The 222,993-nt window shown below is 34.3% G+C and overlaps 3 protein-coding genes across 4 annotated transcripts; 1 reads left to right on the top strand and 2 right to left on the bottom strand.

Moving 5' to 3' along the window:
• Nucleotides 1-231: 231 nt before the first annotated feature.
• LOC126912450 (uncharacterized) lies at nucleotides 232-1,038 on the top strand. Its single transcript, XM_050704568.1, has one exon. It carries the CDS (start codon nucleotides 232-234, stop codon nucleotides 1,036-1,038), a length of 807 nt encoding a protein of 268 aa, XP_050560525.1.
• A 4,211-nt stretch (nucleotides 1,039-5,249) lies between these two features.
• LOC118263180 (probable cationic amino acid transporter) lies at nucleotides 5,250-160,759 on the bottom strand. Of its 2 annotated transcripts, XM_035575020.2 has the most exons (19): nucleotides 160,537-160,759; nucleotides 130,922-130,964; nucleotides 130,386-130,524; nucleotides 119,728-119,881; nucleotides 118,788-118,915; nucleotides 116,976-117,078; nucleotides 93,525-93,733; nucleotides 88,571-88,742; nucleotides 60,770-60,953; nucleotides 50,399-50,523; nucleotides 26,935-27,089; nucleotides 13,110-13,165; nucleotides 12,713-12,810; nucleotides 11,572-11,709; nucleotides 11,017-11,188; nucleotides 10,314-10,441; nucleotides 9,760-9,961; nucleotides 9,079-9,222; nucleotides 5,250-8,794 (listed from the first exon to the last, which is right to left on the bottom strand). In XM_035575020.2, the coding sequence occupies exons 2-19, from the start codon at nucleotides 130,927-130,929 to the stop codon at nucleotides 8,695-8,697; spliced, it is 2,415 nt and encodes an 804-aa protein (XP_035430913.1). In that variant the 5' UTR covers nucleotides 130,930-130,964; nucleotides 160,537-160,759; the 3' UTR covers nucleotides 5,250-8,694. The 2 variants fall into 2 exon arrangements, with proteins under 2 accessions (XP_035430913.1, XP_035430919.1); XM_035575026.2 differs by lacking the exon at nucleotides 9,079-9,222.
• Nucleotides 76,165-78,770, bottom strand: LOC118280184 (piggyBac transposable element-derived protein 3-like). Its single transcript, XM_035600070.2, has 2 exons — nucleotides 78,528-78,770; nucleotides 76,165-78,327 (listed from the first exon to the last, which is right to left on the bottom strand). Exons 1-2 carry the CDS (start codon nucleotides 78,533-78,535, stop codon nucleotides 76,470-76,472), a joined length of 1,866 nt encoding a protein of 621 aa, XP_035455963.2. The 5' UTR covers nucleotides 78,536-78,770; the 3' UTR covers nucleotides 76,165-76,469.
• Nucleotides 160,760-222,993: the final 62,234 nt, after the last annotated feature.

The following is a 222,993-nucleotide window of genomic DNA, read 5'->3' as shown; positions in this document are numbered from 1 at the left end:
TTCGTTGATCTCACTACTAATACTGTATATTTTATTATTTATTCAATATAGACAATTTAAAGTTAGTGTCTAGTATTTTATTTATCTCTTAATACTAATAAACACTACATTGGTGACCCCGAAGACTAAACACGTGCTTGTGCTTGTGCTACCTACTTTGTGCGCGGTGAACTTAGACTCAAACGCAGTAAACTTAGTGACTATATCCAAGTGCAATACGTATCGTAAAAGATGTGCGAATCAGAGAACATGACAAAATCCGATTTAACGGGTTCGAAAGACATTTTCCGTGTAGGCGTGCGCGTTCCGCCATTTTGGCCTGAAAAACCCGCGATTTGGTTCGCGCAAATCGAAGGCCAATTCGCAATATCGAACATTACGGCGGACACAACAAAGTTTTTCTACGTCGTCAGCCACCTCGATCCAAGATATGCATCCGAGGTGGAGGATATAATAGTGAGCCCACCAGCGGACGATAAATACGGCCGACTCAAGACGGAGTTGATTAAGCGGCTCTCGGAATCCAGGGAGAAGAAAGTACACCAACTCCTCACCCATGAGGAATTAGGCGATCGGAAGCCATCGCAGTTCCTCAGGCACCTACAACACCTCGCCGGTCCTAAGGTACCCGACGAGTTTTTGCGGACAATTTGGTCCAGCCGGCTACCGAGCAACATCCAATCAATCATAGCATCCCAATCATCATCGCCTCTGGAAGTTCTCGCTGATCTCGCGGATAAGATCCACGACGTCGTGCCGAAGGGTCAGGTTGCGGCCGCATCGTCCCAAGTAAGTGATGTCCTCACCTTAACTAAACAGATGACAGAACTGGTGAAACAAGTAGAGATTCTAACACGAAAGGTCAATGACCTTACCCGTCCAAAACGATCGCGATCGCGTTCATCTTCCCGCCATCGATCTCAATCGAGATCCGACGTGCACCCTACGTGTTGGTACCACTACAAATTCGGTAAAAAGGCTACTAAGTGCAACCAGCCGTGTAACTTCGAATCGGAAAACCCCAAAGGCAGTCAGTAATGGCGGCTGACGACTGCTCTACATGTAAAGGCCGCCTATTTATTTCGGATAAACGTACCGGCGTACAATTTTTAATAGATACGGGTTCCGACGTATGTGCCTACCCAAGGACGTATTTAAAAAATCAGCTGTCGTACGGTAAACTCAGTACCTACGAGCTTGTCGCGGCAAATGGTACTCCCATACGTACCTATGGTACCTACCAACTGTCACTGAACCTGGGACTACGTCGGGAATTTGTCTGGAACTTTATTATTGCTGATGTGTCGAGGCCTATAATCGGAGTCGATTTTTTAAGTTATTATAACTTATTAGTTGACTGCCGACGGCAAAAATTAATAGACTCGATTACGAATTTAACTGTTGGCGCGCCTGCAACCCACGAGATAACACATGAAGTGCTATCATTAAAAACCATCACAGGGCATTCAACCTTACTGGACCTACTACGTCAATATCCAGAAATCACACGTCCAGCTGGGTCTTACCACCAACCCATACATAATACAAAGCACTACATCCGTACTACTCCTGGCCCACCGGTAACATCACGACCGCGTCGTTTAGCACCTGACCGTTTGAAGATCGCAAAACAAGAATTCGAGGAAATGTTACGTAACGGAACGGCTCGCCGCTCGGAGAGTCCATGGTCTTCTCCACTACATCTTGTTCCGAAAAAGATGATGGTTGGAGGCCGTGTGGAGATTACAGGCGGTTAAACGCGCGAACGGTGCCAGATCGCTACCCAGTAAGACACATTCACGATTTTGCTTACCAACTATCCGGTTCCACTATATTTTCAAAGATTGATCTCGTTAAAGCCTTTAATCAAATCCCAGTTAATGAAGACGACATTAAGAAGACAGCGATAACTACACCGTTCGGTCTTTTTGAGTTTACAGCGATGACCTTCGGCCTAAGGAACGCAGCTCAGACCTTCCAGCGATTTCTAGATGAAGTTCTACAAGGTTTAGATTTTACGTTTGGATATCTCGACGATATTCTCGTATTTTCAAAAGGGGAGAAAGAACACATTGAACACTTGACGAAAATATTCGAACAATTAAAGAAATATGGAGTAGTCATTAATACTAACAAATGTGTCCTAGGTGTTAGTGAAGTTACTTTCTTGGGTTATCACGTATCCGCAGCTGGCATTCGACCCCTCCCAGAAAAAGTTCAGGCTATTCATGACTACCCCCTCCCTAAAACAGCTAAGGAGTTAAGAAGGTTCCTGGGAATGATAAATTTCTATCGTAAATTTCTACCTGCTGCTGCACAAATTCAAGCCCCCCTCAACCAAGCTTTAAGTGGTCCTAACATTAAAGGGTCAACGCCCATTACAGTAACAGCTGATATACAAAAAGCATTCGACGCCTGCAAGAGGAACCTGCTGGAAGCTACGCTCATCGCACATCCAGACCAGGAGGCCGAGTTAGCACTGTTTACTGACGCATCAGATGTTGCCATCGGAGCCGTCTTACAACAACGAAGACAGGACAGCTGGCAGCCACTTGGATTCTTCTCTCGCAAGTTATCTCCTGCTCAAACCAAGTATAGCACTTACGATCGTGAGTTGCTCGCGATACACGAAGGAATAAAGTACTTCAGGTATATGCTCGAAGCGAGAACGTTCAAAGTTTTCACCGACCATAAACCCATCACATTCGCCTTCACAACAAGCCGAGATAACTGCTCACCCCGTCAACATCGCTACTTCGACTTCATATCACAGTTCACCACAGATATCAACCATATAACTGGAAGTGACAACGTAGTTGCCGACGCATTTTCACGTCTAGAAAGCGTCGACACTACCATCAACTACAAACAGCTACAAAGAGAACAGGAACATGATCAAGAATTACAGAGCTTACTAAAGAACAACACAGCATTAAAGTTAGAGAGAGTCAAAACGATGGATGCCTACATATACTGCGACCAGTCTACTTCTCGCCCTAGGCCATTCATCACACCAACTTTTCGTAGGCAAATCTTCAACAACCTGCATAATCTCAGTCATCCTGGTCCCAACGCTACAGCAAAATTGATCTCAGAAAGATTTGTGTGGCCTAAGATTCGTCGTGACTGCAGAACATGGGCTCAACAATGCACAGATTGCCAACGTAACAAAGTCACCCGTCATACCCATTCTCCTCTTTCCTCATTTCCTGTTCCCTCCAGCCGCTTCTCCCACGTCCACCTTGACATAATAGGCCCTATGCCACTATCTTCTGGTTTCAGGTACTGCCTTACAGCCGTCGACCGATTCACCCGATGGCCTGAGGCGTACCCTCTCGCTGATGTCACAGCGGAGACCTGCGCCAGCACCTTCATTGCTGGCTGGGTCGCTCGTTTTGGGTGCCCAGAAACCATCACCACGGATCGAGGAAAGCAATTCGACTCTCAGCTGTTCCAGAGCATCTCGTCCATCATAGGCGCCTACCATCGCCCCACCACATCTTACCACCCGCAGTGCAACGGGTTAGTCGAGAGGATGCACAGACAGCTGAAGGCCGCCATCATGTGCCACAACAACGCACAATGGTCAGAGACGCTTCCTCTGGTTCTCCTTGGCATGAGGAGTGCCTGGAAAGAAGACCTGCAAACCTCTGCAGCCGAACTGGTATATGGCGAGCCACTCCGGTTACCTGGTGAGTTCTTAAAACCAATAACTCACCACAGCATTGATGAAGCAGACTTCGCAGCACGGCTGAGACAGCATATTTCTAAGCTATCACCTGCATCAACTTCATGTCATGGCGAGAAGGTATTTTATGTTCCCAAAGATCTCAATACAGCTACTCATGTCTTCCTGCGGAAGGGACCTTTGAAGAAGTCATTGGAATCACCGTACTCTGGTCCACACCTAGTCATTGAAAGAGGACCAAAAACCTTCAAAATAGACGTCCAAGGGAAACATATAACAGTAACCATTGACAGGCTTAAACCAGCTTACATGAACAATGATGATGGCTTGTCACACAAAACATCGCCGTCACCACAACCACCAGCTGCTTCAACGCCGTCACCACCACCGTCATCTGCTACATCGTCAGTTCCACCTCAACCACAGTCGCAGCCAGAGACCACCACAAGGAGCGGAAGAACTGTGAGATTTCCACGACACCTGTCTCACTATCGACCGTGAACCGGTCTCAGCGGGGGAGTGATGTAGGGTATAGCTAAGGTACATTATAATAACAAACATTTATACGCATAAATAAACAAACATAAACATATCATTTACACTCATACATACATAAATACATACATAAATAAATATAAACATTTACATACATACAAATACACAAATACATATACATACAAACCTACATACTACATACATTACATTCACATTCTTACCATACATACTACTTTATAACTTTATTTCATCTATACACGGCCTTATGCCTGCGCACGTATGTACACGCCCTTAGCTATACCTACACACCGTCCGGCCGCTAGCGGAGCCCTGGCGCCCGCGTTGACAACATGCTCGGGACACTTCGGGAGTTCGCGGAGCCGTTCGGCACGCGGCGCGGCCGCCGCCTCCACCCCGCGCTTCACTCGCGCCCCTCGCTCGCCCACGTCAGTGACGTCAGTCCGCCTCGGCTAGCGATCGCGCGCGCATCGAAAACTTACTCTCGCGTTAACTTTATATAATTTCGTTGATCTCACTACTAATACTGTATATTTTATTATTTATTCAATATAGACAATTTAAAGTTAGTGTCTAGTATTTTATTTATCTCTTAATACTAATAAACACTACAGGCCTACCAAGATGAAATCCGCTCCCTTGTACTACGATTTATGGTACCTAAAGCTTAAATATTATCGATTTGTATCGGATAACTACGGAGCGCGAATATTGGACTGAGAGGTTTTTGGTGGTATAAAGTAATTTAGTCTAGACACATAGGCAGGTTTGTGTCCGTTATTGATCACGGTACGAAGTCGCGCGCGCAGCACTTATGACTGAATTGCCTGCCTAGACTCGAAAGTCTATTCTCGTTGGTAATACGCCACTGCTATTATGTAATGAGCATAGCAGTTGCATATTTATGCATTCGTGAGTATTTCTTACATTACATCTCTAGCCAATATTCTCGCTCGATTCTGCCACCGTATAATAAATACGCACGGTTAGCAGAACCAACATTAAAACGTAGCGGTGCGTGGAATGATTACATGGGGACATCGATTCCGGACTTTAAAATACACCGATCTCCACTCAAGGCTAAGGGAAACTAACCTTAACGAACTAAAATCTTGCTACTAAACCGTTTTTTACCAGCTCCACTGTCCCCGTGCCTTCAATGTAAACCTTTCAATGTATTTTAAAGCTTAGAGCAAACTGTGTGTATTGCATATTGGACATTGTTATGATATTTGTCGTCGATTTTAGGAGTAATTACTTTGTGAAGGGCTATTACGTTTTAGTACACTATTACTTGGTTTGTTTTTCAAAGTAGTTCAACGTTATGGACTCCCGATTCACAAAGATGGACTGGTTGAAGTCAATTCAACACGTTGTAATAAAGCTAACTGGTGGTATTGTAAGCTCAAACCTAGATCACTTGAGTATCAGACCCATGAGCTGCGTGACTGGTCTCTTAGTAATGGGCCTTCCAAGCCGGAATGTCCAACAGCGTTTCCACACAGTCTGTCCTACGCTTACAATTTTAGTACTTATCTAAAGATATATATCCTTAATAACATCGTTTAATTAAGACTTAGAGCTACATCCTTCATATCAACAATTTATAATTAAAAATTGCAAGAACTATCTATGAAAATAACATAATATAAAAGTAATTTTGAGCGTTGTAATTTTGTTAGCGAATCCAAAATATTTATTGACACAGTAATCATGTTTTGGAATAACCCGAAATCAATTTAGATGTGGCCGTTGGCTTTGGATTGGCCGGAACTCTTCTGTTGATGGTAAGGATAGCCTAACAAATTTAAAATATTTTACTGTTCTGATGGTATGTATGCAGAATTAGCTTCATGTAACAGGCTTGTAACAAAGTGTAGTTTACTTCTTTCCTTACGTAGGCCTAAATCAACTTGAAGTTCCAGCCATCACAGAGCCACGGACTTTGAAAGTTAATTATAATGTGTCAAATAGAAGGAGCACATTAATACTAACAGATACTGTAACACCGTGCGTGTTTACACAGAACATACCTTAATACTATTATATTAGAAGAGAGTATCATTCAGTATCATCTCTATTTTAGTAACGGGACGTAGGTGTTGTAGTCCCGGCTAGAATGGGCGTGAGACAGATTTATAAACGCTTCGCAGATAGCGCTTCGAAGCATTATCGTCTTAAATATTCAGATGTTATGAGTTATTTGTGCGTGGCGCGGTGACACGCAGACACTGTTGTTGAAGTATGCTGTCTCATGCTCATTCTAAGTAAGCTTAGACTCATGGGGCGTGCCCAGGACTGGCTGGAGTCTCGGGCTTACGTCGAACATAATGTAAATAGACCAGGTGCCGGTTGAGATCATTCATATTGTCAAGTCCAATAATCAGTTCTTCCCATTCTTCTGTGAGAAGAATATGAACATAACCCTAATTCATTGTCATAACTCATCAATTAGCTGTTAGCAGACCCTTTAACAATAATTACAAACCAATTTATTCCAAGGCGCCGTATACGTCGCCTTGAACAAGCCAACAATTACTAGTTATTTATTCAACATCAACAAATTTATCATTAAGGCCTTACCAATTGTTATCATAATTTTGCCATCCAAAAAGGAATTTTGCCCTCTGACAAAACGCCTAGTATAAAAATCATAGTTTAATTTTGCGCAATCAATATAAAAAGTTACAGCGTTTGTTTAGTTGTTTTGTTTAAATTATATTTAACCAGTATTTGGTTCGTTTTAAATGCAGAATTATTTTAAAAATATGTAAGAAGCGAGTAATTCATAAAGTACTGAAATACTTGAGACCTACTTATAAATAATTTATCTACAGTAGGCAACATTTACACTTTCCAAAAGTGGTAGTGTGAGACCACGAACAGCTACGCAGGTATCTTGTCTGGCCGTTGGAGAGTGCAAACATTTGAAAATGTAAGTATATTACAATGCAATATTTTCTAAAAATAGGTTATAGCCTAAATGATATAACAAAATAAAACGATACATACATATATATTACTGAAGAGTTCTAATAATATACGTAGATATTAAGTTTATAGTTGAAACATTACTTAAAATATCACATTTTTAATAATATTTTTATAGAAAAAACTAAAAAATATATAACAAAAAATATATATTTAAAACAGGCAATTTTGAAACGTTCGATCGGAATGAATGACCGTGGAATCCACCATGTCTGGCGTGAGTCGCAAACACTTCTCGCTCGATGGTACGAGGACCAGGGATGACTATAAATTCCATTTTATTGTTGAGGAAACTGATGTTTTATTGTTTCTTGAACGAATTCCACATTAATGTCCTAGTTAATCCTTCAGCTTTTAGTATATTGAATTAAGAGGACTTTAAATTGTTGGTTATTGTTGCTTTAAAGTCAACAGCTGTTTCTTTATCCTGTGCCTGATATACCTATATAAAAAATAAACAGTAATTAAATATATACGATACAAATATTCAACATTTGAGCTGCATTAAAATATTAACAGGAGAAAATTGATACAAAAATAATGAAGTTAGGTACCGTTAGTTATTTAAATAAAAAAACAATATAGTTTACAAAATAGGTACCACTATCTGTAGGTAGGTACAACTACTAAAAATGTTAACAGCTGAAAAATGTTGGGTAACAATAAATAAATATAGTAGAAATTCATTCGTGATATGTTTAGATATTATTATTATATATTAAAACATTTATTAGCAAATATATATTATGTATATATAGACCCTCGTACTCGTATAGTGGTATTTTAGTGTTATGTAGTCATATATTATAGAAAACATTGTTACAGATATGATTTTTATAAGTATCTTGTGTTATCGCCAGATATTTGCAAAGAGCGAGGGTCTTAGTTAAAATCATTAAAACAGTATATAAACTACATATAATACTGATACATGTATATTATAAGAGTTTACTAGAAATATATAAGCTAGGTATAACACTACTATAAATATGGCTACAGTATATGCTCAAGAAGTTTATATATATGTACATAAAATGGGAAGTAAATTAAACGATTTTAAATCTTAGCTTGCATTGTGATAAGGCTGATTTTGAGTTACATACAGATGTTTGTGTAGGATGCCTTAGTAAAGTATTGAAGTATCACAATGTAAAGGAGTGTTGTTCAGTTCTAAAGATGATCACGCAATTTGATTAGGGGCCTTAGTACAAGTTTCCTTTACGCGCTTTCAGCGGTCTGATAGGCCGGCTTCATTGAACCAACCAACCAGCGCTCTCGTCTCGATCTCATTAAACGTATAGCAAACTCGTACTAAGGCCCCTTCACATTCCTTAAGATTTTTCAAACCCTAAATAAAAGCAAGTATACAGACACTTCCATTATATATGTAAATTTCGAATAAAACATATAATATACGTAATAGGGAGATAAAATATGGGAAAAGCCTAATCGTGAGCTCAGTCTGGTATCGTACGAATAGCGACAGTCGTTGATGGTGGTGTTTAGTCCTCCCAGTTTCCATAGATGGCGACGTCAGCGCCCGGGTAAGCCCATGGTGGTCGGCCAAGGGCCGTGGTGGTCGTGTTTGTGTCCACATCGTAACTGTAATTGGATTGAATCGGTTATAGTTCTACTATCAAAGTAAATCTTTAGTATAAATGATTTGTCTATTGTAGAATTTCGAATAAGTATTGCAGAAATTGTGTCCTTATAATATTTGTCAAAATACTAATTTTAAAATTATGTATGATTTTTCTAATAGATTTTTCTTAACTACATGCAAAGGTTCTAAAGCGTATGACAAATAATCGTGATTAGAAGTGACAATTACTTTAAAAGACCCAATTTTATTAACAATGGTGATAGCTGTTCTGTGCAAGACTTACCGTGTCTCCGCTTGACGGTAGGTTGGTTGGGTTGGATTATACATAGGTTGCATTCGATTCCCGGATGATGGAGTTGAAAAGCCGCTAGAAGATGCCACAGGTGGCAGATTTGACTCATGCCAGGTTAGTAAAGAGTTATTATACCTGGAAAATGGTGACATTTGGTAGAACCGGTGCGGAAGAGAAATGTTCTATTCTACCTAAATGGTGAATTGAATCTACCGACTTGATAACTTTTTAAAGAATATTGCGATACTGTGCTAAGTTACCTACATAGGTAGCGTGAATGTTTCTCGCATTCCAATTACCTACTTTTAGTTTAATGCTAGTACCTCGACTATTTTGTGAATTAGTGTGCATTGTTTAAGCGTGACCTTATCTTTTAAATAAACTCGATTGTTATGAGGGCTACCATAAGTAAGTCAAGCAGGATCGCTGGTGTATCGAGCGGCTACTTGTCCAATGATTTGTTGTCATTTAATTTTTGGGAGCTACAGTGGTCGCCGCTCATACTAAATTCGTGACCATTGATAATCAGAAAAATGCTTACCCTCATTAACTCAGGCACAATATAATTTCCAAATCAATTAAACAAAACACACTATTAAAGAAAATTCTATTGTAATGATTTACTAGCATAACCTATCTACAATAGGTTTAAAGTAAAATATCCAAACTTACTCCATGTTTCCATAGAGTCCTTCATTGCCATCTCCTTCGAAGATATTTCGGTCGCCGGTGGGTCGTGATTGGTGGGGGGAGGGGGGAGGGATCGTGGTGCGGTCCAGAGGGTTAGGGACCGGTGGGACTTCGACAGTTTCATCTGAATCCTTTTTCTCCATCGATGAGTTGATGATGCCGTATTTGAAATAGACCACCAGTCCTGAAACACCATTTTATTGTTAGAAGTAGAAACTTTGAGCTACGATTGTCCAATTTTAATTGAATCCAATTGAAGTCGTGGAGGGTTGGACAATGTTAGTATTATCTGTAGATGTAAGGTAATGTAGCTATAGGAAAAACAAATTTGCTAAAATTACAACCTTTATCATCGGAATGAAAAGATATGAAAAACAATGAACACTTTAGCGCAACTCAAAACTAGATACGAATGTTGGACACTAACATAGCTCAATACTTGATGTGTATGATCGATTAGAATTCAAGTAAGTAGAAGATGTATGTGAATAATGTTTTGAGTTAAATCTTCTACAATATTGAAACAAATAACTTACCAATAACCATCCAGAACGTGAATCGTACGAGTGTCAAGTAAGAGAGGTTCAGAATCAAGTATATGTTCACGATGATCGCAATCGTTGGCACGAAGGGCAGTCCGGGAGTGGTGTAGATCAGGGCAACGCTGGAACATTTTTGAAGAAGAATTTGAGAAAAGTAATGTTTAAAGTCAAAGTCAAAGCATTTATTTCAATTAATCCTAAATAAGGCACTTTTGAAACGTCAAATTGAATTGTCCGTCAGTCTGTCTGTCAGTGAAGCTAGGCGCGCTTAGTCGACTTTATTAAATTTTTTAGAAATATATTACGTATAGTATTTTATACCATTATTAAACATTGTACATTTGACGACCCATATCAGATTTCTATTACTGGTCCAACCAAAGGTTGTCTGTAAGGAATCACCTTTTGCGATAAAACCGCCCATTGAACACTATTTTTTGTTGACTTACATGTGGTGTACTTATATAATTATGTGGTAAGTATACAACAAAGTATTTATAAATAAGAAAATTAAAAATACCTTTCTTCCATTTAACAAAAACAAAAGTCTAATATTCACATTATTTACTTCATATGATTCTGTTCTACATAATAGCATTTTTCAAAAAAAAAATTATCCTCTGAAGTACCTACAAAGTAGTCTTGCCATCAAGGTATAATACTATCTTATCTCCCATTAGGTCGTAAGATTTCTTACCGGTTCTGTGGTCGACGGGAGATCATCAGCAGAATAGCAAAGATTCCCAGGAGGAGCAGCAACATGGTTACGTTGGTGAATGTAGAGGTTCCAGGGTTTCCGAAAGCAGCAAACATGTCGAAGACTATTATCAGCAGGTACAGGACTCCAACTGCCTTGATGACGAATAATCCTGTTGAAGAAAATAACAATGGTATTGATAACATTATTGGGTGTAATGTGAATGCAACGTATTTATAATTTATCTATCGTGAGATATACTAAATTAACTAAAAATCACGGTTTACTCACGTCAATTAATGGAGAAAAGCTCTACTAGTTTCGAGTCACAGAGGGACTCTTCATCACGAGCAGCGTGCGCGGCGACGTCGCGCAGCCTACTGATAGTCTGTAGTACAGCTTTTCTTCAACAAATTTACGCGAATAAACCGTGATTTTTAGTGAATGTAACGTGTTTATTTATATGCACCTATGTTACAGGAAAACATAATCATGGTGGAACAAAAATCACTTTACGATTATGCAAAGACATAATAAAAATAACAAGTAACTTACCACTCAGATCGGTAGCGGGTCCACAGTCTACCCAGGGGAAGAGTCCAGGGCACAGGTAGCTCATCGAGTGCAACTGACGGCCTAATGCGGTAAAGAACCGGCTGCAGAAGCTGGAGTTTCCAGAAGATCCGGCGCCAACTGCATACAGATCACGATCGTTTAACGTTTTTGGACGGTCTTAAAGACCTACACTAATTAATTGGACGGTTATACAATGTATTATATTCTTTTTTTTTCAGACTCCATACCATTTTTGTTACAACAGTTTTTTAACATTATTCGTTTGTAATAATGTCAAGTATCTAGTTGTGGTATTTTGTTAATACATTTTTAGACAAAGATAATATATCTAATAGAGAAAAATTAGCAATTTGTTTACTTAGTTCCTATAAACACTTTCAGTGACTTTCCTAAAGGTATTAAATAAAAATAATCAATTTATAATTCTCGGGGAATTCATACAAAATGTATATGTGCGACCTAATACCGATATATTGACGTATTCAAACACGATTTATTCTGTGGGCAAATATCTGCGATCATTTTCTTTTCCGTATCACAAGGGAAATTAAATGTGGGTGAGACGGACGGATGAAAATTCTGGAGGTACCTACTTAGGATATACTTGAACCGAGTTATTATGCGAACGTGGCCTGCGTACAGGTAAGTATTGTAAGATATCGCTGACGGTGGTTTTATCGAAACCTACTTCCAAGTAGAGAGGGAGACCAATATATGTAAGAAAGAGAAATCTAAGGTGTTTATAAAGATGAACGTAAGATTTTAGTTTGAATTTTGTCATAATCCTAACCTAAACTATGTGACATATTTTGTTTATCCATAGTGTTACAAAGCAATTAATCTAAATGTAACCGTTTTGCTATAGAATTAGTAACTATTTTTGCGTGTTTCCAAGAAACCACAAAGTTTGAAGGTCTGAAGGAAGAATGTTACCGACGACATTTTACTCGCAGGTACGGGAAACCTTAACATCACATAGTAAAGTAATACTATAAATAAGAAACAGTAACAGTAAAGGATCCAGTAAATCGCAAAGCAAATATACTTCTTAAGTAGCAAGAGATAAGGTATAATTTTGCAGCAATAGCGCATTTAGAGGATTGATTGATATACTACATACCGTAGTAGTTGTTTTCGGGGTTGGAGCTGACCAAGAAGGCGTCATCACGGTATTCTTCACTCTCATCGCCAGGCAAGGTGTCATCGGAGTCAGGTGAACTGCAAACAATAGTCATTTAGAAACTGCTGACGGAATAGTCAAATTGTCAGCAGAAAGTAAAAGCATCATAATCAAAACATTTTTGAAACTATTTCAAATGTGAAAATGGTTAAAATTATAGTTTCTTTTTGATAAATGATCATAATAATTTTTTCAACGACTAATGATTGCTTCAGCAAATCATTAAAGAAAAATAGCCTTTGTACCGCGTAGCTGACACATAGGTATATTTGTAGAAGGGTGCGGCCGGCCTTTCGCTTGAGGCACATTCGCAAGGCATTCGCAGTTAGCATGTTACCTTCTGGTGACTCGACGGACCATGACGCGCTGGCTTGGCATGATGTGAGCCGTGGCCTGCAAATGAGAGATATTAATAAACATTTACTTAACTTCGAAGAACCAATTTTGAAAAATAAGTTTAAACAAAAGTGTAGATGTGGTTTGATCGCTATATCTAAGAAATTTAGTCTCCTCGTTTGCTCTCTATTACATAAAAAATAATTGAGGTATTCAGTGAGTAATTTATGGATTATAGTTTAAGTCATTCGGCGGATTGAGTATACAAGTTTCAATCACTGATACGTCATCTATTTTTAAAGTAGAAAATTAGACCTGGAAACGTAGTAGTTTAAAACATTACATTCTGTGCCATTAAGTAATATATATTGTGTATTTCAATAACTCAAGAACTGTGGTCAAAATTACTTCAATTCTCTTATTAACCGTAGCCGTGAAAAGAAACAGACGCACTTTCCTCTATACACTCTTTATTTGTATGATTACAAAAGGAATATGAAGTGGACAAACTGTTGGATCATAAATAAGCGTCGCCCGTTAGCCTGTAAATGTGCTGAATGAACTATATACATCTCTGTCCAAAGGTCACTCATACATTAACGCAGTGGAGCCATTGTGCTGTGAATAGGATAGGCCAAGGGCATTCACTCTTGCCCTGATAATAAACTATTCAAGATACGGTTGAACTTGTATCGTTCATATTCTTTCCATTTATTTTTTACTTAATACATTTGTAAATTGCATTGTTTTATGGTAAGCTCACCCTGTGTTACATGTGGCTGACGAAAAGTGGGTGTTATATATTGTAAGCTTACCTTTGCCTACCTCTATAATGATTAAAAAGCATAATGTTACGTCACTCGTAGTTTCCTAAGAAACAGAAAACGCTGACTAACTTTTACCCAGTTTTGTTTTAGTTTGTAACTATTATGTAACCCGAAACAGACTTGCGTAATAATCACCCTTAAAATAATTAATTCGAAAAGCGTTATAATCTCGGCCTGTGCTCACAAAGGACTGCGTGACTGTCAGCTAAACAGTATCTTATTTATAATTCTGTGTTAGGCAGTTAATGTATTAATTTATTTATAGTAATAATATCATATCACGCCTATGTTGTTATCAACAGTGTATAGGGGCCCACTGCAGAACTACATATGTGCCTCCTCTACAAAAGAGGCGATTATTATAATCACCATGCTGGACAAGCGAGTTGGAGATCGCAGTCCAAAAGGATCTGGTTTATCAGAGAACGTTGCTGCCTCTCTCAGTTAAATACTCGTAAAAAATCCTTGGCAATACCCGCAAAAAGAGCAGGGTTAGCATGCAGTATTTTACTTGTCTATCACCAGTAGTTTTTTTCTTGGCACGCAAGAAGCGTAGGGGTGGTGTCAAAAAAGTATTCTACTTTTCTATCACCACACGTCCATGTATTTATTTTAATACGGAATGTAATAGGGAATCCAACAGAATATAATATACCCTATGCCATTAATCCGCCCCACTTGCAATATCGAAAACTTTTGAAAAAGGTAATCCCCAGAATACATGCCCCGGCTCGAATCCCCTCGCGAGACCCAATTACATCAATAGGGTTATCCATTCAATCAATTTTAATTAATCACGTTCTATAAATATTTAGGAAATCAGTACTAATAGTTACGAGATGGATGAAAAATAAGTATCAGATATGATTTCGTATAAGGTTTGGAAATGGTCGTGGTAGTTTTCAAATGAACTGACCATCACAGTTCACACATGGAGTATAGGCTTCCTTTACATAAAGAGGTTTGTCAAATCTCCACACTTGATATAAAAGTTGGGCTTATTAATTTATTAAAAGATTCACATATTCAAGTATTTATTGCATCCATAATGTACACAGGTGTTAGAAAATACAGTATTCAGTCACAATTATGGACCCTGTCGGGCACAGCAAAATATAAAATTCGTAGGAGAGAGAAAGGGCTTTTAGTATTAATAATTTAATAACATATTAAAATTAATTAAATAAGTATTTGGTAATTTCAATTTCAATATTCTAGTGTATATATGTGTTTAGTAGTATATTAAAATATATATTAAGTCTTCTTTATTATATTTTTCTCCCTTATCCTTACATAGTAATTTTGATGATTATTCATAAGTTTTGTATTACAAATATAGGTTTCAATATAGGTTTAGGTATTAATGTTTTAGCACTAATAAAACCTTTTTTATATTTACTGTATAGGTAGGATACGAAAAGTTAACATCTATTTTTTGTCGCTGTAGAGCTTTTAGCTTCGCAAATGGAATGATGTACATTTAAAAGTCAATGGTGTGATAGTTTTTTCAAATAATTGTGTTAGAGAGGAATCCATCTTTATTAATATAGTTTACGTTATGTGAAAAAGCTTTTTTTTTTTGAGAGGGAAAATCATCCAATGACTTCTCCTACCTAGGGCCTAGCGAGATGGGATGTCAGACTCTTACTGACTAAACCACCCCGTCCTGTTGTTCATTTACTTTTTGAATCGGAGCCCCGGTAAACCCGCTAAGTACTCCGCAGCTCAGGATCAGATGTGAAATAGCTAGAATGAACAACTAAGTAACGTCTGTTCATCAGTTTGCATTGAAACCTTTTTAATACATAGTTACCTTGTAACCACAAGGTAATTAACCTATTGTTTTACTTCTTCACTTTTTAATCTTGGAGTAGGGTGAGCTTGCTACTTTGTACAGGCATAAATAATTTCGGACTTTAACCTAAGTAGCCTTCCGTTTTCTCACTAAAACGTTCCTTGGAACCTGTCTATGAGTAATTTTAGATATTGATGATGATTGTGTGTTGTTTATCCATATATACTTGTCTACTATACGTACACAACAATAAATTGATATAAACTGCAATTTGCTGTCATCTTACCATTATCTTTTTAGTCAAAAGATGATGGTATCTTCCTTACCTATACCTACATAATCCACGAATCTTCTATTTCTGAAAGTGCTCTTTAAACCCGCCAAGAGTATCAACAAAGCTTGATAATCCAGCGTTGTAGAAATCTTGATTGAGTGCGGATCAAACGGATTAAGAAGACACATTAAGGTTGAAAATGCTCTATATATGTACATGAAGTTACAAATACGTCTAAAATATGTTGTACCGGCAAAAAATAATTAATAGATATTCAACAAGAGAAGAAGTACATGTCGAAAGGACTACTTGCAGTATTTTTACGGTAAAATATTTAGAACCGCAAAGAGGTGAAAATAGTATAAATAGCAAATAGTAGTAACATTTCGTAGGTTAGGCATAAAGTCGTAATCTACGCGATAAAACCACGGGTATCGGCTAGTAATTAATATTTCTGCGTCCAGCGTTTCGGACCAGATCCAGTAGTTTAGGTGCAAAGACCTATAAGAAATAAAAATATAATAATATAAAAATAAAACATAACGTCTGTTTTATATTTCTTCAATAGCCAAATCCACCCACCTATTAAGAAAATAAGCAATTAGTTTAAATGTCAATCTCAACGAGTTTAACTGAATACCAAAAATCTTTTGAAAAGTTTCTTATCGCACGTTCCGATAACAGACGTGGGTAAATACAACTACTCTTTACAAAAACCTACTTACATACAAACATGGCCTAAACCAACACATTATTCACGGAAAAATACAAAAGGTCGAAATTTTATCGTGGAAAACTCTTTTTTTTCTGAAGTATTTGCTGCCCACACGTAAACTTTAGTGATCGCAAATCAATCATTTGCTTTGATACCGAAATGCAGGCTCACAACAAAGGGACACATTCAATAAATTTCTCTCTATCTACTGAGTAAATACTGCAAAGTCCACATCAGGGCAGGATATTGCTGTATTGTCTGTTTGCCGCCCACTTTTTGATATTAATGTGACTTCTGGGCTCTTTAAACAACGGCACACGTTGCAAAAGCTTTTTCGAAAAAGAAGAAAAACAACACCTTTTATGCTACGAATTAAGGTCTTTTCGTTTCAGAGTTTCGATTCACTGTATGCAGATCTAACTTGATAAATACCTTCCGAAAACGATAGGTTTCATTTAAATGAAAATTAGGAAAACACGTGTTTAATGTTATATTTTGATTACACTTTCGAAAAACCATGTCAAAGCACCTATCTTTACAAAAAAATACACGTAAGTTACGAAACCATATTACGCTTTAACACCCAAAAATCAAGTTACAATTTCGTTTTGAACGTGTTTCGTTCAAATGTAAACAAGGGATTAAATATGATAAAAAATATATTTCTCGTTCATTACATTTTCCGAAGTGAATCATTAAATAACTCTCGGCTTCTCAAATCCGATTAGTATGTAACAAAAGGGAGGAAAATTTGACTTTTTTAGAAGTAAAAATTTGGAGGACACGAGATGTTTTTTTATACATTGAGTGGCGTAATAAGTAATGTTTCCGTAAGTATGTTATCAAAATTAGTCCCAAAATCTTTCACCTTAAAATAGTTAATTTATTAGCCTAGGCATTCCATTGGAATCTATTTTTAGGCATAATTTTAATAGATATCCCAAACTGAATCAAGATTTCAAGTCGGTTTATGTAGGTACCTAGTTATATCAATCTAGTTGAATTTAATACTAGTTATTAACTTCCACTACCATTAACAAGGAGCACTACTAAAATAATTTAATATCAAATATTTCAAGTAAACTTTAGTTAGACGAAGGAAATTAAATAAGGTGACGCTTGCTTTGAGGCGTAGAACATCCTAACCAATGTTTCTGAGAGCGGAGCAAGGTTAGTTCTAGCTTTAACATTGTTAGAGCTTAAATATGATTAATCAAGTGGTCTATATATAATCAGGAAGCTGTAGAAGATAATTAATGTGTTATAGGTGGCTCGGAGGTAATTAATTTAAGACAAGAGAAGGCACACGAGTCCTGTTTAATAATATTGCATAATTTCTACCGTATCCTAGTAGTTGGTCTTTGTGCCTTTTGTAGTAAAATTATGAATTTACGGGTCTGGTTTGTCTATTGTGTTATGGTTGGTTTCCTTGTTATTTGGATAGATAATGAAATGTAACTCAAATTAACTGTACATTCATCATAGTAGGTTGAGTAGGTTTGATATCCAACGGAATATTTCTTAAGTGATCCACAAATTGTTGATCTGGGTCTGGGTGGGTTATAATGTGCATGATAATATATTATGTTTTTGGAGGTAGGCACCTCCGGTCAAAGTCAAGACCAAATCAAATAGACCAGGAAGGCACTTTTGAACGTCAAAGCAAACGGGCTCCGATACAAAAGAAAATCCTAGTAAATTTCCTAAATTTTAATATAATATTTTATTTTATACTACGCCTATTATTTCCACACAGCTGGTAAAAAGACAGAACATAATAAGTCAACGAAAGACAGACACAGTTTAACAAGCAAAACACCATCTCAGAATTTCAACTCACTATTCCTCATGTATGTATTTTTCTTCGCTGTTTGACTCAAAAATAGAAGAATCTCGTTACTTCAGTGCACACTGCAGCGTGCAGTGTTTCCTCCATTAGCTACTTTCTAGTTTCATTAAGACAGAGAGCTCGGAACCCTGACTGCCAGTACGTCTAAGGCTTTACGTCATTTACCTTAACTGAACAAGCAGACGTGGCTTTTTTTTTGTTTTGTTCTTAGTTTAATTTGATTTAGCAGTCACAATGGTAGAAAACCATAATTAATTTACTACCGTTATGACTGCTACGCCCGAATACTCAAACTCTACTCAATTTTAAGTTGTACTTAAATGTCGTGCTGTCTCTGTAATTTTATAAAGAATTGATAGTGATAGCGTAGCGTTTGAGTATTCGGGCATTACTGTAATCAGTAACTGATATACTTATAAAATGATAAAAGAAGAAATATTATAACAAAACATACATTACACATAAAGAAAATGTTGTTGATAGCTCTTGTTTTCAACCAGTTCGTCGTCAAAGAAAAAGATGCTTTAAATAGAAATTTGTCATAAGTATTTTATATAAAAAAGAAAACAATCAATAAATTCGTTCTTGTTAAAAGATTGTTCTTTGTTTTTTAACAATGGCAACAAACAATTCTTCGGTAAGCATGTAAAAGTTTATTTTTCTGAACAAGACTAAACATTTTAAGTCGTATTTAGGTACGTATTGTTTATTTATTTTTGGCAAAGATTTTGATTATTGATAGAGAAAAGTTTTGAGAAACGATTGGCGAGCCAGACAAGAGATCTATACATATAATAAAATCGTAGAAAAGTGCTGTCTGTACATTGAAAATAAAAATAAAAAATATAGCAGGGGTTATTGTTATGTCGATGTCGAACCCAAAAATGTAATTAACTTTTTTTTGTCTGTTTGTCTGTTTGTCTGTTTGTCTGTTTGTCTGTTTGTCTGTTCGTCTGTGCGCGCTAATCTCAGAAACGGCTGATCCGAGTTGGATGCGGTTTTCACGAATATATTGTGGGATGCTTAAATTTACATTTAGTGTTTGTTTCATGTCAATCGGTTCATAAATAAAAAAGTTATGTCAAATTAAAGAATCACGTCGAACATTCTATGCTTATACCATTAATCTCCGCAACTATTTGACGGATTTGGTTGAAATTTGGTACAGATATAGTTTAGAACCTTAGAAAGGACATAGATATATTTTTATTTCAAAAATCAAAAAATAAAAATAAGAAATAAATTATTTATAAATAATTCTATGTCGATCGTTACACGACTTCGGTTCATGTTATTGTTTTAATTTATCGAAAAAAGTAAATAAATAGTAAAAAGGTATGAAAAAAATAATATCAATATAATAAAACATTTAGTACAAAGAAAATGCTCTAACGGAGTATAGATAATTCTATGTCGATCGTTACACGACTTCGGTTCATGTTATTGTTTTAATTCATCGAAAAAAAGTAAATAAATAGTAAAAAGGTATGAAAAAAATAATATCAATATAATTAAACTTTTAGTACAAAGAAAATGCCCGAACGGAGTATAAATAAATAATCCAAGTTGTCTTTATCCTCGATAGATGGCGTTGGGATCGAAATAGATCGCGCTATGGTTTTGTTACATTCATTTGGTTGGGTATCGGCCGAGCGCTTCGGTACTATCGTAGAAAAAGTGTATTATCAGTCGTATGATTATTTGTCTGTAGTGGTCCTGCTGTTTCGTATATTCTAAATTGGTTTCGTTGTATTTGTCAATTAATAAGTTTATTTGTTGGGTTTTCCTGGTTTTTTGGTTAAACTATTTAACGTAGGTTTAGTTTGATATCGATTATTAGTAGTTACTGTAGTTAGTTTTTTTAATTTTAAGTCTAATATTTTTTTGAATTAGATTAGATTTAAGTCGTTTCTTTTAAATTATTTAGTTTAAGCTTGGTTATTATAGCATAGAGGATAGGTTGTAATATAGTTTCTTTTTTAATTGTTATAAATTCGTAATTCGTAGTTTTCTTTAGTTTTAAGTTAGTTTAAGTCCGTTTTTAAACTATTTTTTCAATGCCCTAAGTGAGTATACATCTATTAAATTCAAACGCAGAGCTCATTATGTTGATTTTTGAAGAGTTCCCTGGAATATCTTCCACATCTCATTTTTGAAGAGATCCCGCGAGATCGGGAACTATGTGGTTAAAACCAAAAATTTGCCGGAAGTCACTATTCCACGCGAACGAAGTCGCGGGCAAAAGCTAGTACATAATATAATAAACAGAGTGACTTTGAATTCGACGTATTCGTCTCGGGAGGTGATAATACAACTAATTTCCTACAAAATTAGCCCTGAAGTCACTGGTCCGAAAGTGGCTAGTTTCTGATATTAAACAGTTTTGGTTTTGGTATAAACCACTATGTATATTAATTAAACATTAATATTGTAATATTTTCCTTTATATGGCATTCCCCAGAGTATTAGAAAAACAGAACAGCAGTTATTATTTATTTACTGAATCGCGTATCATGTCGCATATTATACATAAAAAATATACATAATACTCTTCATATCTGCTATTATTCATAGATATTTGAAAAAGGAGGTCTTTGTAGATATTCCGCGTTTGTAGGGTTATAGTTTCCGTAACATAAACTTGTTATTCTTCTTCTATTTTTTTTTGTGCACCCTCTAAATCTTAACACTCTGAGTGACTCACGACATGAATGTGAGTCACACTGGGTGTTGAGATTTCTGAAAGCAGTATTATATCTATTTATGGTGAGCTACATAGCTTATTGAGCTCATACGTTGAGATACATACATATGTATCTACATATATTGTTTATATAGCAAGATTTTATTTTGTTAAGAATTACACAATAATCATGTTCGGGATGTATCTTTATTGTTCTTCTTCACTATTTTAGTTAAAGTCAAAGTCAAACATGATTAGGCAAAAGTTCACTTTTTATCAAAATATCAGGTACTATGATTAGATGATTAGTACCTAATAAATAATAGAAAAAAGCCAAGAGAAAGATCACGACTGATTAAATTTGAACATAGATAGGCATAAAACAAAAAGTACCTAACCTATAACCTAACAAATTTATTTACTTATACGTTTTACACTTTATTGCACACATACATAAAACACGTTTACATTGTAAGCAGTTAGTCATTTGGAAAAAGAATACAAGTCGCCGTCCCCGCTTTAATTGAACAACTATTTAGTAAACAGGACAGGGAGCGCAGACTCGACTTCCGCGGTGGAACGGTGGAGCAATCCCCTAAAGTGGCTCGGAACAGAAGACAAATGATGCACCGTTATTGACTCACTCATTTGTAAACGTTTTGCTAATGAACCAAAGTATTAATAAACATTTTTCCTAATTTTTTTTAATATATCACATTCAACGGAGCGGAAAGTTGTAGGTGGTAATAAAGCCACCAGATGGGAATTTGAATTTGAAAACACAAATGCCGTATTGATGATGGAAATACTAGAATGCTAGAAATGTGGAGCGATTGATTGCTTTGGGATTTCAGTTTTGATATTCAGAAATGAAATAGTGAAAACTGATTAATGAACGAATTTATTGAACCGATTTCGGTATCAGGCACATAAATATAAGTTTATTTGTCTTTTTTAAAACAACATTGCTTCTATACTAAAATTTTCGCCTGTCGTAGGTGCGTTTACAAACATACAAGTTCACATACACATGGCACTTACACCCGAAACGACAATTTGTGGATCACATAAAGAGTTGCTCGGCGTTGCGTGGCAGTCGGTTGTCCAGCCACCGCGGCAAGATTATAAGATAAGACCCAAGCACTTTTGATGACGGGGGTACGTTCAAAAGCCGTCTAGCTTTTAAGGAAAAAGATTAAAAAGGTAGGATTTTACCTCAACCAAAACTAAGCTGGCGACCACCAGTCAAAAGTAACGAGATGTCATTGAAACTTGATTCTGTGCCTTAAAAAAATATAAATGCTAGTTCAAAGAACAAGCACTCGATACATTTCTATTGTAGAATATCTTCCTAACACATTAAACCAATCAGCAAGCGATAAAAGCAGGGTGCGCACGTTTGTACTGAACAACTGTAGTACTTTTACAAGTCACGTTTAACTTTTGAAATGGCGATGCATTTTTCTTTTAAAATCTCGTAAGTGCTCTTTTCGAGTGATCCCAGAAGAGTTTTCAAGAAGTTTCCGATTCATTCATAGCATCTGTTCCTTTGCAGTTAGGGAGGAAAGTTTGTTCTTTGAGCACACATACTACCAGTTCCTTTTAGTTAAAGGTACAAAATAACGCTTTACCGCCGCTGGAAAGGAGGTAAAGTTGTTTTTGTTGATGTAAAAGTAGTATACTTATTTCTCCGGAGCTGTGGACTACCTAGTGGGCTTACCGGGGCTCCGGCTGACACTCCATCTCGCCTAGCCTAAGGCGGGATTTTAGGGTTCCCAATTACAATTAGATATGATTTAACTTTAAAGAACATGAACCTAACTTATAAATGGTAATTTGTAACCTCCAGATATAAAAACACAAAGATTGCTTTGTGAAAACAGAGAGATTAATCCTAAACCTTAAGATTATTACTAATTTCATTTAAAACATACGTAACATAAATCTTTTAACTTAATGCAATATAATATTCGCATAACAAGATGGCCACCGGCGCGTGTACGTACAACACACACATACAAAGTACCTACATACCTACCTACACACGGTACCTATATCATTAAGTGCCTTTATTAAAACTCCGTACAAAGTAGTTGGGTAAAGGTCGAAGGTATTGTGGACCCTCACTTAGTTCAAAGGTTCCCAGCGTGGGAGTGACAAAACTTATGTCCTCACATTAAGCCCTCCCCGTGGCTGATACTCGTTTTAATATTTTTAGGCTTTACCAATTTCGTACGGGTACTGATTATAATAATAATGTAGATGTGTTTTTTTATGTGTAGGTAACTTAGTTTTTTTTATAATAGATATGTGGATTTAGGCGAACTTTACTTTTCAATTATTTTATTTCTATTATGTATTACAAAGTAATAAATGTTATGTTTGTGCACAAAGGCTTTTTGGTTTGTAGATATGCCATTTCGAATCGTTTAAAGTTAAAAGTCCGTAGGACCGCATCGTACGCATCGCACGCATCGTACGTATTCCGTATGACGTCATCAGCACGCATCGCATGTAAGCATTGCTGATGATACGGTGCGTACGACGCGGATCATTGGACGCAGTTGTATGACTTTCTATACAAGACAAACTAAAATCCGTTGCGTGCGGTGCGTGCGATACGTACGATGCGGATGGGACCTAAACACACTGTGTAAACACATTCCTGGGCTAAACAATAAATGCTGCAATGAACCTAACTTTTAATTCATTCGATCTATATAATTTCCTGTATATGATTGTAATCATATACCTACATATTGATTAATATCCGTCCAATCTATGAATTTATTAACCACTAAACAGCTTTGTTTTTATTTCACGATATTCAGTCGATATCATATCCCCACCCTAAAATCATTCGATACTAATAGTGAGTGACAGTGTGTCCTAGTTCTAATGAACTGATAGACACTGGCATGTAACAGTGAGCCTTATACGTTCGGTAAATGAATTTTAAAATTCAAACATGATACTGGCACGTATTGTATTCCATTTTCAAATAGCATATGTTATCTATGTTACATTGGCAAAATATATAAAAATTCTATAGTTGGTATTCTGAATATTGTTTAGTAAAAATTTTAATTCTACCGAAAAACTGTACAAAATATTTATATGTATTCCCTTTTTTTAATATTCACTGCAAGACTGTTACAATACATTCTGGCAATGTTTCAGATTCGAAAAATAAATATTAAAAAACATACTCGATTTTTAAACCGATTTCTGATCCGATTCTGAATGTAGAATACATAAAAATATAACTATTATTCATTTATACTAAGGGTGGTGGTACACTTGCCATAGCTACAAATCGGTAAAAAAGTATTTTTTTAATCGTTATATATGTATATCTGATCCTCAGATCAAACATTAATCTATACAAGACAAATACTATTATCTCACAGTTAAAAAATAAAAGGAAAGTAGATAAATTTATAAAAAATAACTTTAAAAATAAAAGTCAAGCAACTTTCTGTCGAACTAGTTTCAAAATAATTAACCTTTTCATAAAGTGGAGTTTATTTAATAACATCTAAATACTTGGTGTCGGCCAATAAATGAAAAACCACTTCTTTCATTAAATATCGAAAGATTTAATCTGTTCCTTCGGTTATTTTCCAAGAAATTGAGAAAATACTCGAACGAGGAGGTGGTATGGAGCTCACGTGAGCAACGTGGTGATTTCTTATTTTTCTCTAAGTTTCTATAATAAGTGTTGTAAGTGAATTGTTCGAATTCTTCCCACTTTCTACAATTTCGGACTTGAAAGAAAAAATGTTTTTCTCTTAAGTTATCTACAATTTTATTGAAACTTAAATTGTAATAATGGAAGTTGGAAATGCGTGTGTCTAGCGCTAAATAAGATTTTTTCTGTATTATATTTTTTTTTGGAAAATTCAATTCAATGAACGTAAAACCAATTTTCCAAATCTAGAAATTATCAAATGATAATAGTTAAATATAATTTCTTTTATGTTTCATTTGTCCCTTTTACGTAATATAAATTTTAAAGTTCTTCCCCTTTTTCTTAATCAGTCAGTCGATACGCTGTCGGGGCTAAACTACTGTTAAATGATAACTGACAGGTACAATTGCTAGAATTGAATTTCTAAATGTAACTGGTTGGTTCAAATTGCAGTTGCAAACAGTCAGTCAACACACAATTTTACTATTATATAAAACTGAAGAGTTTGTTTGTTTCTTGATCGCTCTAATTTCCAGAACTACTGGTCGGAATTGAATAATTATTTTTGTGCTGGATAGTCTATAACTCACGCATTAGGTTATATAATTTACCTGTAATGTTAGTTGTAGGAGTCGAAATAAATAAATAAATCTAACTAAATAAATCTATTTATCAAGGAAGGTTATATGCTATGAGCAATAGCACGCTACGAACAATAGAAGCCGAGAAGAGTGGGTGAAACCGCGCGGAAATAGCTAGTAATTTTATAAGTCGAGAAGATAATTATATTAGCACGACGGCCGCACTCAGCAGCGCTGGCAACGGACAGGCTACTTTTATTTTCCCTCTAATATACAACCTTCAGCGATAAATGTTAACAGTCTGTTTATTTTCACAATTTTTCATGTTTTTTTCACTTTCCTGCTCTAGATTCTCGTTCTTTATGACATAATTTGCATAAACAGTGCCGCTCTTTGATATTATACATACTAAGTACTGGAACTTAGATGGTGAAGCCGGCGAAACTTGTGAGCTACGTTGTTTTGAAAAGAAGTCGTTCATACTACAGTTTTAAATATTTTAAAAGTTAAATAAACATGCTTCTCTTAATGCTTCGCAAAAAAATCTCATCTAAAGTTGGAAAAGTTACAAAAAATCAGCTCGAAGTCTCAGGTTGATTTTAATCAAGAAAATGTTAAAGATTGTAAGTACGGAGTTCTGCGAGGTTCAAGCACAACAAGAACAAATGTCGAACTATTTTTCTCGTTACAATTTATCTTCCTCCGGCGACTAATTACTGGCCAATATCTAAAGGAATTCGAGCGAAGTTCGTGGCAACTCGGAAAAACTTCTCGTATTAACGTTGCGAATGAGAAAATTTTTCAACATTTCGCGTTATTTTTTTGAGTTTACGATTAAAAACGAACTTTTCGATTCGGAAAAGAATTTCTGAGTGCTACCCTGCGCTTCTTCGTGAAAATTGTTGCTAACTTCCATTATCGACGCTTTTAGTGTTCGAATGAAATTCTTTTCTGTCTATTTCTATTGCTGTTCTCGTTTGCAGTACGATCTAGTTTTATAACACGACCCGGTTTTAAGTCAATTTCGGATATTGCTACAAATCTTAGAGATATATTTGAAGCTACAACGTAGATTTCAATAATCATTATTGCATGTCTTACATAAATAGAATACACGACTTGCCTACTGTTATGAACCACCATCGGGCCCATATTTGTATTCCAGAACTAGTTGGACTCCCTTTAACAGTGCACATTACTACTACTTAACACACACACGCCTTTTATCCCGAAGGGGTAGGCAGAGGTGCACATTACGACACGTAATGCCGCTGTACAATGTACACCCACTTTTCACCATTTTTGTTATAAGTCCCATGTAATAGGGGGTGAGCCTATTGCCATATACTGGACCTACCATCACCACCACCACCTACTTAACTACTAATATTTATTAAGATTTATAACTCACGGTGAAGGTCGTTTCGCGGGTACCGCTAGCAGTTCCTTCAGGGTCGACAGGAGTCCGGATGTGTGAGGGCAGCAGTTCGATCAGGTTCGTCGTTCGGGGTTGGTAACGGAGCACCAGTACGCAGGTAGACACCAGGGTGTAAGCCAGCAGAGTACCTGTGGAAGAAAGCATACAAATATAGTTTATAACGTCAAAAGTAATAAAGCTTATATTAGTGTGGCGTAGTTTGGGTCTGAGTTTATAATATAATGGGACAATTTTGTTGGTTGAAAGTTTGGTAGTTGGATTACAAGTATATACATCATCATCATCAGCATATAAGTGGCTACTGCTGACCAAAACCTCTTCTCACATGGAGAAGGTTTAAGCATTAATCACCACGCTTGCTCAATGCGGGTTGGCGATTTCAAACTTATAATTAGAAATTATAAGCCCAGGTTTCCTCACGATGTTTTCCTTCATCGTTTGTCAATGGTGTCTAAATAATCTTAGAAAGTACATATAATTCGGAAAAAGTCACATTAGTAGTGGTAGGTTTTGAACCCGCATTTTCATGCATGAGAAGCGGGCGTCTTAAACCTCCGGGCCACCATGAAATCATATTACAAGTGCGTCTACTAAATAAGATATCTTCTGTACCGAACAGGAGTTCTCATATTTCAACAATTAATTTCGAATCGCCAGTGTGATTACCAATCAATTACCTATACTAAAGCAAACCTAATTGGACATTACTAAACATATCATCAACACACACTACAAATGACTTAAAACAGACACAAAAATCTACCTACTTATTACTTAACTCTGTACTTAATATAACCAGTTTGTTTAATCACGTTAGTAGTTTGTCAAGGCAATGATTTATTAATTAACAATATTCCTCACTGAAAGGGCCATCGAACGTGTGGTGATGGCTGCGATGCCAATCTGAAATTGATGTCATAATGAGTTTCCATGTCAGCAAGGGTGCAACGGTGTCAACATTTTAGTAATTAAACTTCTAGTTACTGGTGTTTGGATTAACACAGTTTAGGTTCTTGATAATGCAGTTAGCTAGGGGACAGTGTTGTAATTAGTTAGAAAGCTTAGGAGCCTATGTATCTAATTATTGTTGTCATTATTTTTCCTAAAATCGTATGCTAGAATTGGAACTTGAAACGGGATATTTATCCATGTTTTTCTATTTCTATGAGTTTCCTTTTCTTTCCAGTTTATCCGTGATCATGGCGCTTGCAACAGTGACGAAATATCGGAAACTCATAGAAATAGAAAAACATGGTAAATATCCCGTTTCAAGTTCCAATTCTAGTGTTAGTGACCATGTCAGTTTAAAAACTTAAAATTGTATGTTTACGAGTGATAGTAAATCTTGTGTATTTCATTAACTGTTATATCTACGACTAGACGCACTTCTTTTATAATCTTCGGTTGAAAATTTGAAATTGATGTCATAATGAGTTTCCATGTTACGTGTACCAGTGTAGTGGTGTCAACATTTCAGCGATTAAACTTCTAGTTGCTGTTATGTTTGGATTAGCAGGGTTTAGGGGGCTTACTACTGAGCAGAGCGTTGTAGCCAGAAAGCTGGACACACCTGTTATCCCTGAACGCCTCTATAGAATGTGATAGGGGTGGGACTTCTAACCCGTTAAAGCTGAGTACTACATCTAATTTTATTGACAAAAAAATAATATGGGGTGTTGAACCCCCAATTGAAAATATTAAAAATAGCGATTTTTTCGGTAAAAATAATTCAGAAATGTTTTTTTTCTCATCAAAACATTATCCTACATATGAAAAAAGTAATGAATTAGTTAGCCAAGGTTATTGGCTACCATTTGTCGTTTTTTTTTTGTTTCTACGACGCATACAACCTTTGATATCACATAAAGTACAAAAAATATTAAAATAGCCATAATTTTTATGGGGAGGGGGTTCAACCCCCCATATTTCGTCGATAAAATTAGATGCAGTACTCAGCCTTAACGGGTTAGAAGTCTCGCCCCTATCACATTGTAGAATGTACACCCACTTTTCACAATTTGTGTGAGTTAGAGTAGAATAAAGTCGAGAAATATTTTACCCGACCCGGCAATCGAACTAGTCTGACAAGGCTTTAAATGTATCTGGAACTTCTTGCTTGTTTAAAATAATATGGGGACGCGTACTATATTGAAGTCCAGTGGATAATATTACGAGTATTATGATGATAGAGATGAATAAATAAGACTTCCACTAGAAATACTACATAAATAAGATTTTCCATCTAATTTCGTTGAAAACATAAACGTTCATAATCCTTCCTAAACCTTCTAACATAAACGTTTTCGGAAAAGAAACTACAAAAACATTAACTTAATTTTGAAAGCGAACAAGATACAATTGTACTAAACTTTAGTTTTAATTTCATGAAACAAGTACGTTTAAAAGATATGCCACAAAAGTAGACGTGGAAATGTAATTTATGTCTATATAAAAATGAGTACGTTTTTTTCTGTTCGTAATTCACAGTGATAATTAACAAACGTAGCTTACACTGCAACGTTCTCCATAAAAACGATCCTCTTTGAAGTAAATCCAACTGAGATAATTCTTTGTAAGATAAAACTACGCGAATGTTTTAGTTTATTTTTGCGTGTGGCTTACACAATTATGATAATTCGTTGAAATTGAGACTTACTTTGTAGTCTGTTGTTTATTTTTTTTAACTGTGTTTATTTACTTTTCTACGTTGTGTTTTATAAACTGTGAATTATTTTATAAAATTAAAACTTATAAACTGTGAATTAATTTATACAATAACGTAAGGTCTTGATTTTATTGTAATTTTCATGAGACTAGTCTAAGTAGTCGAGTTCCTCGTCAAACATTTACGTGAGTAAGCCGATCATAATAATTAACGTAAGTCCTTTTTATAAGAATATAGCTTGTGTGTGTGTGTGTGTGTGTGTGTAAGTAGAATGATATGTTTGATCAAGTCAAAATACATGCAATAAATCACATCGAACGTGTAAGAAAGATAGAAAATTATATACCTACTTTTGATTTTCTAGCATTGGTAAGGCTAAGTACTCACAAAATATAATAGCAATTTTTATAATTAATTTAGTTGTTGATTTTTGAAACGTAGCGTAAACTTGTTTCATTCTATGACAGTTATTAGTTACAAGTGTCCGAACCAGCTTCTCATTTTAACACTACCGTTATGCCCGAGGGCGGTTCTCCGGAATTCCAGTTACTAAACTATTTTCATTCATCAACTGGGAAGGTTTTAGGAGGCTCAATTAATTCGAAATTTTAAAAAAATGAGACAAATATCTATCTGAAAACGGACCTCTGATTCAGAATAAAATAAGTAGTAGCAGTAAAATTGGAACTTAAAACGGGATATATATATATATATATATATATATATATTTTTATTGTTAAATGGGCTGACGTTTGGCCGCTATCTCACCTGATGGTAAGATTTATTTATTTATTTACCATGTTTTTCAATATTTTTTTAGATCACGGATAAACTTTATCCGTGATCATGGCGCTTATAACAGTGCCGAAATATCGGAAACTTATAAAAATTTAAAAACGTGGTATAAATATCCCGTTTTAAGTTCCAATTCTAGTGTTAGTGACCATGTCAGTTTAAAAACTTATATAGTACTTAGCAGTAAGTTAAAAAAATCTCTCGAACAAAATCCTTGATATTCCATTGTCAACTGTAGATATAATTCACGGCAAAGGACGTATTAAACAACTATAGGAGTATAAAACACTCCGTCTGGGTAGAATTTACTTTTCTAGCAATCTTTTATGACGCAAAACGGCACGACCTTCGCACCGTTAAAGTATTTCAGGCTTTTGCTCTTCGTACCTACATTTTTACTTGAATATTATGTAAGTAGTTATACAACGTGTTACAAAATACCCATATACATCAAGAAATCCTGATGTATACAGGTTGAATAGAATCTCTACACAAAGTTTCAGCTTAAAATACGTTAAAAAAATTACTACCAAATACTTGGTATCGCATGGTTCTTGATTTCAAATCATACAAACGTGTCACAACAGTACAGGGGTCACTCGCTAGTATTACGAAACATTTCTTCTGTCAATCTGATCGCCTAGTACCCATCTACCTAATTTTGATTCGCGCGGCGGCGAGATTGGAAAAAATCAAATTTGGATTTAAATATTGATTTCAAATCAAATCACTTTAATGCATCTATAGTGTACAGTGTCTACAATTTTAATAAAATAATACATGTCCCTACTATAGGCCATAATCTTGTTTTTGAAATAATATTTTTAATTATTAATATTTTTAGGTAACATTAATTATTAAGACAGTAGAAAATCATTTCTTCTTTTTACTTGATATTTCGTGTAGTTCACACTCACATTTAAGTCGGTTTAATGATAGACATGAGTTCTACAGCTCATTGCTTAGTTTTCATGATAAGAAAATAAATAACTGCCCGTTAAGCTTTCTTTTTCGAAATTATTTTTAAAAGAAGTCTCATTTTTATTAGCTCCGTACTTTTACACCTTAAGCTACAACCAAAATATATACACATTATATCATATGTAGTGTCTATTTATCCTGCCGCAGGGCTGCAGGAAGAAATCAATACACAAATTTAATCATGTAGGTATATTATTTTACTAATAACTCTGAAATCAAAACCTCTCCAATATTTAATTACTCTACACGATAATCAATTTAACCTTATTCATACCACACCTAAATAATGTATTTTGATAATTTGCAGTCAATATTTTGGTACGCTCATCATAATTTTGTTTAACATGTTTATGTAATTAGCGAGAGCAATATTATAATTACAATTTACGCGTGTAATGTGAGCACTAGACTGTGTCAAAATGCTAAAAGCAAAATAATAGTGTTGGCAAATAAGTTAGTGCTTGACTAAGCGTATGATTACCTATTTGTATTTATGGAAGTGGTGTGGTATGGCATGGTATGGTATCATTTCAAGAGTTAGCGCCTCTAGGCACTAACTAGACAATGTATTTCTCCTAGTTGGTATCGCTTTTTATTCCCAGAGATGATGCACATCGTATTTTATAAGATTTACTTTCTTTAAACATGTGGAGGTGGTAAAGAAGAATATTTTCGTCACTTTTCTTACTCTTGCTGCGGGTATCATAAGCGGGCATTACTTTCAAATCAAACATTTTCGATTAAATTGCAATTTCGATTAAAGTTCAAGAGAAACTCTTTCACGTAGATGAGGCCAATATTTCAGCTTTGGAATGTATTATACTCAATATTTACTCTAACAACTACTTACACAATAACTATTATTGGACACTTACTTATTAATAAAAAAAATAATCCTAAGTTCGCATATTTGACTTCTCGTATTTCAGTTTTTTTATAATCAGTTTCTAGAACAAAATAAATAAGAACGAATAAATAAGAAAGTATAATAACTAAATTAAGGTCTATTATTTATATTTTACTAGCGGTCTGGTATTGCTGTTTGACTTACTTGCTTGAAGATTTTTTATCGGTCCTGAAGCTGAATAACCTGGATTTTCCAAAAGCTGTTTTGGAGAATCCAGTACGAAGAGGAGATTTTTGCTCTACAAAAGGAAGAAGAATGCATCACATATTTCTGATGAAAGCATGGTTCAAAGTGAAGTTGACTTCCCAAAAAGGTTTATGTGAGAGGATGCTCCAAAGCCGATTGAATTCCAGTCTTTGTCACAAAGACCTCTTTTACGTCACGGAACCAGTAATCAATCGAAGGTTTTCGATGCATTTTTTTCCGCAATTTTGTCCCCTACATACTTTGCAAGTCAAATCACAGTAAATTGAATTGTTGAGCTTCTATTTAAGTGCAGAAATTACCTTGCATTTCACCGGTACACATTTAAGTAAATTAAAATAGAGTATTGAAAAGAAAAACAAATATGGCACTCATGAAACAATTACGGTTGCAATATTAATTATTATTAGAATATTTTGATTTGAATATCTGACGCTACACTACTTTTTGTCATTTTAAACATCAACAAAAGAACACAAACGTAATTCAAACACTATCTTTACTAAAACAAAAGAAAACACACTCTACTGAGTGTCACACATATCCGTATCGATTTCGAATTTGGGTCGCGATAGGACAGGACAGGACAGGACACTAAAACCATTTAAACATCGACTAAAATATTAAAACTCCCATTATAATCAGTGCACCATACCACCAAAGGCACAGCCACTAAGCATAAAATTTTTACATCAAAATCTTCATGAAAATTCCACAAAAGCGACAGTACGAAGTACCGAGTCCTCCCTTCGTAGTCCTATAGGTATAAATGTGTACTTTCTAAACTGACATTGTTCTTGGTTGCGACCTCCCCCTTATGTAGGTCAAGGGAACGATGTGCGCCGTCGGCTTGCGTGTAATCTGAATGAACAGACGAAAAACATTCTATGTCTTAAAGAATCAACGATATTAGGAGCGTCTCCGCCATAATAATATATTTTTGTTTAGACACTCGTAATTATAAAGTTTTTTAAATTATTATTTATACTTTTTCGTATGGCGGTTGAGTTTTTAATTTTGTTACATGACATTTTTTTTTGTTTCCTTATGTTTTGGTAATAAAGATAAATAATCGGTTTAAAAGAGAAAAGCTGTAGGAAATAGACAAGAGATAAAAAAAATCTTTAGTACGTACGAACCTACACGAGGTTCAGATTAGGAACATAAATCCTTCCGTGTAATATATAGGTACTCATAGTAACTATGATTACTAGTGGTAAGTTCGACGAGATTTCTGAGAAGGATAAGGGGAAAGAAGAAAAGGGTAAAGAAAGTTAGAACTCGAACTAATTACTAACTCCGATAAGACACGAATGTTAAATATCTCCATTTACGTAGTAATTGCTGTCTATAACATCCAACTAAAGGCTAAAGCTAATGGTATACTTGGTTTCATAAGTACCTCTGTTATTTATAAGCTAAAGACATAATTTTGCTAATGCAATAGAGTTATAGGTACACACGATAAAAATTTAATAATGTTAGCGCATAATTCTTTTAGAATTTCGCAACGATAGAGCCAGTCTTAAAATTGTCTGTTATTGATGTTAGTGGAATGGAAAATTATATATTAAAAGAGACTTAAAGGTACTTAAGAAAATCTATTTTTGTTTTTTTAGGGCACGAAGGTTTTACACAATTCTACGATAAGGAACTCAGTAACACTATAAATTCTTTCGTGTGGATTGTCATAATAGTCACATTTACACACAGTAGTAACTCTGGTAAAAAATAATAGTAAAAAGTTTATATACAAACGAAGAACTGTTCTCGCTTCTTTGCTACGCGATCCTCTTCCTGAGAGGTGTTGAAAAATTCAATTTTCCCTGTTGTTCACCGTCGTCGTTGTACTTCGTAAAAAGAGGGGTCCTCCTCCCAAGCCCTCGTTTGTCTTTACTCTTTTATACCGTAATGTACCCGACCAGAATCACAATGTATCCAGTTTCCGACCGTTACCCGATCAACTTTTAAATACTGTTTGTTTTAAATTACGCGTTCAAGGAGTACTATTTAATTCATGTCGCTTATTTCCTTTGCTGTTTCTTTTAGTCAATGTTGTTAGATATTGTCCATGTTTTACTATCGACATCCAAAAACATCGCTTTAAACATAATGTTCCCACAAACGTGTGTAAATACTTTTAATGAAACATTTGTAACACATTTTCTGCCCCTCACTGATTTACCGCCTCTCACACCTACGGCTACGATACAAAAAGCCTCATACATTTTTTCGTTTGAATAAATTTCACTTTTTATTCATGAAAGATTCAGTGGCGTAACATGAAAGTGGTAGGTCGCTTTACAGGAGATCTACATGTTCCTAAGTGCATGGAGTGTGCTTCGGGATTTCTCACATGAATAAACCGTGAGACGAAGATTAGTTGCGGCCCATGTTGTGAACATTCAGACGTATTATATAGTAGCCAATTGGAACGGTGCCCATATCCAGACGGAGATTATAAACTATTTGAGCGTCCTCGTCATTTCTGACTAACCTGCTTTAGGGACCATATCAACGTCATATAAATATGCTTATTTACCCGTTTAAGTATGATTTACTGTCATATGGCCAATTTGTAACTTTTGAGTGGTCGTTATTTTCACAACGTTACGAAACTAAACGTAAATTGGTTCGAAGTCATAGTTAAAATTATAAGCTTCACATAATACATCCAATAACATTAAATACATCTCCCTGTTCACATAATCTGATCAAATCATTGATATGTGCGCGTAATATGTAATCAAAGCGGATATAATATTCCCTAAAATCTTAATATCCAAAGTCTGTGAATAATTTCATTGAGGTCGGTCAACCGTAACCGTCGCCTCGACTAAGCTGTAGGGAAGGCAGTGTTGCCGACTACACCGCGGGAAGTGTTGCCACAACTTGTTGCCGTTTATTCAATATTTAATTGTGTCAGCCCAGTGCCGGTGCTACACTTGCACCGACGTTTTGGGGGAAGTTTAACTTTTGGAATTGTCTGTTCCGTTTGTGTTATGTTTTACGAATAATTTGTCAATTTAGAACTGAAAATACATCTATAGAGAGTTGAATATTCCATCGCATTCAATTTGTCTTTGAAAAACAGCCTCATGTTTTTGTCTATTATCAATTTACGCGTATCATTAAACATATACTCTTGGTTGGCTCAACATTGCCTCTATAAATCTTCTTTTAAAGAAATATGAGCGTCATTTCAGTCCGGTAAACTCATAAATCAAGAAATATATGTTCCATCGATGCTGCGCGTGGCGGCTCCAAGTAAGGATTTGTGCTCGGTTGATAGCAAATAAGCTCGCTCTATTACTCCGGACTCGAATATCGAATATATGACTTGCGAAATATCAGCCACGTTTTAAAATTTTGGTTTACATATTTTTTTATTATAAAATGTAGTGTTGTTATGTAATATTAAGGATTTATTGTTTAAAATTTACTCGATAGTTACTTTATATTGGATTGTTTCCACGTTTTGTAATAATCATGTTTAATACTACAGAAAAATGGATTTTTGATATTATTAAAACATTACACGACCATAACGTGCAATAATACCGATTTTCACGAATATAAAGGTCTGGCAACCGTTGAAATATGACTATAACAAACGTCAATCTTACATTTTGTTTCCCTCTATTTCGTTCAGTACGTGACTGTTACTACGTGTGTGTCGCGGCGCGGTGTCGCCTGTTGCCTGACTGAGCACGAACACGCAAACTGATATAAACCTAAGTGACGTCACGACAGCCTGATGGCTACTATGACGTGAACGGATTGGAAACAATCGTTTCACCTACTTGTCAGGTAGACACTTTGTCAGATAGGTTACCTGACGATACCTGACGGAACCAGACAACGCTGACAGGTACCGATGTACGATCGAAACTCGAGTGACATTAACGTAACTCCATTGACAGGTAACTAATTTGTTACTGTAGTGAAAGTTCATTGACTGCCTTGTAATGGCCGATTAATCGAAAGTGCGACATGAGATGTAAGTGTTTGGCTTCATGTATGTGTCGGTAAGTTTTATTGAAAAATTGTGTTGTTATAAGTTTAGGAGGACAGAAGATTTACTAGTGAAAATCTTAATAAACGTCTGTGTACATAACACTTCAATCTACATATATATGTAATGGAACGTTCGTAACGTTCTTTCATAGAACAGCAGCTAAGACATTTCCTTATATAAGTATTCTTGTTTTACATTTATATAAGCTATCACTTGTTATGTAAGGCTACTTTATTTTTTGGTAGCTAAAGTTACAAGTCTAATTTCTGAGTATTTCCGATTCTTTTGTTGACTGCCTAATTCTAATTGGGTTATCAGATTTCGATTATTTCATTACCATGAACACGCAGGCCTTGGGAGTAACCATGAAATACGTTTTTGTCTATCACAATTTATCATTTAATTCTGTAGATTGTTCGAATATTTTTCAACGAAAATGGACAAGTACGTTAAGCTTTTGTGTGTGACTTGAAATCTTGTAATTACTAATTAGACACAAGACACAACCTAACCTAACCGTTGTACTTAGAGTCATTTAATGATTACTTAACCCAGTCCTTAGGTCCTTATTCGAACAAAATCTTTACTAAGGAAAAGTTATAGTTTTCGTTAAATAACTCTGAATACGGTAGTAAGATAGGTAGAGAAGTAATCTGTATGGACCAAGAATAGTAACTATCCACTTCCCAATCCTTTCACTGGAAGGTTGTTATAGTTCGAGTCATGAATAGGGCAGCACGATAGGCTAGGTGCTAGGCGTTAACAACCAGGTGGTATAGAAACTGCGACAAGAATTGAACGTATATTGGATCAGGATTACGCTTACGTTTTGCACCCCACCATGTGCCTTGCAATTGACGTCTTTCCTTTGTTAAAGTTGACAATAGAAGCACCTGTAATGGTGAGTGGATGGCAAGTTATACAAAAAAATCAATGAATGGAATTCATAATGGTATAGCAAAAAGAAAGTAGATTAGAATACGTACATCTAAGACTTTAGTAGGTACTTGTTTTTGAAGGATGTCATAACTAAAATAATGTTTTTAGATCCATACTTTTTGAACTGGCATTATTATTTCACCTTTCTATTACATCTCATATAGTTAATGAAATAATTTTGGTAACAGCGTGGGCTTTTTTGTAGTTAGCTAGCATTTTAAACAGTAAGTTTGTCTTTCAACCCGCCCTACAAAATTTAGGACCTAACATAAACAAAAAATGACCTTATTTTTATCTAACGTTACACAGCAAATAGGTTTAATTAAAATTGAGTAAAAAGTTTCATATGAAAGTCCGCAGGTAACAATAAACCACGTTCAAAACAACGGGAGAGCCCGTTTGACTTTTATTCATGTTAATAAATTGCCCGTCAAACAGGCTGACGTTCCAGGTCACTGTTTCACCGATACCCCACTTTTTTAACAAACAAAATTGTTACCGTACAACCCATTTTTCGCGTATCTTTCAAACAAAGTGAATTTTTACTTAATGCCCAAAGTTTCGTGAACATTTTCAAAGGAAACCGGTTTCCTATAGAATCGCCGTCGGAATGAGAATGGGGTAATTCTAAAATTACATTATGTTCAAAAGTGACTCATAATGGAATTAATAAGCACTGGACTTTGACTTTTAATTAATTTTATCAAATATAAAATTTTATTAAGGACCATTGTTATAACTATATTTTAAATTTTATGTTTATAAACCTCTCGCCTTGCTTTGCCTTCTAGAAAACGAATAGCTTAGTTATAATAGTAATATAACATACTAAAACTGTTTTATTTCGCCTTACCAATGTCAGAAAAACTAGAGAAATACATAAGTAATTTAAATATAGGCGATGGTATATAATGTATGATTGGTTTTTTCTACAGCGCTGCTAAGAAGTGCTTTTATGGTAGTGTGTTTGTGTGTAGAGATAGTGGATTGGAGAGGTCACTCTCCACTCTCTAAAAAGTTACGTATGTCAATAGGTAACCTTTTCACTTGGCAAAGCTTCAATTGTTATAAGGTTGAAAATCATGGCAGGTGAGAGTATTGGAGTCGGAAACATCGAGTATCAGAGGTCTGATGGTCTGAACAAACACTGCGATTAAAGAATAACAATATCGTTCGTCCGTCTTTTGGTAAATTAAAATATTATTACAGTTATATAATATGCTATGACGATGATTGATATTAGACTTTAGCGGTGTATTCACGAGGGGAGGCTGGCAGACATTAATCGTCAGGTTATTCTATAACTTCTCTTTAGATGGTACTCAGGTGGTTGTGTACAGTTCCATCGTAGGACAGTAAATCATTTGGAATGCTGATCTCAAGGTTTAATTTGTTTTTTGAGAAAAATATTTTAATATTTTGTAATGAGGGATAGGAATCTTTTCATAAATAAATAATTATATGAGTCTTGTGTTACTTATAAAATAATATACTAAATAAAATACTAAAATCTTTGAGTAACGTAAGATATATTATAATTAAAAATAATAAAGCCATTTATTTTATACAGTTCATTTTACTTTTTCTTGTTAATATTGTTTGTGTTAACTAAAATCTTAAAATAAAATTGTTTGAAGCATACATTTATACAATAATGCCTAATTTATTAATGGTTATACTAAGCGATTTTATAACCCAACCATAACCTGATCTATGAAATGCAAATATCTCAAATACATTTTGATTTGTGGTCAGAACAGCCATAGAGCGCGTATTACCTCTAGTGGCTTTTGCGAGAAATACGTCCGATATTCAACCACAGAGTGGTCAATGGTTTGATATTGCTATTTATCTTGTTATGTGGTAGCCAGAGTTTAACGTGCTTACCTGCAATTCAACCATGAGACTGTGAATTTCAAACTTAGGAAGACTTAATATAAACATTTTCATTTTTTTTTTTAAATAAGGCATGTAGTATTGGCTTCGATATATCTAGTAAGTGGTTAGCGTTTATCTAGTTAGAAAAAAAAAAATCATTACAATTCGTACTGTCTTAGTTTATTCAGACACCCCAACCATATAGGTGAAGGATATATCTTGAAGAAACTATACTCTATAGCAAAGCATAGTTGAACCATATCTCATAGCTTCGGAGTCAGTTAGAAAAGTAGTAGAGGTTAGAATACCTAGTAGCGAGACAGTTTTGTTAAAACGTTGCCCCACACTAAAATTTCTCCAGTGTCGTGGGTGTGTTTACAAACATACAATTTCACATCCAGACTCGAAGCCACAATTTTTTTTAAATTTCGTTAATCACACGAAAAGTTGCTCCGTCCGCAAATCGAATCCGCTAGTCGTTGACTACCCATTGCTCTAACTATGCAGTTTGCAAGCTGCCATGTTTATTTTATATACCAGATATGAGTTAACTTGAGTTTACTAGTCCCTGTGCTCTGCATGCATCACTAGTAAGTGGAATGATTCCCCTGACGTTGGAGGGGTCATAAAACGTGCTATTAACTAGATTCCCTGGAAATGAAGTCTAAGTTTATACTAGACTTTCCTCTTAAGAAAATATTAGTAGACACCAAGTCTCTTATTTCCCAAAGGGGTAAGCATATGTATTCATGTGTGGAACCCACTTCTTGGTAATTCTGTTTTAAGTCCTATGCAATAGATGGTGAGTTAATTGCCATACAAGGTGTAAATTCAGTCGCTGCATCGTGTTGTTTACTGAATAACTACATACATATCGTCACGCCTTTAATCCTCGGAGGGGTAGGCAGAGGTGCACATTATGGCACATAATGCCTATGTACACCCACATTTCACAATTTATGTTGTAAGTCCCATGTAATAGGTGGTGAGCCTATCGCCATATACTGGGCACATTTCCAGACTCCGTGCTACCACTGAGAAATTTTCGAAAAACCGAAAAAAGCCCAGTAATACTTCGCCCGACCTGGGAATCGAACCCGAGACCCCTTGCCCGGCAGTCGCACTTGCAACCACTCGGCCAACGAGGCAGTCTAATAACTAGTATGATTTCCAAAAATGTATATTTCCATATATTAATATAGAGAGTTATTTAACCCAGAAATTTAAAAGACACCCTTACTTGAAAGTTGAAAGGTAGTTCATAGTATGAGTTTTCTTTAGAGTTAGACTAATGCCGTATCAATATATTGTTACATTTTCTATTTCAAATAACTTCTAGCTTGTATTGAGCGCTTTATGATTAAGTGTATCGCAGGTGTCCGAGACTCGATTCCATTTAAATAAAGCGTTTCTCTCGATTCTTGGACGACTCACAATACTCTACTGTCTATGTTTCGTATGTACGAGTAGCATTTTCTATTTTGTAATGCATACACACTAACCTACCTACATATATAAAATGTTGTTTATACATTTCTATGAATCCAGAAGCTATCTTTGTTCTTAAGGTTTTTTGGTGTTTGATGAAATTGCGTCAATATAGGTATCAATACCATACGGCCTCCTTTACATGAGACGCCCGGATTGTCATAACTTCACACTTGGCAAATGTGTTGGTGATCACAATTTAATAGGTCCAGGTTTATCATAGAGTGCTCTTACATAGTACATGTAACTTCTTATATCTGTGTGTACTAGCTGCCTATATACCTATGTTACTTAAATAATTACAAAATTATAAAAATCCCTTTAGTACTCGCTGCTTAAAAAGACATAAGCTTAATGAAGTTTTAATTTCGAAATTGATACGTTGTTCATATTTCGAATGTAAAATTAATGTTGATGCAAAATTAAGTAATTTGTGGCTTTCGTACGAGTTTATTATGAATGTATGAATTTGGAAAGCACAAATGGCGGAGTTTGGTTGGGAATATAATTATCTGGTCTTATTGGTTAATTAAAAACATGTGAGGGAAAAGTTATAAAATGTCTCGTAGCAATGAATTTATATTGTATCGTCACGCCTTCTGCCTACCCCTTAGGGAATACTAAGGAGAAACTAAAACCGAAAAACGCTTAACAAGTTTGTTCCAGAAATCGAACCGCTAGTCTCACTTGCAACCACTCAACCAATGAGGCAATGGATTCACAAAGTGACCATATAATATTTTTTTTTTTATAATTCAGTAAAGTAAAGAAGTACACAGAGTGGCCAAAGCTTCTTTTCCACATAATGTGACTACCATCCATGAAACACAGAAATCCTACAGCCGACTACGTGCGATGCAATATTTATAGTTAAACTAAAGCTTAAAATAAATACCTATTATAAGTATAGCATAATAAATAGCGACTTTATTTTGTAGTTGCTTGTAGAATAAACTTTGAAGTACTTAATATTTCAAACACTACTGAGTATAAATCTCGGCAGAAGGGCTTACAGTAATCGGTAAAAATGTTGTAAGTTTGTGACTTAAAGAATATTTTGAAGGATAATCGGCTTAACCTGCGGTTCGCGGTTCCAAACACATTTCCAGTTGTAACAACGATTTTATCTTAATCTTGCTTCGGTGACAATATTTTGTTTCAACTAAGTGAAATAAAAGAATTTAAGTAAGAGGACCAATCTTTTGGTAAGTTGTGTTTAATGTGAGAAAAGTAAGTTTTTAATATTCATCGAGTATTACGTTTCGAGTATTTTGGTCACGTTAAAGCCCTAAAATAAATATGGTAAGGTACATAACCTGAACTTATTATTTGAAATGTATGTAATTTATAAGTTCAACTTTATTAAGTTTGAAATCTCCAGTCCACTTTGAGTAACTGTAGTAGTTCCTTCTCCGTGTGATAAGAGTACTTTGTCTAGCATTTGGATAGTAACAGACTAGTCATCATAATTCTTTACCTATCTATCCACTGTAAAATTTGCTATAAAACATTTTAAGTCTATGAATGAAAGAAGCGAATGAGCAGTGTGTCATATTTATGAAGGTTCAAATGGCTAGGGAACCAAAATATCGGTTCGGGAGAGCTCTGACGAATTGTTTTCTCACTCATTTTATTATAAGTGTACCGGCAAAGAATCCTCCGTACGTTTTCTTTTGAACTCAAGCACTCTTTGAATTTATGAATGAGACCACTGATTGTCCAAAGTCACTCATTGACCAAAGAAAACGATATTTTAAACAATAAAATAGTATTATTAATAATAGTGGTTCTATATTAAGTTAAGTGTTGTTTTCTTATTAATTTTATTAGGACTTAACCTCTTGTTAAATAAGACACAATAGAAAATACATTGTGTCTCGTGTGAATCCACGTTTCAGTACACGATGGTTAAGTCTAAAGTACATACTTTTAAGAATTAAGAATTTTTAGACATTTTAAAAATGGATTTGTTTTATTTAGTCCCAAATCTTCAAGTATTGTCATTATCAGTTTCGGAATACGTCGTCATTTTTCTGTGTGAAGGTACACGATCCATCCAATTAAACCTGAAGTAATTGGCAGGACGGGCACAGGAAATGATCAATCCCTGAACAGTTTTATACTTCTTCTTTTATTCGTGAGGCTATTGGAATCCGCAGCGTATAATTATGTATTGTTAATTGGCTACTGGTGAATGTGACATTGTGTTTATACTTCAGGGAATAAAAAGAAGGTTATGTTATTGAGGTACCATATACCACTACATAGTGGTATATGTATTCGTATTTGCGAGCAATAATGTTTAATATCTTATAAGTATATAAGGTTCTAAATTAAAAATATTAATCTAGAAACCGCAATCCTTTAAGATATTCAAACAAAATAAAGATTGAAAACTTCATACCCGTTCAGTTTTTGCATTGTTTGCAAAAGCTTTACAATAGAAACTACTACTAAGAATTCTTTTTACAATAACAAAGGGAACTATAAGAAAAAAGTGGGATAAAGCATCATTTAACGTGGCGTCTTCTTTCTCGTTTGCTGGTGAAGATTATCTGATGCTGTTGTATGTAGGTCACTGCGTTTCTTGCCGTTTCCGACACCGGTCCGACTTTTCGGGCCGTAACCCACCGGAGGCCGATTCGTTCCGAGTTAGACGACAGCACAGTCGTTGTTTAAGATTTTAATTAACTCATTTCTTTTTGTTTTCTTTGAAGTATCCAAAAAAGTTTTTGTATAATTTCTGAGTTAAGAATTTGTAATCAGTTGTGACTATGTTTTTTCACTGTATTAGCTGTAGTTATACGTCTGATAGTAAAAGGTCAATGACCGTTGTCGTCCGTTCACCCAAAAGGTGGATAGATTAAGATCGTAGGGAGCCGTTGGATGCAGGGCGCTTCTCATCAGCCTAACTGTAAGTCATTTGGGGAGGCTTATGTGGGGAGCAGTGGATGTCTTGCTGCTAATATGATAATGATGAAACGCTCAATGAGGCCCAAGAACATTTGCAACACGAATACATTGCAGTCTACAAAATAATTTATTTACGTCCTTAATCTAACATCGATCTAGTCTGAGAAAAATACCAGCATTTACCACGCAAACAAGAAAAGATGCTAACATAAAACGTTATTAAACCTTTTATTTCAACCTATCTTGTGCAAAGTTAAAATTAAAATGTTGCAGCGTAATAGCAGGGTAAACTATAAGATACGAAGCTGTATAAACTAGTTGAATCCAGGTATTAACTTGAGACGCCAACGTGTAACCCATCACGATATACCGCGTTCCGTCCGAGCGACCACTAATCCCAACAACCCACGTGGAAGCCGATTACGATAACAAATTAAGTTAAAGTAAACGAATGAATTGGGAAACTCGTTCAAATTTTACCTACACGTGGGGAAATATATGTATAGTAGACTCATGGATTGTTTCGTAAATATTATATGGTTTGTTGGAATAATAATCAGTAAGTACCCTTAGTATGAGTTTTCTTTACGATTTAAATAGTAATCGAGACGAGAACGCGTTCTGCGCTTAGATTGGTTGGTTTATTCAAGCAAGCCAATCAGAGCGCCGAACGCGTTTTCGTTTCGATTACTTTAAACATAAAGAAAACTCGTACTAAGTGTACAGTATAATTTTTTTAGTAAATATGTAACTATACTAACCTTTGGATTATAATGGGCCTTATCTACATAAGAGAGTTTACGGTAATCTCCACGCTTCGCAGATAGGGTAGGCAATCGCAGTTTAAACTGTGCAGCTACATCAGAGAGCGCGGCTTTCGCGGTCTATGTTAAATATTATCTTTAGTCCTATTTTGGGGTCTTAAAACTGACGCGAAAAGACAAGAGGTAATGTACCGTACTCTGTCAGCACCAAGAATTTTGAATAATATAATCATAGTTTGATTTTATTTATTTGTAATAGTCTACTATATTCACAAGTCACAATCAAAATTCGATGCAATGCAATATTCTCATTGCAAATACAAAATTTAAATCACACGTGGGCATGGTAAACGAGTATACTGAATTATTCATACACAGGTTTCAATTGAATGCAACATGCAATATTTGATGTTGTGGAAACAACCTCTTGCTAGCAAATAGTCGCACGTACTGTACCGCAACTGCTGTTGATTTTGACAGCATTCTTATTTACTCTGTAACCAGTTTATATTTTAACAAGCTTAAGTTTCATTTATTTGTAGTTTAAATTTAATTTATAGACTATTGAATTATTGAATAAGCGGGATTATTGAAATTATTTTAATATTTATTTACGCCACTTAAATAAATTAATTAATTTCGATTCAATAAATTATATTATTTGTGTAGGTCAGGCTTTCTTCAAGTGAGGCTTTGGTCACTACTTTTGATGTGTGTAGGGAAAGAAAGAGATAATGAAAGTGCAGTTAAAAGGTGCTCCCACACAGCAGTTATATAACGTTATACAACAATGTGTAACAATATAACATTTGCAATAGCGTGTAACATACTCTACAATTACTGTTATAATTTGTTTAAACACAACACAATAATTTGTGAAAACATCACACAAATTTCAATAAAAACCAAATGGAGAATCAATAATTGAGTTTTTCATTCAGTTTCAGGGGAAAGGTACGTTTACTTCCGTGGTAGGTGAACTGTGAGTGTTGGCCTCTCAGGCCATCGAGTCCTTCGAGGCTACTGTTTGCGAAACTTATCAATGGACGGTTTACCGAACGTATTAAGTTACCGAGAGCACCAATGTAGCCACGTACTCTATTTACAAGAAAGTTTAAACGACGTTTTTATTAAACCACTCTCTTTTATATTGCTACTGTAAAGTAAATACTGAAATATCTTACTCTCGGATACGTTGTTTGGATAGTGAAAATTGTTTGTAAATGTGTTGTGGAGTTGCTTTTTTATAACAATGTTTTGTTAGAGTGAGAAAGAAAATCAAACTCGTATTTCTGTTTTAATTTAGAATGCGATGAATAAAGCATTAGTTCCATTTTATTATCTGCTAACTAAGGCTTTGTCCTTAATAATGAAATTATAACTTCTGACCTTAACAAGCTACGGCGTAGCGCTACGTAACTAGCTACGAGCTACGAGCTGGCCTACGCAGGCAACGTAATTGTTCGGTCTGCTGCGTTTATATTGGCACTATTCCACGAAGCTTCGTGTCCCAGCAGCTGTATTCACCGGACTTTGTCAGTAACTAACTATTGCCATACATAGTGCATCGTATGGAAAAATTGCCTGGACAATAACTTTTTGAATTCGTTAATTGAAATTTTTTTCATCAGTTTATCGGCTTATATAAAATAAGATATAACACATCACAAGTTGTAACATCATTTTTTTTAAATACACGGCAAATATGCTATCATATTTTTAATAAACTGTATTTCAATATTGAAGACAGAAAACATTTTTATCTACCTTACATAGTAATGAGACAACGATATTTATAGTCTACATTCAAACAAACTTCGAATCTCATTCTTGCAGCTGCTATCAAGAGTAGATAGACATTATTCAAGGAGACATTTAAGCGACGTTTCTTTTGTACCAAGCCTTATTGTAACAAGCCGTGGACCGGGGGTACATAATATGTAACCTAGTTACCTACCGGTCCCAAGAATTATATGTACTACGACTCAATACTCCGTGACTCGCTGAATAAGAATATCTCGACGACTTTACAAGAATATGTCGTCTTGTAATGCATGTAGGAATGAAAGGATTGCATCCAATCCTTTTGCCATTTCAAAGCACGTTGAGTATGAATGTGCAGAATATGATTGTGTTCGTAATAGTAGGATGCACATAGATATTTCATATTTTAATGAATGGATTTCACTATTCATATTATTGTCGCTGAATAATGAGTATAGTCACACGGAAAATAAAAATAAAATAAGAATTATTAACACGCGAAGGTTTGCATTTAAGATTCTTGATATTTTGCACAGTTATTCTAGTCACAATTTCAAACACTGAAATCACTTCAAATTGACATGTGCAACCATGAACCTGCATGTATGCAATGTGTGTCCAGAAGGTATGAGAAGGCACTAATATAATTTTCCCTTCCATTTGAGACATACAGCCGAAAGCATTACGCACTTGCATCGCATTTGTAAACTGTGCAGTATTTCAGTTCAAAGTACGCAGATAATAATTAGATTTCGTGGCTAAGAACGTAGCACGTTGAAGATACATGGTCTGAATATGAAACGTAGTGTGCGTCAAAATATAGACAAAATTACTAATACTACTTTTATTTTTCTTTGACTAAAATAATAGTATGAATAATTAAAATGTTGGCGTCAAATTCAATGTATAATACAGCTTTAGTTTTATAGGTTGTAGTTCTATTTTTGTTATTTTGTTTGGATATGAAAAGATATAGATAATCTAAAAAGCACATGCCGTAATGCTAATTGAGAATAATTCCTTAACTAATGTTAAAGGAGTTGCATTTATAAAGAGCGGGTAACACCGAATCAGCGAACGATATACTATCATTAGTAACCCGTGACTGTCCACTTCTGAACTATAAGTCTCCTCTACACTAGTGTATTTGCCATAAACTACACAGTCGCCATATTTAAATATTTTTTTACCAATATTCTTTAACCATGAAAAGGTTGTTATTTGGAACTCAAAACAAACTTCAAAACTAAACACACGTTTAAGAAGCTCATAAGATGGAAATCTACCCCTATAACCACGATGCATCTATTTCTCATTTACATCTCACTAGCTCACAAGCGCGCGGTTCATTTCATTTTATCTCAGAAATTCTCAGTGCAACTGACAATTTAACTAGACGTTGTTAGTAATTCAATAGATTAATCAACCAAGTGAGTTCTGGGTATGGAATAATCAGCTTAGAATACACTTGGTGCTGAAGCTGTGATTAATAATTATAGTAGGGATATTGATTAATTTTGCAAGATAATCGTATATGGGTTTAATGGTCGGGTATTAGTGGAAACCACATCCCTGAGAGGCAAGAGCCATTTCAACGGAATACGGTATTGATCTAGGTATGGCTTTGAGTGCTTACACAGGATCTGTAATTGATCTAATATTCAAAGGCGATAGGATGATGTATGAAACTTCATACCTTTATAGCTTCATGGATATCCTTGAAGTTTAGGCATTTAGGTACGTGTGTGCATGTACAGAGTAATACTGTCTTATAATCTTATTTAATGTAAGCCTCATATTAATTGAGAGTGTTCTTATAGCCAAAATCTCTCCATAAAATACTTTATCTGCCTAACAAACACAAACTACATATTGCCAACGGGGCATTCGTTAACCAAATGAAATAAAGTAAACTTAGTATTAATATCTGTTTTCTGTGTTAAAGCAATTATTTGTAATTGTTAACAATTAAATTAATAGTTTTAAATTGACCGGTTTAAAATAGTCGAGCCATTATCCAACTGGTATTTTATAAGCCTATTTTTTAAATTGGTGTCAGCGAAACTTGAAATTCAATTTGTGGTTTAACGAAAAATAAATATTTGATTGTTAACAAAACAATCAACTGATAGTCTTTTTGTATTTTATTTGCAAAAAAGGAATTACAATACACAGAACAACTGTAAAAAACGTGACACATTTTTGAATTGAAACTATTGACGGATTTTGGGTTGAGCAAAGTATTGTAGTTTTGGTTTATTCGATTTCTGGTTCTGGTACGGTACTTTATAATATAATTGTTGGGTTTGGTTTATTAAGTCTCCCCATCCCTTATGAAAATATAAACACTTAATTTTAAATATTTAAATTGCTTTTTAACATTATACTAATCGATCTGTTGTGTCAGTCATTTTAAATTAAAATACAATTTTATTTCTTTATAACCAATAAATTCGGGCAAAAATTTTAATTTTATGGCTCTTGTAAAATCGTATGATACGAGCCGATGCTAGTTGTAATAAAATGTCATTTTTATGATCCGGTGATAAATAATGCCGGTGCAGATCGAAAATACGTAAAATTTTCGACATCGACAAAAAACTAATTTAAACGTTTATGAAAAAATGTCACACAGGTACTGCGATTCAGATTGTTTATTCAACCTATCACAATTTTCAATTAAGAAAACATCATTCTTTCGTATCCAATATTAATATCTACATTTATCCCTTCCATAATTAATGCGCAGTAATCAAATACACACAATCAATTTCTTTTATAAAAAAAAAAAACAACTTTATTCATGTGCAACACAACCATAAATAAAGAAAAGAACACTAATTAAGTTATGCCCTGGGCCGAGCTACGTATGCGTAGCAGATTGCTACGAGATTGCTACGCCGCTACGATGCTTCTGGATAATTAAGGAATTCTATTACCATTTTCTGTTGCATTCTTTAATTGTACTGGTAATTATTGATATCTAGATTTTATTTATATGCCTCATCAGTGAGATATAGTTGTGGTTTATGTATGTTTAATGCAATATTAGAAAAAATAAGATTTTGCTTTGGTTTGAAATAATCATGTTACAAAAGTTTACTATATAACACTAGTCAATTTCCGAAAGTACGAAATCATTATAACATTACTGTAGTACCAATTTAGAATATTCTCTGAAGTAACTTGAAACGGTGGCAAGTGTCCACTACAGTGTAACTAAGCTGTAAATTAAGTAACGGGTGGAATTGTATACAATTCCAAGCTAAGAGCTATTTGGTCTCACTTAGCGGAGTTAAGTATCTTACTTGTTGGGAACTAAGTTGAGGTAATTGCTGCAGTAAAATACGCGTATTTCTAACTTAAGGTTTTAGAGCGTTAGAACGTTGTTTCTTGTGAGAATTTTCAATGGCACATTTTGTACTTGCATTGTAGATGCTTTTTCGTCTCTGTTCATTTGATGAACTGGTCTAATAATGCATAAAGTATAGCTTTATGCATTTGTTATTGCTGGCAAAGTGTGTTTTGTAGCACTTTCCATAATTATTTTTATTTTACGTTTGTTATAAATATCCGAAGTAATTTTATCTCAAAATATATTGGCATACTTTAGTATTATCATGAAACGGAATCCATTTTAGATCTCAAGAAACTTAAAAGGCTAAAGAATGACGAGAAAAACGATACCTTTTTAATAAAACTTCGTCTAATGGCCCCAAGTTGCGGAAGACACTACGCAGATAAGTGAAGAGTTTTTGCGGTAACTCAAACATTTTCAGACTTTGTTTAAGATCGTAACTGAAAAAGCTTTCATAATACTTTGCCTAACCTGGAAAATTTACTGGAGACTATATACATATCTACTACTTGCAATCATTTGAGTCACCATCCCTGTTATTTTTGCTGGTATCATAAGACTCAGTCAAGAGACGACAAAACATATTTAATAGATACCGAACGTCTTATGATAAAACTTTAAATTTCGATCGATAACTTGTTTGTAAAGCGATAGCAAATCCTTCCAGCAGAAAAAGCCCATATGATAGTCCAGTCGTGAACTTCCAAGGTCTGTTCATTACGATCACGATGAAGAAGATTACCTGTAAAATGTCAGTACTTACCGATGCTCATCATTTCCACCAGTACTTCAAGTTGCACGATCAGGGACACGAATGCCGCACCAATACCACCGCATATAGTCGCGAAAGAGGGGCTTCCAGTTTTGAAGGAGACCTCAGCCAGTCGTCTGAACAAAGAGAAAATTTTGCCATTAGAGAAAACTAAGGTACCAAGGAATATCTTATTTTAATAAGATTATGCTATAAACAAAATGTAATGTCCCGTGTAATATTGTTAGGTTAGTTATATTTGTATGCACATAAAAGTATATTCAGATAGGCTTTCGTGTAAAAAGGTTGTGATTTCATTCAACATCAAGGAATACTTTTAGAATATTTAGTATGTATGTTATTTTGATTCATTGATATATTTCAAAATTATTAAAAAAAAAAGTGCTCTTAGATGCTATAATCAATGATTATTTTAGAGCTCTATAAATTCTACGTATCATTAAAAAAGTCAACGATTTATTCGTTATCTAGAAAACTTAAATGTTATAAACTTGTTAGTGGGTCGCTCGGCGCATCTTGCACCATCATCAACTGTGTAGAAATATGTCCCTGACCGAATTTAGAACATAACCATTAAGCTCAAGGTGGTGTAGAGATAATATTACGTATTAAGTAGGTTAGATTATTTATTATTTACGAGTATATATAGAAAATATATGTGCCTAGCATTGTTGTATATACTATTATAATAATTGTATTTTTTGCAAGTAGGTACAACTCTCTTGCACATACATACTCATTTTAAAATAAAAATTGCGTTAAAAATATCTGTAAGAACGTTACACAAAATATTTAAGCTAAGTGTAACGAAAATTTTAAAAATGTTACTCACAGCATCAAAGTATTCCAAAGTTATTTACTATCTGTAAAAACCGTTTTATCCACGTTCACGTTCCTCGTTCGCAAACGGGAACTTCAACTATGCGAACACTTTTCAAAGCGGTCGTCCGTTACATCAGCTCGCGTTTAGATTTTCATAGAAAATTTTCAATTCTTAAAAGGGATTCCTGAAAAGATGTTTGTCACGCCAGCGTGTTGAAGTATTAAATATGAATAAGTTCATAGTGTAGGCCATGTTTAAATAAACGTTTTAATCCGGCTTTTGTACGCTCGGTTATATGAAGAAATTACTCGGAACGAATAATTGATTTGCAAAGACGTTGGGTTCTAGGTTAGCATACTTATGAAGCGCGAAGCATTTGTGGTATTCGACGTAGTTGAAGTTAATGAGAAATTGTGGTATACTTAATGTGAGCATTAATGAGTTTAAATAAATGTAAATAAAGGAACACTTTTATTTACATTTATTTTAATGAAAAGTATAAACTTTAGAACTTTAAAAGCTAAAATGAAAATTTATAATATAATAAATCAAATCGGCTAATAAAACTCCGACAAAAAATAAAAAATGTACGTATTATTCTCAAACTATCACACGCTTATATTTCGTCAAGTTCAGTTTGTGACAAATCCATATTGATTAACAGTTTCAAAATATCCTTTACACGTTGCTCTTTTTAAAATGCAAAGTATTTAGTTATAAAATGCTTTGCCTCCGAGAAGGTAACGCCGTGTGCGTCTACAATAGTGCACAATATAGTGCCAGTTACTTGAGAAGAAGCGTAAAGGTTTAATAGATTGAAACATATTTTGCTGCAGGAAAAGCAGCAGCCGTGCGATTTATTCCAGCCGTAAACAGTTGCATTTCGTGTCATGCAATTTATCACTCTATTAAATACATGCTCATCGCTGTCGGACATAATTTCGTATACTCAAATATAAACCGTAATATTCGATTATTGGATTTCGAATTTCCACCCACCCATGAATTTCGCTAATTAATGGCAGCCTAATTACTACCTAGAAACTAGAAACCAATATTGCACAGGAATGGATCGCTTCAAATTATTACATACTAGATTCCACCATCGGCTTCGCCCGCGTTCCCATAGAATATTTATTTATTATTACTACAAAATACTACTATCATTACAGGAACACCTAATTCAATATAAAGTCCTATCACCCAAGTCAGCTCATATCAGTACTGTCTATATACCAAATTTTATCGTAATCCATTAAGTAGTTTCAGCGTAATTGATGGACAAACATCCAAATGTCTAAACGATACTTTGAATGATCAAACTTTTAAATAAAACGATATTACCAAAAGTATTTTTATTTTTTCTGATACTTAAGGCTTCGAATGACTAGACTTTGGTCCTATAATAACAGTATTAACATTGACCCTTTCAGGTAATCTGATCTGATCCAGTAAGCTCCAAACAAAATACCATCTATAAAGGGAAATTTTAAGTAGTACTTTAGTATGACTCGTATCGTATCGTGCGTAATTTTATTTTTGCTTCTAAAGCTTTTTCTTGGCAACTGTCTTGGTAGTAGAGAATACTTAAGTTCTAATATTATATTTTATTTATCTATTTATATTTTATTTAGATTAATAATAATTGACGAACAATTCAATTTGAGGTTTCAAAAATGAGATTTATATTTCAGAATGAAATGCTTTGTTATTTTTTTAATAAATCTAAAGAGTAAGTCACCTAACATTTTTCCAAAGTCTTAAAATATTAATTACAATTCATATATGACGAAGGAGAAATCTACGTGGTGTTTTGAAAAAGTGTGACGTCATCATTGCTGACGTCACAGTTGTTGTTCTCACAATGGTCACCCATTTTGGGACTTAGAAAAACTCCACGAGCACTGTATACTTAGTTTATTCAACTCCCAGGGAGGTCCGTACTGTACGGCGATCGGAGTGCAACTGCCTCGATTGCCTACAGTGCGGGCGTATTTATAGGACTCGGCGCACGAGCACGTGCTTACAAGTTTTAGGTTAAGTATTGAAATTACAATGATAACGTTAATTTTACATCGTATTAAACTTAAAATAATCAACTGATGATTAATAAACTGATTTTTAGGACAATCAAGTGAATTAACCAAACTTATTCTACTTTCTCTGAATAGTTGATGTGGTTGCGCCGACACGGCCATACTGACAGGCGGTGCGCGCTCTGCACCAGCCTCGTTGATTTTTTTGTTGATTCTCGTAGGTTCTCGGTGATTCTTGTAGGTTCTCGGTGATTCTCGTAGGTTCTCGGTGATTCTTGTAGGTTCTCGGTGATTCTCGTAGGTTCTCGGTGATTCTCGTTGGTTTTGTTATGTTGTGATGTGATTACCTGTAGGCAAAGAAAGTATTTTCTCTGAGAAGGATTTCTGTTCATTATAAATTAGTTGTTAGTCTCGTAGAGTTCTCGGAGGGTCTCGTAGAGTTCTCGGAGGGTCTCGTAGATTTCTCGGAGGGTCTCGTAGATTTCTCGGAGGGTCTCGTAGATTTCTCGGAGGGTCTCGTAGATTTCTCGGAGGGTCTCGTAGATTTCTCGGAGGGTCTCGTAGATTTCTCGGAGGGTCTCGTAGAGTTCTCGGAGTTTAATTTAGAATTTTTGTAATTTGAAAAGAGTAATTAACCATGCAATACTTATCTGTTTATTCTGGTGGCTTGTTTTCACTCTCCAGGTCGTGGTTTTGATGTACTTGCGGCTGTTGATTCGTTCCAGTTGATCAGGTGGAAGAGCTGATGATGAAGCGGCTGGGGTAAGGGCTTCTTGCAATCCCACTTCTGATGACGAAGGAGAAATCTCCGTGGTGTTTTGAAAAAGTGTGACGTCATCATTGCTGACGTCACAGTTGTTGTTCTCACAATGGTCACCCATTTTGGGACTTAGAAAAACTCCACGAGCACTGTATACTTAGTTTATTCAACTCCCAGGGAGGTCCGTACTGTACGGCGATCGGAGTGCAACTGCCTCGATTGCCTACAGTGCGGGCGTATTTATAGGACTCGGCGCACGAGCACGTGCTTACAAGTTTTAGGTTAAGTATTGAAATTACAATGATAACGTTAATTTTACATCGTATTAAACTTAAAATAATCAACTGATGATTAATAAACTGATTTTTAGGACAATCAAGTGAATTAACCAAACTTATTCTACTTTCTCTGAATAGTTGATGTGGTTGCGCCGACATATACAATTTTAAATTCTAGTAAAAAGAAATTAAATTGCTTTTTTCACGACACGATCACCAAGATATGAAAAAACAGTTCTCACTTTGTTTAATTACATAAAATAAATTCTATAGTTTAAAGGCATGTTAGCATGTTTCTTTATTTTTATTTATTTCAATGAAAAGTATAAACCTTACAACTTCACAGGCCAAAATGAAAAATAATAATACTTAAATGTAACTCTGATAAAAGTTTGAACAATGAAATGTAAATTCTGTAGTTTAGGCCGTCACAGATCTAGCTATAATATTATTACTATTGTAGTTAAAACATAAAAAAAATAAACCCAACATTCGGAATATTGTTGGCAGCGTGACTATTCGACATTACACTTTGATATCACCAAATCCTAAATGCTGGGGCAAATTACGTAATACATAGGTACATAGAACCTTGTTTACTGTTTGTGTGTAACTCTGTGACAAGTAGTAATTAGTGCTGTATCCCCAGGCTATTTTGTATAATCATACACTGTTGGTAATTAAGATTACATAATATTTACATATGTAATATATTGACATATTAGCTAGACAAGGGGAGGTCTATGTTTAGTGTGGAGATGATGATAAAACAAATAAATATGTTTTTTTAGCTACGAGTAGTAATATGGCTTTCAGTCTCCGAAATAACTAGTTTACTAATCTCATTAGTTAGTGTGAGTACATTACTAAAATACCTGAATAGATAACAAAAATAGATAATATAAATCGAAATTACCGGATTACTTTAAAAATCGGAATTACTGGGATTATCGGAATTTCGGATAACTTTAAAAATCTTCATTAGCATTTCATGTGAACTCCAACTAACATTTAAACTAAAACTATTTTATGAATTAGAAAATAAAGTTCAATATTACACGTTTTAAGCTGAAATTCATAAATTTTAATTACATTAACAACAAGTTGTGGTTTATGGATATTGCGAGGATTTTATCGGCACAAAATTGCTTAGTCGGGCATTCCGTGGAGTTAAACCTCTCTAGCCGATCGCGGGGAATGAAGTTGAGTGCTATATTAATAACTTTTTAATGTTGAGACTTTCGACCAATATTTCTGATTAGTTAAACGGTGAGTATTTATATCGGTGTAATTATCAAACGTTGATTGTCTTCCAAAACATGTAATATGGCGTAACAAGCAGTATGGTGACGCTAGAGTCCAAGACACATGTCACCACCGCTACTATTCGCGCGGGTATCATAAGAGACGGCTCAATGACTACATGTTTAACAGACACTGAGTGGTGTTATGGTCACTTATGCTACACCCTTTTCTTAAAGAAGACACCCTCACTACAAGATTGGGCTCTCACGGGCTTTATGTAAACTATGTATGTACACCAGTACAAAGTTTATTGAACCGAACAAGCCCATACCGACTAGCAATTAACAAAGAAATAAACTTTCAAGTTACTACTACTTACTTTAGTACTGTGAAAGCCTTTTCCCCGAGTTCCTTAAGGTTTTGTCGAATGGCTTCCGGAATAGTTCATAAGAATCCACTTAAAATAAAACTTGAATATTACAATCGAGGAATTTACATGAAAATTATACTTTAATTATTTTGATAGAAGGCGATCCCGTAATTAGTATTGACGTAACAGATATAATAAAATACGGTATTCTTTTGTAATATTCTATCACATTCCTTGAAAAATATTAGGTATTTGAAATATCGAGATCGGAATTTACCTTTGGTTTTGTTTAAGCAAATCATCCGAACTATTTGAAGCGATCTAGTGCAAAAATAAAGTTACGAAATATCAGCTTTCTAAGATGTTTTCGCGATAAATTCCTTAACACCGTTCCGTAGTGTCTAACACTGGATTGGTAACTTTTTATCTTGTTTTTCATTCTCGGCTTTAAGCGCTGGAGAAAATGCAGCAGCCTGTCTGTCATGCTAGTAATTTATTTAAACTGTAAGACATTTTCCCTAGTTCCAACAGAATCTGAGAGGTTTATCGCATTTATCGCATTTTTGTGACGCACTTCAAGTATCACGAAATTAAGTTGAGATTTTCTTCTGGATAAAGCGCTTTATATTTCTTTGAGAGTTATACAAGAAGCTGATTTTTATCAGAATGTGTTCAAAGGGTGCGAAATTGCTTTAGATGAAGTGCTTGTTAGCTAAACTAGCGCTTTCTTTGACTTTTCTTAGCATCAAGTTGGAAAAGTGAATTGAAATATTTTTATTTTCCACAATATAAAATTTGAAGAAGTTATTAAAGTCATAGAATAATTCTGTTTATTTTAGAATACAGTTATCAAAATTAACAAACACTCTATGTACATTTTTTAGTAGAGTCAAATATTACAGATTTTTTTTAAGATGTCCCTTTTTACCAGCTGTGAAATATTTTCGTATATTCCAATGAACTTCGAATCGCATTCAAGTATAAATCATGTTTTCTGAATCGTGGGTTCAGTAACTGTTGAACAGCATATAATTATGGAGATCAACGCATAACTTTGTTACTGCACTTTACGTAAGAAAAAGGAGATATCAAAGGAAATTTTACGCCGATAATATCTTCGGTTGAATAATGAATTTAAAAATATGATTGAATTCCAGAGACGGAAGGTAAGCAAAAAATATAGATCGATCTGATTTAAAAGACAAGGGACGATTGTGTACAAAATAGGGAAAGGTAAAGTAAGAGAGATTGTATTTTTGAAATCGTTTTTACAAAAAAGCCGAATAATCTTCTAAACATAGAAAGAAAGAATGAAGAACAGACATTTATTTCACACGTTAAATAAACTGACATAAACAGTTTATACAAATATTTGTTTATATGTATGATTTTACACAATTAATATGCCAAGTCTGTGGCGAAATGGAGGTCAGCATGTACATGACAGGTATTCTACTGGCCCCTTACAAGCAACCAATTCAAATATGTAATTGTGCATAGGATACTGTGGTGGATAGGACTTACAACATAAATATTGGTTTATATATCAGTAGCCTATTCAGAACTAGAGGTGACGTATTATGCGTTTACTACTTACTAATATCCTAGCACTTATAAGAGTTATATTATTCAATTTTAAAAGGTAAGTGTTCTTTGTTACCGTAACTCATTTTGATAAAATATTATTTCATAAATTGTCAGAAACATTTGACTATTAGTTTATAATGAAAGCACTAGATGACTAGTCATCTATACCATTGTTTTAGAACAATGGTACCTAATAAATGAAACCACATTTTAGTCAAAATGATATGACATTTGATTTAAATATAATTCCATTGACGCTGCATCAAAATTCTATTCATTGAAATATAAATGCTAGTTGCACATACAGGGTACTAACCGAAGCAAGACCTTTGTGGCTTCGATATTAATGCATATTGCAAAATTGCAATAATATTCATCAATTTGAATAGAGTGCTGAACAGTTCTGTGCACTATTAATTAACGAAGAGAGTTTAATATTGTGCACATTTGCATTTGGTACCACATAATGTTCTAAACTGAAATACGTATTTAGTAATGACTGAGGACTTATGAGAAAATGTAAAGGGGTGCTTTGAAACCAGGCCTTTCTGACTGAGCAAATAGATGAAAATTGTGTTTCAAAATCATTCAATATTCTCGTAGTTCCAAGTTGGCGGTTCATTAGTTTCTGCATTTACCTTGATGCTGCTAAAATAATGTACTGAGTATATTCAGAATTCGATTTCACATGCAAAATATCCTTTGAAGCTTGGGTAAAATTATATAGGAACACGGGAAACACGAATGAGATTGAAATACTGAATTCATATGTGTATGTAATTAATTTCTAAAGCAAAAAGCTAATGCTATATTAAAATAAACTGTATAAGAAATGTTATTATTAGTCGCAAAGTACAGAAAATATTAATTACTAACATAACACGTACTGTAGAGGAAAACTTCTGACGACATATTTGTAATCATGCCGCGCCACATGTCCGTAACATTTCTTGATAACCTACAACATTACAGCTCTTCTGTGGTCAAGGAACATGGAGCTGTTTACACAGAATTTAATACTTGAATAATTTAATTATTTATTTTGTTTGCAAATTTCATGTTTTAATTTTCGGTTTTAGTTAAAATATTTAGCTGTATTATGCTTTTGTGGTCGAGTACTACTTGTAGTTTAATTTAAATCATACGAGTGATCTCCATACTGTGTAACCATAGCTATTTATTAGAGTAAAGTACGTAACGAGTTTATCAGCAAGCGACTAATTAATCTTATGTTTCCTGATGGAGTTTGCAGTAAAAGTTCTACTTAGTATTGAATAGGGTTTGAACCACGTCAAAGAGTATCGGTAACTACAGCTAACATCGTGGTTAGGTTAATGCTGCATCCGTTAGTTAGGAAACTTCTCGAACATAGTTTGTTGGGGGATGTCTCGCAATTCCACGTATTCCTTTAAGATACTTTGTGTGGCTTAGGTGCTACTAATTAGCTTGAAACTTTTAGCTAACATCAAAGTTTGAGTTTGGGAACTGAGTTTCTCTTAAAGTTTGTACTAAGACTTGAAATTGATTTAGATGCATGTGTCTAGGAAATCTAGCTTGGTTTCATTTGATAGGAGTTCAATTTTGAATTAGTGGTGTGTTGCAAATGGTTTTAGTAATAACCCATTAAATTGTCATATTACTATGTTCGCAGTTTATTTAACATTTTGAACCCTAAGGTTGACTGGTAGAGAATGCCATACGGCATTAAGTTCGCCTTATGTACCATTATTTAATTGTATTGTGTACATTAAAGATTAAATAAATAAATATTTTTTTGGTGAAAATTATCATTTTAAAACTTACTAACGCCTAGGTCTAATATTTTTTTCTGCACTTAAGCTTAATAATATTTACAATATACTAACATATTCATAAGATATGACATCCATACTACGCAAGACGTCTTTTATATTTTTTTCTATTTTGCTTGTTTGCAGGGTAGAACCAATTTAGTGAAGATATGAAAATATTAAATCAAATGTCAGTTTGTATATAGGCTCGCGTGATACGACTCAATAAACCTTTGCAAAGGGACTACGGTAGACGAACCGAAGCCGTGAAATAATGTCAAATGGACACGTAGAAAGGTTAATGTTTTTTAATCAAGCAGTCTAACCACGATTTTTGGCGTTTACGTTTATGGTTTGCGTTTTATATCGACAAAATGTTTTGCGGAATTTCCTTCGTTCCCAGTATTTTTGCTAGATTTTTGGTACAAATATAAAAAAAATACGACTGTTTTCTATGCTAATGACTTATTAAAGTTTATACTATATTTTAGTAACATTTCTTCTTTTCTAATTTATTGAAAAAATATGGACATTGATTCTAATCTGGTCAACATTTAAGTAGTACATAATACTAACCAGGGGCCTTAGTCTGCTATTACAATTGTGTTAGAATGGTCGACTATTTTTTGGTGCGGGAGGGACGGAGGTTGTAACGGGTGTCCCAATAAGAACGCAAGATTTAAATTTGGCGGCATTCGAAGTATCATTGTTTGACATTTGAACACGTGTTATTTTTTGTTAGTATAAGGTACGAGGTTAGTAAAAATGGAGCGCTACACGATTAAAAATGAGCCAGGTCAAGCGCAAACAGTCAATCATGGTGTTCGGTATCGTAAAATGATAACCAGTCTTTTCGTACCTCGAATTGAAGAAATGGATTTGGAGGGTATGTGGTTTCAACAAGATAGCGCCACATGTCATACAGCCAGAGAAACAATTGAATTGCTGCATCAGTCATGTCCCGGTCGTGTTATTTCACGTTTTGGAGACCAGAATTGGCCGCCTAGATCATGTGATTTATCACCATTAGACTTTTTCTTTGGGGTTTCTTAAAGTCGATGGTTTATGCGAATAAACCGATGACGACTCAAGCCTTAAAAGGAAATTGGACACTGTATTAATGAAATACCGCAGCATTTATGCAAAACGGTCATTAAAAATTTCATTGAAAGATCGCGTATGTTTCAGCATACCAGCGGCGGCCATCTGCCCGATGTATTGTTCCATAGATAACCTCATCCTCTCTACTTTACGATATTATAAAGCTTTCACGATTTTTTTAAAAATATCTGCGTTTTATTTAAAATTTAAATCTTGCGTTCTTGTTGGGACACCCTTTATAAGTCCTTCACTCTTGCACTGCAGATCGACCAATCTGACACAATTGCAATAGCAGACTAAGGTTCCAGAAATATAGGTCAGGAGCTAAACGATCCGTAAATCTGTGAACATAAAATTAAAAAAAAAACTTACCGGAAGATCAAGCCATCGCTAGCCATGGCATAGACGATTCGGGGCATCGGGAACATGGATCCGAACATGGACACGGTGAGACCAGCCAATGCACCAATAGCCACGATGTACTTGCACGTTGGCGCATTCACTTGGGCAAACATTTGTACCAATGCCGAGTCAGTATCCACTTGGTCGTACGGAACTGTTGACAAAAGAAAATTAACATTAAACATTTGTAGTATAAAGTTCAGATTTCTTTACCTTGCTTTAAACCTGAGCGTTACTATTACGCTTTTTTTTTTCATCAAAGAGACGAAAATATTTTTACTGTAAGCCGAAGTATTTTGAACTCATTATAACAGCAGCAAAAATATTTCGTTTTAAAAATATTTTTGTTACAACAGGAGAGGTGTTAAAAAGGCTTTTAAACCATTAAAAACCCATTACGATATTTTTAACATGTTTTTGTAAATAGACGTGCATTACTCATGGAATATTCGGTGCTGACTTTAATCCCATAAGTCCACTAGTGAGGATTTTGGTTGCGTTGTAACTACTATTTTTGTGTAAAGTGATTTTAAAGAATTACGCTTTTAAAAAATAAAATATTTTATATTTTTGGATACAAATAGGTAAATTTTTAAAGACATGTTTGTTATTCTACTTATTTATTTTCAATATTCAATTAATTTAAATTATATAAAAAATCTAATAAAAAGGGGGACTTCCGGACAATACGCGCTGTGTCCAGAAGTACTGCTTTCTACATCAGACCCTTGACCCAACCATCTAACGTTAGCCTACTCAGGTGTTGGTTGATTATTATCATTATTAGCTGGATGACATCCTCTATTGACCATCAAAGCTATGTCATCTACTGGTGAATAGAATTTGGCAAAATTTGTAATTCAAAAAACAAATCCAAACACTCATTAGTTTACAAAACAAAGTAATCAAACTTTTTATTACCAAAACTCACTTATTTATTCAAGGGGATAGCGAAAACCAAAATTTACGCAAACTTCGACCTTAAAATCTTAACTAAACGTAGGTAAGTAAGTTTTCCTGAAACTTTCCACAAGGTTTCATTTTATTTGCAGTCAAAACTTTTGACTTAGTTAACGTTTACGTTTCAATTCAGTTGCAATTCAAGTATTTCATACGATATGTGACCGTATCTTTAATGTAATAAATTACATATTCGAATGGCTTCTTTGAAATGGTAGAAGTTTGAAAGTGAATAATTTTAGTTTATTGAATTTCGTGAGAGATATTAAACTAATAATTTACATTTACTCATTTAACTTTTATTGGGTGCTCGACTAGTTTCAAGCGATAACTGGGGCTTATAATTCTGAATAAAATAACGTGGCAACTAATATTCTTACTCTATGCTTATGCTTACCATTTATTTTTAATCATTTTTGTTTTGATCTGAACTTCAATGCACGCTGTTATTTTTATTTGAAGTCAAGAATAAAACTGTCTTATCAAATTTATATGGTACTTTGAAATTCAGTAAACCAGTCTGAACATTTTATAGTTAAATTTAAAGCCTACCTTCTCGGAAAAAAATTTTTAAACACTTTTTATGAAAAATACTAAATTATCTTGGATTGGCATCCGTAGTCTGGTACCGTAACTAAATCGACTTCATAAGGTTGTATCAAATAAAACTAAGAATCTAGTCAAAAATCTGACAACCACGTATTACTACAAAACCTGATACTAAGGGAAACTTCACGTTGCGTCATGTGACGAATGTATGAGTCCTTCACAAACAATAGGCGGGCTTGCGTTGCCGTTTCGTTGACAGTTTTCATTGTTTCTAAGCAAGATGCAAGCTCATATCATTTGTAGCCACTAATTGTTTGTTAAGGGTAGTCAAAATCAAATGACGGAACGTGGGCATTGTTCGAACATCAATGGTAAAATAAATGCACAACGATTCATAAATTAAGTATCAAAATATTAATTAGTTCATACACAGTTTTTGACGTTGACTATTAAAATTTGATAAAATAACAACTGGACTGTTTATTATTACATGGTTAGGTAGAAACTAGTTAACGCGTTTAAACAGTTCAAACATTTTCATAGGAATGCGACCGCAAATTGTAGGGGTTGGATGAAAATGTAGTGGTTACCGCTCGCGGTAATCGAAAATATATTACATCGAGTTTCAAGTACCGTCCGTTTATATTTCATTTTTGAACATGACTGTTATTATGCTTCGTTTTATTTTAAATTAAGTTTAAAGTTAAAATTAATACTCATTAATACGTCCTGTCTTTTAGTCTTTCAAGAGATAGGTCATAGGCAGATTCAAAATGTAGGTTTATGATGAGTCCTATGTAATAGTGGGTAAATCTATTGCTATACACCGGGTGCTTAACCACTTGTCTGTCGGTATATAAGACACAATAGAAAACACATTGTGTCTCGCCTAGATCTGCGTTCCGACAGACAACGGGTTAAGTCACGGCTTAATGCTATAACTGAAAAAAATTTGAATCGAAAAACCGAAACCGAAACGAATCCTAATTTATTTATTCTGAACCTTAGAATACAGTTCAAAATCTCCTGCTTAGGACACTTAATTAAAATACCAATTTAAACGTCAAAAGCATTCATCAGCCTTATAACTCTGAATCTTAATATTTATTACATCAAAGACCTCAAAATAGTTCCATTATTTCGATAAAGTGATATAAGATATTGTTTCACTCTTTGTCCAATAAATCTATAGTATCTTTGTTGGTAACTCGAGTGGCGTCAAATGTTGACAATACCTCTCTGATGCTCGATAAAGTTCAGCTTAAATAAAGACTATTTTCCTTTGCCACTTAGTTTATTTGCACAAAGTTTTACTTCAAGAATAAGTGAAAAGAAATACGCTTTGTATTGTGAAAATCTTTTAAAGGTATAAGTAATTTTAAACTTAAACAGATTAGGTACGGCATTTTATGTTATAAGGCTACCTAAGCAATATAAGGCTATAAAAACTGCGAAAATGTGTGACTGGATTAATAATGATGTTTTATTTTAATCGACGTTGTTAGTATTATATGTAGCTTTGAGTTGCTTTGCTTGTTTGAGCTGCATCGTACGGAAGATTTTTCATTTCATTAATGAGTAAAAGAAAAGTAAATAAAATGGAAGCGTAATGTACATAATGATGTAATATGTGGTCATAACCAGATTTAGGTATATTTATGAAGTCGCCAAGTTTTTAATTAAGTGCAGAGTAAAATTCATCATTTTGTTTTAACGTCGTATTTTACGAAATTTGATTAAAGGGACGAATGTCGTTCTCATCTATTTTTATCACATTTCATTTATTAACGTATTTACAAAAAATATTACTACATTAAAACATTTGAATATGAGTAAAAATCTGTTCATAATTCACTTGTTGGTAAATATTATTGAGAAAATTACTAAGTAATTCTAAAACGAAGCGTTAAAATTGAAATATCAATCTCAACATAGATTAAGATTGAGTAAAATATATACCTACTGTCTTAATAATAAAATTGTTTCTGATTTGAAAATCATATCTTTATTTCTTTCTAAAAGTTTTCAGATAACATTTTCTATCACAGTATAAGTAGCATTTTAAATAATGTAACACATCAGTTCTGACAGAAATCTTTCTCCCAAGGTACACAGAGCTAATAATAAAACTGAAAAAGGTCACTAAAGTTACTGCTTACAGTGCTGAAAGAAAATAGGCGTAATGTTCTCTTATTTATAGACTTAAGTACATTGTAATGTATCTCTGACTTTTGACGGATCTAAATTGAGTACTTTTATAATATTGTTTAGTATTTGGAGAAGATATGTGTGTTTTATTTCTATTTATTTTTATATTTATTCGGAGCCCGAGACCTTAAATATATTGAAGTCAAGAAAGTAATTTATCAAGAAAAGAACTATGAACCTCGTCTATGTAAGAGGGTTGGCCATCATCTCTACGCTTGATAAGTGGGTATGTATGAGCACGGATTTAGTTTAAATAGATAAACCGGAATCCAATCAACAATCTCCAAATTGTAGTTTGTTTTTTTTTTGCTTTTTAATTCTGTTTATTTGTTCCCCACGGACGAATAGACCGTGTGTGTAATATATCTCTTGGCCCTTGTCATATATTATAATAAGTCTAATCAATATTTTATAGTACCTATGTTACACTACAGTTAACCACAACTATGTCATTACTACAAAAATACTTACACAATAACATAACTCCAAATTGTAGTTTAAAAATGTCAGGTTTGTAATCATAGCTGCCTGGCCTCTGTCATAGTTTTGTTTAGTCCCTCAGTGATAGGTTAGTCGATTATCATAAAGTAAACTTTTATGTAAGCCGGTTTTAGGGAGTCATTAAATATTAATTAAAATTCATTTTAGGCTAGATCGATTTCGCTTAATGAAAATTGATGTTACGGATCTGATTTAGAGTGGGCGGGAAATAGTTTGAGCATCATCGTTTTTAATAGGTAGTTTAAATTATGAGTTTTAGTAAATACCAATTTTACTAAAACGAAACTATTTGTAGTTGATAACAATGTAAAAATCTACTTTCAGAAACAAGTTTAGAAATTAATAGCCAAGTGACTAGTCTTTTGTCTCTCAGCATTGCTGCTTGCTCTTGATAAATCATGAAGTTTATCAATTGCAATCTCCATTCCAAAAGCTAAGTGTGCAGATTATGGCAAATCCTTGTTATGTCACACCCTGTTGATATGAAACAAGTATATACGAGTGTGAATTAGAACCGACAAAGCATTGGTTCACTCAACGGATACGGTCTTTAAGGCAACAAAAAATATCCACAAACGATTTTCCGCTTTGTATTAACGGTATTTGAAGCGAAATTTCGATACAAAGTAAAAAGGGAAGCAACGTCTACCAGCTTTATGGCGTTATTCGCACAGACAAAGACAACGTATCTTTTTAATCTATTGAAATGGAATTCCAACGGTTCAAAGTGAATTCTGTCCTTGCAGAGTTCTTCGTGTATTTCTTTTATAATATTAAAGTAGGTTCATAAGTAAAGTGCATTTTTCCAATTAAATTTCCAAGACGAATGTGGAAAAGCTTCACATTTTGTGGCAATAGACGGTACAGTTTCTATTTTTCATTACATATCGTCTGCTAGATATTTCTGGTCTACAATGCAATATTTCTAAATCATTTTGTGGAAACGGACGTGTTCCTATAAATATATTGTGCAATCAATTTTTCAACGACAAACCTTCCAGGGACGGTCTGGCTAGTTTGGGCCCAGACGGAACTTCATGAATTTCTAAACACAGTCTAGTTAAGAGGACATTGTACCTATATTTCAAGCCAGTCACTGTTACAGTACAAGCACTTTCGTTGGAATAAATCAGGTATCTTACGTAACCAAGCCCAAGTACTTGGTCCCAGAGTCTACAAATTAACAAACCGACAAGGACATACCATTAAAAAAGTGTGTACTTACTACTTCAGGTAAACACGTGACGTTACATCAAGCCTTTCCTCCAAGGTCCTCGAGAAGTCCTTTGCTACCGGCCTTTTCATTGCAAAATTTACTTTTCCATTGTTCCAAAACAATGAATTTCAAAAACTTTCCGAAAGACCTTTTAAGTGCACAGTTTTTCAAATTGAATTTCGTTTTTACATCTATTGTTCTAAAGTGAGGCAAGTGCTGAAACATTTTCAAGGGGATTTTTTTTTTAATACCCCGAATACCTACTTCGTAATAATTTTGTTCGTGAACCTCATTTTTTTTTAATCTGGATTGTGGTCTTCTTTTATAATAAAATTGATCTTTAATAACCTTTTGTAATGGGATTGTGAAATGTTGGTTCTTTTCTGATTATTTTAATAAATAAGGAATGATGCCTTGCATTATTTGGGTTTCTTAATAAAAGTAGAATAGAAGAATCTAAGCAGTGTTAGTTTAAGACTTGGAGATGGTACAATGTTACACATTTTACTTTTAGTAGAAGTATACAGTCGTTCAAAGAATAAACATGGGAACGTTTATTACTAGTTACGAGTAAGTACTGGCAAAAGTACTGACTGAAACAATGTTTGTTTAGATACAAACTGTTTTTAGTATTCAGCAATATTTTCACCAGCAAAAATTGTTGCCTAAATTTCTTACCTCAGAAAATCAAATCGCGAAAGCCAAATATAATCTACAGTCACACATATAAATGAAATAACACACAACGGAATTATATAATCCAAAGATACCTAAAAAAACTCCTAACTCCTATATACTGGTTACATAAACCATTATCCAAAAAAATACTGGATATGTATTCACCGAAAAATTCACAAACTTTTAAACCCCGGGTGCTTTGATTCGGGGATCAGAACCGTTCATTACTACTGTGTACCTACTTTACACATTTTGCATTACGTAAATACGATAACTGAGGTATTCAGGCGTGTCGTGTCGGACAATAATATCAGAATAACAACTGACAACAGACGAGGCTTTTGGGATTAAAACGGATTGTTGTACAAATGTACTGTTTCGGTGAATTCTAGGACATTAGTCATCGCACGCGCTGCGGTAAATATGTTGGAGGGCTTGGTATGAATTTGTTTTACGTTTAATATGATCGTTTATGACGTTCAATGCTCTCATTGGCCTGTTCCAATGAACCAACCAATAGTTTTTTGTAATTCTTCATGAATTCGAAGCAAAAGTGTGTACTAAAAATACACTCATTTTAAGGTTGTAATATTTTTAATATCAATCAATTAATGGAGAATTTCCAACTCCAAACTTATACTAAGCACAAACAAATCTAATATAAACCAACAACTTTTCCCTACCCTATAACAATATTGGTTATAAAACTGTTCTAAGATTTCTTCCGATCTTCGATACACGATTACGCACTTACTAGCATAACAGACTAATTAGAACCGATAATTGTTATCGCTATTAGCTCCGCCTAGCGATGTAGCGATAATATGATCTACCCTTACAATAGCGAGATATTACAAATTGTATTGAGTCACACATTATCTTGAGTGCTTTGAGCTATGGATGCAATTTGCATATCCATCATGTAACATGTTGCGCTTTAACATAGCCGTTTATAAGATGAATGGGTGTGACTTGGATTGACTTTGTGAGTTATGAATACGACATGTTGTTTTAAACTCGAAACGGGATATTTACCATGTTTTTCAATTTCCATAAGTTCATCCGTGATCATGGCGCTTGCAAAAGTGCCGAAATATCGGAAACTCATAGAAATAGAAAAACATGGTAAATATCCCGTTTCGAGTTCTAATACTAGTGTTAGTGACCATGTCAGTTTAAAAACGTATAATGTTGTTCTGAGTTCTTTGGGTCACAAAAATTGTAATTATTCAACATTTCTGCTGAAAAATCAAGAGATTTTAATAAAATAAGTATGTTTTTCCACCAGAGATGTGCTATGCTACATTGCTGTGAATGCGTTTGGTTTTTACAAATCATATTCATCGGTACACATAGCTTAGCACTGGTGGAAACGGACTCAGCTAAGTTATGTTTTTTATATGGAAAGATACGTGGTATGAATGGCTTCCCTACTATTGACACATTGCATATTCAAGCTGCGCATCTTTCTCGCACATCTACGTAGCTTAGCATCACTGGAAACGGTCACATATTTTCATAGTGCAGCTATTACACCTTCGTAGCATAGCTCGATAGTCTCGCTGATAGGACCCTAATGATTCGCTATCGATGCTGCGTAAATTGTTTTACTAAGGATTGTGTACGTTTTTTTTTCAAAAATACTACACTTCTACCTTCTCTTTCCAATAACTAGGTAACGTAGCTGTGTGTGATAACCTATAAATGCATTTGGAATACAATCCATTGTTTTATTTAAAAAAAGGAATGTTTTATTCGATAAAGGATGGAAGTTTTTGGAGTTCAATGGATTCACCATTTTAATATGATGGGTGCACTCATAACTCATATTACTCGTTGTGAAGCCTACTCCGGACTTTATTCATACGAATTTAATGAAATCCTGATATTTCATCATCGAAACCTTTTCAATGAAATTCATAGAACTGATAAATACAAATACCTGCTGCACAGCGATCCTCATTCGAATTTCGAAATTAAATAAAATTCCGAAAAAGATTTCGTACGTTAATAATTAGGCGCTCACACACGTATGTGAGGTATGTTTTAATTGAAACTCTTTTCAATCACTGCGTATTTCGTTCCGATTTTGAATCGGTAAATAGTCGTACTTTTGCAAAGCGAGTAAACAAAATATTTTATTACTATTTTTTATCTAATTAAGCTTATGGATCTCGGATTAATGAAACCGTTTTGTATCTATGTCGTTCCGTTTTGTCAGTTTAGTTAAATAAACTCCCTCTGAGAGGTAATTTTCAAAGAGTGTTTGTTCATTGCGATGCTCGGTAGCCACAGAAAAAAAGGGTAGCCGTTTAATATAGAGAGTGGTAACCAACAAACATGTACAGTTTACTTTGTATAGTGTATATTAGCGTGTATTTATTTTGACGATGGATTTCGGTTGCACAGAATAAATAACTGCTATCGTTTGTCGATTTAACGAATTTGTTTGTTTTATTCGTGCGGTGTATCAGAGATAGTGCAATCTGTATTTCCAGAAATATTTGTTTGTTCAAGTTGATTGTTTGTATTTCAGTAATACCATCATATTGCACGCAGTTTTTTGCCTGTATTTGCTGTTACGTGCCGATATATTGATATACTCATGTGGTTACTGTACCATAGTTTATTACAAAAATACATATTTGGTTTTGAATATCTGTGGAATGGAAGAAAATATGTTCATTTAGCTAATGTAAGTGTTCTTTTTCATTACAAGCTACGCTTTGGTTCGACAACCTAACGTAATAGTCTGTCTGTGACAGATTATTATTTATTTCTTTATTTGTTGACATTTAAAAAGTATCTACTTATGGTTTATGTCAATATAAATTCAGAATCGTAAAGTCGAAAACGTATCATTAAACCTAATATAAAACTAAAGAAAATCGAATGGCCGTTTTTAAACCATCCCTAAACCTCTCTTAACTAAGAGTTGCTTAGCATGACGCAGCATCTAAACTAACCCCCTGCTTGTACTGTTAGGTGTCACTTATGAGGTTAGCGAAAACCAAAATCTCCTTAAATTTCACCTATCTTAACTTCATTGTTTTTCTGCATTGCATTCTTCAGGGCTTCATTAAAATAAGAAGATGTTGTTAAATAAGGGGATAAGACTTACATATGAGTACATACATACTTATGTAAGTGAATCTCTAGTACCTAAGTTCCCATCTTAATTCTATTTTCCAAATACGTACAAACAAAGATTTTTGCACCACATAAATACTACAATTATCTTCAATAACTCAGTGTCCGTATGTAGCATGTTGCAGCGCATTACTTCACTATTTTCATCGCACCAGCGCTGTAGTTAATTTAAGTAACCTAGTTTGTATCTCGGGGTATGCCCATCAATTATAAATAATCTAATACACCACTCAGCCAACTTTCATACCGATGCACTCGCCCATTAAAAGTATTATAAACTTCATCTATTTTTTTATTAATTACACACCTTAGAGTATCAGTTTCCTATCAATTTTTAATCAGTTTTGTTGAGGAAATTTTCAATGTGTCGGGCACCAAAGTAGACTTGTTAATTTGTTTTTATTAATATGTGCTCTATTGTTGGGCATACATGATTGATTTTTAATTAATTTCTAGTTTATTGAATATTTTCGAGAGCGGAACTTTGTAATGTAAAATAGTTTGCGTTTAGTTTAGCTAGTCGAGAAATTGGTTTTTAATTTATTTATGATGTATTTGCTATACGGTGTGTACCTATCAGTTATTTTCTATATTAGTGTTGTTGCTAAAACAGTTTTATACCATAACCGTGGCGAATAATATTACAGTTTGTCTTTGTCCAAAGTTATTCCTCTTAAGGTTTAGACGCAATCATTAATCATCAGGGTTAATCACTCAAGTGATTGAGTTGGGGTTTTGTTTTCATGATTCCGATTACGGGATAATTCGATTCTCGGGTCGGGCATTGAATAATTGGGACATTTTAGGTTATTCGTATTTTCTAAGTCTGAAATCCGGTTACCCCTTAGATTGATGTTATAACATACACAAATGGTGAAAAGTAGGTTTTAAATGGTACAAATCCATCTCTGCCTACACTTTCGTCGAGTAACAGTCATACGATTGATTTATGTATGTACAATCGACGAAGTTGGCGGTCGACCATCATTAGGCAATATTTGCATGCACTCGACGTGAGTGGTGGTTAGCATTTGCCACAGGATTTTGATTAAAAAGTGTACTGAACTTTGCTGATGTGTCCTAAAAGTATGAGATGTAAGTAAATATAACATTCGACAAACAACTCATAATAAAACAGTACAAGATTATCAGATTTTGAATTCTAAAAACAAACAACAGCTTCCTAAATTCTGAGCAACAAATATAGAAAATTCTACCAAATTAAATCTCAAAATGCAAACGTAAATATTACAGTTTGGGGCACAATTTTACTTCACATTCAACAAAATCAACAGCTCTCAAGCGGGTGAACGAGAAAACTTAGTTATTTCAAATAAATTCTATTTTTTATTGTAATTACTATCGCTTCAGAGAGAGTTTCGACACGGACGGACAAAAAATCAACACTGTGAAATTTGGCGCACAACGTATAATTTGAATTTAATTTAATTTTAATTAAAACCCTCGTATTTACATCCGCGAAAAAGATTCCCAAACATTTTGTGAGAGCGATAATTGAAATATTCAATCCTGAATTAAACGTTTGCCCTTTGAAAACAGTTGAATTATTATGAGTATTAAAATATATTTGCAATTAAAATAAAACTATTTTAAAGTGTATATGTTTATAAGAGATTAAAAATGTATTATTCAATCCTTGAAATGTGTTTTATTTCTCTCTGTATCTTCTATCCTAGGTGCAACATATGGTCACCATTGTTAAGACATTGGTTGTCAACAAAAATCTGTTGAAGGCAAATGCTCATAGCGTTAATGTGTTTAACCCCAAGGAGGTACATATTATGTACCTATACAATGCCTATACATTGACTTTTCATAATTTTTGTTGTCCGGGTACAATTATTAGAGACTAAAGAGATCTGCAATTCATGTATCTTCTTTGACTTGATTCTAGAATATAAATTCCATTTCATACTTTCAGTTCATTCCACAAAAAAAATATAACCTGCACTTTCCTAGCTACACAAAAAAACCAAATAAAAATTTCCCAACACACAACAACAGGTCAGTCCCATTTCAACAAAATAATGAACCAATTTGACGGACAAATTGTAGTCTATTAACAGTTAATTGTTAACTACGTATATACGGACGGGTAGTCAGTAGTACAATGTAGCAGGCCACACCTGCAACCTGCAACCCTGACCTAAAGGTAGTTGGCACGCGAATTGCATTCAGGTCAAGCTAAAATCTTGTGACATCATCACTTGAGCAGTAGTAGCGCAAACATGCGTAGGTATAACAAAAAAAAATAATCTTTATTATGGTTACTATAAAACGAGATTTGAAAATCACATATGTATTACTAAAATATGAGACATTCGTAGTTCGCAGTTACAGCAATCAAATGAAAATGTAACAAACGAAACAGCACAAAAAATGTTTAACGAAGATACCCTCGAAACTCTATTATTTTCGGATTCCATTATACTCGTAACTGGGGAGATGAATCAAAATATTGCCGAAAATCTCGCTGCATTTTCCAATAAAACAGATATTGAAACTGGTGTTGCAATGTCTTAATTAATAACCGGCGCCCGTCCGAAACGTTACGGCCCCGGACGATGCGGCTCACCGTTTCACCGGCTACCTTAATTAGTGTACACCTTCTGTTTATTCCGACAACAGTCCGATTTTATCCGATTTTACGATACCGATATCGTCAGACAGAACATTTCTCTTTCGAAACTATCAAAATACGAATAACGAAACTTCACTTCGTGTGTTCATAACTAAAACCGAGTTTGTTTATTAGTGTTTTCCAATATTGGTGTTTCAGTGGAATTTGAATTTGATAAATTGAAACGTTGGGTGCCGGGTTATGTGTGGAAGTGCTCGCTCAAGGAAATATTGATATTATTACCTATTTGTTACTAAAATAGATATTAGATTGGGTAGGTGTATTAAGTACCTTTGAATAGAAGTCATTTTAAATACTTATCACATTATTAATGTTAGTTTCATAAAAATACCTACTATGGCCTGTAACGAAACACGGTCGGCTAATTAAAAAACATATTTCATTTGATAAGCTAATTTGTACCTCATAAAAATAAGGTCTAGTTTCATTTGGAATGTTACTGAATAATTGTCAAGAAAGTTAGGTATAGTAATTTGTGAAAGTTGTAATAAACTGACAAAAATCTTTAGCGTTATAGGAGTAATTGCCTAAGTTTTGATTGGTACTTCGTTAAGTAACGGCTAGGTTACGTCGATGGACTGAATTTATCACTACGGCTATTTACATTTACTTGAGTTAATTATTACGCCTGTCATCTTTGAAAGGGTTTAGCAGAAATTTGGTTACATAATTTTAGTTAGGTAACAAACACTGAGTACCATTTTGGAGTTAGTCCCATAATTGAGGAAAATTTTGACTTAGAAAGGCAAGAAAAAATCACAGAGACGACAATACCCCGAACAGTAGCCCCAGGCATGCTTCACAGAACGTAATTCGTTAAAATTTTCATACAAAACAATGTTTCCAAACATAATTATTTAAAAGAATTACTTTTTCTTCTAATTACGAGAAGTAGGACAACGGTATCATCTGTTGTAATGAAGCTTAGAAGACGGTGGACGAAGGAGACACGGCTGCACTTAAAGCTATAAAAGTCCAGTTTACCTCGGACTCGTTTTATATGATCTTTCTGCACATTTCACGGTCAGTTTATACTGGTAACGTATAGTTCTATGTGTAGCCGTCTGTCGTTGGTTACGTACAAATGAAGTTACGTCCAGAAAATGTTAGGTCTAAGTAAAACAAACGCTAGCGTTTGTGTGTTTGTTTTGTTCCTGTAATGTGTACTTGAGGTAATATTGATACTGTGAGTGGGCTATTCTGAGAAGTATAATATTGATTTATTTGTTAAAGTTTAGTTCTTAAGTTTGCTCACGATTTTCTTTTTAATTTATAATAGTTAATGTATAGAGTGGTGACTACGAGTACAAGCAAATTGTTATTCTTATCTGCTTTGTAGAATATGATTGTAAATTTTCATATGTTATGAACTATTCACACTTAAAAACATTATTTTATTGTAACTTTCGTGAGACATACTAAATTAATTATTATGTTATCAGCTTACTCACGTACTGTTTTGACGAGGAACTCGACTAGTTTCAAGCCATGCTAGAGGCTCAGGCGATTGTCGCGCTGCTACTGACAGTACAGTAGCAGCGCGACAATCGCCGCGTCGTGTGTCGCGGACTGCTGCTCATGAATATGAACCTCTAGCAACAGTACGTGAGTAAGCTGATAACATAATAATTAACTTAAAAACATTTCATATTTTATAACTTTCTAAGTGACATTTTTTTCACCACAAATATTTTTAAAGCTTTGCTGCACCCTAGGATTTCCTCCTGTGTCGTAGGTGCGTTGACATCCAAACCCCGAACAATGTGGATCACACAAAGAGTTGTAACTTGTCATTGCCATTGTGATCACAACAAACATTGAAACAATATGTGTATGTATACTGACAGTTATATTAAATAAAACAAACATTTTCCTGATAAAATCTTTGTCAGATATAACCACACAAATCTGCCAAAACTATGTACACAATACATAGATTTAGGAAGACAAACAAATTCGTGTATTGTTTATTCAACATTCGACACAAAACCGATTACAATGTTCGCTATGAATGTTAAAACCTAAACGAAACCGTAGAGTATTTTGTCAAAAACATTTTTGCATTTTAATTTTACGAATACAGAGAGCTAGGACAAAAGCAGTTTAGTTTTGTAAGCTCTTATTACTTTTCTGTTATTTTTTATAACAGTTTTATAATTGAAGCTTTGTTATGTGTTTTAGATTTCATTCGGGCTTTGTAAACGTGAAACCGTGTGTTTTAACTGATAAAATTTAATGTTTCGCAGCTGAAAATATGGAACTTTTACACTGTCACTTTTAGACAGAAAGCACAGTCACGCCTTTTATCCCAGACGGGGTAGGCAGAGGTGCTCATTACGACATGTACTTAATGCCGCTATACAATGTACATCCACTTTTCACCATTTGTGTTAGAAGTCCCATGTAATAGGGGGTGAGCCTATTGCCATATACTGGACACAATTCCATACTCCGTGCTACTACTGAGAAATTTTCGGAAAACCGAAAAAAGCCCAATAATAATGGAACTTTTATGTAAATAGGAATAGAAAAAGAAATCAACGCAGGTTACTTCTCTAACCAAATCTTTTATATAAAAATAAGTCGGGTTTTCCTTCCTGACGCTATAACTCCAGAACGCACGAACCGATTTCCATGGTTTTGCATTTGTTGGAAAGGTCTCGGGTGCCGTGAGGTTTATAGCAAAAAAAAATTAGGAAAAAAGACATGGTGGCGAAACGGAGTTCGCCAGGTTTGCTAGTCTTTTATAAAACAACGTGAAACATTTTATCAGTCATTCCAAATATGATTGTTAAGTTTTTGTAATAAAGTTCCTTTTCCATAAACACACATGTTCCTCGAGAGAAGAACTAACATTATCATAATAACGCTAAGTAAAGCTTTATTTATTTTGCCTCATAATATCCAAGCAATGTGTTCTTAGTATTAACAATTCATATACCTAAAGTATTTTCTTGATCTTAAAAGTTACAAGACTCAAGTAGAAGCTATACTTAATCAACTTTAACCACATTTATGAATAACATTGAAGTTAATTTCTTAGAAAATTTGATAGCTTCTTGACTTTGATTTTACTTTTTATTTTTTCTTCGTATAAATATGGATAGAATTTAATTTCTTCTAATGATATCTTGTTTCTTTTTGTCTAGTAAGTTTAAATTAAGGAATTGTGTTTTTGTTTTTAGTATATTTTTATTATTAAGACGTCTTATGGCCAAATCAATAACTTGGACTGCCCGTAGTGGCTGGGCTGCCGTGTAACTTGTAGTGGGTAGTATTCCCGCACGTAACTACTATTTGTGTGATCCACAACTTGTTGTTTCGGGTCTGGGTGTCTCATAGCTCGATAGATGGCGTTGCCGCAATTAAAAGCGAGCTATGGTTTCGTTACCGGTAAGACTATAAGGTAAAATTGATTTGTAAGATCAAATATATACCAGCTTAGCCCATATATGCTCAGAACTTTTTTTAACACCGATTTTTATAATATTTATGTATGTTATGTATGAATGATCACATATAAGGCTAGTACTAGTAGATTTTCGTTTTCAGTTCGAGAAGTTCATTTTTTTCAGCGGGTCATAAACGACCCTATGGGCACATATACTCGTTCAATAGTATGAAATCAGTACCAACCAAATAAAAATGCGTTATAATAATGTTAATCAGTCTTTATTAGGAACAAATAAAAAAACACACAGTTATAAAAACACATGACTAACTAATAAAAAGAAATGGTGGGGACATTAGGAATGAAATTCTGCAAAACACTTATCATGCAAATTGACGTTACATTTGCGACACATTTTGATTGTTTTATTTTTACATAACGCACATCGTTTTCTGACCTGGCCAGTCAGAATAATATGATCAGCTGAATGTTTTCTAACAGAAACCGGTACATTTGTTCTCACTTGCGGACGTGGCCCAGGTTGAGATCTTATATTCCCATATTTCAGGAGTAATGTTCTTGCAATAGACCGACGAAATTCTAAAGTATCTACGTTTGCCCCGTATGATCTAGCGAGTAAAGCAGCATTATTGACAGCGACGTCTATCAACCACATCAAAATGGGCATATACCATTTTTTTCCTCTGATGGCAATCCGGTAAACGCCCACATTAGCATCAAGTCTGTCTACTCCACCCATAAATCGGTTGTATTGCTGAACAACATTTGGCTGATCAATATCAATTTTCTGTTTAGCAGCAACTGAATATCGACGTGCTTTTTGAACAGGGTGCACTCCAAATTCATTAGACAACAATGTCACCACGCTGTTGTCATTCCATCGTACAGCACAGATGTTGTCATTTGTGTCCAACCTATAATCATAAAATCCTCTAGGCTGCTTTTTGCAAGACTTAGCATCTATTAGTGGACACTTGTCTATCCTATTTTGGCGAGCAGTTCCAGTTATTTTCACATTGTTTTCTTGCAAAGAGCTAAGTAAACTAGGAGCGGTAAAAAAGTTGTCACAATACACAGAAAATAGTGTTTCAGGGTATTCGGTCTTCACCGTATTCATCAATTTGGTAACAACATGTTCGCCTAGGCCTGTTTCTCGCGCTTCAGATCTTCCTTCGTATAAATCAGCTTGTAAGCAGTATCCTAAGCGAGTCGCAGCTACCCATGCTTTGAAGCCGAAACGGATTGGTTTGCCGTGAATGTGCTGCTTACAGCCATGACGCCCGTAGTATGGTATCATTGATTCATCGATACTCAAGTTTTTTTCGATGGGAGCATACATTAGAAACTTTTTGTTCATGATGTTGAACAATGGCCGAATTTTGGCCATTTTATCACCTGCACGTAGGTTACCATTGTCTGCAACGTGAAAATACCTAAATATTTCTTCAAATCGATTTCGCCGCATCGATTTCACAACTAAAACATTGTGGGTATCTTCGTTGGTTTCCCAATACATACGTCGTCTCGGTAAAGGCGCGTAACCGCTAAGGAGCAATATACCTATGAAACAGCTCAACTCATCCCCTGATAAACAAAAATTATAATTGTGCTTTTCAACAGCGTACATTACGGTGTGTCTGACTATATACCTTATAACATCTTCACTAAAAAATAGTTCAAAGAATTCTATTGGTTCACTTTCTTTGGTAAGTGTGAGAACAGCTCGTGGCAGTGGAGGTGACCACTCACATTGTTGGTAACGAAGGTCTCGCTTTACCCATTTGCGGGGCCTGACGATGCGCTGCCGTTGCTGACTACGTTCTGAAGAAGTTCCATCAGCCCGGGTTTCAACATGACGAGAACGTCGTGACCTGTTTGAGCTGGGTCCTGCTGCCGGTGTAAGGGTTTCTAGGTATTGAGAACTAGTACTAGGACTGACTAATACCTCATCGATAGTTCTGTTTTCTTCATCATGTTCTTCACGTTGTCGTAACACCATCTCCGCCGGAGCAAGTAATTGATGACGGTTCAATCGATTTATGCTATCACAATCTTCTTCACCTGAATCGCCATCCGACATGGTACCATCACAAGGCGGATTGATATAAATATCAAGGCCCTGAAGATCTTCATCGTCATCGAAATCCTCCAGGGCATCGGCTATTTCATGTGTCGAGAGTACGTGACGAGACCTGAAATCAAAACAATACAATATAAAACACGATATGTGCCCACGGGGTCGTTACCGACCCAAGAAAAAATATCAACTGATTGTAGATAGTCAAATAAATCGTTTACGTAAAAACAATAACTATATCTATAAAATACTCATTAGATTTCCAATAAAAACAATTATTATGGTAAAACAATATAAATTACACAAAATACTTACATTTTCATCCGATCAGTCGCAAAATTTTTCCAGAAATGAACATGTATAAACTTGCACGCCTAATTGTCATTAGAAAAAGTTGTCAACTTTCAATAAAACTGTACCATGCATCATAATTGTACGTTAAAGAATTCATAGATGGCGTTATAATTAAAATTCAATGAACAGTTCGCGGTTACTATGCATTTTAAAGTTGCGTCATAATTTTGGTCGTTATCGACCCTATGGGCATATATGGGTTAGAACAGTACACAGAGGCGGTTTTATTTAATTTCACCCCATCTTGTGTATTAGTAGGTCAGCAGATCACCTAGTAGCTTAGCTAGGAAACATTGGTCCTACGACCCGGATCGTTTGGACAGTTTTTTTGAGTTCAAAACGGCCACCGCGTTGGCCGCTTTTCCGCGTACTTGTAGTGGATCGCTACAGAAAGGTACGCGAGTCCTCCGCACTAGCGGCGACAGCTTCACACAGCATTGGCGGTGAGCTGAGCCAGCTTTGGCGGATTAGTTCAACGAGTGGCCACCAGAGGGCGCCACACAGATCATCACCACTAGAAGACAGCAAGGTGACGCAGCAGCAGCCGGCACGTGACGTCACAGGGGACGTACGCATAGTTCCACTGGCAACCACAGAGGACGCCACTTGCAGGACCATAGAGTGTTAGTGAAGTGCAACTGTGAGTACTCTTTTCATTGTTATATTTCAAAAAAGTTTCAAGCAACTTTGATCTCTATTCCAAAGAAATTTCGGACTTAGAATATTTATCGGATTGTGATCTATGAAGAAAAGACTTAAGTAGTTTATTTTAACTTAATTTTGTCTTAGAGTAATTTGTGCATTTTAGACTTAGAATAGTTTTATAAAAAACGAGGGAACGGGGAGTCTATGCCGGATTCCCGTCCCAGTAAATTATTAAGTTCAAACACTTGTAAAATTTTTAGTAAATTTTTACACTTAGAAAAATTCATTAAAGTATTGTTTTGTTAAGTTTAATTAAATTTTATTAGAGGTGTTTACTTACACAAGTTAATTGTTTATCTTTTGATAGTTGTTATTTTGGTCAATAAAATGGAAGGGTTAGTTAATCTTTTAAAGGAACTTCAAAATGTTATTCATCGTGGCTTGACTAATTTGAAAAAGTCGCCTAAAGAAAGATTGTCTGTTGATTATATTCAAACTAGAAGAGAGTTATTAGAACGGGACTGGAATTTGTTTGTTACTAATTACACTAAATTGCATGAACAATATGAAACGCAAGGGATTAAAATGTTATCGGAATTATATGATAATACAGAAGACACATACATCACATACACATGTCTGATTAAGTCTATGCTTGCTAAATATGATGTTCCTAAGGCTACAATTCCTGAACCTGGTACTTCTAGTAACTCAAATAAATCAAGTACAAACTCTTTTGTAAAATTACCAAAAATATCAATTCCAAATTTTAGTGGCAAATACTCTGAGTGGACAACTTTTAGAGACCTATTTGTATCTCTCGTGCATAACAATAGTAGTTTAGACAATGTTCAGAAAATGCACTACTTAAAGAGTCATCTTAGCGGTGAGGCTGAACAGCTTGTGAGACAAACACCGGTTTCCGAAGCAAATTATAGTCAGTGTTGGGCACAATTAGAGAAAAGATACAGCAATAAAAAGTATTTAGTTAACTGCATTTTGAAACGTCTTTTCGGGTTAAAACGTATGCATGTTGAGTCAGCGATTTCTTTAAAAGAGTTGTTAGACACAACAAATGATTGTCTTAACGGTTTGAAAAATCTAAAGGTAGATGTGACAACTTGGGATGTTATTATCATCCACATAGTTACTTTTAAGCTCGATTCAGAAACGCGGAAACAATGGGAATTAAGTCTTAGTAATCACGATTCCAATGAGTTGCCTACTTATGATGAATTTGCTACGTTTTTAGAGAACCGATTCCGCGCTCTTGAATTTATAGAACCAAAAAGAAATCTTCAAAATCAGAATAATCATTCGCATGTTGCTAAATCAATGGTAGTGAGTTCAAGTAGCATACGTTGTGAGTATTGTAACGAGTCTCATAAACTGTGCTTTTGTAAAAGATTTGCAAAGGAACCCTTGGAGGAAAGACGTAATTTTGTAGCGCAACACAATATTTGTTTTAATTGTTTAGGAGGCAATCACACGGTAATAAACTGTAAGAAGCCAACAACTTGTAAACTTTGCCATAAGCGTCATCATTCCTTGCTGCACCCAAATCTGGACGGTACTAACAAAAGAGATACTGCATCAAAACCTACTGTCGTTGAAGCTAGTCCTTCGACTAGTTCTGCTCCAGTAGTCTCTTGCATATCTACCAACACGGTTCCTGTTCCTGGACAAGTTTTACTAGCTACTGCTCTAGTAAAAGCGGAGTCCATGACGGGTAACTATCAGGTAGTAAGAGCTCTGTTGGACCAAGGTTCACAGGCTTGTTTTGTGACCGAGGACACAGTGCAGTTCTTAAGGCTTAAGAAAATTCCCATACATGGAATGGTGTCAGGATTAGGTCAGAAGTCAACTATAGCGAAATGTATGGTGAATATAACTATTCAATCCAGGGTAGATTCAGGTTTTAAATTAAATTTCAACGCTTACGTCATTAGTAAAATTACTTCATATTTACCGGATCAAGCCTTAAATAAAAATACTTTTAACTGGCTCGATATCACCAACTTACAGTTGGCCGACCCACAGTTCAATCAACCTAGTAAAATTGATATTTTACTAGGTGCAGATGTTTATGGTTGCATAATAAAAACAGGCATAATCAAAAGTCCAACTGCTACTTTAATTGCTCAGAACACCACATTAGGATGGATTCTATCTGGTGTAGTACATAGGTCAAACATTAACAATAGTTCAAGTTACACACAACCATGCGTTAGTGTAGCTCACGCTCAGTTCAATTTAGATCAAATTCTTAAACAGTTTTGGGAAATTCAAGATCAGACTAGTACAAAAAAGGTTCTTTCGCCAGAAGAACAACAATGTGAAGACTTTTACAAGGCCACAACTAAAAGAAGAGCAGACGGTAGATATGAAGTCCGGTTACCATTCCGAGTTAAGGATCCGCAGTGCACAGCAGGTGATTCTCGCGCTATAGCTGAAAACAGATTAAAATCATTAGAGAAAAGGTTGGCAAAGAACACTGAGCTAAAGGAAAAGTACACTGATGTAATTGAAGAATACTTACGTTTAGGGCACCTGCGACCTGTGAAACAAGATGACGATAAAAAAGAAATAGCTGTGTATTTACCACATCACGCCGTCGTAAGAGAAGACAAAACCACTACTAAGGTTCGAGTTGTGTTCAATGCATCCCAAAAGAACAATAGAGGAGTGTCTTTAAATGATACTTTGATGGTTGGACCAACACTACAAGCGGAGTTGAGACACACAATTATGAGATGGAGAACTCACTCTATTGGACTGGTAGGAGATATAATTAAGATGTATCGTCAAATTAGAGTGGCTGATGAGGATGCTATGTTTCAAAGGATACTCTGGCGGAGCAGTCCTAACGAGTCGATCAAAGACTATGAACTCGTAACAGTTACTTTTGGAACAGCGTCGGCACCTTACCTGGCAGTCAGAACTCTCCATCAAATTGCTTACGACGAAGGCGACGAATATCCTCTCGTGTCTGAAAAGGTACTAAGTTGCTACTATATGGATGATTTAATGACTGGATGCGATGACGTCACTACCGGCATCCAAATCTACAAGCAAATGAAAGAACTTTTAGCCAAAGGAGGATTCGAACTTCAAAAGTGGAGCACTAACAATAAAGAGTTATTAGATCAAATTAATACAATAGAATATAAAGTAGAGAGCAACGAAGAAAATGAGAGTAAAGCTAAAGATAGAGATCAAAAGGAATTAGAAATGAAATTAGATAATACTATGAAGATCTTGGGACTTACCTGGGATCGTAATGATGACTCCTTCCGGTACACCGTCCATCTTCCGCCGCTTCAGAATACACCTGCAACAAAAAGAACTGTAATCTCTGATATAGCTAGATTATTCGACCCATTAGGTTGGTTAGCGCCCACAATAGTTGTAGCTAAAATCTTTATACAAAAATTATGGCTCGCGGGTCTCGGTTGGGATGAACCACTTACTAAAAATTTAACGGAAGAATGGCGTGCTTATCGGGAAGAGCTAGCATTACTTACAGAAGTTCATATACCTCGTTGGCTGGGGAAAACCATAGAAACCGACGTAGAGCTCCATGGATTTTGTGACGCGTCGAAGGTAGCATATTCCACTGTAGTATACATGCGACTAACTAAAGACGTAGGGGAGGTCAAGGTGTCATTGTTGGCTGCAAAGACTCGCGTGGCACCAATAAAACAAGTAAGCATTCCTCGCCTAGAGCTGTGTGGGGCAGTTCTCCTGTCACAACTATTGATGGAAACTGCTGAGGTGTTGAATATACCCAAGGATAAGGTTAAAGCGTGGACAGACTCTACTGTGGTGTTAGCCTGGATCAACAGCCACCCCAGTAAATGGAAAACCTTTGTCGCCAATAGGACATCCGAAATCTTAACCACAATGACGGCTTCGCAGTGGTTCCACGTGTCGACTAAAGATAATCCAGCGGATGTTGCCTCGCGAGGGTTGTCACCAGGGTTGTTTACGCAAAATACAATGTGGTTTTCAGGACCACAGTTTCTGAAAGAAAAGGAAATTATTTATATCAGACCAAAAGATTTAGAGATCAATTTAGAACAGTCGATTAAGACTCATGTAGGAGTTATTATATCAGATGATTTTGACTTACTTGAGAGATTTTCTTCTTTGTCAAAGTTATTAAGAGTTGTTGCATATTGTCGTCGATTCCTAAACAGAGATACCAGAAGCAAACATTACCTGCAAAAGAAAGAGATACATGAAGCATTAGAATGTTGTATAAAGATAGTACAAAGGAAAGAGTTTTCAACAGAGTACAAACAATTATATGATAAATCAGACTTACCTTTGAAAAATAGCACACTCAAATCCTTATGTCCTTACCTTGATGACAAAGGCATTATGAAAGTTCAAGGACGAATAGATAAGGCTCCATTGGATGAATTAATAAAGCACCCCATAATCTTGCCCAAGAAGTCACATTTTACCCTACTCTTAATTGCGGACGCTCATAGTAAAACTCTACATGGAGGTCCACAATTAATGATTAATTATTTGCGAACAGCTTATTGGATCATTGGTGTAAGAGAACTGGTGAAGCTATACGTTCGCAAGTGCATCATTTGTGCGAAACAAAGAGCAACTATTCGCAATCAAATGATGGGTTCGCTTCCATCTATTCGCTGCTCTCCGGCAAGGCCGTTCCTGCACAGTGGTGTTGACTACGCCGGTCCAATAAATATTAGAACCACTAAAGGTAGGGGACACAAATCGTACAAGGGCTACATATGTTTGTTTGTGTGTATGTCTACACGCGCTCTTCATCTCGAAGTAGTCAGTGACATGACCACACAGGCATTCTTGGCTGCCTTTGGACGATTTGTGTCTCGACGAGGCCACTGTTCAAAGTTGTGGAGCGACAATGGTACCACGTTTGTTGGTGCTTCTAAGGAACTTCAGCAAATTTCAACTTTGCAATCATCCATGGCAGAAAATTTAGAAGCAAATGGCACTGAATGGCACTTCATTCCCCCTCATGCACCCAATTTTGGCGGTCTATGGGAAGCGGGGTGAAGTCCACAAAATACCATATTAAGCGCGTAATAGGCGAGTCTACTCTCACATATGAAGAGCTCAGTACATTCCTTACTCAGGTCGAGGCTTGCTTGAATTCACGGCCTATTAGTGTTATTCATTTAGACGATCCAGGAGAATCTATGCCTTTAACTCCGGGACATTTTTTAATCGGAGAACCGTTTGTTTCCGTACCGGATTACAATTACGAGAATGTTTCAGTAGGTTCTCTAACAAGGTGGCAATTCGTGCAGCGAATGCTGCAATCCTTTTGGAAGCGATGGTCCAGTGAATATCTTACGAATCTAATGAACAGATATAAATGGTCTTTTATTGTTCCTGAACCAAACGTTGGAGACGTTGTTCTAATTAAGGAGGACGATCTACCTCCAAGTCGTTGGATGTTAGGACGTGTAGTCGAAAAGCATCCAGGGGATGATAAAGTCACTCGTGTTGTCACATTAAAAACCAAAACAAGCATTATTAAGAGGCCAACTAACAAACTGTGTATTTTGCCAGTAGCAGATAAATAGTATTTTAATAACTACATGCTTTGTATCATCTCAACTTGTTATGCGTGATGAACATTTTTGTTTAGTTGTAAGGTTTATCTTATATAGTTTTTGTTGAAGATGTTACTTACTTTGTTTACAAGTTTTGTTTAAGTTTACTATTAAGTTTTCAAAGTTTATTTAATGTTAAGAAAAACAGTTGTAATTTTACCCGTTAATGAATTGTCTTTTTGTTAAACCTGTGCAAAACCTATTTTTATATTAGTTACTTTTATTATTAGTTTAAGGACAAATGTTAAGAAGGACATTCCGCCACTAAATGTCCTTGGTGGGCGGTATGTTCAAGATCATACTTATTGTTTAGGTCAAAAAAATATTATTGTTGAAAAAGTTGTCTCATAGCTCGATAGATGGCGTTGCCGCAATTAAAAGCGAGCTATGGTTTCGTTACCGGTAAGACTATAAGGTAAAATTGATTTGTAAGATCAAATATATACCAGCTTAGAACAGTACACAGAGGCGGTTTTATTTGATCTTACAAATCAATTTAGCTCGCTTTTAATTGCGGCAACGCCATCTATCGAGCTATGAGACAACTTTTTCAACAATAATATTTTTTGACCTAAACAATAAGTATGATCTTGAACACATTCCAAATATGATTGTTAAGTTTTTGTAATAAAAGTTCCTTTTCCATATAACACACATGTTCCTCGAGAGAAGAACTAACATTATCATAATAACGCTAAGTAAAGCTTTATTTATTTTGCCTCATAATATCCAAGCAATGTGTTCTTAGTATTAACAATTCATATACCTAAAGTATTTTCTTGATCTTAAAAGTTACAAGACTCAAGTAGAAGCTATACTTAATCAACTTTAACCACATTTATGAATAACATTGAAGTTAATTTCTTAGAAAATTTGATAGCTTCTTGACTTTGATTTTACTTTTTATTTTTTCTTCGTATAAATATGGATAGAATTTAATTTCTTCTAATGATATCTTGTTTCTTTTTGTCTAGTAAGTTTAAATTAAGGAATTGTGTTTTTGTTTTTAGTATATTTTTATTATTAAGACGTCTTATGGCCAAATCAATAACTTGGACTGCCCGTAGTGGCTGGGCTGCCGTGTAACTTGTAGTGGGTAGTATTCCCGCACGTAACTACTATTTGTGTGATCCACAACTTGTTGTTTCGGGTCTGGGTGTCTTGTGTATGTCAATTTGTATGTTTGTAAACGCAGTCACGATACAGGAGAAAACACTAGTGTGGGGCAATATTATGTTTAAAAAAAATATCCAAAATGTCAGGATAAAACAAAATATTTGACAGTCATTCAAAAACCGACCTTAATTCAAAGAGTTTTGATTAGGATCAGTTATAAATATCGGCCAAGAACAAGTAAAACTTTATCAATGACTGAATTTAAATACTGATCATAAATATACCATGTCTATTGTACTTAGCAAACCGGCCAACATACATGTGGAGGTACATTAAACGTCCGGGAAGGACAGAATAACAATATTTACTTACTAATTCCATCAAATTAAAAACTAGTTGCAAGGCAGAGCTGTTATTAACCAAGCCTTCAGCTGCTCCCTGGTGGCAAGGTTTCTAATTGGTAAAGAGTTTGTCATTAACCTAGCTACCATCGTCCATGGCAGTTGATTGTCCATATTCTATATTCCACAGCGTACCTATTAGAAATCCGCATGAAGTTTTTTTAAAAAAAACGTTACTCCACTCTAGGTATTTCTCCTGTGTCGTGGGTGCGTTTACAAACATACAATTTCACATGCACATGAAACCCAGACCCGAAATAACAATTTGTGGATTACACAAAGAGTTGCTCCGTGCGGGAATCAAACCCGCTACCCATTGCGCGGCAGCCAGTTCCCTAGTCACCGCGCCAACCGTGCAGTCAATATTACATAAAGTAAACCATAAAAAGTAATAAATGCGAAAAAGTTTTCACATCTAAATTCCAATAAAGATTTTAATGGATTTTCATTACAGAGATAGTTATGTATTTGAAGAAATTCTGACAATAATATTTATGTATTTTGGCCAAAATTTCTGAGAACTCTAGAGACAGTTATTTGGTCAAAATCAAGGTCAACGATAATAATTAAATTTAAGAATAGAAAAATATTGTTGTTTATGATGTTACGTTGAGTAAGTTAGATTTTAAGCAAGCACACATGTTTACGCGGTGACACATGGCGTGGTATGCTTATTATGACTATGTGCCTCCCGCAACTCTTGAAACTAGTCGAGTAACCCCATCACAATACTTGAGCAAAACATTTAACCCAATGATTGACTTTGTCTCACGACAGTTACAAATAGTAATACAATAAGATACAATTAGTTAGTTTGCCTGGCTCGTTGGTCAAGTGGTCGCAAGTGCGACTGCCGAACAAAGGGTCTCGGGCTCGATTCTTTTCGGTTTTTTTAACATTTCCCAGTAGTAGCACGAAGTCAAGAATTATTATTGTGTCCAGTATAATAATATCCCACCCAAAACATAAATGTGAAAGGATGCCAAGTTCGATAATATTGGAATGCTTCGCCTATAAAAGAAGTGAGATCTAAATAAGTACCAAGTTCCATACACAGACCTCAGTTAAAAATGATATAACAAGTTGGCAAGTTTTCACACACTTTGTTATAAACCTACTAAACGCAATGAGTCAAGTATATAATTTTCTATTAAAACTTGCCAAGTTATATCATTTTTAACTGAGGTCTGTGTATGGAACTTGGTACTTATTTAGATCTCACTTCTTTTATAGGCGAAGCATTCCAATATTATCGAACTTGGCATCCTTTCACATTTATGTTTTGGGTGGGATTTCATTTATTTTTGTAAGGTTTATTTTCTTTTTTTCTTATTTTACTTTACTTTGACTAAATACAAACCTTCGTAACGAATTTTAGGTCGGTACGACCATTGGAAGATATAGATAATTTTTTTGTTTTAGTTCCTTAGGGGTATGAATTTACACCTTCATTATTTTTAAAACCGACTCACACTTGGCCATTTTCAGATTTTTTCCTTTACCTTGACCTAAAGACCTACCTCCATGCCAAATTTCAAGTCAATACGACTATTGGAAGTGGTCTAGGTTTTTGATGAGTGAGTGAGTGAGTGAGTGAGTCAGTCAGTGAGTGTATAGTAAAAATAGCGATTTTCTGACGTCAATATCTCAAGATCTACAATAGGTACATTAATGAAATTTTGTATTTTAGATAAGTAAGTAGATCTCGATAGATACTAGAAATTTCATATGCGTAGATAAAATAGATTTTGAGTTATAGGTGGGTCGAACTTGGCCCGAAATGGTTCGTGTAATATAACCCACGGCCGGTGTGTCGGTTTTTTTGCTCGAACTTGGCGGACACACTGCCGTGTGTCTAGATGTTAATAGGGTCATCCCCTATTACATGGAATTTATAACACAAATGGTGAAAAGTGGGTGTACATTGTATAGCGGCATCACGCGCCATAATATGCACCTCTGCCTACCGCTTCGGGGATAAAAGACATTGTTGTTGTTTATAATCTATACTATAATAATATTATAAAGCTGAAGAGTTTGTTTGTTTGTTTGAACGCGCTAATCTCCGGAACTATTGGTTCGATTTGAATAATTATTTTTCTGTTGGGTAGCATGTATCGAGGAAGGCTATAGGCTAAAACATCACGCTATGGCCAAAAGAAGCCAAGCAGAGCGGCTGAAACTGCGCGGAAGTAGCTAGTTAGTTAATATGTACCGTACTTACCAATAAGAGTTAGGATCATGGAAGTAGAGACGTATGCCAGTAGGATGATGCCGAGGCTGTAGACGATGGCCAGAGGGATGGATCGCTTGGGGTTGTTCGCCTCTTCGCCGGTGGTCGCAATTATGTCGAAGCCAATAAAGGCATAGAAACACGTTGCAGCTCCAGTGAATACCTGTGTAGGAGGGAAACATATGTTTTATTGTTTTACCGTATCCATATTATGCACTATTTGTGTTAATTAAAAACGCCAGATCCCAAAAGCCTTACCTAATTCTTACTCTATTCTAATCCTTATTCTTATTCTTACTTACCAACAGGATTTCATACATAGTGTTTTTAAATTCTTGGGTAATTAATACGAGCAATTAAATGTAAATAACGTGTAATTGTATGGAAGTAATGAAAACTAATTTATTTCGTTGGTTAGCGGTAAGAGCCTAAGATAGAATTTGTAAAATAATAACCTTTGAACTACACAACTGTGAGGCAATAAGGGTCGTTGGTAGTATTTCTGTTATTTAAAAGTCGCCAGACTGCACTACAATTTGCTAAAATGTTAACTTTACGATGTTGTAATAAAGTTTCTTATGGCTGATTGAAATAGATTGATATATTAAAAACACAGGATGTACCTAATAGTGTACAATAATATATTACGTAATCATAACAGATAATTATCTGACAAAGCACTTTTTGCTTTACAATTTCATACAGAATAAAACCTGAATCGCGGCAAAAATAAACCTTAGTCAAGTAAAAAGCGTCCCAAGTAAAAAGAGGTTAAATTGGATTAATTAACTGTTCAGCTGGCGGCAATTACTGAAAAATAACTTAGTTTGTAAAAATTTCGAAGTTTTAATTTGAAATAGACAAACAATTTCTATTTTGAAAAGGTAACAAGGATATAAAAAATCTGTTTTTGCAGTTTGACAATCTAATGGTGTACTATGGAGCTCCTGATTTTCTACTGAAGAAGGTTATTTAAATATATATATGTATATGAATGCTTGGCTAGCGGGTGGAGAACTGGAGATAGTTGTTTGAAATTGTCATGTCAGTCATGTAAATCATCCATTTATAATTTTAACCTTTAAGTACTGACGTGGGGCCTGTGAGGCCGTAGCGGATTGATAAGTTGTTAGTTTTACCCCTTCCCAGCGCAGGAGAGACCTGTGTTCATCAGTAGCTGCGAGTTTAGTTGCACCGACGTCGTCAAATGTGGTAAAAGTACCGGCGAATACTGTTTTAGTAAGTTATGTCGATTTAAAATAACGACGCGGCCTCTCAGGCCCAACGTCGGTACTAACGTTAGTTTTTTGTTTGAGCTATGATCAAAATAAAGTGCTTTATTTCAGAAATCAAACTGCTAATAAGAATAATGGATGTCCCTGGGACATCGAGGGGTAAACATAGTTTACATACAGATATACAACACTATTCCAAAAGACCTTGTTTTCATATAAATTCAAATAAATAGAATACTCGGTTCAGATAGGCCAGATTTAGTTCAATATGAGGCGAACGAAGAAAAATTAAGAAAAGTACATATTTTTCTATTTTGATTTCTGAGGTGCATCTTGTCCACCTAAACGAAATAAAAAATTCACATATCAATGTTACTCATGCAAGAAATATGTTTCTTTACAGTGCGACAAACAAGTGTGTCCTGATTGTAACTTTGATATTGGACATTTTTTTTTATTTCTGGAATACCAAATACATTTGTTTTTTTTTATGTATCTAATAACCCATAAATTTAAGAAAAATATAATTTACGGTTCCTAAGAAGTCATATATGTTATTTTAGATTTTTTTTTTGTATGCGAGTAATTTTTTAGTTAAAAATGGGACCAAAGATTGAAAGTGTTATAATTTCAAAGTTTTTTAAATATGATTATTAAAAATGTCATTTCTTTTATTTGGAAATCCCAAATTAACAGTTTGACCTATAATTTGATGTATTTTTATACATATTTTTTTACAAAACTCAGTGTTGTTTATGCGGCCTCTCAGGCCCTACGTCGGTACTAGTGTGACAAAAAAACCACGTCGGTAGCTAAAGGTTAAAATTCTATAATATCTTAGTCTGTGTGGCCAATCAAACTAAGAGAAGTGATAATCATAACCAGCTAACTATAAACAATAATGACAAAAAATAGTAAGCAACCCTTATTTAAAGGCGAAAATCATCTTCCGACCGACTCCTACTGACTAAAAACCACCCTGTTCCTACTTCTGTTTTTCGAGCAGGAGCCGCGGTAAACCTACTGGTTAGTCCGCAGCACCAGAGCAAAGAACTGATTTCCTTATTTTCTAAGTGTCAAAGCTTAAAGTTAAATCACCAACAATATTTTCCAAGAATAAAATGCAACAATATTTTCTTGTAATCCTTCTGGCAGTCCGAGATTCGATAACAAACTCCACTTGACAAACGTCAGGATTGATAAATTCATATAAAATTACATTAATTAAAATACATATTCGAGCTTTGAGTATCACACGATGTAGGAACAAAATTGTTTTTCGTTTTTTAAACAGATCGTAATCCTAAATTCCGTGCAGTTACTACGAATATTTCGAAAACTGAATAAATCCTGGCAATACATTGCAACTCGTTTAATTGCCAATTGAAACACGAGACCTCTTGACCATGCGACTAATGAGGCGACGACTATTTAAATACAAATATAATCATAAAACATTTTTAAAGCGTATTTATTGAAACAATATCTGTCACATTTGATCTTTTAAGTGAATGTCAACCATTTACAAACTACAGTAAACAGTGGACGCGTTGGAACATTTATTTCCAAAACAATGAATGCGGTTTTAATATAAAATATGAATTCACAAAGTGAACAGTTCATCAACAAAAGCAGAACTACTCGTAACTAGTTAATTCCACATACGGTACAAAATGCCACTCAGAGTCAAAGACGACTATTATGGATGAAGTACTACTTCATTTTAACAAAATAGTATTCTGAACTGTCTAATTTAACTCTTCAACCTTCAACCACAATGAAATATGAATTTAATGTAGCGTAATTATAAGCCCCATTGTAGATTGCAACTCTTGTTCAACAACTCACTTTGTGTAAGATAATTGCAAGTATGCATTTGAGCTAATGTGGTGTACTTCAACTGTATTGTATAACAAAGGGGACTTGTGGTTTCCTTTATATGTTACTAATGTTAGCTTGTACTAATTTGTATCTGAAGGTATGTTGCGTCATAACCTAGATAGTTGCGTTAGGAAATTAGTTTCTCCACTGCCAAGATACGCATATTCATGACGGATACCTGGTTAATACTCCAGCAGAGAATGTTAGTGTTCTACTGGGACCAAACATAACTTATACTCCATAACGTAGGTACGAATATACGACCTAAGTCAAGACCTGGAGTCCGGTTCTAGACATTAAACGTCTAAAATAAATATCCCTAGATAAATTTTAAAGCAAAAGGGTGACATATTAATTTACCACGACTAACATAAAAAATACGGTTGAACCTTTTAAACTGCGATCCACAATTTGCTTGTCAAGAGTGGAGATTATGGCAAACCCTTTCTATGCAGATGAGGTCCATAACTCAGTAGTGGATTGTCCTATTGATGTGATATAAGAGTTGGCCTAGTTCTCACAGTAACTTTGCTGTTACTTATTATCTCTCTTGGTTGAGAAGTCAAACAGGAAAGTAGGACTCGTCTGGCGACAGCCCGGATCAGACGACCGCTGTCCCCAACCTAGATATGTATACCTATATACCTATATATCTACCGATAAAATCCCTCACTTACATTCAAGCTCCCGTTGTTTTCGCAGACTGTGACCGAGATCGCGAATGAATGAATGTTTGATCCAGTTCACGATGAGATATTGAGGCGACCAATCTCCTAATGTTATCAATTGGTAATGCCTTTCTAATATAAAATTCTTAGTCTTATTTTTTTTTTTGTAACAATTTATTTCACTTCTTAATGATAGATCGTTTTATTAATTTTATCAATAAGAGTGTTAATTTCAAATGCGGCTTACGTTATTATTTGTATTACCTATTCCAGACCCCTACAATATACAAGTTGTAACCTACAATTCTAATAAATGAGACACATAGATGTGCTACAAGTTCTCGTCAACACTTTCAAAGGATTAAACGTATGATATTACATCTTTTAACCACGTCCCAGATATATTGTACCTGGCGCTGCCTGTTGCAATAAAGTAAAGCAGAACTTTTATGAAACTCAAAAGAAACGAGCTTGGCTCGAACCTGCATTACGTGTACCAGTAACTAACTTTAATAATATCTTTGCAGCGTCAGCTTGTAATGTTGTAAGCGTTTTAGCGTCGGCATAATATATGCTCGTTTATTAGTTTCTAGGATCCCCTGTGTCATGTCGCTGGAGTAATTGCTGGTTATAAGCATCTGGAGTAACACATAAATATACACGTTAAGTTCAGTCTTGGCTATACATTACCAGTATATCATGGTCTGGCTTTGCATGAGCTGTCTGCACATTCAATGGTCAGTTTATACTAGTTTTGTATAGGTTGATGTGTATGTGTACATGTTTTGTCCTACATTTTGTTCATATTAAGCAGATGCCTACTGCCTCCCTATCTGAATAAATATTCATCGCACTTCGTCTGTTGGCGTCACATTCTTGATAACGCTTGGAACGGGTCTCTGATACTGTCAGTCTTTGTAATTACATTTTTGTTCCTTTTGTTTTGTTTTAAGTGTTATACAAGTTTTGTGACTTTAGGTTCAAATTGGCTGTATTTCTGTGCTTTGTCATCCCCAGTTCACTTACTAAAGTAACCACCATTTCCTGTGTTCATGACAGACTTAGAATAATTGAACCCAGAGCTAAAAAGCCAGTAAACCCGGCTCAGGAATCGAACCCAAGACTTGACAGAACAACAAACAACATCAAAAAAATACTTACTCCGCTCCATCCGTAGGGTAAGAATCCATTGTGTTCAGTCCAGTTCGACACATCCACGTAGAACAAGCCAGCTGTCATGATGAAGACCCAAATGCTGAGATTGATGGCGTTCAGCAGGTTGTTGAAGAAAAGGGACTTCCGAACTCCAGCGATCAAGATCAACATCATCATAAGCGTTATTCCGAAAGCCAAGACGTCAGGGGGTTTGCCTGTTGAAGAAAAAAACATAATTAATACTATAAATGTAAGCAATAATATTACAAATGTTACAGTTACTTACATCAAAGGTATCTTCACTTCGATTTTAACGAAATAATTTGAAAGAAATTTACGAAATGTGAATTAAAATATAAAGTATATTTTTTTTGTTGCTACGAAAATCAGTTGACAAACACTCGTATTTTTTTATACAGTCGATTAGTACGATAGTACTTATACATTACCATAAATCTAGTCCAGAAAAGTTGAAGGACATCGATTAACTACATAAAACACCGCAAACAAACATGGACAGTTGAGTCCATTTCAAAATCTACTTACAGAATAAACTATAACAATATGACACAAAAATGGGCCGAAAAAGTAAAAGAAGGGACAAAAATAATAGATCTTAAATATAAAAGATACGGTTCCAAAATAAATAATGAACGACAGAGCCTACAAGAAAGGCAGACCTTACAAATAGCTTGGGAAAAGTGCTAGAATAAAAAGGCATATTCTGTCTATAGTACGTCGAGTTCATCCCGTTAGGCAACAAAGCGTAAATAAGTTATGAAGGTAAGTAGCTATCTTTTGTTACAACGGACTGCGAAACTGAAACATATATCGGAGTTGATATTTTGAATAACTTTTGTGGATAAACCGACTCTTTAGGAAAAGAAGTCTGTCGAATAGTTGCTAATAAGTACTAGGGAATCTAAAACTGAAATTTATACCTTTTTACATTTGTTTTTTTGTTTATTAACACTAGATCCCATAAGACCACATACAACCAATCTTGAAACGCCAGAAAATCTTTGTTTGTTTCACTCAGTTCGCCAGTGAAACTAGGTTAAGTGTATGCACTGAATTTGAAATCGAATATTATTTTGGTAATCGGTTTAGAAAATTAGATTTCACAAATTAATAAAACCAGTGCTACAGCTGTAAGATAGGTCTCTAGAAACAACAAGAACTGCTTAAATGATGAGTGATACTTCTATGTATCTCTTACTATCCTTTCTAAAACAAAGGGCGCGATGTTTAATACAAACTCCGTTGTTTCCAATGCTTTCACCGTGGCCAATACTCGGCTTTGTATCGATTGTGTCCGCGATTTTGCGCGTACATACATGTAACATTCTGTCCTCTCGTAATTGTGAGGCGACACAGGATTTCTCGTTTGTAGAGATTAGCGCCCTGTGTCCGCATGGCCTACCCGATCACATCAACCTCATGATAAGCATCTTCGGAATTGAATTTATAGATGTTATTTTTGGTTACATCGGTTATTCTATGTTGGGGTGATAGATTTTGTTCGCGCGTATTGAGTTTCTTTTTTGTGGTTGTACCTATGCTCAGATAGTCCTGTATAGTTTTGGAATCTTTAGGTACTTACGATTTGAATTTATTGTTTTTTTTTTAACAACATGGGACACAATTACGAAACTGTTGAATGAATGTGTGAAATATTTTCTGAAGTAGACAAAAGGACCGATTTCAGATGAAAAGTTTATATAAATAGAATGTAAAGTATATTTATTTGAATAATTAATAAATATGATGTTAAAACTGTAAATTAATAAAATAGCAGTAAATATCAGCCACGCTTCTGACTAAGGAAATTATTGATGAATGAAAATGGTTTCGAATTTTAATTATCATAATTTAATGTATTCCGATTTAAAACTACTTTAAACACCTTCGAGCAACAATTTTAAAATATGGATATGTAAATAAATAAATTAAAAGTTAAAATTGCAAATTCCCAATATTACAATAATCATTTTTTTCTTAAAAAAACGTTGCCCTACATTAGGATTTTCTCCTGTGTCGTGGGTGCGTTTACAAACATACAAGTTCACATACACATGACACCCAGACCCGAAACATCAATTTGTGGATCACACAAAGAGTTGCTCCGTGCGGGAATCGAACCCGCTACCCATTGCCCAGCCACCGCACCAACCGTGCAGTCTAATTTTTACTTTCTAGTACCTACAATTGCAATGTAATTATGATTATGATAAGGAATTTCTTTGGTATTGTGAAACCCCATTGAAAGTCAGTGCGTACCTACGTTCACCGCGATGTTTTTCAAGCAGTGCTGCTTATGACTACAAGCCCCTAGCGTGACTTGAAACTAGACAAGTAAACATGTCAAACAGTTTTGTGAGTGAGCTGTATAATTAAATTTAATCAATAATACTCATCAAAAATAAACTTCATTCTATTCTTTTCTTCACTTACTTGATTGTTAGTGTAGATTTAAGTTTACCAATCGAAGCTAGGCTTGATGACATGTCTAACTACCGTACTCAGGAACATTTAATGTTTACTATACCTTGATATAACGATTTTATTCCAGGAACAATTGCTAAGGACTGGGTTAAGTAGCCATTAAATGGCACAACCACCTGACAAACGTTAAGAACAAAGCATTTCCATTTAAATTAAATTCGAAATGACAACAGTATAGTTTGAACACTGCACTCAAACTGTTGAGCCTAATGGGTTCTAACTGTTAACCTAACTTGGACCTTAAATGCATTAGCTCATTATCGAATCTCGCTTGATGCGTTACTGCTCTAGTACGTTGAAGCGGGCTGTTACGAGATTTGATTAGCTAGTGTAGCTAGATTTTGCTAACTGTCGCTCGATTGGCTTAGGTGACATGACAGGAGTGGAAGCTACGGGCAAAGGCAGCATACAAGCTAGTGGTTACAGCATAAATTAGCATGTCGATAGACTTTTCATTGATTTTCTCATGTTTCCTTTTGAGAAACTCATTTAGTTTAATGGTAAGTGGTTATGAAGGTAGGATTGCCTTGGTTTAGTGATAAATAAAGTTTTAAAAAGATAGTAGTAGGTATTTAGTGATAATTTAAATAATTAGATTGTTTTTTTTAATGTCCCGGCCTACTATTTAGACTAATTCAAATCGGAACAAGTCGCAATCGCATCTTGCTTCAATAATCATGTTGCTTTCGTTTAAGCAAGAAGAAAAATAATAAAAAAATAGTGTATAAAATAATGGTAAAATAACCAATAGCAATAAATTAATAACAATTACAATTTCTCCCACATAAAATAAAACCATATTTCCACGTAAGAACAAAAAGTGTTTAATTGTTCTCATACATGAATATTCATGAAGAGAAATGTTCTTTCGTCCGTGATTGGATTCACAATCACTCGGCGGCCATTAATTCCAGGGCCTGTAACCTGCGCTCACATATTTCTTTATGAATAACGAGAAACAATCACAGATTGGACAAGAGAGGCTAGCTATTGATACTTTCATTCATTATCGTGGTACTATTAAGTATGTTAGCTATATTGAAATGATTATAGAAACTATAAATTAATTAGAGTGTAATTTGACAGGATTTTGATAAGATATGCGTTGCTGTTGATCATAATAACTTGGTTGCAATTAGACTGTGACCGTTGTCAAAAATTTTGATCCAAGAAAATTATACTACATATAGTTTTGCGCGAAAAAAACGTGCTACTCACGATAGATTTTAATTTAAGGTGCGTTATTAGAAATTGAGGTAAATTGTATGAATGATCTATGTGTGATTATAAACTTGCCTATATGATGGGACTCATAAAATAACTTTCCCAATTCTTTTCTTATGATTTGGACATTAGGATTTTCTTTTGTGTCGTGGGCGCGTTTACAATAACATACAGACCCGAAGAAACCGAACGCCGCCAACAATTCTACGGCAATAGTTGCCCAGCTAACACGTCAATCGTGCAGTCTATACAAAATTACTCATGAAATACTTTAGCCAAGTGCGTTCTCTGGCCTCTTCAGAGAGTGAAGTTGTGTACTAGCCACAACTAAACAAGGTGACGACTATACAAGAAGGCCACCAGTTTGGATATTACATGAGTTTAAAACTTAAGTTTCAGTGAACGTGGTGCTCTACTGGCAATATATTACACCGACCTTCAAACTTTCTCGGTTCGCACTTTCCATCAAGTCGTAACCACTCACAACTTAGGTTAAAGTATCTTAAAATATTCATAAGAACAACAATCGTTCAGCTATGAAAATAGTAGTTCTTGTTATGGACGGTTTGCTTTGTCTTACGCCCGAATACTCAAACGCTACTCAATTTTAAGTTGTACTTAAATATCGTGCTATCTCTATCATTTGATAAAGAATTGATAGTGACAGAACTACATTTGAGAGCGTCTTAAAATTGAGTAGCGGTTGTGTATTCGGGCATTAGATTCTTAAGTTGATAATAACATTCAAGAATTTTGTAAAGAAATGCGGATAAACGAGCATTCTTCAATACTACCCATTTTCCCGTAACATATAACATATTAAAACAATATCAGAACTACTATATGAAACAGTTAAGAAACTTTTGATAAATACTTATATACCAGTAGAACGTTGGCTGTGCAGGCTTATTAAACCAAAGACGAGACGAAAGTTTGTATGTATGTTTGTTACTGAATCACGTCAAAACGACTGAAGGGATCGGGATGAAATTTTGAACAGACTTAGATTATGGTTTGCAATAACACATTCACCGCGGAAATGCGGACGAAGACACGGGAAAAAGGTAGTAATAAAAAAAGGAATTAAAAAATATTTTTAACTCTTCTACCTCCATTATGTCAGTCACCACTGAAAATGGTCGGTGCGGTCGTTAGTACGCAGCATATATTGGTCACACGTGTGTAACTAAACCACAACACACAATGTTAGTACAATGAGATTTGATGGCGGAACACAGGCTGAATAAAGTGCCACATATATATTAATTTGGGGACGCCAAACAATAACTACTTCTAAATGTTTAAAATCATGTCAGTTGAAGCTATCAGGAGTATTTTAGTTGTAGTGATTCTACTAAACTATCTGTCGTGTCAAAATATATCAGTAACTAGTTAAATTCCATTTCTCATTGGTCGAGACAAACTATTGATATAAGCAAAAACATGTTAAGAATATGCTCTTTATCACTTTAATAAAATCGAATGGCAAAACTTTCTTGATATTTAAGTATTTTTAGGAAAATTGGATCAGTATTTTTGATAATTAACATGTCCATATAATTATGCAGCTTCAGTGAATTTTGTTTAAAATGAAGAAGCCACTCTGAAATGCAAGTCAATTACTACTACCAAAAGAACAAAAACGAAATACAAAACAAAGACTTGAATTTCATCCACCAAATAAATTTTGCTCGTGGAAAATTAATGACAACGCAGATACGTTGGTTTAACTAGCAAGCGCCCCCAGGCATTGGTCCATTCGGTTATTGCTCGATATTAATATCTGCAACCGCTTTTGATATTCGAGGTAAAACCGTTTGATGTACCTATATGATTTCCTTGAGCACACATCACAACCACAGCCTATAAAGTCACCAATGTTGACCAAAGGCCGCTTCTCACATGCAGAAGGTTTGAGCATTAAACACCACATAGCTCAATGCGGGTTGGCGACTTCAAACGTACAATTAGAAATTATAAGCATGGTTTCCTCACAATGTTTTCCTTCACCGTTTGCCTGTGGTGTCTAAATAATCTTTGGCGTAGGTGGGTTTCCAACCCGTGCTCTCGAGCATGAGAAGCGTTCCACCACGACTGCCACGATTTCCTTGAGCACTAGCTAAATATTGAATCCAAATCTAAATAAGTGATGTGGTTTCACATCCAAATACGGTAACATTTGCTTTCATTATATTAGTTTGTTTTGTATAACTAAGTTCGGTCCGGTTTCCAAATTGGAATGGATGTCTGTATTTTACTTCGTGTAATGCATAGTGGTTGTTTATTGTTCTTAGGTAAATGTTTAACTTGTCACTTTATACACCTAAGCTTATTTCATTCATTTGTTTCGAACTAGCCGGTTTGGAAGTGTGGAGGGTTTTTGTTCAGTAGTCATTTAGCTGATGAGATGACGATGAAGCTGAGTCATGTCTTATTCCTGTATTGAGCTCTGATTTACACGCCAATTTTCCATCAAGAAATATGAAAAAGCTCATGTGACTGACACGCTAATCATATCAGCACTTCACACGACGAAGAAGAGTTCAAAAGTACTCAGTACTTGAGTGGCAGTCTGACGATATCAATTTATTCTTTAAGATGCCCTAACTGGTTAGCACAAAAAGGAATCACCAAACCGCGTGGAAAACGCTGCTACTTAAATCAATTTGTCGCGCTACTTTAAAACTTTATGCAAAGAGCGTCTTGACAGAATTAAATCACAAGATCTCCTTGTCTTTTATAATAAACTGCAGAAGTAGTTTATTGCCCTCAATGTTCTGTATTAAGCTCCATTCAGAAATGAATGCAAACGGTTCGTGTTGAGTAAATTGGAGAGAGGAACAACGTTTCGGAGCTAAACAGGTGGGTGGCAAGCTCCAGTTGTAAATTGTTGTTTATTTCGTCATTAATAATCATATTGTTAGGTTAAAATGTATGTAAATTTTCGATTAATCATCGCTGACAGACCAAAATAGACTACCAAATAACAGAAACAGTCGTATAGCAACCATAAAACAAGATTAGAATGATAACAATAAAATCATAAAACCTTTAACTTAAACGCAAAGTGAGAAAACCAAGACATTAAAAGGACCTACATAGCCCATAATAGAGATGCGAGACGACGTCCTACATTCAAAGAATGCACATCAAATAAACAGCTTAGTCTATATAAAGGGTGTTCGTAGTTCGCATATGTGATGTGTCTTGACCGTGGACCCCACTCGCATTAAGTGCACTTAGCCGGGTGATGGAGTGACGTCACATTAAAAGAGATTATAAGGAGGGCTTTCTATTATACAAAGAGTGTCGTGTTTCAAAGACCTTGATCTTTGTTATTGTCACACAGCTAATGTGTTTGTATTGAAAGAAGAAAGAGTTTTATTACTACCGAGTGACATGAATGGAAACTTGATAATGGATCTAGATAGGACTTTAAAGGGATTTAAAAGGTATTTTCTTTGTTTTTCTTGAGAGCCTGGTGTGGGTGTGTGGGATACTATTGTGTTAGCCCTAATGGGGGATGAAAGGGGTTAAGTAATATGTCTTCATTACAGGCCAAGGTTATGAGATCAATGTCAGTTGTTCGTCCTCAATATACCGACAGAGACTTCAGTATTTTCCCTATTAGGTATGATAATAAAAACAATAATGCAAAAATATTCATTTACTTTTTATTTACAAAAATGTTCGTTCCGTAAAAGGTTTTTTGCATACCTATGGGGGCGTTTGGTATAAATTAAAAACTGTTATTGTCATTAGAAAGGTATTTCGGAGGGAAAGGCAGAGCAATGATTACTTTTAATCTCTTGAGAGGGGTCCGTTATTGGAACGCTAGAATTATTCAGAACGGATGGCTACCTGCCGATATTAAAAGGCATATTGTTGGATAATCATGGGTCTTAAATTTTTTTAGTACTGTTTTGACTGAAGGAGTCGGTATGTGGGTGGATAGTGGATGGTAAGTAGATTTTGTGAAATGGATACCTGCCTGAATTAACTATGTACTGAACATCACTAGAGAATTGATCGACATACAGACATTTTTAATTTTATTATACATATTTGATTTGACGTTCAAAAATGCCTTCCTGGTCTATTTGAAATTATAAATTTTAACTTTGAATGTTGTTTATTGGTATGAAAAAACTATGAAGATCATTGTTAATTTGAATTTATCCTAAAAGCTTCATGTTTAGACTAAGACTACTTTGTATAATCTGTTTTCACTCTACCCAGTTTTCGCAAAACATGACACGACAACTCCCTATTTCCATTTAAATATTGACACATATCACTACAACAAAGAAACCAAATTGGGGTCAGCAAGATTGTTGCAAGTCTGAAGTCAATATTAGTTTCAGGAAGGTAGTATAACAAATAGATCGAAATTCGATTCCGGCGATGCATGTAGCTGAATATTACATCCCAGATGACACTAGCAACGTCACCTGATCGGATGGATGTTGCATTTAAATTGTGTTTCGTCACTGAGGACAGAAATCGATTGGTTTTGGGAATCGAAATATCGAATTTGTGGATTACAGGGCATATAATCGACTGGTGGTTAGTGGTTTGCGGTTAGCTCTTAGGAGATGTGCGGATTTGGGTTTAGTTTGTTTATTCAAGACAAATGGTGCGCCCTGTGCGTGAAATTTAGAGATTGAAATTTTTTATTAAAATTACGTAGGTAAATACTTTAGTTTAACCATCTGAGAAAAGCTGACGTTTTCTACTCAAACAGATAATTTCGAATGAAATTAATTTCTATTAAAATATATTTATGTCACCCTCAGTTTTCTTATTAATAAAATTGAAAAGATATTTTCGGAATTTAATGACATTTTGGAATAACTTGAAATTATTAAGATGAATACCTAAAAAAGTATTTTTGCTTCTATAAATAGTTTAATTCACACAATTGACTGAAAAAGGTCACATAGTTCGATTTGTTTTATATTTTGTAGTGTCAGCATAAACTTACTTACGAGAAGGAAAATTTTGCAACAATTTTCTCAAACTCCTTACAAAATACTTTAGGAATACTTCAAGTCAAGTCGCCGGTTTTCCGAACCATTTGTTCGAGTGTACTACCGACGAACTCGAGAGCAATTTCATCTCAATATTTTCTTCATTGAGAATATTTTCTATTTTACAGAGAAATATGTAATCTTCTTAGTGATACGTCTCGACGATCGCGCGGCGCCTGGCCGTCAGTGTAAGCCGATTTACACAAACATTTTACACGCAAAGATCGGCTTCTCTCTCAAGTCGTGTATTGTTAAACACCGCTTTTGTTGGGAATTGAACATTGTTATGATAGTGTATTGTTGACTGTAGTTACATGTTGTGTATCTTACTTACAATTTGTGACTTGTTTATAAAAATAAATGGACAAATAATATTTTTGTATTACGTTTACTTTGATGATATCGTAGTATTTATAGAAATCTAAGGATTTGTAGGTAAGTTTTATTATTGTGTGCGTAAATAGGGATTTTAAGACTTTTATTTTTTTTGAACAACCCGTGTCTCTTTTGTTTTCTATGTTGGACAGATGTAGTACAACTATCCACGAGTAAGACATATCGAGTTTAGTTTGTATTTTTATATTTGTATAGAATCTGGAATAACAACAAGCCAATTTAAACGATAGCTTACTCCTTCAGGGTATAAAATGACTGACAACAAACTACCCACAGTTTAAGTAGCCACTTTTATAGTTGTTTGTGAATGAGTACATAAAATGTCTTATACTATTTTTATAAGGAAACTATTTTATGTTTGAACTCCTAGGAGGGTCAGACTAATCTTCTGTCGAACGCTGCGGTTCACAAATCGTCGCTCAATATATCTTCGTCGACACGACAGGTTTGTGCATTCTTATCTTGAGCAGGGACACAGTAATTTAGAGCACAATTTGGTGCCATGACCCTATTTTTGTTTTGAGTTGCTGTTATTATAGCAAAGATACGTCGTATTAGAGTACCAATATGTTTTAGGGATACTCATAGTTTAATGAGGTTAGTCTATTTAGGTCTCCTTTTCTAATCTCTTTCTAGGATTGGATGGATCTATACGTCATTAGAAAGAAAAATACAAAATAAACAGCTTAACAACGCGTGTTTAATAATTATGAGTATTAATTTTTATACGGCAAATGAGAATGAATGTTGGTCGCAGATGGTTTTTACAACGTCAGCTCAGCTGGAGTTAGGGTGGCTTCATAAGGGTACTTTTCCACCTGAGAAGTGTTATGTAGCTATGCTGCGAGGATATCATAGCTACGCTGTGAAACTACGTGACCGTGTCCACTGATGCTAAGCTAAGATCTGCTATGAAGATACGTGGCCGCAAAGCAGCTGTATTAATAGTATGGAAGCCATCCATAGTACGCATCTTTCCATATAAAAACAAATCTTCATTGAGTTCGTTTCAACCAGGGCTAAGTAATGTGTACCAATCAATATGATTGGTGGATACCAAACGCATCCACAGCAACGTAGCATAGCACATCTCTTGTGGAAACGCACCCTTAAGGGGGGAAAGGGTTGAAAATGTTAAGCAACACCCTACGCTACCGAAAAGGTCAATCCTATTTAATATACCCCAATATATATCAGCGTTGATCAAAGTTATATCGGATAATATTGATGAACCGTACGATAAAATACATAATTTCGGTTTTGAACTTTTAATAGTTGATTTAAGATTTTAAAGATAAAAAAGAAATAAGTGAGAATCGATATAAATTCTGTTTAGCCCTGTTTCAGCAACTTCATATAAGTGCCCGATAAAATTATGTAACAGATTATGTATACACATTACGTTCTTAATTCAAAGTTATCGGCTATCCAGAGATTCTGAAATAAGTCCTTAAACTACCTAATAGCTAACCTAAAATATTTTGACCGTATTTTTTTTATCAATACAGGCAATTTTAGTACAAATACGTTTCAAATCGAAACAGTCACGAGGTGGTTTCCCGTTAAAATATTTCGACACATTCGTGTGAGAGCATGCATTCCTGGTTCCGTGCGCTCAAAAAGTTAGCAACTCAACCAGAATGCGTGTAGCAACTGTTTTTTTATATCTCTTTTCGCTGTTAGGCGCTCTCTCTGGCAAAAAACGTGTTCGTGTGCAGACTACCACTTAAAGCCAAAATTATACTTTTATTGTTCGGGTCTCTATTTTTGAAACTAGGTCTAAGGCTTCGTTTGTCAACTGGTGAAGTTTAGCAGCGGTGCAAGAGATTTTATGTTTGAATTAGATGTTAAGCAAGGCATAGTAAATGGAGCATTTTTGAGTATTTGATAGTCTTATCACATCAATGATCCATTGATGATGACGGCAATGAAGCTCATAACTGATAAAATTGCGTTACGTTGTAAATGTACTTCTACATCCTTTTAGATGGAAATATGTGTTTAAATACTTTTACGTCGAGGCAAAATACCAAATTGTTAATATCGCTGACAACATAAGATAGACCCTCAAATCAAACGTTTCTTCAGAGCTCCAAGCCTCAGACCCTTCTAAGTCAATGAACGTATTAAATATAATTTACTTTATCATATTGTGTATTAGGTACAGTTTCAGTTGTATTATTTTATTTGGTGACCAGTCATGTCTAAATACTACCGAGTCAAATCCCATTATTGTGCCTTTTAAACATTTGATTACTAAATGAACCTTTTTTTGATACAATAAACTTTTGTTAGAACTCGTTTTGTCTGATATTTTCTTAATCTCTGCCTTGTTAATAATGATACAAATCATTGTCTATTTTCTATGCATCATTCCTTCTTGTAGCTGTATCGAGTTTTCACCGATTTTTTTGTAATTTTTTTGTTTCACCGATGTATGTAAATAACTCTATATCGCTCAATATGTCTCTTAGATCAATTAGCCTCTCAACAGACGATATATTTTTACCAAGTTGTACCCACCAACCTGTCAATGGCTGTGTCAATAGTTTATAAATATAATTTTTCAAATCAAATTAAATACGGACAAACATGGACTGATTTCAATGAATGCACACAAATTTGTTTTAAACACAAAACCACATTTGTCAACCATATCACCAGACAATAGGCACAAATTTTATTCAATAATTTCAAATACTGTGAAATAAACACTATTTCAAATATACTTATAAATCAAAATCAATTGTTGTCCTCGGCCGTTAAAAGCATTATTCGGTTTGACAAAAGCCGGGTCCAGTTAAAATCGGACAAACTACAAATTAATGAATTTAATCAACGTAGGCTTGTGGACTGCCAATCAAATAACTATGATTGATTTTGCGGATTGTGAAGCTGTGATGATATATGAGCTCAAAGAGAAATATTAGTAGTCCAAAATTATGCGATTTTTTTTTTTCATTTAAGCTTTGCCTCCAATAGGCTTTTCTATTAGTGTATATGTATTGTATATGTGTTGTAATTGATTTATTAAATTAAATTAAATTAAATTAAATTTATTTTATATTCCTGTATGGTTGTATGAGTGCGTTTACAAACATACAATTTCAGATACATATGACACCCAGACCTGTTATAATATTAGTGTATATGTATATGTGTTGTAGATAAATTCAAATATCAGTTAAACACAAAGAATAAATAGGTTAATGTCTCATAGTATGAATTGAAGAATTCACAATTCCATGCGAAAGGATTTAGCAGAATTTAGCGTGCAATTACAACCGTGCATGCGAGTGGGAATATTCCAGTAATTTTAATGTTTTGGTCACGGAAAACGGCCTAGTTGTGATAAGCGATTTAGAATATTAACTAAGAAGTATTTTCATCATAAAACTTTGATTATTGACTGGCTACACTAATATTTGAGTATTAATCGGAACAAAGATACGTATATATACTCTTGAATTACGTATAAGAAAATATAAATGACTTTCAGTATTTTTGGGCACAAGATGTGAGAGGAATAAATGAGTTTCCTTTTATACGTGTATTATGAAATTTTCCATAGTGGTTTGTTGATATACCTACTAATAGATAATAAAATCATCTTACTACACTACTGCAAGCTCAGTTGAAAATGATACAAACCAACGAATATTTTCGCAGCCTTATTAAAAATGGATTCTTCGAAAATCAGACATTTGCATGATGCTTCATAAAATTATTTCAGAGAATTCATTGTGCGACGTCGTCGGAGAATTGTCTTGTCGAATAAAAATAGGAATAAAGACGTCCTAGACGTCTCAGAAATGTTTTGAACTTGTACATTAAAAAAAGCATGCTTAAAACGTGTACATTTCTACAATATTTTATCTCATAAAAAAGGCGTAAGCTGAGGAATCCTGTTTATTCCAACCGCGCTCCAGAGTCTCAAGATCTTCCATATACAACGTATTTTCCGTCCATTAGAATGCAAATATTTAAGCCTTCACAAGAAGGATTCCCCTAGGTTTTCGCATAATTAATCCGAGTTTAACTACAGTAAGTTTCCAGTATCGCTGAAAACGCTTAAGTTTTGTTTTAAAATTAAAAAACGTCGCAAAAGTAATTATAAAGTATCTTGCTCTACAAGTTGTCGTCGTTTTTCATATTTTTTTCTTTAAACTCTCTCTTAAATATATTTGGTCCTTTTCGTGTCGTTAGCTATATATGTACTGGGTATTATATATATACGAAATTGTAGACAATGTTTTGTGTAAGTACTTAATAATAATACAATATTCTTTTCTCCTTTACCAAACAGGTCGAATAATAATAAATCACTTTTTTATGGACCGCAAAATCCTCTAAAACCCTTAACAATTTCATCGCAAAATAATTTCTAAGAAATCGTCTCTTGTAGAGAACAGTGTTCTCAATAAAGAACACTTGTTACAAGGGCTGTTCGTTGCTCTTTACATGTAAGCACATGACACATTATATTGTTATAATCCAAATCTGGTGTAAAATTCTAACAATGAAGTGATTTATATTCACGCTAATATGAGCTGTATTGTTGATTAAACTAGGCGTGATATTGGATGTACAAAGAAATAAGCGTCAGGATACAAGGACTCAGGCGAGGGCGGTGATTGCAGTATAATTGATCAAAGACTGCAATAATGGAATCTTACACCATTGATGTAGTTGGACTAGAAGATGAGAGGCAAGGTACGGGTATATAAGTTAATATAATCAGGAATCAATTTTCTTAAATGTCTAATTAACGTTGATCTGAAAATGAACTGAAGCACAAATAGATTACTGTTAAAGTTTTCAACAGTTTAAACATACTTTATACTAACATAACATATAATATAATTCAGTAAGTTGGAAAAGTAAATTCTTCAACTAAAGATTTTCATCTGACATATGAAGTAAGATAATCTCAAAAGGGACTTACTGAGTAAGGGACTCGCATCGGATTTGAAGATTAACTTTTCTAAGTATTGACAGACCTCACAGATATAAAAGTCTAGACATTTCATAAAGAATTTAATATTATAATATTATTCTTTTGGAATTTTTTGACTACGAAGAGTGTGAAGGTTGCTAAAACAGGACACGTGTTTGAAAATCAAATATTTCATGTATTAGCAATAGAATTCTGTGAGGAATAATCTGATAAATAAAAAGGGCAAAACCTAAATGAGGCTTTAAAATAATTATGTTGTATAACAAAACTTATCGGTTGGATAGTAAAATGTTTAACTCATTAAGAGCAGAAATATAATCAACACTTATTTTACTCCAGGTTATGTTATCATGAACACACATCAGATTACATCAACAGCCTATTTGTGGCCACTGCTGACCAACGCCTCTTCTCGCATGGAGAAGGTTTGAGCATTAATCACCACGCTTGCTTAATGAGGGTTGGCGATTTCAAACTTATAATTAGAAATTATAAGCCCAGGCTTCCTCACGACGTTTTTCGTTTGCCAGTGGGGTCTAAAAATCTAAGATATTTTCTTAGATTTTCATATAGCTCGGAAAAAGTCTCATTGGTACTTGCCGTTGGTAGGTTTCAAACCCGCCTTTCACGACAAGGCGTCATAAGCCTCCGGGCCACAGCAACATTGTATCATGTACATTTTACCAAATATGTTATTTTCTCCCTTCTTTTAAATTCGGTTAAAGAAGCCACCAAAGCAGGAGATTAAAACCAAAGGAGTTCAAGGTCACTACAACTATACATTATTAACAACTGGCCTCCTTGATTGAGGTCAAGCTCCTTAGCATCCTAGGTTCATTAAGGTTTTACACGTTGTTCCCATTCATTGAAGTTTATATACAATTAATGAAACTTTAGGTCCGCGGTCCTGACAGTCTAGTTAGGTGATAAATTGTGTTGAAATAACGAGTGTTTCTACGACCAAGTATTTGGAAAACGGTATCGTTACGCCTTTTATCCCCGAAGGAGTAGGCAGAGGTCCAAATTAAGGCACTCAATGCCTGTGTATGATGTACAATTTTACACCCACTTTTTTAATGTTGATAAGTCTACGTTTGGCCACCGACCCGCTTACTGCCAGGACGGGTGAAGCGAAGATGTGGCCGAAGATGGAGCACACTTTTCACCATTTGTGTTATAAGTCTCATGTAATAGGGGGTGATCCTATTGTCATATACTGGGCACAGTTCCAGAATCTGTGCTACTGCTGAGACATTTTCGAAAAACCGAAAATGTTCAGTAATACTTTGAGAACAGATTACTATAAAATTGTTAAAGTTCTTTATGTGATACTCAAATTGTTGTACCGGGTTTTGGTGCGTATCACGTGTGGGTGAAATGATGTTTGCAAACGCACGCATAATACAAGAGAAAATCTATTGAGCGATTTGAAGAAAAATCAAGGTGTTTAAGGTTTCCAGAAAGTATAAAAATGTTTTATACAAGCTCTTCCTGTTTTTAATTGGGTACTAAATAAGCAATTATAACAGTTATATATTTTTTTTAGAAATACTTATTAATTAAAAATATGTATATTTATAATGGCAGATATGAATATTTTATACTAAAAATGTTGTCTAAAAGCCGCGAAAAACTTGTGTTTGTTCACTTCCTTTCATTTGTTACCGTCCATTACATATTCATGTATGCATTTCCATTAAAGTTCCCGACTTAATCCCACATGTCTCTCGGTTACTCAGCAACGTTAAATATTCCTGCATTTCTGGTTTACCAAAATGTTTTTGGTCTTAAAATATGATGACTTAAGTTATGCAGACTTTTGAGTATCTTATAGGGTAAATGATTGCAAGTTTTAATGCCTATCAGATCGTAAACTTTTTAATTTTTAGCTGATAATTTTCAGCTTAGTCAGGCAGCTTGGAAACAGGCTCGTCCTATGTTATGTGGGACTCTTTATCTTCGTTTTTTCATGTATGTAAAATATTTTGGGCCGTCTTAAATAGCTCATATCATTAACTTATATATGTTTGCAAAATAATAAAGTACAATGGCGAACGATGAATTTGAAAGTATAAATCTTCACGGGACCCTTCCTATGAAGGTTCCTAGTTCCCTAACTAGGAAGCAATTTTAACTGCATGTTTTTCAAACGCGTCCTAACGCACAAACCTAGCTCTGTGTTGAAGGCCTGTAACACAAATACGTGTTGCGTGGGACCTAGACCTACCAATATTAAAAAATGTGTTGTTATCACCTAACCAATTTTCACCAACTAGATAAAATTTGATTTGTCTGGACTTTAAAAGTGACTATGACTACTGAGTTTCTTTCGGCATTTCTTCTTAGAATAGTAAATGCGGATCCGATGGGAAATACCAGCCTCATCTAGCTATTTTAGAGATTGATCCTGTAACTTATTTGCAAAAATAAATATCATATACCGTTTTCCGTTTTATCATAATATCCAATATTTTTTTAACTGTTGTTATCGTAACGTTTATAAGGATTAAAGGTTGTTTATTGTCATAAGCATTCCCGACCACACCTCTCTATAGCACATTTTCCGTAATCGAATAACCTTTAAAAATAGCAACCGAAGCGATAGATATAAATGGCACTTAGCTGCGATCAACCCTTTGTAAATTGCTCTACAACGATTTGCATATGAATGAGGCTAGATTATTACGCCTCGCATGGACTGTTAGACTGACATAGTGAGTAATCCATGCATCTGCCTGTGTGTGCTTTGGTGGAGCCTTTTAATCTATGGTATTATATTAACATTGTTTGTTTTATGACAGTGAATTTGTCGGGCGTGAGCCGACGACAAATGCTTAGTCAAACGTTAAATCACAGTGCCTGAACCTTGAACGCTGAGTATGTTTTGAGACAAATGAGAATACAATATAGGCGTATATATAATTTCTATTAGCTGCTTATATGTTATATTTCTTAACTGTATATATGTTATTTGTTTCATCAAATAATATAGTATGTAATAACAAAATTTGGAATGGAAGTCAAGTTTTCGGTGGTTATTGTAACCACCGAAAACTTCTAAACAGTATAATATACAAACTTATGGTCTACATATCAATTTGTATAATATTTTTGCCCCATCACTAATTGGGAAAGCAAGAAAATATTATACTGTAAAAGAAAATATTTGTTATAAGTTTCACGGAACTGGAAATTAAACTGAAACGTACCATTAAAGAGACAGCTCTAAGAACTACTTACGTTCCATCATAAACCAGCATTCAAGTACAAATTATATTCTGCAAATTTCATACCATTCTATGTAAACGTCATCATCTTTAAGAGTACTTGTATCATAGCACATTTTCTTAGTAATTTAATTGCATTTTGTAACGTAAGCATGTTTATTCTTAACCAGCTACTTCTATGCGGTTTCACCCGCTCTGCTCAACTCCTATTGGTCTTAGCGTGTTATAAAGATAAGCCTTTATCACTAAATGCACTATCCAACACATAAAGAATTATTTGAATCAGACTAGTAATTCCGGAGGGTAATGCGTTCAAACGCACGCAACGGAAATTATTTTTGTGATCTGTTTGCGCTTGATGCTGCCTGGAGGAACACTGACTACTAAGATACAGGGACATACAATTAGTTTAGGAGTTAGGGTATCTAATAATATATGTTTTCCTTTATTCCCAATAGTAAATTTATAATATATTGTATTGTCTATAATATATTGGAGATTATTTACGGTATTTATTTAAACAAACAAACCCTTCAGCTTTATATTTTAAGTAAAGATAACGTTACCATAACGTTACCTAGATTTACAGTTGCATAATTTACATAGAAATATATTGAGCTCAGACATATAATATCCTAGAAACTAATGTCAAGCGGAGTGTACGAGAGAACAAAGAGTTTGTTACATGCGCTTCGTTGAATTACAATGCAAATCATATTATTATGATTTGGTATTATAAAGCTACGTTAGTATTCTTTGTTTCTTTTTAAAATATGTTTAAAATATATTTCTGCTATTTACATTGAAGTAATATGTGCTTATTATTTTTGTGTTCAAGATTTTATTTATTTCCTGCATTCTCTAAGCAAAAATGAATCTTCCGTGAAATTAATATGGTCTTATTTGGTTGTTATTGACAAATGGCAGCCGATGTAATATTGTTAAATACGGTACTGACATTGTGACAAATCTTATTAAGACTTGATGCGAACGGCTAAATAAATGAGAATAGGTAAGTGCGAGAAGGAAGATAAAGTATCTAAGATTTTTCTATATAAATGCAACCGCAAACATAATTGAATACGTAGTCTTCAAGAGACAAATACTTGAACACCATACCAGCTAAAATGTAGGACTATTTTCTAGTAACATAGTTTCGCGCTACTTAAATATGTAAACGTTTAGTCTAAAGAAATAAACAAGATCTCCTGACTTCACTATTTGTACTATTTAATTTGTAAGGCGAAGAGAACAAGAGAAGTCGTCACGAAGAAACTATGAGATGGAATTCGCATTTATACGTTTTCATTGCTCCGTTCCCCTTTAATATTGTTGAGTATTATTATAAAGATTATGTGGTAGGTATTCTGAGAGTAATGTTCAAAGAAAATTGCGTTTTAATTCCATTTGCGTAGATGTGAAATTGTATTGCGCGTAAACACAGATATGGTTATGTTGCCAGCCGAGTTATGTGGTATGCAATAAGAAAATAACGTTTGAATCGTTACATAGACTTGGTATATAGGCTTGACTCTGTAAGATTTTTTACGAAACAATATCAACCAATGATTAATGTTTTTGTTCTGAATCGAAGTATCTACGAGTATTCGTAAGAAAAAGTAAATTTATTGATTCAAGCCACAATTGAAAACCCAACAATAATTTGTCCATTATCAAATAATAAGATCGTCTCTAATCAACGGAACTAGATAATAACAATATGTAGTAACCATACCAAGAACAGCAATTACAAATCACACAAAACTAAATTAAAATTCCATTGTAATCCAGTTTGAACTAAAAATTGTGCTCCATTTAATCCTTTCTATTATCTAAATGGTAAGAGAAAGCTAACCCCATTACGGAGCTGGTGGTACGAATGAAAACTAGTTCACCTAATTGCATGTCATAGGTACCGGCTAGCTTCCACCCGGGCAGGAATGTCCATGCCGTTTACAAGTTGAATTAAACCTGCATTACCGTTTCACAGTTCTAAAACGTCCAATATTTTTTTGTTTAATGATGATTTAACTCTTTAACCGCCCAGTTAAGTATCAATTACCGTGCCTCTAGCGAGCGGCTATAAATCGAAAAAAAAAAAAATTAAATTAAACAAGGTGAAACAATCGTGGGAATAGAACGAAAGAATCATGTATTTTCTCTGTCGCAGAAATACGATATGAGAGGCAGGGACATGGAAATATGTGTCGCATATGTGACATAGGCGGTTAGAGGGTAAAGCGGGTATTCTTTGATTTTCTATTATAATGTACAGACAATGATAGATGCTAGAGCTGTAAGTTTCATTAGACATGGTCTATGTTCAGCAGTTCACATCTTATAGTTGATATTCATGTCATCAACGTTTGGTCTACAGTCTAAACCATCATTTATAACGATAGAACATACGAAATTCAAAACGTTTTTCAAAGGCACGACCGTCAACAATAGACGACGAAACCATTAAAATGACTACCGACCCATAGCGGAATATATAGCGCAGAGTTCTAAGTACTGTGTGAATCAAATTGCAGTGCTGTCTCGTCTATCCCTCGAGACGGTCTATTGTCGCTCCAAGAAACGGCAGGTGCACTTCTAAGTCATATTACACGACGGACAAAAGAAAAATTTAAGCTTAAACTTGACGATATAGGGTTTAAGAAAATCGGTGTGGAGTTGGATAAACTAAGGGATAAAAATTCTCCTAACATTTTTCTCAACAGGTGAAGCTGTTCTCCTGTGTGTTTTTTAGGTGATTTAGATAACAGTTTTTCTATCCCGTGAATCAATTGATATTAAATTGAACATCATTTAAAATTGTAACAGTTTACCCACGTAAATATATTGAGAAAATCTCTACTAGTTTTGAGACACAGAGGGACTCATCATGAACAGCGTGCGCAAATGCGGTGACGTAGCGCTGCCTATTAACTCGAAATTAGTAGAGCTTTTCGCAGTATATTTACGTGAGTACACCGTTATTTTTAGTTTAAATAATATTGTATGGTAAAATGTTCAACAAAACATTACATAAATAGTGGATAAACAAACAATTCTAAGTATCATCAAGCCCATCCCTACAAAGTTTAGCATTAATTGCCACACACGAAAACTCACTCAGCCCTCACACTGTCATTACTAAAATTGTTCACTATTAAAGTTCATAAGAAATTACATAGAATCTTCTGTTAGTTCACGTATAATGGGTACATTAATATAAAAAAAATAAGTATAAAGTCAGCCATTAAAAAACCAGCCAGCCTGATTCGTGCACTAATTGGGAAAAATCACATTTGTGTGAAAGTCCCTTAAATGGTCCTTCATTACCTTTCAAATGTTACAGGCTCTTTATAATGAATGTTCAAATGCCCAGAACAGATCAAGAAAATAATTTAGTGTCCACAGTCATGTCATGAATTTTATATAATCTTAAGTAAGTTATCAGATACGCTGTCACCTAACTACCCCATCTTTGGGTTCAGAGTTACCACCTCCATTACCAGATATATAGTTTAAGCTATTTAATATGATATAATTATATTAATTTTTCTCCTGCTTTATTTCCTATGAAAATTGTAAATATTATTTTTTTTGTTATTTTTTTAATTACCAGTCAAAATATTGTGAGAAGATTATATATTTTCCAATTATAACTTCCGTACACAATATTGTTTTCTCTTGTAACTTAATTTGTTTCAGTACCAATCAATGATAATTTGTTTACTTAAAATCTCTTCATTAAATTAAGTACATGATTATCACAATATTACTATCTGAATAAATTTTGTAACAAAATTAATAACTCGCTTTATTTTCACGAGAGAAATGATCATTCTCATTTCATTTCGGATACTGAAATTGGCTTTTATTTCATATACATTTATTGCTTTTAACTGCTCAAAATGACTAACCGTTTATTAGTGGCTGGTTAAAATGAGAATTCATGAAATGCGTCATTTGAAGTACCTACTTGATACGCTTATTTCGACCCTCCATGTACGCAACTACGCTGTTTTCAAAAGCTATTATAAATAAACGACTCTTCAACCGAATACCATACAATACAATGCATTTAAACATGACAAGCCTGCTAATCAGTGGTTAATTAATCTTGTATGTACCGCTTTCTCTAATTATTATTAGTGGATTGTGGCGAAATAGATTATGCAAAATTAGTTACAGTCATTCCCCATGATTAGTTATTCCCCACGTATAAATTTACGATATGCGTCCGTATTACAGAGATTGAGAGTTTAATATCGCAAAACAATATGTATTTGGATATAGCAAACAATTATCTTGTACACTTAAAAGTATTTTAAAAGGATTTTGCTATCATAGAAAAATATCCCGTTCATAAGTGATCATGGCGCTTGCAACAGTGCCGAAATATCGGAAACTCATAGAAATAGATAAACATGGTAAATATCCCGTTTCAAGTTCTAATACTAGTGTAAGTGACCATGTCAGTTTAAAAACTTATATAGATTAAATTAAATTAGAAAAAACACAAATCTTTCCCAATAAACAGTCAAACTCGATAAATATACACAACCTTTAAAATAAGTTGGCTAAAAAGACAGTCATACTTTAAAAGAGACAGCAAGAATTTAAACTTCGTGTAGACACGTCTTCATTCCCCGACGCGTCGCTTTGTGTAGAACCACGGAACAAGGAACTTGGTAGTTTTTGTACAAACAATGTCACCGCGTAGTGTGTGTTGTGCGGCCACACATCAACCTATACAAACCACTTTATCATGATCTCGCTTTGTATGATGTTTTCGTACTTTCAACGGTCAGTTTATATTGGATGCTTAGCCCGAAGTGTAGCCGAGTTTGCAGTATAAGTTGTACGACGCCATGTTTCTTGCATCCAAGTCATTGTCTGAGCGTTTGAAAATTTTCCTAGGCAGTTTAGAACTTCATTCTGATAGGAATGAGCTAACAAGCAAAGTGTTTGTTCCATTTCAAGAAACTTAGATCCTTTAGATTAGTCTTACTCCTGGATGGGTATCAGTTAAACAGGTTTACGTTGAGGTAAGATTAAGTTTATAACTTGTGAAATAATTTTTCTTTCGGCTTACCATGCGTAACTGTTTGATAAGAAACTTGACTAGTTTCAAGCCATGCTAGAGACTCATATTCATGAGCAGCATACCGAGAGATACCACGCGACTATTGACATATGACGACGATATGGTGACATTATTAATTATTATATTAAAAGTCATTATTAAATTTTAATAATTATTTAATAACATAAGAAAGGAAGTAAAATTGTTGGTCACTTAGTACTATACTACTCTTACGGAGAGATGTTTGTGACAAAAACCAATAAATAAATTGATCAGTTTAGACAAATAAAGTCAACCTATTGATTTCGTAATTCACCACACAAACTTTGGACACTAAAACTAGGGAGCTACGAATTGTTTTCCCGAGCAATTTAAAAAGTTGCCGCTGCAGAAAAAGTAAAAAAGACTGTAACACCATGTATCAGTGTTCGGGGTTCGCGATAGTTCGAAAGTCAAATTGATTTTGAACGTATAACTTCAGCATTTGGTTTTAAAACAATTTAAAAAACCTTAGCTCGATATTCTGGCATTTATTTGTGGCCACCGTCGAAGTTCGGGGTTTGAAACATTGGGATAGGTACTTTTTTTGAACTTTTTAAGGCTAGCATCGCACTGGCCATGCTGTTTCTGTTTTTATCGTTACGTCGGCGTCATCCTCTGCAATATTTATTTTTATTTTTTGAAATTGAAAATCCATATACTAGTATTTTTGTTTCGTTCACGTGTAGTAGTTTATTTTTAGTACGACTGCTGGATTTTTATGGCTCTATTTTTAAATAACGTCCTTGATTTTAAAATTTTTTTGTGAATCTGAAATCTTATAAGATTTTACTTAGTTTATCTATACCTATACCTATCTAATGAAGATTTCTATAAATTACTAAAATCCATTATGTACCTACCAGTACGTAAGTAACGTACGAAAAATTAAAAACCTAATTTTTCTCTTACTTCCACGTGCAGTAAAAGCGATTTTCGTAAATTCCTTTCAAACAGCATTTCGTTTTTGTTTCTGAAAAGATAAGAGTAGTAAGTACTTACCAAATATAGTTCCGATGTTTTCTGTCATTTTCACCGAGATTGCGCCGTCGAAGAGAGAGTCGATGCAAGCACTCAGAGCCCTTGCGCATGCACTAGTTCCGATCTGTTGGACAAAATTATTATTTGATTAAGGATAACTTATAGATCTATATTAACATTTATTTTATACCACTTCCAATGATTTACAACAGATACATAGCTAGAAAGTAATGCTAAATAAAAATGGTTTATGTTAAATTGGCAGTTCGCCCCAGTTTCATCTGAATGCAGTTTCCTGAGGTTTCCGATTATTGATATGTTTTTTTCTTATATCTTATATGAATTTTACTTTGTTCTATAGGTAAACAACAAACGCCTTAAAAATAATTATCCCGTTTGGTTAAGTAGTTCGAAAGTTAAACACCTACAAGACCTACATACATTTTAAGTAGCTCATTTTTATTAACATAGAAATATAATCTGAATGTAATAATCCACTAATGTTAACAAGAGTACTTTATAGCTACATCTGTTAACGAAAACTAATCGGTTTGAAAATGTCAAGTGACCATGTTTAAATGTACACGTATTGAGGTTAAATAATGCTTAATATAGTGGTCGGTGAAGCCTAACAATTCGTAGAAACTTGAGACAGCTGTTAGTAGTTAATGTACTTCATAATAGAACCATGTTTCGACTGGATAACCTTTTACTGTCTGTGGTCACCTGTCATCTAAACTTTCTTTATCTATGTCATAAATATTTTATTTTGTTGACGGGTACCTTTAAAAGGCTCCTATAGTTTTTGGAGTTTTATAACTTTGTAAGTGGGAGTGTGGGATTTTTATTTCACTAGAACCTCCTCGATAGCCATTATTTGCACCTAAAGGAGGCGTTGGGTCCTCTTAGTAGATCAACCTTAGTGTAGTGTTTGTTTAATGGAGACCTATATGTTAACCTTGAACTTCTCTGCGCAGTGCAGTTTACGTCATAATATACATAATCTTTACTACGCCCTTAGAAAAACAGGTCAAAGATATGAATGAAATATAATATTTCAGTACTCAAAAGTGTAAGTTTTCAATCTTTAGCTATAGGGCCTTAACAAACGTGCGATCTTGCCATAAGTAATTTGTATCAATTATCTCGGCATATATTATGGAAGTTAGGCGGGAGAGTCACATTCTTTTGATGTGATAGTCTATACGTTTGTAACGACCCCACCATAAAGTCTATCAAATCATTGCATAATATTATGAACTGCAATTGCATTCAAAGAAAAAAGAAGAAAAGTGTGCAAGGCAAGGTAACACAACTTTTTTTTGTTAGACAGTTAGAATTTAGTTCCAATTTACTTTTAGTCGTTTAGTTGGAAAATGTTCGCTATCGTGCTTATTGTATGCTAATAATATGGCTAGAAATATGACTCACCCGAACAACAGTAAAATACAAAAGTTGTTTGTTTTACTTTACAGGCTTTTATAAGCGACTATTTTTTAATCTATTTTTACCAGCGTTTTCTAGTTTCATTGGTTTTTATTTTAAACGTGTATCAACGTTGATATTTTTATTAGAGGGCAAGTTTCTGTTTCTTGTCTACTAGCTAATGCCGCGCGGTTTCGCCCGCTGCTCGGCTCCTATTAATCGTAGCGTAATTATCTATTACCTATGTCCGTCCTCTTTGAATTGTTGTTTTTGTGTTACATAACAAATAATCTACAATCCTAGTACACATTAACCTACACTAATTATTTTGTAAAATGCTTTCAATAAACTTTCGATCGTACATCTAAGTATTTAAGTAGAATATGTAAAATAGAAAAATATAGTTACCAGGTATTCAAGGACCATGTTCCAGCCGATAACGAAAGCTACGAATTCACCAACGGTCACGTAGCTATACATGTACGCGGAACCGGTGGTGTTGGGGACTCGCACACCAAATTCCGCGTAGCATGCACCTGTTGGGACAAAATATTAGATATAATACGTGCGTATACAGGGTTAATGAGTCTCTCTGATGAGTTAATTAGATAGGTTTAAGTCGGTAAGAACCTTCTGCCTCACGCACATCATAAGAGAAAAGGTATCCATGAGGATTTCCGCAGATTAAAAACGTATATTTACAGGATTACAGGTTAAGACGACTTTAATCCTTTAACAGATGATAATTTTCATCATTTCCGACCGATTTGACCAGGGAACCTCATATCCCAAAATTAACTATTCTCAAGTTATTGGTTAAAATTCCTTTTTTTTTCAATTGGCCCTTGTTTTAATGTGAGTGTAAGAAGAAGTGTCGGGAGTGACTAGACACTAATTATCCCAATAAGTGGATCAGAAGAGGTGGGGCCTGTACCGTGGTCAGGCAGGAGTCCAGACTATTGTGGGCATGTATAACATATTATCATATAAAATCATTATAAAATCTACATGGATAAAATATTATAACGTAACTGGTGAAAACACCCGCGTGTTACATTGTATATGAGTATATACAAATATCTCGTCTTCTGACAGCCGCGGCAACAGTAGCGGTTATGTACTGCTCCACAAATTACAAAACTTAAAGGTAATATTGATTGTAGAACAATAGGTATTGTTCACATGTTACACTCCGATTCATTTGGGAACGTTATTATGATTTTTCATATTGGAAAATATGTAGACTTAATAGTTTAAATAATTCTTATATCCACTTTAGTAACTTGACAGTATCCTTCCCAAAAGAAATCGAGTAGGTATATAATAAAAAAATATATTATTCACTCACCGCTAAAGATCGATGCCAAAGCCGCAATGATGAAACTGATTACAACGCCAGGACCCGCGAACTTCTTGGCCACCATGCCGGCAACCAGGTACATACCTGTGCCGACACAGGAACCAACGCCTAGGGACGTAAGATCCAAAGTACTGAGACATCTCTGTGAAAGAAAACTCTAGTCAGTTATATGTTCTTCTAAATTTTCATGTTGTTGTGCGGCACTTTTTGAGCTTGCTATTGCTTGTAAATGTATCGTACGTAGAAGGTAGAACAATTAAGGAAGGTAAATGGACTTGTTGCTGCGATACTTTTTCGTAAGTAATATTATTCGTTGATGGAGACTGCTTTTTTTAACAAAGTAACTGATGTGACCACCAATGAGATCGCAAGAATTTAAAAAATTCTAAAAATAAAAAAATAGATTGTAGAATAATAATCAGTTTCACAAAGGTGGCCTCCCCACAAAATATTAATATCCAACCGTCAAATTAATTCACATAGATGTTGCTTTTTAAAACAATTTACATACTCTAACTACTACCTCAGTGGAGTAATAGGTACTGAATGCTAAGTAATGGGTCTCGAGTTCGTTTTCAAGTTCGGGCAGATTATTATTAGGGTACTTTCTTTTACCATTTTTTTCTATGATACTATGGGAGTAAAGAATTGTGTCCGGTATATGGCAATGAGATCAGCATCGGCACGTTGGACTTATAACTAAAGAACTGATGTATAGTGGGCGTTACATTTATACATGTGCAATTATGCACCTCTCTTACATAAGCCTATATTATAACAACAAGAAGGAATAATAATAATAATGCCAATTATTACTGAACATAGTCTACACTGCAGTGATTATGCGTGGCAAACACTAGCCAACTAATTAGGAGTAATTAATTTACCAGCGGATTAATTTCCAAGCCATATAGAGATCTGTCATATAGAGAATTGGTTTAATTGAACTGCAATTCATATGTACGAGTAAATAGCTAATATCTTAATTAAATGACTGCACGGTTGGTGCGTTGGCTGGGCGACCCGCTGCCGTGCAAAATGTAGCGGGTTCGATTCCCGCTCGGAGCAATTCTTTGTGTGATCCACAAATTGTTTTTGCGGGTTTGGGTGTCATGTATATGTGAACTTGTATGTTTGTAAACGCACCCACGACACAGGAGAAAATACTAGTGTGGGACAAAGTTTAAAAAAAAGCAAATTGCAATTTTAAATAATACTTTTACTGACGGGCACGTTAAAGTTGCACTAATGTCAATAATAATATGTTCATGTCCCCCTTATAAAAAGACAAACAATTAGGTAATGCACATAATATATATGTATATCACGTATTGAATTACCATTATATATTTACAAAATGAAGGTGATTTATTTTTTAATTCTAGTGAAAATAATTTTTGGCATGTCATGCAATGAGCTTTGTCACAAGGACATTTATTTTCAAAGAGTTCTGGATCCCATTATAAGTCTTGGACACAGGTATTACAGAACATTCAAAAGCATGAAATTCCATTTGTGCAAATCTGGACAATGGAAAAGATCAATGGATGGCAGAGACAGTGGTTTTCTGGAAAATCCATCAGGATACCTTTGAAATGGCTGCTCACAAAGGAAGGTGCAGTCTTTTGTCTTTTGGATTAGCTGACCAAACGGAATTGTGTATGGGTGCCCATTTTTTTACTTTTTTATTTCCACAAAGCTCCCTTTTCGTATAGAAGAAAAGTATACCATTTTTTTCTTGTTAATGGGGTCTAAATAAACTTGAAAAATATTTAACTTCGAAAGTGTCACGTTGGTACCTGCCAGGTAAGTAAGTCGCCCCCCCCTTATTTTTGGAAAACGGGCATTTAAGCTCTCACCATATCACATCATCCTTTCTTTTATTTAAACAAATAGGGCTCAATTCCTTGTAACTCCTGGAAAAAATGCTCTACCAAACATACGACTCGCATCATGTGGATTGTTACACACAGACGTACTGCACACTGCACCATGATGGAATCGCACGATTGCCACTTAATAGGCCGTGCACTCAATTGTCTAGGCTATTGTTATGGGGAAATTAGGCGTCTCGCAATTTCACGGCTAGTAATATTTGACTGACAGCCTGCATAATATGAGGAGTGTTATGAAACTCAAGGCTACAAAGCCTTTAGATATTTTTGACGTAAGTTAAGGTTATGAAATTGATTATGCACCTATTTTATAAATATAATCTTGACTTGAAGACAGTAAGTGACCTCTGAGTTTATTTTCGTGTTTCCTCTTAAATTGGGTAGTTAGGAAATATGGAACAAATATTGCTTTTTTAATTTTGATTGCGAAAAATTATTGTTTATATCTTTTACCATTATAAAGAGAGACTCCTAACTGAATATATTTATGAGGCTACTAAAGTAGAAAACAAAAGTTAAATTTAACTTTCGAATTGCTAATTATTTGTATGACATGATGCGGACGAAGTTTTTTAACAAATATTTCGTAGAATCCATTAGTGAGAGCTTTTGAACTAACAATGATGTAATTTACACTGAGTATAAGTAACATTTTAATACTAATTGTTATGTTATAATGTTAAATGCGTTTTAAGTAATAAACATCTCGGAATCTCTCGGATCTCAGTAATAAACATCGGGAATGGAATACCTTTAGGTATATAATTATAAAAAAGTATGTAGTTATAAGCGTCACTACATAGTATAAAACAAAGTCGCTTTTTCTGTCATGTTGTATGTCCCTATGAACGCTTAAATCTTTAAAACTACGCAACGGATTTTGATGCGGTTTTTTTTAATAGATAGAGTAACTCATGAGGAAGGTTTTTATGTATAATACAGGTATAATATATCACCATTGCACACATGCGAAGCTGGGGCGGGTCGCTAGTAAAGAATAACTTTTGGTCTATTTTAGAGAGTTATGTGATTGTATTGTAGGTAATCCATTCCTAGTATAATTTAATCCGCTTATGCACTAAAGGCATTTACAGGCCACATTTATCGGGCGTCAATGATAACCAAACGATGGAATTGTTCAGGATAAATCCCTATTAGTTTGCTTACCACCGACTGTTCTATTGAACACGTTGCAAATCTTATTTGTACACATGTGAATAATATGCGGTATTTGAAAACTGTTTATTGCAAGGTTTATTTAATATTTATGTGTAATATTACGTTACCTTTTTTAATCTGCACATTACATACATACACATTATATCACGGCTGTCTTCCAAGGAGGAAGCAGAGACAATGGAACGCCAATTGGCACAGTTTTTACACACCTCTTTCGCTTCATCAACATTCAGCACATTATAGAAGTGTATAGTTATGTACAATTTACTTTTACCTGCACTTTACTAATTATACTAAAATTGCCATGTCCACCATACAATTCTTAAATCTGTCGTTGTTTGAGATTTATTTGACAAACCAAAAAATACCTAAATGTCTTGCTCGATCCGGAAATTGATTCTAAGACCCTTTGCTCGGCAGTCGCATTTGCGATGCAGCTGAGGAAGCAGTCCCAGTGAAAAAGGAAATAGTATAAACCTGCAATGTTACTTTAAAATAAACATTGTTTTCCCTTCGTACGAAACTGAATTTAAAGTTCCTTAAGTAAATACTCTTTCAATTCACTTTGTTCAGTGTAACTGTGGCAGGGGACATGCTGAACAAAAGATGTAGCCAAATGTAACTACATAAGAAAACCTACTTTAATATCTTAGCAGTAAAGTGTAAAGTAAAAATGTTAATGGTGCAGGTGAAGCGGTTCCGTCCACAAACAAAATTCATCTTGTATTTGTATCACAAAAGAAATTGAAAAAAAAGTAAACTTGGGTTGCAGTGGAATGCTTTTTGCTTTCCGCTTTAAAGTTACGACTTAACTTAAAGAAGGAAAAATTGTTCACCATTGGCCAAAGGGCTTCATTTTTTAAACGCTAGAGCTGCGTCGTTTGTTAGAAAAAAACAAGGAACGGAAATATGAAAACGATTTTCTCGGTTATATTTTTTGTAGCCGTATTACCGTTCGTAGCTGGGTTGAGGAAAAATGTTATAATTGCAGTGAAAACATTAATTGCAGCTATGGGTAACTGCGTTTCAGAAGAGCGTAATGATGAATATTATCTTGGAAATGAAGTAATTCCAAATTTACTTATTTGCAAATAAGATGTACTTCGTTGGGTAGAATTTCGATTTTGCAGTTATTAATGTTGGTTGTTAGACGATGTGACTAACCACAGCCTGTCCACAGTCTGTCCACAGCCACGGGTCTGTGTAGCCGAGACGCCGTTCGTTTGATTGGATCATAAGCTTTGTTAGAGGATTGGCTTTCCTAGATCGGTGGCAAATTGTTACAATGTGCCACCAATATAGTTGGCACGGCTTAGAAATCTGATATCGGGATGGAGTAACTGTGGTGATAATTTAATTAGATCTCCGCTGCTTTAACCTACATGTTATTAAGATAATTGTCTTAATAATCTGTGTATTAATTAGATGATTTTGATGTTAATTGCACATTATTTTACATACATATTTTATCATTCATTTATAGTGTTGTATAACAGAAGAATTATGCTGAAAGATTTCGGTATGGTGAAAAAATTTGCTATAAAGTCTACGTGTTGAATAAAAACTGGACTCGAAATACCTGAGATCGGCCGCGTCAACCCACGCCGTCCCACGCACTGCGGTGAAAGGTTGAATAGGCCCAAATTTTGTATAAATATATGTGGAAGAATGAGGTTTTAAAAGTAGACCCATTACATTCATGTATGCAGAGATAAAAGCTCGGTACTTCAGTAGATTTCCAACGAATATAAAAGATACTCTGGGGTTCTGTATCAATACAGTCTTTGTTTGAGAAAGACCATTACTTTTTATTGTTCTAATTTCATTCACGGCTATCTTTTATATTTTCAAATCATTACTATAAATGTACACGACAACAGCAATGAAATAAATTACCCAGTCCAGGGAATGCACTGGTCGTTTAAAATTCCTATGTTCCTAGGTTTTAAACGTTTCTCGCCGGCTGGTAGTTTGTAGTTATGACATACGAGTGTACGCCCGCGGGGAATCACGTTCTGAACAGCTCGGCACATTTCCTACGGATATTGGTATCCCATAAATATATTCTTAAACGACTATTTTATGCGCTAAACGTTTTCTTTGGCTGAATCAACATATTTGAACCGTAAACGTTCGTACTTACTTCAAACAGGAATTTATGTACCCAATTGGCATGTTTGCTGCATGATTCTAGTAAAACTAGGGAGTTTTCATTTCATTTGAGTGACATACTACGCGGGTGCTACCTGATGCCTAATCCTCGCTAGGCAAAGTCATTGGATGACTTTCCACCCTGAAATAAAAAATTAAACTCTACTCAACGTAAATAAATTCTATTTTTTAATAAATGAATTAATTTTATTTTTAAACGAGTAGAATTTATTTACGTTTAATTATTTTATATTCATACATTCAGATCATTTCCATTAAGAAACAGAAACACAGTTCCACAGAAGTTAGCAACAAGCTCATCTGTACAATAAATACATCAATATCAAACGGCAGACGTCCAACAAGTTAGATCCCAGTTTGTTGCGGAGTTCAAAGTTGTAAAGTTCAACACATTCAGCGCTAACATGCGTGAAATTCTACTTATTATTTAAATTGAATATCCCAGTCCCAGTACTGAACGCTTTGTATCATCAAAGCTCAGCTCGTCAACTAGTTTGCATGTAATTACATTTCGTTGACGTTGACCAGACAGCTTAGTGGCGACACCGCAGCAAATAAAATTAAATAAATGTTTTCTGCAATAATAGAAGTGTTGAACAAAACGCTTAGCTGTCCACGTTTATTATCATTAAATAACAAGATAGTTCTGCACCACAAGCAATTTTCTCAGAAATACTCAGCACTAGTTTTCTAAAGGATTTTATTGAAGTCCGCAGGTAATGAGAGGAATGTAATATTTAGCGCGTATAAAAGAAATTGAACGAGCCAATGCATGAGGAATTTCAATCGCATGGTATGCTGTCCGGTAGAATGTCATAAGCTTGCCGCACGAAGCGGTCTGAGGGGCGAGTGCGACGTTTTTTATACGTTAATGTGAACGAAACATTAATGAAATTCGGCGTTCTGATTCGTCAGCTCAAAGTTACCAACCAATCGGAGGGCTAGACGCGGTAATATTTCGATGCGTACTAAGCAATCAAAGCAATGAATTGTACAAATGTCCCAATCGAGTTAACTTAAAACAAACTAGTACTCCGCCATCTCCCAGTGTCCTATGTATTACTTCACAAAAGGAAGGAGTCCACAGAATATCTAACCAACTTCATCCCTCTAGGGGCCCGAGTTATTCAGTGTAGTTTTATTTCTTCTCTCTACAATAGTTCACATGTTACAGAGAGATTTATTGGCGATATTTTCAATTTGTTCTGAGATCAAAATAAAAGCTATTAGTGTCGCTACGTCAGGCGTCCTTTTGTTTTCTTAAGTTAATTTGTAATTTGTTTTAGTAAGTTAAGGTTTGGTTAAGTTTCTTTTTTATTATTTTGAAACATGATTTGAATTATTTATCAAAGAATTTTATCACAATTTGGAGTAAATCGATAACGATTACATAATATATGTAATTAAAAGTTTTAAGTCCAGGTTTAATTTTAATGGCTATTATTTTTGTTGACAAATAGTGAAAAGTTGGTATACATTGTATAGCGGCTTTACGTGCCGTAATGTACACCTCGGCCTACCCCTCCGGGGATAAAAGGTGTGAAGTTGCATTTATTTGCCACAATGCACAGCATAGGCATCTTTTTGTGCATTGATAACGTACCACTGTTTAAAAAAATCAAACAGAACTCTTCCTATGTCATATTTTTTATTTTTATAAGTTCATTCCCTACGTTTTATTATTCAACCCAGTTTTATAGTAAACATGCTTATGAGAACTGACGTTTGTCACGCTACTAGTAATCGGAACTATGTTGTAGCTGTAGCAAGAAATGTATACCGTATACAAAAAGAAACAACATTTACTACCAAAACCAAATGAAACTTCTTGCTTTGTGCTCCTATTGACTTATTTTATCTATCCGAAAATCACAAAATAAGCACCTAGTCTGTTGAAATATTACAAAAATATTTAGGTATCTTAACCTGTTAAACAATTTCCGAATCATCCTTCGGTACATTTTTCGGATAATTTGTTCAAAGGGTAAATATTTTGAATAGAATTTTAGCTTTAGAAAAAGCGGGTACAATGGCGGACGTGGCGCGCGATCGCTGAAAGAATTTCCAATTCACAATACTTTTTGCTCTAGTTTCAAAGAATAACGAAGCGTGCCGAGTAAGATATTTCTTGTGGACTACCACAGACATGTAAAATGTCTGCAGAACCACTACCCTCGTCTGCTTGTTTCTTCTATTATGGTAATTTATCATTGCTTTCTACGTCTATGATTCTATCTAGCTAGAATAGAAATTTTCTCTATAACATTTGGACGCAAATTGGAAGAATGTTTTCGGAGCTCTTAGTATTATATAGGTATATTCTATTCTTTTGTTATGATACCTCTTAAGTGGAATTGGGACACTTTGAATGCAGTAGATAGAAAAAAGACTGATGGGTCCAAAAGTAAGTATTGGAGTAGCGACCGACCATTCTCTGGTAAACACTCAACCTCAAAGTCATAGAGAATTTGACCTAAGCTCGGCAAGGCTCATCATTTATTTAATCAATTTAGAATTCTATTAAAACAATAAAATATTATGAAACAGTTCAATATGAAGGTACATAGATATCTTATCTCCTTTTCAGTTTCAGTACCGTATTGTTATTTATTTTTCATGAAGAAACATTTTACGGCCATTCTTTCTAATTACAGTATATCTTACAAAGTAAATTATTACTAATAAGAAAGTTAACCTGTAATTATCCTTTGTTTTAGTTGCTAATTAGCAGCGCAACGTTGTTAATAATCTCAAAGGCTTTAAGAAAAGGTAATGTTCTGCAGGAAATGCTAAGAGGTTATATAAACCTGAGATCTAGGTTACATCGAGCTAGGTAATAATTTGTATTAAATTTTATACTAAGATTTAATGAATGTAATATTTTGCTGCGAATAGTTTGAGTAATTGTGTTATTGTAATATTAGTCAGCTACGTAAGGTCTTGAATTTGTAATTCTGTTATGATTCATCAGAAATTTATTAGAAAATGTAACCTTTCTTTGATATCTTTCACAGGTAGCTGTAGACACTATCATAATTTAAAACAAGCCATTGAACCTTAGAAGAGGATCAGCAAATACCAACCCAGCCTTAGACTCAGGTAGAACCAAAATTAATCGGGTAAAAAGCAAAGTAAATGGTTGTCTAACTGGATAATAAATTAAATACAAGTTTATTCTTGGCCACGGTTTCTGTTCCCACAGTCTAGCAAGTGTTTGTTAAATATTTACTCATCGGAAGGACCAGCGTCAGCTAAAGGTAGCATTAGCACGAAAAGCGAGACTTACCACCTTTTGAAATATAAATTTGTGGCTGGCCCTCCCCGAAGGTATTTGCGGAATTATTATTTCAAAACAGACTTGCAACCAGGAGATCTAGTTTGTAATTAGCATTTTTTTAATAACGTTTATTTATTTTTTTTGCTATTTTTTTTTAGGTTTGCTGTTTATTATTAATGTTTCTTTAAGAGAGAAAATCAAGCCTCCATGCTTAATTTTCTCTGTATTTATATGATTATTGTAATTTAGAGATACAGACAGACATCAAGAGCACCTTTTGACTTCGATTTTCTTCATTCTCATTCCTGTATAAAATATACAAATTATGCAATAGAAGAGCTTCCTACTTTTTAAGGGGAGATAATCATCCAGTGTCTTCTCTCGCCAGGGCGAGGCGAGAGGAAGTGTCAGACTCTTACTGACTAAAAACCACCCCGTTCTTACTCCTGTTTTTCGAGCCGGGGCCCCGGTAAACCCGCTAGTCTAGTATTCCGCAACTCCGGAAAAGCTTCCTATTGAGTGAAAACAATTTAGACTTAGAAATGGGACCATAACCGCCACACACCATTCAACTACTGAAGCAAAAGCGTACATTTCTCTCTGTAATGGAAACAATGCAATTGCCATTGCTATTTATGCAATATTAACATTGAACCATTTCCCGAAGCCATAGAGTAGAAAATACAATGTAACTTGAAGTTACAAACAACTTTTACAACTTCAAATGTTTCAACTTAATACTTTGACGGGCACATTAAGGCCTGTAGCCGTTGTCCAATGCTTTCGCTTTTGAAACTATGCATATATTATTGTAGAAAATCTTCAAAGCTTCAGCGCTATTATGCACTATATTTACCAAGTTTTAAAACGAAACCTCTTTGAGAATTTACCTTTCTTCTCCAATTCAATACTCTAACTCCTTTATAGTAAAACTTTGGTTTATATTAAAAAGCTTTCTGCATCTTGGGTGCACTTTAAAAGACAAATCTAGTGTACATAACTCACTAACACCTGGAAAAACAGAGAATCATAAAAATGTTGGTTTGAGTGGGAATTGAACCCATGCACCCAGATCACCCAACCTCTGCGCTTTGTAGTCGATAAAATAATGAAGTATCCTATTTTATCTAGTCTCATAGGACAGTATTCGGACACAATCGGATTAAGAGCAACAATTTTAAGTGCTTTGCTTGCTTTTAAAGTTTCGACAAGGCGATTTACATCGCTATACGGGTACACAATGAACCTTACTTGTACAGAAATGTTCTAAAATTTCAATAAAAAGATTTAAGTAACGAGGTCCCTAAGAAATGTGTGCTACTAAGTAATAGTCGCAAGTTTGAAATGACAGACAATAATTAACGTTAGGAGCAGACGGTACTTTGTAAGAAGTACCATTTGTTACAATGTCACTTCTAGAACTCAAGTGTTATTTACTTAGAAAACTTTGTGAGATTTAACTTTGTTTACCCGTACCCACAAGCTTGGGCAAGTCCAAAATACAGCCGCAAGGAGTATTCGCAAATGTGGCCTGCGTTCTAAATATATTCGAATGAAAATCTTACAGTTTAATGTACAACTTTGCATGTTCGGGTGTTTCTTACTCTGTCAAGCAAAAACTACTGCACGGATTAAGGTAGAAACTTGCGTACACATGTGAAACGAAAATGAGATAATAGGGCATTAAAAACTTTTCATATTCTGACAAAGCGCTAGGAGTATGTTATAATTTCTTTTAATGAACAACATTTTTTTTTGTTGTCTAAATATGCAAATATGTTACGCCAACCAACTAGAGCCGTTTGGTCTTAGTTAGAAAACTAAGACCAAACGGCTCTAGTTGAATTTTTACTATAGATGTTCAATTATTCCATTATAATCTATCTGAACATGTCATACACCGCCTGCAAGTGGTAAAACACACCACTTTGATAAAATACTAGTTCTCACAGCAACTAGCCATTTTGCGTCGAGCGCAAAGTTTGCTTAACTTTGAGGTTACGAAGTTTAGCGTCTGGTTGAATGGATGGTCAGAACGCGAGTAAACAAAATAATAGTAACAGCAGTAGGGACGCTGTTCAACTATATTATTATATGTATTTTGTATGAATCAATTTACTTACCGAAAGTCGTTGTTTGCCAGGTCCATTTTGATTCGTTTCCAGATCGCGAGGGTCTTTAGTTCGTATGAGTTTAGTGAAGAGGATGTGTGTGTCACGTTTGAGGACACCCCAGTCCACCTGCTGGAAGCGTCCCACAAAGCTGTAACAAACGTACCACATCAAGTAACTGCTAGACTTCTGTACTTAAACACTAGTTTCTCGTTACTATATAAGATATAAAGGTTGCGTGTGTACTTCGGCACTCCAATTCGATGTATTCTTGGTCTTTGATTTTTATTCATCGTAGCGAGACTGTTTTTATGACTATAAGGTTTTAATGAAATATAATAATATGTGTATTATTTTATAATTGTCACTCTTAATTCTTACATATGAGCTATTTATTATTAGTTGCCAATTTGAAATTGTGAATTTTATTTATATAAGATCAACTGATATTAATTAACTGCTTTATATTTAATTATTACAGAAATAGTTCAAACACAAGAGTTCTCTTTATATATATCTAAACAAACTTATGAAGAAATTGTACTTACTCGCTCATTGCGGGTAGCCGAAGCCATGAACCCAGTAGGCTGTCTGTAAAAAAAGAAAAAATATAAGTTAGTCATATAATCACATACTTAAGTAATATTTATCAATAGTTGATTTTTTTTTAAGCTTTTGGTATCAATAGTTTCGACTGGCTTTTGTCTTTCATTACTTTTGTAACATAGAATTAAATGATTATAAAAAAATACATTAATTTAGACCAGCATGCTAATAGAATACCTACAGACCTAGTTCTTCATTTTCCTTTAAAAATATGTCAAGTGAAGTAAGTTAAAAGGTACAACTACGTTTCTTATCGCTGATCTTGATATCTACCAAGTAACTTTCTGTAGAACAAATGCTCCTTTTTTACAGAATTGTATTTTGGTACTTATCAGGCATCGACCTGTTTAGTTACATGTTACGTCAAGATCACGTTACTATTTCACATCACAGCAAGACATTTTTCACCATTTATTGTTTTCATCCAATCAGGGATTAACATCTACCTTTTTAGAAAAATGGTCGTAATGTTATGCCGTGTTTAAGATATCGACAAAACCGTAAAGTGGAATTAACTACTCCGATTTCCATAATGTCAAGGTTAGCCAAATGTTGTATTTGAAGATTTGAAGACTATAGGAATATTCTAGAAATATTTCAAACGTAACTGTCGTGCTAAAGATTCAATTCCCAGATAAGGCAAAGTATTATTAAGTTATTTATCGAGAAAAAGATTTTAATGGGAAATTCGGTGTTGAAAGTATACACAGAAGACACGCAGAGATCAATTTAAATAGGTGTCATGTTTATTTACTGTATATTTACTTTCGCTTAAACGCTTTGCAGTTTGCATACTGGCTCGATAGTGAAGCCTTGTTTGCATTGCGACAGTGCCGCCCTGTGTGTACAAGCACACGTTTTGTGAAAGCGTTCAACGTTCAGTTTTTCATTTTCAATTTGTTGTAATGTACACCAATGAAACGGGTGAACGAGTATCCGATAGTAGGCCGGCTTTGTTACTTTTTGGAACCTAACGTGTGATATTGGACGGTGACCATTGAACTATCACTAAAATGGGGGAAATGTTTGCTTTCTACACTTTCGCTTTTATTTTCTATCTAAAAATAATGGCGCGTCCACACCTGGCGAATGCATGCAGTTTGTGAGCATCTGACGAACGGTTTATTAAACTACCACGTTCTTTTTCATCGTGTTCCAAATTTAAAGTTCATTTTTTTAAAAGAATTCACTGGCCTTTATTCTCGATTTATCCGAAAGAAAAGATAAGATGAAAGAAAACTACATGAATAGCGTCAATCATCATTGTAAAGGTTAGACATTAAACACAAAAAATATTCTAGCATACTTATTGATAGTTTCAAAGAAGTTATTCACATGTTCACTGTCAATTTGACATCAAAAGCCTACTTTCGGTATGTCCTGTGACTATTTGAGGACATATACAAAGAACTTTTCACAATCGTTTTAACATGTCTTCCCTTTCATAATTCACGACAATATGATCGCCCAAAAAGTTTGATTTACTTATCTGCCACTTATCTATTAAATATAACTACAATTATTTCAGCCATTTCGAAAAATGACTTAGACAGACAGACAAATGTTTCGAAGCATCAGTTTATGTTCAGTTAACACGCAAATATTCGTCCAAAGCTTTTATTGTTGCGTTTTAGATGGCACATTTTTATATTTCCTTTTATGATTTAAAATTTATCAGTAAAAGAAGTTTGGCTTATCATATCGGAGTCATAACATTACTGGAAAAAATGTTTCTTAAGTTATAAGTATACGAGCGGACCACCTCTGCTTACCCTTTCGAGGATAAAAAGTCGTGACCTTATGGTACTTCATAAAAGTACTATGTTCGACAAAAAGTAGACTAAGCTTAAGATAAGAAAAGGTTGATGAAAAATGACATGAACAAAAAGGTACCGTACCTATATTGTATTAAGGTTATTTATAATCGAATGAACGAACTTTCAATTACTATAAATGCCATAAAAGTTACTCTTCGTCGGGAAATGTTTGAATCTAAAAATAAAAAGATATATTTTAATTCAAACAATACCGATGGAGTATTCTTACTTCGGAGGAGAGTGCTTTTGTCTGGAGCTCCTTAAACTGCCCTTGAGAAATACTTCTTTTTATGCAATGCTTTTACTTTTCGATTCTAGATATACTACGTCTAAAATGTAGATAAATGACTGTAATTTTAAGGGTAAATATGAATATTCAGGAGCCAGACGCTTTTTGTACGATAACTTAAAAAGATAAAAATGTCTGAGTGCCTTATGTTACAAACTACTCAATTAATAACGTTTAAAGAAATTGTATTAATCTACATTGCAAGTGCCATCAATTTACGATATATGACGTTGATGTGCTTCATGGAAACTAGAGCACCTTCATTCACTTTGTATTAAAACCACTTTGTATTAGGTGTGGTAACAGGGTGGGCAATAAAAATGATGTGTTGGGTGTATCGTAAATTAAATTTATTGATGAAAACACAAGTTCAACCTCCTCTATTGTAAACAGTGAAGTCTTTCTACTTAATACTAAATGCAAATCTAATAAATATTTCAATTCATGTTGAATGTTGGTGCAAATATCTAATTACAGAACCGTAACTATAATGCTACGAAACGTCTACGAAACCGCTACGCAGCTACGGTATTCGTAGCACTCCGAACTCACCCGAGTACATTTTGGGTACCGTACAACGGAATTAAATTATTCTCGCTAAAATTAGATGTACTCGGGAACCGAAATTATTGAAAAAGTGCCAAATTTTGCGGCTCTGACATCGCTCGAGACCAAATTCAATTCTTTAAGTCAAATTCTAATTTGCTACGTGCTTTATCTACTGAAGATATTTTTCTTTTTATTCCGTCGTGTTCTTGCAATAAAATAGTAATTTAATAATGTTGCTCTTTTGTATTTATTATGTACTCTAAAATATTGAATTTGCAGTTGCATAAACTTAAACCTAAATACCAATACATAAATCATAATATCCATTTAACCCTTCACGAAACTGTCATCAAAATGAAATTTCTAACACCCAAAATCCATCGTCCGACGAATTATAGCTACAATTCCGTAACGTTCAGCCCTCGTTAATCAATTATGTCCAATTCCAGTAGAATATCGAGCCTTTATGATAAATTTATATATGATTGTGTGCGTATAACTACATAGCGTTCACTATGTGAGGCAATATGCTACGAAATTTCGTGTTACCAAAATTCCTTGAATTTCTTTGGCCACTTGTAATCTTAGTTACCTGACTTTGATACGAGGAAACTGGAAATAGTTTTGAAACTTCCCTTTTTCGCTGAACAGGCGTAGGGGTGGGGCCCATGAAATTCTAATATTGCGGTCACAAGGGTACTATGTGATTCTGCCCGGTAAAAGGTGAGGCTTTTTTATCATTGGAATATTTTCTCGTCTGTTGTTTCGATCTATTCGAAATATATCTGTCTTTGAAGACGAAATAGTGCGCGTTAAATAAGTGGATTAATGTATAATTGTACTGAAGAAACTATCCGTGTTCTTAGTAAGTTAATGTAACTACTATAATTGTTAATGAGAACTACCTTCATTTTCAGTCTTACCACTTTCTTGATAAACACAACGTTGCTTTTGTAAAAGCAACTCTAACAAAGCCACCTTTTGTTCACCAGTTAAAATTTAAAAAATAAAAATATATCTCAGCGCACTAGGAAATCATAATTAGTCCACGAACTTAATAATAAATTAGTACTCCCAATAACAGCAAATTGAAGTTAATTCTAGTAAAAAATCTTTGCTATCTAACCTTTTATAAATTGACCCTCATTAAGGGAGTATGACATTAAAAATATTCTTTGGAAAAAGTTTTGTGTAAGCCAACAGGTTATTTTTTATCTAGTCTCTTTTTATCGTTAGCACTGAATCAAGTGAAACGGTATTTAATTAAAGACTGTACTTTCTAGTTCCTCCTTTTAGCAATGCATTTTATTTTTCGTCAAAGCCTCCTCTTACAAATATTATGGCCTGTTTTTCAAAGATTTTTCTCCGAAGAGTCCGGTATTAAGCTCGAAGTAGTTAATTAGTTTTATATCCTTGGAGACTTCTCGTTGGCAAAAGGAAAAAATATTGAAGATGAACGACAACAACTATTGAAGATAGGAAAAAGAAAATGTAAGTTTATACATTTTCTTTTTCATTTATCTTACATAATATCAACGATATTAAAAAAATAGCTCGTAAACTTACCCATTGGTAAACTTTACGAGCTATTGGTGCTATTTTTTAAATATCGTTGCTATTATATTGTTTTGGTTACTCATAAATTATTTTCTGAGACTCAATTTAGAGTTCAGCCAAATCACATAAAATCTTAGAAGTGTTTAATAGTTTAATTGTTATTCGACTCCACGTGGTCAAAATGGTCATTAGCCTAATGCTATCAGATCGAAAAATAGTTGTACAGTTGGTTTTAAAAGTTCTTTGTTTTACATCCGTAATTCTAGTTCGTGTGGTCGTGAATACCGGATTTGTTCCACTCAAAGTTTTTTTATGAATGCGGCAAAACGTTGAACGTTTCCTGTTTCAGTTTCAGCTTATAGGTACTTTCAAATGTTCAGGATGTTGAAAGAAAATAATGGAAATCTTATAAATATTTTTAATGGAAAGTGTGTCGCTTATTAATAGTTCAATCAAAAGTCAGTAGGTACAGCTCTAACGAACGTATTAGGCACAATAAAAATTGTCCAATCAATAATTGAACTAGTCATCAGATCCCATTACACTTGAACCAGAAAAAATATATTAATTAATTTTATAGCACCTATTAAAAGTATTGACTTTTTTTTCAGTTCAGTTTACTCGGTTCATTGACTTATAAACTTTATCTGTGTATAATTGAAGTGGAAATTATATAAATGCTTATAACTCGGAGAAAAACTCTTCGAAGAATGCAGTTACTGAGACTACGAACCACTAACTGACAATAATTTGATTAGAGTTCTTTTTGGTTTCGCTGAAACGGTCGGTTCACGTTTTTTGTTCCCAAGACTGATGAAAACCGTTTTATATTTTTTCTTTATCCGGTCGTTGCAGCAAATTACTTCTGCTTTAGCGTCGTAAGTATCCTTTATTTCAGGAATTTTTATTAGACTGGAGACTCAATTCAAGACGTTTTCGGAATATCTGTATTTGGATGAAACGTACCTATAGTGGTGCTTTTTCCACCAGAGATAAGCTATGCTAAGCTGTGAAAATATGTGATCGTTTGCACTGATACTAAGCCATTGAGCGGTGCGAGAAAGATACGCAGTTGGAGAATGCGATGTATCAATAGTAGAGAAGCCATTTATAGCATGCATCTTTCCATAGAAAAAACATAGCTAAGTCCGTTTCCACATATGCAAAGCTTTGTGTACCAATAAATATCATTGATGGAAGTCAAACGCATCCACACTTCCACAGTAATGTAGCATAGAATATCTCTGGTAGAAATTATGCATACTACAATGTGAGTAAATATTAGTACAATCGAAGTTCCCTATACTGCAGAGCATTTTATCTTTAATCTTACCTATACTCATGAAAAGACAGAACAATAAGCTTCAAAAGTCGAGTCTAGTCTTACCTATTTTTGTTTTTGTAGTCCATGTTCTCTAACCCAACAGGCGGACAAAAGATTATTCTAGAGAACACTAGTGGTGCCGTCTCGTGTCGAAGCACGTTTCATCTCGCCACGTTAGACGGTAGCAAAATAATGTACTGCACATTAAATAATCACCGCTTTGTAACTTTGTATTATACATTTTACCGCACGGTTGGTGCAGTGTCCGGCAACTGGTTGCCGTGGAACGCGTTGCGGGTTCGATTCCACAAAACACAGGAGAAAATCGAAGTGAGGGGCAACGTTTTTTTTTAATATTATTTTTAGTTATTTCTGCCTTTATTCTTATCGTAAGTGTTGTTTGTAGAGCCAACTGAAGGATGGATCAGAATACTAAAAAGTAGATTTTAAAGCAAGTGCCGGGTTACAATAATAAAGGTTTTTATAAATTAAAGAAAGCATGCTAGGTACAACTATGAGTAAAAGTTTTGAACTTGTACTTTGGCTTAACTACTTACAAATATTACAACTTTAAGCCAACACAAAGAAAACAGACACCTTGCACCTGAAATAAAAGTCAAGTTTGTCTTACTGCCATTTATTTTTACAGTCTCTAGTTCTCAAAGATTATTTTTAGAGAACACAAGTCTCGTGTCGAAGCACGTTTCGTTCACGCCACGTTGGACGGGTACGAAATAATATAGTGCACATTAAATAATATCATTTCGCTTGGTACGAGTACGTTACGATCCAGACAGTGGACAATGGGACTTACTCACGACTGAACATTATTGTATTAGTGTCGTTCTATCTTGTCCCACTTTTTTTTATTTATACAATTGAATCTGTGGTGGCTTATTAAATTTGAAATAGCTTGAATTGTATATTCATTAATTGTTTTGTATATAAATTGATGCTGTGTAATAGATTTAGATTTGTAAAAGTATGTAACAATTATCTTGTTTTTGTTAATTAAAGTGTTTATTTTTGTATGATCACTATTTTGTTTTATTCCACTGATTCTTTGTTTCTTTTATTATTTTGATTTGTGTGTGCATTCTTATTTTTTTTATATAATCCTTGTATCTGTATGCATATCTATTGTTGATTTTCATTCTAACTATTTCAATATATTATGTTATACAACATAGCATATAATTCTTTGTACAATTTTATTACAGATCTTCCAACATAGACTGAGTCAGTTTTAAGTGCACAAACAGTTATCATTCAGTGCAATGTCCAGTTCTAATAAAAAATGAATAATAGAATATTGTAATAAAGACAGAAAGAAAAATTCCTTTGAATATAATAATGAGCAACAGGACGATTAAGGTTTTAATTAAAATACGGAGTTGCACCGTAATTATTCACAAAGAATTTTATTGCGACTTGAGTTTACAATAAAAAAAAACCCTTTTTAATATATCGAATGACGTTCAAATAAAGTTTTCAAACCGATAATAATTTGAATTTTTTTCAAGGTTTTATCTTCGTCTCCGTTTTTATAAGTACCGAGGCGAGTACTGATATACGGTAAATTACCTTCCTTAAACCGATTATTGGTCTATTTTACTTTTTCCCGACTAACTTTGAGGTACGAACTATTGGTATTACTACAATTTATTTTCTATAAATACCAATATAATAAGTATTACGTACAAAAGAATACCACCACTCCACAATAATGCTTCCACACATTTTTTCAAAGCAGCAAAACTTGAATAAATTCCTCACAGCATATCTGATGGGTCACAGGATTGTATTCCTACAATGCTATTTTAATTCCCAGTGAATGCTTTTACTACGATTGATTTTTTTAATGAAAATTGAGTATTAAATTGGATTATATTTTTTTTAAAGTCCTCTATAATGTATGGATTTATAGTTTAAATATTATTATTTCCAAAATGAATTAAAATGAATGTAAATGTATTTTATGAGACCGATAAACTACTTCCAGTCAATCTTTAATTGTAAGTCCTCCATGTGCTCGTATTTTTTGATATTTCTTACTTTTGTTTCTTACCCATGCAAGAAACTTCATAGTTCAACATTTTCAAGTTACATGTTAGAACACTTTCAATTACACCTCAGAACATAAAAGTAGTAGGCAATTTCAGAATCTAGAATTCACCACGACTCTGACAATAAGATTCTTCCGTACAATAGAAGTTATAACGAAACAGGTGAAAAGTGTTACAATAAAAACGAAAAATAAACTTGACAATAACCGTTTCTTTCTTCAATAACCTATTTTATATCTGAGAGACGCCATTTTATCTGATATTCTCTTAACACGTGTGAGAAACATCAATTTTCAACAGCTTCCCTCGTGGCAATCTGTAATAACCTCTATTGCATCTGAAGCATTATTATAAAAATGACATAGCTGACCTATTTACTGAGTTAAGCTGGGATACATTCCTCCAGCTTAGCTTCGTTCTCTCTCTCCAGATTTTAGAGATTTATACCAAAAAAGAGTAAAAGTTTGTTTGTAAAAGTAAAAGTAAAGTAAAAGTAAAAGTTTTACAATGTCAATTCAATTTTCATGCAATCGATTGCATGAAAATTCTCAGATGATGATTCTGTTAGACTCTCGCGGTTTTTATTAATTTTATAGTTTCTAGTTTACACTTTACTGCATATTATAACTATAATAAACTATAACTGTCTGTCAAGATTTTTAATAAGACCGGCAAACGGCTATCGGTGAAGTTGGGACAGTTTTTAATTTCTACCGTGATACACGCTGTGTGGGGATTAATGGCAGTTTCTAACTTTCCACAAGAAAGTTGGTTTTCTTTAATATGATATCGAGTTTCGCTCTTTTGATACACACACAGCTACATTAGAACGTGTGACGCAAAAACTTTGTACCCCTTTCTGAGAAATTATGCTCAAAGATGAGTTTAACATTTCATACAATTAAACTTTATCTAGCAAAGCTTTGCGGAATGCTAATATTATAGATACATTACAAATTAAAAAGCTACTTTGAAAGTCAGATTTCAAAACTAAAATCAACATATAGCTATAATTTTTATTACGTACGTACGTACGTACCTACTGATAGTTTGTAAGTCGATTAAAATAAGCTAGACAAAGTGATTTTAAAGTCGTTAGCCTTGAGACTCAATTACTTAGAAGAAACCAATATTTCAACGGGCGTTGCATGATATGCCAAGCATCTCTGCAAACTATGCAAGGAATAGCCGACAGTTGGTGGTGCTCTGCACTTAGTTGTTAGCTATCTACTCCCATGGGACAATGACTCTCATGAAAGTAAATGTATTAAACTAAATACTGTTGTGTAGAAACTAGAAACTCTCAACTGAATAGATAAGGCTGTGAATTATCATACACACTTGTCGTAAACTAAGAAACCTTAGTTGAAATATTCCTGACGAAAATTAGGACTTGTGTTGAATTTATGGGTCAGACAAATTATGCTTAGTGAGAAGTATTTTTGTTTTATTCTCTCGCGTAATATGAAAATTGTAAATCCCTTAAGTATGTTTAAAATTAGTCTTTCAAAGAACATATATTACATATACTAGAAACATGTAGTATGTAAGTTTGTTACTAATTTATGTACAGTAAGTAAATCGAAAAGCGTTGTGTTTAATAAACAAAGCGTGTTTATGTATCTATGTACGTACAACGTACATTCCATTAGTTTGTGCGCGTCATAAACAAAAGCGTGGGTGTGTGTAGGTGTTGTGACTAGTGTTGTCACGTAAATTATTGATAAACAAAATTATGCACATATGGTTGTGAAAGGGTGTCTATGCAATGACTAATAATTGTGTGCGATGGTGTAGAATCATGATAACAGCATAATAGCTTCGATGACACATTTGATAGGTACATGATGCGTCTACTCGCATTAAACATACATTTGGTGTATTATTATTTTACATTGTAATATCATATGTTCATCGAAAACCCATGTGATTTATTGCTATACTGAATTACTGACATTCTGGCATTCCCAGAATCGACAGCCAAATATCATATAGTTTATTTTCTTGCTATATTTTTATCTAGAATAGAATTCAAAGAATCTATTGGGAAATATATCTCAAAGTGGGACCGCGTGTTATTTCTAAGTAATTCGAAATTATTTCGACACTAATGGAACGTTGAACTCAAGATATATGACTGGGAAAAAGGGGAAAAGGAGAGATACTGCTTCGTTGTCGTTCTATAATCTTTAACATTTTTCCTCTCGACTGTTTTAGACATTCATGGCATATAATAACCAGTACAGATATAAAAATATACACAAACTATTACTACTCCTAACAAATGCTTTGCTACCAAATATAAAAGTCAAATATAGTGATATTTGACTATATTAAAAAAGGCCTAGGCAGTACTAAATTTAGTGAAATTTAGTACTGCCTAGACCTTTTTTTATATTTTAATACAAATGCGTAATTTGACTGAATATGTTCCTAATCCTTGATTAATTGGTTTTTCTTGTATCTCAAGTTATTGTATACCTGATTGGTGGAGCAGTGCGAACGCTCACAATATAAAACTTTGACCTTTGCCTTTGACTTTAAAATATTAAACAAACAAAACAGAGATTATAAAATAAAGCTTGCAGCAAAATCTTCATTAAAGTTATTTAACTATTCATGGACTAAGTTACGTTGCTACCACGGTCTTAAGTATATGTGAGATGCTACTGAATTCAACACAGTCTTTCTGTTTGCCAAGGCGAATAAAGTTTATCTTTCAAAAAATTTTGCATGCTTTTAGACTCGAAAAGAGCCATCAAACCTATCTTGAGCATCTTTCGTGGTTAGAATTTTAATTAACATTTACATGAAGAGTTGGTTTTTGAATATTTTTATTACAGGGTTAATTATGTAATAGTTCGGTTTATTAAGTTTAATAATTGATTTCGATTATACGTATTATTGTTATATTCCGAACCTTCATTTTATAATTAAGGTGGAACGTGAAATCTCAGAGATTGCAGTAAACTCGCCAGTTATTTAGTACTAGCTACTCCTGCTGTTTCACCCGTTCTGATCAGACCCTAATGTTTTATAGTTTATAGCCTTCCTCGATAAATGGAAAATCCAAAACAAAAAGATTTTTTCAAATAAAACCAGTCAATTTAGAGATTAACGCGTTTAAACGAACTATTCAGCTTTATTTATTAGTATAGATATTAGATTTGTTTATAACATACCGAACTGATAAAAAGCATCATTACTGCATTTACCATTTTTCATAATTCAGATAACCATATAAAGAGAATATAAACTCAAACTCAATTTTATGACACATAAAATAGCCAGTAATGACCGTAGGAATAAAGTTCATTTTATCTTATACCATAAAAACTGGTGTCACAAGAAAGCCAAGGGAAGTTTATAAAATTATAATAATATTATACAGTGGCGTGTCAATGAGAAATTATTAACAGCCGGTATTAATTGTATTTGAACTGTAAAAATCGATAACCATCAAAGTATTAAACTGCAATTACTCGACTAAACAATTTTCTTGAAAAACTTAAAGAAATTGCTTCAGCCGCCACAATATTGTAAATTTTTTAAATTGAAGTCACTTAAGTTATTAGTTTTAAAACGCGTTCTTTGTAACAATATAATATTTATGGATTTTCTACAAAACCTTGCTTTTTACGTTTAAGCTACGTGGGCTGATGCAATAAGTTGTTTTCATCCACAAATAATGAACATTATTTTTTCAATATGTTTTTTTACAAGTTTCAATTTGACGAACAATAATTTTATTATCAAAAAGTTTTTTAAATGTCTTCTAGACTATGGGCTCCGGTATGACACGAAACTAATCGAGTAACCTCGTCAAATAGTTACGTAAACCGTAAATCACAATTAATCTAGACAGATTAATTAAAAATAATATGTGTATTATCTCCAATTTAAAACAACAAAAATATGAAACCATTTTTAACTAGCAAAATTCGCAGAAACGAGCAATCCACTGAGAGACATCTAGACAGCACTCAAACAACGAAACTAAAAACTCTGCATTAATTAGTATGCAAAATGAGACACAATCCATGTTTTCTCGCAAACAAGACTATGATGTACTCTAGTATTATCATTAACGTTTTGCAAACTGTAAATCGACACGTTCAAAGGTTTTACTAAATAAATAACAGAGTACCAGGACAACAGAAACGTTCAAGTGATTATCATTGAGATTCAGTGAAACGTGACCAGTCCTGTATTAAAATTATTTTAATAGTTCATGCTGTAGACAGGATTAAGTCTTTTCCGATAGAATTGGTTTTATGTAGATATTGTCTCGATGTTATTTTGTTTCAATTGTAAATGATAAATATTCGAATTTTGCTTTGAATTGTTGCGATTATTATATATTTTAGTTTTCAGTTATTACTTTTTCTTTGGTCTCTCATAAAGACTTGTATTCGTAATAAATTCTTCGATGCCATCCAAAAACAACACGAAGGTAGGTATTATATGTTTACTTATGTACCAAATACTCTTTGGTACCAAAGTCCTATTTATATTTGTAAAATAAAACTTAAGCTTCCTAGAAATCATTGGCCGACTCGAACCACAACCGCCTTAAAAGTAACAAAATTGTATGATACTAACGCATGGTAATTTATCCTCCAAAGGTCGTTAACCTCAGGGGCAACGTTGGGGTAAACTCATATGTTTCACTCATGTCAGTAATTAACCGAACCCAGTGATTATAAATAGATTTTTTATTCCAATTATTCGTAGAAATTATTAATTAGTGAAGTCATTAATTTTTACATAAGAATGTAATCAAGAAGTACGAGGTTTATTATCGTCACAGTGTTTGTCCTACAAAGAAGTTATAATTGCTTACTGGTATCCTTATATCATTTATTTACCTCTCTGTATTATTTTTGTCTGATATTGCCGACTTGCTTTGAGTGCGTGTGAGAAGAAGTCTATACCCAGCAGTCGTATCATTTGCAGTATTGTATTTATAATGTTATTAAGATAAGAAGACATAATGTATATATTTAATAAACAAACAAACAATTTTACAAGCAAAGGATATTAAAGCCATGAAGCATTTATTTTAATCCTGACATACTTTATCTTCCTAGACGCTTCGTAGTAAAAAGCTTCAAAGGCTATTTTTACAAAGCACTACATTACCACTCAAATACCAAAGCGGTATGCACTCCTTATACCAAGATAGTTTACTAGCTATAACCAACCCACAAAGGAATTTATTTTACATAAAATATCTTCCATTTCCCTTTACTTTGTAAAATTTTTATCTCAGGTATTTGATAAGATGGAAATTAAATATAAACTATGTGGTGTATCAAAGCTCAAAGCACGATTGCAGGTGCACCGCAGCAAATATACAATCTGTTAGACGTAGCTCTGAATGCTCCACTTCCAGTGATACCTTTAAGAGGTAGCTATGTTTAATATTGACTAAGGTAAACGTTAAATAAATATGGTATTGAGAATGTTATTTTCAAAGGAATGCCCTATACCAAAGTCTTTATTAGGTAAGAGGATAACAATTTGCTTCGTACATGGGTGCTGTACATTTGGAATTGGGGATTTCCATCGATAAAATGTTTATTTTGATTTTGTAAATAACTATCGTAGGATATAGTGAATTAACTAAAACTCACGTAAATTAATTGAGAAAAGCTCTACTAGTCTCGAGTCACAGTGGGACTCTTCATCATGAGTAGCGTGCGTAGACGCGGTGATGTCACATACGACTTATTACATACTGCTAAAAGTTCTTATTATCACATATAATATTTTGTCTTTAAACTATTTCCAAAATTTAAAAATGTAGTATCAAACTTTCTTTTGAGCGATTACTAAAATCAACTGTCGAAATTTTAACCACCAACCTAACTCGACGATCGTTTTCTGTCTCATACTTATTTACTTTCCTAGTTACCATGTTGTATGCAAAAGATTAAAGAGGTACAAATAAACCCTTAAGAAAACCAACGTAAAAGAAAATGTTGATATTTTCATATTAGCATCGTAAACAGACGGAGTTTAATCAAAATGCAATTTACTTGCTTACAGAGAAATATTTACTTTAAAGATTATAATATTTTATTTTCTTATTTTATAGAAGAACGTGTGTGTTACGGAGATGTAATTAGCTCTGTGGCTGCAGCAAAATTTAACTAGATTAAAAACCAGTCTCTAACCAACATATGAGTAATACCTAGTTTTTATAATTACTACTATCGTCAGACATACTTACCAAGTTAATTAAAATCACGGTTTGCTTACGTAAAATAGTGGAGAAAAGCTCTACTAGTTTCGAATCTCAGAGGGAATCTTCATCGTGAAGACCGTACGCAGACGCGGACGTACTGAGAGTCCCTCTGTGACTCGAAACTAGTAGAGATTTTCTCCATAATTTACGCGAGTAATAAGTATTTTTAGTTATTAATAACTAGTTTTTATAAATCTAGTTATCAGACTAGATTTATAAAAACTAGTCAAGCATGAGTTAGTTTATCTGTATTATTAGAATTACATGTGCGTAAATGTTTTCAATTTTATTTACCTCGTTTAGACATGTTTTGTAATAAATAACCATTAATATATAAGGGTTAATGCCATAGCTTAAATAAAATATAATTCATGAATAAAGGTACTCAATAATGATATTTATTGGCACATATGTTTGTAGAAACTACCGAAAATGGGCGCCTGTTTCGACATGTTTGAAAATCCGAGTTATAAATAATTTAAACCAATACATATTCTAGTGGTATGTCTCAGAGCTGCGGCCATTCGAAGTATAGCCGTTATTTTATACCCTGGTTTATACATTTACTGATAGACTATAGTTTAAAGTCAATAAGAAGAATTTTCCTTTAACAAAAATTATAATGTTCAGTTAATTAGAACGTTTTATGCTTTTCCAATTGCCATGGCTTTTATAAAATAATCGTCGCCATCATATTGTATTAATACCTGAGCCGAATATGTAATGATGAGTATTTCATACATTATGTGTAAGTTTAGGTTTTTCTACACATTGCACATTGCATTGAATTCCAAATTGTATTAATTCTCGATAAAATATAAAAATGTTTCCATCAGCAACTAGGTTTGTTTTTTACACGTTTTTGTTCAATGTTACAATATTTTTTATAAATACGAGTCATCAACAACATCAACATCAGCACCTATAATTTGAATCCATTTCCTTCTTGTTTGTAAATAAGCAAATATTCGATTTCCTTGATAACAAGCCTTTGTCAGAGATCAATAGGGGTGTAATAAGGCGATTGGAATATTGAATTTTAATATTGTTATTTTTTTAAGCACCTAAATCAAAAATGTTTTCCAAATCTTCTGTTAGGTACTTTCTGTTCTTAATTATAATTAACTATTCTTAATTGTTAAATCTTAAACAAATTCATTAGAAATTCCGATAGAGACGACAAGCTTTGATTAGAAGCTGATGTCTGTATTTGATTTAGACAGTCCTTAACCACCGTTGTTCTCAAAGCATCAAAGGCATACCACATTCTGACTCTGATTCTGACTGTGTACAAATCTATTGCCGATGCAATTCTCCAACTTTGGTTTCGATATCCGTTTGACGGTAAGAGCCATTGAGCATAAGACTCATAGAGCGTGTTTCACGTTCTCAGTAAAGTGCATCCGACTGATTGCACCAGAAACTGGTCAAAGGACTGACTTACACCGAACTAAATTACACTTTTTGTTGTAGTTCACTAGTTTTCATAATATTTCATGCTGAGAATTCTCGCCAACTTTATTAATATTTCGAATATTAAGATGTTGCCCAAGATAAATTGGAACTACGTGAAATTATGAGATCCAGCTTGGAATATTCATCTTAGGGTTAGAAATGTTTATAAAACGAGTGGCGAACACGAAACGTTTTAAGTATATCGAAACAGTTCTTATTTTATTATGGCCTTTTTGAATTCTGAGAGATAAATAAAAATTACAAGTAAGTCCAGCAGTTTTTCAAATCACGTGATGAGTAGCTGATGTGATGAGTGATCTTTTGGTTTTATATAGAGGATAAAAGACAAAGAGATAATGTCTTATTTATTCTACTAGACATGTAAACGGTGATCTTTGTTTTTACTTCTTTAATAATATTTTAATGTTTTACACTACAGTACTTTTCAACGTAAATCAAGGAATTTTCGTAACTAAATTTTTAATGAGGTCAGTTGATACTTAGTTCATGTATTGATACTCGATTAGTTACACATATTTTGATGATTTTGACTTTGTTAAGTGTATCAGGCGGAGGTAAGCTAATTTGCCAGTTTTGATTTCAGTGCGATTGAAAAATGTAGACTGATACTCGATTAGTTACACATATTTTGATGATTTTGACTTTGTTAAGTGTATCAGGCGGAGGTAAGCTAATTTGCCAGTTTTGATTTCGGTGCGATTGAAAAATGTAGACTGAAATGAAACGTGGCATAAAAGGCTATCCATGCATAACGAGACATAACTGGGCGAAAAATGGGTGCAATTTAAAACCACTTTCGTGGCATACGTGGAATTACAGGTTTCGTTACCGTCACGTTTAAATATCGATGCTGCGTGAACAAGCGAACAGATACCCAACAAAAAAAGCACTCAGTCTTAATTTTTTTTTTCTTCAATAAAGATACAATTTACATGTTTCTCTATAAATGTATTTTATTTTGATGTGGAATTGCGACTGCTTTTTTTAAGTTAATCACCAAAATCACCCTAATGTTATAAATATGAAAGTTTATTTGTTTGGATGAAATTTGGTACCTATACAGGCATGCTGCCTTGGGAGATAGGATACCCCCGTTTCATCTCACGGAGACGCGGGCAAAGCCGCTGGCAGAAGCTAGTGAAAGAAGCAAGAATGATTATTCTCAGAAGGGCTCGTTCTGGTTTGTCGTACGTATTGTCATCGCCAATAAAATAAGAATTGAATGCATAATCATAATATAAATTTCAGGTACACGTTTGCATTGCATGAAAGAAAAAATGGGCGAACTCACTTGGAAAGTTCGGTAGCACCAGTAAGAAACCGAAAAGGGACGCTAGTTTAAAATAAATGAACCGAGACTGTCCCTATATAAAGACTGAATAATAAATTTCAGATTAGTAGGTCATGCTTCAGATATACGAAGATATTTTATTATGAACTCAGACTTATTAGTGGTCGAGGGAACGTAGGACGTCGTCTTCTTTTATTTGCATACCTTGTCAAGTAGAAATGCAAATAACGGCACATCTTTACATACAGAACTATACGAGAATTCTTATTGTGAGATATTCAATTAAATATCACTCGGAGAATGTGGGGGAGTAATTGAATGCCTCTTCTTTGAATAAGCTTCGAGATGTTGGTATTGACAGTTAATTTGCTTGTGCTTGTGCACTGTATCTTATGTCTTTGGTAATTTAGTACTCCTAGAAACATGATTAACTACAGTTTGGAGTTGCGGTAACTAACCTATGCTTGTTAATTTTCAAATGATATTTCATATGATATCATCATCATCATAATCAGCTGAAAGATGTCCACTGTTGAATAAAGGCCTTCAAACGTGGAGAACTAAGGGGAGGCCTTTGTTTAAGTGCAAAGGCTTGTGGAGAACTAAGATGAGGACTTTGTTGAAATGATATTTGGTATAATAACATTAAAAAATCCACTATTTACTTATCACTGTCAATGTTTGGAAATGCAACATTTTGCTAAGATGGGAAAATTATGCTAATAAGCAGGTGTCCTTTATAATCAGGCATTATATGTAGGTTTGGTCCCCAAATTAGACAAAGTACGTAGTAGTGAGTAGTTTAAATGATTTTAACTGCAACGAGGACGCTTGGAATTAGTGAGGCAAACAGGCTGAGAGGATGGCGCAGTCATAAACTATCTCCACTACACTAGAGAGTAGAGGGTTCTCACCCTAATTGAGGTCTCTGCATTTGATCCGAGATAACCCTCCGTAGAAAAGCGATATCGATTCAAAATTAACACGTTCACAACTCGATAAGAATCTTAGCGATAGAATCGAGAACGTTTTATCGATTTTGAAATTAGTACCACTGGTTATAGAAATTGCTTTCATTATTATTGTTAGTCGTAAATTGAATTTAACTAGTTAATGTTGGTACTTTTCAGGAATAGATTTTGTTTACGTCACGTAAATCTGAATTACGATCTCCAAATGTTTGGTAGCATAGCAATAAAAGCAGAGCTTTTTTTCACAGCACTTTTACAGTATAAATAATACCACGGACCACTACCAAAGATTTTTTTTATTATGTAGAGAACACAAATTAATTTAAATTGAAAAATCACTTTTATTAGTTGGTAGTAATTTTACCCTAATCTTATTCTAATTTAGTCTTTGTTCAATTAACTCGTGTTTTGTGACAGTTTTTTAACTGACCTACTCCAAACTCTTGGTACACATGTTACGGAACCCTTATTGGTCCATGGACACCACTTTAACAAACCCTGGATTATAACTAACCTCTTTGTATGGAAAGTCATAAGGGAGTAGTGGTCTGTAATGGGCTGTTTGTGAAACTAATTACATGTTTAAAAATACACCACATAATAAAATGCATTACTTCCAATCTTATAGATAATTCCCACACTAATGCACCTAAACAGAGAGTATATTGGATCTAATTAAAATTAATGTGGTGCAACCAACGCGTAGTGATTAGCACTCTATACCTCTGTAAAATCATTAAAAATTCACAAAGTCCTCTAATGCACGGCTACCGGGAGTTTTAAGTGCAATTACCTATTCGGACGGTGGATAGCTATTTTTTTAATTTAGAGTGCTATGATTTAGAATATGTATAATAAAATTACAATGATATTTAAAATAATGTAATTTTATGAAATTAAATACATCATTATTAAAAGATGACTTCTCTTAAAATATTGTAACCATTACTTTGAAATAATACTGCGTCTTATTTTTTTTTTCTAATCAACGTGAAATGAACTTGTCTGAGGAACACTACCTTTAGCATGAAGTCAAGTTTGCTTTCGAGAGCGCGGGCGGCGCTCTTATTAATTGGTTTATTAGAACTGACCAGTCAGAGCACCGATCGCGCTCTCGTTTCGATTACTTTAAACGTAAAGCAAACTCGTACTAAGGGTTTTGGTAACCTTGTTTTAAGGACTTACCGTCACACATAGACACCGCAACACCAGAGAAGACACAAGAGTGTTGCCGGTCTTTCAAAAATGAGAAACTTCTATTATTATTTAGACTTTGTCTACTCTGTAGTACTATCCTTATAGCCAAAAGTGAAACCAATCTTTTAAGTAAGATATATTTTACATCCAACGAAAATTATGAATATGTATGTGATACTCTTTTCACTCAAACCTCCCAAAATTTTCAATAGTATAATGAAAACCGAAATTGTGTCCTGTGTTTGGTAGGTTCACCCCAATTACAATGGGACTCCTTAACGCCCCCTAATACATACATACATACATACTCTTTGGGAAATACCAGATGTGATTTTATATATGTTAGGTCACTTTACAATTGAAAATAGCCCGGAATAGTTGAAGCATGAAATGTTTTAAAGAAATAAGATTGTATCTGATATTATTCTTATACTGTATGGAATTTACTTGACCGAACGAGCTTCCATCTCTGTACTTTAATATATATATATTTCTTTGAGATTATTTCCATTGAAATAAATTCAGAAAATATACAAGATTCGCTGAATTGTGTGAGGAGGAATGATTTTATAAAATTTTGTTGTCGTATTTTTAAACAAGATATTTTACGAATCAGTGAACCAAGTTAACTCTTCGTTGAGTTGCAGTAATGTTGGATTGCTTGAAGTTGTTCTTGGAATATTGATCTTAAAGTTCAGTTTGTTTGATTTTCTAGTAGATTTAGATTAGATTACAAAACTCTTTATACACAAAGGACAAAATAAGAAATTGGTAGGTTATTCTCATTAAACTAATTTATTTTTCAACCTGTCATTGGCTAGGTTAAGCTAAGTAGATACTTGAAATGAGATTTTATTCATTTTATGTTTGGAAAACTAGAGACTTACGGTTTTATAGTCTGTAAATGCAGTTTAGGCGCAATTGCACTATAATATATGCAATAGGGAAAAATTGATGGATTATTATTTTTTTTTACATGAAAACAGTTGAAGTGTGGATAGAACTGCTTTAGATATCAATCATTTAATTAAATTAAAGATTTAATAATAATTCCTGATTATACTAAATACTTATGCTATTAAATAAAGTAACTCTTTATAAATAATACAAAGGAGGTACGAAGGCTCTCTAAATAACGAAACAAAATTGATGTGTAGGCTTACTAAATTTACTTGAAGCAGTGCGAGAAAATTGGTGGCATTTAAGAAAAAAAAATGCTGGTTTATGTTCGCCGGCAATAAATTCCATTATCTTCGCATAAGGTATATTTTCCAAGAAAAGATGGAGTTTCCATACTTAGGTAATTATGTTATTTCCACACCTTGTCTCAGTTATTTTGTTGGTAAGTCTAATTTACCAAATCTTTGCGGGGAGAGCTTTGTTTTTATAGAAATAGTACATGAATTCGTGAAGTGTCTCCTACTACTTAATTGTTACTATTACTCGGCATTAGGCCCGCCTATGTTCTTTGTGAACATAAAGTGTTAAATAAATAAAAAAATATAATGTAAAAGATTATTATCTTCTGATTCTTTGAAGTTGTTCTAGAAGTAGTTTAAATTAATTACGTATTCTATATTTGTGCCAATCTTTGAAACTAAACACAATGTAGAAGATATTAATAGTTTGAAAAAAGAAAAATATAAAACTGAAATAATTTAAATTATTAAATTGTGTCGCAGAACTGATAACACGTTCGTAGATTTAAATTAATAAAAAATACGAATTCTATAAAACGACCTAGATACCTAAAAACGTAACATTGACTACATTAACCTACAAACAAAGTAAAGAAATTGGTTCCATAGTAAAAATGTAACACAACCAGACAAAATCACAACATAAATTCTAATGGCCCATTATGTAAATGTCGTCGTGTATAAAACGTAAATCGTACGTATCTTCACGGCGCTACAGTGAGGGATGAGCACGTACAATATAATGTGATTTTATAATACGAAAACTTTGCATTAAACGCATTAAGACTGCTTCTGATCATGAAATGGTGACTTCGTTAAAACGTTCCGTGCAGCGCATTAGGAGAGGTTTTGAAATGTTTTTAAAAAGTTTAAATCGGAGTCTGGTAGATAAAAATATTTTAAGTATAATTCCGGACATCTATTTGGTAAGCTATTTTATGCTGGCAGAGTAGAATACAACTGTCAGAACCCCTATTCTTCTTGAGAGCCTTATAAGACCCACTAACCCATTCCTTAGCAGCAATTTTCGATACAAAATCGTTACTAAGGAAAGGTTTAAGTAATCATTAAATGTCTCTGAGTGCAGCAATAAGAGACTCCACATGTTACAAAGACTGAGCTGCAGGCCATAATTCTAACTCTAGTTAGTTAGTAATTCAAACTGTTGTTGGTAATTCACCAGGAAACCAACCTCAAAACACGATTACCATTAGTAAAGTCGTTTATATCTGAATTAGAATCACTACTCATGATTACTCAGCATTATCACACTGTCTAAACAATGGCTATGTCTATCACAACAATGCGACTGGACATATATTAATGAGAACAAGCCCTTCACCCTTCCCCTTCGTAAGACGATAGCCAGCATCTGACAGGGTCGTCTATAGCCGACTGAATGACCGATTGGACCTCTTGTGATTAATTGGAACAGCCACACACATAGATTTAGCCAGTGCTATACATGACTGTACATGAATGTTGTATTGCCTACACTATTCCTTATTTATTTCATTCGTTTGGATGGAAGTTCTGGAAGTCCTAAGGGATAGAGAACTTTCCCTTCATGTGTTTGTAGTCTGATTAATTACCAGATGGAAAATATAAACAACACAACTTCACGCCTTTTTGTGCCCGAAAGGGTAGGCAGAGGTGTACATTACGGCAGGGTATGCCACTATACAATCTACACCCAGTTTTCGCCATTTGTATTTATAAGTTATTTATAAGATAAAAATACAAACAAGTAACAGTTATACTGTGAAATCCAAAAAAGAAATCCAATTTAAATCCCTTTTAATCAAATGATTAAAACCTCTTGTTACTAACTATAGCAGTTCAAAAATGTGTTTGTAGTTGCCCACGCGATGGGCGCATGAACCGGAATAATCTAATACTTTTACTCAAATATTATAGTCTTCAGTAGCGTCCCATATAAAATATCCACAGTCTGTTAGACTAGCCGCAAATATTTGGAAACGCACCCACGCCACGTTAGGCGTAAGTAATTTTTTTCATGATTTAACACGTTTTAACAAAACTACGACGTGACATATAACAATATAATGAAAATAGTAGTAATCGATTGTATCATTATTGTTTATTCAATATTCAGTGGGTGGCAGGTAATTAGTTGTCCATTGACAAAAAAAGGTATTTTACCCACATGTAATTCGTCCACATATTAGTATATAGCCTTGATATTGATAGAAAAGTAATTTGGTCATGTAATATTGGTCCAAAATGACAATGCCATTCAAATCCGGATTAGTTGTTATTTTAAGACGTATTCAAACTAAAGTAAAACAATGATACATATCTATTCACCGATATCTATTAATCGCGAACTAAACTGTGAAATTCCATCAAACATTTTAACAAAATTTACATTATTTAAACCTAAGCGATTCGAAAAGCATCAATGTTTGCTTGTGTATTTAGGTCAAGTCCCCGAAAGTGACGAAAATTCTACGACGTCAAACCTTTTCACGTTTAAACCAGCTTCTGAGTTCTACTAAAACTTCTATTACGCTTCTATAAAATCATATTCTCAAACAGGAATATTATATCGAGTATTTCTTTTCATCCGTGTATATCTCGTAGCAAAGCGTAGCATGGTAGCGTAAAATATCGTAGCATCATCTAGCGTAGATTTGCGTAGCATCGTAGCAATGACCTGCGTAGTAATCTCGTAGCAATAGTTACGCAGGCTGTCTCTAACGTAATTATTGTTAGAACAATTTCGACACCCTCGGTAAATTAGATTGGATGTGTTGGGATCATTTTCAACTTTTACTAACAGGGGATACTAAATTGTGAACGTTTTATATCGCTTAAATTCGTAAACTTTGCTTTTATATCTCAAAAAATGTAAATGTGTGTAATAGTAAACTATGAATTCCACCATAGTTTTATATTTCAGTAATTATTGTATATTAACTTTATTCTAAAGAGGTCAACAAAATAAAAGTTGTCTTAACCGACGCATACATCAAACTGACCGACTGACTGATGGCTGTGGATGAAGCGAAAGAGGTATGTAAGACTCGTAGTAATTGGAGTTTCATTGTCTCTGCCTACCCCCATGGCAGATAGCCGTGAGATTGTGTATGTACTTATGTCAAAGTAATTCCTGTAGAGTGTGTGTGTTTTTTTAAAAATGCGTTTAATTGCTTTCAATCTTAAAGATTAGTTTTAATTTGAGTTTAACGAACCAGCCGCGCCCGATTATCGGAAGGGCGTCAGTCACTTTATTGCAATATCGGCAAACGATTAAGCAAGTTCTTGATCATTAAAAAAGGTCGTATTTTGAATCCATTTCAAATTCTCAGTTATTTTTTTCAGTAGGTATTGAAAAATCGATACTAAACCATCACTGAATGGTTAACATATCTCAATATTTAGAAAATTATTATTCTTCAGGCTACAAATATTTTTTTAAGAAACTATTTTGTTATATGCAGAGCAAAACCTTGTCAAGGCCTGAATGGATTTTGTGGAATCAATAATACATACCTGTACATTGTATAACCATAAAACTGTTAAAATCAGAAACCATTAGTCATATAAATACAGGTCTGTTAATGTATTTTTATGTTATCATTTTAAAAATCCAAATGTCGAACTTCCCGAACAAATTATCTTGAACTTAAGACGGGATATTTACCATGTCTATGAGTTTAACATTAATAAACATGGTGAATATCCCGTCTTAAGTTCTAATGTTAGTGTTAGTGACCATGTCAGTTTAAAAATTTAAATTATCTTGAGTTGCCGAACGGTAACGGGCCGGACAAATCTAAACACGTAGATTGCTTTACGTATAAAGTAATCGAAAACGCGCTCTCGTTTCAACCGTACGTCACCGTATCAGCCATAAAGGAACCGGTGCATATAATTCAATATAATATGTAGTTTTACGTCTCGACGGTACCGTATCCGTGCCGTGCTATTGGAAAACGGTTATTCTCCCTGAATTAAATTATTGGACCGTTTTATCTTAAAATTATGTAGGGACTGTTCACAGAACAGCGAAGTTCAACGCTTTATGATTTTAAACAGTTAACCGATGTAATAAATCCTCATTATGTAATAAATGTGCGTTTGTGTACCGTACTTTATTTTTAATAAGGTATTAAATTTTGAGACTCATTTCAGGTTATGGTACAAGCCGGTAAACGAGCAGACGGATAGTAAGCAATCACCGCCACTACCAAGAAAAGCAGGAGTAGGAACATGGAAACCCGAAACACCAGAGGCGTTACAAGTACGTTGATAGCCTTTTGAGGGTTAGAAATTTTAGAGGTGGTTAGGAAATCGGGGATTGGGAAGCCGACCCATTCGTACAGAAGCATGGCTCTCCCACACTTAAATTAAATTTGGACAATAGTACCTATAATAACGATACTCCTCAAAATCTTAAGAAATGGTTCCCATCATATTTCCCACCTCAGCCAAAACCACCCATTTATAATTTTTCACGTTGTTTCTTCATAATTCTTAAGATCTTAGACTTTAAGTTAGACTTTAAGTACATTTTTATACTTATTTTTGCCATCTCCATTCTGTTACTTAGAATTAACTTCCACATTCTAAAACACTCATCGTGATTGTATCTGTCGTGTACAAATGCTCCGCCAACTATCCTATTTCAAAGCCAGATTTAGCGCGAGTCAGCTCTTAAAATAGAAAAAGTAGGAAAGAAGATTTACCGCTAAAACTGTCAGTAGCAAACAAAATATTTCCGTAAACGTCCTAGACCTTTAAGCTTTAGGAAATAGTATTTCGAAATTAAATTTCAGTTTCTCAATTGAATGGATGTACATATTATTGTTTAAAGCTGTTACTTGAAAATGTAACACTAGTTATGATTTCTATCGCTGTTGTAATTATCAATGCAAAGTTTGTATAAAAATCGACCAAAACCTAAGTCAATATCACATAGTCAATCATTTTAAAAATTTCAAACTATTCTTATTAGCCAGCTAATCGGCTTATCTGGAAGTCATTGAGGGAGGCCTATGTTCAGCAGTGGACGTCTTGTAGCTGATATAATGAAGATGATGATGAATTATTTGTAGAAGTGCGGATAATGAAAATGAACTCAGTATTTGACAATAGGTTATGCAGTTTATCTTTATTAGGACTCTAACACCGCTATTCAAAAAAGAGGGTATTTGGGGCACCGTAACCATCCCCCGTTTAAGTTTTGTTAATAATATTGAAATATATACGAACATCTACGCAGAAAACTAAGTTATTTCTAACTCTCCTCATGTTACATAAAGCCCCACTCAAATTGAAATAATTTGATCGCAAACGATTTTATAAATAGATTTAGTCATAAAATTTTGAAATTGCTCACCCTAGGGACATCTAAGTCTAATACAACAGTAAAATATTGTTGAAGTTTATAGTAATTTTACGTAACGTTGAGTCCTAAGTAGAAGTTAATATCTCTATGTTTTACAAAACTGAGTTATATTTCCTATAAAATTAAATCTGCTAAATACCCCATTGCAGGCTTACGGGTACGATTTATCAGACACACTACTCTAAAAAAGTATCGTTATATTGTAAAATTAAGGAGTTAATAATTTGTTAAATTCTTTTTTAAGTGTTATTAATTATATTTTTTTAAACATTTCTCCAATGCACGCCTTTTACCCCCGAAGAGTTAGGCAGAGGTGCACATTACGGCACGTAATACCGCTATACAATGTACACCCTTTTTTTTTTATAGGGGGTGAGCCTACTGCCATATACTGAATACAATTTCAGACTTCGTGCTACTTCTGAGAAACTTTCGAATAATCAAAAATAGCCTAGTAATAGTTTGCCCAATCCGGAAATAGAACCGGAGACCCTTGTCCGACAAACGAGGCAGTATGACTTTTGTATATAATACAAGTATATTTCCAAGTGAAATGGCGATAAAGAACCACCAGCTAATTACTCCAAAATACTATCATAGCAAATAATAGGTCGTACCGTAGTTCGCATGAGAAGCGGTCATAATTAAACAACTTTTCATAGCAAACAATCGCTCGAATGACCGAATAACTCGCTCCTAAGTTCAAACACGAATTTCCGGTACAAATAAAACAATAAAAAATATTACAAAAGACTCAAGGAGAAGCTAAAGTTCAAAACTCGAGTCTTGATAAGCGTTCTTCAAAGTTTAATTGATTTTATATAATTTGGTGGCGCGACCCCGCGTACATTGATGTTGAGAGGTGGTAGATCAATAAAATGATTAAATTATTCTGTACACTTATCACCGTGCGCTTTTCGAGCTAAAACTGTGACGAGGGTACTACATTGTGACAATGGAACGAAACAATTGTCCTAATAACAAGATCTCTCTTTTTGTAATCCCTGTACATTGGTTGTTGAATTTATTTCAATGTTGTGAAACTCTAATGTACTTCAAAACTTTTCTTAAGCCTAAAAAGTCATTATATTTGATGTAAAGTTTACATTGATCCTAATAATTATGTAGTTTATATATTATTGAAATGTTCTTACTAAATTCTCATATTTAATAGAAATAAGAGGGTCTATAGACTTTACAGTAGTCTATTATATTGTAAACATAATTTTCATGAGTGCCTGTTTAGGTCATGACGTCATACAAATCTCAATGCCCTTTGTAACACTACACAGAGTGTCAACAATTTAAATATTATTATTTTACCAATTTCTACTTCTACCAATTCGTTAAAAATCTAAATCGGTTTGTATTTAAAAGTTTTCTATGTCATTTTATTTGTACCAAACGTTGTTATTACTATTTTAACGTAATTACTAAAGTGCGTGTCGAAATCGTAACTCTACATGAAACTGAAGTGATTACTAGACAGTTTCGTTTTTTTTTTCAAATAATTTCACACCTAACTTTGAATATAGGATTTGTAGAATGTAGAATATTTCGATTGTAACTTATGTGTTATGTCTATTTATAAAATAGCTTTTACGTATTAATTGCATACCAATGACAAAATTACCTATGACAAAGACAAAGCTTTAAAAATATGTTTTTTTTTTTAAGATTCAGATTTTTAAGATGATCTTATTAAATTTTTGATTTATAATCTTTATAAATGCGACACTATCTCATTGGTCAAGTGACCGCTAGTGAGATTGCCGATTGGAAATTCCCGGATTTGGCTGTCGGACAAAATATAAGTTCCTTTACGACTTTCTAACTTGTGATTAATCCAGACTAATCAGCGCATGGACTTGTACCCAGAAGCGAAAACTTATTTTAAAAAATCAGTTTTTGCTTATGGGTATTTCGCTTATGTAATAATATTACTTAGGAACGAGTGAATACTTCAGCAGTTCTATTTAATAGAGATCTATTCGACTGGTAAAAACCTTCTTGGCCAGAATGGGCAATATAGGAAGTGTCAATGCAGGTTAAATCTCGATCAACGCTTCAAAGGAAAATGCTCTGATTACTTTTGTGAACGAAAACGCCTCACGAAGATAGAATACAAGGAAAGCGATGGGATTTATTTTTATCTCAGAATTTTATTTTTATTTTTTTTTATTTATTGTCCGTCCTCTTTTTATAAGTTCGTAATTTTTCGGACGTTACGTTTGCTTGAGTGGAATTTTATGCTCATTTATTTATAGATTTATTTTTAAAATTGGAGTGTTCGTCAGATATTTTTTTTTTATTAATTGGTTTGATTTGATTTACGTCACTTCATATTAAATAAAATACGAAGTTACCGTGTAACTTTTTTTAAATAAATGCTCGAATATTTCCGTGAATTCCTGAACTCCCATTTAAAAAAGAATGTGTTGGCATAAATTGATTTGTGAAATATTAACATTCCCTTCAGAGGGACTCGGTTGGAATATAAAAACGGCAATATCGTACATATATTGAGGCCGGAGACCAAAGATAATCAATTTTGTTTTCCATTCCCATTGTTATACCGCGTGAATGAGCGCTGAGTATTCTCCAAACGAAATACGTAGTGTGAATAAATAAATGAATTTTAATTAAATATTTTATTATTCGTTTAATTTCACATTTAATGCTCGAAAGTGTTTATTTTAATTTTTAATGCTTATAAAATTAATAATAATTGGAGCGTTAATCTCTTAAATAAGAATAATGCTCTTTTAAATTTAATGTTTCCTGACTTTTAATTTTTGCAGATTAACTCTTATGTGGAACTAAAGGTTTAATCATTTTACTGTTATATAATTGAACAGGTTTTTTCATATAACCTCCCGATTTTTTATAAGTATGTGGTATTTTTTATAGTTTCTCTGTAGTATACCCTGACTTTATGTAAGTTATATTGTAATTAAAATAGTTTTAATAATTCAGTAAGCAAAAATGCTTTACATGGGTATCGCCTGTGCGCGTGAGATATAGGGATTTAGCCCCCATTGACGCGTCGGCCCATTATCTACTTTGTCTTTTATGACATGACCTACTTTTTATTTATTTTATAACCTCCATTATTTTCATGTCCATATATATTCTAGTTTTTTTAATATATTAAATGAGTTTTATAAAATATATAATGTTCTTTTTCTGATTAAGTTTTTTTTTTATTTTTTTTTTGTCTATAGTTTAGATATGTCGTCTATTTTATTTTTTGTATCAGACGACAAATTAAAGTGTAATTTTTTTCAATTTTTTAGTGCTTTGGATTTTTACGACAAAAAATTAAAAAATATTTTTAATTTTTTGTTGTAAAAATTCCAGTTATACCAAAAAATCAGGAATTTTCAAGACGAAGATTTTCATTATTGTAATTAACGTTCTATTTTATTTAATTTTAATAATGTGATTTAAAAAATATATATATTATTACTTTGACCGAAGTTGCGACAAAGTAGAGATTTGTCACTGAATTTTTTCGACAGCGTTTTCTCCGGCACTTATCGCAGTAGAATATTAAATGTTTTATTAAAGGCGGAAAAACTTAATAAGGAAGACTGAAGAACACAGACTGAAGAACAGCCGATTGAAAAAAAATCTTTCATTTTATTAATATTTTATCTATAAGAGGAAACTGTGTAACCTCAAGCTTTCTCAAACGGTGTCACCCCCATACATCGCGAATTTAAACAAAGGCCTAAATCAACAGAACTAAAAGATAAACCGACATTACGCGACCCCAAACATAGCGCAGTACAAAATAATATATAAACACGAATTTTACACTCTAGTTAAGTAAAAAAAATCATATAATGACCTACAATATTGATTCCATCAAAATCCATTCAATACCGAAGTCACGTACGAACCGAGGATTTATATTGATAGGTAAAAACCATTTCCAAAGTACCTATTATTAAAGTGCCAGACTTTATTACCAGTACGTTAACAGGCACTAAAATTTTAGTGCCCCGCACAACCTTGGTTTTTAATAAATAAATTAAGTATATGAAGAACGAAAGACGACATCGCCGCACCAGCCGAACTTCAAAAATACAGCCAACCGGATACGTAGAAAGTAATCCTGTAAAAAATATGTAGGAGATAATGCGGCCCGGAGAACGATGCGGCTATCCACAGGTAGGCTGAAAAAATACTTACATTCAAAAAATGTGGGGAAACGCGCTGCTACTGGAGCGCGCGTTGGGTGCTAACGGAGAGCGCGAGCGATCAGCGGAGCAGCGAACGCGAGCGGCGGCACGAGCGATAAGCACGAGCGGCGCGGGTGCACGCGAGGGCGGAATGAACCGAGCGAGCGAGCGAGGGATGTAGAGAGCGTGGCGACCGCTCCGCGACTAGGGCAAGCGACCGTCTGCCTCGACCTCCCGATCCAAACTGCTTATCGACCTCCCCTCGCGCGCACACCGATCCCGCCCGCCCAATACGCCACCGCGCCCGCCTACCGCACAACGTTGCCGAAATTGTGAGGAGGCTTTGACTATTCATCTCTCATTATTCTTAGCTATGCCTCGATCGATGTCCACGTGAAGAATAATAATTGCATTACAAATACTTTGAAAAGTTGTAAAAACAAAAAGTCTCCATCAAGTATAGTTTACTCGTTGGGACGAACTAGCGACACGAGGAAATCGGGAAATTACTAAGACAGAGTTAGGGTCGGGGAACAAGTAGCGGTAAATTGGTTGAATCTAACAGTATGACGCTTGAATCGTGTCGTACCTTGTTATTACATGTCTTGTATGAACTTCCATTTGTGTAATGAAACAACAGCTCTACATTGCGTGGGATTAAATTATCTATTTCGATAAATTGGAGTGACAAAGTTATGAATAAACTTATTAATATTGTACCCTTGTTATACTAAATAACTCCCAGAATATCTAAATACCAGAGCTCGACAAATATTTACTGTAACTATATTTCGATGTTCTACTTTAAACATTATATGTTTATTAATTTTACTTCGTACATTACTACTGAGGATCCACGCTACTCAACTTATATTAATTATTATTAAGTTAATCCAATTCTCTTTGTTCAACTGTTTTTCTAGATACACATGAGATTTTTTAAATAAGTGCTTCCTCTGATAAACTCTTAAGTATGTGTTGCGAACCCTCTTGCGGTATCAAAGCTAAACAAAATTATGTTAATTTTGGGCCGTATTCCTAACCAACGTTCGTATTTTTAAGTATTTAAGCATTTGTATTGGTGAGCAATGCTTATAGCTTATCACATTCTCTCACAGCCATAGATATTCATATTTCATTGGGTCAACGTTCCTGAGCCATGAGGTAATCTGTACGGACAAGAGATGGTCATATGGGCACCCAACCACGAATAAACCGCAGCAAACGTTACTCAACTCACATGATAGAAGCCTGCTAGTCGCCACTTAGCTCTATAACCTGTTGAATTCTACAACGTTCTTCTCATTTTAGGAGCTTTGTTTTTTAGGCTAAATTTATATGTACCTTTGTTGTTGTTTGGGTACATGATAATTAATAGTTCTCAGATATTAGAATGTTTTTTATCGAAGTCAAAATTATTTATTTCAAATAGACCAGGAAGGCTTTTTTTATAAAAAATGAACTATTAAAAATGTCTGTCGGTCAGTCCAGTTCCAAAGTGTATATTCCTATGGAGAAGAACGAGCAAAAAACTCCATAAGTCACTTACTCTTTTGCAATCAGATTCACAATACAATTCTTTGTTACATTGTTCCGATTACTTCAACTATGTGAGATTATCGTACATTATTCAGAAAATCATACTCATAGCTTCTTTAAGCTCTCCTCGTAATAAAATAATGAATTGGTGTTAATCATACAATTCGTATGATTTCAATACCCTTCACGCTACAACCGCTGTTGGTGATCACTCGATTGACGAAATATTTTATATTTACATTTTAATATTGTTTATCATGTTTTCAGTTGTAATATAAAATGTACTACAGAACTTAGCAAGCCATTCACACACACATGCCCATGTACATGACTAGCCATAAGGTAGAAAGGTAGGTACTGTATTAGTCACGCCATGAGTAGAAAAAACATAATCGAAAAGGGTCAAGCCGTTTAGCAGAAATGTAATTATGAAGACACGCTCACTAGAATGCATTAGTACATTGGTCAGACTGTTACAACAATGTTACTTTACTAATAACGAAGTTAATTAAGTTAAAATAAGGTTCATAATTCAATACAAAATTTATCATATTTGGTAATAAACCTGTTCAATATTAGAAAGGTACTTTGTAGTTATTGGGACCCTTATGTTGTATTAATATAGGTGTGTATATAGGGGTTAGATTTATGTTCAGCAGCAGACCTCTTGTGGCTGATATGTTGTATTTTGCTAAATTAGCTTTTTTGGATTTGCTTGCTCCATGCACCACTAGTTTGTTTGAAAATACATGGTACTAAGCCCACGTTATGTACATATTTATGTGCATGAAGATTTAATTAATAAATATGATGATGATGATGATACTACTCGATTTTGGTGACGTTTCAGAGACCTAGCAGTTAAAGTCGCCCGAAGGCACGATATGGCAAATAGGAACGGCGACGCACTTTTAATTTCTTTGGTGTTACGAGTATTCAATGGGTGGCGCTGATCGATCACCATCAGGTGATCTGTCTGCGCGTTTTCACACTATTCCTAATAAAAAGAAGTTTGCAATCATAACCACGTTTTAAGAGTTCTCCACTGTTTTCAGTAGTGGATGTGTGTGTGAAAGAAAGTGCACATTAAATCTACCATAGAAACCTTCAAGGAATAGTCGTGATGATGGTGATGTTATATTACTACATACTTAGCTTATCTTACGTTATCTTATCTATACACATTACATGTTCTAAGTTATTCCACTGATGTCATTTTCTCATGACCTAAATTATATAGCGATGACGTATAAAAGGATTTATCATTCTTATTTATTTATTCACATACATTATCAGGGAGGCGTCGGAAATCTGTCATGTGAATTTCATATGAATGAATTTATGTACGACCCCCCCGCACCCACTCCCTCCTATTATAATTATTCACAATAAAACAAAGTTATTTACAGTTGAGAAAATTTCCTAAACAAACGTCTAATTTTCATTTATTAAGAGGAATCAAGTACTTTTGTTAACATAAAACATAGATGATACGTTACGAGTTTTAATTCCCGAAGAGATATTGAAACACTCTTTTCATCCCTTATATTTTGAGCACCCACATGGTGCTTAATAAGGGGAAGGAAAAGGTAAGGCTATTATTTGTTCACACATTTTAGGATAATAATAATTATTTACCCAACCCAAAAATAAAATCTAAAGAAATAATTCAAGCCATCATGTTACTACAAGAACATTATAAAATCACAAATATTAAAAATTACTTCAATTCACCTAGCCAAGAAACAAGCAAATCTCTTGCAATTACTCGATTAACCACATTCATAGTCTTTACACAATAGTATAAAGATAACAAGCACCCTTAGTACGAGTTTGCTTTACGTTCAAAGTAATCGAAGCGAGAGCGCGTTCAGCGCTCTGATTGGTTCGTTTATGAAACTAACTAGTTTTAAATGAGAAAGACTTTTCTTTCTTTTTTCAAAGTGTGATGTTTCTACTTTGTAATTTGAAGTTGAACTATATCTCTTGGATAGCACGTATTTAATAAATGCTAAGTTTAGTATCACTAGGGAATAAGAAATTATCTACTAGCCGGTACTTTGTTCGTGTATAATTGGATTGTCACGTAATTATTTACTGTTATTATCATATTATCTTTAAATATTATTTTAAGCACACGATTTATACAACCTTTTTATTAAACGAAATTTACAACATCCGTTCATTATTGCTTAATAAAGAAACTATATGTAAGTATGTATAAAATTTTAAAACTGTGCCATGAAAAATCACCAAATAACAAGGGTTTAATGATACTGGTTGTCGGGCCAAAAACGTCAAAAACACATGTTCACTAGTCACCATTAAACAGAAGGTCCTGTACTACCCACGCCCACGTCACAAAGCTTAAAGATATAGGGTAGCTCAGTGTCGTACTTGTAAACCTTTTGTGTCAAAATATATAATAGTACAAAAAACATTGGAATCAAAACTTTTGGTTGGTTTTGTTTTAACACAAAAATAGATAAATAAAGCTTAGTATACAATATATTATATACGCATATATGTAAAATTATTTAATTTTATCTGAATCTTGGTATCTTCGGTGCACGGTAGCCGGACAATTGGCTACCACGCAACGTATTGGGGATCCTGTGTTCACAATGAGCAACTCTTTGTGTGATTGTGTTCCAGCAAAAGGTTTCGGGTCTACGTGTCATGTGCATTTAAAATTGTATATCAGAATCCACTACACAGAAGAAAATCCTAGCGTTAGGCAACTTTTTTAATTGAAAAAAGAAAGTAACAGAAATCTACTCAGTCTGAAAGCCGAAGCTTGGTCAACATGAAATACAGGGCAAGCTTATCTACACTAAATGAAAGTAGCCTTTGTTTCAAAGACAAGGGTATCGAGATTAACTTTGAAAAAGCATTCTTTAGCGATATTTTTAGAAAATTATCTATCAAAGAGGTATTCTGACGATCTCATGTACGTACTTAGTGGTTTAGTATTTAATTCGCGTATTTGAAAGTTTTAGGTAGTCAATGTACTAGTTTTTTTATGCCAGGTCTTGAACTAGATAAGTATGGGACTAAGCATAAAAGCAAGTATGCGATCTTGAAAATTAAAGGATTGTTTTAGTCAATAATAAATAAATTACCTAATTCTGATTAAGAGGTGGTATGCTAGAGTTAAATAAAATTAAATTATGAGTTAAATGACTCTTAGTTAAAGAGTACATCTATCTATAATATAAGAATAAGTCAGGTTTTCCATCCTGACGCTATAAGTCCCGAACGCACGAACCGATTTCCACGGGTTTGCATTCATTGGAAAGGCCACGGCCTCTGTGAGGTTTATAGAAAATTCAGGAAAAACAGGCAAAATCAGTGGCGGCGAAACTGAGTTCGCCGGATTCGCTAGTGTTTTATAAAAATTACACGAATCTACCACAATATCGCACATACAATAGGTTTTAAACTTGTACTGAAGTTACAAAGAAACCACAACAGCGAGCTAGTAGTACATTACGTAGGTCCCTAGGGATGTGCCGTAACAGACGTTGCACCATCGGGGCTCCGGAGCAGGTCTACTAAGAGGACTCGGTGCTCCTTACAGGTGTAGAAGGTGGCCACCAGGTGGTTTTAATGAGGTAAAAAATCTACACTCCCTTGCTTTTTACCCCAAAAACTAGGCGCCGTATGTAGGTTTCCCCCGTCATCAAAAAAAGGACATTACATAGTTAGGTATAGGTACATAGGTATCTTTATTGTTACGTAGCGTAGGTTTAAATCAAAACTGACTTTTAAAGAATATTTTCTGTTTATTTTTACAAATGTCGTCTTCAGTGTCGTAAAATTTACTTCATGTATTTTATAGAATACCTCTATTTTATATAATACCTAAGTATAAAATAAGTGTAGGCAGCATAAAATGCTAAGCATGTCAAATGTCGTGAGACGAGAATATTTGAAAAATGTCCTCATTAATAACTTATTTATTTTAAGTGAAACACGATTTTATGCTTACTTCTGTATAAAAAAAAACAGAAGCCTTTACGAAAATAAATATTCTGAAAGTGCTGAAAATGGATAATTATATTATCCGCATGGAAGTTTTATTTTTCAGCTAAAAAATCTCGTTGTAGAGCGACTGCCAACTGTTTTACAGTGTTCAACCACAGTCTTAATTAAAACCACTGTCAGAAATATGTTGAAGCAAGAGAACGTCAAAGAAAATATTCATACGAAATCCAAATATAATATAAGATGTGTTATACCTAAAAAGTGAAGTAAGTTCGTAGGTACTTTTAGCTCATCTATAGAACTACATATAACATACGTTTACCAATCAATCAACTTAAACTAGATTAAAATCACTGTGTAGGATGAACTCATGACCTAAATACGAAATCGTAAGTCGAACCGTTCCCATTGGGCCACCGCAGCTAATCAATGATTTAATTACCGCCATATTTGAATATTCGGTATTATAATTAGTTTATCTCTCATAGGATGTAACTTCACATGTTTCGACGGAAGCCATTGACAGAACTGTCAATTTACCAGCCATTTTGAAATGTGTTTTTAATTAAATGCTTGTATTGAAGTCTACAGGAAATTAAGAGGCTTCTCTGCAAACTGGCGGTAAGAATTGATGAGGTTTTTATAGAAATGGTGTGGGCTACAAGAATAGCTACTTGGCTTGAGAGTACTTACTGTATATATGTAGCGTTTTTGTCATTCCTTCATGCTTCCCTTTATTTCGTATAAGGGTGCTTTTCCAAGATGTGCTATGCTACGTTGCTGTGGATGCGTTTGGCCTCAATTAATCATATTCATTGGTATAGGTAGCTCAGCACTGGTGAAAACGGACTCAGTTAAGCTATGTTTTTTATATGGAAAGATGCGTGCAATGAGTGCGTGCTATGGGTGGCTTTCCTACTATCGATACAAAGCATACTCTAGTTGCGCATCTTCCTCGCACATTTTACTCGCCCAGCTTCATAGCTTAGTATCAGTTGATAGTTTCACAGCTTAGCTATTACATCTTCATAGCATAGCTAATTAGCACATATCTGGTGGAAAAGCACTCTCATTCATTAATCTTTAGCTATTCTTTTCAAATGAAACAAAGTCCCACGTCGAAGTGCACAAACAGAATTTTTATTTAAATAAAATAATGCGGTTCTAAATCCACTTTCATCACAAAAAAATTTACCTACTTAGAATCAAACACGGCGAGTCTATTTAAAAAAGGCGCGTCTATAGATTTACCATTTCTTAAAAAAAATGCACAAAATTCTCATCACACATGGTAGAACCCAGTTGCCTAGCATCACGGATTATCAATGGTTCTTAAACAAAATATATTTTTAGAAAACGTAAACGCGTACGTTCGCCGTTTAGGCCTCGGCCTCGAATTTTGCGGGCAGCGGGGCGGCGGCGGCGGCGGCGCGGCAGCGGCAGGATCTTATGCGTATAATCAAATGGACCGGTTTTCGAACACAGCGGCGGCGGAGCGGCGCGGGAGCGGGCAACGAGCGGTGCACTCCAGTCAAGCGGTGACCGCCCGCGTTGCGCGTCTGCATTGTAGTATAGTGTTGTGTACCTACATTTTTTTTGTGACGTATCAAAATGTCCTCGGACGTGCACAACATTTGAATCCGATTAAATCAAAATACGACCGTTGGGATGACAAAATGTTCGATAATCTTGTTTAAAGGCTGTTCAGGGTTTAACGGAACCGGTATCGAATGGCACAGGGGTATCACAAGATCTTGGGTGTAAGTATCGGGTAGGTATCGTTGTGCGTCTGTTGGTTCGAAATTTTGTGACGCTTTTCCTTTTTCGTCTTACATTTAAAGAAGTTGCAGAAAAAGTGGGGAAAGATGTATTGTCAAATATTTTTGTGCCTTTTTGTGACTTTATAACCAAACTATACATACGTAAATTTGGCCCCCTATGTTCTTTCAGACGTTTTTTTTTTAACATATAACCTTCCTTATATAACTTAGTCATTGTTTAAAACTTTCTTATCCTTATAATATATAACTAGTCAGTTTATTAAAAATTTCTAATCCATTTTTTCATTTTCGGTTACTTTGCATTATTTTATCTTGTTTATTATAAATGTTTGTATTATTTTTGTGGTTCTATTATAAACTAAACAGGCACTGACTAAGGTATTTTTCAAATCAAATGAAATCAAATCACTTTAATGCATCCATACTATACAGTGTGGTCTACAATCACATTTACATTGAGCAATGGACGTTTTGAGCAGAAGCGTTCATAATGTACTTGCGTTGGCTGTAGATTGGATCCTAGTCTTAGAGCGTAACACTTGTAGAGGAAAATTGGAAATGTAGTCTAGGAGACCAAGATACGGGTACTTTGAGTTGATATAAATAAGTACATGTAGACTAAATACCAAGCTGTAGGTAATTTAGTTAAACACAACGTGGTATATGTATCATGTAGGTAAAGTTTATGTACTTTCAATGGTAGTTCACAGACGAAAAGTAAATAAAACATAAAATTATGATCATGTTTTTTATTCTCTAAGGTATTTATATAGAGGTGGTGAATGGCTAAACGTGGAAGATAATTATGATAAACCCTCTTACGTAGAACAAGCCCGTAGTCCCACCGTAGATTGCCATGGGTAGTTGGAATGATGTATGTAAGTGTGGATATATAGTATACGTAGTGTGCAATGACCACAAAAAGAATATAAGGTTTGATATTTAAAAAAAATAGTTAAAGCGGTTATAAATTCTTCGGTCAAACAAGCAAAATAGAAATCAATAGTATTACGAATTCAGATCAAACACTCTATACTACCTAATAACGACATAACAAAACATTAGTTCATTAGCAAAACATACGAAGTTCCTAAGAAGTTACTATTTTCTAAAGTACATCTAAACACCTTCAAAGATGCACATCATTAGTGCTTCTAATACTTGCTAAATGAGGAACAATATGCAGTTCGTAACTAGATATTTGTAAAGTTTACGCCGGCGCCCTATTAATTAGGAAAATGTGAGCGTCTTCCTGTATAGTATGGTGTTATATAAGTACATGTACTTTAATATCTTATGTATAAGAAAACTGTTACGCTTAAATAGAGTATATTCATTAGTAAGCTATGTTCTTCGATCATTAGGAGCGTTGTAAACCAGTAGCTTAACAGCCGTTTCAGTATAAAATTTTATGGGTATACAAAAGGATTTTAGATTTTGTTTTTAAAAAATTCACATTATATATCAGTGTAACTGTAAATATCATGAAGCATACAACTTGCCTCACAACATGGAGTCGAAAAATTTTCAAACTTTTTTACCCGACTGCCAAGGAAGGGTTATGTTTTTTGCGCGTATCTTGTATGTATGAGCATAATATTCTTTATTACCTCATTTCTTCGAAACGGCTTGATGGATTTCGACAATCAGGGCATCGTTGGATTCGTCTTAATTACCCAAGTGTTCTTAGATATGTCACGTAAAACAAAAACCAACATGGCGGCCGCGAGGCGCCCTAGATAGAAGTAAAAAAAAAATTATTTGCTACAATATGGGTATCAAATTAAAGAGCTCATCATGAAGATTCCAAAATGGTATATCACTGACATATAGAAAAAAATACTATGTGCAATTATGTTCTTTATTATCCAAACTAAATACTCGTATAGGTACTACGCGACGCGATTGACTAGCAGTTTCTGAACTTAAAAGTGAAAAGTGATAATAAAAGTATGTCTAAACTAAATTATTTACAATTAATTTATTTATAAATAAAGGACCAGCGACCCGCCCTCGCTTTGCTGAAATCTCGCGGGTGAAATCTTGAGAAAACATAGCCGTATTATAACTAACTAAAAAGTGTTAAATAAAAATAAATAAATTAAACATAATTGAGTGCAACAGTCGGGACCCATATTGAATGATTTTAGTCTAGTTTATTTAATGGGTCCCGACTGTCACACTCAATTATGTTTCGCATAAGATTATTATTTTTTGTGTATTGATTGATTATGAAATTATTTAATTTTGTGGTAATAGCATTGCTATCTACACTTTTAGACTAAGCTTGTTTTTTACTTTTCAGTTTTTATTTAAAGTGTTTTTTATGCAGTCGGGCATTTAATCTTGAGATAGTGGGCTAAAAGATTTGCTTTTGACCATACGGGCAAAACTATAAGTAAAAACTAACGTAGTAAAGATACATTATATGAATATGAATGAATATTGATACATATGTCTGAAAATATATCTTTGTTTACATTTATAACCAAAATATTTCCGTAACAATACAGGAATCAGCATATTGTTTAGCATTGCATCGTTCGTTGGTGTTCCAGTTTAACATAATGTATCAATACACTGTTCTGGCGAACGATGTTTGAATTCGATTCTGTAGCGAAGCCAATGAAAACACAGCACGTTCCCAGCTTAGTTGCATACCCTAAACATATTTCCTTTAGGGCTTTGTATCTTGTGTCACCTAACTTTCCGCTCGACTTCACCCACCCGCGCTTAAATTTAGTACATTTTGTCTCATCTGATTTTGTTGGAATATTGGGACATAAATTTAACCTATGTCTACTAGGGCAAAAGGTAAAGTTTCGGATCTCTCTTTCTCTCTCTATTTCTCTCTGGTTATTCCCTCATGTCTGAAGATCGTGATCAGCATCAGGATTGCATCTTTTTTCCAGCGGTTTCTGTGGTTTCGGAACAATAAACCAAACTATGTGTAGATAGGTAAGAAGGGGTAATTGTAACAAATAGAGACGAAAAATGTAGCATCGGATACCGACAAGACGTAACCTACGTAAAATAAAACCTATTTCTGTACTTAGAGACAATCCGACCAATACGGCCAGATAAGTAAAGTTTCTAACTTGCCAAAAGTATAAAATTACTGCTGCTAAGTACACCCACACCCACCCAAACTAAATCTAAACATACCACACAGAATACCATGATATCATCCAATAATCTCTCCCAGCCACTGTTTTCGGGGCAAAAATAGCTAAAATTTTCCGAAGTCCACGATCAAGTTACATATTAAACCATAACAAGAAATCAGCTTCCAAAAATATAGAACAAAAAAGTGGAAATAAAAAGTTATAAGTTATGTTGTTTGTTTGTTGTCTTCTAAGTCAAGCAAGATACATAAACCAATAGAACATAGACACATATACCATATACACTATAACTATTCTTTCCAAAACAAGCCTTAGAGTGGAATCCACGGGGAAAAGGTGGTCATCAAGTATGGGAGAGCCATACTTCAGCACAAAAAGGCCGGCTCGACCGGAGTGATACTTCGGCCTCATCCACGTGACACAACGCTCGCATTGTGTTTCGTTGTGTGAGTGAGTGACAATTACCCCCTTCCCAATCTTCTCAATCCCCGATTCCTCAACAACCCATTAATTCCTATCCTCCAAAAGACCTGCCCGCTGTGTCCATGGGTGGCGGCGATTGTTTACCATCAGGTAATACGTCAGCTCGATTATCGGCGCGTTCCATAAACAAAAAAAAACATAGCCTGGCCGTCCTCAGCAACCCTGGCGACGTATTTCAAGCTTGGAGCGAGGTGAAGCGGGAAGCTCAGCCCTCTACCCCATCTAAGGGAGATAGGACCTTAAATGAAGTAAGTCAAGATACACTACACTACACTACACTACACGACACTCTAAGTATAGTAAATTTCACGCAACCAAAGTCACAGGTGGACACTACAATGTAGTAGTCCTTGAAACATCATGCGTACATGATTCCCCCACTTAACAAGCAATAGTTTATGCACCCTCATGTAATTTTCATCGTTTCACCTAACTATGAAATTGTACGCGTCAAAGACAATTATCGAAATTAGACTTAGTTGCGATTAGCTAAGATCCTTATTCGCACTTAATAGTGTAGAGCTAGTCTTTGCACTAGACTTTGAACTGCAACAGGTTGCAGTCACTTCCTTTCCGTTTATTAAAATGCAATTTCTGGAGCCTGAGGGAAACTCAATTTGCGTTTGTTTTTCCGAAATCTTCAAGGTGTTTATTTTCTTTGAAAGTAAATTGAATAAAATTTCTCGTTAATGGTTAAAGAATTTTTTTTTTTTATTGCTTGAAGACAAAAAAATATTTCGTTAAAACTGATAAAACATTATAGTTGCATTAGTTCTAAATACCCTTCAATGATACTAACCCAAAAGACTGGTAAGGAATAAGTAGATGTCTGTTTTGTGCCTCTTTTTCAGTTAAAAGTTTTAGAAACACAAGACAATTTTCCCTAATAACATGAACCAAGCCGTGGGCAAAAGAAGCATTGATATATAAATAATGACTGTTTGTTATTTTGATTTCCGCAGAAATAACATGAAACTTGTTTACGTTCATTTCTTTTTAATTACTCGTTAATTAAGCAAAGCTAAACATCGGTTATTATTTTCTTGTTTGTAGGTGACTTAATATTGTCGAGGCAAGGACGTCGATTTAATGATTTAATGATGTTCAATTTTTATATTATTTCTACTTACTGTTGCCCGAAGCTTTTTTCGTTTAGTGAAAATTTATTTTTTACTGAAGGTTTACAGACTAACAAACGAATCAATATTCAAATATTAATAATAATGAAATAGGTGCATAATCATTTATCTAGCCCAGTAGGATCGATGATGTTTAATACGGAGCCGCTGAAGATATGATGAGTTGCCCGGGCCTGACCCGGTCTCGAAGTAGGAACGGTGTGTTTTTTAGTCAGTAAGAGTCTTGAACTCTCTCTTACCTCCACCTTAGGCGGTCAGTAAAATAAACCTAACTTGGTGTGTGAACATCATCGGCCTACATAACCATCAACAGTCCAGATATTCTACTGTTGAGAAACTTCTCATACTAAGCAGGTATGAGCATTAACCACCACACTTGCTCAAGGCGGATTGGCAAAATTTCAAACTTGTACTTCAAAATATATAAGTCCCGATATGTTATGTTGTGCTTAGTATATTATTTTCAATATACCAAATGTTGTTATTAGGCTCGGTAACACTTGTATGTAAAGATTAATTATTGTTTAAAACATTAATTAGAACACAACGGATTACAATTAAAAACAAACTCATAATTTTAAAAATACTTTTTACAAAAAAATAAACCGACTTCGTTGTTTCTCGGTATTATTTTTTTGTTACACCGACTTCCGAAATTAAAGTTATTTTTACTTTTTTAGTGAAGTCGGTTTATTTTTTTGTAAAAAGTATTTTATTTTACACTTTTGTCTGACGACTAAGAAGTCGGTTAAAATTCTCTATCTTAATAATTACTTTATTTATTTGTATTGTCACAGTAACTTAATTAACTTTATTGTGAACATTTCTGGTTCTTCAAAGGTTACTTTTTGACTGCAAATGCTTCAATTCTAGATGAATATACCAAAATCACTATATAGTTCCCTATAATATTTGAGGAGTTCCCTCGATTTCTCTAAGATCCCATCATCAGATCCTAACTTGGTGACAATGGGACCAGCTCAGAACTATCTACTTTCGAACAAAAAAAGAATTTTGAAAATCCGTCGACAATTGACGGAGGATTCGATGAACAAACATACAAAAAAAAACATACAAACAGCCGAACATAGTACGTCCTCCTTTTTGTGAAGTCGGTAAAAAAGGAAGGAATCCGAAAAGTTTCTTTAAATCTTCGAATAACGTTAGAGCTTATCGGTCGTCTATCGAAGAGGAGTTATGAAGACTCTCGAAACTTGAACCAAGAACTTGCTAATAAGGTCTAAGCTACCTACAGCTTATTACGGCTTCTCTGCTTACCCCCTTAAAAGTTAAAGTGCACTAGGTAACTAGTAAGATGCACGGCTCCCTGCACAAACGGCATAAACGATAAATGAATCGAGTGAATAGAAAAGTCGATGTAATGAATTGTTTTTTTTTTAACTATAAATTACTAATGTGGGGCAACCACACTAGTATTTTCTCCTGTGTCGTTGGGTGCGTTTATAAACTATAATTTCGCAATGATACAACAATTTGTGGATCACTCAATGAATTGTTCCGTATGGGAATCGAAACCGCTATACGTCGCACAACCATCGCACCAACCGTGCAGTCATTGTTCATAATCAGATATTGTTCATTGTAATTTAGATTCACTCAATAGTCCTACCTAATAATGTACTCAAGATGTCTCAACTCAAGTCCCCAAGATACAGGATTATCCTAGTTTGGGGGCTACCGATACACTTGATGACAACACCAAAATTAAACATATTATTGTGATATAGTATAAGACCATGATGATTGTGAAGTTCATTAATAAAATTCTTATTCTTATTCTTATCTAGTCTATAATAGTCGTAACTATCCTGTGTAAGTCCATTGCTGGACTATCTATCTCCACTTTAGGTTCGCGAGATAATACTTAGTAGGCGAGTTGGCTATTGAATTAGTATAGTAAGTAAGTAGTAAGTATTGTTGGCAGTTACAGATGCAAAGAATCAGGTTTCTGAAAATACGCTGATTTGAATGACGTTTATACGTATACCCCTTTGTCTAGGGTGACGGGAGTGTTCATTAGTATCCAAAGGAAACAATCTTATTAATTAGCACCAACCATCTGTTGTTACAGCAGCTTTGCGAAATTGGCTCGTATAACATGGTGATGTAACGACTGTTTTTGCCTGCATCGAGGTGTACTGCGCTGCTGTGCATAAGCTTCTTTCGTTGGTCTATGAATTAAATATAATGGGGTATTTCTAGTTTGTTTTCGTGCAACATTCATGGAAGTGAGGTTTTGTAAAGAGTTTATGATTCAAGTATTTATAGCATCCCCAATGTACACAGGTGTTGGAAAATACAGTAGGTATTTAGTCACAATTATGATGTTGATAATACTTTGCATATTCTGAAATGTATGCAGAAATTTATTTAACAAATATCTTTTTTCTATGCAATATTTCAGTAACCCGAAATTTAATATTACATTTAAAACGTATTTTTGTACGATTCAAAATGTAATTAGCGGTCATGTTTCAATTAAATTCAAAAGGTTCTTCAGACGAAATGCGCATTTCGTAAACGTTTTAAAATTTTGTAAAATCTCAAGTTTCTTTTTTGGTGAATATAAAGGTGGCTTCTAAGGGTGCGTGATACTGCGGTAGGATGCTAACACAGACATACCATGGGAAAAGTATCGGCCGTGGTAGCGAGACACGTACGTGCGACCCGCGACGTGTTGGTAACTTCAACCTCAGATATTGTCCCACTTTTGTTGTAAGTACGCCGACATTCACCAGCGCGGCTTTTTCTCAAAAACGAGGTGGTTCTCAATTCGGGTGGTATGTTTTTTGTTTCATATCGTTTTTATATTGGAAGGAGGGTAAGCAGGTCTTTGCCCTGCAGTGGGACTACTACTGCTAAAAATAAATAAATAATCGTTTTTATAGAAGCAAATAATTAAAATCATTACTAAAAACCACAACATCCACATCTTGACTCTCCTTTGCAAAGTATAAGGACTTGGAACCATGGACAGACTCACATGCCATTGGAAAAGTCGGATGTCCGTTGTTTCAATATCCCTTTCTAGTGTCTAGTCATCGGCCTTACACGTGATATTTTATACACAATATCAGGGCCGGGGAGGAACCAGCTCTATGTATACAATGCGGTACTTGCAAATGTAAACATTTTTAATTGTACAAACGCGTTCCGGTGTTGGATTATTGGGTGTGTAATTAAGCATTCTATACATAGGATACTGCTTTCATGTGAGGCCACGTCGTGTGCAATTTCTAATCTGAATTGTAATTCCCATTTTCTTTCCTTCTAAATTAAGTAACAAAAGGTAGATGTTATAATATAATAATATATTTTTACCTTAGGTATATACTGTACTTAATTTGTTTCATTACTTGTTTCTAAGTATACACATATTGGATACGTTCAAATAAAAAATCTGTATCTAAGTGTGGGAGAGCCATGCTTCAGCACGAATGAACCGGCTTGACCGGAGTGATACCACGGCTTCACCGAAAAATGACATGAAACAACGCTTGCGTTATGTTTAGTTGTGTGTGTGAGCCAAACCACACTTCCCGATCCCCAATTCCCCAAACCTTAAATTCGTAAACCCCAAAACGCCAGCAATGCACTTGTAACGCTTCTGATGTTTCGTATGTATATTGGCGGTGGTGATTGCTTACCATTAGCCGATCCATAAAAAATATCTATTAATAGCATTTAAAATAGGTATAAAATAAATTTTACAAACAAAACATTTAGACCTACATTCACATTTTCTGGGTCACTAGCACCAGACAGACCAGTTCCATTTCCATTTACTTATTGGATCAAGTCGTAGAAATATTGAAATTTTGATAAAATCAGATTTTTAAATTAAGTCGACTATTCCAGAGACGTTGTAGTCGTCGTACGTTTTCTAGAAACTGATTTCACAACATCCAAACCGATAGTTATTTATCTTTACCTTAGAGTAGGTAGCATTTAATATTTTAAAACTACAGAGCTACATATACAAATTTAAAAAATGAAAAAGATTAGTCTCCTAATATTTAGAATTATTAGTTTTTAATTACATAAGTCTACAATAAAACGCTAATTATGACATTAAAATTAGAAATTGTATATCATCATCATCAGCCGAGAGACGTCCACTGTTGAACAAAGGCCCATCAGAAATTGTATTTAACTTTGATAAAAAATGACAAAAGGAATTGATCTCAAAATCAAATAAAAATCAAACCTCCCATCAACTAACCCTGCAAGTTCCCTCTAGGCCAGACAAGCAGGATGAATGTAAATAAATTATGAACTGGACCTCGGTTCTAGAACGCTCCACCGCTGTTTTTGTGATTACACATTACGTAGAATGAAGGTAACGGAATAAATTTGCATTGTTTCTCTATAATTAACCATTGTATGTACGTATTAGGTTTATTTATGTCGGACACACGAACACTGTCCACTGAGCAGGAAAGTGGACACTGGAAAATATTATGTTAACTACAACTGGTTTGGTAATAAGCTTTTAATGTAATTTCACCCATGTTGTAATATTGATTGTAAATGTTCTTGCGTAATAGGCAGATTTGTAAGTTAAAATACTAATAAAAAAATCTTTACTTTAAATGGTGAAGCAAAAGAGGTGTGAAAGAATCGTAGGAAGTAGGGTTCCATTGTCCCTGCCCACCCCCATGGGAGACAGGCGTGAGGTTATGTATGTGTGTATATTTAAATTAGTGATCGTGTTGCTTCCAGCTGCAGTATGCAACTTAATGGTAACCGCTAACCATCAGAAATATAATATTATCCTCACCCATTAACACAATAGTACAATAGTACAATTAATATATATAAAGGAGACATACAAGTAGGTACTACTTCTATCTATTTGAAGAATAACATAGATAAAAGCATAGAAACGTAGACTCAATTTTTCCCATAATTAGCCCGTTATTTATAGGAAAATTGAGGTTGAATTTTCGTCCTTGTCTACCAATGATTATTATTTTCTAGAAGCCGCACATAGCATAGCTGAAGAAACTTGCTCTCAAAATTATTTGGAGTTTAAACTAGCACACATCTCTGCTTCGGTGGAGACGCCTAAACTAAACAATTATTTTGTCTTTACATTCGTCAGTTTATTAGTATTTCCATTATAGAATAAATAGTTTTATCAATTTGAAAGGGCCGCACAGATGAAAACAAATCTAGACAAATAAATATATTATACATAATCCTTATTATCACTTGCAATGTTTATATAAATACAAATATTTCATGAAATAAAATATGTTTATGGAAATACTAGAACAATTTTCGCTCACACCGTAATTTATATGAACGGAACGTAGCTGCGTTTGATCTCCAACTCACATTTTTCTTCGTTATACACATTTTTTTAATCCCCGGCTCAAAAGAGGGGTGTTAAAGTTTTATGTGTGCGTGCATTTGTGTAGCTGTACCACAAGTGTCCAAAAAAGTGGATCGATTTGCATTGATTATGATTTAGGAGTCATAGGTAGCTTTTTTTAAGGTAGGAAAATCATCCAACGACTTCTCCGACTTGCACGACGCGGAGGGAGTGTCAAACTCTTACTGATTAAAAACCTCATCGTTCCTAATCCTGCTTTTCGAGTGGATACCTAGGTACTTCTACTCATACTTCAAAACGACATAGATGTGCTGTCCCTTAGTTGATCACGACAAATGTACTATGCTTATGTATATTTAAAGAGGTATTAGCTCCAAGACGAACAAAGTTGTTATATTACTTGACAGCTTATTTATTACTAGCTACATTATACCACTTTTAAATATTAAATATCTTCAATAAAGTAAATGCAGACGCTTCATTTTCCTAATTGAGAGCAATTAGAAAAGTCAACCTTTCGCTGAACCCGCTCTGATTGAGAAATGGAGAAAATGGAACCGTGTTTGCAATCGTAACGCCATCTAGGAAGCGCTGGGGTAAATTCGCCGGTAGCAAATACATTGAAAACGCAAAGTTTCGTGAAGTATAGAGCAATGTTTATGTACCAAAAGTTTAAATTGTACTGTCAATTAATTTACAATTACTATGTACCTATTTGCATGTCAATAATGGTGAATGTGCTGATCTAATTATATTGTATGTAACACACCTATGTCATGTACAACATTTGACCAAATATATAAATATAAGTTTCAACTATAAATTAGTACCTGAAGCATATCTAGCAGTTCATTTAGGTTCACGTTGATATACAAAAAGCCAGACTGTAGACTCTTAGAAGAAATGATGGGCCATTAAGTTATTACTTACGTAACAAAACATGTCTGGACATACATAAAATACTCGGTAACATAATTATCAGTAATCAAAACATATAGGTACCAGGTAAAATAAGATCGTCTGTTTTATGTACACCTACTATATGTAATGTTGTATAGTGAATGTTTAACAATTAGTGGAACTTGGGATGTTATTATATTTTTGTTACATATTTCATATTTTATTTTTATGCTATTTTTATTTTTATATGTTTTTACATGGTATGAGTCGGTTAACGAGTTATCGGAACTGACTTGATGGTAAGTAATCGCCGCCGCCTAGGATATCCAAAACACCAGAGGCATTACAAGTGCGTTGCCGGCCATTTGGGGATTATGAATTTAAAGATTGTTGATGAATTGGGGATTGGGCATTGGACTAGGAAGGAGAGTGGGGGTGGGGTAAATGAAATTAAGATGTAATATTCAATGGCGCTTTGAACTCCTTTACTTTGACACGTTTATAAAGGACATTTTAAACAACTATACGTCTAGTTTAAAGCTCTTGTTAACAATAGTATGGTAGTTTTGTTTATACTTTCCTTAATTTGTGAAATAGTTATTAGACATATTCACATAACCTTACGTCTGTCTCCCATGGGGACAGACGAGAGACAATGGAACGCCAATTGCTACAAATTTTTGTCTTCATCAACAGTCATCAGTATTTTCATTGATTAGGTACTTATATTATTATTTGTTAGATTACCAGAAAATATCCTAAATTATCTATTCGACCTACATACGTTATCTGGAGATGACGTCAATCGTCTTCTAAGTTTTGTTATTATTAGAAAACTTTCATGTGATTCGAAGATGGTTTTGACTTACATCGACATTGCCTGAGGTTAGAAAATAATACCGATTGATAACCGTTTCTTAGTGGGTTCTGTATCTAAAGTGACGGACTAATAGAGAGGAAACTTATAGTCCAGTAATGGACTATTACGACCTATGGTGATGCATGTGGTCCAAACTAAACCTAAATAATGAATGGTATGTAGATAAAAAGATCACCACCATCATTGCATGCATCTGACAGTCAAGAGTTAGACTTTTTTTGGATCTCTTGTGAAAGTATGTCGCAATAGGGTTAATTAATATTTTTTTATTTTAATGTCCGTCTCGTAGATTATAGAGTAGATTATTTTCAAATATTAAATACGTATTTTTTATTTTCTTAGGTAAACAAATGCTTTCGAGATATATCGATTCGAAAGGTCACGTGATTCTAGGTACGTTTTATACGTAGAAATTACGTATTTGCTCCCACTCCAAAACATTTACTCGTTATATTTAAGTATTGATAAAATAAAAAAAAACACGTGTCTAATATATTTTCATTACCTAACTGACGGACTAAATAAATTTTTAATTTTCATACCTCATCATCATCCCTATTGCCACACTTGGCGAGAAAATACTTAAATACAAATATAAGGAAAATCGTAACGTTAAAATTCTTTTTTGTTTATATTTTCTTAAAGTTTTCCTACACTTGGTTTTCCCCTGTGTCGTGGGTGTGCGTTTCTAAACATACAAGTTCACATACACATGACATCCCGACCCGAAACAACAACGTGTGGATCACACAAAGGGGCACAGCAACTAGTAGCCTAGACACCGCGTCAACCGTACAGTCAATTAGTAAAAGAGAATTCTAGATGCTTCTAAATAAAGTTTAATTTTCCATATGGAACCACAATATTACTGGGATAAAATCATATCAAATGACTTTCTTTATTGGGATAATGATAAGTGGAAAAACATGTTATTCTTTCTGTAATTAGCTGGTGGCGATGTAAACAGATCATATCTAATGATAACATCATGTACGAAAACATCAACAATTTATATTACACAAACAAAAAATAGCTGGCAGGCATGTAAACATATACCCACTTGGCTACATAAAATAGAAAAAATAAGAAATAGGTACTTACCTAAATCTTTATTTGCTTTTTCAAATCTTTTATAAGTATGGAGATATACCTATCCAAAATAACGGTGGTTTTTAAGTATAAAACCTTCTCATAATCAAAACTGTCTATCAAATAAGTAAGGGAGATCCATGCTTCAGCACGAGTGCGCTAGCTTGACCGGAGTGATACCACGGCCCCACAGAAAAACCGACGTGAAACAACGCTTGCGTTGTGTTCGTTGTGTGAGTGACATTACAGGAGCCAAATTACTCCCCTCCATGACTTTCCTATTCCCCGATTCCCCAAAACCTCTTAAATTGCACGTTGCATACGCCTGCGTACGTTGCATAATTGGTAACGCCTCTAGTGTTTCGAAGGACCATAGGCGACGGCGATTGCCCACCATCATAAGATCCGTCAACTCGATTACCTGCTTATACCATAAAAAAGCAATTTAAAAAAGTACGATCCATAGAAAGGCTACATACTCACTACCTAAACGTACTAAGTCACAGTTAACAGGTTGTATTCAGGTACACATAGATACTTTCTTAGATAATATTGTCAGACAATGTCGAACACAAGGACTGAACTATGTTCAGAAGTTAGGTATTCTATCAAAGGCGAAGCTGTACGTACTTCATAACGAAACCTCAGTTTCGAAAACTTGGTCAACCTCCTGCCTCTCGACTGCGCGGTATTAATTTACATTTAATTTTGTTTGCCAAGACTTGTGGATAGCGAATACAATATATTTCAGCTCTGTTTACTACCGAGGAGAGTAACAGATGTATTCTTAAATGAAATAAGTGTAAATAATTAGGATAGATGTGAACAAATACTACTCAGGTAAATATATTACATTAAACCATGTATTAACTAAATAATAATAATCACTATCACTATAATAATTGAGTTATTTACAACTTAAAATAACTTAAAACGTTGAAAACATAATCCTCATCATAGTCATGAGGTAGGGTGCTCAAAAGAGTTGCAGCATTGCCACATTAAATGGCAAAGCTTATCTCACCTTTGACCAAGGTTGGTTGTAACCAGACTTTCGGTCACCTAAAGTGTCAGCCAACAAAATTATTTGGATAGTCGTGTCGTGCAAATCGTATGTAGTTAGGTATGCTTCACGGAATAAATCTAAAAAGGTCTTGCTTACAATTTTAATTAAAAACTTTACGACTAGCAACTAGCTCAACCTAGCAGCGAGTTTTTAAACTACTCTTATTAGAGTTACGTCCTTTAAGGCAAAGATGGCGCTTTACTGAGTTTTAAATTAAAATTGGAATCTTTTTTAAAATTGTAATGATGTAATTTTGAATAATATAAGTAAGTACGAGTTTGTATAATTAGGTTTGTTACAGTTGGGATCTGAATATATTAGATTTTTTATCTAGACCTAAATATGCAATGGTATACATTTCCAAACTGCAGCTGAGAATAGAAAATATCGCATTGTGTGTAACAGCGATGTCTAAGCTAGAAATCTAACGGTGCTTTTTCAGCAGAGGTGTGCTATACTACGCAGCTGTGGATGCGTTTGGTTTCCACCAATTATATTCATTGGTACATATATCATAACACTGGTGGAAACGGAACACTTCTCTACTATCGATACATAGTATAATCGTGCTACGTATCCTTCTCGCACAGCTACATAGCTTAGTATCCTTAAAAATAGACAAATAGTTTCAAAGCTTAGTTATTACATCTTCGTAGCATAGCTACAAAGCTGATATATTATGCATGTGTTATACATATAAACCTTACTCTTGAGTCACCTAATTTATTAAAAAACCGCATCGAAATCCGTTGCATAGTTACAAATATTTAAGCATACCTACAAAAGGACATAGGGACAGAGAAAGCGCCTTTGTTTTATACAATGTTGCGATAGTATAGTCAGTAATATACTTATAATTAAGACCTGTAGTGAACTATGCGTGAGACAACAAGTGACAACATGTCCGTTCTAAGTTACAAACAAGCTGCAGAGTACCAGCTCGCGCACCACTCGTATCTTACTCTAAACTCCTTGCAAATAACATCACAAAGCGATAACACCCGCTAACTTGCAGCTCAGATGTCCCCAAGTTTGTGCCCATACATGACATTGTTCTCCAACTTACGCCGCAGCATCTCAACAACTATCTCCCAATGATAAGTTTGTAAGATCGTATCTTAATAATAAGGAATGTGTTTGGATTTGGACGGTCATAAGTACATGTGACATTACATTAAAAATCGTCTTCAAAAACTATAAAGTAAAAGCCCAGAAAAAAATATTTTTAATTGTACTGCCTACACACACTGATAGCTTAAAACTCAGTGTTACAAGTTTTTTTTTAATAATTGTATTTAAACACTAAGTAGATACCTATGTACATTATAAGCGATTAATATGGCATAAAAGAGGAGGCATTTGTCTGAAATTATATTAAACTACTAGCGGACCCGACAAACGTTGTCCTGTCTACACGTCTGATTAATTAAAAAAACATTGTCCAGCGGACAAAATTGTGAATCTAAACCATTCTCAGATCCTCTTGAACACACACAAAAAGTTTCATCAAAATTGGTCTAGTCGTTTAAGAGGAGTTCAGTGACATACACACTTACAGAAGAATTATATATATAAAGATATTTACCTATAGATTGTTAAAAACAAATCTCATTCGCTTTAGATTTAGGTTTAAACAGATGTGGTCAAGTTATCTGTATTATCTCTTCACTATTCACCTATACTTATTAAATTAAATAGGAAAAATTAAAAATTCAATCAGGTACATGTAGAAAACCGACTTCAAAAACCATTAACTGAAAACAGAAATATAACTCTTATTCAATGTACTGCCTACCCACTATCAAACCAAACTATCAAGTTTACAAGTCGGTGCCGATCTTAATATTTGCGACCATTCAACCGACGACGACGCAATCAAAATTAAAATCTGGGAATTCTTATTTTAGAGTCGCCATCTGCCAGATAATACAAGAAGTATCCGAAAGGATAGGTAGAACCTCACAGACTTTGTTTTACAACAAAGTCTGTATTGTAGTAATATCTCTCATACATCCTTCGCAATTTGAAATACATTAAATAGCGCCATCTAGCGGGTGGTGTTCACATTAATCTCGAAGGCGACACAAATGCAGTCCTCCTAAACAGACAACTCAATGCTTCAACAAATGTGACACAGATGTCGCTATACTAAAGTATACGTATCATCTTGAATTAACAGTGATGATTTTTCTGTTAAATTCTGCGGGTTTCAACATAATTTATTTAACATATACATTACTACAACACGAAGCAAAAATTTCTGGATCACACAAAAAACTGTCCACTAATCGAACCCCTGATATGGCGCCAACCGTGCAAACAAAGTGTCAAGTCTTACCACAACCGTGATAATAAACTTGAGAAAGTAACTTGTGAACTTTACTGTAACCTTAGTACGAATTTGCTTTACGTTTAAAGTAATCGAAGCGAGAACGCGTTCGGCGCTCTGATTGGCCGGCTCGAATAAATCAACCAATGAGAGCGCCGAACGCGCTCTCTTTAATTTTAAACTCATAATAAGGATACAGTCTATACCTTCGAGTTAAAATAAACGCTCAGGTATTTAAAAAAAAAAATTAGGTACCAAGTCCTTCTACCTCCATTTCATGTAACGGTCAAACGTTACAGACTCCACTTTAGTGTATAAAAATCTTAATTAAAATTGCGCAGGGCACCAACCTACTCGTACCTACATACTGCTACACAATTAGATCTGTTGTGGGTTAATTATCGCGCGTGACTGTACTTAGGTAATATTTTTTTATCCTACAGCTTAACGGCTTTTATTATTCGAATAAGTATCGCAAATTTTTAAACAGTTATTTTTAATCTCAAACAGTCTCATAATATGTATGTTTTTTGGAGGGATAAAATCATCCAATGACTTTTACCGCTTTGCCCGAGGCGAGAGAGAGTGTCCGACTCTTACTGACTAAAAATCAACCCGTTCCTACTCCTGCTTTTCAAGCTGGAGCCCCGGTAACCCGCTAGGTAGTCCGCAGCTCCGGGTCGACATCAGCCCTACTGGGCCCCGTCTGTGGTGGTCTGATACGTGTTATCTAACTCCGGAATTAGTGACAGTGACATTATATTAAATGTGAAACTTTACAAAAATAATAAAAATTACAATAAAACTTAGGTCCGACACAAGGTCAAACCGAGCATGAAGATCGGCAGTCGCACTTCCAAACAACGAAGCAAAAAAAATATTATTTACATTATTATAATAACTATAATTTGCCTGCGGCTTCGCGCGCGTATTACACATAAAACTTTCTCTTTAGTTACTGTATTTTTTTTATTCGACAAAAACTAATGCTTGACTACAATCCCACCTGATGGTAAGTAGTGATGTAATCGTTGATGGTTAGGCGCACTAGTTTCTTAAGAGCCTATTCACTCTAGACTTGAAGACACCCACATTGTAATCCGATGGAAAAACCGCAGCAGGCAGATTGTTCCAGTCCCTCGATGTACGCGGAATAAACGACGAAGCGAAACGCTTAGTCCGAACCGTAGAAGTTTCGACAACGTAGTATCTACATATTAAAGAAACCACATCGAAACCTATTGCGTAATTGTAAAAATCTAAGCATGCATGTAGACAGATGACTGAAAACGACTAGGTTCTATACTATGTAGTGATATTCAGATACAAGCTAAGTATAATATATGACAGACGTCTTAATATTGCCTCTGCTTATAAAATTGTGCCTTGAAATAATCGAGATTTTTTGAGATTAAGTTTAAACCTACTTCTATTTATTCTTAACTGGGTTCTGCCCGTGACTTTGGTCGCATACTTTTAAGGGATTGGTGGCAGACTTACAAAACATGCACTTTTTAGTATTCGTCACAAATAGTCATCATACCAATTCTTAGCTTTCTAACCTGAAAACAGCGAAATGCTATATACAAACTTTCAGCCCCCATTTAATTAGCAAGCGGTAAGCGAGAAAAGGATTATGGCACATACTTGAATATAGAAGAATGTAGAGTAAGCTTACTTATAATTTATTACAATCCGAATTCTATTCATAATCATTATATATTATAAATCTATATATAGCATACATACATAGAATTCCATGAGTCACATAAGTTCCATGTAAGGAGTGGGAAGTGCCATAACTTTAACAATTTCCATTCTCCGGGAGATTACTGAGAATTTCAAAATCTAATAATTCAATAACATTTAAGTATCTCCTATATTTTGCACGCCATACTTACTTTGACTACCACTTCAGCTAACTTTGCATGGCTCAGTCCAAACTAGTTGAGATAAGATTTTTGATACATATATTACATGACAAACTATGACTTATCATGCTGTACTAATTTTAACTACTAATTTTAATTTAAACATACGTTTTGTTGATCATTTTAAATTATGAGACACGTATTTTTATTTCTTACGGAAAGAAATACTTTCGAAGATTTATCATTTTGAAATATCGCGTGCCGTCACTTCTAGGTACATTTTATACGTAGAAGTTACGTATTTGCTCCCACTCCTAAACTTTGATGCCATTTCTCCAAGTATTGATGTATTATGACAATATAAACAAATATGTATGCAATATTTTTTCATTACCTAACTGACGGACTAAATAGATTTTCAATTTTCATACCTCGTCATTACGACATCATTCAATAGTTTTATAATTTTTTGTTTATACACATGAACAATATATTGTTGCTTTCCTTATTCTTACTTAAAACCACATTCGTATTAACATCTTCAAGCACTTCACAATCAAGATCCATTATCTAAGCAAAGGAAAATTATTTTTTAAATTTACAAATCTGCTTTTAATAACTCTTTATCGAGGGCTGTCAGATCTTAGTGCCCGAAGGCTAATCGGAGGGTAGGCAACAGTAATAGGTACCTACCGAATGGAAGATGTTTAATTTGTCCAAATCTACGAGAGCAACTATACTATTTATAGTAAGTATACCGGCTACGAACTCGGGCGATGCCAAGAACAACGGCGTCTGTGGAGTAGACTTGAGTACGTTATACATTGTAGAAACAAAAAGTTTCCTAAATCTGATATGATTATAAGTCAATAAAATTAAAGTGATTGGAGGGATGTGTCATTAATATTTTTGGTGTAATTGTTTTCAATTCTTGTTTATAGCTAACTAGGTTTTGCATAAAGGTAGAGGGACTTTGAGCATAGTTAAGTCTTCCTTTCCAGTACGAGGAAAGTTGTGACAGAAAGTAGCAATGTTGTAATAATGAGTTTAAAGTTTTATATTCATCGATAAATCTTATTCGTTACTTGTTTATCTAACAGAGAACAGTTTTTTAATCTTTTTCTATCAACTAAGATTATGTATAAAGTTTAAACTATTGTATAATTTTAGAAGTGCTAAACATTATGCAACGTTTTGTCGTGTTAAATTCTTTACAGTGTAACAACTAACTAATAAATCGGCAACTTCAGCTCATAACTTCGCAAAGTACAACATTTAATATTTGATTGAATAACAAACTCGACGAAGGCGGCTCCACGGCTCTCCCTTACGGAATACTAAAATATAAATGATAGAAGATGCGCCAAACATCTATATTGAAAAATTCTTCGTTGTCCGATCATTGGAAAAGTTCGATATAAGACCCCGTCCTCCTTTAAAACAAGACTTTGCTTTTCTTGTACAATTCCACTTTTCGAATACTTAATGTAGACATACCCCTTTTCATCTTTTCCGAGAAGTTTTGGGCTCTTTTAAGATTCGTCCAGTGGAAATTATGCTCTGTTGGGAGTTCGGACGATGTGGCACGGATCAGTTCTGCGTGCGGCCAGGTAAATTGAACGACTACAATAGGACGGGTTGAACGTTTTATTTTAAAATACTCAAGGAAAAGAGTTTATTTCGGAACTCATTCTGTGGAATCAGTGTGGTGAACTGATTCTTGTTTCTGGACATTAATGAATTTACAAACCTGTTAAACAAATTCAATGTTACTTAAATCGAATTTAACACTAAAGTCTCCTTAACGACCGACACCGGCCGATCAGACAGTAATATATGTAGGCGGACGCCGGTCCATTGTCGCATTTGGCGTAGCGTAACAAATTGCGAACAATATTTCAAGGCTTAGTTGTTAGTGAAACTTAATCGCCTCTCGCAGGACACTCTCAAATTAAGTTTAATCGCACCAAGTGAGGGGGTCAGTTAAAAAAGAGGCCCCCTAATCAGGTCCGCGCGAGCACGCGTTAGGTACGCACTTACATAATGAAAGGGGGAAGCGAGGGGGTTAGAGGGAGCCGCTGGGGGCCGTCATCTGCGTACACCCTGTCCGGCCGCCCACGATCGATACCTATACGTGTGGACTTTATGTAAAAAGCCTCCTGCACACCCGGAGGACGCCGACCATAAGTGTCGAGGAACGAGTCGCCCCCAGGGAGAAGGCACGAAATATCTTCAATTTTCGAGAGAAAATTTTCCAATGCGGGGGCGAGAGCCCGCGGCGGAAGGGCTGCGTGGCTCGCTCCGGACGCCTGTGTCCGAAAAATGCTCGAACCTTAATTGAATTTACAGATTTGCCTTTCGGAACGCACGCCCGTACCTACACTGTTTATTGCGGCCGCTCGTTACGACTCTTTACGAGGCGCGCCGATGTGCCCGATAACTTTTTATTTATTTATAAACTTTTTTATTTATTTAAATATAAGTAGGCTGAAACAATAACGAGGTGTTCAGGGACTGCTCTGATTTCTAAGAAAGTTGATTATGTTGTAAGAATAGTTTTCCGCTTACGATTAATAAGAAGTTCGTTACTGCCTCTGAGTCGTTTTGAGCCTTATGGGACTCATTAGGTTTAGTTTGCGACTGACACGTATACGTTTACTGCTAATGAAAATAATTTAATTGAGCCTTTACTACTTTACTATCGTAATATAAACGCGTTGAACTTTTGAGTGCCAAAAACTAATTACATTGGCAAGTTACAAACTCTAGACAGTTATAAAAGGTCAGGTTTAATTCATTGAAACGGTTATAAACGTATTTCCTCATTGAGTAACCATTATGTACACAAACGTACAGATACTATATCATGTGAAACATTCATTGAATGTTGATTCTAATTGTTTTAAGAATGAGAAGCTATTTCTTTCCACAAAACCGTATTAACAATAAAAACGATGAATACTCTTCGATCTCAAAATGGGTATCCAAGTAAAATAATATTTTGTTTTTACATTTGCCCTTTGCGAAAGGTTTGGGACGAAAAAAGACCGTAGTGATATCCACGTTGGCCCACTTATTAGTGACCCTTGGGTCGTTCTCATTTGATGACGTCACGACGTCACTCCATTCAACACTTTTTCGTAAACACGACGAGAGAAAAATACTAAGTGAAAGTCCGTTGGAATGTTTTCATATTGAGAAATTCTTATACATGCTTTTTAAAACTATTTGTAAGTACCAGTCAAAGTACAATAACTAAATAAAAACTTTTTGTAAATCCATCATTCCGAATAAGTAAGCAAGCTGATTTTTTATACTCCAGTAACGTGATATTTTAGAAAGGACCGATTCAAATTCCGAAAAAAAAACTACACGCCACCGATTTCACCCAATTCACTTGACGTGTGTTCTCGGCTGTAAGTGAGTGAGATCACTATTTAAATCGGGATCCTGCCAACGAAACGTGACTGAACTATATCAGAAAATGCACTGAACATAGTTAAAACAATTCCAAAACACTGACAAAATGTTCAAGGAAAACAAGCGAAAAAAACTGTCAAATAAAAAAAGCAGAACAAACGAAGGGGTCTCTATATACTGGTTGCATACACATTTATGTTGAAGCCAGTGTAATTAGAACCGGGAGAATTTTCTTGCCTTAGTGTCTACGTAAGTTTACGGCTGACCTCGAGACCTCCTGGAATTTTAATAGGTGTCATTCTTAATTTTCGAGAAGTTTCGATTTCGAAACACTATAAAGTAAATATCTAATCATTTAAGTGGTTAATTTAAGAGGATGATTGTACCTAGTATGACAGTTATACATCAAAGAAATTTGATATTTTTAAGTACCGTATACTTTAACTTACTATCAGTTGATCCGTGTCTGTCTATTACTAGAGGTCAATAGTTTTCTTTACCTGTGATTTTTTATTAAAAGACAAAATTAAGTCTTTGACTGCCAATAGAAAACTGTTGAAGGCAAATCCTCCGTTAACCCCGGTCACTGGTGACCACCACGGCGTTCAATGTGTTAAAAGAGTAAGTATGACAACATGACCGGTTAGCTGACTGACTAAGGGTTGCAGTTTCCATTACCACAACAAATACATTTTCGTGTAAGTGTAGTTAATTCCTATTTCTTAACAAAAACTTATACCTAGACAATAATCCATTCAGGTAGGTAACAATGTCCTTATATTTGTATAATGTAGTTTACTTTTAGATAATCAGTCTTTAATTTACTAACTAGTAACTAGTACACGTAAAAGTTTAAATAATTTAGTTAGTAGTAATACATGGAATAACAAAATGTTGTATGTTTAACATTTATTACTCAATATTATTTTATCGGCTTTAAACGCTCAGTTGCTTCTTCATACAATTACAAAATGGACAAATAAAACTTATGTAACACGAAACAAACATTAGGATTTTCAAAACTAGGGACTTATTTCACAATATCTGGATAGCCGCTATGTATAGATAACTTTGAATTAAGAACGTAATTTGTATGCACTATCTGTCACATATGTAGGTTTATCTGGCACTTATATAAAGGTGGTGAAACAAGCGCTAGGTATTTCTAAATTAATAATTAAGAAGAACAGACAGAAATACCTAGTATTTGTAAATTAGTCACATAGAAGTAAATTATATCGAGATAGCAAGAACTTTATTTTCAGTGAAAAGTACTTTATTTTATTTAGCCACAAAAGCACTCCAACTTTTATTTGTCACTTTACTTTAAATTAGGTATTTTAAACTGTTGTATTCACATGTTAGGATGTCAGTAACAAAAGGGTTGATTCCTCAGTCAAAAATAAATTGCTTTCACTTATCGATCTGTTCTTGTTTCTAAAAGTAATTAACGAATTATGTAGTGAATGTAAGTATATATTTTAACCATGTATAGTGCAATAAGAATCACCTTTAAAGTACAGCAATTGGTATACTCTATTACGTAGGACTTATATTGAGAAACATAGTGTCAAATACAGCACGATAAAAGTATTATAATGCCTTATACTTATGTGACATTATCAAAAATCGGGTAAGAAAAACATCACGCAAAATTGTGTATAAGAAACTAGTTGTCTTCCATGACTACTCTCGCAAAAAGCAGCCTATATCAATCTCCAATTTACCCTAATAATCTCCAAACACAAAAACCATAACACAAAATCCCCCATTCCACGTAAAACACAGACAAACAAACACACTTTCCCTTTTATAATATTAGTAAACATATCGTCTATAAATGGGAAAGTTGCTTTACTCTCAGCTCTGTCGTAATGTTGTGTGAGCTAGGGAGAGTGAAGGTCAGTGTAAGTGCAATCACCTCCCCATCCTCTCCGTGGATCCATGAATGCAACGAGAGCGAAAGTGGCCTGCAAACACGTGCCTTTTACTACCATCCCCCCTCCAGTGGTGCGGGTACGGTGTAAGTACATCCGTCCTTTTGGATGCACTGCAGTCCCCAGCCACCCCCTGACACTGCAAAGCTAAATGTTCTAAATTTGCAGTTGGTCCAAGTTATTTCTCTAGTTGTTCAGTTATTTTCAGTAAATCAATACTTTTTTATATTTTAGTATACATAGTTTATTTGATTTTTAATAGTGTTTATTTATTATTTGTATATAATGTTATTCAATAATATTTTTACTTATATAATTTCTTCTAATAAAGTTTGTTTGAAAATATGTTTAATTAAAATTGGTAGGTACCTAAATTTTTTGCGACATTCACACTTTTGTTTTTTGAGGAAAAGCCGGTCAATTACAGCCTCATTTCGTCATGGTTAAAACAAAAAGGTGTTTTTCATTTTCCTAACTTTTGACTTTCAGTTATGTTTGTTTATTTTTCCTAGTTAGGTAACGTTTTAGGGAACCCATGAAGGGTTCTTATTCTGTCGCAATCCCTGTTAGGATCCTGTTACACTTGTTCTCAAATAGCATGCTAGAAAGCGTTCTATTGAGTATGTTACATACGAGCAAGTTTATGAGCAGTTTCCATTTCATAGCAATAGTCAAGCTAGTTTTAAGTATGCGTTACCTAGTAGTTTTAAATATAATATTTTAAAACGCACTTAAAGCGCATTCCTTCGACGCGCACCACAGGTAGCATGCTTAAAAATGTAACGCCTGTTGCACGCGCAAGCATGTCCGAAATAAGTATTTTTCAGTTCTGTGCAGTTATGCAAATTTTCAGGAACACACCGTATACACATGCTACTATGTAGCAAGTGCTCAATTAAAGCATGCATTCATGAGCATATGTAATAGTACCTTTAAATTTATTTCCTGGTCAGCGAAACCTACAAAATTAACTTTTTAAAAACAACTTAAAATAGGCAAGGTCTTTTGCGTAAAAGGTACAATAAAACAAGTATTGTTTCACAAGGAAAACATGTTCAATTATATCCTGATTTCGACACGGTCGAAAGTAGAAGAAAGGTTGTTTTTTTTTCAAAACTCTTAACCGTAGTTACGGGGTGTTTCATTATTAAACAGTAACCATAAATGACCTTGTTTGTTTCCCTGTACTTAAACTTGAAGGTTACGTAGAAGGGATTGACTCAGGAAGTAAGACCCATTTTAAAATAAAAATAGCTAAATGGTAAAGAAAACTTACAACGTTTTAAAAGAGGAAGTTACAAGTACGATTGTGAAATAATTAACCCTTTCGTTTTAAACGTTTCCCTGTTACAGCTGTGTAGGTGGCTGCCTACGTAGGGATTCTATGAGTCCCATCTTCTAAAATAGCACGATCCTATTTTTGAGAGTGACGAGTGACGTCACGCACACCCTATTAGAGGCAACGTGTTTGATTGATCGTACTTACAGTATTTACACGTGTTAAGAAAAGTGAAACATCTGAATTTCATGCCTTACCAGTGAACAAACTATATACATAGTATTATCTATCACTTTATTCATCTAACAATTATCATAGGCAACATTTCAACAAATTCTCTTTTTTTTCTACTACAAATGTACTATCGATAAATAATTACAATCACTCACGTGTCATCGGGAAAAAAATCTAGAGATGGCCATATTAATATTTATAAAAAATCAAGAAAGGAGCGTCCAGTCCCCAGGGATGTATCCGGTCCATCAGCGTGCAGTACACCCCTTTTACAAAGTCCTACGTGTTTGTAAAAAATGTCCGGTTTTTTTTCCTACTGATTTTGAATCCTCTATTTTTGTTTGGCACACCACGAGGGACTTTTTGGCATTACGGAAATAGAGACGTTGTATTGATTTTTGTTTTCTCTGTTTTGTTACTTTTTTTCTTTTCTAGATTCGTTTGCGTTTTGTGGTGTTGGTACTATGCTTGTATGTAGGTTGATTATGTAAGTTAGTATTACCTTGTTACTTACATAACTAGGTACAATTTAATACATGCTTTAACTTAAATTAGCCCTGATAATCATTATGTTCGTAAAGCAATGTACTCGATGCGAAAACAATTTATAATAAATAACAAATCTATTCTAGTCCTGTATCCTATACCGATCTAATAGGTACCATAAAAATAAAGTCACAACAACATAGGAAGATATATATAGAATGATAAACCGAATAAAAAATAAAAAAACAAACTCATATCACACCACTCTCTGCCTTTAACGTATTCAAATCAAAAACGAAGCGCCCACAACCAATGCAAGTGAAAATTAAACCTCCTTAATGACAACCCGTCCGTTTTAATCACCCGACATTTGACGAAAAAACCGGGTAAGTATAAAAAAATATCGACCGTGATTGAAGAAAAACCGGGTATAAACCGGGTATTGGAGGAACACGGACCTCACGGAATATATTCAGTTCTGAGTCGCTGGGATGCTATTCAGACTAGCGGTACCTACCGATAGAACGACGGCTATAGGCCGCGCACATGTAAAATAGCTGCGAACGTCACAAAAGCTGCTCTACTTGAAATATTTAATTAATTTTAGCGATTTCAGTTTTGGTTGCGTAAATGTAAATATCTGTGAGAATCGTCAATTGTTTGTTGCAAATAAAGACGACAGTGCATAAAAAATATTAATCTATTTAGCCACACTGTAACGTAATATATTATGGAAATGTTTTTGTTAGGTGTAGAAATATTGTTCGTCGATGATATCAGCAGTCATATTTAAAAAGCAAAAATTTCACCTTTTGAAAACGAAATTAAATTACATGGGTTATTCAGCTCATATTATGTAAACTAACTTAAAAATAAAAAAAACTTAAAAACTTAAATGACAGATTAATCTCAAAAGCGCATAAATTGAATCAAAAATTTATCACGCAATACTACTTAATAGGATGATGCTTAGCACCATCTCGCCTGGTGGTAAGCGATGATGTATCCAACATCAGTATCCATCACGAAATATAAGTAAAATGGCCACTTATAAAGCAGTTCTTAGCGCCTATATATCCTCAAACTGCGATATAGTATTTCAGGGGAAAAACGATTTTATATTTAAAATCAATTGGAAAGCTGCGGACATTCCTTAGTGAGTGAGTTATAATGTTCAGTTAAACATAACCGGCCTAAATTCGACCAATCCAAGCTGATCATCAGACTTGCTCAAAAAAAATATGTTTTATTTAAACCAAAGAAAGAAGAAATGTCCGTCATATGAAAGTTTGCGACTGCACCTACGCGAAATTCAGACACTTTCTTTTGAGTGAATATAAGTTTTCGGACCAAACTAATATCTTAATAATTTCTTCCTTTATTTCAGATACAATGAAGACAAATCACCTGAAGGTAAGCAATTAACGCCAGCCATGGACTGGTGTCCATGTCCACAACACATTTGTTTAGCAGATAGTTAAAACTTGGAAAGTTTTCATACTTGAAAAGTGACATGACTACTGATGCCAAAATTCGTGAGGATGCAACTATTAGAAAAATATTAGTAAACATTATTAAATTGTCATTTTTTTTTTGAAATGATTACAGTTTTACGACTAAGTTTACTATTCACTTTACACATCACACCACATCATACTCGACGAATGCTGAAAGCTCTAAAACATAAACATTAAACAGAATTCCATTAAAAAAAAAATAAACTTAAGTAGAGCATACTGCGTTGCGTTCGATTAGAAGCTTGGTACTGGGGGCTACTTCTCTGTTATATCTGCTCGTCCAAGATACATGCCTCGCATAGGCGCACTCGTGTTACCGTCCGCGTCCTGGCCAGCGGGGGGCGCGGGGCGCGGGCGGGGCGCCCCCCTCCCGACCCCGCGCGACCCCCGAATCGCTCGCCGCACCCCCACGGCCCTTTCGACCACCCTGCGTCATCTAGTACGGCGACCAGCCCGCTAGGGTTAATTCAAACTATTCAAGACTATTTGAATATTTAAAAAATATATTTTAAACTTTTTCGGGATTCTTGTTCTCTTTACAAAGTTGGCTCCGTTTAGTTAAATGAAAATAAGGAAAGCTTTCGGTAATTTCGTTCTTTTCGTCCGAGATTTTGTTATGTAAGTTTTTTTGGGTTGGATTTCGGATTGCGTTGCGAAGTCTGTCAGTAACCTTTGCTGGACAATTATGTAGTTTCAGAAGTATTCGTCATGATATTTTCGAACTGATGATAATGTTACCGTATTAACTTAATTTTCTGATGAACATTTAAAACTTGGATTCCATATCATTTTACACTATTTCATTGATAATTTAGCTTTATAGAATTCTTATATTTCCTTATTCCTATAGCTATCATCAAATATCAATGTAGCAAAACTTAACAGGTAAACCTACAATATTACGTAGCACGTTTAAAATTACAGACGAACTTACTCTACCTTACACTTTCACGTAAGATACGAATTCAGAACATTCTGAAAATTAAACTAAAATTTAAAAAAAATGTTTCAAGAAAGGCAATTTAAAATAAGAATTGTAAAGTGGCAGCCCTGGGTGTCCGGCGCGCAGCCCTGATTCTGTAGAACAGAGAGCGGCGTGCGTGCCCGGCTCGTTGTAAACAGCCATCCCTCGTACGTATGTAGGGCGGATGGACGGCCCAAACCCCCCAGAGAAAGGGGTGCCCCCGCTTCTTCCTTGTTCCTCCTTGTGCAAATTCCCTCGACGATGGAAATGTGCTCCGCCACATTTTATACAATTTCTAGTCTACGCGTCGAACGCTGTCCACACACCACACATGTTTCTGTTTTCTCATTAGTGGTAACCCTAACGCGAAAACGAAACGAAATTTGACAAGTCCTCACCTAGAAACCTACATTCTGTTTCGTTTCGTTTACAATTAGTATTCGAATGGCCTTTGTCTAAACTTTTCGTTTGATTTTCCAAAGTAAAGATATTTTTTCTCTTAACAATAATAGGAGCCTTTGTTTTTCTGTAACGATTTCGATGTACTTGAAAACGAATGTATTGTAATAAGAAATTATTTATATTTTGACAAAAATACAACTAACAAAAATACATTGAGAAAAATAGCATTGCGCTTAATCACCAATGCTTTAATGACAATGCGCATATATTTAATACGAGTAATACTCGTGTCTTATGTTGAAACCATACTTAGATTTATGTAAAGTATTACTGGATTACTCACTGTAGCCTCTCTATTACAGGCCCATTACGACAATAGAAGATATCGCCTTAAAAGTTACTTGAAGTACATAACTATTAAAATCATTTGTTAATAATATCAAAAAGCGAAAAACATAATTTCTAGTCCTAAAGGTGGTAAAAAAAGGACCTCAAGTACAAATTTACAAGTAAGTACTGTCCAATAAGAAACTAAAAAGAAATTTCCTCTTACTAAGTACATAGTGTAAAAAGTAAACCCTTGTTTAGAAGTGCATAGAAGATAAACAAAATCGAACTCAATTACGGAAAGGCTCAGTCAATTTCAGTCACATTTCAGTAAATTTAGTATATCACTCTAATCTATATACCATAAATATGTAGTTATATAGTGATATAACTACTATAGTGATACAAATACTCTTCTAAAATGGTATAGATATAGAGTAGCCCAGTATCATTTAAGTAGGACAATCCTAAGTGTAAGAGGGGGCACATTAAGCTGTACCTACAACTCGAACTGTCCAATTACAGAATCGATAAAGAGAACAGAATACTGCGCTACATTTTTTTAAGAAACTTAAAGTATTTATGAAAAACTCTTCTATTTCTTACATTCATCCATTCCCCTTTAGGTACATAATTCACCAATAAAAAAATGCACATAGCTTTTTGTTAACCTAATTTTAATATGAATATTATTTTCTACTACCAATACACGACCAAACCACAATACTAGGTTAGAACTTTGCCAAAAGTTCAACAAACTGATTAAAAACATCGCTCTCTGCATCTTTAAAAAGATACGATTGCTCGGCAAAGGGTCAGCTGTGGTTCGATCGATACCGGGTTCAATTTCTACCGCATCTCATCTGTAGCGGGCATTGCATAAGGGTAGGGGAGATAAGCAAGGAACGGTCATTTGCATTCGTGTGTAACTTCGCATTAATAGTATGATATAGTGTTATTGCGTTATCTTTATGTTGTTTAAAATAATGTTTCAAATATCATAAGTAATGTTTTGAATGTCCGTTTTAGTTTAGTAAATGTAATATTTTGTTTTTTTACGAAATACAATCTAGAAGAATGATAATAATCGTAGAAATGTATCGTTAAACAATATACAAAATAATCTTAAGGAAATTCTGTTTTCTTATAAATAGTAAAACTATTCGCTACTAATGTTTTGAAACGCTGTCCAGTTACCTATGTAATTGATGAAAATGTTTTAATACTCTTAATTTTAATACTCTATATCTTCAGAAACACATGACCTAAATCACTTACACCATCAAGAAACTCCCATACATAATTCCATTCACACTTTATTAACATCGACAAACCGAAACACTATCAGAAGTCATTTAAAAAAATAAAAATAATGACAACACATTTATAATATTTTGAAAATGATTTTAAATCTCTTTACCTACAGAAACAAAAACACCGAGAAACACCCATATTTACTCCACTTTCACATCGACAAACCGAAACATGGTAAGAACACCTTAAAAAAAAGATAATAATAACAACACATTTATATAGAGTTGTGCGATTCACACATAATCGACTAATTCCCGCGTCTTGAAGACGAAGGTCGGTATGAATGGGCAAAGTTATTAAGTCTGTTGTTCCGAACAAATCGGTACGGCCGTTGACTTTTGCTTTTCATTCATTTCCTCGCGAACTCCACCGCGACTCCTTACTAAGTATTTATGTACTTTCTTGGATTAATTTCGTACGTTTGTATTTTGCAAGTTTTACTTACTCTGTTACAAATTTGTGTTGTAAGTGTAAGTTGTACATAGTTGTGTCATTGTTTTGTAATTGTTTTCTTTAATTGTTATGTGAGAGGGTTTTCTATATTTCTTGTTGATATTACTTCATTAGGTATTGTAGACTATTTTATATCTTAAGTACAATACTTTGAGAACTTTAATTTAACTCTGTAACATCTTATTGACGAGAAAAAGGAATAAGGATGATTGGTAGGGAATTGTGGGTCTGTAGGATAGAAGGAAAAGAGGTATGTAAGATTCGTAGCAATTGGCTTTCCATTGTCTCTGCTTACTCCCATGGGAGACTGGCTGGTATGTACGTAAGTACAATACTAGAGAAAATAGATGTAAAATTTTTGAATTTGATTGTAGGTATGGGAATAGTAGGCAAACTGTTAAGGACATCCATTGGCTCTTATTAACAACCGTAAACTGTATTATTGATGGACCTTTGTATCATTTAACAACTTTACTGGAGAAAATAAACTTAAAGTATTAACAAATTAATAAAATGTCTTTTAGTTGTTTATTATACATAATGTTTTCATCGTAGTCCCATAATTGTCTCATGATTGAAAGTAGGTATAACTGCTCAAGAAAACTATTATCAATCTAAGCATCTTAACCAAATCAAAACTTATTTCCCGTCACCAAAGTAATGAACCCCAAGACGTCCACCGCCGAGCCTAGTGACTTCCAGATCTACTAAATGATAGTGATTAATTTTCTGTCATAGTTTCTTTCTGCAAACCTATACGATTGTTTTCATTTTACTACTTTTTTAAGCAGACATAATTACTTATCAATAAATTCATAAGATAACATCACGCCTTTTAAATTACCAAGGATGTACTAACTTCAACATAAAATGTAATCCACTTTTCATCAGTCCAGTTATTACTACACATAATTGAAAATACCCCTACACTACTTTTCCCGACTCAAGTATCGGACTTGGTACCTCTTGCTCAGCAGTCGCACTCAGTAGCTAATCGACCGATAAGGCAAAACACTCTTAACCCTAGATCACTAAACATTAGTCTCACAGGCGACACGACCTCTGAACATTCCCTGTTTAGATATGTTCCTAGCATTCCCCTGCCGCACCGCGCTCAGTACCCTCCTTATTCATTATTTTAGTGACCCGTGTGCATGCGTTTTGTTTGCACGTGGTTTACTTCCGGAGTTTTGACGAATTGTTAGTCTCACGGACTAATATTTAGTGATTACGCGTGAAAAGTGAGTTAAGGTAAGCTTGGAATAATCTTGTTTATTTATCGACTTTTTGTACAAATAAAGTTTTTTTTATTTCGTAGAATTTTATTATTTATGTTATATAATAATAAAATAAATTTCATGTACATATTTTATTAGTATGAAGAGGAAAAAATATATATTTTGAACATTATATACAGCCGTTTATTCTGTTTTAGATGGATTTAATAAGGGATCAAGACAAAATTCTGCAGTTTTTGAATGAATCTGACAGTGAAAATGATGACCTAGAACTCGCATGTCAACCTGGTGAACTATCAGGATCTTAAGAAGAAGAAAATAACTTAGAGGTAGAACATTGCGTAAACACCGACGCAAGTGATGAAGAAATCGAAATCCAATAAAGTGATTTTTGGTCAGCCAGACATTAACTCCAGCATGAAAAAGCCTGAAATAATACATTACTACTATTGTAGAAAGGTATTATATCAGGTTTTGGTATTATTGTACCTAAGGAGTCGTTGATACTGTTGACCAGATTTGTTCTGCCATGAGCTGCAACCGCACAACAAATAGGTGGCCTCAGTGCATATTTTATAATATGCTGAACTTATGTTTAGTCAATAGATATGTTTCTTATGTGTCTAACATGGTGCGGCAACGACAAAAACCTTTTAAACGCAAAGCATTCGTGCAAAAATTGGCAGACACTCTCATTAAGCCATGGTGTTGCGTGAACGATACAAGGCTGTAACTTTGAGGGAGAATATCAGGGCCAGTATCAAAGATATCCTGCAAATTGAAAATATTGAGGCTAGTACTAGTCATGCACAGCCAAACAAACAAAAAATTTTGCGCAGTTTGCCCATACCAGAAGCATAGGATGCCAAAAGTATCATGCCACTCCTGCAAGAAGGCCATTTGTGGCGAACATACGATTCCTGTCTGCTCAGACTGCCAGAATTAACATTTTTTATATGTTTGTTCAATACTTTCTAAGAAACCTTAATAATAACTAATATTTCACCTACTTTTTTCATAAATAAATATAATTTAAAAAAAAAATTTACGATATATTTTGTTAGTCAAAATGACTAATGTTTAGTGATTGTGTAACTCGATAATATGTTTAGTGAGCTAGGGTTAACTATCTCAGCATATAAAAAAAACTGCATTGATTTTCAAAGTGTAAGCACCCGCTTCTTATGTTCATTTCTCATGTTTCACCGCTAGATGGCGTTAGCCTACACGTACAAATTATAATGTTACCTACCGACACGCAAGTAAAGCTAAACATGATTTACTTATTTTCATGATTTTCTAATAATGTCTAATTTGAATGTATAATTACGTATACATATGTATATAATTAAATGTGCCCGGTATATGGCAATAGGCTCACCACCATGGAACTTACAACATACTTAAATTGTGAAAAGTGGGTGTACATTGTACAGTGGCAATACGTGCCACAATGTGCACCTCTATCTACCTCTTGTAAATGTAAGAAGCATAGACATGAACTTTTATACATAGACTAAATAAAAACTAAGACTAAAACATTATAATTAACATAAAAAATGGAAGATAAATATTATAACAATAAATACATAGATTCGGTTCACAAAATTTATCTTTTCTTTGTTCTAATAGTACGAAAATTGAGAAATTAATCCCAAGGAAAAGTTTCTTTATTTTATTTGTATCATTATAGTAATCCGGTTGAACATGAACTCATTGTTAAGTAAGTAGTAAGGGATTTAGGCAACGATTTCCCAGAAAACGTTGTAGATAATTTTGTTCTTGTCTATGTCTAAAATAGTTTATGACTAATTATTTAAATAATAAATCCGTGTTGTTGAACATTTTAAAATATTAGACACGTATTTTTAATTTTCTTACGGAATCAAACACTTAATCGATTTGAAATATCGCGTGACGTCAGTTCTAAGTACACTTTATACGTTGTTGAACATTTTAAAATATTAGACACGTATTTTTAATTTTTTTCCGGAATTAAATACTTTCGAAGATAATAATATATTGATTAAAAATGGCGTTACGTCACTTCTACGTACACTTTATACGTATAAATGACGTATCTTATCACACTCCTAAACTTTTATTCGTTTTATTTAAGTATAGTTATCTTACTATATAGCAAAAAAAAAGGCTATTATTTTTTTTATTACCAAACTGTCGGACTAATTATATTTTTAATTTGCATACCCCATCATCGTACCTATTCTTCAAAACTAAAGTAAGTAAAAATATTTTTAACTGATAACACTTATTAGCTTAGTATTTTTAAACTGTGTGGACTTTCTTGAACGAGTAATTGGTAGTCTCAGTCGCATGTCTAAGACCTATTTTTAATACATAATACAGAACATTAATTAAATACTATGTAGGCGTAGAAAAAATATGTATTGTGGTAGCACTGCTTTCGTGACAGTCACGCAACTTTATTTTTGTATACTTAGTAACTTTATTTTTGTATGGAAGCTCTTTTTGTATAGCTATTATTGTATTAATTTAAAAACAAACAAATGAGTCATGTCTAATAGCTAGCGATCACCGTCGTCCATGGACATTCGCAATACCACAACCATCACAAGTACATACTTTGATAGCCTCTTGAGGGTTACGGGGGTTGAGCTTTGGGAAACTAAAATTATTTTTCATAACTATGATAAAACAATCAGTTAATAATGTTTTCATTGAGATCTAATGACGACTCGGAAGGAAGATTTTGATAACAGGGGTAAATCATACAATAATAAAATACTTTAAAAATTTAAGAACACAATTTCATGAATACTAATATAGGTAGTAGCTAAACTACTTAGGATAATCATTAGATTAGCGCATTTTGTTACTGTATAGTTTAGTATTTGTATTAGTATTAATTATTCCTTGTAAACGATAATAATGTTTGAGACATGAATCGATTTAAAACCAAAATTATAAAAACAAAAGACAAGGAAAAGTATACAAGTCATTAAAACCACACGTCGAAATTACGCAAACAGTAGTACTCGATATTATGTCGTACTCCGTGGAAATAAGGATGGTTTTCGAATCCTCAGCGAATCATTTAGGTCCTACATAAATTCGATACAAGTCAGCTCACAATGTTTTTGTTCATTAGAATATTTTAAAAATATTAGACCAAACTATTTAAACATAAAGTTTAAAAAAAAGTATCCACATAGTTTTATATATCTCTGAGATTTTCTTAGAACGCGTTACGTGAGGTAACACGTTCTATAATTTATTTTTTCTATCTAATTATTACGTTTAAAACGCAATACAACATATTCAGTCTCAGAAAACCAACTGTGGTGTGAATAAAGACATTTTTCTTTGCGAAAAGAAAAACGCAACACAAAGTTACGTTACAAAGCAGCCAATAGCTTAGCCCCTCCGCCAACAGTCCAAACCAAATACCTTATCAGATAAAAAAAAACACGTGTCAAAAACTCCAACACCACCAACCAACAACAATCAAAGTATTTAAAAAACAATACAGAAACCGTCAAAAACAGTTTTGACCTAATAAAATAATATTCAGCTACCTGCTTGCTACCCACACGGTCTAACTAAAAACAAAGTTGTTAAACTCAAAAATATCTAGTTATCTTACACTAGTATAGTATGCGTAGGTCGCTTAAAATACTTGTCATGAACAGAATGCTAGGCTTTTAATTAAGGCTGAAGTAATTTAGAGGGGCAGGGTACGTTCTACGCATGGTCATGTATTAAGCAAAATCTTCTGCATACTCATTTGGAAATGTTTAAACAGCGAGGCGAAGGGGAGAGGGTGGAGGGCCGGCTGTGGTTAGTTCTCCTCTACAGATAAATTAATAAAGCACCTACCTAGGTACGGATAGATATAGCACGCATGTCCGTGAGTACCGCGTTAAAGGGTGTCCCTGTTTTTGTAAGGCTTTGTTTGTTAGTTTGGTAATTGTCTTTAAGAAAATTATTTAAGAATGGTAAATAGTAAATCGAATAAAATGGGGGTATTTGTTTTATCTATACTAATATTATAAAGCTGAAGAGTTTGTTTGTTTGTTTGTTTGTTTGTTTGAACGCGCTAATCTCCGGAACTTCTGGTCCGATTTGAATAATTCTTTTTGTGTTGGATAGTCCATTTATCGAGGAAGGTTATAGGCTATAAAACATCGTGCTAAGACCAATAAGCCCGAGCAGAGCGGGTGAAACCGCGCGGAAGTAGCTAGTTAATAATATAACATAAATTAAAAATTACATGTATTTTTATGTTCACGTCTCTATAAGTAATAATAGTAATAAATTAATCAATCAAATATGCTAACATTGCTTCAATATTTTAAAAACTGCCCTTCGCTGAATTACTTTTAAATATTAGGTATATTTTTAGTAGAGCTAGACGTAACTAAAACAACAACAGCTTTTTATTTTTGTCTCTGCCTAAAAATTAGCGTGCTCGTCAATTAATAATTGTTGTCCAGAATTCGATATTTTCGTTGATTTTCTGACGTAGAAAGTAGAAAACAGAGCACTACTATTTTATAAGTATTTTTTTATCAAACTTAGTTGTAATTTCTCTCTTTTGATCTCTTTTACCTAATAAGAGTTAATAACTCAATAAAAACTACACAAATAACTTTAAAGATTTTGAAACGAAAACAGAAACACGCTGTACGTATGAGATGTGAGATGTAAAATTTGAGCCGAGCACAACGCCACACCTATTATGAAATTTGTGCACACACACAAGAATGGACACACACACACACATACACAATCTCCGAGAAAGGTACCTATTCGGACTTAGGTGGCTATTGGGGGTTGGGGATCGTACTTGCGACGTTCGGGCCGGCTTAAATTTTCGTATTAATATGTATCTTATACTCATGGATTTGCCAACCGATGTTCGTCGTAATTATGTGGCGGGCAAGGGGAGTTTTTAATAGCCCACGGTAAAAATACAGCGGACCCACGACTTCGGAGACCGGAATATATTTATATGTCCTTTATTTGAATACCGAATATGTGTTTTGTTTGATTTTATTATGTCGATAATTTGAATTTTATTTTGTATTAAAATGTATTCGTGGTAATGTCTTAAATGTTGTTTGGCTCTATTAGCAGTAACGTAGTTAGATGTTATTTACTGCAAGAGCGGGAGGCGAGCGACCCAACTAATGGTAAGTAATTAACACTGCCTAACGTACACTCCTTGAAGTTACAGATGTGTAAACTTCAATCTTCACACTCCTCAAATGTTTGATTTACTACAAATAGAAAAACGGCAAAATAAGTTTCCGAAAGTACATTACTACTTTCTTAAACTTACTAGAATACAAGTAAATTTAATCTCGTTAAATAAGAGGGAAAGTTCTGAGAATCTTGTATATATATGTATCTGAGTATAGTAAACAAAACCTATGAAGTCTGAACGTAAACTTAAAAGTTGTAGTTTCGTATCTCGAGGTACTGCGGATACTGGGCAGTATCGATTTATCCTTACTTCAAACTTCGTGACGTATTAACGACACGTTACTACGCATATTATTCTCTGTAATACAAAATAATATTGCTAGAATAATATTATTTTATATGACCAAGAAATCTTTTAAGAGTTGCTCTAATATGTAGTACCTAATTATATTTTGTTATTAATAATGTTATCTGAACAAAAGTAACTATCAGTTATTTGATAACTGGGTCTTTTTTACCAGTATATAACTTACTAAGATATTATATTAGAAAACGACATCCTATTAGATACAATAATCATTAAATTACTATAGTATTATTACTAAAATTCATTATAGTACTGGCCACCAAAATACAGAATATCGTACCATCATGTATATATGTTTTCCTGTACTGCAATGTACAGAAGTTTTCTTAATCAATTACGTACTTTAGGTTTTTTTATGGAATAGGAGGCAAACGAGCGAACGGGTCACCTGATGGTAAGCGATCAGCGCCGCCCAGGGACACGCAACACCAGAGGAGTAATAGGTGCGTTGCCGGCTTTTTAAAAAGGAATAAGCGCTACGCTCTAAGGAAGGTTTGAAGGTCACATCAGTTAGGAAATACCGTCGACTACAGCTCGTTCCAGTTTTGCTATGCGAGGTGGAAAGCTTCATGAAAAACACTGTTGTGGCCTGCCAACCATCGATATGATTGGGATGGAAAGAATGTGTAGGCCAATAGCGAAAAGCACGTAGGCATCAGGCCGGACAATTCCTCAAAGCACTCCCAGTGGTATAAGCGATAGAAAATGGATAGAGATTGCATTGAATTAGGATAAAATGTTATTAAAAGTATTTTAAACTACACTTTAATTAAATGATATTTGTTGGGATTTGGCATGGTTTCCTAAGAAATATTAAACTAAATATAATCGACATATTTATAATGTAACTAATATACTATTTAAACAACATTATTATTGAAACTAGCTTCTGCTGCTTCGTACACATAAAAACGTCTTTTCCGTTCACGTTTTTTCCATTCCCAAGGGAATTGAAGGAAATTTTCTCTAGGACCTTACATTTCTTAAGGAACATTCATGCCTAGTTTCAGCTCCCTAGGTCCAGTGATTTCAGTAGTGCGTTGTCTGTCAGTCAGTCAGTAACTCAGAAAAGGGATAGTTTAATATATGTCTTCCAATAATAGGTATATATGTAGTTAAATTAGAGTTTTACTTAATTTGTTACCTAGCGTATAACTTCGTCATGCTACAACTATATTTCGTAGCAAAGGGATACTACGATCTAGCTACGCGGCTACATCGTAGCTCACTACTACGCAGCTACGAAGGGTGAGTTTTAATTAACTAAGTTTCACTTAAATTGATATACAAACTAATTTTATTTGTATAAATCATTAATTGAATTTGTGTTATTTTAAATTAGTACATGTATAGTTTATTATTTGTTTAGTAAGAATAATTTCGATACTTTGAAAAAAAGTAGCCAATCACTAATTAGTTTCGAGTCCACCATGCAATATTAAGTCGTCCCAAATCGTCCACAGCGAAGCACATTTTTAAACACTGACTACCTGTACCCGTGCATCACAAATCTGCACTTAAAGCTCTAAAAAGCGCTTTCAACGCTCACGTCTAAATTAAGAAATTTTCGTAAATAATTAAACAACGCAAAAAGGATTGTCACCCGAGGTTGGACAGTGAAGCAACCCCATTTTCGATGGGTAATTGAAAAGGGTACGTAATGGTTAAAAATTCAATAGGCAGCTTAACTTTTGACGTCACGGCTGTTAGTGGTGACACCTTCGTGGCCATCAGATGTGTGAACGTGTATTATCAATATATGGACGATTCCTTCTTCGTTTTAAGATTTGGTCTTCATTGTTGGGGTTTCCAAGTTGGGTTTGAGATGCTAACTTGTATACTGAAAGAAAGTTTTAATAACGAGGTTTCAGCCAATATTTTCTAGTGGGTTGTAGGTGCTATTATAATAATTGTTAGAATTACACCGAATTGAAACTTATTTCAAAGTTTGTTGGTAATATTATCTAGTTAAAAACATTACGACACACGATTGATTTTAATTTTAAGTATATTTAAAAAAGAAATCTATCCCTTTGTTGTAGAACACATCAAAGATTATGTCAGCTATGAACATATTACAATGTTATTATAACGACTGCATACACATTAATGAATAGTAAGTTATTCTTTAGTTTTTTTAGTCAGCGACAATTTCAAACTCAATCCACGTAATTAATAAAACCATAACGATTATTTAAAGTCAATATAGCAGGTTTCCTCAATCCTTAATTTAATTTACAAAACAAACATGTCTTTAAACGTCTCCTACCGAACTACAACGATTCTCCATCTACTAGTAAAACTTAACCTTGATATAAACTACAGTAGTTAAATACTGGTCCAGAGGTTTACTCTCAGTTCTAAATGTTACGTTAAACCATTAGTTTAAGATAACTTAGTTAACGTTATTTACAGTGTTAAACATTTCAGTGAAATGTAAGGAAAGTTTCAATTTAGTTTTGAGTACAGTCGTTAGTTGTTTCTAGTTGTAGTTTGTTATAGTTACAATTGTTTTAATTGAATGCAGTGGATGTCCTGCATTTAGTTACAATGTATTTACAATGTTATTTTTTATTAATGTTACGGTATTTAGTGTTATGTTAAACGTGTTTATCTCTTTATTTTCACTTGGGAGTGCCATGCTTTTGTAATAGACTGCTGTTGCCTGGAGTGACAGTCGGACACCAGCGTGAAACAACGTTTGCATTGTATTTTGTGAGTTGAAGATAGAAGATTTCTTTTTCATAAGTACTATAACGGATTAAGGGTGCTTTTCACCTGTACTAAGCTATATGCATTGTGCACTCTATGAAACTGAAGTGAAAACTGGTATGGTATAATTATATTATGGTAGTAATAACACAACTGGTAGAAATCAAGAAAAACTTACCAAGTTTTATTATAAAGACACTTATACACGCCAATTAGACTTCATACCAAGTTATTTGCTTAGTAGAAAAGTTTTTAAACAAAATGCCTAGATGTATTGTTAATTGAAATACTATATTTTTTATATATTACGATTTAAAACATAGTCGTGAATGTTATTCCTTACGTTTTTCCTATCACAAATAGGCGAAAGTTTAATGCTTGAATGTGGTACAGACAAAATCACATTATTTATGTTAATAAGATCAAGAAGTAATTTTTGAATATCTAATAAATGAAAATTTCTAACGTAAAGTGAACACATCTTGCCTATTGAAATAAAATTGAAATTTGAACATATATCAGGCGAAAACACGCCATGTCTGTAAAGTCATTTCTTCAAATACCCGGTCACAGTGACAAAGGAACTGCCATATAGTAATAAGGAATGGTATTGCCTGGCAAATATTCAATATCTCGCGTGCACTATAAAGAATGTTTGAAATATCGTCTGCAATGTCTAATATAAGAGTCTCACATGTCAAATAAAGCAATACCGGACTACATAGCCAAGAACTAGCCTAGGAACCAGTGTGTTATTTGCCTTGAAACTAAGGATATTGTTTATCTATCGTAGTTTTTATATATATGCAACGTCAGGCCTTTTATCCCCGAAGGGGTATGCAGAGGTGCACATTACGGCACGTAATGCCACTACATGATGTACACCCCTTTTCACCATTTGTGTTATAAGTCCCATGTAATAGGGGGTGAGCCTATTGCTATATACTGGGCACAATTCCAGACTCCATGTTACTACTGAGAAATTTTCGTAAAACCGAAAAAAGTCCAGTAATACTTTCCAGACCCTGTACTACTACTGAAAATTTTCGAAAAGCCCAGTAATACCTTGCTCGACCCGGGAATCGAACCCGAGACCCATTGTCCGGACAATAGTGGCGGGCGGGTTAATAGTGGCACTTGCGACCACTCGACCAACGAGGCAGTGCAGTCGTAGTTTTTGTATAGCGTTTTAATTGTTTTTGTAAAATACCAGTGTTGTCTTCGTCAACAACCGTTCATAATACATTTATACAGTAATCAATTTGGACTAAATAAAAACAATGGGATGCCAAATGACCCGGTTCTGCCATTCTACTTTTTTCATTATACATTTATCGATCGACGTGATACTTAGGAACTTAATGTTTTATAATTATTACGTAATGAATAAAATTACGACTGTCACCCAACAATTGTACAGTTATACACTTTTAACTCTTAAAGTATATAATATGGTTGTGTGTGTTAACGAATGGTCTGGCTCGACTGGAGTGATATCACGGCTTTACATAGAACTGGCGTGAAATTATGTGTGAGGGAAATAAATGCTGGCGCACTTAGAAACTTCTTAGTAGCTCCTTAAAATTGAGGGTGTCCAATGTCTTAATAAGGGACGCTAATTCCTTACCATCAGATAATCAATATGGCCGATTGTATTCTATTCTATTCCTTAAAAAAAATATGTACTTGAGCTCTATTAGTAAAATACGTACCTATATTAAAAAAGATAATAATGAATGACATAATTTTAGTTCCTCTACAAGCTTTGGCTACTACAATCACAATAGAATTCAAGTTCTATTAGGACAATACATCTCTCATTGTAACGCGTTCGCACCAACCCTTGGATTAGAAACAGTGCCATGCGACACATTTTTATTGCTGATTATACGTGGATACAAGCCACCAAAAAGGTTTTATTTGTCGACTACTTTTTTTTTTAGTTTTCAACTAAAGTTGGAGTTTGAGTTCTATAAAGTGCAACATGTAGTTTTGTTTGAATTATGTAGACGAGACGACCATGTTTTATTTTCTTTATACTCACGGTACATGACCATTTATGGTTAAACACGGTCAGCATTATACAATTTCTGAAAGCGCGAAATGTGATAATGTAATTATTGACGTTTTTTTATTGCTGTTAAGTGCGCCAAGATTATGTGGCAGGGTTGAATTATATCAATATTTCGTCTAAATAAATTATACGCTAACTACTAGAAAAATATTAAGTTATTTTTATTTTAGTGGCTACTTCACAAAAAAATAACGAATTCGCTCTTTACTCTCTAGAATAAAACTCGAGAAAAACAAATAAATACCTTCTTGACCGAATTCTTAGACATTTATTTTTGTTTTCGATATTTTCTGATTATGCCACTTCTTCTGTGAAGTACCAATCGTCAAAGGCTCTTATCAATTTCAACGTAAAAACAACATATGGACATAAAAGTCAAGTGTGTAATTATATGGATAATACATCAATTATTTATCAAATATTTTTGTATATATTTAGAAGGAGGCTTGTTGCCTAGCAACCGTTGCTAGACAACGCTATCTTTTTATTGGTAGATTTGTTGAATAGCATAAGTTTCCAGTCCTATGAGAAAAGGGTTTGGATGCTTATGAATGGTGGCAGAATTTCTACGTAGGACGAGTGGTGGGTAGCAAGGTACCCAAGAATTTGGGACGAATGTATAACATACAAGAATAATCATATTATTCGTAAACAACCAAGCAAACCGATTATAGTAATAGAATTTTTGGTCAATTTATTTCGAATTGCGTATCTAGTTTGCATGTATTTTTACATGTCCTCGTTGATATTCGACAATAGGTATTTTTTCATTTATAATTTGACGTAAGTATCTATTGAAAGTGTTTGGTCTTCAAGCGTGGGTTACGGGTTCAGATAACCAAGCAAGAACTAATGCGAGATTTATCAAGGATTTATAGTGTAATTAGAAAATAAAGATTAGATGTTCTTTTTTTTCTAAAAGAACACTAAAAAGGTCCTGTTAATATTAAATTTTTTAATCTATTACCGAGGAAATATATTTATACTGACACTTTGCGCGAGGTAAGTTTTAGGCAGTGAACTTTTCCTTCAGTAGCTTTAGCATTAATAGAAACAAAATGTATTTTTAGCCAACTTCAAAAGCAGGAGGTTATACATATATTTGTGCGTGATTTACTTGCGTTTAGGTGAACCGATTTTGCATGGTATTCTTAGGTGAAGGAGAAGGACTTAGGAGAAAGTTTCAGGAACTACCAAACTAAAAAGAAATGGAGGCTATAAAGAAATTTTAAGGTGGTTCCTGTATTTCGTTGTAAAAGTAAGGTTCCTGGAGGCCCAATTACCCCTTTCCAATCCCAATGAGGGTTGTTGGGGAATCGGTCCTCAACAACCCTTAAACTCTTAACCCCAAAACGCACGCCGGCAATGCACTTTGTAACGCCTCTGGTGTTTCGGGTGTCCATGGGCGGCGGCGATTGCTTACCATCAGGTAATCTGTCTAACTTAACCAGCTTTTATGACACCCGCAGAAATAGTAGACGGAAAGAATTGAAATGATCACAACCTTATTCTACTCTGTTGATAGCACATTTAATTTGAAGTTATACTATGTAGTAACTTAGTTGTTTAGATAAACAAATACACACCTATACTTACGGAATGTCCAAATCTGTAAACTTTTCATACCAAAAACCCTCTCTATAATACTGTTTATTTGCATCACTTTCCTAGAAAACTTGACAATTGTTAGGTCGTATTCTAACATAGTAATTCGTACTTTATCACGTGTAAATAGGGTTACTTTTACAACGGTTTCATAGCTTCAAGTGGTGTAATAACATGTTTATTTTGTAATATCATTTTTATGACGTATATAACAGTTTGCACAGGATATCGTATTAGTAGATGAGAGAAAGTAAAAGAATTTATTTTAAGTATTGTTTGTAAGCCAATTTGGGAAGTCTTTTGTTCGTTCCCAGTTGGGTATTACTATCAAATACTCTTAGTTTTAATACCAGCTGCTGTAACTAGCAGCGATGATGTGGCGTTACCATGGAATAGGAATGATAACGGCGTATGCAAATTAAAATTCTTAGTCCGTCAATTGGGTAAAGAAAAAATATTAGACACGTATTTTTTATTTTGTCCGGTTAAATAACTTTTACTAATACTCTTCAACTACTACTGTGCTATTAATACCGGGAACAGGAACTTGCAGGAATGAAAACATTGCATAATAATCATTATAAACTATCTTCTGCCAGCGCCCGTGGAAAAAAGATAGCCTACGTATTATTCTAGGCCAAAGTCTGCCTCTGTTTCAAATTTCGTCCCCATGCATTCAATCGTTTTGACGTGAAAGAGTAACAAACAAACAAATAAACTTTCGCATTTATAATATTAGTAGGATATCACACCATCTTTTCGTAATACTTCTTAGAGCATATTTCCAAGCTCTTCTGGTAAAATTTAATTGAAACGGAGCTGTTGAACCTCACTATTTATAAAAACACATTACAGTGCCGTTGGCAGTCCGCCAGGCGCTTGCCAAGACTTTTACGTGGAAATAGTAACAGGCAAAACTTGCGTCTAAAAAAAATGGCGACATCGAACGTCAGAGCAAATACTTTTTTTTTATTTTTATGGAAATATTTTTCGCAGAAACACTTTACTTAGTTCTCTTTACTTGACTGTCAAATTGATCGGCGTCTTTTGATGTTTATTTGTTATACTGACGTTTTAATATTTATTCCTATAGACTGTTTTGAAAAAAAAAAGAAAACAATGATATACGTTTCTAATAAATTTTCAATAGAGTACTGTTGTGGTAGTTTCAATGAATATGTTACTATTAACCACCGTAATTACATAAATGGTAAAGACTATAGGTACACCTATGCTCTTCTATTGTTTCCTACTCAAATTAATAACGTATAAATTATAACAAAATAATGTGGAAAAACCAATAAGAGAAAATTTTAAAAGGAAAATTTCCTCATACCTTTTTCGAAGAAGACATCGCTATAAAAATACAATTGAACACCTAAATAAAACGTATTAAGAATAAATACAAATAATTTAAAATATAGACTACCTACACTGAAACAAAATATTCGAACCAGAAATTAATTTCGAGAAAAGTAAACATAATACATATACATACATACATATTAGGTTAATACTTTAGCACGTCCACTTCTTTTCAACGCCAACCCTTTTTACTAACTAACATTGGACCAGCCGACGTTGAGCTGCGGTAAGTATTGGCGGCCACAGTTCCCAGAGTTCATGTTAAACCTTTTAAGGACATTACTATTTGATGTGTTTCTAAGTTCGGTTTACACGGCAACGATTTGAACCTAGGTAATTAAATTTCTTGGATACTTTGCTGTCTAGACAGACGGTCCTTAAAACACAATACAAGTGATATACGAACCTAACTATACTTTATAAGTACTTGCAACCCTCTTCTTCCTACTAAAATAGACTTTATTGAAAAAATCTCTAAAGTGCAATTAAAAAAGTCACTCAATTCCGTAAAGACGTAGCGTTGGTATTTCAAAAAAATTGGACAAAGCGTGCCGAATCCCACGCGATGAAGTCCAAGAGTTAACAGAAATATCTGAAAAGAAAAACTTGTTTCTTACAAATAATTCTTTACAAAAAATTAAAATAACATTGAATACCTCCTAAAATAACTGTGGCTATATATGGCGAGTGCCTTATAAAGAAAACTGAACGATTTTTTAAAACAAATTAACCCTTATTGTCTTGATCAAAACTCTTACAAAGTAATATCAGATTCCTGTTACGTCGAAATAAAGAGAAATTCGTAACCGGTTCGCGACACCGACATTGTCAGGGAATACGTCACGACTAATTTTTCACATGATCGACGCATTACTCGCTCCGATATATGTAGCTACCTATGCTGCGAGGATACTGTTCGAATCCATTTGTTCTCTAAATTATGCGTAAAACGTCCATTTGACGATCTCCCCTCTTCCCTCTTATCGCTTGGACAGAAACGGGAGCCCCGGGCGGGGGCGCCGGACTAGGGCAAATTGGGGGGTTTACAAACCCCCCCAAGTGAGGGTGTCCGAAGTCCACCTCACCCTTTAGCTACCCTGAAGTTCCATCTCTCACACCTATAAATTCGGCACACACATTTCACCCCTAGGGAAGGAGGGGTGGTCTATAACGCACCAATCCTTTCGTTTCGGCGCGTCACACTTGGCAAGCAATGGTGACCTCCACTACAAATTAATATTCACAAACGTTTCCGTTACTATCGTTAATCATTGCCGTTTCTGCCAGTGATCTCGCTTATGTACAACACCTTCGCTTTAGGTACGAGTAGCGAGCCTATGTACCCTTCTTGTGTTATTGCTTTTCACAATCATTCTAAAGTTATGTAACAGGATATTGGAAGCTAATGCATAGGGTTTAGGGCACAATTACAATACATTATGTCACAATAGATTACCACAGTGGGATTTGTTGTAACTTTTAAATAGAAAAAGTTTGTAATAAACTAATTTTGTAAAACGTCACACGATAAAAAAGTAAGACGGTAACTTTTATAGGAACGTAATGGGGGCAAACTAGAATATAATAGAAACAGCTGATTCCTAGTACGAACAAGTTTTGGTACACAATAAAAGACTATAATAATCACAGAGTTTTCAAGTCATTGTCATGTTTGCTGTGGTATTTTGTTCTCAAACATTTGAAGAATAGATTTCATTCTATAAAAAAAGTTTTTGCATTGCGACCCTTTACAAACAGGCTCCAGGCGAATGCGGAAGTGACGTGTTTGTCATGTCACATACTTTTGTTTACATAAATATTGATAAGACAAATATTTTGAACTTCAATATATTTTGTCTTTAGTTGGATATTAATAAGAGAACATAACATAACCTCCTACCTAGATAAGTCTTTACCTATTTAGTATTGAAATTATTGAAACTACTACTATTATTTGTACTGAAACGACTTTTTTCAATACTTCATAAACTACCCGAACAATAATCACAAAGAATTTATAAATAAAGGACAGTTACCAATTCTAATATTGAATCCAAATAAGTATAAACTTTGACACGATACCGTACTAATTGATTGCTAATCGATCAGTATCACATTAATCCCCGGGGTATCGATAATGTCAACATCTGAACCATGATTTTTATTTAGAGATTCACACCCACTTCTATAAGTAAATTACAACCTCTGAAAATAAACTTTATTACCTACGCCTAAGGCTCATTACACAATGTCGAATTGAGTTGGTGTTAGCTTAAAGTTGACAGATATTTCAATAGCTCTGCATAAAGCTGTTTTTGAATAATATGTATAATATAATGTTTATCTATATTTATAAAAAATTCTTTAAGGTTACTCAGAAAATTAAGTAACTGGGTATTGAAACTTTATATGGTTTTAAAAAATGGTACAAACTATTGACTATTGGCATATATAGGTCCCTTTTGTGTGATATATATCAATCATAATAAGTAATCATAATATATAGGTATATATAATTATTTTTTAATACCACTGGGTTACGTCTAATTCGATATGTGTAACAGTAACAAATTCCTGTACTTATGTGAACCGGTTAATTCCCTCAGGGTGTTATTAGTATAATGTTGTGTATAAACAAATATATACATATCTATACTAATATTATAAAGCTGAAGAGTTTGTTTGTTTGAAAGCGCTAGTCTCCGGAACTACGGGTTCGATTTGAATAATTCTTTTTGTATTGGGTAGTGCATTTATCGAGGAAGGCTATAGGCTATAAAACATCACGCTATGACCAATAGGAGCCAAGCAGAGCGGGTGAAACCGCGCGAAAGTAGCTAGTTACATATATTTACTTAATAGTTGTTTAAAATGTGTTGTGATATTCGAATAAACTGTCACACAACATCAGATTAAGTAAGTTAATCCTTATGTCGTAGTCATAAGACATAATATTATTTCAGTTGAATGCTACACACACCATTATTCTGGCTAAAATAATGAAAACAATTCAATATTATCCTTACTAAATATTGGACATTAGTACTGATACCTAGACAGGTAAAAAATATGTAATTTCGCTAGATAAAGGTGAGTTTTAAACGGATTTATTTAGCTGGTTTATTTGTTTGTTTGAGTCAAATTTGGTAATTGGAATTTTCACCTTCCACGACAGATCAATCTGATTTTTGATGCACTTACGCTTGATGACTATACAATACACACTAAAATCGTTTAACAAAAAACGTATTTTGAATGTATTACCTTTTCCTATTTGATTATTCAATGAGGAAAGATTGACGTAAGAAAGGGATCGTAGTTAAAAATTACTACTAACAACTGAATAGTTTTTATAGAAAGACATATCGTGTTTGTCTGTGAACCTAAATAAGAATTCGTATTAGAATGATTCATTCTATAATTTTATTAAACATCGTATTTGAATGTTTCATTACAGAATTAAACAATTAAAATGTCGTGGTGGCTCAGAGTGGCGGTTCGAAACCTACTAACGGTAAGTACTAATGTGACTTTTCCGAGTTATGTGTACTTTCTAAGATTATTTAGATACGACTGACAAACGGTGAAGGAAAACATCGTGAGGAAACCTTGAGCAAGCGTGGTGATTAATGCTCAAACCTTCTCCGTGGGAGAAGAGACTTTTGGCCAGCAGGCCTTTAAAAAAAACATTTTTTTTTTTGTTATATGGGTCACAATTCTGGACTCTGTTTCTTCTTTTAAAATCCAAGATGGCTTCAGTAATGTTATGCCAAACGAATTTAACTTGAAACCCTTTCCTTAGCACCCAGACTGGCGATCACTCGACCACCAAAGTATGTAGTTATTGTGACAGTGGGTTTATCTGGACCAAAAATGATACACAAACATACAATAGGTTGCGCGACGCTGCGTCTGCACACGATGGTCATGATGAAGAGTCCCTCTGTGACTCGAAACTAGTAGAGGTTTTCTCCATTGATGTACGTGAATATGTGATTTTAAGTTAAACAAACGATACATAGTACAAAACATATATTAATAGATATAAACATTTTTAATGACTGTACCTAAGACTTATATCTCGGTATCACGTTAGGTAACGTTTCTTTCACTGTCAGTTGCAAACGCTTGACGCGAATGCCAGCTTATATAAAACTCACCTGATGCTTCCGCGTCTCGACGAAAACTAAAAATAAATGACAGAAAATAGAACTGAATAATATTTGTAGATATGTTATCTTGATGATGATGTTTTCAATCCCCAAACGCTTGCCTGCTTTGACTTTCATCATCCAATGACTGAGATAATTGTGCCTTACAGAAGGCAAGAGAAAGTCTCAGATTGTCTAGAGTGCCTTACAGAAGGCGAAGAGAAAGTCTCAGACTCTTACTAACTGAAAACCATTCCGTTTCGACTACTGCTTTGAACTGGAGCCCTGGTAACCCGCCAGTTTGTCCGCAACTCCGAGTGGCAGTTTATAAAAAACGCTACTCGGGTTGGTGTCCCAAGTTGAGCGAATTGTATTATTCGATTTTTAAGATGTTTCGAAAATTCTTAGTAATAGCTCTTGTATACTTACCTATGGTACTACTAGTTTTGTTTTGATGTTGACTTTTCTTGTTTCAAATTTCTTATTACATTTATATGTATGTACCGTACATCTATATTAGTATCTGAAGACATATTAGGTATAATAAGTATCTCTCCTTGTCGGTAACGGCTACGGCGACCGTTTCTTGACTACTGGTGTCTATCATGGGCTCTCGTGTGAAGAATATTAATTTATAAACAAAAATAACTAAGTACCATACGAATCGCTTAATAGAACCTGTAGAAAGCAATGTGATGTTTAAAAATAAACCCAACTAGCACTTAAGAGTTAAAATATGTTATACAGAACCTGTATTGAGACTATAGCCTTTTCCTTGTTTCTACTTTCCTACTTTTGATAAAAACAAATTATATTATTTAGCGGTCAAGTAACATTCAAATTTACAGTAAAGTGTGATTTAGACGATACAATTTTCTTGTACATTCTAGTGCAATTATTGAATGCAATAAGTTACGTGCATTAATTGCCCTTCAAGAATTGTACGCAACTGTTTATACGTGGATACAAGTAAAAAAATTAAACGCAATTATTGAAAACAAGTCTTGACAAAAATAGTTGCAAATGTCTTCTGTTTAGACCAATACAATAATGTTTAGGAGATTATTGCTTTAAAGTTTTGACTTGTCTGAATAGAGTTGTATGTGCGTGTACCATTCATTGGCGGGTTGCTTCAAGTATTGCACGTATTTGCGTTGTCAAATTTTTTATTCAAGTCTTGGAAGGTTTTGTAAAGAGTCTGTATACCCCACTGAGAGACGTCAACGTCATACAAGCAACTGTCACCCGCACCATGCTACAGCGCAAATACTTATAAAAAAGATGAGTCAAAAAGTGTTAAAATTTGGTTCTGCTGACCTAATAAAGTTTATTGAGATTTATCGCAGTCATGAGTGTTTGTGGGACACTGAAAATGTGAATTACAAGAACCGTGATGCACGTAGTGCTGCACTTGTAGCATTTGCACAAGAATTTGGAGTTGACGGTTTGGAACCTAAGGAAATTACAAACAAGATAAAAAACTTAAGAACGCAGTATAATGCGGAAAGGAAAAAGATAAAAGATTCAATGAGTACTGGCTCCGGTACTGCTGATATTTACAAGTCCAAAATCTCTTGGTATAATTTAATGGATTCTTTTTTAAGGAAAACTTCTGAAAACAGAGAAACAACATCAAATATGGTAAGTATGTATTTATGTAAATTTTCTAAAGTACAGTCAAGTGCATAATATTATAAATGTGAAACTTTTTTTTCATTAAAAAATGGCACTGTCTTGCCAAGGTACAGCACCATCATTGTTAAAGTAATGACAATAATTATCACGGATTCTTATAGCTTCCCTTGTACTATTCCTGTTGTTCTGTGATATTATATTTTCAAAAGCTCCGCCTGAAGCATTTTGTCTCCAAGTACCAAGACGAAGACCACTTCTTTGACATTCTTCGTCCATAAAACCTGGTGGGGTGTAAGACGCAGGTGAAGTTTTCCTAAGCCAGTTGTGTAAAGCACATGATGTTTTCACTATGACATCGACCTTGTCTATACTTGTAGTGATTGGCTTTTCGAAAATTCGAAATCGGGATGTTAAAACTCCAAAAGCATTTTCAACGATTCCTACATCTACACAATCTGTAGTTATAGATTTTTTGTTCTCTACTTAAATCGTTACGGCGAGGATATGGTTTCATCAAATAAGGTTTTAAAGGAAACGCTTCATCTCCGACAAGTACTGCATTACTTGGCAAATTTAGGGTATTCTCTTCAATAGCCTTCTTTAAAGTACAATTATTAAATATTCCACCATCAGAGTTTCTACCTTTTGCTCCCACGTCAATGTATGTGAAACAATAGTCGTGATCAACACAAGCTAGTAACACAATACTAAATGTACTTTTATAATTAAAAAAGTCTGATCCTGTGCCAGGGGGACATTTTACGTTTATATGCTTTCCATCAATGGCACCTACGCAGTTGAGAAAATTCCATCTTATAAAAAAGCCCCTTATTATTTTATTCCATTCCTCTTCAGATCTTGGCACCTGTAAAATAATGAAATAAGTGTATGTTTTCAGAATGATACGTCCTTGGCATCGCAAGAAGTAGTTTTTGAATATTTTGAAAATGAAAATACGAAAAATATTGAAAATGTTATAAATTCAAATATACAAGTCGTCGATGATGTGCTTTCGTTTCCAATGCCTAAAAAAACAACTAAAAAAGCAGGTTACATAGAATCGGCCTTAAATAAATTGGACAATATTGAAAAAAGAGCAAGACTTGAAAAAAAGATGATGATTTGGACAATTTTGGAAAATATGTTGCGTCTTCATTGCGAATTTTGAATACCGAAAATAGCATACATGCTCAAGACGAAATACAAGCAATATTATCAAAATATAAACTGCAAGATCTTAGAGAAAAAGAACGACAAAACTCTACTCCAATGCCAGAATCCCCGTATTCGAAACAAGGCAGCGAAGACACATGGTTGAACATGTAATTTTTTTCCATTTTAATTAAATTCCGTAGTTTATATTTTGATAAAAAATAAATATTCTTTATTTTTCGCTCTGAGTATAAATAGTAACTAACAATTTCAAATTATTTAGCTGAAAATATATGATTCTATTATAAAAACTGTTTTATTTCGAACTCACCTTTATAAAATCTTCTAATACAGAGTAAATAGCTTCAAGAACTTCGACCAAGAATGTACTTATAGTACACCTAGGTACTCTAAATAATTGTGACAGTGTACCAAACGAATCTCCAGTTGCCAAATATTTTAATACTATTTCTAGTTTTGTTCGGGCAGGAATAGCATTACGCATTGTTGTATTTTGCCTTTGTATAGAAGGACCAATTTTATCTAATAAATAATAAAACTGGGTTCTATTGACACGAAACATGTTCTTAAAGTCATCTTCATTTTCTATTTGTAATTCTACACAAAGATTGTTAGACGCTCCAAGAACTCCTCTTCTTGCTATCCATTTTTTGATCCAACACCTCTTTTTACGACGATTTCTCAATATTTCTTGTCTTAGAAGAGCAGCAACGATTATCACACCTTCACTTACTGCACTCATGTTGGCAAATGAAGAAAAAACTAATTGAATGCAAGAATCGACTAAGAAATTTTTGTATGTGCTGTTTACACCAAGAAAATTTTGGCAAGCAAAACTTGTGCAAAAGGTCAAAATGTTACGTACTGTTTAGACCATGCAGGTCAATTATTGCTTCAATTTTATTGTATGCAACAGGCAAGAAACTTGCATCATGTAAATGGCGCTTTAAACTGCACCGTTCGCGGTTAAGAACGAGTAAAGTTGCCCCCGCCCTCACCTAGATGGCGTTGGCAGTACAATCTTAGTTCAAAGCGATCATCACGCAAGTTTGCGCCAGTAATTAAGTTACAGTTTTGGCGCAAAGTCTGTCCAAACGGTGTCTGACACGGACTTTTTACAAGTCTCTTTTTTCTAACTTGATGAATATTGAACACTTGAAATATGAAATACGGGAATGATATTCTAATTAACTAAGTATTTCTTTAAAAATGAATAGCATAGCCTAGTTTGGCTCATGAATTTGTTCCATAATTTAAAACTAAGAATCCAAATGTAACTAAAGACATGCTTACTTTGTCGTGTAATTTTTATTAACCATTCGACATACAAGAACAAGGTTTTTCGATTCTCTTTCTTTTACTTTATTGTCACACTCTTGGCATATTGTGGTCATCAGTAGTGGTGATATACTTTAGAATATTTCACTCATCTCTCGCCTTTTTGGCAGATACGTTCCTGAATTGAAACGTCTACTGCAGTCTTAATTAGATTGGTCCAAAGCATTGGTGAGCTTTTTTTGGTTTGAGAGGCGAAATCATTCAATGACTTCTCCCGCATTGAGCGAGGTGAGAGGGAGTGCCAAACTCTTACTGACTAAAAACCACCCCGTTCCTACTCCTGCTAACCTAACCCAACTGCCGCGCGTTCATCAACCTTTCCTGACTACATTTTTAGATACTGAATGATTTTCGTAATAATAATAATAATTAGTTAAAATCAAAGTTAATTTACAAAACTCGATGTCCTATAATTTACCAGCATTACGTTAATTATTATCTGTCATTTTTTTGCAAAAACCTCACAAGATTGATTACAAAACGTTTTGTTGTGTTTTTTTTTTCTAAGTTGGTCCATCGTTATAGATTAAACGACTCTTTTTTTAATCATGCGCATCGTATCACTAAATCACTGGATCGTGAAAACTATACATTTGGATTTTTTTGCGCAAATGTCAGCGGCCGTCAAACTTTTTTTTTGGTCATCATAGGGTTACATTTGGTGCTTACAAATTATATTAAGTCTTGACAAGAATATAAGTATTTTTAAAGTTATAGATAATAAACAAATAATTTTAATAACTAAAAACATAATGTCTGCTGTGCCTGCCAAGAGATTGAAGAGAGCTGATGTGCTCCGTACCTGAGTAACGTCTGTGGACATACTCGTAATACAATGCCTGTAGTCACTCCGAATGTCCGAAATTGGTGACACCCGCTCTAAAAGGTTTAACCGTTTGACTAGAAGGAGACACTGTTTATTTTATTTGGTTTTATAATTGATATTCGTAATAAACCTAGATTAACATACTCGAGAATAGATAATAATATTTGAATGTGTATCTTATAAAGAGTTGCCTAAATTTAGAATTACTACGAAAATCCAAACTAACGTATATAATAACAATGATATACTTAAGTATATTATATTATCCTTGACATATCAAGCTTTTGTTTATCTTCTCCATGTATATACCTTAAAACCCTAAGGCGCATATTTCCGGGACGGCTTTAATATAGTTATCGCAGTACCCAATTTGTCTCTCTATTAATAGAAGTCATATTTGATTATAATAAATGTATTACAATTAAGGTAAAAAAGAAAATTACTAAGAATTATTTATACCACAAAAACCTTTAGTTACCACATCGCCTATCTTATATTTTAACTAACTTATTTTCACCATCACTGGCTTTTATAACTTTTTTATAGAAAAGGGGGCGATCAGCGCCGCCCATGGACACCCGCAACACAAGAGGAGTTGCAGATTCGTAGCCGGCCTTTTAAAAAGGAAGATCTCTGAAATACCTTACAGAAAACAGCAATATTACTTAAACATGAGTTTAAAGCTGAACAAGAATGCAACTAATTTAAAGTTGCAATCACACTACAGACGTTTAATTTAACTTTCATAGTATGGTAAACTATTATAATAGCAGTGAATTATTGAAAACCTATGAAACTGTGCTAAAATTGTTTAATTACCAATGCCAACCACATCTGGTTTAATGATGCAAAAATATGTAAGAGTATGTGTAAATGTAACAAATAAATTAAAAAAAAAACAAATCTTTGACAACC

Source organism: Spodoptera frugiperda, chromosome 25 (genome assembly GCF_023101765.2).
Source record: "Spodoptera frugiperda isolate SF20-4 chromosome 25, AGI-APGP_CSIRO_Sfru_2.0, whole genome shotgun sequence".
Classification (NCBI taxonomy): Eukaryota; Metazoa; Arthropoda; class Insecta; order Lepidoptera; family Noctuidae; genus Spodoptera; species Spodoptera frugiperda.
This window is presented reverse-complemented; position numbering and strand designations above follow the sequence as displayed.

Bases quoted from the DNA above. Each gene is read 5' to 3' on its own strand.
- LOC126912450 (XM_050704568.1), top strand. From the start codon at position 232: ATGTGCGAATCAGAGAACATGACAAAATCCGATTTAACGGGTTCGAAA.
- LOC118263180 (XM_035575020.2), bottom strand. The intron at 119,882-130,385 runs GTAAGTAAATTG...TTTCTTTCACAG, and splicing joins CTGGCAAACAACGACTTTCG to AGATGTCTCAGTACTTTGGA. The intron at 117,079-118,787 runs GTAACTATATTT...TTTGTCCAACAG, and splicing joins ACATGGTCCTTGAATACCTG to ATCGGAACTAGTGCATGCGC.